The 273,773-nt window shown below is 34.3% G+C and overlaps 14 protein-coding genes, 2 long non-coding RNA genes and 4 pseudogenes across 24 annotated transcripts; 8 read left to right on the plus strand and 12 right to left on the minus strand.

Annotated features, from left to right (window-relative positions):
* The first annotated feature begins 7,720 nt into the window (after nt 1–7,720).
* LOC120211618 lies at nt 7,721–8,557 on the plus strand (annotated as a pseudogene).
* Nucleotides 8,558–11,307: 2,750 nt separating this feature from the next.
* LOC120211610 (suppressor protein SRP40-like) lies at nt 11,308–12,696 on the plus strand. Of its 3 annotated transcripts, none has more exons than XM_039210108.1 (4): nt 11,308–11,567; nt 11,647–11,767; nt 11,882–12,219; nt 12,294–12,696. In XM_039210108.1, exons 2-4 carry the CDS (start codon nt 11,657–11,659, stop codon nt 12,535–12,537), a joined length of 693 nt encoding a protein of 230 aa, XP_039066039.1. In that variant the 5' UTR covers nt 11,308–11,567; nt 11,647–11,656; the 3' UTR covers nt 12,538–12,696. The 3 variants fall into 3 exon arrangements, with proteins under 3 accessions (XP_039066039.1, XP_039066038.1, XP_039066040.1); XM_039210107.1 differs by having other exon boundaries at nt 11,309–11,534; XM_039210109.1 differs by lacking the exon at nt 11,308–11,567 and having other exon boundaries at nt 11,667–11,762.
* Nucleotides 12,697–16,653: 3,957 nt separating this feature from the next.
* LOC120211634 (probable protein phosphatase 2C 38) lies at nt 16,654–18,834 on the plus strand. Its single transcript, XM_039210129.1, has 5 exons — nt 16,654–17,064; nt 17,171–17,494; nt 17,563–17,930; nt 18,002–18,238; nt 18,319–18,834. Exons 2-5 carry the CDS (start codon nt 17,215–17,217, stop codon nt 18,559–18,561), a joined length of 1,128 nt encoding a protein of 375 aa, XP_039066060.1. The 5' UTR covers nt 16,654–17,064; nt 17,171–17,214; the 3' UTR covers nt 18,562–18,834.
* Nucleotides 18,835–20,376: 1,542 nt separating this feature from the next.
* On the minus strand, nt 20,377–22,898 carry LOC120211635 (protein MODIFIER OF SNC1 11-like). Of its 2 annotated transcripts, none has more exons than XM_039210130.1 (6): nt 22,509–22,898; nt 21,478–21,558; nt 21,263–21,391; nt 21,093–21,126; nt 20,920–20,980; nt 20,377–20,810 (listed from the first exon to the last, which is right to left on the minus strand). In XM_039210130.1, exons 1-5 carry the CDS (start codon nt 22,814–22,816, stop codon nt 20,939–20,941), a joined length of 594 nt encoding a protein of 197 aa, XP_039066061.1. In that variant the 5' UTR covers nt 22,817–22,898; the 3' UTR covers nt 20,377–20,810; nt 20,920–20,938. The 2 variants fall into 2 exon arrangements, with proteins under 2 accessions (XP_039066061.1, XP_039066062.1); XM_039210131.1 differs by having other exon boundaries at nt 20,379–20,715.
* A 24,752-nt stretch (nt 22,899–47,650) lies between these two features.
* LOC120211637 (EVI5-like protein) lies at nt 47,651–52,577 on the plus strand. Its single transcript, XM_039210132.1, has 16 exons — nt 47,651–48,202; nt 48,284–48,424; nt 48,537–48,650; nt 48,790–48,848; nt 49,185–49,251; nt 49,345–49,396; nt 49,494–49,586; nt 49,719–49,802; nt 49,895–50,307; nt 50,467–50,528; nt 50,728–50,797; nt 50,939–51,019; nt 51,129–51,230; nt 51,670–51,794; nt 52,037–52,112; nt 52,296–52,577. Exons 1-16 carry the CDS (start codon nt 47,942–47,944, stop codon nt 52,368–52,370), a joined length of 1,875 nt encoding a protein of 624 aa, XP_039066063.1. The 5' UTR covers nt 47,651–47,941; the 3' UTR covers nt 52,371–52,577.
* Nucleotides 52,578–55,165: 2,588 nt separating this feature from the next.
* LOC120211638 (two-component response regulator-like APRR7) lies at nt 55,166–61,076 on the minus strand. The gene is made up of 10 exons (XM_039210133.1): nt 60,841–61,076; nt 60,331–60,392; nt 59,775–60,135; nt 59,030–59,191; nt 58,776–58,909; nt 58,424–58,582; nt 57,399–57,582; nt 56,807–57,257; nt 55,872–56,679; nt 55,166–55,569 (listed from the first exon to the last, which is right to left on the minus strand). The coding sequence occupies exons 3-10, from the start codon at nt 60,121–60,123 to the stop codon at nt 55,456–55,458; spliced, it is 2,361 nt and encodes a 786-aa protein (XP_039066064.1). The 5' UTR covers nt 60,124–60,135; nt 60,331–60,392; nt 60,841–61,076; the 3' UTR covers nt 55,166–55,455.
* Nucleotides 61,077–90,369: 29,293 nt separating this feature from the next.
* On the minus strand, nt 90,370–92,967 carry LOC120211607. The gene is made up of 2 exons (XM_039210105.1): nt 92,741–92,967; nt 90,370–90,731 (listed from the first exon to the last, which is right to left on the minus strand). Exons 1-2 carry the CDS (start codon nt 92,895–92,897, stop codon nt 90,463–90,465), a joined length of 426 nt encoding a protein of 141 aa, XP_039066036.1. The 5' UTR covers nt 92,898–92,967; the 3' UTR covers nt 90,370–90,462.
* Nucleotides 92,968–97,218: 4,251 nt separating this feature from the next.
* Nucleotides 97,219–127,391, plus strand: LOC120211640 (60S ribosomal protein L4-like). 2 transcript variants are annotated; one of them, XM_039210140.1, is made up of 5 exons: nt 97,219–98,389; nt 99,011–99,135; nt 115,143–115,148; nt 126,252–126,261; nt 127,379–127,391. In XM_039210140.1, exons 1-2 carry the CDS (start codon nt 97,286–97,288, stop codon nt 99,122–99,124), a joined length of 1,218 nt encoding a protein of 405 aa, XP_039066071.1. In that variant the 5' UTR covers nt 97,219–97,285; the 3' UTR covers nt 99,125–99,135; nt 115,143–115,148; nt 126,252–126,261; nt 127,379–127,391. The 2 variants fall into 2 exon arrangements, with proteins under 2 accessions (XP_039066071.1, XP_039066070.1); XM_039210139.1 differs by lacking the exons at nt 115,143–115,148; nt 126,252–126,261; nt 127,379–127,391 and having other exon boundaries at nt 97,220–98,389; nt 99,011–99,353.
* On the plus strand, nt 114,083–121,841 carry LOC120211639 (E3 ubiquitin-protein ligase UPL4-like). 4 transcript variants are annotated; one of them, XM_039210134.1, is made up of 18 exons: nt 114,083–114,280; nt 114,748–115,455; nt 115,582–115,692; nt 115,773–115,889; nt 115,992–116,150; nt 116,253–116,414; nt 116,609–116,761; nt 116,846–116,967; nt 117,056–118,196; nt 118,329–118,424; nt 118,593–119,837; nt 119,934–120,164; nt 120,252–120,356; nt 120,754–120,834; nt 120,924–120,992; nt 121,081–121,209; nt 121,321–121,404; nt 121,507–121,841. In XM_039210134.1, exons 2-18 carry the CDS (start codon nt 114,814–114,816, stop codon nt 121,570–121,572), a joined length of 4,713 nt encoding a protein of 1,570 aa, XP_039066065.1. In that variant the 5' UTR covers nt 114,083–114,280; nt 114,748–114,813; the 3' UTR covers nt 121,573–121,841. The 4 variants fall into 4 exon arrangements, with proteins under 4 accessions (XP_039066065.1, XP_039066068.1, XP_039066069.1 ...); XM_039210137.1 differs by having other exon boundaries at nt 114,784–115,455; XM_039210136.1 differs by having other exon boundaries at nt 114,086–114,227.
* An 18,821-nt stretch (nt 127,392–146,212) lies between the features above and the next one.
* Nucleotides 146,213–149,825, minus strand: LOC120211641 (annotated as a pseudogene).
* Nucleotides 149,826–169,206: 19,381 nt separating this feature from the next.
* On the minus strand, nt 169,207–171,562 carry LOC120211644 (elongation factor 1-alpha-like). The gene is made up of 3 exons (XM_039210143.1): nt 171,417–171,562; nt 170,345–170,826; nt 169,207–170,242 (listed from the first exon to the last, which is right to left on the minus strand). The coding sequence occupies exons 2-3, from the start codon at nt 170,804–170,806 to the stop codon at nt 169,361–169,363; spliced, it is 1,344 nt and encodes a 447-aa protein (XP_039066074.1). The 5' UTR covers nt 170,807–170,826; nt 171,417–171,562; the 3' UTR covers nt 169,207–169,360.
* Nucleotides 171,563–171,795: 233 nt separating this feature from the next.
* LOC120211619 lies at nt 171,796–174,673 on the minus strand. Its single transcript, XM_039210116.1, has 4 exons — nt 174,440–174,673; nt 173,693–174,327; nt 172,789–173,499; nt 171,796–172,702 (listed from the first exon to the last, which is right to left on the minus strand). Exons 1-4 carry the CDS (start codon nt 174,671–174,673, stop codon nt 171,796–171,798), a joined length of 2,487 nt encoding a protein of 828 aa, XP_039066047.1.
* A 5,175-nt stretch (nt 174,674–179,848) lies between these two features.
* Nucleotides 179,849–180,247, minus strand: LOC120211646. Its single transcript, XR_005524621.1, has 3 exons — nt 180,205–180,247; nt 179,993–180,045; nt 179,849–179,924 (listed from the first exon to the last, which is right to left on the minus strand). It is a non-coding gene; the product is annotated as an uncharacterized LOC120211646 (long non-coding RNA).
* A 1,292-nt stretch (nt 180,248–181,539) lies between these two features.
* On the minus strand, nt 181,540–182,092 carry LOC120211645. The gene is made up of 3 exons (XR_005524620.1): nt 182,001–182,092; nt 181,821–181,898; nt 181,540–181,717 (listed from the first exon to the last, which is right to left on the minus strand). It is a non-coding gene; the product is annotated as an uncharacterized LOC120211645 (long non-coding RNA).
* A 13,240-nt stretch (nt 182,093–195,332) lies between these two features.
* On the minus strand, nt 195,333–200,027 carry LOC120211643 (elongation factor 1-alpha-like). The gene is made up of 3 exons (XM_039210141.1): nt 200,016–200,027; nt 196,492–196,974; nt 195,333–196,372 (listed from the first exon to the last, which is right to left on the minus strand). The coding sequence occupies exons 2-3, from the start codon at nt 196,951–196,953 to the stop codon at nt 195,491–195,493; spliced, it is 1,344 nt and encodes a 447-aa protein (XP_039066072.1). The 5' UTR covers nt 196,954–196,974; nt 200,016–200,027; the 3' UTR covers nt 195,333–195,490.
* Nucleotides 200,028–202,418: 2,391 nt separating this feature from the next.
* LOC120211620 lies at nt 202,419–202,956 on the minus strand (annotated as a pseudogene).
* A 404-nt stretch (nt 202,957–203,360) lies between these two features.
* Nucleotides 203,361–205,893, minus strand: LOC120211642 (annotated as a pseudogene).
* Nucleotides 205,894–238,870: 32,977 nt separating this feature from the next.
* Nucleotides 238,871–244,011, plus strand: LOC120211647 (probable phosphoribosylformylglycinamidine synthase, chloroplastic/mitochondrial). The gene is given in 5 exon segments (XM_039210144.1): nt 238,871–238,927; nt 239,083–239,135; nt 239,386–241,444; nt 241,447–243,583; nt 243,748–244,011. Coding segments are annotated over 3 exon segments (4,233 nt in total). The 5' UTR covers nt 238,871–238,927; nt 239,083–239,093; the 3' UTR covers nt 243,579–243,583; nt 243,748–244,011.
* Nucleotides 244,012–253,870: 9,859 nt separating this feature from the next.
* On the plus strand, nt 253,871–256,292 carry LOC120211648 (cell number regulator 8-like). Of its 2 annotated transcripts, none has more exons than XM_039210145.1 (2): nt 253,871–254,268; nt 256,012–256,292. In XM_039210145.1, the coding sequence occupies exons 1-2, from the start codon at nt 253,959–253,961 to the stop codon at nt 256,275–256,277; spliced, it is 576 nt and encodes a 191-aa protein (XP_039066076.1). In that variant the 5' UTR covers nt 253,871–253,958; the 3' UTR covers nt 256,278–256,292. The 2 variants fall into 2 exon arrangements, 1 of the variants encoding a protein (XP_039066076.1); XR_005524622.1 differs by lacking the exon at nt 253,871–254,268 and adding an exon at nt 254,516–254,589 and having other exon boundaries at nt 256,012–256,145.
* A 946-nt stretch (nt 256,293–257,238) lies between these two features.
* LOC120211649 (DNA-binding protein S1FA-like) lies at nt 257,239–258,714 on the minus strand. The gene is made up of 2 exons (XM_039210146.1): nt 258,585–258,714; nt 257,239–257,683 (listed from the first exon to the last, which is right to left on the minus strand). The coding sequence occupies exons 1-2, from the start codon at nt 258,612–258,614 to the stop codon at nt 257,465–257,467; spliced, it is 249 nt and encodes an 82-aa protein (XP_039066077.1). The 5' UTR covers nt 258,615–258,714; the 3' UTR covers nt 257,239–257,464.
* Between the last annotated feature and the right edge of the window lie 15,059 nt (nt 258,715–273,773).

A 273,773-nucleotide genomic window follows, 5' to 3' on the forward strand; every position in this document is an offset into this window, starting at 1 on the left:
CCTATCTCCCTGTTCTCCACCTCCACCTCAACGGGATGAGTCAAGGGAGTTACGTGATGAGGTCAATGCCTTGCGTGAGGAGATCGGTACTCTACGCGATAACGATGGTGCATGGCGTGTGGAGGTGTCAACTTTACGTGGTGAGGTTGCCGCTCTACGTGAGATGATAGTATCGTTGCAGAATGAGGTTCATACTCTACGCAACGAGGTAAGTTTAAGATTTTCCATATTTAACTTAATGATAAATTTACTCGTAATTTCACTTAGATTAGCCATTTCACTTAGATTGCTTAGTAAATTTATTCGGTTGCTGCCAATTCTGCTAAACTGTGTATTCTTTAACACTGTGAAATAGTATTTGTCTTTGTTTTGTCTTTTGGTTGAAAGTAAATTTGTTCGGTTGCTGCCAATTCTGCTAAACTGTGTATTCTTTAACACTGTGAAATAGTATTGTCTTTGTTTTGTCTTTTGGTTGAAAGTAAATTTGTTCGGTTGCTGCCAATTCTGCTAAACTGTGTATTCTATAACACTGTGAAATAGTATTTGTCTTTGTTTTGTCTTTTGGTTGAAAGTAAATTTGTTCGGTTGCTGCCAATTCTGCTAAACTGTGTATTCTTTAACACTGTGAAATAGTATTTGTCTTTGTTTTGTCTTTTGGTTGAAAGTAAATTTATCCATTCAAGTTTCAATTTGCAGAAGAAGAAATAGTTTACTTTCGCAACACGAAACTTAAAATCGCAACGCGAAACCAAAATCGCAACGCGAAATGAAAATCGCAACGACAGAATCGCAACGCGAAACCAAAATCGCAACGACAAGATCGCAACGCGAAACCAAAATCGCATTGCGATTTTCATTTCGCGTTGCGATTCTTTCGTTGCGATTTTCATTTCGCATTGCGATTCTGTCGTTGCGATTTTCATTTCGCGTTGCGATTTTGGTTTCGCGTTGCGATTTTAAGTTTCGTGTTGCGAAAGTAAACTATTTCTTCTTCTGCAAATTGAAACTTGAATGGATAAATTTACTTTCAACCAAAAGACAAAACAAAGACAAATACTAACTTCAGGGTATTAGTTTGAAACATATTTTTCTTTGTTATCTGATGCATTTTGTGAACTATGATAGAATAATGACTTGGGTGAATACAATGCAAGTTTGAAACATATTTGTCTTTGTTTTCACTGTTTAAATATCATGTCTGTTTATTTACTGATTTTTGTATTTAATTATTTAGCGGCCCGATAGAGTGGATGCTTTACGTCGGGTTATGCTTGCACGACGGAGTTCACGCATCAGACAGCGTGCACGTGCTATTAAGTCTCCGTACACCCCAATAGTGCGAAGACACCGCAAGAAGAAGCCCGACTCGCCTGTCATCCCTCAAGAGTCCACTCCTATCGTTGAAGAGGCCCCCCCTATCATTCCTCGAGAGTCCCCTCCCACCGTTCAAGAGGCCACTGTCATCATTGAAGAGGTCCCTCCCACCATTCAAGAGCCCGATTCACATGGCGTCATATGTAGGCTTCTTGAGAAACCCTCTGACGTGCCGGACATGATGGATTCAAGTTGGCTCTTGTATGAGTTACCGGCCAGTACCATACCGGTATCTGAAGAGGAGAGGGAACAACTACCGGACACAATTCTGGATAACACCCTTTGGGCTAAGACCGCTGTTGATTTTTATCTACATGAGCGGAGCCAGGGGTGTTTCACTGACATATGCAAGCTCACCGATGATATCTATTTGTTGCTTGATCGGTCTTGGTGGGGCGTATTATTAGGGGTCGAAGACAATGGCTATTTCGATGGGGGGGTAAGTCTTATATTTTTCTTATATTTCAATTTGATTAATTTTTTTTAAATTTATGTAAGTCACTAATATATGTCTTTTTTTGTAAAACAGCATATCGATGCGTGGGTGACACGTCTTCTAATAATAAGAAAACTTAAGAAAAATAAAAATATACGATATACAATTATGCCGACGTCTTTTCACGCCGTTCACTTGAAGAATGCACGAAATGAATCATTTGATTTGGGCAATGGACAAGCTAAACTTTATCCTGCATGGTGGGAGGTCGATAAGGTTAGTATTTATTTTAGATTGAGTTTAAAGGTTTTATGAAATAAGTGCGCAAATGAATGAATTATTACTTATGATTGCAGGTGTTTATCCCTGTTTTGGAACGTAAACATTGGATTCTCGTCGAGCTTCAGCTCCCATCCCTTAAGACAATAGTGTATGACAGCATGATAAATTACATATCATTGGCTGATTTAAGAGATGTTATTAAGGGATAGAGCTCTCATTTGGCTAAATTATTGGATGCGATCAATTATTGGACTCGTTCTGGAAACAAGAAGCCAAAGAAGCTCAATATTACAGTTATTAGAGACGAGACCGCGCCACAACAAACGAGCGGAGCCAGAGGAGATTGTGGTCCTCTCGTATGCTTGGCGTTGGAGCGTTTGACGACGGGAAGCATCAAGTATCTACCTCCCACCGATAGAGATAGAGCTGCAGTAGGCTTGTGGTTTCGGCATTATATGGCTAAATCGATATATACGAGACGCTGCCTACCTGCATCCGCGTTATAAAAATGTCCATAAACAATTGGTAAGTTTATATACTTTTGGTTTGAAAATGTTTGGTTAAGTACCTAGAATTCAATAATTTGCTGTTTGTAGGTTTTAGATGTGTAGAAAGTGTTGTTTGAGCAAATGTTTGGTTTCTGCAGGTTAATCTCAGAAGTGAACTGCGTGAAAATGATGTATGGCTGCAAAAGTTGATTCAATAGTTTAATTGATTGTTTTTTGATTGTTTAATTGATTTGTAAAAGTTGATTCAATAGTAGATGATCGGAAATAAGAATTATTGCTTATTTTTTGATTGTTTAATTGATTTGTAAAAGATGATTTGTAAAAGTTGATTTGTGTAATTGATGCGAATATAATTCTTATTTGTGCTTGTTAATTGATTGAAATGTAATGGTTGATTTTGTTGATTTCAATCTGCATTATGTTGAAGGCAAAATTGACTATCGCAATGCGAAATAAAAATCGCAATGCGAAATGAAAATCGCAACGAGAGAATCGCAATGCGAAATGAAAATCGCAATGCGGAAATGAAAATCGCAATGGGAGAATCGCAATGCGATTTTAATTTCGCATTGCGATTCTCTCGTTGCGATTTTCATTTCGCATTGCGATTTTCATTTCGCATTGCGATTCTCTCGTTGCGATTTTCATTTCGCATTGCGATTTTCATTTCGCATTGCGATTCTCTCGTTGCGATTTTCATTTCCGCATTGCGAAATGTAATGGTTGATTTTGTTGATTTCAATCTGCATTATGTTGAAGGCAAAATTGACTATCGCAATGCGAAATGAAAATCGCAATGCGAAATGAAAATCGCAACGAGAGAATCGCAATGCGAAATGAAAATCGCAATGCGGAAATGAAAATCGCAACGAAAGAATCGCAATGCGATTTTCATTTCGCATTGCGATTCTCTCGTTGCGATTGTAATTTCCGTGTTGCGATAGTCAAATGCATGCCTAATAGTGATAACAACTGAATAACAAGAGTTGGTTAAGTCAAAATGGTTGGCCTGAGTCATTAATTCAACTGAAAATGTTAAAAGTTCACACATAAAATCCACATAATACAACGTTTGCATTTAAAAATCACCTAAGTTAACAGTCCCAAAAGGTGAAGCCAATTGTGATTGGGATTTTGAAGATGGTTGCCTTTTGCTTGACACCATATGAGCTTTGGATTTTGATGAGGATCCATATTTTGGTAGAGGAAAAGATGATTTTGATGGCACTGGTGATCCACATGTCAACCTTGTATGACCACTTTCCTTGCACCGACTACATGTCGATCTCTTCTTCTCTTCACCCTTAGACGGTATACGATCGTGACTTTTTGGTCGGCCAGGTAGCCTTCTGTCCATGGCTGGTGGCAAAACTGTTTGTAAGTCATCTGGTATGTCCCACTCAGAAGGATGTGGAATAGGGTAGACAATCTCGGCATAAGTCTGTCGATAAACTTCTGTAGTGTAGCAATCCATAGCGTATGCGCTTGAATCATCTTGGTTTAAATGAAGAGCAACTTTTATAACATGGCCACACGGATAACCAGATGTTTGCCATTTCATACAACTACACGTCTTTGCATTTAGATCGACTAGCCCATTTAAGTTATTATCCAGTACTTGAAACAAAGTGTTTGAACATGGTTCAACTCTCCATGACGTTGACTTCACAACACGTTTCGTTATCTTTTTTTCAGTCCATGGTGTAACACGATGTTCCAATGTTCCTGTAAATTTAAATAAACAATACTTAGTAAAATATAAATATGATAAGTTACGAATTCAAAGAAATAATACCTGCATGGTTTCTTTTCTTGTAGTACCACTGTTGAATAGAGGCTCGAAAAAACTCCATTAACATAGTAATGGGTAATTTCCGGGAATGACGACTTAGAGCGTTGATTGATTCTGCACTATTAGACGTCATGAAACCATATCTTGCTCCAAGTTGATGTACTCTTGACCATCTTTCAAACCTGACATCTTCTAGTGTTTGAGCACACTGAGGCAAAACACGTCTTAAACAATTTATATGCTTATTCAAATCCACTTCCCGATAAGCTTTTACAGCCTTCCAGTATGTCCATTTGTGCTTTTTTATACCAGCAGACCTTGATTTTAGATTTCTATACAAATGAACACCACAAAGTCCATGAAAAGCATCTGGGAAACACCTTCTAACAGCGTTGTCAATTGAGTTTGCCCTATCGGATATGATTGTCAGATTGCTAATAGGACCTATGCAATCCCTAAGATGCCCCATAAACCATGTCCATGAATCAGAGGTTTCAGATTTGCCAACCCCGTAAGCTATTGGCAATATCCCATTGTTAGCATCCATGGCTACTGCTAATAAGTTTACTCCAAGGTATCGACCTTTCAAATGTGCTCCGTCAACTATAATAACTGGGCGCATGCAAGTAATAAACGAACGAATCTACAAAATAATATACACAAGAAATATAATCATTTAAATGTGAAATGCATGTAACTAACAAAAATGAGTCAACAAAATTATATTGATTTACTAACCGTAGCACCAATGGCGATAAACAGCAACTCAAAGCGTCCATCTCTATCTGTTTTGATATGAGTTACCGACCCAGGATTTTTCAGCTTTAAATTGTGACAATAAGCCGGCAGTTGGGCAAACGATGCTTCTGGCGACCCCCTCAACAATTCCAAGGCATAACATTTGGCTCTCCAAGCTTGAGAATATGATATACTAATCTTGAACCGAGCATTCATGTCAGTCATAATTTCATGTCCCCGATATACCCTGCCATTCAAAAACATTAACTCAGCCAGAAAACCACCCAACACCTTTTTGTTTGCCTGTCTATGGTGAGGAAAAACTTGGGTTCTTGAACATGTATGTTTATCAATAAAGTCCTAACTTGAAACATTTTGCAATCTTTTATTCTCTTTACATCATACGCCACGTACAGTTTTTGTCAATCATACACCTTGTTTCGAAACGATCTTTGCTTGATTTGTTAACTTTTAGTTGATAGCCATCTTCCACACATTTCGTATACAAAGCTATCTTCAAGTCTTCCTTTGTATCAAAACAATCATCTTTCTTGACACGAATAACTTTTGTGTAACAATCAACTGCTTTCTTTGCCAACTCTTCTTCCGGTAACTGAAGTAATTCTGGCATATTCCAGTTATACTCCCGTGGCATTTTCTTTTCTTCGGGGACTTTTTCTTCTTCTTTTTCTTCTTCAGGATTATATGAATTACATAATGGATGTTCAACATGTTCATTCACAGTCGTAACTTCCTCCTCATTATCATCAACAACATCTTCCTCGGCAACGGGTGTTTCATCATCAAAATTCGGGTATTGACCAATATTAAAATCATTACACACATGGTCTGTTTCTTCTTCTGAAACATCATCAAAATCCGTGTATTGACCAATATCAAAGTCCGGATATTGACCAAGACCAAATTTCGAATACTGACTAGTACTCACAATTTTTTCTGTTGGCTCATCATCGTCTAACTGGTCAATACGAAAACCGGAATTTGGTGCTGAAAGTTGATTGGGATTTGGATTAGAGAAAGGTTGTGGGTTTTGAGAAAAACTTAGTTGATTACTACCCGCTACTGACCCAACAATACTACTTCTAGGTTCAACAACATACAATGTAACATCATCTTGTGAAACACTAATGTAAGCAATGAATCGTTCAACATCTTCATTGTCGGTTAACAAATAAACTTTACCATTTCTCTGATAAGATAGCCTAAATCCACTTAGGGGCTCTAAATTCAATTTATTTGAAACACGTAGCATTAGAGTTTCATAAGTTAACTTTTGTAAAGACAATTTTAGTTGAAGATTCATGGGTAAAGGCATATATTGTAAAACACCATGAACATTATCCCATGACCCTCCAAAACACAAATCTATCCAAACATGATCAACATTAGATGATTTCATGGTTGTAAATTAATTTACTAAACAGACGAGCTGCGAAACTAAAACCTGTTGCCGGATTGGGAAGGATGTCGTTGGATATAGGAACGGATGTCGCCGGAGAGAGTGATAGATGGAGATGGAATGAGTTGCGATTTAGGGATTTAGTTTATGATTTCAGTGTTATATACCCAAAATTTCAGTGTTGTGATTTACAGATTCTCGTTGCGATTTACGGATTATCGTTGCGATTTACAGATTCTCGTTGCGATTTACGGATTATCGTTGCGATTTACAGATTCTCGTTGCGATTTACGGATACGCGTTGCGATATACGGATACGCATTGCGATTTACCCATACGCGTTGCGATTTACGGATACACGTTGCGATTTACGGATACGCGTTGCGATTTATGTGTTCGCGTTGCGATTTTCATATTCGCGTTGCGATTTTGGAAAATCGCAATGCGAATTTGTACTATCGCATTGCGATTTTCAAGAATCGCGTTGCGATTTTGGAAACTGATTTGCGATTCTGGGGATCGCGTTGCGATTTTTATTTCGCGTTGCGATTTTGTTGGTCATTTTGGCAAATCCAAAAAAGTTGGTTAAAATCGTATATTATAACTTTTTTTGGTCACTGAGGCGATTTTCTCTTTAAAATATTTTAAGGTATTCTTAATTGTTAGTATTTGATTTATTGATCGATTAATTCAACCTAAATATTATAAAAGTTTAATTATAGGATAATCTTTCTAACTCAATTTGTTTCATTTACAATATCAAAATTTGAACTTCTAATCTTACATAAAAAAACATAGTATCACATCATACTAAACTAACTATTTGTTGATTAAATTTTAATTTTTATATTATTTTGATTCTGAATCATTTTGTGTTCTAAACAATTTTAAATTTAAATTATATAACTGCATATTATAACTTTTTATAATTAAATTCGATAAATCAAATTTGAATATAAATTGATTAAAATTAAATTTTTAATTTTATGTCAAAATTAACAAGTTGACCGTCACCATTAAATTTTAGTTAACTTAATTAAATTGAAAGATTATCCTAAACTTTTAATATATCGAATTACTCTTTAAAATATTATCTATTTTATAGAAGATATTTATTATTAGTTACAAAAGGGAAATGCAATGGCCAAATTTTCACCCGTAGTAATCAAAACTCCCACGAATTTCCTCCCAAAGCACACGATCCCATGTATGATGATGGAAGAAGAGACGACAATTATGGCGGCAATCTCCACTCTCCGCCCTTCTCAGCTTTCAGATCTTAGCTACTCCATCTTCTCCCTTTCTTTCCACCTCCGCCGCCGTCTTTGTCACCTCCTCTCCTCCCCCTTGTATCTTCTTTCTTACCCTCCACCGCTTCCACACACTCACACTCCCCCAAAAGGCACTCCTCATTGCCCGCCACCACCTCTTTTCCCTCCACCAACTCACCCGTTTCTTCCAGCCTCCACCGCGGTTTCCAAACCCTTCCACAGCCATAAACCACCGCGACCTCGACGCCGTGCTCCTGCTTCTCTTCCTTTGCGAAGCATACCATGATAACCCAGAAGCACTCGAGAGACCTCACAATGAATGGCGCCAAGTCTTAACCACCATATGCTCTAACACCACGTTAAAGATCACGGGCATCACGGGCATCTTCGACGGTGCCACTTTGATCCCGTATATCGAAATGGTGACGAGGTGTAAAAGGCTCTTTGGAAAAATGGGCTTTGGTGGGAAAGAAGGGAAGGAGGTGGCGGCATCACCTGCGGGGGTGTAGAGTGCGTGATATGCAAAGAGGAGATGAGAGAAGGGAGAGACGTGTGTAAGTTGCCGTGCCACCATTTGTTCCATTGGATGTTTATATTGCAAATTTGCAATGGCTGAAGAAGAGGAACACTTGCCCTTGTTGCAGGTTTCAGCTTCCCTGTGATGATATATTCGACGAGGTCAGACGGCTGTGGAGTGTCCTCGTCAGCGCCGGTGGCAAAAGTCTTGATGATTGAATGTGCATTTAGATTGAGATCTATTTTGAAGAATTTTCTGGAGTTAAGTCCATGCAAATTATAACCCTCATTTTAAATTGGTCCTTAAATTTTTAAATATTTTAATTTCATCTCTAAATTATAACTTTAATTTTAAATTAATCCTTAAACTTTTGAAAATTCTAATTGCATCCCTAAATCATGACCTTCTTTCTAAATTGGTCCCCAAACTTCTGAATACTCTAATTTAATCCCTAAATTCATCCAAGTATGTAATTAGTTTCAACCATAGTTTAACCTAAATTTTATTTTTTAAAACATATAATAATATAACTTAGCCTAACGATTTTATTAACAATGAATGTGATTAGTATATATGTATAGTTTGGGATGAAAATAAAATGTTCAAAAAGTTTAAGTATTAATTTAGAATGAAGGTCATAGTTTGGGGATGGAATTATAATGTTCAAAAGTTTGATGGCTAATTTGGAATGACAATCACAGTATAAGGATTAAATTAGAATGTTTAAAAAATTAGGGACTAATTAAAAATGAATATCATAATTTGAAAGCATATGATGCAATTAACTCAACTTTTTTTATTGATTGTTTAGACACTAATGCCGTACGGGTCCAGTCTTAAAATTCACCAATTTTCACCAGCCTGACCAAGCCCAAAATCACACGAAACTTGAGCCCAACCCAAATTCTGGGTCACTCTCATTCAGTTGATGCAAATGGTTAGGGGTTGTTTGTTTGCCTCTTAATGGAATCATTCGTCATTCAGTGCGTTTGTTTCGCACCTCTGAATGATTCAGTGCTGACTGATTCAACAAAACAGTGCTGAATGATTCAGCACAAAAATACATTCTGAATGATTCAGAGCCATTATCAAACAGCATGTCATATTCATAGCTAATTCATACAGAGTCTCTGAATTATTCAGCATTTGAATCATTCAGCGTTTAATCATTCTGAAGTAAACAAACAGCCCCTTAGTGTGATATGAGATTGTTATACTCACTCTTTTTCCTCAATGATAGGCCTAATTGTTGCATGTGGCGATAGAATCCTAAGGATTGCTTTAATGTCGGGGCTGTTAGCAATAGTGCATTATATTGTATAGATATGATATTTTGATATTTGGATTTATTGTTATAATAATTTATATATCTTTTGTTTATATCAATATCCTTAAATATCATTGTTAATTTTTTAAATATCCCTAATAGATTATTATTGTGAGAATGATAACAAAATAAGATTATTATGAAGTTTGATAGATATTCATAAGATGAATATGTGAATGTTATTTAAATTAAGTTCATATGTATTTGTTGAGAACAAATATTGATTTGGGTCGTTTTGAGATTAATACATGGATCAATATCATATATTAATCTTCAGTTGTTATGTCATTAATTTATTGGACCTGAAATTAATACGGTTCTCAACATGGTGATTATTATGTTTTGACATAATCAAACGTTGTCTTTAATCGGGCAATTATAAATGTTGTGCTTGAACATGACAAGAATCATGTAGTGAGATGTGAGTGATTAAGATGAAACTTATCTCTCTTATCATAAGAGAGGTATCTCAAGGTCCCTCGATGATTGAGACTGAGAAATACATGGTCATGCTCGAATGAGTTGATGGAGATCAATGTCATTTGTTTATTCAATTCAATTGGACATCAAGAAACTAAAGATAGAGCGATATAAGGTTGATATTTTTCATGTATTATATTATAAAAGGACTGTGACACGAGTTGCGTTAAGGTTATTTCAGATCATGAGTTTTTTTATTTAACTTGGATAGTCATAATGTCTTGTTAGAGGTAACTTATAACTTGTAAGATCAAATCTAATTTTATCTATCGCTAACGTTAATCAAAACCATAAAAGCCACGAACTAAGAATGAATATGAATGATTGTGGTTATTACTTTCAATAATAATTTAAGATAACGAGGTTATTTTAAATATATTCTAAAAGATTATATATTATTCTAATTTTAGAAGTTAAATTTATATTGTTTGATAAAACATCTTATTCAGAAGTTAACAAAAATTTTGACTTGAATTTTGTAAGAGTGTAGGAGTCGCTAATGTTTTACAAGCTGAGTTGTGAGGTTTCTACGAAGGTTTGCAAATTGCATGAGTCTATAGTTTTGAAGATTTGTAGATTTAAAATGATAATGTCCAAGTTGCATAACAAATAAAATACTATAGAGAAGAGAAAGAAATCAGTGTGAAATAAGTAAAAGATGAATGCTAAAACTGGGTTTCTTTGAGTGAAGTGCAATCCAATTTTCCATACTCTTAATTATTATCATGCCATATGATTTCATGATACCATGGGCTTTGCTTATCTTTCCAGTTATATAATATTGTGTTAAACTGAATATATTTTATTACAAACACCTTTCATTCATCATCTTCATATCTCGAAGGTGTAAACAGAATTGATAAATCTCAAGATTAAATCCACAAAATAGGAACAAAATAATAATAATAATAATATTTCAGGGACATCACGTGAGAGATGCAGGTACAATGGCTGGGTATCCCGTGATGTAATTTCAAAATTTGAAACCGTATTAAAAATTTAAATTCCCCCGGGCTTTGTATGTGAACAAAAATTCATTAAATACTACATATGTCGTTTATCTGTTCTTGCGGTGCTAAACAAAGCTTAAACTTGTCTTCTTCTTTTGCTTTTTCCGTAGGGTTTAATCAAAATAATTTGAATAATGATAATTGAAAGTTATGGAAGTGAAGAAAAGTAAATAAATGGCCAAATATTATGGTTTGGTGGATGAACATATAAAGCCAACTGAGGATATGATGAAAGAGTCCAAGCCTTGCCCTTGGATTTCAAACAGCAAAGATTCGTCTTCCCAAGGGGAAAAATAGTGCAAAGAAGAAGAATCCCATTGCTTGCTGCAGGCTAAACTTACTTTTTTAGGCATTTCGTACAAAGTTACTGAAATAAAGGTAAGATCATTGTACAATGCAAGTGAAATAAAGGTGGGTTTTTTTTTTTTTTAATTTGTGCTTGTTATTGGCAAGCTTGATTCATGATTTTAAGTGGGTTTCTTCTGTTTAGTGAAAAGAAGATGGGGGGAGAAGAAGGTATGAGGACTGTGGAGTGCTTGAGAGGAAGGCTTCTTGCTGAGAGACAAGCTTCCAAGTCTGCTAAAGAAGATGCTCAGCTTATGGAAAGTAAGGTCAGTTTCTGAATCCATCAATTTAGGTTTCAACCATTTTTTCCTTGTATTTCAATTTTCTAAAGGAAAAGATCTGAATTTTCTGTTTGATTCTTGTTGTTCTTAAATCTCAAGATGCTTGAACTTGAGAACAAACTCAAACAAGAGACCAAATTAATGAACAAAGCTGAGAAGAGGCTTAATTTGTTGAAGAAAAAGCTTGAATCCCTCAAAATATTGCCTGATTTAGAAGAATCAGAGCGGTCAAGCTCATCTCAGAGCTCTGCAATTTCCAGTGTTTCATCTGCAAGTAGTTCAGGTACTAAACACCCTCAAGAATCTGCTTCAGAAATCCCAGAAATTGTGAAGGAAAATGCATCAGACACCAAATCTGATACAAAGGAGTCTTCATATGAAAAATCCAGCAACAAATCAAGTTCAAGCCATGAAGTTCCTCAGATTGAACATACAAGGTAACCCACATTTATCCTACATGCAATATGTCGATAACTTCAAATTGATCACTTTGTACCATCGTTTTGGTCAGTTCTTCAAGCTTGGAACCTTCATCAGTGGAGATAAACACGATGAATTACAAAGACGACAACGATGAATATGTCGATAACTCATTGGCATTGGTTCCTTTGGAGCTCCCGGAAATGAAGCCGGCACCCGAGATACACATAGTCAGCAAAAGTGTAGGTGAAGTTCTTGATAGTCTAAGGCATGCAAGGGAAAGGATTCAGAGCTCAATGGGAAGAAGACAAATGATTAGAGTGGGGCCGTCTTGAATTCATCATACACAAGTAAAACATCAATGATTGTCCCATTTTTAGATAATAAAACAGAAAGAGAACAGATGTTGTGTTTTCTTGCGTTGGAGCAAAATGGTAAAGACAGATTGTATGTATAATGAACAAGTGCCTGATACTATAAGCTTTGTAGTTGTATATTTATGTTGCCTTTAATCAGATTATTTTGTTGTTGTTACAAAAGTTTCTCTCAACTAGCATGTGATGTGGGGATGTGACTCTCCATTTAGTACATTGATTTGGACCCCAACGTTTTGGCATGATCCACTTTTCCATTTTCTCTATTATAGCACATGCTGAGCTTGAAATGCAATTTTTTCTTTTTACAAATCTGGTGTCATTACGCGGTAGTATTTGTTAAAAAGTTTTCAACTTTTTAATAATGAACGTTTATATTTTTGATTTATGCGATGCTCGAATTAAGGACCTCAAAGGATGATAACAAAGGCGACACAATCTCAACATGAAAACTAAAAATGCGTGAAAAATAAAATCAAAATCTTTTCTTGAATACATGTTTTTTCTTTAAAAAAACCTAATTATCATCGATAACTTTTATGTCTCTAATTGAACCTATACGCAATATTAGTGAAGACCTAGATGTTGAGAGAATCGGTTTGACATATCACTTCACAGTTCTTAATGCATCGAAAAACTGTCGCAAAAGGGATATAATTATACAAGATCGTCGACCTTTCCTAATCATAAGGTGCATTGTGATGAATGCAACACGAAAGGTCAAATTATCATAACGATAGAGAAAATCGTGCCATAAAAACATATCAACAACTGTGTCATAAAACCAAACATAAACAAACACTTTAAGCATGTGACATCAAAAAAATCAAATCGAAAATAATACTTAAATAAATAAAATAAACAAAAAGAAAAGAAATGATAGCATTAGACCGTTACTTAAAATGACATTATCAAAGAAAAACTAGAAAATTACAGAAAACTAAAACAAAAAAAAATTCGAAACTTCAAAAAGAACGTAGTTTTAACACATAAATGGAATTTACTTGTTTAGTATTACTTATAATTTTAAAATCAAGAACACTTTATAAATCCTGTTAAATAGAGTTTAAGACTCTACAGGTAGTTATGTCGTACGACGGCCTAATTTAAGTTTATAAACGTAACTAGAAATGTTATTTTTTTAATATTTTTAGTTGAGCGTAACTTCAAATGTTATTTATGTAACCTAAAATGTTATTTTTTTAACATTCAGCTTCTACCGGAAATATTATGAATGAGGTAACATTTTAGAATGCGTAAATGTTAAAGAATTAACATTTTTAGTTAAGTTCAACCAAAAATATTATTTTTTTAAATATTTTTAGTTGCACTTTTTTTAACCTTAATTTAATTTCGTTCCTTAAACATTTTCGAGACTTTAGGCAAAAGAACATGGATAGAAATCTGAAAAACCATGAGCACATATTCCCTCGGCTGATTTACTAGTGCAGTTTGGTCGGTGCCAGAATTCACGTGTTTTCAGTTAATATTTATGTCTTGATTTTGTCCTCAAAAAGTTTTTTTTTTCTTTTTATAAATTCTAAATTTAATCTTAATCTTATTCAAAAAAAAATTATAAATAAAAGAAGGGAAATACCCGTAGTAAATTTAGAATCCATAATTTAAAAAAAATATAAAAGGAAAAAGATAAACATATTAATCAACCGGTCAAATATGATTGCTCAACCCAAAATGTTAGTTGGTGGGATTAAAGAATAAAATCATAATTCATAATCAACTAAGGTAATCAAAATGTTTTATTTCTTCTCACGGTATACGTTAGTGTGTAAAAGAATAATTAACGAATTAATTTTAAAAATATAATAAAATTATTATACTTAGGAAAGTGAATCCTCCGTAAGTCTTTTGCTCATGGTCAATGACAGATATAGAATTTTATGTTTGGGGAATAATTTTTTTTTAAAAAAAAAGATAAATTTATAAAATTTTAATAATAAAAAGATAAAATTTTAAAACCCCCACTCTTTTGATTGTTTAATCCCTCAAATGGACATTTTATTCAATCTAGTCTTTCAATAAATTAATGTTGAGACATTTGGGAGTCCTAGTGCTGGCATTCCATGGGGCTTGGCCTGAGGGGTACGGTGACTTGATCTTAAGCTCATTAGAAACCCACCATGGACTTGCCTCTAAACCCACTGGTTCATGAGCCTACAATAACATACGACAAAATATAATAGATATGAATAATTGAATTTATATGCAAAGATTATAAACAATGTAATTGTCAGAATATCAAAATGTTAGATATATATTAATTGAAACATAATTATTATATTAAAAAAATAATATCAATTTAGACTTATTAAGTGGTCTTAAATTTAAAAGTAGATGTTGTTCTCCCTAAAAATCTTAGATTCGAGTAGTTACATTTATAGTGAGTTGTCAATAGGTTAAGAAAATTTTACACATACAAAATTTAAAATTTCATTCCGATTCCATCCCTATCTTCTATCTAAAACTTATAGATTGTTAAGGGTTAATGAGATTATAAATAACTTAGAAAATACATAACATCAAATTGTCATAATCGTCCTTTGATTGGGCCCGAAATCGGATTTCAACTTAATTTTGATGTGATGGAGCAGCCACCGATCATTTAAGATTAGGTTGATTAGACACCTTAATTTACCATTTTACTTGATATACAATTTACCAAAATATTTTCAAAACCATATATAAAAATATTTTTAAAATTATATATTATACGGTTTCAAAAATATGTTAAAATACTATATTATATGGTTATATATACTAAATAGGCTCAAAAAAGAAAGAAAAGGAAAGTTGAGCCTCCAACCTTATTTCCCTTAAAAAAGTAATAAAATAATGTGGACATTATTGGATGTCAAGTGTAGATTGACAAGTACAAAGAACTGATTACGTTTCGGTAGCCATTAATGGTTGTAGTGTGAGATTATGGTATTCATGGTTGAAGATGGTCCTGTAGGTCACCCTAGTTGCTCTGTTTATGTCTGTCCAAGAGCTGGAAAAATAATGCATCTACCAAACATTTCTCCATCAATCCAATGGACCCCAAACTTTGCAAATCCTTTCTTTTCACTTCCAAGCTCTTCCATTATGTGATTCAGAAAAAAGAAGAAAGAGGAATCAAAACTTTAATGTGTGATTTTGATCTCAAATCTTGAAGAGAATGAAACCCTTTTCTTGTTTTACAGATATGTTGGAAACCAGTGAGGAAATGAACTGCTGGTGGAGAAACTTGCAGAATAATATGACCAGGATTTCACTGCAAACCATTTGGTTTTTCTTTTTGGGAATCCCCAAGCTTTATATGGTAAAGAATTTGCTAAATATAGGGTATAATGTTAAAATTGATTCTAACGTTTATCTAAATTATCACTTTAGTATGTATTCTTTTTTTCTTAAGAGTATTTTGACATTTAATATCTTATTTTTGGTTAAAATAGTCCATATTAGATGAAAACCGTTAATTAATTAACGATTAACGCATGTTGTTAATGTGACATTTTTACATGTATTTAGTTGCTTACATGTTCATGTCATGTTATTGCATTGGATGATGTGATACATTTCATATTATCGTTTTAGGTAACATGACATGTTTTATGTTATCACCGTAGATGACATGATATAAGTAACATGACACATACTATATCATCATTTTGGATAATGTGAGACATATCACGTCATCATCTTGGGTGACGTGACACATGTTAACTCTTATATTAGATGAAATGTCATTAATGTAATATATATAGAAATATCACATTAATAATATGTATTGACTATTAATTAAGTAATGATTTTTATTCAATATCGACTACTTTGATAAAAAAAATTAAAATATCGGGATTACAATACTATAAAAAATATATATTAAAGTAGAAAAACGTTTGGATTAATCTTGATATTATGTATAGATTTAATGAATGCCCTTCAAATGCTTGTTTAACATGTTTAAGAAAGGGTCAAGTGTGAAAATAGCAATGAAATGATGGTAGGTTAAAGTAAATCATGAATAAAACTTGCCTAAAACCTTGGGCTTTGTACAAAAATGAAAACTTGAAATCTCAGCCATGCAATAATCTCATGGCTTTAGGGCAAAAGAAACAAGAGATGGAACAAAGAACTATGTTCCAATAACAAAAGAACAACAATGTCAGAAACCCTGATTTTAAATCTCTTTTTATTCTGATCTTGGATCTCCTCTGACTGTGTATAAAAATAAAACTCAAGATCTGCCAAAAAAACCCCAAGCTCTCCTCTTATCCATTGCTTTTCCAGCTAAGTCTGTTGCTGAAACATGGCACACAGTGTAAGGGACCAAAGACATTTAACCCAGATTCAAGGTACTCAGCCACCAGCACACCTCCATATTCTCTGAACTCACTTTAAAACTATTGCTTTCTTGTCTCAAAGTAAACACACTTTGCAGTTGAGTTTGCCCATACCAAGCTTGGTCCTTGTCTGAGACTTGGTCAGGTAATAATGGTGTCTAAGTTCTTGGTTATATAGTTCTAAGCATTGGGTTATCCAGTACTGTGGAAAAAATAGAAACTTGAGCCTCGGGATCTTCTTTTTTTATCAGGGTTTTTATGAACATATATTTTCTGGAACATTGATTGCCTGAAAATGGTTAAATCCTGTTGGAAGCCATCTGTTGAGTGTGATTCTAGAGGGTGCCTTGATGGTTTGTTGTGGTGTAAAGATTTGGGGCAACATGTTTATGGAGATTTCTCCATGGCAGTGATTCAAGCCAATAGTTTGTTGGAGGATCAAAGCCAACTCCAATCGGGGTCGTTGAGTTCGAGCTGTTCCGGTCCGTATGGGACTTTCGTCGGTGTGTATGATGGACATGGTGGACCTGAGGCGTCCAGCTTCATCAATGACAACCTTTTCTGCAATTTTAAGTGTAAGTTCATCAATGAAGTTCCATTTTAAGTTGGCCTAATGCTTATTATGTTTCTCTTGATGTTGCAGCATTTGTGTCTGAGAATCAAGGCATATCGATAAATGATCTCCGAAAGGCTTTCTTGGCAACGGAAGACGAATTTCTTTCTCTAGTGAAGAAACAATGGCTCAGTAAGCCGCGAATGGCTTCGGTTGGATCTTGCTGTTTGACAGGGTTGATTTGCAATGGACTACTCTACATTGCAAATGCCGGTGATTCCAGAGTAGTCCTAGGCAGATCAGTAAGAGGAACTAAGGAAGTTATGGCGATGCAGCTATCGACCGAACACAATGCGAATTCTAATGCCATACGGGATGAGCTCCGGTTATCGCATCCCGATGATCCACAGATTGTTGTGATGAAACACAAAGTTTGGCGTGTCAAGGGCCTGATACAGGTAAGCTACATGGCTCAACCGAAAATAAATTCATTTTAAGTCTCTTATTGATCCATCTTTAATGACTGCAGATTTCAAGATCCATTGGTGATGCATATCTAAAGAAGGCAGAGTTCAACAAAGAGCCTCTCCTGCCTAAATTTAGACTGTCCGAATCGTTTCAAAAGCCGATCCTTAGTGCCGAGCCATCATTGTTGGTACATGAACTCCATCCCGACGACCGGTTTCTCGTATTTGTTTCGGATGGTCTCTGGGAACACTTGAGCAACCAGGAGGTTGTCAAAATTGTCCAGATTAGCCCACGAAATGTAAGTTTCCAAATACCTATGGCATAATGGCTGGCACAAAAAAAAAGGGATTTTCGGGTTTACTCTTGTTTCTAATGCAGGGCATTGCAAGGAGACTTGTTAAAGCTGCACTCAAGGAAGCAGCAAGGAAAAGAGAAATGAGATACTCAGACCTGAACAAGATTGACAGAGGGGTGAGGAGACATTTTCATGATGATATAACAGTCATAGTTGTGTTTCTAGATTCTCATTTGATCAACGTAAGCTCGAACTACTACTCTCCCGTTTCAATAAAAGGCGGAGGCCGACTTGCCGCCACCGCAGCTGCCGTTGCCGGTGTCTAATTGCCGGCAAAGATTGAGAGCTAAATTTCTCGGAACTTGATCCTCAAATTGCCATACAAACAGGGTACTAACTTTATTGGCAAAGAAACTTGGGATGAGACTGCAACATAATGTGCAGATATGGTTTCATGTAATTTAGCTGCCATAGTTGATCATGTCTCATTCATAATCCAAATTTGTGTTTTCTTAGGCCTTACATGGTCATGGTATCTTTATACTAAACATTAATGGCTAGTTTTGTTATATACTGCAATATCACAATGAAATACTCGTTAATCAATGGTAACGTTTGGAAAATCACCAAATGATCAGATTTTGGTGTATTATTTGTACTTGAGATACGTTCGAGTAACCGTCCTAATCGGAGGATTTCACTGTATTGATTGTGAATGAAACACCTCTAAATACATTATTAAATTCTTAAAATGCGAGACAATTAGAGTAATTAAGGTCTAATTAGTCATAATAGCTTTAAAAGCTTTTTGTTTATTTTTCATCCCACAAAATTGTATTAATATTTTTTTTAATATAAATTATGTGCTTCTATATCCGTTTTACAATCCCTAGCAATCAACTTCTTTTCAAAATTCGTAATTATTTCTCTTAATAATATATCTCTAAAACGGCAACGTACCTTTATCACTTCATTCATATATATTTCATATTAACTAAATAATATAATACCTATTGCCTTTGATTGAAAAATATTTAATAATCCTCGATAAACACTCAATTTCATGCCCACCAAATACCCATTCGTTTCATACTCTATTTCATATTAGCATCAAACCAAACGTACAATTATAAGTTTTTTACTCCCGTGAACCCGTCAAATGAATTCATGGTAAAAAGAAATTTTTACATTTTACTTCCGTTAGACATAAACTCTTCAAGTTACGTCTACAGAGTATATGCATATTATCAATTGATTAAGAAAATTATGAAGAGATTAAATAAAAAAAAAGTTTTTCTCCCGCAATCATCTTCCATATAAGCATATCTAACCAAAACATGAATTCCGAAAGAAGCTAAATATTGTTTATGAAAAACAAAACAAAGTAATATTCCATTACCAAACAAACGCACAAACGAACTGAGGAAACATTGATTAAACAGCCTTCACTTCCAGCACAAATTACCCAATTCACTTGGTGAGGCCAATGGAAGCTACCAATCACCTAAAAGAGAAGTGTTCACTCATCTCAAATGCAAGATCAGAAATATCCTGAGATTCTGAAGTAACAGGCTCTGCAAAATGTTTTAGCTTTTGAATCACATAAAGCTCATCACCTATAAAAATATTGCCCATAAGCAATCATCATATTATAAAAGCATTGCCCATTTTCAACATTTCTCTTCTGATCGGATGCTGAACAGCAGTTGTAACATATCCATAAGACCATAACATTTCAAGGACAATTTGTAATAGAAATATACCATCTAATCAAGTTGAACCAATGCCAGTCATCACCCATAGCAAGCATATGCATGCAAGCCAGCAAACTATTCACGTCAATTAACATGCATGCTCTTACACATATCTAACAAATGATTTTATTTGTTTCATTTTTTTAATAAAAGGAAAAGGTTCAAATCTATAAGATGACAGAGAGATTAGAATGAACAAAAACAATCTTATCTAAAGACTAAAGATGAACCTCCTTACCAACTCCCAGACTACAGACTTCCTCAAAAAAAAATCTAAATACAGAAACAAAGAGTACCATATTAAAAACCCTACAAGCCTTAACATATTAAAAACAGTAAGAGTACCATTAGAAAATGAGAAGTGGAGCATCAGAATTCCTAACAAGCATATATCATTTTCTATTTTAACCCATGGAAATAAATATCAGACTCAATATGACTACCACTGCTGTCTCACACTTGATCATACTTTATAACTTAAAACAGTGTAAGAAACAAAACTCATTAATTTTTAAGTTGACTCTAGTAACCACCTCCATAATTAATTAAATTATCTAACAGGAAAAGTAGAAAATTTCTAGCCATTACTCAACAATTTCCAATACTCTTTGTAAGATTTGAGGTAGGTGAACACTCCAGGTGGTGGTTGATTCCAAGAGGCCTCACCAAATGAATAGAAACCTTTCAAACTGCCAAAAACACTTTGCCACTGATTTGGAAATTCATCTGGAGATGGAGTACTGCTCTTAGAATTTTGATGTTAGGAAAAAGAACACTGTAAAGAAGCTTCAAGAGAATCACAAGCTGTTAGGTCTATGGACCTGAAAAGGAAAAGAAAACAATCAAAATATGACTAACTGAATAATATAGATGGACCTGTTTAAAAAAGTAAATCTGTGTACATACAGAAATGCATATCTTCAAAGATACCTTCTAACTACGGTAATTTCTATTTAGAGACCTCCACCAGCTTTTCAGCAATAGCAGCCTCCTGAAAAAGAGTATATACCTTTAAAAAACTGGATTTTTCTCAGATCCATGAAATTTGACTGAGAAACAACAAATTAAGCCCTTACTGGTTCCATATTCCCCTTGTCAATTACCTGGGCTAAAGAACTTGATGGAGGATTAGAAAATCTGGAAAGACCAAGAGAAAAAAAGTTCAAATTTCAATATCAACATCAACATACATAATAATCCTTTTTCAAAGATTTCTGTGGGCATTATAGATATCTAACAATGTAGTAAACAGTGTTTTCGCATTGGAACAGACCTTATTGCCCTAGCTTTTCTTTTTTCTCCTTCCACTGTATCAGGTTTGGCATATGGTGCAAATCGGGCAAGACGAGCTTTCTTTTTCTCTGCCTCATCAACAGCGGTAGAGGGTACGGCAAGCCCAAACCTGGAAACCCAGGAAAAGAATCAATAAACCAATTAAATGCAACTCCGAGCAATACCATCACAGGTAAAGTTGGTATGGATAAGAACCTCTCTGCTCTAGCCTTCCTCTTCACCTCCTCTGATTGCTTGGACGCTTCTGATCCCTTTGAGCAGGGTGCAGTGCCAAACCTACAAAATTGGTCCACAAATCAACAAACACAGGAAACTCAAGAAATGGAGTTCAACTTCCACAACTACACTTACTAGATCTTTACAGTAAAAAGAAATTCCTTCCAACACAACACAAAACCGAGCCAACTAGGTAAGGTTATAAGGCAGGCATGTTTACCAAGGCAACAAGGTAAGATTATAAAGGGGTTATACTTGGGGATGGACATGGAACCCAAACCCGACGGGTTCTGACCTGACCCGATCGGGTCCGATTTTTTTAACGGGTTGGGTCTGGTTTTTTAAATGTGATGTTCAAGTCGGATTCGGGTTTAGGGTGAAAAATACCCGACCCGACCAGAAAAAAAATATAATTTTATCTTAGATAGTTAGGAATAATTATAATAATACCCATCTATATATTTTTTTCAATTAAGTCACTGTTTTTATTGAATAAAATTTTTTTTTTTTTCGTATCGGGTGAAATCTTGTTTTGGTCGGGTTGGGTTGGATATCGGGTGGAGGATTCCTTGTTCTCGGGTCGGGTGAAATCTTGTTTTGGTCGGGTTGGGTTGGATATCGGGTGGAGGATTCCTTGTTCTCGGGTCGGGTGAAATCTTGTTTTGGTCGGGTTGGTTGGATCTCGGGTGGACCAAAAATCCAACCCATCTAAATTCTTAATAACCAACGGATAAATTTATTAAAAAGAATAAAATTGGAAATAAAGAGCTTCTAAGGGATTCTACACGATCTAAACAATGAACAAATTTCAAATGTACTAATCTAGGATTCTGAGGGCACCAACAATCAACAATCGCATTTAAAGAAAATTATCAGAATATACATTTTAGAACCAAAACAAAATACTAATAATTTCTTATCTTCTCTTCAGAAATGCTCACCAACTAGGTTAAACCAAAGGAAGCCCTAAATACTACCTAAAACGAAAAGGTAAAATAGAAGAATATTACCTTTCGGCCCTAGAATTACGCTTCTCTTGCTCGGACAACTGGACAGGCACGCCAAACCGCTCAGCTCGGCGAATCTTCTTCTGGACATCGTTAACGGGACCGCTGGTATCCCCTGCGACAGATCCCGCAGTAGTCCCCGTGGCCTTCGAATCTTCGATTCCCTTCCCAGTTCCTTCAGCATTGGAAAGGGTAACAGTTGTAGGAGGATCTGACATATACGTGGATGATGGCATGGACTTCTTAGGGTTCGGTTCTGTGATTAAATTGGCGGCAACGGTGACGGATGCAGTAGTGGCGGTGGTGGCCATCGGGACAGTTGGTAATAGGGTTGCGTGAAGAATATAAAGAGGGAAGAGTCTGGTGGATCTTCTCTTTTGCGATAAATGGGAAAGCGTTGTGATATTTTCCCTTATGAGCCGTCGGTTCCGCTAAATTCGGTTTTTTTTTTTTGTAATATTTTTCCTTCTTAATTTGGGCTAATTAGTTGGACGATTTTCCCCCAAAATTACCGTTTAAAATTTTATTTCTCTGTCAGACACCCTTTTATATTTATTTCTCGATCTAACACTCTTTTCAAGAAGGCGCGGCCCATGCACCACACTTTACGTTGATATGGCGCCACGTGTGGTAAGGTGCGGCTCATGCACCGTGCCTTATGCTGACATGGCGACACGCTGGGTAAGGCGCGGTGTATAGGTTGCGCCTTCTGCCACCTAGGGTATAGCGCGGTGCATGTGTCGCACCTTCCTGCAATTATGACATGCCTTAGAATGACACGGTGTATGGGCCCCGCGTTGCATAATTGCATCAACACTTCTCGGGTTTAAAGCGTCTCTTTTCGGCTATAAAACCTCTCTTCTCCGTAAACTCTCTCACAACTCCCTCTCAACCGAAAAACTAATACAATAATTCTCTCAACTAGTAAATAAAACCCAACAATCCTCTTATATTTGATTAAGAAGTTCGTTCGATCATTCGTTATAAAGTAATTTTTTATAATATTTTTTATAATTATATATGATTATTTGAAAAACAAATATTGTAGTAATTGTTTTCAATTAATTTTTGTGGTTGTAAAATTGGAAAGCGGGAGCATACGTCGAAATATTTTTGCCGATACGGTAATAATATAAAATTATATTATTTAAATTATTTACATTTTTGTGTAAACATTTTATTTCCTTATATTTTAATTCATATATTATTTATTTATTTATGCTTGTTTCATGTTTATTTTTTGCAGATATAATATTGTTTCACTTTCAAACTCTAAGAATGGCGCGAATTTCAGCTATTGTTTATTATAATAGATAAATTCGAGAAGATGAAACCGATGTTCTTTTCGTATCAAATTATTATGTTAAAATATCCTTCAAGAGAAACATAACTCTTGAAGAGCTGATAACGAAAATTTCAAGGAAGGTTCATGTTGGAAGTGCTAGAAGTACTATAAGAATGTCAACGCTTCAGTACAAATTTCCAACATCATTGTTGCCATTAACTTATATAACGTTCAAACTATCGAACAATGATGATGTTGAAATGATGGTTGATTCTCAAAATAATTATTCAGACGCCGCTACGATGATGTATGCAAAGTTTGTTGAAGTACGTGTTGTTCGAGGTTTGTCATTAAGCTCCCACTATGGGCTAGCAGATCAAGTTGACAGCTCGACTACAGTAATGTGTAATGATTTTAATCTCATAATGAGAAATCTGCATCATGGTGTCGTCCCATCAACTTCAATGGGGAGATATTCATCAGCAACTCCTTACGATCTGTACCGATGTGAGTCCACGAACAATACGTATGGAAACATTGTGTCCAGTTCAAGGGAAAGACATTCATCTGCCAATTTCTTTGACCTTAATATGGACATGCCCTCGACGTAACAATCTGTACAGTTTCCATTTGACACGATGGCTTCAAGCTCCAAGGGGAGGCATTCAACTGCGAGCTTTTTCGATCTCAATATCGATATGCCTTCTAGTTCAAGGGGAAGACATGCAAGTAGTAGGTTCTTCGACCTAAATGTGGAGAGCATGGAAGAATCATCATCTCCACCAGAAGAACCACTTCGTGAGCCAGGTGCGGATGGTGCTGAGACTGGACTATTCATTCACCCAGAATCACTGCAGTTCAACTCCGATGATGATGATGATGATGATGATGATGTAGATGAAATTCCCTCAAATATGGCACAAACTGAACTTCCAGCACACATGTATGAAGTTGACTATGGTGCAATGTACGGGTCAGAATTTCCAGATATACCTCATCTCGATAGCTATGGATTTTACTCATCAATAAATAATTGTGAGTTATATTTAGGCATGGAGTTTTCAAGAAAAGAAGAAGCGATGATGGTTATAAAAAATTACAATATTCGTAATTCTGTTCAATCTAGAGTTGCCCGCTCTACGATAGAAAAATATGTATGTCACTGTGCCCAACGTGAAAACGGATGCAATTAGATGGTTTGCGTATCGAAGAGGAAGAGGAAAACCAATATATGGGAACTAACGATATGTAACGGTCCTCACACATGTTGTGATGTAGGGATCAACCAAGATCATCCCAACTAGACTCTGAAGTGATATGCCAAACCATCATTCCCAAGGTAAAAGCAAGCTCACATACATCTATTGTTGTGTTGATTTCAGCTATACAATCATAGTATGGGTATTCTGTCTCATACAAAAAAACATGGAAGACAAAGCAGAATGCCATTAAAAAACTTCAGGCGAATGGGATGCATCTTACAACGAACTTCCAAGTTGGTTTATGGTGCAGAGCTTGAATCCTGGGATAATTGTGGACTTCGAAACCTCTCATGCATACCATAATGATCGAGTTCTTCGTGATCGATGCCAATTCTACCGGGTTTTTTGGACTTACCCAATGTGCATTCATGCGTCAAATACTACAAGCCTGTGGTCCAGATCGACGAGGCTTTCTTGTATGGAAAATACAAGCAAGTTTTACTATTGACAGTTGTCCAAGATGGTAATCGCAATATTCTTCCAGTTGCTTTTGCTCTTATTGAAGGAGAAGATATATATGCTTGGGCTTTTTTCCTCCGAAACTTACGTTCACATGTTATCACGAGGGAAAAAATATGTGTCATTTCAGATCGCGGAGCTGGGATCAAAGCAACAATGGAGTCTTTGGGTCCAATGTGACAACTACCCTTTGTCCAACATAGGTATTGTATCTGACACATTGCTGCGAACTACCATGGAAGGTTCAAGAAGAATGATGAGTGTCAATTACTTGTGCGGATGGGTAAGTGAAACTGCTGTAGTTTTTTTTTCTTTCGATCATTTTCATTTTTTAAATAAACAAAGTTAGTAAGTTATACATTTTATGCTCAGGTTACGAACTACTACCTCAAACATTTGAATCATGCTTCAAGATTTGCGGGCGAATAACGAGGAAAGATACGATTACATCAGGCTCATCGATAAAGAAATGTGGACAAACGCATATGATGGTGGATATCGATATGGACACATGACGACCAACTTGGCTGAGGCAATCAATTCGACCTTAAAGGGTGCACGTCAGTTATCTGTAGCAGCTTTGGTAAAAACTATATATTTTTGTTTGGGGGTACTTTTTGCGAAGCTCAAACATGGATGCAAGGCGGACATGTCTATCACCCTAGATTAGTTACAGATCTACAAAAAAATGATGCATTAAATGAAATGTCTGTTACAAGCTTCTCTAGAACGCATGAATTGTTTCGTGTCACAGAGTTGCCGCGACCTCTTCAAGGGATTGAAGTTGTGTCGTTAAGAGTAAATCTACAGAACAGATGGTGCGACTACGGGTTTTTCCAAGCTCTGAAGTATCCATGCTCTCATGTGATAGCAGCTTGCTCGCGTACCTGTCAAGACTATAACTGTTTTGTGGATATCGTATACCTACTATCAGAAGTGTTTAAGGTATACGAATTTGAGTTCCCCCCATAGGTAATGGCAAAGACCCTAATGAGGTTCAGAATTGGGTTCCGATTATACCAGATCCTACTTTATTGAGGGAGCGTGGTCGTCCAAAATCCACTCGAATTCATTGTGATATAGATATTCGAGAAACATCTAGACACGAAAAAAATGTGGGCATTGTAAAAACTCAAGACACACTAAAAGAACATGTCCACTTCTTTTGTCATCAAGTAACTATTGATGAGGAACTGTTGTAGTTGTTATTTATCAAAAATAATTCGTGTAGTTTAATTTACATTTACTTAAAGTTAATGTCATTTGATAACCACTGATGACGATTAAAAAAATACAAGAAAACAGGATTCGACGTTGGTGTTATATGTGAATATAATAAAAGAGATAATAAGTGACAAACTTAAGAAAGTTATCGAACACAATTATTAAATTTTATCCAACTAATAGCAATTTGGTGTTTGAATATAATTTTAAATACAACAAACTTACAATAAGTATTAAATGGTAAATAATAAAAAATACAATAACTGGTATTAAATGGTAATAAACAAAATTAACAAAATTAATTAAGAAAAAGTCCAACAAAATTAACAAAATAAATTAAGTATTAAATGATAAATAATAAAAAATTAGAATAAAGAAAGTCCAATAAACAAGTAAATACAAATATAATAAAATATCAAAAACTATCGATGTCTGCGGTGCGAATGTGTTCCGCAGGGCGGTGACTGTCGGTCCGAGGAGGATTTCTTCATATAACTGGTTGTGACTCCTCACTGTCATCACCATCATCATCATCGTCGTCGTCAGGAGAAGATACATTTTGTTGATGAGGAACTGATGACGATGTAGCACCTCCATAGAATAAGGACCCTAGAGGTGTATGCTAACTAACCACTGCTCATAGAAAACTGGGAAAACTCAGAAAACACAGACATCGACGAATGAGAAAACTGTACAGGATGTGTCTATGTGGCGGCCATTGGTGATGAGGCTGCACCCGCCAAATAACTAGCATATGAACCCCAAGTCAGATCTGCAAATATAGACCCATAATATCCTCTATGAGGGGTCATATAACTCTGTGACGGTGGCGGAGGTGACATCTGGTAAGGGAAAGGCGGTGGCGGCATCAGATATGATTGTGGGGTGTACATCACTGTAGACGGTGGTTGCTATGAAGGTTTCGGTGGTGCAGCTGACGACGAACCGGAAGCACATGCTCTCCGTCCATGAGTCGGGGGATGATGGGGTTGTGATGGTGCACGTCTCTGTCGACATCGATGAATGCTTCATCCTCGTGCATCATCGGAAAGCAGAAATAGTTTCCCATTGCTGTTGAACCACTCATAATAATCATTTGCAACCGTCAAGTCATCAACATAAATGGATTCCCTGTAACACCCATAACCCGTATAATTATACCTATACAGATTATAGATGTCACCCGATTTTCTAAAACCATTTCCATTTCAAAAGTGATTTAAAGTTTATTTATAGGAATGGTAACTGATATTATAAAAATATCATATCATATCCATAAGCTCGTAAGCTAATTTTACCAATATACTTACCATTTATTCCATAAGCTCGTAAGCTTATTTTACCAAAATACTTACCATTTATTCCATAAGCTCGTAAGCTTATTTTACCAATATACTTACCATTTATTCCATAAGCTCGTAAGCTTATTTTACTAAAATAATTACCATTTATTCCATAAGCTCATAAGCTTATTTTACCAATATACTTGCCATTATTCCATAAGCTCATAAGCTTATTTTCATTGTTACCATTTATTAACTAATAAACCATAAACCATAGTCAAAAGCCCAGTATAAAACCCTGAGGACCCTGGGTATTCAAGTAATATTTGCACCATAGTGCTACACATAAGGTCGTGCCCACCATATACACTGAAGTGTATTACACATAAGGTCGTGCCCACCATAAACACCAAAGTGTATTACACATAAGGTCGTGCCCACCATATACACTAAAGTGTATTATAAACCTCCAGCTGCTATACTCTATGGCATGCCAACTATACCCTGTCCCTCAATGACTTACTTGGGCATATAGTCCATTTTATTTGATCCATCCATGGCAAAGTATATTATCAATATTTAACATTGGACAGTTCATACCCGAAATAACATTCATGATCAATGCATTATAATTTCATATTGTGACATATCAATGTCATGTCAATTTATAAAAAATAACATAATATCATGCTGATACAAACAAGGTCGACTTGTCGCAAGTCTTCCTGATGATGTATAAAACATCCATGTATAATGTCATGCTTTTATTGTACTCACCTTGACACTTTATATATCCAATATATGTGCCTCACTATATTCCACAATAAACTCTTTTTATATTTGACTTGCTTCAATCGCAAATCAATCACAATCTGTATAAATCGCAAATTCATAAAAATACATATGTTAGTATTTTACTAACATAAACATATCCCAAAATAACTCCATAATATACTTGAAACTCATTTTCTATCAAAATACTTAACACTTAATAATTCATTTTAACATTGGAACCAACATTTCCAATTTACTCAAAATGGTCCTTCACCATTTTATCACTTAGGTTCTTAATATAAAAAATTCCAGCATTGAAATTATTATCATTCAAATGCTTTTAAAAAAAGCATAATTACATTTAAGTACCCCAACTATGCAAACGTTGTACTTAAATCACTAATCTTTTCAAACTTCTAAAATAATCATATTGCGCATCTAAACACTCATTTCAATCTCAAAACAGAAATTTCTAGCATAGTACATCAACTATTAGACAATTATACAACCATTCCCAACTTTTTCCAAAATTTTGAATTGGTCCCTCAACTTTTCAAAAATTACAAAATGATCCCCAAATTTTCTAAAGTCTTTAGAATACTTACTATATCATTTCCAGGCCTTATATAATTTTTCCATAATTTTTCTCATCCTTTAAGACCAAAGCCTAATGGTTTAAAGATCAAAAACTAGGTTTTCCATGATTTTGCTTGACTTTGATTCAATTCAAGCATGAAATCAACTTTTAATCAACCTTATAACATATATATAATCAAATCCCTTATCAATTCTCATCAGAACAAAAAGTTCTTCAAAGTTATTCTTTTGGCCGAATTTTTAAAAATTATTCTAAGAAGATTGAACATGTTATAACTATCAATCAAACTTGAAAATGAATATACAACCTCAAAAACATCAAGATTCATCATCAATTTCATGATCCCTTATATGAACACAAACCCTTAGATTTGGGATCTTTGAAATCCAGCAAGATTAGAAAGCATTATTAGAAAGCAATATTGGTACCAAATGATAGCGTTTTTCGCATAGATCACTTTCATATTTCACGACATAACTCTAATTCCAAAGGAATTAGCTCAAAAATTGAAAATAAAATGTTTTTCTTACCTTAATAGCTTTCTCACGTGAAGATGCTGGAGAAGATGAACATTGGCATGATATTTTTGATTGATATCATGCTTATCATCCTTTAAAAATATTATTTAAATCATTAACTTGAGAAAATACCAATATACCCTTAATATAACTTCATAATTACCATAAAACCAATATACTTATCCTTATCATCATTCAAATCATATCACCTGAACCTTATCTTCATCCATAAGTCAAATATGAACAAATAATATCTTAGTTTACCGATTTGCCCTTGCAATTTTCCAAAAATTGCAATTCAGTCACTTTAATCAAACAATTCAAATTAAACATGGAATTAAACCATTAAATATTATTTTCCAACATTTTAAAAATGTAAAAATAATATTTTTATTTACTTATTTTCGTGACCCATATGTAACTTTTTAAATTTACATTTTGGTCCCTAAACTTTTCAAAGTTTATAATTTGCTCACTAAATAAATCCGTTTATGATATAACTTTATTTTTGGGAAAATTACCATTAAATTCCTTAAAATTTTCCCAATTTTCTAGTTTGACCATCAAACTTTCAAAATTTGTATTTTGGTCATTATCTAAATTTTTTTGTATTACATTCCCTATGGGGAAGGCGCCGATGTCGATCCTCTCATATAATGACCCACTCATAAGGCTTCACTAGCCAATCTGTATTCGTCTTGCCGTGTCGATCTGTGTTATGCAACTGGTCCATATTGCGAGGTGTTTCCAGAATTGGTTGTACAAAACCAAATTGTCGGAGCACGCGATCAGTGGAGTGCCACTCGACAATCGCATAACAGATCAGAGGAACTACTGTCATCCAAACATATAATGGGCCCCTCAACTCAGGTGGGATGCACATCCTCATATCATCATTAGAATATGAAGTACATTCAAACTAAAACAAATATATGTAATTCTTATCAAAATAATAATCTAATTATTATACTATGATACAAAATCGATTTTCAAACATTAAAATACATACCTCTGTGTCATCCTTCTGATCGATTAGTAGCCTGATTATTTCTAATTCATCAAGTAGATCCTGATGATTTTTCCTGTCAATAGACCACCTATTAAAGGAATTTTTTTATTGTACACTGGATAAAATGATTAATATACGAAATCAGTTTTGTAATTACCTCAATAGCAGCGGGAATATGAACGAGTTCTTCACAACAGGACATAAAAAGGGCAAGCGACTGCAGCAGAAAGAGACATCCGCCGATAGCATTTTTCCTGTAGTCAGTCGCTCGACACATCTCCCTATAAAGGAAAGCCAAAATTGCCGAGCCCCAACTCAGTGATCCAGATAGATAAAAATCGTCAAGATGCCGCAACCACATACAATGAACTTGGTTGCATGATTTGTCCGGCATCAGTAACCCTCCTATCAACTGCAGTATGCATGCCCGTGCATACAATTTAACTTCATCCTCTGAGGCGTCCTCACTCAATTTCTGAAAATTTGCATTTAACCAATATAACGGTATCCGACCACCGTTAAAATTTCGTGGGACGCCTCCTAGATACTCCTGGCACAAAGTATTCCAGTTATCGTCCATCACTGAAATCAAATCTCCATCCACTGGAAGCCCCAAGTGCATGGAAACATCCTCAAGAGTAATCGTGCACTCTCCGCACGGAAAATGGAATGTCTGAGTCTCCGGCCTCCACCGCTCCACTAATGTAGAAATTAGGTTTGGTTCTATCCTACAATGGGCTTCATATCTAGCTATGTGACCGAATCCAACCTCGACTAAATATGGCCAGACACGGGTAGGTATCGCTAACTTAAGGTTCCAGATAAAAAAATCTAATATACGATCGCTTTCCTAAAAATATTAATAATTACCGTAAATTAATTTATAAACTAATAATTATGCATTAAATAAATATATTATTACTAATAATTTAAATTAAATTAAAATGTAAAAATGTTATCGTATCAGCATAATGACTCGATATATGATTTCCATCCAAACGAAGCATACAACCTTCTATTTTATAACTGTATAAAAAATTAATTAAATAAAATAATTAAATAATTAAATAAAATACTAATAAAATATTAAATATAATAAAATATACCTTAAGTTGAGAGGATTTGAGAGTATTTGGTGTGATGAAAATGATTGAGAATTGAGGTATTTATAGGGGTAGGATGGGGGTGTGAAGGGTCGGGTGGTTGCCGAAATTAATGAAAGGCGCAACCCATGCACCGCGCTATCTTGACACGTGTCAGACTGTCAAGAAGGTGCGACCCATGCACCACGCTATAGCCCTACGTGGTAGAAGGCGCGGCATATGCACCGCACATTACCCAGCGTGTCGCCATGTCAGCATAAGGCGTGGTGCATGGGTCGCGCCTTACCACACGTGGCGCCACATCAGCGTAAGGCGCGGTGCATGGGCCACGCATTCCTGCAAAGGGTGTTAGATCGGGAAATAAAGATGAAAGGGTGTCTGACAGGGAAATAAAGTTTTTAAGGGTGATATTTTGGGGAAATTCGCCATTAGTTGAATTAAATTTCATCAATAAAAAAGAAAATTATCTTTTAATTATTTATGTTATCAATTTATTGTACTTTTACAATCGAATCATTAACCTCTATTAATTTATAGGATGATGTTGTCACGTTTGACGAGCATGAATGAGTACGATTAATGATGAACACCATTAAATTAATTTATAAAATATTAAATTATAAAGTACTAAATGTATAATTATAAATTAGTTAAAATATAAATGTAATTTAATTAAAATATAATATTTATAAAACATTAGTTTTTAGCGTAAATTATACCATTGACCACCTAATTATTTACTCCTTTTACTTTAATCATCGATTTTTCAATTTCATCAATTGGGTCACGTAACTATTTAAAATTTTCCAAGCAAGTCAAATATTAACAGAAAAAATGACATGACAGTTAATAAAATTTATATTATTACACATTTAGTCTTCGTTACTTACACATTCTATTAATTTGGTCTTAACTTTTATTTAATTTAATAAATTTAATTCTCAATCCTATTGTGACATGTGTCACACTGTGATTGGATTTTTTTAAAATATTTTTATTTAATAAATTTTCCATCCAATCAAATAGTGTCATGTGTCACCAATTGAATGAATGAAAAATAAATTAAAACAATAACTGCTGCTGGTGAGGTTTGAACTTGGGACGTAAGCTGGAAAAACTAAGCACCCGAACATGAAATAATTGAATATTATGAAAATATAAAATGTATACAAACAAATATTATAATTGATTAATAATGAATATGTTTTATTTATATTTAAAATCACATTTAATGCCAAAATTAAAATAAAAGTAAATTTAATATATTATAATTGAAATGTATCATTTTACATATTTTAAATTAATAAATTGTCTTCATTATTCTAATTTTATTGAATTCAAATGTATCATATCTTATATTTTAAAATATTATAACGTTGATTGGATTCTAACCTTATTTAACAGGTCTATATTAAAATAGACTAATTCAATAAAATCAATTTTCCCCTAAAATTTTATTCAAACATATAATCAATAAATAATAAAATATAAAATTCTTACTTTAACCATGATATAAACAAGTCAATGCATAAGTTAAAATGCTTGCTCAATAAGCCCTCAACTATCATGAAAATTCTAGGTAAACGAAGCTCTTCATTATATTTTAATTATAATATATTAAAATTATTTTATTTTTCATTAAAATGATTTAAAATGTAAATAAAATACATTCATATATTAACCAATTACGATATTTGTATATATATATATATCATATTATTGTATTATTCAATTATTCCATGTTAGAGTTTTTATTAGGTCATTTTCCCTTTTTTATTGCCATTAACTATATATATTATGTCGTGATAAGTTTATTATTTGAATGGTGTAGTCTAATGGTTGGAGCATTTGCTTCCTCACCTCACACTTTGGGTTTAAACCCCACTAGTAATGATTATTAATTCAATTTATTTTTTATTCATTCAATTGGTGACACTTATCACCATTTGATTGGATGAAAAAATTATTAAATTAAATAAAAATATTAAGGAAAAATTCAAACACTTAGTAACACATGTCACCATTTGATTGAGGATTAAATTTATTGAATTAATTAAAAGTTAGGACCAAATTAATAGAATGTGTAAGCAATGAGGACTAAATGTGTAATTATAAAAATTTTATTAACTGCCACATCATCTTCTCCGTTAATATTTAAAGACAGGTGCCTTGATTAATAAGATTTAAATAGTTAGGTGACCTAATTGACAAAATTGTAAAATCGAGGTTAAAGTAAAAGGGATAAATAGTTAGGTGGTCAATGATATAGTTTATCCTAAAACTAATGTTTTATAAATATTGTTTTAATTAAATTTCATTTAGATTTTTAATTAATTTATAATTATATGTTTAGTACTTTATCATTTAATGATATATAAATTAATTTAATAGTGCTCATCGTTAACATTATTCATCCACACTCGACGAATGTTTCGAATTTTTCTAATTTATATGAGTACTAAATTTCATCCGAGCCACCGTATTTTGCAGGAACTCACCAAACTTTAAAAAATTACTCTCTATCACATTAAATCTGTCATTTAGTATTTTTTTCTTTAAATTTATAACTTTAATTTATTATTATTTAAAATTGATTGTAAACTTTTAATCAAGTAATTTTTAAATATATATTTTATAAAATTTAATATAATTATTTAAAATAATCATAATCAATTTTAAAAATTTAACTTTTAAAATGTTAATAAAAGACGGATTTAGTAGGATGAAGTATCATTTTAGAAGTCTAACTCCTAATATTGCAAGAACCAAGTCATTTCAATAGTAAAAGAATTATTAATATTTCTTGAGGTCCTAGATTCGAGTATTAAAAATATTAAGGATATGAACATCCAACGTCAAATGATTAAAAATATCTTTAAACATATATTACTTTATATTTACTCCAAATTATAAAAAAAAACCCTCATATCGACCTCATAACTAGCGCCCGATCCAGATCAACAAGAGGATCCATGTCTTTGTTACAGTTTTGGATAAATTTGTTACCAATCCTTTACTTATGAAAATAATTTAATTTGATCCTTATTGCACGATTAATTGCACTTCTAGCCATTTAAAATCTATTCTTTTTGCAATTAGGTCCTTTTTGTTTATTTAATTTTGCTAGCATATTCATTTATTTTCTTATTCAATTCTTTAGTATTATTTATTTATTACGTATTAGTTATTTATTATAATTATTATCAATAACACCATATTTTGTGTTTGATTTATTTTTAAAATTTGTATTACACAAAAGTTTTTTTGGGCATAATGACAAAATTAATTCTTAACGTTTGATAAAATATTCATTTTGATCTATATTCTTTTCTTTTTGAAATACTTTGCCCTTAGCGTTTCATTTTGGGACAACATACTCTCTGGTCGGATGAAAATCATTTGTTAATTAATGGTCAACACTTCCTGCTGACTCGAGGGTTGAATAAATTTAATTTAGTTAATCCTCTTAATCCTTAGTATACAATTTTCCTTAGTTTTGCAGAAAAGTTCCTCACGTTAGTACTTTCGTTGAAAGATTAAATCATGATGAATGTCATCTAAATAATGAGGTCGACTCTGGACACTATGAAACAAAATGATGAGACACTCTAAAAGATGCTTAAATAACTAATACTTCTGGCTATCTATTTGACTCAAGTCAATAAGGAGGAGGATGGTGAAATAAGTGAATCAGGAAAGTTGTGACCGAACAATATTATGACTTAAGGACAAAGACTCACCATGTGTTCGACGAATTGTCACCACTAAAGGAAAATAACATTTAAAACTAAACAAATCATAATAGAGGGGGACTTGAGTTTCAATGTGATGAAACAATGATCACAACTTCTTCCAATGCCTTTGGGACAATGAAAATATGTTTAAGATGACACATATTCTATATTTAGCGATGGAATGCTTGTGCGACTGGATGAAGTGAAAGATGATGAAAGCATTAGTGATAGTGTTGAAGTTAATGTAATTGAATCACAAGAATAATGGTTGGATGAGATATGACATATTATATGTGTTGACATTGTATGCATTGTACGTTGATAATTGGTATAAATTCCATGAAAGAATATTTCATATAAGGAATTTTTTATTGCATCTTTCATGTTGTTAATTATTGTTCCGATATATCGAAAAAAAAAACTCAAGAATGTTTACACATATACATGAGTTTGTTAAGTTTGACTACTCTTACCAATTTATGCTTTTATTAATGGAGAAGTCTATGAATCACCTCGTTAGATGTTTTTTCTTCTTCTTAAAAATGGAATTCATTTAATTATCTAAACCGATGGCATCAAGCACAATAATGTTAGAAATACATTTTGGGTAATCATCCACAAACTACACTAGTGAATTACAAGACATTGCCCATTTAACCAAAGCATGTGCTGCTCTATTGGCAGACCTTGGAGTGTAACGAACATTGAAGTTGGCTTCCTCATTTAAAACATTGCGTGCATGGAGGAGGTGAAAACCAGGAACAGACAAGTCCATATTTGGAGATGGGATTTTGTTGACCGCCCCGTAGGATTTGGGATGGCAACGGGCCGGGTTCGGGCCGGGTATTGGTCCCCCGTCCCCGTTTAAAAAACCGGTATCCGTCCCCGTTTAAAAAACCACGGGGATTTAAACGGGGATCCCCGTCGGGTAATCGGGGAAAACCGCGGGGAAACGGGTATCCCCGTTTAGCACAAACGGATATTTAAACGGGTATTGGGCCGGGAATCGAGCCAGGTATATATATATATTTAAATTAAATATATATTTTTTATTTAAATTAAATTTATTAATATTATATATATATATATAATTATTTTTAATATTTATCGGGTCGGGTATCGGGGTGGGTAATCGGGGAGGGTAATCGGGGCGGGGATTACCAAACCCATCCCCGTCCCCGTCCCCGTTTAAAATAAATGGGTTTTCCCCATCCCCGTTTATCATCCCCGAACCCTACCCGTTTAATTCGATTTTCGATTTTCCCCGTCGGGTTCGGGTTTTTTTGCCATCCCTACGTAGGATTCACTCTCAAACCTCGTTAGATGTTTAGATGAAATTGTGTCACCCTCAGGATTTAATTAGATATTTGTCACACCACAATTTAAGGGCTAAAATTAAGAAATTATAAAATATTGATTTTAATTAGTATTTTGGGAGAAATTGAGGATTAAATTGTAAAATTTCAAAGTTGGCAGACCATTTTAGCAAGTGTAGGAAATTTAATGGCTAAACTCCTAATTTACCCAATTATTTTATATGATGAATTATAAACCCCTATTCCGAAGATTTTCCCATTTTTCCTCTTTCCCTCAAACCTCATTTGAACTCCGATCTATGCACCGTCCAGCCACCGTTCGATGAACTGATACTATCATCGTGTTCGTTGTCGACCGATGAACAAAATCCATCAAACCTCTCATCGTGAATCGACATCGTTCGTCGTTAATTTCAATCAAAAGTATCGTCGGTTTTAACTCAATTTTGTTGGTTTTTTGTCGATACACGTCGATCCGACCACCCGTTTTCGACACCTCCCATACCATCATGTTCCTTGCATCATTCCGAGTCCACCGACGTCCTCCGTGTCTCTGTCGTCATCGGCGCGTGGAGGGGTGAGGAAGTCAAAGTTTACGATATTTCGGAATCGAGCTCTCCGCCGTTCAAAATTTTGAACCGAGCTTATTAAGCGTCTCAAAATGCATGAAAATATTTTTAGAAAATTTTTCGGGATTTTAGGGGCTCCAAGGACGTTGCACGTGCCCCCACGTGCAGGCTACACATGGGGGAGGTTCACAAAACTGTTGGGGCAGATTTGAATCGGTCCGACCCGACCTGTTGACTGACTGTTGACTGTCGTTGACCACCGTTGACCGGACCTTTGACCGGGCGTTGACCGACCGTTGATTTTTTCGAGTATAAATATCTTGCCATTTTTGACGTCTTAAGTCCATTTTTGGGGTCCGTTTCGCCAAATTCGAACCCGGTAAGTTGTTTTTCACTAATTTATCATCCGATTAGATATGTTTTTTTAGAATTAAGATCCATTTTTGATGAAATTTCTATTTTTATGTATTTGAGGAATTATTGGAAGTTGAATTAAAGATCTAGGACATTCGAATGGAATTTATATGGTCGATCAGTATGTCATAGAAATCGAGGCAATACATTACTACATTTTCCTGCTTTATGAAACATGTTGGTATTGGTGAATGCATGAATGAACATGTTTGGTCTTATTTGGGTATTTAATTAATTCATACACTCGATATGAACGCGGTAAAACTTTGGTAACTGAATACGACTCGGATGACTAATATAAGAAATTGAGGGATTGTTAGAATAAAATTACAAGTTCTGTGATTTTGATAAAGGAATCAGCCCTGGATATGTAACTTATAATTTATGTCATCAAAGGTTAAATGTTGAAGGTACTCAGATGAGAAATTATGAGAATACTCCGGTTTGATAAAACTACGAAAATACCCGTATGTTGTAAAATGACAAGAGTTGTCCCTAGAAGTTGATTAATAACTCTGAAAAGACATATTTATCAGATAAAACTACAGACATACATAAGAAATGCTAGTTTTGCTTAGAAGATTTGGATAATTGGTTTTAACCCCAAGAGGGTTTGTACAAGATACTAGAAGTCTGTTAAGGAATCATTTCAAGATCAGAGAATGTTCGGGAAAACAATTAACAATAGGATCTCTAAATTATAATTATTTTTGTTCAGAGTTAATACCGAAATTATCTGGTTAAGAAATTATGAAAATGCCCTTGAGAGGTAAAAATAGTCTGAGTTGACCCTAAATGAGAAAGTACTTTGAGAATTTGTACTTAACTCGATAAATTGCGGATTTAATTGTTAAGATCCGTCTTTGTACAGAAAATTCTTGATAACCTATTTGTAACTTCTAAAAAGGCAATTGACTTGAAAATCTCCGAGTTAAGAATAAATTATCGAGGGTGCTCTTTAGTCAGAAGTGTTTGAAAGGACTGGAAAAGATGATACGTTTCAATTTAATAATATTAAGGCTGGACTGAAAGGAATGATTGAAATAACCTAGATCTGTAAAATGACCAAAATACCCCTGTAATGGAAATGACCCAAGAATATTGCCAAGCCCAGGAAGGAATGTATATCCTCAATCTTTGAAATGAATGGAAAAATATTGAGCACCAAAATGCCCTTATGACCTAGACTAAGTAAATGTCTTGGATTAATTAAGGAATCCAAATAAACATGGGTATTGTACTACCCTTAAAAGATATGGAACTTAACTTAAGTGAGTTGACTAACGCTAATGCTATATCAGTACCTGAATAGCATATATACCACTCGAATCCTTGTTCGTCTCCTCAAGTTTGGATCGATGATAATTCTGGAAGTACTCAGCTCAGCTCAACTCTAGATCGCATTCGATATTAAAAAGTGGATATTCATTAGACAAATCAACTACGAATACCAAATTGAATTGAACGAAAATATAATATGTATCAAATTCAGAAACATCTGAATTACTCTGGAAAACCCTGAAGTAACTGGAATAGACTTGACTGCTAAATGAACTAAGTAACCTCAATGACTAAGGATTAAGTAAGTGATTTGGATAAGTCTGGAAACTCTGAAGAGTTTACATAGTGTACCAATACTATGTGTTATGAACAAAAAATCAAGTACATCAGAATTTCCTGATATCATTGAAGCGTGGAAATGAAATAAAGACCATTGGAAGATCCATTTAGCGATGACTCAAAAGATGATTTATGGACAATAATTATTGGTATTAAAGAGTGAATACCTGTAAGGACAACGAATGGACCGATCAACATGCATTAGTTTTGGGAGTTGTTTCGCTTGAGTAATTTCGATAATCCGATAGATAGACACAGACTGTAATTGTCTTGAACCTTCATTTCTTCCTTATCAGCTCAAGTCTCATTCTAAATAACTGATGATTCTGTCAATTATTGAACTCTCCCAATAGTGATTCTAAATTTCGACATTCTATCGGTATATTGAAGATCCGTGTTTCTCTACCTGATAAGATTATCCAGCACCTCTGAATAATATCTATAAACTCTAGTGTGTTCTCTAATCACATGAATATTTTATTTGATTTTCGACATGAAATCTGTTATGATACCTGACCTAGATTATGTTTTGATTTTTGATATATTCGTTTACGGATGGAACATGTTTTATTTGGGGGGTAATGTTGGAGGAAGTATACATGGAGGCTCCTCGGCTTTGTGCTCAGGGCCTTACTTACTAGCTCCTCGACTTTGTACTCAGGGCCTTACTGGACTTGACGGTGGGTGTATGGTTCTAGGGAACCTACACATTTTGGACTTGATGGATGGGGGAAGTGTTCATGTTTTTAAACATGTTACATAAACTGATTTTACTGAAATATTTTATCTGTATCTTTTTACTGGTTTTACGAGAACACACTAGATAACCTATTCCAATCTCCTGAAACTAGATATCTGAAATATTTCCATCTGAACTGAATATTATCTGTTATTACCTGATATATTAATTGGACCTTAGCTCAGCTTAAAAATCTGTAGATATCTGAACCAATAAGGAAATATATGTTTATCTGTATCTGCACGTTCTTCATCATCATCTGGTAGTTTTGTATTACTGAGCTTTACAAAGCTCACTCTGTTACTCACATTTTCAGGTTAAAAGAATCATACCAGTGCATTTATTGACATCAATAAGGGAGTTCTTCTGGCGTTGTTTGCAGAGTATGGTACATATAATTAGGGGGAATGTAATTGTATTTTGTTTTATATACGAGTCTGAAAATCTGTTTTATTTCAAATACTGATAACTTTTATTTTGTACTCATAAATGATTTTATGAGTTTACATGTTTTAAGAAAAGTTTTAAATTTTCAGCTATTTTTATGGTGGGTCACTCTGGTGGCCCTAATGTGACACTCCAGATCAGATCGGGTTATCCACATCGGTCTGAGGGGGTTACATTTAGTGATATCAGAGCTATGGTTGAGTCAAATTTCTCAAGATAGACCGGTCGGTCGAATTTCAAAAAGATGTTTGATCAGTACATGCCCCTAGACTACAATAGTACTTCTCTGAGCCGGAACTCTAAGGTTAAGTCCCTATCTTAACTAGCAAACCTAAGTTTTTTTATCCATTAAGGCTCTACCTTTGCATAAAGGAATACCAATAACATTTATTTGAATTCTGTAAAGTACCTCATGGGCCATGTGAGAGTTACTCATCTGAGAAATTCTGCCCCACTCCGGAAATGAAATTGGGATATATTACTGCTCTATGAGCCTATTCTCGAAACCAATACTGAATTGATTCCTCAAGGAAATTTTCGTTTGGATTCTTTTATTGAAATGAGGAAAAGTTCTGATAAGAATATATGCTCAACTGGTTAAGGATTAATGGAGGATCCGTATTTCTATAAAAGTTACTAGAAGATATGGAAGAATTGATGTAATTTTCATTTCTACAATTCTGTGACATGAATAAATTTGGAGGACGAAATTCTTTTAAGGAGGAGAGATTTGTCACACCTCAATTTAGGGGCTAAAATCAAGAAATTATAAAGTATTGATTTTAATTGGTATTTTGGGAGAAATTAAGGATTAAATTGTAAAATTTCAAAGTTGGCATACCATTTTAGAAAGTATAAGAAATTCAGTGGCTAAACCCCTAATTTACCCAATTATTTTATATGATGAATTATAAACCCCCATTCCCTGTAAGTTTCTACAGATTTTTCCCATTTTCCCTCTTCCCCTCAAACCGCCTTTGAACTCCGATCTATACACCGTGCGGCCACCGTTCGACGAACCGAAACCATCATCGTGTTTGTTATCGACCGATGAACAAAACCCCTCAAACCTCTCGTCGTGAATCGGCGATGTTCGTCGTTAATTTCAATCGGAAGTATCATTGGTTTTAACTCAATTTTCGTTGGTTTTCCGTCGATTCACGTCGATATGGCCACCCGTTTTCGACACCTCTCACACCATCGTGTTTCTCGCATCGTTCTGAGTCCACCGGTGTCCTCCGTGTCTCCGTCGTCGCCGACGCGTCGAGGGATGAGGAAGTCAAAGTTAACGATGTTTCCGAATCGAGCTCTACACCGTTCAAAATTTTGAACCGAGCTTAGTAAGTGTCTCAAAATGCATGAAAATATTTTTAGAAATTCTTCCGGGATTTTTAGTGGCTCCAGGGACGTCGCACGCCCCTCACGCGCCGCCCTGCACGTGGGGGAGGTTCACAAAATAGTTGGGGTATATTTAAACCGGTCCGACCCAATTTGACTGATCCGACCCTACCCATTGACTGACCGTTGACCGACCGTTGACCGTTGATCGCCGTTAACCACCGTTGATCAAACCTTTGACCGGGCGTTGACTGACCGTTGACTTTTTCCAGGTATACTTATCCTGATGTTTTTTGATGTCTTGAGTCCGTTTTTGGGGTCCGTTTCGCCAAATTTGAACTCGATAAGGTGTTTTTCACTGATTTATCATCCGATTCGATCCGTTTTTCAGAATTAAGCTCCGTTTTGATGAAATTTCTATTGTTATATATTTGAGGAATTATTGGAAGTTGAATTAAAGATCGAGGACATTCGAATGGAATTTATATGGTCGATCAGTATGGCATGAAAATCGAGATAATACATTACTACCTTTTCCTGCTTTATGAAACATGTTGGTATTGGTAAATTCATGAATGAACATGATTGGTCTCATTTAGGAATTTAATTAATTCATACACTCGATATGAATGTGGTAAAAATTTGGTAACTGAATATGACTCGGATGACTAATATAAGAAATTAAAGGATTGTTAGAATAAAATTACAATTTCTGTGATTTTGATAAAGGAATCAACCCTGGATATGTAACTTATACTTTATGTCATCAAAGGTTAAATGTTGAAGGTACTCGGATGAGAAATTATGAGAATACTCCAGTTTGGAAAAATTACGAAAATACTCGTATGTTGTAAAATGACAAGAATTGTCCCTGGAAGTTGATTAATAACTCTGAAAAGACATATTGATCAGATAAAACTACAGACATGCATAAGAAATGCTAGTTTTGCTTAGAAGATTTGGATAACTGGTTTTTAACCCTAATAGGGTTTGTGCAAGATACTAAAAGTCCATTAAAAATCATTTCAAGATCAGAGAATGTTCGGGAAATCAATTAACCATAGGATCTCTAAATTATAATTATTTTCGTTAAGAGTTAATACCGAAATTATCTGGTTAAAAAATTATGAAAATGCCCTTGAGAGGTAAAAATAGTTTGAGTTGACCCTAAATGAGAAAGTACTTTGAGGATTCGTACTTAACTCGATAAATTACGGATTTAATTATTAAGATCCCTCTTTGTATAGAAAATTCCTGATAACCTGTTAGTAACTTAAGAGAAGACAATTTACTTGAAAATCTCCGAGTTAAGAATAAATTATCGAGGGTGTTTAAAAGGACTGGAAAATATGATACGTTTGAATTTAATAATATTAAGGTTGGACTGAAAGGAATGATTGAAATACCCTAGATTTGTAAAATGACTAAAATACCCCTGTAATATAAATGAACCAAGAATATTGCCAAGCCCATAAAGGAATGGATATCCTCAAGCTTTGAAATGAATGGAAAATAATTAGCACCAAAATGACCAAAATGCCCTTATAACCTAGACTAAGTAAATGTCTTGGATTAATTAAGGAATCCAAATAAACATGGGCGTTGTACTACCCTTAAAAGATATGGAACTCAACTTAAGTGAATTGACCAACGCTAATGCTATGTCAGTACCTGAATAGCATAGATACCACTCGAATCCTTGTTCGTCTCCTCAAGTTTGGATCGATGATAATTCTGGAAGTACTCAGCTCAGCTCAACTCTAGATCGCATTCGATATTAAGAAGTGGATATTCATTAGACAAATCAACTACGAATACCAAATTGAATTGAATGGAAGTATAATATGTATCCAAAATTCAGAAGAGTCTGAATTACTCTGGAAAACCCTGAAGTAACTGGAATAGACTTGACTGCTAAATGAACTAAGTAACCTCAATGACTAAGGATTAAGTAAGTGATTTGGATAAGTCTGGAAACTCTGATGAGTTTACATAGTGTACCAATACTATGGGTTATGAACCAAAAATCAAGTACATCAGCATTTCTTGATATCGTTGAAGCATGGAAATGAAATAAAGACTATTGGAAGATCCATTTAGCGATGACTCAAAAGATGATTTATGGACAATAATTATTGGTATTAAAGAGTGAATAGGTGGAAGGACAATGAATGGATCGGTCAACATGTATTAGTTCTTGAAGTTGTTTTGCTTGAGTAATTTTGATAATCCGATATATAGACATAGACTGTAATTGTCTTGAACCTTCATTTATTCCTTATTAACTCAAGTCTCATTCTAAATAACTGATGATTCTGTCAGTTATTGAACTCTCCCAATAGTGATTCTAAATTTCGACATTCTATCGGTATATTGAAGATCCGTGTTTCTCTACATGATAAGATTATTCAGCACCTTTGAATAATATCTGTAAACTCTGGTGTGTTCTCTAATCACATGAATATTTTATTTGATTTTCGATATGAAATCTGTTATGATACCTAACATGGGTTCTAATATGATACTTGACCTGGATTATGTTTTGATTTTTGATATATTCGTTTACGGACGGAACATATTTTATTTGGGGGTAATGTTGGAGGAAGTATACCTGGAGGCTCCTCGGCTTTGTGCTGAGGGCCTTACTTACTGGCTCCTCGGCTTTGTGCTCAGGGCCTTACTGGACTTGACGGTGGGTGTATGGTTCTGGGGAACCTACATATTTTGGACTTGACGGATGGGGGTAGTGTTCATGTTTTTAAAACATGTTACATAAACCGATTTTACTAAAATATTTTATCTGTATCTTTTTACTGATTTTACGGGAACACACTAGATAACCTATTTCAATCTCCTGAACCTAGATATCCGAAATATTTCCATCTGAACTGAATATTATTTGTTACTACCTGAGATATTAATGGGACCTCAGCTCAGCCTAAAAATCTGTAGATATCTGAACCAATAAGGAAATATATGTTTATATGTATCTGCACGTTCTTCAGCATCATCTGGTAGTTCTGTATTACTGAGCTTTCCAAAGCTCACTCTGTTACTCACATTTTCAGGTTAAAAGAATCGTATCATTGCATCTATTGACATCAGTAAGGGAGCTCTTCTGGCGTTGTTTGAAGAGTATGATACATGTAATTAGAGGGTATGTAATTGTATTTTGTTTTATATACGAGTTTGAAAATATGTTTTATTTCGAATACTGATAACTTTTATTTTGTACTCATAAATGATTTTATGAGTTTACATGTTTTAAGAAATGTTTTAAATTTTCCGCTATTTTTACAGTGGGTCGCTCCGGTGGCCATAATGTGACACTCCAGATCGGATCGGGTTATCCACATCGGTCTGAGGGGGTTACAATATTTGTAGAGATTTTAACTCTTTTCCTAATGTAATAATCAATGTTGTTAAAGTTGATATGTGATTGTGAAACATGTAAAAATTGTTGAAACACCTATTGCATATCATCGTGATAAATTTTTTGTTAACCATTTACTAACAATGATCAAATTCAAGCCTTGAACAAATGGGTTTACAGCTCCGAAAGTGTGTGTAGGCAAACTGGAGCTATAACCTTCTTTGCAATTATAAATTAAGCCAAAAGCATTTTGGGACAATTTGTGTTTTTAAATGGATTGGAAGTGTGGCAGGTAAACTGAATTTACTTACAATTTCAAGAATTCATGTTTTTTGTTTGTCTATTCTTAAGAAAAATGTGGGATCTCTGGAGGTGCAAACCGTACCATTACTGTTGGTAGAGTCAATTGATAAGAGACACGGACCTTCTCAAATTTTAGTACCACGAGAATAGGGCAGATTTCAACTGATAGTTTTTATCCACCTGCTATAATGATTGTTGACAATTAGAAAATAAGTTTTTTAAAAGCATTAAAATCAAGAACCTATTGTTCTAAAATATAACTATTAAGGTTCGAAGAATGGAGGTAAAGATAGAGAAATTGGGAGTAAAAGCAATGAAAAGGGTGGCACATGGTTTTGATATGGCTTTCAAATTTTCTTTAAAAATTTTAAAATTAAATAGATAAAATATTTTAAAATTAAAATAAATTATAACGATGTTTAAAATTTAAACATTAAATTTATTATATGTCAAAGTCATTAACTATCACGTTATTCTTAATTATTTTTTTTACAAATGATGATCCATTTATTATTTTTTAAAATTTGAGTTTCTTTTAATAATTTCTCATAATTAAAAGACCAAAAAGAACTAAGGCATGGTGTGGCGCCATTTTAAAAGACAAAATCTGTAACGACAGGATCTGATGAAGTGGAATTAAAAGGTTTAACTGTCCATATAGGTCTAGAAGAACCAAACTCAACCACACCCGTCTGTAACTCACAGCTAAAGCGCCAAACTAATTTCCCTTTGTCGTACACGTCATCCGACGAATTACACACGTGTCTATCCTTTTTTTTTTGTAACTGTAACAACTAGAACCGGGAAACCTTTAAAATCCCCTGTTTTATTAACCAGCACCTTCAAAACTCTGAAAATTCAGTTATAACTAATTTACAAACATCCTTACAACTTACATCTTGCTAATTATACCCGTTAACCCTCAAAACAATTTCCAAAAACAATCCAATTTTCTAGCTGTTAATCCACATTCAACACGACAATGCCCGAGTCGACCTTAACTTTTCTTCAATCTCTCGAACCCAAGAGGTACTTTAGTTTTTCTTGCTTCTGCATCTATTCTTAACAATTTCTGGGTTTTAAATTTTAATGAAAAATGATAAAAAAATGTAACTTTTTTGGAGCTGAAAAGAAAGCATAGCTTTTGGTTTATTTTTTTCTGGAGGAGTGTAAGGATTTTCCTTTGTGAAATGTTGAATGCGTTTTATTTAAAGCTATGGGCATTTGTAGAATTGCAAGTGTTTGTCAAGTATGTTGTTGTCCTTGTTGAACAGGCGCTCATTGGAATCTGATTCCAGGCAAGTTTCTGGGGGGTTTTTCCCCCTTCTTTTTTCATGCCCTTTGCAAGTTTGCATGAAGTTTTGTAAATTTAATGTTTTTGGTGTAAATTCCTAGTCAGTCTGAATCTGTTGAGTTATGGGGTTTCTTTTCTTTTTCTTATTTTTCTTTTTTTTTTTGTGGTTTTTTTTTTGTTAACAGGGACGCCTATGGATTTGTTGTGAGACCTCAACATATACATACATATAGACAGTACGTTAACATCTACAAGGTAATGAGGTATTAGATTATTGTATTCTCATGATCTGTTTTCAATATGATTTGTATGGTCGGTTTTTGTTATCGATATTGTAATTCACTTCCACAGAACGAGGAAAAGGAAAGATTGACGAGATGGAAGATCTTCCTTGACCACCTAACGAAACATACAGAACCATGCCTTTCCGAGGAGGAAACCGAAGATACGTTGCACTCGAAGGTGGGTGAGGTAAATGATGAGGCTACTATTAAGGTAAAAGAAGGAGATGATGAGAAGGAACACGATGTGACATTGAGCACTGAGGCAACCAATTTGAATGAAGAGGTTGCTTCAGAGGGGAGCTATGAAAGAGATGCTCCGACTGCAAAGCCTGGTTCTGCTGGTTCGCCAGAAAGTGATACCGAAGGGCCCTTCTCGGGTTATTCGACAGAAAGTGAAAGAGAAAGGGAAGTGCAGCTCGCAGAAGAAACGAAGACATGTCATGTTAAAAGATGGGGTAACAATAGACCAGCTATTTGTGCCATTGAAAATATGATGGAATCAAGGGTCAAGAAGGGAAAGGAAATGAAGTATATGAGTGAAAGCGGAGATCATCTTCCATCAATCAAAGACGAAAGATTTCCGGATCGAGAATCTGATGACGAGTTTGAGGAAAAGGTCTGTGTTAAGGAGATTCTAACTACAGAAGAAAGCAGTTCAGGCAATGATCCCTCTCAAGAACCACCTTTTCCTTGGAAAGAAGAGCTGGAGAGCCTTGTTCTTGGAGGAGTTCCAAAGGATCTCAGAGGGCAGGTGAGGTCGAAACTTCTCTATTCATTATTCTCTTTTTATTTGTTGAAAAGTGTATTATTTGCTATAATATGGTGATTGCAGATGTGGCAAGCCTTTGTAGGTGTTAAGGCCAGACGAGTAGATAGATATTATGAGTATTTGCTGGATCAAGAAAAATATGATGATGATCACCTTAGTAACTCATCTGGTGTGTTCGGAATATGGAAAAAGCAAATTGAGAAGGTCATTAGATGCATTACTTTATTGTTCATTCTTTCAACTTGTTCGTGCTACATTGTTTGCCTCATCGATTTTTACATTGCTCCCTAGGCTAACATATATGCTTATTTTTCAGGATTCACCTCAGACTTTTCCAGGTCATCCAGCTTTGAATGATAATGGTAGGGACTCCCTGAGGCGTTTACTTTTAGCTTATGTTCGGCATAACCCCTCCGTTGGGTACTGTCAGGTACTTGATGAATTAAGAATTCTTTTTCACTGACTTTGATTTCTCTTTGTAATCTTGCACCAAATTATAGCAACTTTCTTATCCTTTATCAGTAGAAACATAGTTGTACGTTTTGTAATTTGACACCTAAAGCATGCAGGCAATGAATTTCTTTGCTGGATTATTGCTACTTATGATGCCAGAGGAAAATGCCTTTTGGTAGGTTCAGGTAGCTTCTATAAAGTGGTTGCTTTCTGAAAGTTTTGATTTGTAATTAGAGTATATTTTGTAAAATTCGATGTTGTCTCGGGCACATGGATGACGCATGCAAAATTTAGGGGGGAAACCCTGAACAAACTTATGTTTGACCTGTAACCTTATCCGACATTCACACTAAAATATGAGTAACATTGGTAAACTTTACCAAGAATGGTCGATGGGTGAGCAAAACTTATTTTGGCCACCTTTTCTGAACATGATTGTCTTATTCTCTTGTGCTAATTGTTAGACGATGCTTGTGCTCGTTATTGATGATTACTTTCAATGATTTCTCAGGACCTTGTTGGGCATTATTGATGATTACTTTGATGGGTACTATACAGGGGACATGATAGAATCTCAGGTTTTTAATTTCGTTTACCATGATATTGCAGAATTTCTGAAGTGATTTTTGCCAATTTACGAACTTGTGCTTCTAAATATTCTATTTTTATAGGTTGATCAACTCGTGTTTGAAGAGCTGATGCGTGAAAGATTTCCCAGATTGGGTTGTTCACATTTCAACTTTTTCTTTATTAATTATCTTGTCGTGCATTACGTGAAACACTTTGGGTGACTTTCGATTTTTCTATGCTCCCATTGCAGCCACTCATCTGGATTACTTGGGAGTTCAAGTGACATGGATTTCTGCACCATGGTTCCTTTCCATTTTTGTTAATATGCTTCCATGGGAAAGCGGTACGATTTAAAGTTATCAATGCAAGTTCAATTGTTTATAGTTATTTCACTGAAAAATGTCAAGTTTTGAACACTCTGCACTCTATCTGTTCGAAATCATGTTTACCATGTAATGGATATCTTGGTCTCCAGTTCTTCGCATTTGGGATGTGATTCTATTCGAAGGAAATCGTGTTATGCTATTTCGAACGGCCCTTGCTTTAATGGAGTTATATGGTATTGAGATTTTATATTCATAAAATATGTGAATCATTATACATGGATGATGAAATCAGAAAGCAGTCTGGTAACGTTAAGTTTTACTCTAGGTCCTGCATTACTTACAACTAAAGATGCCGGGGATGCCATCACTTTGTTGCAATCCCTTGCTGGCTCAACGTTCGACAGCAGCCAACTTGTACTGACTGCCTGCATGGGTTTCTTAGACGTGACCGACTCTAAATTACATGACTTGAGAGAAAAGTATAGATCAGACGTGCTACTGGTTGTCGAGGAAAGAATAAATAGAGGCTGGGTTTGGAAAGATTCAAAAGGACTTTCATCTAAGCTCTACACTTTTAAGCACGGTCATGATTCGCAGCTAGAAGAAAATAAACCTGCTGAAGATTCAGCTGATGGAGATGCATCTAAGTTGGACCCTCGAGACTCGAATCTGGATGAATTTCTTTCCAGCCTAAATGTAGATTCGAACATCGGTTCCCTACCAGATCTTCAGGAGAGGGTACTTTTAATTAATGCATTTCCCAAGTACTTTTAATTAAATGTACTTAAAATTATTTCAGGGTTCTAAAAGTGTTTCACTTTTAAGTAATGGTTAAACATGAATAATCACTTGTGCAACTCCTTTGGAGTTTCACTCATTAGCAGAGTTTATTTGCAGGTTAATTGGATGAAGGTTGCGTTGTTCAGGTTGCTCGAGGAAAAAAGAGCTGCTGTACTCCGGTTAGTATATTCTACCATCCGCGGTTGTATTATCTTTTTAAGGAGTTACTTCATTCGTGATAGCAATGGATGAAACTGCATCTTGTGGAAATACAGCTAGCAGTCCACTTCAAGAATTTGGATAACTGGTTTCTGATATATTTGAAATGCTTCTATAACCTATCTTTTTACCTGCAAATGTGGTTCTGTTGTTTTCCAGAGCTGAGGAATTGGAGACAGCACTTGTGGAGTTGGTCAAACAAGATAACCGACGGGAACTGAGTGCAAAGGTTTTTGTAAACTTATTTGTAACAATTTGGTATACATGCCCGTGTATGATTTGGTCAACAACAATGCTTCTCTTACTGCACTGTAAGTTTTGGGTTACTCAAGGTGCTTGCAGAATTTGAAGTTTGTTAATAATGTTGCAGATTGAAGAGTTAGAGCAAGAGATAGCCGATCTACACCAAGCTCTTGCCGATAAAAAAGAACAAGAAGCTGCTGTGAATAAGGTATAATTTTGACTCTTCTCTAATGCTTTTTTTTCTTATTTTTGGAACTATGGCTTAGCTCTTATTCTATTACAAGTCCTCAGTGTTTTTTAGGTTCCACATGGTACAGGTTTTGGTGCAGCTTGAGCAAGAGCAAATAATAACCGAAGAAGGACGCAAACATGCAGAACAAGATGCAGTTGCCGAGAGAATGGCAGTTTCTGTGCTTCAGGTTCTTATCTGCTCTAGATGTGGAATCTCTCACAGACAATGTTAACCTATAGATTTCATCCTTTTTCGTGTAGGATTGAAAGATAAATTGAAAGATATTCGAGTATGCACAAATCAGGAATTTACTCATTCTGTTTTTAAGTTGAGTTTCATGCTAGGAGACATTCTTGTGATGCGATTCGTATCGAGAAATATAATCTACCGATAGGAAACTTTTTCCTATAACAACTTCATGGCTGGTTAATCTGTCAAATAGTTGATATGGTGTGCTTTGCTTGATCGTTTTGAGTCTTTCACTAAAGGAGCTGATGTTTGTTCAAATTCACTTTAAGATTCCTGTGCTCAGATTAAATTCAAGATCCCATGAATAGTGTGTATTTTTCTTTTCGGTCTTCTTTCATTTGTGACTATATCGATTCTCAGTCAAAGGTACTTTGCAGGAGAAATACGAGAAGGCTATGGCTTCTATTGCGGAAATGGAGAAGAGGGCGGCTTTAGCAGAATCAATGCTGGAGGCTACCATGCTAAGTGAATCTGGCAAAACTAATACACCATCTTCTCAGGAGTAAGAAATGTTTAAGCTTCATTCTCTTTCAGCTTTCACTTATTTTACGTACAAAAACAAGAGAATGCCGATGAAAACGACTATGGCGGCATAAAATCTCTACTCAGTAGCAGGACAATGCTATGGTGCATCTAGAGATACCGTTTATGCATGTCATGAATATTATTTGCTTAATGGAAAGTTTACTACGAGTTTCCAGATACATGATGTAGTTCGTATCTTATAACATGTTGCTTTTGTAGGACTCAGCTCGACAGTGCTAGAAGAAAGGTGGGTGACCTATTGTCATTCGGACTTAGATGGCGCGAGAAGAGCAAGGTAAATATTTGACCTCGCCGGTTCTCCATGTTTCGGGAGGTTTTACTCTGACATGAAATAGAGTTAATGGTGCCTGCAATTGTTCCAAAATTTTCCATTAGGCTTAGAGTAAAGAAAGTGTAGCATATCTATTTCCTTTGCCTTTATTCAAAGCTCGTAAACTTGGAACATTCGACATGGCAGGGAAAAGAGAAGGAGTCTACCGAGCTCGAATCCAAATCGAGCACCCACCGCAAAGGGAACTTTAGTCTCGGGTAGCTCCGGCGCCATGTTATCCTTTCGGTTTGTGGTTCCACAGCCAAGCAAGCCACTTCTAAGCCATCTCTTTTGGTTTTTAATTCCTCTCTTTGACCTTATTTGTAGTTTATGAACATGCTTGTAGGGTAACAAAGGGATCTATTAGTAGAAAGTATCAGTCCGAAACCAAGTATACTTGTACAAGTTGATTGATAATCAAACGTTCAGTAAATAAAGCTTTTATTTTGGTATTGAAAATATTGTGCTCGTGATAGAAAATAACGTCAAGTATAATGATCGAAATTAATTTACATTTAGTACATCTTAATTGAAATTTCAATAAAAAAATTATTATTCGATACCCAAAAAGGTAAAAGGAAAGTTGGAACTTGATAATAAGAACCTTTTAATAACAAAGATGAAAAGAATTTTAAAAAATAATTAAAAAATTATAAGGATATTTTGAAAGAATTTGGGAAGATAATTAAATATTGGGTCAACTACGCATGTAGCACCTAAACTTTCAATTTTTTCAAAATCATACCTAAAGTTTACTTTTTGTTTCTTTTTAATACCCGTCGTTAAAAACTTAACGCTTTTAATACCTAAACTATCAGTTTTGATCCGTGTTAGTACCTAAATTTTCAAAAAAAATTCAAGATTTAAGGATGATTTAGGTACTAAACGTGCTTTGGTACGTAGACTTCCATTTTTGCTTTTCAAAACTTAACGGCGGTATACTGAAATAAAACAAAAACTAAATTTTAGGTATGGTTATGAAAAAAATTGAAAGTTTAGGTATTAAAATAAATCAAAACTGATAGTTTAAGTACTAAATGTGTAGTTTACCCTTAAATATTTTAGAAGGGTATAAGAATATATTAAATCCAATAAAATAATGTACACGCTTACTGGAGATTCAAATTGTGATCGTGGTCACATTTTTTGTTGCGTCGCGTTTACTGCTATTGCGGTGATTCGAGCGTTGCGGTCATATAATAACGGTCGCGGAGGGCACCACTACCGCTATATCGCCGGCGCTATCGCGGTCGCAGACCGCTATTTAAATCCCTGCACATTACACTAAAAATATATATATTTTAATTTTAATTTTAATAATCGAAAGTGAAAGCATGACCCTCGGTGCCCTCAACCGGAGCCTTTCACGAGACTGGATATGAAGCCGGAAACAACTCTCTAGCTTCTTCATTATGCTATCATCATCGCTTGTCTTCGATTGTGGACGAGTCGGAGTTGGGATCGGCGGCAGCTGCATGATCAGTGTTCCAAAGTGGCATCTCATGGTTATGTTTATCTTCATATGTTGTAATTAAGGCTCTTGGATCATCCGACGCTCTTTCCACATGCTTCCGCACGTTGCATGTTAGATTAGTGCATCTGTAGTAACTTCTGCAAGCAAAATTACCATAATCCATAAGAAAACAAGGGTAAAAACTAAATGGTTAGCATATGTTAACAGCTCCAGTTTTAATGGACATCAATCGATGTCCGAAATCAAACAATCCATTATAGTTTTTCGGAAATCTCGAGGTCATTTTCGATACGGCCTATGGGGAGGTTGTGATCATTTCTTTGTTCCAACAGACAACCTTGAACCAACTGCATGGTAAAGATCTAGAGACTGCCAAATTATGCTCTAGAGGTCCTCTGTATAATGTGTAAATATATAAGCATGTATCCGAAGTGTACAATTTCAACCTGGGGTATGTATGTATGTGCGTATGCATGCATGTATGATGAAAACATGAGAGGTTGAAAGATCTTGAAATGCGTAAGATATCCAGAAGAAGAGGGAACCTGGGAGGAAACAGTAGCTGATGGAGCATAATTGACAAACTTTACACAATTTATGCTTAATCCAAAACAAAAATAGTAACCATAAAAGCAAACCAAACTCATTAGAATTTGCAAAATAAGAGCTAGAGATAATTTGACAGGATAAACAAAATCAATGTAAATAGAGTAGCATCAACCCAATTTAGAGCAAGAATATGATTGTCATTCTTGATATCATTTTTATGTGGGTTTATCATGTACCAATTAATTAGTTGAAGATTGAATCTCTTTTGAGTTAGGGGAATCTTTTGAGCAGCAATATCGTAGGGTATATGTTGTCAATAGATTACAAGAGTTATAAATAAATTCTATATTGTTTAAACAATGATTATAAATCAGTCCAAATTCCACGTTTAAGTTTAAATAAAAAAAACATGAATGAAATGAAATGAAAGAGAATTTTTAAGAAAGTTAATAAAATGAAATAAGGAAAAGGTAGAATGTTTTTAGTGTTTTTTATAAATCACTTCAAAATACCAAACATCTATTTAAATTGTGATTGCGGCTGTATTTTTTTTTTGTCATGCTATTATGTTCATTGTAATTATCGCGGTCATGAATATTTTTATTATTACGGGTATCACGGTAGTGAATTTTTTCTTAAATTCATTTTAATGTTTTTAGAAAACTTTCTAATACTATTATATTTCTATTGATTTTTTAGGAGTTGATTCTTTTTATTAGAACTGATCAATAACAGAAATAGAGGCCCGTTATTGCCACAATTGATCGTCATCCATTAAATTACGGCATTGACCCATCACTATTAGTGTGATTCCACTTCACACCTATTTTCGGGAGTAGTTCCGGACGAAGCTGCTACCATTATATAACGACCACTATTCCATTATCCGATTGCTATTTAAATCCCTAAAACAGACTATAGTAAAAGTAACACAATTCCAATGATAATTTCAGAAAGAAATATCAGTTAAGAAGCAATAAAAATGAATATGAATAAAAGTTTTTGAAAGCACCCAATTGTTCAATGATGTTCGTGAATCCAGCACACAAAATGAAATGGGGTCTTATTTAAGAAGTCTTCTGCAGTTCCCCTAATGACTAATGCACAAGTTAAGTACATTGAAGGAGAGAAAAACAAAGGTTTACAGCGATGGAATGCAATTCATCAAGTCAACATCATCCAATAGTCTACACTAAGGTCTTCCCATAATGAGTGGACCAAATATTCAGCAAGGGGGTTAAATTTGTTCTCTTGCTCTGCTTGTGTTCCTGATCACTATTCGTCTCATGAATTACCTTCGGATGCTGGATCATTTTTGTTCACTGTTTGCCGTACGAATTGGCCTCGGATGCTGCGAGGTCGTTGTTCTGCTAGTTGCTTCCTGCTTTGGTACCGAACCTGGAAAAATCCAAAATACTAAGAAAAATTTACTTATAGTCTGAAATTAATGAGCTCCAATTGAATAATAAAAATGCTGCATCCTAACACTGGTCTCCCAAACAATGGGAGTGGCCAGTCCCTCATATGAGTAGGAAGATTGAGGCAGAATAGTTTTCCTAGTCAAAACGGAAACTAAAATACTCCTGTATGTAATATGTTCATGTCAGAGATAAATGGCATAACATGTACTAGTGCCTTGAAGATTTTAAAGGCAAACTTCGAATATCTCGTATATTATTAAACAGCTCAATCTAAATTACCTTTTTCCGGAAGCATCTTTCTTTCCTCTTCTGACGAAATTTGGTCAAGGCAGCTTCCCTATGAGCAGACTTGCTCTGGTCTGCCTTACTCCCATTCCCACTCCCACTAGCATCACCACTTCCGCTTTTCCCATCTATTCCATTGGCACTTTCCATGTTTGTGCCTAGAGTATGGACTGCTATGCTACTTCCATTTGGCCCATTGCTTCCATGGTTACTACCTGAGCAACTTCCATTGACACCGTAGTTGGCAGCATTTCCTTCAACAGGTCCACCCAACACATTGGACGACCCACAATGAGGAGCATATGCAGCCATTTTTTTCAAAGATAAATCATCATGTTCGGATGGCTGTTCCTGCTGTTGCCTACTGTGGGTAAGATGGTCATGGTGATCATAATGGTCTGGGGGATGATCCATTTGGAGCTCTTGGTCGCTAGATTGAGCTACTCCTGATTTAGTAGTTGCACTGACAACCCTGCCTAACGCAACTTTCTGAGTAGCACTCGTAACATCATTTTTCATATGCTGGAAAGTAGAGGATGGATGTGAAGATCCAACTCTGGATGATGCAGCTGACTTGTTCTTCAAAACAGCTGGCTTGGCAAAAGCATTATTAGTTGTGGAGCCCATATCAATGTTATCACTACCAACATTTGAGCATTGATTTGGACATTCACTAGCCAAATGAGATCGAACATTGCAAACTGATTCTTTTCCTATCAGTTCTAAATTATTATCAAGTGCAGATGAGATTCTTCCAATGTTGACAACAGGAACCTTATTTGCATTTGGTGATGTGTTATACCTGCAGGCAATAGCATAACAGTCAAAACTATTCAGAACTCAACAAATCTTTAAAGATAACTTCTCTGTGATTCAGTTAATTGATGTTCATATTTGTTAGCCCCTCAGTCCCCTCCCCTCATTTATACCTTGAGAAGGCAGAAGAGTCTGAACGTCTCAAAACATTTCGCTCATCTCTAACCACATTCCCATCATCTTTAACTCCTCTAAGTCTCTTCAAGCCGAGATCAATAGATGATAGTTCCTTGGAATCATTGACGGTTTTATCATTGCTATCTGAGATCTTGGAAAGTTTGTTTGAAGCCTCATACTCTGCAGTTTCCTTCTCCAGATTAGTAGTCTTGGAGGTGATGCCGTTTTGAGCAGCATCTTCAGACATCAGTATGCAAGATGGACTTTCACAATTAAGGTCCAGCCTCCTTTTATCAACCTGTTCATTAAATTTACTGGAACCCACCTCAATTACGTTAAATTGATTGGTTCCAATTGTTTTGATTGGGACCTCAGCTGCGCTATTTAGTTGTAAATCTACATTCCTCAGCATGCCCATCTCCAGGTCTTTACCTATTGCAACATTATCTGAAATAGAAAGGATCGGGAAAAAGAAAAGAACGAAATGAGATTCCATTTTCCTATTGAAGGAAAGAGAAGTTGTTCTTTTTAACGAAAGATATAGCCAGCAAGATTTATGCTAAGCTACACCTAAAAATTCATATTTACCAAGCTGTTCATCTCGTTCTTGGCACTCCCTTGCTGCAGTCATTGGCACCCTTATGGTCCCAGATACTTCTGCATTGGAATGGATAACTTGGACACATGTACTATCAGGACACTCAGCAACTCGATCCCAGTGTGAGACTGGACGGGGGCTATCAACTTCTGCCGCTTGCTTTGTCCAAGAACTCTGCAAAAAGAGAATACACTAATAATTTTCTGGAACATATATGTCAAGGTTTCTAATAATTTATGCAATCTTTTGATTCAATGTTCGAGAGCTATTCAGCTCAAGCATAAAGGATAAGGAAGATAGAGGCAAGAGCCCATACACCACAAGGTTTGAAGTGATTAGGAATGTGACTTCTGTAGATAATGCAGCCCTAAGTTCTGAATGCATAAAATAGATCGTGAAGACTGCCATACATTTTCAGATTGAGGTTCAATTAAAGGTGAGAAAAAATAATGTAGTTCTGAAAGTTTTAAAATGGATTAGTAGGTTGCATTTTGTCACTAAATCTTGATATACAACCCATGTACTTCTTGTGCTGTTGAAGATAAAAAACTACTAGCCATCTCTTAATATAGTAAAAATCTTTCAAGCTTGGGTATGAGGTACTAAATAACTTTATAAGAATACACAGTTCTCTTAGTACATCCATATTTCCTAAGCAAAGGTTAAGATAGGCAGAGATTAATTGTTAGTTCAATGACTTATAGTTACAAATCAGAACTCATTTTATGCTATAGTGGTTTCAGTGGAACATTGAGTCATTATATTAAACTTGAATGTAAGTTTAAGCCCATTACAATCAAAGATTCAAAAACATGATATCTTTAAATATTACAAATCAATGCATACTGGGAAAAAAAATATTACCCTCACTGCGCTATGACATAAATCAATGAATGAATATCAGTTTCAAAAACCAAGTTGCAAATTATGGTTCAATGGAAGATTTCTACAATGCAATGCCTAAACATCTCTACTAGATATTAATCTCATAAAAATATTCTGCAACTTATAATACCTGAGTACCACTCCCATCATCACTGCCATCCCCAACATTTAGATAAATACTCCTGTTATCGTCCTCATCATTGCTGCCAGAGTTATCAGATTTCTCAACATTTTTTGATTTCACAGATTTTTGAGTTTGTGTTCCACTCTCACTTCCACTACCACTAAACTGTGGGAGCAAAAAGTTGATCATTCAGCAAAGAAAACAATGAAAGTATAACATATAATCCAATTCACTCTCTCTTCATTTTTTTTTTATAAATAATCAGTTTTCTCTTCCTCTCCTTATTTATTTATTTATTTATTTTGCATTTTTCCCCTTTACAGATGTATGGATGGAGTACAATAAAATAACAACTCACGCAATGGTATCTCCTCCAAACATGCTGCCAAAGGTTCTTAAGCTCATTCTTTCGAATGGGCTTCACTAAAAAGTCAACAGCACCTTTTGACAAACACTTAAAGACTACCTTCACTGAATCATGAGATGACATCACTGCATGCAGATCTCATCAAAATTAGTAGTTGAAAGTCTCTATTTGAGAGATCTCAATGTGAAAGCAAGAATAAGAAGCCAGAACAATTAACAAAAAGAAGCAGAGACTGGAGAACATACTGATAACGGGAATGTTTTTACGTGTTTTGTGGTTCACAATCTTGTTCAAAAGAACAATGCCAGGTAAACCAGGGATAACCACCTCAGTCAACACAAGATCAATATGATTGGTCAAATCTTCTAGTATCTTCCAGGCTTGTAATCCATTTGAAGCTTCAATAACTGGGAATAAAAAGTTAGTGTTTCAGTTGGCATAGGCACATAAGCTCCTATACTTGATCAGATAATTAATAAGTCGAGAATTCTGGAATAGCATGCCTCTCATGTAAAAGGAAAAGAAGAGAGAACTTAATATGAAATAACTGATCAGATATAAATAGGCATCATAAAATTTCATCGACAAAATCTAACCAAATATTCAAGTATATGAATCTATGAACAGATAAAATGCAAAATACAAATAAGAAAAATTCTGGCCACAAGTGCTATCGCAAGCTGGATTAGGCTTAGCTTAGTTTGATTCTCAACAGGCAAAATACAAAACTAGTAATATTTTCAAGTCTTTCAGTAAGAGAGGCTAATTATCAAATCAATCCAGTTGAGAAATCAGCTTCCGTTCTGTGCGGTATGAAATATCTTAAGATTGCAAGCATGAGAAATTTTATTATTTATAGAATAACCTCCAAACCTTGACAAAGGTGTGCCTGGATAATTCTGAGGCTCAAATTTTACAATTTTGCCAAAGAAAAGCAGTAGAGAAAAATTGTTTTGTTTTTACAATCCTAGAAAGACTTGAATCACTAACCTTCATAACTACAATTGCGCAGAAGAGCGGTGACAACATGACGAGTACAATCATCATTTTCTACTAGCAGAACAGTAACCGTTCTTACATGCAAAAACCTCTCCCAGCAACACATTGCATTTTGAGGCTGTTGCTGTGGTATTGGCACCACAGCAGGGGACTGAAGGCCCCAAATAGCCTCCAAATGACCATCTTTTACATTTTCTGTGGTCTTGTTAACTTTCAGGTCATCTCGTTCCAGTGTCACATGTTCCTCAGCCACAACAACATTTGAAGTTATCTTGTTACCATCATATAGCTGATGATTCAGTTCTCTTAACTCTTCGTCACCGTTGCTATCAACATTCATCTAGACACTTCCCTGTAAACCAGAACAGAAAAAAACTGATGACAGTACGGATGGTTTTGCATTGAAACAATAAATTCCTCCAATTCACAAAACAAATAGTACATAGCTTTGTCTCCGAGAAGCCAAACCTCTAAAAATGTACACAGATCAACCTAAAACACGAGTAAATCACAAAGGGGTTCCATAATTAAAAGTAAAATAAATCACCACTAGAAAATATAACTCCTGTTAATCTTCAGTTACCAACTCCATGCTCCCCAGCTTTCACCCTGTAGAAAAAACAGAGCACCTATCAAAGTAATCCACCATTATCCAACCTTTAAATCCAATCAAGCAAAAGTCCGAGTCCAATATATATTTCCTCATTTTAAGGAACAATCTCAACGTTCCAGAACACAAGCTTAATTTTACACATGAACAGTTAACCACAAAGTAATTTCAAATTATCTATATCAAATAAAATTTAAAGACTTCTAGGCCAAAACCCTAAAATCAAGCAACTACAAATCTGCTCTTAATATTAAAGTAAAGCTTTTCTACTACCAATGAAAACCTAATCAAAAGATCTGAAGAAGCATAGAAATACTAAGCTTAAACAAACGTTATTTCTCAACTATTCAAAGTAAAAGTAAATCTGAAATCTACGGTGGAAAAAGTAATGTAATTCAATAAAAGAAATTATTCAAAATTAATATAAAAAAAAACTAAAGAACTTACAGGTGCTAGAAACGAAGAAATCCTCGCCAAAGCTTCAACTATCATCCATTGTTGAGCTCGATCGGAAACATATTTGAATTTAAAACATAGCGCAAAAAAAAATTAAGCCAGAAATTAATTTCAAAGCATAATAATATTTCACATTAAAACGAGAATTTTCAGCTAATATGAACGCATTGCGGTTTAATTTGACTGCCCGAGAAACAGAGTCGGAAGAGAAATCGCCGACCTTTTGTTTAGGAGACGGGAAGGGTGTAAGAGAGATGTTAAATCAAGTTGTAAGAAGATTCCAAGGATGATGACGTGGACAAAGTGGACGTGTAAGAAATTCCACGTCGGATGAAGATGCTTCAACGTGGCTAACATTTTGGGGGGCAAAGGATGGCTGAGCTGGACAGAATCAAAAGCTTAGAGTTTGGGTGTCTCAGTAGCATATTTAGAGATTTTGGAGATCTCACAAGCGACACGTGGCGCGTGAAAATGGAGAGGGGAAGATCGAGACGGACGTCAAAGTTCAAACGATCCATTGGTTTATATTAAAAGGTCGGTCGTGACGGCGTTAAATGATTAAAATATGTGGACATGATGTGACTATATTAGCCTTGTTATACAAAAACGACAAAAAAACCATAGGAAAAATATATAGGTGTTTACACGGTATTAAGAATGGATTAAGGTTTATGTTTAGATGGTGTTGTCACGTTGTACGAGTAGAGTATAGATTAATACAATTAATAATAAATATTATTAAATTAAATTTTAAAATATTAAACATATAATTATAAATTAGTTAAAAATATAAATATAATTTAATTAAAATATAATATTTATAAAACATTAATTTTAAGGTAAACTATACCATTAAGGGTGAGCTGAAGCAAGGGTGAACTGGGAAAAAATATGCAAGTCTAAATCAGAAGGAGGTCTAGGATTAAAGGACATCAAGTCCTGGACTAGAGCGTTCCTGATTCTTCTTACCAGAAAATTACTTGCGGGGAAGGCTCATTATGGGTAGTCTGGATTCATAGTTACATAATCAAGCATCAAGATTTTTGGATCATGGAAGAATCTTCGAGTTCTAGCTGGAGCTTCAGGAGATTTTTGAAACTTAGAAGTGTTGTTCGGCCAGTTCTAGCAACAGCAGCTAATACCACAAAAGAAATTTGGAAAGAGATTCGACTCAAAGACATTAAAGTTCCATAGCAAAAACTGATTTGGTATCTTCTTCATATCCCGAAGCATAGCATGATATCCTGGATGGTTATTTTGGAGCGGCTTCCTACTAGCGACAGATTGCAACGTTTTGGTCTTGTAACCAATGATAACTGTATTTTTCTACTCTGAAGCACAGGAAACTAGAGACCACCTCTTTGCTAAATGCATGAAGACTGCTTCCATTTGGAGATCAATTCTCCAACTGTCTGGCTTGAATAGATCTTCCTCGACCTGGACTAGCTTGCTGGAATGGGCGTCCTCTTCATGGAAAGGTAAATCACTGCTTACTAGTATTCTGAAGCTCTCTTGGTACGCTTTCAACTATACCATATGGGAGGAAAGGAATCGAAGGATTTTCAAAGGGAATTGCAGAACTGAGGAAGAAATAATTAACACTATTAAGTAGGGGTGTTCATTTTTCGGTTTTAACTGAATTAACCGATCGAACCAAATTAGTTCGATTAATTCGGTCGGGAACGGTTAATAAATTTTTTAGAATTCTGTTAACGGTTAATTCGATTTGAAATCGGTTAATTAATCGAAATTAAATTTTAAATATATTATATATAACATATGGGCTTAACCCAAACCATTTAAAACCCAATTAATAATATAAGATCCAATAACTTTTAAACCTAAATCAATATTAATTAATTAAATAAATAAATCCATATAAAATTTTTATTTTATAATTATATATTATTTAAATTAATTGTAAACTATTTTTTAATTAAAAAATTTTCCATTTTTGTATAAATTATAAAATTAAAAAAAATTGATTAATTAGAAAATTAACCGAAATTTATTCGGTTCGGTTAATATTTTTAAAAAAAAAAGTTTGGTTCAGTTAACGGCTAAAGGAAAAAAAGTTTGGTTAATTTGGTTCGATCGGCCACCTTTTTAACCGAATGAACACCCCCCTACTATTAAGGAGATAGTAGCAACTCATCTAAGTGATAGGATTGTTAATAGATTAGATATTAAAAATTTAGCTCTTTGTAATCATTGGAGTATAGTCTAATTTTTGTTGTATATAGGTTCCCTTTTTGTTCCATTGATTGGATTGTTTTGTAGCAGCTATTTTGGGTAATAAAATCTGAATTATCCAAAAAAAACTATACTATTAATCATCTAATTATTTATTCTTTTTACTTTAACCACCGATTTTTTTGTTTGTCAATTGAATTACCTAATTATTTAAATCTTGTCAATTAAGTCACCTTTCGTTAAATATTATCCAAGGAGATGACATGCCATTTGATAAAATTTGTATAATTACAAATTTAGTCTTCATTACTTACATATTCTATCAATTTGGTCCTAAATTTTATTTAATTCAATAAATTTATTCATCAATTCGATTGTGACATGTGTCACTTTGTGAATGGATGTTTTTTAATATTTTTTATTTAATATATTTTATATCTAGTCAAATGGTGTCATGTGTCACCAATTTAATAAATGAAAAATAAATTAAAACGATAACATCAGTTGGTGGGGTTTGAACTTAGGATACAAGCCAAAAACTTAAACACCCTAACCACTAAGTTTGACCATTAAATTTGTCTATGACACAGAACATAATCTATATAATTTATGATATAGTTAATGGTAATAAATGACTTTATAAGTAGTCAAACATGATATAATTAAATAGTATGAAAATATAATATTATAATTGATTAATAAATGAATATGTTCTACTTATATTTTAAATGAAAAATTAAAATAAAAGTGAATTTAATATGTTATAATTGAAATGTATCATTTTACATATTTTAAATTAATAAATTGTCTTCATTACTCTAATTTTATTGAACTGAAATGTATCATATCTTATATTTTAAAATATTATAACATCGATCGGATTGTAATATTATTTAACAACTATATATTAAAATAGACTAATTCAATAAAACCAAGTTTCCTCTAATTTTTTTTCAAATATATAATGAATAAATAATAAAATATAAAATTCTTACTCTAACCAGGATATAAACAAGTCAATGCATAAGTTAAAATGCTTACTACAATAAGTCCTCAACTATCAGGAAAATTCTAAGTCAACGAAGTTCGTTATATTTCAATTATAATATATTAAAATTATTTTTATTTTTTTCATTAAAATATTTAAAATATAAATAAAATACATTCACATATTAATCAGATATGATATATATATATATATATATATATATAATATATATATATATATATATATATATATATAATATATATATATATATATATATATCTATATATATCATAATATCTTATTATTCAATTATTCTATGTTGGAGTTCTTATTAGGTTATTTTTCCTTTTTTATTGCCATTAACTGCATATATTATGTCGTGATAGGTTTGTCACTTGAATGGTGTAGCCCAATGGTTGGGGCGTTTGCTTCCTCTCCTCATGTCTTTTGGTTCAGACCCCACCAATAGCGGTTATTGATTCAATTTATTTTCTATTCATTCAATGGGTGACACATGGCACCATTTGATTGGATGATTTTTTTAAAAATAAATGAAAATATTCTAGGTGGTTAATGATATAGTTTAATCTAAAAACTAATGTTTTATAAATATTGTATTTTAATTAAATTACATTTAAATTTTTAACTAATTTATAATTATATATTTAGTACTTTATACTTTAACATTTTATAAATTAATTTAATGATGTTCATCGTTAACCGTGCCCATCTGCGCTCAACAAGCGTTGTAGAATTTTTCTTTGGTTTAATTACTCAATTAATTACCGTGTACTGTTTTGCAAATAAAGGATCAACTATTAATTGAGTAATTAAACTATTGGTCAATTTTTCTATTACTTAATTATAAACAATTATAATATGATCATTCATATTATAGAAAGTTACAATTATAATATCGAATTAACCGAATTTTTTCTAAACTTTTAGTTAGATTACTTTGAGTTTAATATAAGTATTTTTTTAATTGGTTTAAACTTTAATTAGGTCTTGATAAAATAATGGATCTTATATGGTTAAAAAAATTATTAGGTCTTAATTTTTAATGGGTTTAAACTTAAAATATATATTTAATATTTTGATTAATTCAATTTATTCAGGTAATTAATTAATTTCAAACCGAATTAATCGTTAATCGAATATTGAAAAAAAATTAATCATTCCTTGACCGACCAAATTTTAATGGCCGATCATTTAACTGAACTAATTTAATTCAGTTGGTTAATTCGATTAATTTCGAGAAGTGGACACCTTATTAATAAACATCCCTCTTGCTCATATTAAACCTAACGATGCCTTCATCATCTCTAGAATTCTTGCAATTATGGTGTAATGTGAAGTAAGAAAACTATCGTCGAAGTTGCCTTTCAGCCAGCTATGACCCTACAAGAAGAGTTCAAACTTCATAACAATGGGAGGATCTCGATGCTATAATTGGATCATCGAGGCACCTCTTAATCACCTCTTATTACAACAATAAGATCATATCACAAATAATAAATTATATTTAGCAATATATTACTACTATCCAAATTACAACAATATCGAACCCGACAATCTTTCCATACTAATGTTAGCATATTATCTATTTTTCGTCATATCTAAATTGAATACTAGTCGTGAAATAATTTAATTTGTGTAGTCTAATAATTTATATTTTTGAATTTCAAGTAGATTAAGACGTACAAATGTATTCAACATCTCATATTAACACAATACATTTTTAGTCTCAATTAGGATATCACTCTTATTATATGAGGACAAATTTTATAAAAATCACGTACATCCCACAACACAATTTATGGTATAGTCAACGACAATCTTCATAGTACGTCTAGTTACTAAACACGACTACATCAAATATACAACCTCCTATATTGAAACCTTGATCACTTTAAGTTTAAGGATCACATACACAATTATTACTATAAGAATTATTGACTTTTACAATATAATTCAAAAGGCATTCTCATGGATAATCAATATGGTACATTGTTCTCTAAGATGTACCATACATACACTAATATCTCATACTCATATAATACTTTTTCATCAATTAACTAATATTACAATCGATTAACCTCTCAATCATTTATTCTAGTTCGTTTGAGGATCCAAAAATCTATTTTCAACCAATTGATTGGTTCGATGGAAATTGATGGTGGCTTTCACCAATTTACATCCAACTAAGGGCTCAATTAGGTTAAAATACGTGTTTAAGGGCTTAAATTATGCAATGAAACAATAGATGATTGGATGATTATTTAGTTTTAATTTAGAGACTCTGTTATGATTAAGTCCTTAATCTACACCTTCACAGTCAATAAAAAGGTGATAAAAGTTTTACAGGAAATTTTTTTGCAAATTTCCCATTTCATATGTGAACAAGAAAATCATTCTAAGTTCTAGGTACATTTTGAGATATTTTTCATATTCAGCTAACATTTATATGAAGCAAGACTAAAGAACAAACTTGATACCTTTTCATTGTATATTATGAGTCTCTCTTTCACCACTTCTTCCGTATCATCCAATCTACACTACAGCAAAACAGAGTTTTAGCGGCGTTTTTTAGTCTTATAGCGGCGTTTTTAAGCGCCGCTAAAAGTATTTGCGGCGATAGGAAAAATGCCGCAAGAAATGCCGGCAATACCAGCGCCGCTAAAGTTAGCGGCGTTTGAGAACAAAAAACGCCGCAATAGGTCAATATCTATTACGACATTTTTTGAACAAACGCCGCAAAAGGTCGATATCTATAGCGGCGTTTTTGGAATAAACGCCGCAAAAAGTTATGATATATAGCGGCGTTTCAAGAAAAAACGCCGCAAAAGGTCAGATCTATAGTAGCATTTTTGGATACAAAGGCCGCAAAAGATAAGACCTATACTGGCATTTTTAGAACAAATGCCGTAAAAGGTCAGACCTATAGTGGCGTTTTTGGACACAAACGCCGCAAAATGTCAGACCTATAACGGCGTTTTTGAACACAAACGCCGTAAAAAGTCAGACCTATAGCGGCGTTTTTGGATACAAACGCCACTAATTACCTTTATTTAGCTAATATTAATTGATTTTGCATATTTCATTTCTGCTATACATCACCTAAATTTATATCTAGCTTTATCTAATTAACAACAACCATACATTTTAATTAAGACAAAAAACATACAGAAAAATACTTAACAACAAAATAAATTAAAGTTTTTTATGGAGAGAGAACCTTAAAAGACATTAAGTACAAATGAGTTACAACTGAACCTCAAAGTGTAGATATACATGGATTGTTGTTCGATACATCCTCAATTTCACTAGCGTCATCATCATAACCTCCAGATATGCCTTCTAAAGCTACTTTGTTTCCCACTTCATTGGAATTTGTCATATTCATCGTCTTGACATCTTATTTGAAAGTATCATTTGACAGTGATGATCTCTCCTCAATAGATTAAAAACAAATGGGAAACGCTGTGCCAGTCTATTGAAGAAGCCGCTTTTTGTTGAAGTTTGTTCTTCAAGATTACTGCAATTACAATAATTTAGATGAGACTAAGAAGAGAAGGAACCAGCAGAACTTGCATTCATAACATGTGAGTGATTGAGAACTGAAAAAAGATGTTGCAACAAACAAGAAAAACAGGAAGTCAGGAACCATGAAAACTAAATATATTCTACATAAGAATGTAAAAATGTCATCATAAAGAAAAAATTAATAATGTATTGGTTGCCATCTTACTTTTAGAAGTTAGAATTCTTACCCCAAGAATCTGAGCAAGTTTGTATTCTTAGAAAAGTTAAGGAAATACAAAAGAGGAATAAGCAATGAAATCTTATAATTTGGATCAAGAAAGCATGCATGTCTAAGTCCCTCAAAGTTCATAGGGAAAACCCTAGTAGGTTCAATCATTTCAAGATTGCTTCATGTGCCTTTTGATCCTATTCATGATCAGTAAAAAAACAAATGAATCAAGGAACATATTTCCAGTTATAACTTTGTACTATAAGAATTTTAGACGATAAAAAGAACTCAAAAAGTGAACTACTTACTCTTAGTAGTAAAGGAAGTGCCAAATATTTGGAACGTCATAGAGAGTGACAGTATTTTCGGCCTAGAAAGAAGTCATATTTCTTAATAACAATAGTTACTGATTTAGGAGATGGAAGAGAAGCAGACAAATAGAATTCATGTTTCATTACCGGAACATGGCAAAACGGAGAGAGCTTTAACTTGACATTATCATCAAGTGCCTATTGCAAAAAAGGGGCAAGTGAATGAATAAGAAATGTCAAATTAGCACTGCTAAATACAGTTGAAAAATATAAATAAGGGTAGAACCATTGTACTACAACAAGCAAGAATATTTGGTCTCAAGACAAGTCCTCTAAGTCCCCGAACACTATGCTAACAAGCATGTTCCCTCATTGCTTGATTTTTCTGAATTCCTTAAAATGAAGAATTATACCATTACTTCAAACCCATAAGGACTGTACATATACAGAAAACAAAGAGATAACAAAGAAAATATTATATCTGAGTTTGAGCTTCGCAACTCCTAGAAAAGTATCAATTATTAGAGTGAAGCTTTCAAAGAAAAACATGACCATAAAACTTTCGAGAGTTTGGTTATATTTTCTTCTTTCATTGCCAATGAAAGCTTGACCTCAGTACGGTATAATATAAACAAAAAGAAAAAAATAAAAAGAATAATATATTCAAGGACTTACCTGTATTTGTTACTAGCATGTTTATTGGCCACGAGTTTAAAGCTTGAATAGATCATCTTACTATAACACTTCACTATGAATTTGAAATAAAAAATTTATAAATAGAATGGGATATTTATATTCTAGTCCAAATGAAGGTACAAATACCCTAGTAAGGACTATCAAAACCAACCAGAAAAACATTATATAAGCATGCCAGAGCTTGTCCCTGCAGAAGAAAAGCAGCTTCATGGTTTTAAAACTTTATAAAACTCCAAACTCAGAGAATTATGATGTACCACTCCAGTCACAATTGAATGATGAGTAAGCAAGAGAGAGTTCAACATGAATACACTTTATAAGTAGCACAGAGCCTCAGAAAGTAATTAAACCTCAAAGATACCAGCACACTGGTGGAATGCTTCTTACAGAGTGTCAAAATTTGCAAAGTTGATAAAAGGGATTAAGTTAAGACACAAAGGGCCCTAGTGGAACTACATAGTTTCTCTTTTTCATATTAGGATAAAATTAAACATGATATGAGAATGTGCAGATATCCTCACAAAAACTAAAGAAACTTATAGCAAATGATATGCTGACAATGATAACCATGACATTAAAACTGACATTCTACAAATATTAATGAATGCATATGCAATACATCTATTAATTACTTGAATCGAAAAAACTAGCAGTAATGACTTTAAAAATTTTGGGCATGGCTGGTGTAGCACACTAACCGAAAGAATCCATGCACATCCTCTGCTAGTTCCTCCATACGATAATAAAACTCACTTATATGTGTCCACGGATCAGTTACAACCATGCAAGGACATCCCATAGATGATGCAGATGGCTACCTCAAAGCTACTGAACATAAATTCAGTTCATTTGCAATGATACTTCAATGAAAACGATCATACACCAAGTCACTCGACAGTAAAAGGAAGGCAACTAAAACAAATTCCATTAAATTGAAATTCAACTGAAATATCATAAATGAATTCCAAAGCGACTGAACTCACTAAAGATAGCTATTAACATAAATAAAAACAAGAAGTGTACCAGAAAGCGAGAGCTCGTGCGACACCAGCAGAACGACCTTCGACTTCATGAAACTGAGCGGACTCGGCTTCGCAGAACCGATCTGCGGAGTTCGTTTCTCGGCGCCTTGAATGACATGCCGAGCAGAGTCTATACCATCAACAGCAGCAGAAACATTCCGATCACACGAATCGAAGCCGACTCTCATGAAGAAGGCAATAACCGTTGAAACAGAAAGCATTAGGAGAAGAGCCAAAAGCCATCGGTTCTGTAAGTGGTGGTGGCCCCATCCAACGGCGGCGTGCTTCGCCATCGTCTTCTTCTCTTCGGTCTAGGGTTGAGATTAGACAGTGAGAGATTGGGTACTACGTTTGGCATCTGAGGGTTTATTTTTTGGCAAACATAGGGTTTGGGGTTTGGTAGTGAAGAAGATGGGTTTGGGTAAACGGCGGGATTGAAAAATGCTTGAAAGGGAAAAAAATGAAAAAAGGTTAGAGGGCGTGACACTTAAAATTTGTAAACTTACGACATTTGTAAACACAAACGCCACTATAGTACAAGTGTATAGCGGCGTTTGAATAAAAATGCCACTAAAGTACGAGTCTTTAGCGGCGTTTGTATAAAAATGTCAATAAAGTACGAGTCTTTAGCAGCGTTTGTATAAAAATGCCACTAAATTACGAGTCTTTAGCGACGTTTGTAAACACAAACGCCACTATAGTACAAGTGTATAACGACGTTTGAATAAAAATGCCACTAAAGTACGCGTCTTTAGCGAAATTTGTATAAAAACGCCACTAAATTATGAGTCTTTAGCGGCGTTTGTAAACACAAACGCCACTATAATACATGTGTATAACGACGTTTGTATAAAAACGCCACTAAAGTACAATTCTATAGCGGCGTTTGTATAAAAATACCACTAAAATACAAGTCTTTAGCGGCGTTTGTATAAAAACGCCACTAAAGTACTACTCTTTTGCGGCGTTTGTTGAAAAAACGACACTATCGATGAACCTATTGCGGCGTTTTTTTAAAAACACTGCTAAAGTTACCATTTTGTGGCGTTTGCTATGTAAACGCCGCTATATGTTTAAAATTAATAGCGTTTACTCCTAAAACGCTGCTAAAAACGCCGCTGTAGAACAATTTTGTTGTAGTTCTAGTTACAAGCTTTGACATACAACTTGAGGGAGGAAGAAGAGGAACCATGCTAATCCCGGGGCTGCCATTCCGACCATTCACATTAATTGAAGCCACATTGAAATTTTTCCAGCACCGACCACAGATTCTTCTACCAAGACATTTCTCAATCAATACACTCTCCGGAAGCCTCAAATTCACCACTTAATCAATGTCCGTTACTCCTTCCAATATTTCCTAAAAGGCAAATTATTAAGCCAGCTGATATTGTGCTCAGAAATAGAAATCTGGACAAACTAGTAGAATTTAAATCCGTACTGCTTGATTTGGTTCGAGGAAAGCCATCAAGAATAATCTAGATTCACCTTTAGCTTCCCCAGCTTTAAGTATTTCCCAGCTTTAAGTATTTTTTATAATAAACTTATTATAATTTCATCCGAAACCAATTTCCAAAGGAAGGGCGCGCGGGGATTAGATTCCGCCGCGGCTGTAGCAGAATATAAACATCTCCTTACGTGAGAGATGGCCGAGGGTTTCGAGAAGCGAGTGATAGCCGCCATCGAATAGAATAGAAAGAGCTTCACTGGGCACGCAAGCTGGATTTTAGAGTACTCTTTTTTTCCCTCCAGAAGTTACGTGTAAAGCGGGTAAAATATGGTTAATAATGACGTGACGGGTTAAAATAGTGTCAATTAAGTATTACTAGAAATGTTATTTGTTTTTATATAATAATGATAATAATCGAAAACGTTCTCGTTGAATGTAAAATGGACAAAAAATATAGATTTTAGTAATTTGCTTAATAACTTGGAAATGTTATCAATCGAAGTAGAAATAACAGATTATATAAAAATATTATAACAATAAAAATTAAGTTATTATTTATTTTGTTATTAATATTATCAACATATGAGGTTGTGTCTAATATATTATTAAAATTTAAGCTAGAAATCACACAATAACAAAATATTAATTTATATTTTGTTATAAATATTTATTACATATTAGGTTGAGTCTAAAATATTATCAAAGTTAAGTTAATGAGACTTTAGAAATAACACGATAACAAAATAAATTAAATACTTATTTTGTAACCCCTCAAACCGATGCGGATAGTCCGATCCGATGGAGTGTCACATTTGGGCCCCCGGACCCACCGTAAAAATAACGGAAATTTTAAAACTTTTCTTAAAACATGTCAAATCATAAAATGATTTATTATTATTCAGAAATAAAACAGGTTTTTCAAACTCATATAAAACAAAAATACAATTACATGCCCCCTAATCACATGTACCGTACTCTGCAAACAGCACCGGAAGAACTCCCTTACTGATGTTGATAGTGGTACGGGTATAATTCTTTTAACCTGTAATGGTGAGTAATAGAGTGAGCTTCGAAAAGCTCAGTAATACAGAACTACCAGATGATGTTGCAAGACATGTCAATAAATGGAAAGCCATATCATTTCTTATTTAATCAAACGTATTTCGGTTTTCGGAATAATCTGTAGTTCCACTGGTAGTTCAACGAATAAAAGCCATTAATATCTCAGTTCATGGGAAGCATTCATAGTATCACATTTTCAGGAGATCAAATAGGATGTCTAGTGTGTTCTAAGAGTACAATAAAATCATAATAGGTACATTTATCAAATGACAGTTCAGTAAATCTCATAAAATCATAATGAAGTTTAACCTTTGAAACTCATAGTTTAAACCATTCTCTTGTACACCATCCGCAGTTCCCAGAACTGCGTCCATAGGGCTTACCTTAAGCACACGGCAAAAAGAAAGCCAACCTAAGGATAGGCTTTGGGGCATGTATCCTTAAGTTCATAAGTCCATAGGGCTTACCCTAAGCACACAGTAAAGGGAGCCAATCTAATGGAGCATCTTGGGGCCCGTGAGCCTACCCAAGAGTCACATTAGGTCCGTAAGGTTTACCAACTTGATCAGATCTATAATCTGTAATTCAATCCATCCAAAATCAGTATTTCAAAATACAATTTATGCAGTACGCATAATTTCCATAAATCTGTAATCATCGTTATCATATATCAATGAAAACCAATAATCATATATTAATCATAGTCCATAAACCATCACCGGTAAGTCGGTGTATCAATAAACAGTAAATCATAGATTTCAATGTACCATATTTCAAAATAGATAAAACAATTAAATAGTACTTAGGGAACACACTAGAGGATCCATGTATTTTCAGAGGCATTTGTAGTCATCAGTATGGATAACATGAACTTGTGCAATTTGTTCGGATTCCAGGAATAAGATCTCATTGAAGAGAATTGATTTCTAACCGATCTAATCAGACATTTCAGATTGATACTTTAGAGTTCCACTAAGTTTCCATGTGCATCAGGAAAACGTTCAGGAACCTTTATACATAATAATTATAAATTCAGATTTATTGCGAGTGATTCCATTACCCAAACAATCAGGGGTATTCAAGAATATACTTTGAATTCATAGGATTTCAGCCCAATTGAATCAAATGAGGTATTCAGAATCTTTTCCTTCTGCGTTACTTGCGTTTTCAAACATGGCTGAAGTGATTTTAGATGCAAATATAGAATCGAAGATTCAAGTCATTTACAATCTATGACTATCGATCGTATTATCAAACAACTCGAGTTACACAACTCCCAAACTGATACATGTCAACAAGTCAATTCATTATCATTCTAGTGTATTCACTCTTTAATACCATAATGCAGATCCATAGATCATCCCCATAATCATCGCTGAATAGATCTTCCAACGGTCTTTATTCCATTTCCACGTTTCAACGATATCAGGAAATACGTACGCACTTGATTCATGGTTCATAACCCATAAGGACAATTCATCATGTAATTTCAACAGTGTTTCCAAAGTAATCCAATCACCTAATTAATCCTCAGTCATTGAGGTTACTTAGTTCGTTTAGTAAGCAAGTCTATCCCGGTTACTTTAGAGTTTTCCAGAATAATTCAGACGTTTCTGAATTTCAAATACATGTTGTATTTCCTTTCAGTTCAATTTATTCATATAATAAAGTAATTCTGGTATCCGTGATTGATTTGTCACAAAACCCACTTATTAGTACTGTATGCGCTCTAGAGTTTAGCTGAGCCAAGTACTTCAAGAATTATCATCGATCCAAATTTGAGAAGACGAACAAACATTCAAGTGGTACTTATATCATTCAAGTAATGATATAGCACTAGCTTTGGTTGATCACTTAAGTTGCGTTCCATAACTTTTACTGGTAGCACAGCATCCATGTTTATTTGAATTCTTAATTAATCCAAGACATTTACTTATTCTAGGTCATAAGGGTATTTTGGTTATTTTGATACTCAGTTTTATTCCATTCATTTTAAAGCTCGAGGATATCTACTCATTCCTGAGCTTGGTGATATTCTTGGTCATTTGCATTCTAAGGGTATTCTGGTCATTTTACAAATCCATTGTAGCCCAATAATTCATTCCGTCTGATCTTATTATAAATTCAAACTTATCATTTATGTCAGTCCCATCGAACTATTCTGACAGATCCGATGTATTTCAATCTTTTTCATCCATCTGATCTTATTATTTAATTCAAACGTATCATCTTTTCCAGTCTTTTTGAATAGTTCTGACAAAAGAAACACCCTTGATAATTTATTCTCAAATTGAAGATTTCCAGGTTAAAAGTCTTTTCAGATGTTACTAACGAATTATCAGGAATTTTCCATACAAAGGTAGGTATAAACAATCAAATCAGTAATTTATCGGTTTAAGTACAAATTCCCTGGTTACTTTCCCATTCAGAGTCAACTCGGACTATTTTTACCTTTTAAGGGCATTTTTGTAATTTCCTAACCAAATAATTTCGGTATTAATTCTTAACGAACATACTTATAATTTAGAGATCCTATGGTTAATTGCTTCCTCGAACATTCTCTGATCTTGAAATGATTCCTTAACAGACTTCTAGTATCTTGTATAAACCCTTTTGGGGTTAAAACCGGTTATCCAGAATTTCCAAGTAAAACTAATATTTCTTATGCACATCAATAGTTTTATCAGATCAATATGTCTTTTCAGATTTATTAATCCACTTCCAGGGACAATTCTTGTCATTTTCCAACATAAGGGTAATTTCATAATTTTACCTAATCAAAATATTCTCATAATTTATCATCTAAGTACCTTTGATGATATAAAATATAAGCTAAAAATCCAGGGCTGATTTCTTTATCACTAATCGCAAACCTGTAATTTAATTCTAACAATTCCTCAATCTCTTATATTAGTCATTCGATCTGTATTCAGTTACAGAATTTCTACCACATTCATATCGAGTATATAAATTATTCAACTCCACAAAAGTGACCAACATTATCTTATTCATGCATTTACCAATATCAACATGTTCCATAAAGCATAAAGAGATAGTAAAATATTACCTCGATTTCCTGGAATACTGATCGACCATTAAATTTCATTCGAACGTCCTCAATCCTTAATTCAACTTCCAATAATTCCTCAAATACAAACAATAAAAAAATTCATAAAAACGGGGTTTAATTCTGAAAAACGGATCGAATCAGTGATAATTCAGTGAAAAATAGCTTACCGGGTTCGAATTTGGCAAAACGGACTTCAGCTTTGGATTCAAGACGTCGAAAAACATAAAATTACTCTTGAATTCCAGCTCACCAACTTGATTTTTAGCTTCCAATCTTTTTCTAACAAACACGGACAATCTATCATACAAAAAACGACTTCAAATAATTTTCCTCGCCATAAGAATAACTTATTAGAATCTAATAATAATTTAATGACCCAATTGCTAAAACTAAAATCTTGTGAAGCCACTATACTATTTAATTACTAAAATCTGGACTAAATCGATTTGATTTAAACTATCATGGCTTGGGTGATATTTAGTAAAACTAGAGAACAAAGTTGAAACCATACCAAAATGGAGGACTGAAGCTCCAATTTATCCTCCATTATTATCCACCTTATCAAAACCCACGTGCTATCTCTGTACCCTTCATTTCTTTCCTTGGTAGTTAAAGTTTGATGCACACTTTCTTATTGCAGGCTAGATTTCCTTGTAGCTATATAAAATGTCATGTTCCCCTTTCCAAAATTTCCCACCCTTTAACGCTGGATGGCGTATGATAATATCATTGGTAAAAAGAGGGGTGCCCGGCTGTTCTGAGGCATCTTAACCTTCATAATTTGTAGAATAAGAACAAATATCCCCACTAATACATCTAGAATTCTGAGACATTCTTTGGGAGCACCATCTCTGTACATCGCTAAACCAGGTTTTTCGAGACCCATCAGAGTTGAGTTTAAACCATCAGACCAGTGGAGGTTCCCAGCGGCGAGACCTATCCACGCATAGAAGATAAACGGCGATGGCTTCCCTCCTTGCTCCCTAGCACGAACAACCCCTGTTGTCAGTTTGCTACTACACAGTCCCGGAGAATGTGTGAAATAGACTCAATCGCAACACCACATATTGAGCAGCCCGGATCTAAAGCCATGCATCGTCCCACCCTTTCCTCGTTTGTTGGCAATATTTTCTTGCAAAATAAGCCACAACAGAGATTTAACTCTAGGTAAACTCTTATAATTTGATAAGAGGTTCCAGATGGGCTAGTCGATCTCCTCCAACAACAGTTTAAGACCAAACCTTACACTGTACACTAAAAAAAATCTTTCAACATATGGTTCTCTATTTCCATATTATTAAAATTAATAATAAAAAAAATTCACATCATCATAGCTTTGCTTGGATTCATCTATTCCATTATTAATGGTTTAGTTTCTTTATCCTTTTTCCTCTTCTACGTGCCCTTTTACCCTTAGATAATTAGCACAACAAAGTACGTATATGATACAAAATCTTCAACTTCATTTGGTTGCTTTCTTTGTCAGACTTCACATACTTTTGTCTTCATGTTTGATTTTGTATAAAAATTTCCTTCAATTATGGAATGCGAACCCAACAATTTGTCCACTTCTACCTAATATATTCTCAATTTGTTTAATAATATAATGATATGGTAAATAATTATTTGCCAACCAACTTCATATCATTTTCCATATCATAATTGAAAGAAATCTAACCCCATTGGGGTGTGACATATTTTGTTATAAATATTATTAACATATCGGTTGCGCCTAAAATGTAAGTAAAATTTAAATTGATAGGGGTCATAGAAATTCTACGATAACAAAATAAGTCAATTACTTATTTTGTTATAAATATTATTAACATTACCTGTTGCGCCTAAAATGTTACCAAAGTTTAAGCTGATGAGACCTTAGAAATCTCACGATAACGAAATAAGTTAATTATTTATTTTGTTATAAATATTATTAACATAAGTTGCGACTAAAATGTTACTAAAGTTTAAGCTGATGGAGCCTTAAACAATCTCATTATAACAAATAAGTTAATTACTTGTAATGTTATGTAGATTCTCCACATATATCTGGTTGGCCCAATATAATTGTATCATTTGAAATGAATTTTTTTAAAAATAAATATCGATACCATGATCTGATAGTCGATACTTTAACATTTGATGAATGGTAAAATATTGATATTTTCTATGATGTTCGATACTTTACCATTTGAGAAAATTGATGGAAATTAATATCGATATTTGTGATTTGAAACACTGTTCAAGTTAAGATCGAAAGTTACTTATGCTTTGATGTTTGATATTTGTTCATTTGAAAAAATTGTTCAAGTTACATATAAATACTTGAGTTTTATATTTTTTATATAAAATGTATGTGAATAAGTTCGAAAATTAAAATATCGATACTTACGCAAAATATTGATACTTCGGTTTCTCCTACTTCCTTATAAGGTAACCGTTAACATTTTACTCCCTCTTATAAGGTAACCAATAAAAAACAAAACAAGGAGTAACCGGTAATGTCCTACTTATAAGGTAACCGGTTGAAAATAACAAGGTGCAACTTATAAGGTAACCAGTAAAACAAACAAGGTGTTATCGTAAACGTTACTCCTACTTATAAGGTAACCGGTAGAAAATAACAAGGTGCAATCGTTAAACGTTACTATTTCTTATAAGGTAACTGATTAAAAATAACAAGGCATAACCGTTGACGTTACTCCTACATATAAGGTAATAGGTTAAAAATAACAAGGCGCAACCGTTAACGTTACTCCTACTTATAAGGTTACTTGTTAAAAAAAAACAAGGTGCAACCGTAAACGTTACTCCTACTTATAAGGTAATCGATTGAAAATAACAAGGCACGACTGTAAACGTTACTCCTACTTATAAGGTAATCGTTTAAAAATAACAAGGCACAACCGTTAACGTTACTACTCCTTATAAGGTAACCGATTAAAAATAACAAGCCGCAACCGTTAACGTTACTCCTACTTATAAGGTAAATGGTTAAAAATAACAAGGTGCAACCGTTAAGGTTACTCCTACTTATAAGGTTACCGGTTAAAAAAACAAGGCACAACCGTAAACGTTACTACTACTTATAAAGTAATCAGTTGAAAATAACAATGCGCAACCGTTAATGTTACTCCTACTTATAAGATAACTGGCAAAAAACAAAACAAGACGCAACCGTAAATACTCCTACTTATAAGGTAACCGATTAAAAATAACAAGACACAACCAATAACATTATTCAAGAATTTTAACTTAACATGATAAAATAAGAAGAAAAAAAGATCAAAAGTGTAAATATCGATACTATAATACAAAGTATTGAAAACTTTGTTACGAGGATCGAAACTTGTTAAAAATAACAAAGTATCGAAACTTTGATGAAGATAAGATTGAAAGTTAACATATTGATACTTATGTTATGAGGATTGAAACTTGTTATAAAATTCGAAAGTATCGATACTTGAGAAAAAGATTGATACTTTACAGCCTTCTCATTTTTTATGTATTTTTTTAATTCGAAAGTACTGATGTTTGTGAAAAAAGTATTAAAACTTTGCAGTCTTCTCATTTTTCATGTTTTTTTTTAAATTCGAAAATATCGATACTTGTGAAAAGGTATTGATACTTGGAATAAATCGCAATGCGAACTTCGACTATCGCAACGAATTTGGAAAATCGCACCGCGAACTTCGACTATCGCAACGCGAACTTGGACTATCGCAATGCGAATATGTAAATCGCATTGCGATAGTCGAAGTTCGCGTTGCGAATCTGAAAACTGATTGCGATACCGGAGATCGCGTTGCGAATTATCGATCGCATTGCGATTTGGTTGGTCATTTTGGCAAATCCAAAAAAAGTTAGTTAAAATCGTATATTATAAGGCATTTTTGGTCACTGAGGTTATTTTCTCTAAATATAATTATTTATAATCTGTTATTTGAATGGAAATTATTTTATAATCTGTTATCTTTGAATGGAGTTAGAATGTTACTTGAATTTTAAACTTTCTTCATCTTATACCAAGTAATTTGTTCACATAATGTTATTGATAGATTCGATAGGCTCACATTTGAATCGTCTGAATGACCCAAAAAGTTTTCATATTTAGTTTTCTTAAAATAAAAAAATTAAGATAATGAAATTGATTAATTAATTAATTAATACAAATGAACTTAAACAATTTTAAAAAATGGAGCTTCACAACAAATAATTATATAAATTTTTTGAAAATAAACAAATGAGTTACATACACAAATTGCTTAGGGTCTTACAAATAATACATGTTCAATCAAACTGAATAAGTACAATACTCAAAAACAATAGATGTTGGAACTTTCACAAGAATATTAATGCACAAACTCGAGCAAATAAAAAATTTAATTACTTACAATAAGACGTAATTTCAAACATTAGAGTTTTGCAAGCTCAATAATACACAATTATTCTATTAATGCAAACATGAATTAGGTCATGCACGCAGGTTGACATAAATATGACATAAGCATTTTAAGTCATTAAATAATTCAAAGTAGACAAGACAAACACCAAGCCTCATACTTATCATATAAATGCATCTATATATCGTTCGAGAACAGATACGATATCAAACTATCAATAAACACTAGCACATTTGCATCATCGCTCGAGCGAAAACAAATGATCACATATATGTATGTTCACGATAGGATAAACTAACGAAAATCTCGTATGTGTGTATATTAACAACAGACAAAACTGACGAAGAATTATAAATACATAATAGACAAAAAAAATCAAGTCACACGTACACATACGCTTACCATATATAAAATAACATACACCGAATATAAGTATATACATAGTAAGTCGAAGAAGGGCAAAACGGCTGAGATAATCCTTTTGGGAGTATGAAAGTTAATTTGCTCTTGGGTATAATGGTCATTTAGTACTAGTGACATCATAAAGGTCTTCATCAAACATCAACGAGCAGCCAAACAATTCGTCGGATCACACTATACATTGATCAGTTATCACCAATTCAAGAATGATTCGGAGTATGAAAGTTAGTTTGCTATCCTGGGTATTAGGGTCATTTAGTACTAGGTGTTTTTAAAAGAAAGTGAATGGAAGGCATTTAAAAATCTAATATCACTAAGGTATTTTGGTAATTTGTCCCCCATAACACGTTGGGAAAAAAACTTCACCAATTAACGCACCTCCCATATTATTTTTCTCAAAAGGGAGTATTTGTACAATATCATCGGAAAGATATCCGGGTCAATTAACATCGTCATAATATGATTAGATGACACAATGTTTTGCATGGACTATTTGTTGAAAAAATTTTGATATTTCGATATAACAAATTAAGTTAAATGAATTTTAAGATTTTACAACAGATTTTCTAAGTATATTCGATGTAATTATTCGAAATCAAAATATTACTCCAAGTCTTTCAAAGTTCATTTTAATCCTTACTAAAGTGTAAAATTGTGTTTTATACTTAAACTATTTTAAAATAATTTTACAAAGTATTTCGAGCCTTAAATCGAGCCAAAAATATTTTTTCAAATGGTTTCAAGAAAAATCAGATTGCCCAGGGGTACAGATTGCCCCTGTCTAACGGTCAAAAACATATTGCACTTAGGGAACCGATTCCCCATGAGGGGGTACCGATTCCCCCCACGCTCCAAGCTGTTTTACTAATTGTTTCTCATCCCAAACGGCTCCAAAACATCCCAAACGACTATATACCACTTCAAACACATTCCAAGCTATAAATACAAACTAAGGACACTTGAAGAAGCAAGAGAACAACTATCCAAGCAATCAAACACAAAGAGAGTTTTTCATTTTATTTCATCTTGTAAAGGGGAAAGGTTCTAGTAATCCCGTGTAAAAGATAGGGAAAGGTTCTAGTTTAGCCCGGAAAAACTAGGGTTTGTAAGGTTACTCTTTATCCTCAAAAGAAAGAACAAATTAGTGATTTTTTTGGAAAATCCTTGGTGAGGAGCTAAGGTAGTGGACGTAGACTTTGGTTGAGAAAGTGGAACCACTATAAATCGCTGTGCAATTATCTATCTTCAATTTCCTTACTCTCTAAACACAAAACCGTTCCGACCCCTCTTTGCAAACCGTTTCGATGTCGATTCGAGCTTCCGAAAATCCTAACAATTGGCATAAGAGCCTAACTCGTTAGAAGGTTTAACCACCTTGAGACGATCCTAGAAGAAGCTCTACCAATTCCCTACAACCGAGAAGATGACTTCCACCCCTCGCTCCACATGGAAGACTCCCTATCAACCGACAAACCTCTACTTCAATGGAGTCAACTATCATCATTGGAAGAAAAATGAATGTATTCATCCAATCCAATGATCTTGATGTATGGGAGATAATCAAGAATGGCTACTCTCTCCAAAGAAGAATGAGAAGAAGCGAGTGACAAAGAACGGAAGAAAGCTCAACTTAATGCCAAGCCATGCACATGTTGTTTTGGCATTTGGTCCTGAATCTATGAAGGGGTTTCTTCATGTTCAAGTGCCAGGAGCTTGGAATAAGCTCGAGGAAATCCTGGAAACAAGAAAGAAGAACCAAAAATGTGGTGTCTCTAATGGCTTATGAAGAGCCGAGGTATCTTCTAACTCAAATGAATTTAATTCATATACGTTGATGAGTTATAAGATGCTTTTTAATAGGTTATATTTGGAGTTTGAGACATGAACTCCGAATATAAGAAAATCATTTCAAAATTTAAAATCGAAAACGATTTTCTTTTGAAAACAAAATAGATTTGAAAGCCAAAATGAAATTTTGAAAAATGATTTAGAGCTTTCAAAAATAAAAATTGAAAGTTTTAAAAAAGAAAATATGATTTAAAAGTTAAGCTTGAAGCTTAACAAAAGAAAAGAAATCATTTTAAAATAATTCATTTAGTTCAATAATGACAAGATGCTCACATTGTCATTATCATGGTCATAAGGAACATACTTGTCCTTGAAGAAAGGAAAACGTTTTAAAATTAGACAAGTATGGGTTCCGAAAGGAACAAGGGGCATTGAAACTAACGTCCAAGGATCCAAGCAATTTGGATACCAAAATCTACTTAAATGGCTCTTGTAGGTGTGTGGGAGCATGGTGATGAAGTTATGATATTCAAGATGCTCTAGCCACACATGAAAAAGGAATGGGTAACCTCTAAGCTTAATGCTTTTAATTTTGGTTATTTGGTTGCTCATTTGATTTTAAGCATGCATGAGTTTTGGTTTTAAATGATTATGCATCATTGTTTTAATCTCATGTATATGAAAAGATGATTATGATGAACATTTTAAAGTTATATTAATTTTAAGAATTTTTAGTTCATCATAATAAAATTTGGTCAAAATTGGTTTAATGCAATTGATATCTCTCTAACAATTGATATCAATTTTTCAAATACTTTGATTTTACAAATTTTAATTTTTTGACCTAAATTTGAATGTTTATGCATGTGGTTTAAATGAAAATGATATCTCTCTAACAATTGATATCAAAATTTTCAAATGCATAACATTTTGGAAAACTTTATGCATATGCACTTAATTTTAAACAATTGGTATTGATATCAAATTTCAATAATTGGTATTGCATAAAGTATTTTAGTCTTGGATATATTGAATTCATGTGCTACTAACATGTTGTTATTCTTTGCTGAAATTCATTTTGTTTAAGTGTCTTGTTCTTAAAGCTAAATTTATTTGGAATGCATTTATTGAGGGGGAGCTTTGATTTTTCAAATGATTTTTTTTTTAAAATGTCAAATTACTACTACTCTCCAAAGTTATTTTGAACTTCAAAGATTAGAGTCTTTTTGATTTAAACAAAAAGGGGAGAGTGTTAAAGTGTTTTAAAGGGAAGAAGTTAAAGTAAGGGGGAGTAATTTTTCAAACTTTGAAAAATCTTAAAATTACTCAAATGTTTTGTTATATCAAAAAGGGGGAGATTGTTGAAAACATTTTTATGTTTCAATATAACAAATTAAGTTAAATGAATTTTAAGATTTTACAAAAGATTTTCTAAGTATATTCGATGTAATTATTCGAATATCAAAATATTACTCCAAGTCTTTCAAAGTTCATTTTAATTCTTACTAAAGTGTAAATTGTGTTTTATACTTAAACTTTTAAAACAATTTACAAAGTATTTCGAGCCTTAAATCGAGCCAAAAATATTTTCTTTACAAAGGGTTTCAAGAAAAATCAGATTGCCCAGGGGGTACAGATTCCCCCCAAGGGGAACAGATTCCACCTGTCTAACGGTCAAAAACAGATTGCACTTAGGGAACTGATTCCCCCCACGCTCCAAGCTATTTTACTAATTGTTTCTCATCCCCAAACGACTCCAAAACATCCCCACGACTATATATGACTTCAAACACATTTCAAGCTATAAATACAAGCTAAGGACACTTGAAGAAGCAAAAGAACAACTATCCAAGCAATAAACGCAAGAGAAGAGTTTTCATTTTTTCATCTTTCTCTTGTATATTTTGTTCTTGTGAGCTCAATCTTGTAAACAGCTACCTTAGAGAGGTTTTCTTGTTTACATTTCTTATCCTTTTGTAAAGGGGAAAGGTTCTAGCTAATCCGTGTAAAAGCTAGGGAAAGGTTCTAGTTTACCCCGGAAAAACTAGGGAGTTTGTAAGGTTACTCTTTATCCTCAAAAGAAGAACAAATTAGTGAATTTGTTGGAAAATCCTTGGTGAGGAGCTAAGGTAGTGGATTGTAGACTTTGGTTGAGAAAGTCGAACCACTATAAATCGCTGTGCAATTATATATCTTTCAACTCCTTACTCCCTAAACACAAAACCGTTCTGACCCCTCTTTGCAAACCGTTCGGTTGTCGATTCGAGCTTCCAAAAATCCTAACACTATTGGTGATATCGTTGATGAAGTTTGGGAAGATGAAGAACAGCATGAGATCTAATAGGGAAGACGTGTGTCTTCTGGAAGTCTTTAAGTGATTCTAACGACTTCTGATAACACTATAACATTCATCCTATTTGAAAAATAATTTCTCCAGCATCCTATATTATTTTTTTACTGCATTATCCCAATAATTATTAGTTATTTTAGTTGTTTGACTCAAAAAAGAATTTGGTCCTTTAACAACTTAGGAACATTTGAGAAATCCAACCTCACCATAAAATTTAATGATTTAAGACCCATTTAAAAGCATTAAGGTATAACTATCATTTGCACTCATAAGGCTATTTTGATAATTTAAATACGAAGGTATTTGATAATTTTATACTCACAATAGGCATTTTGACACTCAGGACATCAGTTAGGTTTAAAGATCATTTTAGGAGTGTGATAAATTATTTTAGGGTTTTAAATCACTACAAGAGTGATAAATCATAATCATTTTTATTTGTTCTTGATGGGTGACCTATAAGCTCAACTGACGTTAGTAATAGACTTAGATCACATTTGATCCTACAAGTCATACATGGTCTCCAGAAAAATATTATGACAACTTAAGATAAATGAAACACTGATACGAGATAATCTTAATGCACTCATGATATATTCTTTATGTCTTATGACATCTTGAGAGAATATACGAGACGATAAAAGTGAACCTTATATCATTCTATCTATAATTTTTCAAAAACCAATTAGACTAACTAAACAAATGATATTGATCTCCATTAACTTATTTAAGTATAACCATGCATTTCTTAATCTTAATCTTTGAGTGGTCTAGAGACTTCTCTCTTAAATATAAAGGACAAATTACATTTTAATCTTTCATTTATATGATTCTTACTACATTCAAACATAAACTTTATAATCATATGATTAAAGATACTTTTTGAGTATATCAAGTACATATTCTTCATGTTGAGAACTACAATGATTGTAGGTCTAAAAATTTAATGATACAATTGTTAGAGGTTAAGTCATGAATTTAATCTAGTATTAATCTCAAAATTGGTTGGTCTAATATTTATTCTCAACAAATATATATGTATTTTATTTGTATCTCATCACATATTTTCACATGGATATCAATTAAACTTCTACTAATCTTAATTGATTTTCTCACAATAATAATCAATTAAAAATGTGATTGAAAAAAATATTTTTAAGATAATGTATTGTGAAAATTATTTGCTTGAATAAGGTGTTTGATACTATAACGAAAGGAGATTCATGGTACTTCAGGCAACCTACCCTAATTCACACTGCACTTGGACGACCTACCCTAACTCATATGGTCCAATTTTTTTATGCAATTGGTGTGTATTTGATAAATTTGATAATTGATATACATTGAATAATTGCACCAATTGCATTTAATAATCAAAGCATTAAATACCCAAAATTGGATAAAATTGAATTAAACTCGGAGTGAGTAAAAGCATCAATACATTTTTCATCAAAGCTGAATTTATAATATTTACAGACAACTTCTCTTGTATATGCATTCTATACATACATTAAAGACGCACTGTTTTCATGACGTCAAAGGTAAGTTGCTATTACCATGCGTTCCCTCGTTATTGTAGCAACAACCTTATTTCATGAAATAATCATGGTATGTAGTTACGATTTTTTTTTGACAAAACTCTTTATTGCTTCCAACATGTTCTTCTAAATGTTGCTCATCTTATCTAATCAAATAATGGTTAATTTTTTTTTCAAAAAATCGAAGCATTTAAGATCAAAATCACAATAGATCAGAAGATCATGCATCGCTAGATTTATACAAGAAATTTTTGTAATCAAAAGACGAAGTAATCAAAGAGAAAATGAGTATTTTTCGAAGAGAAAAGACACAATCTAGAGAGAGAAATAACAAAATTAACAGTGAACGCAAAATTAATCCTTTTTTAATAAGATAAATATAAGGGTGGTTAACGTTTATTTATTGATCGGTGATGTTAACAACCCCAATGGCGAACTAAAAGTATCTTTTGAACATCATATATATTGGGTTTTCAGATTGAAAAACAACTTCGACCTCATTTTTCATAATCTATCTATTATAATGGACAATCGTGAAAACATTATTGCTAATTTTCTGTACAAATAAAAAAATATTAATTTAGAATAAAATATTTTGATATAATTTAATGTAATTCAACAAACAAATTTAATATAACTTAAACTAAAAAATTATCAAACTAACAAAACTAATTTTTTTAAAATATAACTTCAACTAATAAACTACTTTTTTATAATATAACTTAAACTAACAAACTAATTAATTAAATTTTTGTTATATAATATAACTTAAACTAACAAACTAATAATTTAAACTAATAAACTAATTTAAATATTAAAAAAATACCTTATCGATTGCCTATCTCTTCTTCTCCCTTTCTTTCTTCTTACCCCATACCCAACGCCAATATATAATCCTAAACCTTGCTACAATAATACAACATTTTTTATTCCCATGCATCAATTATTTTTTCTCTCGTGAAAAATCATGTTGAAAACTGTAATAAAGAACAATCATTTGGCTTTTACTTTAATCATGAAGAAAGAAATAAAGTTAAAAGTGATAGGGATTAGTGTTTAAAGAAATATATAAAATTAAAGTTTATTTAAAAATTTATTTATCAAATCAGGAGGAGTAGTGGGGGAGCAGGATTGGTCGCGTGGATTGTATGGTAACTTAAATGTCGCATGGATTACATGACGACCTGTATAAGTTGTTTGAACTACCTGACGACCTTATCGATTACTATAAAAATAACCTTATTTCAACAAATAATTCCTCAAACGTAATATCAGAAGTTTTTTTCCAATGCATTATCTGAAGGATTTTGCCTTAAATATATACTATGCGAAAATAAGACAAGTGGCTCGCCTATCTCAAATGGTTCAGTGCTTTTGACCCTCCCAAGAGAGCCATGTTCCATTCCCGCATGGTCTATTTGCTTCGTTTTGTTTCTTTTGATACGTGTCTCTACTTTATTAGTTTAATAAAATTAATTAAACAAAATAATAAATAGTAATTAAAAAATTTTAAAAATATCACGTCAGTTTTGTTGTTAAGTTTTTAACGGTGAAATATTAAATTATAATAAAAATTTAATGTTAAATATGATTTTAAAATAATTGGAAGTTCATGCACTAAATCAGATCAAACTTAAAAATTTAGGTGCTAACCGCATAATTTACTCATATTATTGTATAATACTTAATTGCACAAAATATTATCAAATGACATAAATTTATATAGCTTTTATAGTGTTTTGTATAATTACATAGTATATGTACGAATTTATATAAAATACAACCTAAATTATAATATTTTACTCTAATTAAATTTATTTTATACACTGTCTAAAAGAAGAAACTCCGGAGAATGTATGTTATACGAATAGGGAGCATGGGTTGAGTTTCGGCCAACCTGACCTGATCTAAAAATTTGACATCATTCATCCGACCCGACCCGAAAAATATATATCTTTAACCTGATCTGAATCCAACCCAACTGTTTGAGATAAAATCCGAACCTACCCGAAATAATAAAAAATATTATTTTTTTCAATAAAAACAATTTAATTGAAAAAAATATATAGATGAGTATTATTGTAATTATTTCTAAATATATAAGGTAAAATTATATTTTTTGGGTCTGGTCGAGTCAGATATTTTTCACCCTAAATCCAAATCCGATCTGACCCGAACATCACCTTTAAAAAAACCCGACCCGATCTGAACCCAATTTTTTAATAAAAAACCCGACCCGACCCATCGGATTTGGGTCCCATGCCCATCCCTATTCGTAATCATGTTCGTTTAACGTTTGTGAACATATTCATTTAACATTCACAGATATGTTCATTTAATATTTGTTTAGATTTAGACAACCAACACTCTTTTTACCTTGTATCTGCAATCTAAATTATGATAAAATTACATTACTAGTACTTAAATTCCTAAGCTTCATAGTTTGAACTCCAAAGTTCATCTTATATTCAATTTAATCTCTATTCAAACATTTATACAAATGTAAATGAACGTTATACAAACATAAATGAATGGTTCACAAATAGTTTGTCGAACACTCTGTTCATTTGTACGCCTAGATAGTAGTCGATACAGCATGCCTTCATTAAAATATTAAAAAGTTGTAGTAGGTTTGAATGGAAAACTTTTTCACAACACTTGGATAATGTGAATTAGTTATGTGGTCCAATGCAGCTGAAACTGAAGATCCGTTGTTTACTTGCTTTGTGCCTAACATACTATCTGTATTATCCTCCCGACCGGGAGCGGAAAAGGCGAAAAGCTCGGTCATACTCGCTAGCCTCAACACAAGCATGTTGAAAAGTGTTGCAACATTGTGAATTGGGTCACATCCAGAGAGAATCATCTCTTCAAATAATTGAAATGTCTGCACAACTAGACCTGCATTGGAACATGCGTCGATCAACGAGGACCTTGTAGCTGTGTTAGGGGTAATCCCAACTGATACTTTATCTTCTTTAATTTTCAGTGCCATTTGCCATAACCTTGCATCTGCAAAGACCTAATGCATACATTATTAAGAGAAGAATATATCATAAAAGATTCGTTGAACATGTTATATAAACAGAGGTTGTTTCATAAAATGAATACCAGAAAGATTAACCATATAAAAAAGAGAAGGATATGGGCATACATACTTGCATGTCCTTGTAAGCATCTAATGTGTATCCCAGATCATGAGCATCGGCATTCATGAGACTGTTGGATACATAAACTTTTGGGGTGACCCTTTGATTAATTAACCAAGTGCTCCTGCAAAAATCATGTAAAAAGTAAGCCAAATATCATCAGAAGATCAAAATCTAGAAATGTGACAAAACAAGGGATGATTTTACATGAAAAGCTTTGAAATGATGATCAAACTGACCATACTGCATGCACATTGAATCAAGCCAGTTAATCACATTAGCAGCAATAAGCCAATAAGAGTTTGGGGAGTGGAGGATGGTTAGAATTTTTCTGTTGACTATAGAGCAGAATTCCAACCAAGTGAAACACTTGGAAGATATTTCAATGATCTCCTCTAAGGGTTATGGCTAAAAGAGAATGGATCTTCTTGGTACTGATTTTGGATGCATGTTACAGTCGGCTCAGGAAGGGGAGCACCATGAGTTTCAGTTCACGGCTCTATCTTCTACCCTTATAAAATAATAAAAATAATGTATTTGATAATATTGTAAGATAATGATCGTCCGTTGTTGTTTAATTATCTTCATGATCTTTTATCTACGTACTCCTCGGGTCCACCGTATTGTAGACTGATTGTTAGTTTTCGGTTTATTCCCCCTTCCAATTCCAATAAATAAATAAATAGATGTGCTGCTATCAGCCTGTCATCCCTTATTTCTGCATAGTTCGTTGCTTTATTCTCATTAAGTATTTAGGTTAAGTTCGTTGCTTTATTCTCATTAAGTATTTAGGTTACCAGACTAATACACGTATTTTCTGTAGTATGCCAAATAAAAAAAACTCCTATGACTCCTGTATTGATTGTGGAATGGAAGAAACACCGAATGAGGTATGCCTTTCACTTGTTACTATAGATACAGTGTTTGTGCATGGTCTTATTTTCTTGAGTCATCCCTAAAATTCTTTGTGCTAGGCTGCAGTGGAAATGAACCTCCGCGACAAATTGAACGTGGATGATTAGATGAACTCGAAGCAAGATTAGCCAAGACGTCAATTCAAACTAATGAGCCTAATGCTAAAGTTTGAGGCGTAGTCTTCAGTCCACATGCATTTTTAAGTGTCGACTCTGTTATCCTGCTGCAAACTAGCTGAAGACTGCTGAGCTTGCTGTGTTATCCATCATTATCTTATACCATGGGTTTCGGAACTCATAATTTCGCTATTTCGAAAGACAATCAAAGCTGATCTTGTTTAATCATGCAAAACTTGAACTAATTCATGTATAGAGAGAGTTATTGGCAATAAAACTGTCTTTCTGCAAATTCTCATTTCATTGTAACACCATGACATTTTTAGAGCAAATGACAGCATTCTCTTTACCGGTGATGCCTTGATTTACTTGTGTTAGAAGTACTGTTATATCACTTAACCGGTGCAAGAATGGTATACAACAAAAGGAATGACACTATTATTATTGCTCCCACTAAAGTAAACCCCGGACTTGTCCACAACATGAGATTCGACTTCTCTGCTCTTTTTATCGGATCGACCTCCTCGGACAAGGGATAGTTTGATTGTCTAGGATTCCAGGTGACATACTTGTTCGGAGAAAACCCCGAAAGGAGGGACTTTTTGCTTTGCTTCCTGAAATTTGACCATGCCTTATCCCAGTCAGTTGAGAATTTATCACCTGAGTGTGTTCAAGAGTAATTGAGTAGAAGCAACAATGTTAGGGCAATATAAATTAAGGAGTAACTAAAAGAAAATGTGGTCTTGGAGCAACAGTTAGTCTAATCCAAAAATTTATTTACATATCAGCAGAAATACAGATCTAGCTTATATGTGATGAAGACTGCAATATCACTTAATATTGTATAATACTTGTATTGTGTTAGTATTTTACTTTCAAGACATGCAAACGATGCAGTTATTGAATAGACATGGACTTACAAAGATAAATCTTGTGTTTGATGCAAACATGATTGCAGGAAGCAAGGACAAAGAATGTATTTGTGTATGATTATATATAGGTATAATTTACCAATGCATGCACGTTGTAGCAATGAGGAGAAACGATAAGGTTACAGAACTTACACCGTGACAACTCTAAAAAGAAGCAAAACAAAAAGAGTTTTGAACAAGGGCAGGTACCAAGATGCTATAGCAAAAGCCGTTATCTTGCATGAAATTTTACAGATAGGGGAAGGGGTTTCTCCGTTGAAATGTTTAAATTCAACCCCCATATTAGTTGGATACCATTTCTTAAGAGGTTGCATGAACCAAAATAAGCTCCAGGTTCAAGTATAACTGTATTGCCTCCATCCTTGATTCTAAAATATTCATTGTGCATACGCAAGTCTTAATCTAAAGGAAAGTAGAAGGGTTCGCAATGCTAAGATATGACTGCAGATATATATACATGCAGCCACTTAAGAATGCTTGCAAAGCTCTAGATTCTAGTATAATATCACTGCTTCAATCCTCTTTTCTCAATTCTAAGGTATTCACTGTGCATACACAAGTCTTAATCTAAAGGTATCTTTTAAATGTGCTCTCCAATTATACCAAATTCACCAAGTTCAGCTACTATTGCGTAAAAATCAGATGAAAATATCTGGTGCGGGTATCTTTAGCTGAGATTTACAATGATCACAGGCAAATTGGATAACTATGGTAAAGGTGAACTTGACAAGAATCTTAATTCTAGATAGATATCACAACTACTAGAGAGGTTTATTCAAGATCATAAAAAGCTTATCCCATTTCCAATTCATCCACACAATCTTGGACTTTAAAGGTACATCAAATTTTTGAGTAATTGTGAATCCTGTTCTTTAACACAAACTAATAAACCTTCATTTGCTTAATCTAGAACAACAGTAAAACTTCAACATCAGCTGCTACAATTGTAAGGACCAAAATTTAACGAAATTTCCTGTGTTGCTTCACGTTCTTTATGTACAGGGTTTCAACTAGGGGTGGATCGAGGGGGTGCTGCAGCGGTCGCACCCCTGAAAATTTCAAAGTCCTATATAATTTAGGTATTCTCTTTGTATTTTATTTTAAAAGGTTCACACCCCTGGCATAAAATCACGCACCCGTGCTTGGTTTTAACGTCACTTTGCATACACTTATTATATCCAAGGTATTGTCCTCTTTGAGGATCCACCATCCTTAAAGATTTGCCACTATTTCTTTCCTTAGAACGAATCAAGAATCTTTTACTTAAGAGAACCTATTGACTTAGAGTTCCCTGGCTTCAACCAAAGAAATGCACCTAAGCGACAAATTCTTGAGACTGGTGAGTATTTAAAGAAGATAAGATAAACTATACCCATGACCACTCAATTACGGGATTCTAATATGACACCGAACTTTTAATTTTATCCATCAAACTATTTAATGATGTCAATCAAGTAACATGCGGAAGAATTGATGTATAATTATACATTTATCCATTAAGATTACTATACATATGTGTGATTCGTACTTCTAAGACATCATGAAATCCGATCCATACGGCAATAATATAAAATATCCAATTTTTCCTTCTATCAGTTAACCAGATTGGCAATGTACAACACAAAACAAAGTAATCGAAAGTTTTCAAGAAACACGTGAAAATAAACAAAATACCCATTTGATATGTAAGCGAAATCCATAGATATTGAGGCTTTAAATATGATGGACATTTCATACCATTGTTATCGTCGTTCTGTTGAGGTTGCTGCTGAGAATCCTTTCTGGAGCAGAAGGTCTTGAAATAAGGAGGAGAAGAAATAGAAGATTTCTGGGAAGTTGTCCAAAAGCTTTGAGATTTTAATCTCCCAAACCCAGCTCGAACATCCATTAGCATCTCACAACTGTAGATTCCAATTACACTTACCAGCCTTAATATTGATTTTTCTTTCAAGGAACTACCCAAAAAAAAAATCATAATTTTTGGGTCCTTTGTTTTCTTATCCATCGGGAAACCTCAAGCTCTTCCACGTCATCGATCCATTGACACTTGGCAGCATCAGGAGTTTTTAATTATTTTATTTATATTTTTAAGTTGGAAATATATTAGTGGACCACACAATCTAAGGGATGTTATTCGACCGTTAGTTCATCGAGTCAGAATAAATTACGGACCATAAATCGGCACTGCTGTTTTTATAAGGGTAAAGTATTCTTGATTATAGGAGATTATTTTATTCAATCTCTTGATTATTAAAGGTTATGAACATTGATTATATGACATTGTTTTGTTGAGTCTTTAACTATTAAAAATTACAAAATGGTCACTTGACTATTCATATATTCTAAACTCGTATTTTTTTGTTAAAAATTAACAGTAATTTAAGTTGAATGTTAACATGTTGATTGTGATATTATAAAATATGATCTCAAAATCTCAAACGATTATCATATCTCAATTAATAGGTCAACTTTCAACTCAGACTGTCATTAATTTTTTAACGAAAAATGCGAGTTTGAAATATATGAATAGTTAGGGGACCGTTTTTTAATTTTTAATAGTTAAGGGACTCAACAAAATAATATCTTATAAGCAAGAGACTATTTTATAATTTTTAATAGTCGGTTGACTCAACAAATAACACCTTGCAATCAGAGAATCATTTGTGTAATTTACCCTTTTTAAAATAATTTAGTGGATGAGAAATCAAACATCGGCAACCAACAGATGAGCACTCTTGTGCGCCTTCTCCCATGGTGTGAGCACTAGGAGGAAGTTAGTCAAAACTTTTACTAATAATAATCTTTTATATAAAAATAGGGTTAATATAAGTGGTAATTTATTTTTTTCTACAAACAAGGATTAAATTAGGATAAACTACCACAATATTATTAGATTATAGAAAATTTTAATGTTACAATAATTTCCGAAATAATTATTTAAACATAAAATTTGACAAAAGAAATAAATATGACGCAGTGTTTCTCCAAGTGAAAATGTTAAAACTATTAATAAAGTTTTTTATTCTTGATCTCACGTTCATAATATACATACAACTCAAGTATTGGATATTGAAATAAGTCTTGAGCATTAAATGCTTACAATGACTTGGTAGTTACAGTTTACCGAAAAATATCCTACAATTTTTAAAGGATATCATGATCGGATAACTGATAATGCATTGACACCATTTTTTAGTGGATATATGTTCATATGGAGTATAGTAACTTTTGTGAAAGTTAATAAAAATAAATTTATTCTAGTAACTCTACTATAAAGTTTGGGATAAAAGCTCTTGACTTAGCCCATCAAAAGATCAAGTGTCTTAGAAATATATCTTGTTGAAAATCCTTGAAAGAGAGATATTTTTTTATCTTTTGTGATTTTACGAGTCTTGTAACATATCAGATGAATGATTTAAAACCAAGACTATAATGATAAGAAAATACATTAGCTAGTAAAATAAATAGATAACCCCTATATTGGAGTACAAGAGGATTGAAGATAATTATATTGATCTTATAACTTATGAGTTGAAGGGAAAAGTGATTCATGGTTTGTCGAGAGGAGTCTTAAACCTATTTGGTTGAGAAATTCATGGTGGATACATAACTTAGTTTTCTAAGTTTCATGTGGTCAAATGAAACCATGAAAAGACTCATAGTGCACATCCTTACCTATTCTTATGGCAAACAATACACACACATATAGTTTAGATTTTGCTTTTAATGGATTTATAGTCCAAGTTTTTGGTGGTCCTATTGAAAAGGACTTGATGAACCCATTGACGTGTAAGGATTTTCTTTACACTCTTAATGAATTCATAGCTCATGATTTATTATTGTGAGACAAACATGATGAACTTACCCAATTGACATGATGAATTATTATATGTTCTTAATGAATTCATATCCTAAACTTTGACTGGTTCTTATGAGACAAACTTGATGAATTTACCAAATTTTGAAATTGAGAGGTTGGACTTTCTAAATGCTCTTAATAATTCATATTCATGATTTGGATGATCTATATTGAGATAAACCTGATGAAATCACCCACGTAAGTGTGAAGGATTAACCACTTTCTACGAAAGTCTTTGGACGATCTTTCTAAAGCACGTACCAGCATCCCGAGGTACATTGACTAAAATTATTGATCTATCGCGAAACTCACTTGGTGAAGAAGTTAGTGGTGCATTGTAAGTTTACTCATATTTTAACAAGTTCTAAATTTGTTCACTTATTAAAAGAAGAATTACTAATTCCATTATGTATTAGTTCCAGATACATTCACTAGTACTTAAGCGATTAATTTTGTTGTTGCTCTTTTCTCATATTCAAATTATCTACTTAATTGTATTAGTGGGAGATCGTGAGTAATGCAAATAGTAGGGGCTAAATTCGGGAGTGAGTTACCCATATTTAGGGAGTAGTCGGAGTAGGTAGTTGTCAATTGATAATTTTACCCCTTTAACTACTCTTATAAAATGAATAGTCTCTTTTCCTAATTGGAGCACACAATTTGATGGTTTCTTTATTTTCTTCTTGAAATTTTCTTTTCGAAGAAAAAGCAGCACAAAGGGTTCCACTTTCTCACTTCAGGCGTACGGAGTTGAGAAGACTGTGTTAACCTTGAGGACAACATCCACTTTCAAAGTTACACTAATTCGGATAAAATTGTTTCTAAGACACCGACTTCTACCACGACACAATAAATCATCATATTTCTTTTATTATTTCTTTATTATTTATTATTCAATGCTAATAGTATTATTTTGAAATAGTTATATTTTTCTAACAGCAACGATTAAAATGTTGAAAAAAGAAAGAAAGATGAATCACTTTTATAAAAGGATCAATCCCTTACATCATAAATACTTCTTTTTTTTTTATAGGTAACTACTCTTTTGCATCCTCAACGGCTTTTAACAACTAATAACCATATATAGGTATAAAAACAAGTCCAAATCATCTAAACCATCAAGAAAAACATTATTGAAAAGACGTACCAACATTAAAGAATTCTTTAATGCTTAATTATTTTATTATTGTTATAAGAATACTTGTGGTTATCATTATTTAATTTGATCAACTGTTGATTGTGTGAATTTATCTTTACAAACATTTAATCATGGTGAGGGTTGTTTTTAATTTGCTTTATTTGTATTTTCTTTTTTAGAATGTTCTCAAAGTTTTAGGGTATAAATGTTAAAGGATTGTTTTAAGGCTACACATTATCATTAAAGAGAAGTAAACCTAATGGATTTTGAGAAAATCTTTAGTGTTAATATTTAATGTAGTAGATGTAGAATTGATTTAAGAATCGAACCACTCTAAATTGTTTAAGCAAATTATTTCTATTTTTCCACAAAAAAATTTATAAATCTAATTCACACTCCCTTAGAATTAATCGATTAATCGATCGAGCTAACAAAGAACACCACCATCGAAGAGCTTCAAAGATAATCTACTCATTTGAGATATTTTCCAACTTTGTAGAAGCTCCATTAAGGAGATAATGCTAATTATTTTCCAGGGACTTACAAGCTAAGCATCAGGAGTTAGAGAAGGAAGAATAGACCACTAATAAAAGTAGTCAGCCCGAAGGCTAACAAGTAATGGTTATTGTATTTATTCCTATGAATTAAAAGCTACATATATCTAAGACTTACAAAACATTAATGGAAATAATCTTTATATTTCTTACTGAGGATACTTAAAACTTCAAAGGTCATTTCTTTCTTCTATGGTATGACAATTTCTTTTTGAATTCTTTCTTTTGTTTCTAATGAGTATTGAACCCACAACTTAAGAAAGAGAAAATGTGTCAATTGAGAACTTTTAATCACACGCTCTCCTTAAAAAATGAAATCATTGGTCATAGATTGATATATCATACGATTCTTCACCACGTATTTGGATTGATATTCAACTATGAAAAACATTGAATTTAATGCTTTTGGAATAGCTTTTTAAGTCCATGCAAAGTATGAATTTATATAACAAATCGTTCATTTTAAATAAGTGTCTGTCTTAATTACAATAAAATATAAGGACTTATTTAAAAAGTTTTCCGAGTTATTACAATAAATTTGGTCGAGGTGTTCGTAGTTGCAAATGATGGCCCATAAAGTAAGCGAAGTTCCGAGTCTAGCCCTGGTTTGTTTTCTGTTCATCGGCCCATTTCCTAATAAAACATAATATAAATAATTCATACATCACAAAACCCTAGCGCTCTTTTATTTCCATCTTCTTCGCTCTCCCTCGCAACCCAAACCCTAAGCAATGGCCGCCGCCGCACGCCCCCTTGTCTCTGTCCAGACCATAGAGTCCGACATGGCTACTGATGCCACCCCAACCGTTCCTCTTGCTGATGTCATGAAAGCCTCGATCCGACCCGACATCGTCACCTTCGTCCACGACAACATCTCCAAAAACAGCCGTCAACCATATGCCGTCTCCAAACGCGCCGGTCACCAGACCTCAGCTGAATCCTGGGGTACCGGTCGTGCCGTCTCGCGTATTCCCCGTGTTCCTGGCGGTGGTACTCACCGTGCAGGCCAAGGTGCTTTCGGAAACATGTGTCGCGGTGGACGCATGTTTGCTCCCACCAAGATCTGGCGACGCTGGCACCGGAAAATCAATGTTAACCAGAAGCGTTATGCCGTTGCCTCCGCTATCGCCGCCACCGCTATTCCCTCCCTCGTCATGGCTCGTGGCCACCGCATTGAGGCTGTCCCGGAGATGCCCCTGGTCATTTCTGATGCTGTGGAGAGCGTAGAGAAAACCTCGGGTGCAATTAAGGTTTTGAAACAGGTTGGAGCATATCCCGATGTGGAAAAAGCTAAGGACAGCCAGGGAATCCGACCCGGAAAAGGAAAAATGAGGAACCGGAGGTACATTTCCCGTAAAGGTCCATTGATTGTTTACGGAACTGAGGGAGCTAAGCTTGTTAAAGCATTCCGTAACATTCCGGGAGTCGAGGTTGCTAACGTTGAGAGGCTTAATCTGTTAAAACTGGCACCTGGTGGACACCTTGGTAGGTTCGTTATTTGGACCAAATCGGCTTATGAGAAGCTGGACTCGATTTACGGGTCATTTGACAAGCCTTCTGAAAAGAAGAAAGGGTACGTGCTACCTCGATCTAAGATGGTCAATGCTGATCTGGGTAGGATCATTAACTCTGATGAAGTTCAGTCAGTTGTGAAGCCAATTAAGAAGGAGATCAAGAGGGCACCTATGAAGAAGAACCCACTTAAGAACTTGAATGCTATGCTGAAGTTGAACCCGTATGCCAAGACTGCAAAGAGGATGTCTCTTTTAGCTGAGGCACAACGTGTTAAGGGTAAAAAGGAGAAGCTTGACAAGAAGAGGAAACCCATCACCAAGGTAAATAAGTTCAATTTGATTGTTGGTGTTTTCTCACTGATGATAATTGCTTCTCTGTGGCTTAGAACTGTGTGTTATTGCATATTGGAATGGAATTATACGGGTTTTTTTACTTAATGCTTAATGCATTTGTATGTTATGCTTCTTAAATTATATATTTTTGCTTATTACTGCTTATAGTTGTTCGATTAAGTACAGGCTTTGCAGCATATGTTGTTTTGCTTATAGTTGCTTAATGCATTTATTTACTCATTTTGTTTGTCAAGTACTATTATCTTTGTTGACAAGAAGGAGTGTTTGTCTTGCATTTGGAAGCTGATACTTTTGTCAGTTAACACTAACATTATTCCTGTTCTTGAGTTATGTTTTCTTCATGTTTATCATTTGGTGTGAGTTTCCACTATTTGTTTTGAGCCGTTTATAAGTTCTATTATGGATGAGTTTTTTGCATTAATGATTCGACCTTTTGTTGAGCATTAATTCGGGTGCACAAATGATTCTTCGGGGTTTACTTTTACTCTATTCTAATCAGTTGTATTCGTACTAAGGATTTGAGCCTGTATGTTTTCCGAATGCTACATTAGTCCGTTGATTCCTTATTTGTTTTTCTTAACTATTCAGGAGGAGGCAACGGCAATTAAGGCAGCAGGCAAAGCATGGTATCAGACTATGATCTCAGACAGTGATTACACCGACTTTGAGAACTTCTCTAAGTGGTTGGGTGTGTCTCAGTAATTTTAGTTTTTGCTTTTGGTAATGTGAGAGAGAAGTTCAAATGTTTGTGTTAGACTCTTGTTTTGACGTTGTCATTTTGCTGTTTTGAGTTTGTGTGGGTGGAAGGAAAATTGGTGAATTATCATGCTCCTATACTCTTTGTATTCTCCTCCCTCCCTGTTTACGCATTCTATGGCCAGTGGAATAGTTTCTATAATATGAGAACGGTAATTTAATTAGTTTATAAGTTTGGTTGCTCTTTATGATATTGAAATGCTTGTTTTTGCAGTGTCCAGCTAAGTATAATAACCATGTTTTGGTCTTTTTTATTGTTTTGAGATTTTTTTTAATTTTTTTTTTAAAAACAACATTAAAAAATATATTATATAATTTTATATGGTCTTGATTTATTAAATAATACTATAAATTTAAACAAAAAATATGAATATATATATATATTGTGTAATAGTTTAAATTCGAATTAATTAATATTGAAATATTATAAATAATTATATATAAATTTATTTAGTGCTCTATTTCATATGGTTGTTCGACATTAATTTAGATAGTGTAATACTGTAATATAATCACCAAAATTTTAAGAATTCGTAATTTGATCATTCAAATTGAAAACTTTCATTGAAATTACTGAATTTAAGTAACAATTTCAATAGAAACACTTTTCTTATTCATCAATCTTTTAGTTTTGTAATAAATTATTAATAAAGTTTATGAAATTGATATATTTAAATTAATATTAAAAATAGTTTTTATATTATTTTATAATTTATGTTATAATTAATATATTTTATAAAATAAATAAAATTATTTCAATCACCGTTTCATTTAAATATAATTTTTATCTATGTTATAATACTTTTTAACAACGGAATGGTAAGGTGTTGAACCTTTCTGGGCTGATTATCATCACATGTATTTTATTCTCTTTATTTTCTTATTAATAAGATGATAACATGTGTTATCATTTTATTATAGAATAGACTCGGCTGTCGTTAGTACCACATCAATTATCGTTAATAAATTGAAATGAAACCATTATTAATTTTAGTAACATAAAAAAAATCGATGCTAATGACTGAAATGCAAGCGGCTTAAAAGTTCAATTACCATTAATATAGTTTACCCCTTAACTATTTACTATAGCTCAAATTGAATATAAATTGACACGAATATGTAATTATTGTTTCTTGTTTTCAATCCATATCATTTTGACCTTTAAAGCTAATATTTTCATTTAAAAACAAAATTGAATTAGTTATGGTATACTTTATAGTAATACTTAATCCATAAAGATATGATCTTTGTACTGATGAGCAACCTTGCAGGGTTCTTGTAGCTCTCCATTTCACTAATTGGGACAGGTTCAACTGTTCTTCTTAGAAAAAGCAAATCAAAACTTAAGAGTTTAGCACATGGATAAACTTGGGATGTGTATGATCGTACCTCTAAAAAATTTAAATTCTCGTATAGTTTAGGTCTTTTTTAATATTTTTTATTGATTATCAAATTCTACACTCATGGAATTTTATAATTTCTCACTCTTAAATTTTTAATATAACTTATTAAATCCGCACTATCAACATAAAATTTTATCTCCGTAATTGATTTAGCATGCAAAAACCTATCAACCGAAGGTCAATAATGTGGACCTAAACCATAGACATTGTTTATTATTTTTATTGATAAGCCACAAACATTGTTAATTAACGTCAAACCCTAACAAATCCTTCAACTCCAACGACCCCAATAAGTTTAGCCATATATATATATATATATATATATATGGGTGTATGTATTTATGTATATGTAAAAAGTTGTTCAACAGTTTCCCCGAAATTAATCTCACTTCCAGTCTCTGAGGTCTCCCATGGCTCGTCAACTTCACTCGGCACTGGCAATTTCGGCACCGGTTAACGCGTCTCAAGCCGGCCTGGCTGTCCTCACGCTTCTTCTCTGCGGTTTTGCATTGATCAAGTGTGCTTCCCATGCACGTAAACTGCGGCATCAGTGGAGAGCTTGCTATGAACTCTCCGACGAGGATGATTTCGATCCCGTCATCGAAATATAACATCAAGTTACAATCGCGGAAGCTACGGATATGCTGGCGGACAGGAGCACGTTCAGCCGTGAACAACCGGTTTGGCAGAAAAACATACTGATGGTAGAGAAGTGTGAGTTACCTGATTTTTCCGGGGTCATAATATATGATTCTGAGGGTGCGTTTGGTTCACGGAATGTAAGATTACCAGTAGGAATAAAAGATTATCAGGGAATAAGATTACTGGGAATGTTGTATTTTGTGTTTGGTTGGTTTAGCATGAATGTAAGATTATCGTGTTTGGTTAAATGAATAAAAGATTATTGGAATGTATATTTGTATAATATTACAAATTTTAAAATATTTATATATTTTTCTTTAAAAAATTAAATTCATAATATTTATATAAATTTTTTACAAAATTAAAAATATAAAAAAGGTTTAATGAAAGGGTAAAAATTTTTTTAACCCCTGAACTTCATATAAAATTTTAATTATAGACTTTTTTTTGTAAATCTAAAATAATTTAAGGATAAATTTGTAATTTAACATTCGTAGAATTTTTATTATTCAATGACAGAAAAATGATATTTTTGAAAAAAAAATAAAAATTTAAGGGCATTTTAGTCCAAAACGCCGGTAATGTTTACAATACCTAAGGGAATGGAGGTAATGACATTCCCAGTAATATACCCCAAAAAATCTACTATTGGTAATAAAACATTATCGGGAATGAGATTCTCGGCCAACCAAACATCAATCCTTGAACCAAACACCCCCTGAAGGTAATATTGTTACCCTGCCAAAACTCCTCCTCTGCTCACCTGGAAGTAGATTTGGGGACGAGTTCGTTGCTCTTAATATAAAATTCTACGTCTATCTTGATCGATTAAAATTTAAATCGAAGTGATGTTCCTGTTTCCGGGTGGAATTGGACAATTTTACGTATTCTATTAATTAGTTAATTTATATCCCTATGTTATATTAATTAGTGAGAAAAGTAAGGAGGGTGGAGAAAAGATGATGAACGATAAAAAAAATTATTTTGACAGAAGAACAAGAAATTTGGAAGAACAATGACTAAATTGATAGAATTATTCAATATGAATGATTAACTTTATTTATTTATTTCAAATTATGACTATATTGATAGAATGTATAAGTTTAAGGGATTAAAATTGTTATTATATCATACCTCGTCAAGCTTCCGTTTCATTTTTAATGAGAGAGTGACTTAATTATAGTAAAATTTTAATTGAATAACTTAATTATAATTTTTAAAATTATATGACATATTTATAACTTAACAAAATGGTATAATTTAGGACCAAAACATGCATTAAGTTTAATTTATAAACTAAATCAGGGTAAACAACTCCAAGGTCACTGAACTTTTAGTTCAGTTCTATTTAACCATTTAATTAAATATTTTATCAATTAGGTCACTAAACTTTCAATTTAATTTCAAATAAGTCATCGAGTGTTAATAGTTAACATAATTAACTATGCTAAATTTGTATAATAAGACATTTGGTCCTCATTACTTATACACTCTATCAATTTGGTCATAAACAAGATGATATCACATTTGGTCCTTCATTACTTATACATTCTATCAATTTAATCTTAAATTTAAATAGAAATAATTAAGTAAATTTAATTCTCTACCATATTATTGGAGGAAAATGAAAAATAGGGGATTCAAACCTAGGTGTCTTAGGAAGTAAGTTTAACCACTGAGCCAAATCCAATATTTGGTTTGTAGTTGACAATTTTTTATATTTTATCTTATTGGTGAAAAATTAAGAAATAAGAATAATAGGGGACTCAAATACAATTAAACCAACTTTAATATATGTTAATAATTAATGCAAAGATGTTTTTTATTTTTTTTAAAGGATTCAAATCTATAAACTTGATGTAGGCACAACACTTAATCATTGAACCAAACTAAATATATATATTTAATGATTAAAAAGAAAATATATTTAGGTTAAAATATGTTTAATGCAATATTTTTATATTACGTCGTATATATACACTATTTTAATTTCTAATGTTTTAAAAATTATACTTCAATTACATATTAGAAATATGTTTATATACAAATATAAAATTTTAAAATTATTAATTAAGTTAAAAGACTTAATTAAATGGTTATACATAAGCAATTGTGAAAATAAAAAATTTAATTTAAAAATATAAAAATATTGCATCAAACACAATTTAATATATATATATATATATATATAATCATGAAATAAAATTAAAATTAAATCGATAGAATATGCAAATAATGAAAACCAATTATGTTATTATACAAATTTACTTAACTATTATATCGATACTTTCGTTAATAATTAATGATTGGTGGCTTGATTAAAACCAAATTAAAAGTTTATTGGCCTTGGCTGTTGTTTACCCATATTAGAAAAATAATAGGAAATATAAAAATCAAATGGAAAAAAAGCTTTGAAGTGATCCCAATGATAAAAGAGAATATTGTTCTATCTAGTTAACTCATTCGAGCAATGTTGTCTACATCGTGCGTGCGTTTGGATATAGATTTCTTAAAAAGAAAACCTTAAAAAAAAGGTAAATTGCATAAATGATTATTAATGTTTGATTTAATTATTAGTCATTTAGTCATTAACAGCCGTTGGTAAAATACTAAAATGCTAATGTGATACGTTTTTTCTATATCATTTGATCATGCTCAAAATTTATCTTTTCTTCAAAATCATTACTGAAATAACGAAATACTGATACGATACGATAGTCTAATTTTTTTTCAAATCATTTGGCCATACTAAAACCCCACCCTTTCCCTAGTCTTCACTCTCTGGTCTTCATGCACTCTCTCAGTCGCCAAGCCTTCTCTTCTCTCTCCAAAATATGTTTAATTGTTCTGCAATCTTCTCTCTACAATACCAGACCTATTTTCACTATAACTGTTTCACCTCTTCAAGAACTAAGCCGAGCATGAAAAAAATCTGGCAATTTGATTTTGAATTTGTTAACCACCTCAAGTACTGCATCACATTCAATAATTAATGACTTTCTTGAACCTTTTTGAACTAGCAAACCATTCTACGTGTTCCTAAATAGAAAGTTATGAGGTTTGGCAGAGCCCAATGAAGGATAACTGATTGAATTCAAACCATATTTCATGTTCTTCTCCTTCAACCTTCTTTTGAAACAATCGCTTCCACCCTTCAGCTGTAGACCCGTAGGCTTTCAAGTAGCTGAAGATCTTTGGCTATTGAAAATGGGAAACAAAGTTTTCTTTTGTTAAGACGGGTCTAGTTCTCAAGATTTCTTCTGTTAACTTCTCCATTTATGACGAATCTTGTCTAAAAGAATCAAATAAGGTTGTATACCAAAGGTGTGAAGATTTGAAGTTTTATAGTGGCTCATTTTTCATGTCGGGTCAAAAAAAACAACTTTAATGTTAGTCGGCAATGATTTATGATGTTTAGTCATCCGCATTAACTTAATGAACGCCATTTTTTCGTCTTTCTTGTGAAAAGAAGCATGAAGTCTAGAGAATAAAAATTTAAAAGAAAGGTCGGTCAAATCAATTACAATGAATAAATAAGGTCTCTTACGGGATCATATGATCTATCGGAATAAAATTTAAGATCTGACAATCAAATTTATTTAACCTGCTGATGCACGGATAATTATAGTTATTCTATGTCTGATCTGTTTTTCAAAGATTATTATAATCATCTCAACGCATTCTATACGGTATAAATCTGATCCTTCGGTGAGGTAGGCGCAAAATTCCTTTTAAAAGTTGTAGGTTTATCTTTATCATTACAATTATTATAATGAAGGTAGTTCAAATATTATTATCAATGTTTTTAGGGTAAAGAGCACAAATGGTCCCCGATTATAGTGTATTACTTTGTTGAGTTACCTAACTATTGAAAGTTATAAAATGGTCCTCCGATGATAGGGTGTTGTTTTGTTGGGTCTCCGACTATTAAAATTTATAGAATGCTTACTCAATTATTCATATTCCCAAACAGGGTCGTGGCTGGGGGGCGCAAACTGTGCGACCGCGCAGGGCCCCCCAAAAAATGGGGCCCAAAAAAAATATATATATAGTGGCGTTTTACCAATAAACGCCACTATAGATGGACCTATTGCGACGTTTTTTCAAAAAAACGCCACTATTATTGCAGCTTTATTGATAAAACGCCATTATAGATGAATTTATTGCGGCGTTTGTCAAGAAAATGCCACTATTATTGCCCCGAAATCGAATATATCTAGAAAATAGGGGCCCTTTATACGAATTTGTACAGGGCCCCCGAAAACCCTGCCACGACCCTGTTCCCGAACTTAACATTTTCCTAAACTATTAACGACAGTCTGAGCTGGACATTAATATGCTTACTGGATATGATAACATATGATCCAAAAATCTCAAACGAGTATACAGTTGAAATGGTTCTGGGATCAGATTTTATCATATCACAGTTAACATGTTAATGTCTAGCTCAAACGAGCGTCAGTTTTAAACATAAAATGATGAGTCTATAACATATATACAATTGAGTGACTATTTTGTAATTTTTAATAGTTAGAGACTCAACAAAGCATCATCTTATAGTTGAAGGACCATTTTGCAACTTTTAATAGTTAGGGGATTAAACAAAATAATATCCTATAATTGAGGGATCATTTAGGTACTTTACCCATATTTTATTGTTATTATTTTTTCTAAAATAATTGAAATTTGAGATTTTAGTTTGACAAACACCCTGGAACCTGAATTTTGAAAAAAATTTCATTTTGTCAATTTAAATTATTTATACTACTAAACATTTTATTGATCGCTCGAAAGTTTAAAGTATAAATGATATGCTTTGGAATTAAAATAATACATATGGGAAAAAAGATAAATATTAAAATTATACACAATTTTTTTATTAAATGTATAAAATTACTTGTGAACTATAGAGTATATATATATGGATTAGAGTCCACTTACACAACGTAAAACTCTTTCGTTTTACACAAATTGAAGACTATATGATGAGTGAAAATAAATGGATGAGATTGACTCATTGTTTTTTTCTTCAGTAAATACCTTTTCATTTCTTACTATTTATCCAATCATTTATTTTCATTCATCCAACGATCCTAGATATGTGTAAAACTAAAAGAGTTTTATATTATGTAACAAGATCCTATCCCTATATATATATATATATATATATGAAGTTTTGATTTAATTTAATTTTCATAAATTACTAAAATTGTTATCTACACAACATTATTTTACATTTACAAATTATACATAAATTATTATATCTACTAAATATAAAAATAAATGAATGCAATTAATTTTTGAATGAATATAGTTAAATAAAAAATAAAAATTTAAGTGTATAATTAAATAAGAATTAAAATTTTATATGTATAATGGCATACAATACTATCTAGATGTACTAAATTCAAGTAGCAACGTAAGTGAATATATGTATTGTAACGACTAAAGAAAATTCTAAAAAATATTATATTATAATCATTTCATGTTATTAAAAAAGTATGTATAATATTATATTTTTAAATATATAATTTATATTTATCTTGTTAAAAATTTAATAATAATTTGGATCACTCACGTAATTGGGATGAGAAGTTTCTACCTTATATTTTAAAAGTTAATCAAATCAATTTATGATAAATTATTTATATTAATACAAAAATTTACTTTTTACCTCAATCATTTGACAATAAAAACTAAATCACCAATAACATTATAAAAATTTTATAATTAATTACAAATAACAATTTTGTAATTAATTCTTAAATTTTGTGAAAAAGAGTTTAACACATTATAAAATAATTGTTATAGCCTAAAATAAAATGGCGTTTTTCCTGAAAAATCACCGGTGACTGGTATATTTACCGATCTAACACCGGTCAAACTATATTTCCCGATCTAACACCCTTAGCAGTAAAACGTGCCCCCCTGCACCGCGCTATATGCTGATTTGGCGCCACGTGGGGTAAGGCGCCCCCCCTGAAGCGCGCCTAATGCTGACATGGATACACGTGGATAAAGCGCGGGGTAGGTGTGTAATTACACCTAAGGCGCGGAGCAGGGGTCGCGTCTTCCCTGTGAATCTGACATGCGTCAGGAAGGCGTGCCACACAACTACCCCGACTTCAATACCCCCAAACCTCCCTATAAATACCTCCATCCTCAATCACTTTCATCACACCAAATTCTCTCAACTTCTCTCAAATACTCTTATAATCTCTTCTAAGGTATATTTTATTATATTTTTAATATTTTGTATTTAATTTATTTAAGTATTTAATTTATTTAATATTTTACTTATTTAATTTTTTTTGCAGATATAAAATGGCAGACGATCTACTTCGCTTGGATGCAAATCATATATCTCGACACTTTGCTGATACAGTAACATTTTAACGTTTTAATTTAATTTAAATTATTAGTAATAATTTGTTGATTTATTTAATGGATGATTATTATATTAAGAATTAATTTTTGTAATTATTTAATTTTAGGAGAATGACCGTGTATTAGATCCTTTTTATTAGGAATCTTAAGTTAGTGATACCTAGCCGTGTCTTACCGTATTTAGTAGAGATTGGATTCGGTTACATAGGTAGATATCAGGGTCAATGTAAGATAGAGCTAGACTTGATTTCTGCCTTAGTAGAGCGGTGGAGGACGGAGACCCACACATTTCATCTTCCGTGCGGAGAGTGCACGATTACACTTGAGGATGTTTCTATGCACCTGGGGCTTCCGATAGATGGATATGTGATATCGGGGATCGCGCATGGTTCCTGGACTGCTTTGTGTCGGGATAATCTAGGACGTGTCCCGGAAAGTTTTAACGGTGGTCGGATACCGTTAAATTGGTTAGATGCCAATTTTCGTGATTTGAGCAAGGACGCGTCTAAGGATGAAGTTAAAATATATGCACGGGCATGCATACTACAGCTGATAGGAGGGTTGTTGGTGTCGGAAAAATCGCGCAACCAAGTTCACTGCATGTGGTTGCGACACCTTGGCAACTTTCATCTGGCCGGATCACTCAGTTGGGGCTCAGCAGTTTTGGCTTTCCTGTACAGAGAGATGTGTTGAGCCACTGACTACAGGCGTAATGCTATCGGCGGATGTCTCCTGCTACTGCAGCCTTGGGCATGGTCTCGATTGCCCTTTTTATGTCCCATTGTCAAGAACCATTCGTATTTCCACTACTATTGAGGTAATTGTAAAACTGATTTCGTATATTAATCATTTTATACAACGTATAATATTTTTTTTCCTCGAATAGGTGGTCTACTGATAGGAAATATCATCAGGAGCTATCTGATGATTTAGAAAAAAAATAGGGTGCTTATCGATCAGCAGGTTGGCACACAAGTATGAATTTTAATGTTTAAAAATCGATTTTAGATTATAGTTATATAATTAGATTATTATTTTGATAAAAATTATATATATTTATTTTAGTTTGAATGGGTGCCATATTCTACTGATGATGTGAGGGCGGTGATCCCACCTGAGTTGAGGGGCCCATCAGATGTTTGGATGGCGATGGTCTCCTTGATCTGTTATGCGACCGTTGAGTGGCACTCCATTGATCGCGTGCTCTGGCAATTTGGTTGTTTTCAACCAATTCCGGAAGCGCCTCGCAATATGGACGAGTTGCATAGCACAAATAGACGCAGCAAGACGGATACAAATTCGTTGGTGAGGCGTGTCGTGGGAGGATCGACATCGGCGCCTTCCTAGTAGAGAGCCCATTTTTTATGACATCTTGATGGTTGCTGAGGGTTATTACGAGTGGTTCAACAGTAACGGGAAACCGTTTTTGCTTCCCGAGGATGCGCGAGGGTAGACCTTTCTGCGACGTCAACAGAGACGTTCACCGACACAGCACCATCGTCCCTCGACTCGTGGACGGAGAGCAGGGGCTTCTGGTTCATCCTCAGCTGTACCAGAAAGACCTTCACAGCAGCCACCGCAGCCATATATGATGCCGCCACCACCTTTCCATTACCAGATGCCGCCGCCGCCATTCCCTTACCCGATGCCGTCGCCGTCACCATCACCTGGTTTTATGACCCCGCCACCGCCACCGTCACAGATGACCCCTCCTGGAGGCTATTATGGGTCTATGTTTGCAAATTCAACTTGGGGTTTATATACTGGATATTTGGCGGGTTCAGCCTCATCACCCATGGCCGCAACACAGACACCTCCTGTATAGTTTTCACACTCAGCGATGCCTGGGTTTTATAAGTTTTCCCAGTTTTCGCAGGCCGGTGGGATAGTCAGTCATACACCTCTAGGGTCCTTATTCTATGGAGGTGCTTCATCGTCATCAGCTCATCATGTACCTACTCAGGACGACGATGACGACGATGATAATGGTGATGATGATGACAGCGAGGAGTCACAACCAGTGATACGAAGAAATCCTCCTCGAGACCGACATCCACCACCCTGCGGAACACATTCGCGTCACAAGCATCGATAGATTTTGTTTTTATTATATTTGTATTTAGTTTATTGGAATTTTTAATTGTAATTTTTTATTATTTCTCATTTAATACTTACTTTATTTTGTTAAATTTGTTGGACTTTTTTTTAATGTATTTCAGTTAATTTTGTTTATTATCATTTAATATCAGTTATTGTAATTTGGTTATCATTTACCATTTAAAACTTATTGTAAGTTTGTTGTATTTAAAATTATTTTGAAATACCAAATTGTTATCAGTTTGATAAAATTTAATGATTGTGTTCGATAACTTTATTAAGTTTGTCACTTATTATCTCTTTTATTATAATCACAAATAACGCAAACTTTCAATCTCGTATTATTGTATCGTTTTTTTAATCTTCATCAGCGATTATCGAATGACATTAACTTGAAGTAAATGCAAATTGAAGTACAAGAATTATTATTTGATAAACAAATACATCATTTCCTCATCAATTATTACTTGATGGCAACAGAAGTGGACATATTTTTCTAGTGTGTCCTGGGTTTCTACAATGCCCTCATCTTCTGTCTTGTCTATATCTTTCTCGAATATCCATATCGCAATGAATTCGATTGGATTTTGGATGACCACGCTCCCTCAATAAACTCGGATTTGGTACAATCAGAAGCCAATCTTGAACCTCATCAGGGTCTTTGTCATTACCTATGGGGGGAAACTCAAATTTATATACCTTAAAAACTTCAGATAGTAGGTATACGGGCTCCACAAAATGGTTATAGTATTGACGTGTATGCGAGAAAGCTACTACCACATGAGAGCATGGATACTTCAGAGCTTGAAAAAACCCGCAGTCGTACGTTCTGTCCCTTAGATTTACTCTTAACGACACAACTTCAATCCCTTGAAGAGGTCGCGGAAACTCTGTGACACGAAACATTTCATGCCTTCTAGAGAAGCTTGTTACAGACATTCCATTTGATGCAGAAATTTTTTTTTTCTGTAGATCTGCAACTAATCTAGGGTGATAGACATGACCGCCTTGCATCCAGGTTTGAGCTTGTCCCCCGAGCTTTGCAAAAAGTGCCCCCAAACAAAAATATGTAGTCTTTACCAAAGCAGCTACTGGTAAGTAACGTGCACCCTTTAAGGTCGAATTGATTGCCTCTACCAAGTTGGTCGTCATGTGTCCATATCGATATACACCATCATATGCGTTCGTCCACATTTCTTTATCGATGAGACTGATGTAATCGTATCCTTCCTCGTTCTTCACCCGCAAATGTTGAAGCATTGATTCAAACATTCGAGGAAGTAGTTCGTAACCTGGTCAAAAAATGTATAACTTACTAACTTGCTTTCTTTGCAAAATTAAAACGATCGAAAAGAAAACACACTACATCAGTTTTACTTACCCATGCGCACAATTAATTGACGCTCATCATTCTTCTTGTACCTTCCATGGTAGTTCGCAGTAATGTGTCAAAGATAATACCTATGTTGGACAAATGGTGGTTTCCACATTGAACCCAAAGACTCCATTGCTGCTTTGATCCCAGCTCCGCAATCTGAAATGACACAGATGTTTTCCCTTGTGATAACATGTGTACGTAAATTTCAGAGGAAAAAAGCCCAAGAATTTGTATATTCTCCTTCGACAAGAGCAAAAGAAACTGGAAGAATGTTGCGATTGCCATCTTGGACAACTGCCAATAATAAAACTTGCTTGTATTTTCCATACAAGAAAGTCCCGTCGATCTGGACCACAGACTTGCAGTATTTGACAGCATTAACGCACTGTGGGTAAGTCCAAAAAACCCGATAGAATTGGCATCGATCATGGAGAACTCGATCATTATGGTATGCATAGGAGGTTTCGAAGTCCACAATTGTCCCAGCCTAAACCAGCCTGGAAGTTCGTTGTAAGATGCATCTCATTCGCCATGAAGTTTGACAATGTCATTTTGTTTTTCCAAACAAGCTTTTTTATAGGAGACAGTGTACCCGTGCTGCGATTGTATAAATGAAATCAACACAGCAACAACTATATGAGAGCTTACTTTTACCATGGACATGATGGCTTAGCATATCACTTCAGAGTCCAAGTTAGGATGATCTTGGTTGACCCCTCCAGCACAACATGTGTGAGGACCGTTGTATATTGTTAGTTCCCATATGTTGTTTTTCCTCTTCCTTTTCGATACGCGAACCATCCAATTGTATCCATTTTCGCGTCGGGCACAGTAGCATACATATTTTTCGGTCGTGGATCGGTTGACTCTAGACTGAATAGAATTACATATATTGTAATTTTTATAGCCATCACCGCTTCTTCTTTGCTTGAAAACTCCATGCCTAAAGATAACTCACCATTATTTATTGATGAGTAATATCCATAGTCACCGAGATGAGGCATATCCGCAAATTCTGGCCCGTACATTGCACCATAATCAGCTTCATACATGTGTGTAAGAGGGTCAGTTTGTGCCACATTTCCTGGAACTTCATCATCATCGGAGTTGAATTACGGTGATTCAGAGTGAATGAATAGTCCAGTCTCAGCACCATCCGCACTAGGCTCACGAAGCGGTTCTTCTGGTGAAGATGATGGTTCCTCTATGCGCTCCACATTTAGGTCGAAGAACCTACTACTTGCACGCCTTCCCCTTGAACTAGAATGCATATTGACATTGAGATCGAAAAAGCTCGCAGTCGAATGCCTTCCCCTAGAGCTTGAAGCCATCGTGTCAAATGGAAACTGCACAGATGGTTGCGTCGATGGCATCTCCATATTAAGGTCAAACGGATTTGCAGATGAATGCCTTCCCCTTGAACTGGACGCGATATTATCATACGGATTGTTCGTCGACCCACCTCGGTACATATCGTAAGGAGTTGCGGATGAATGTCTCCCCATTATGACATTAAAATCATTACACATTACTATCGTCGGGTTGTCAACTTGTTCAGCCAACCCATAGTGGGAGCTTAATGATTGACCCCGAACGACACGCACTTGAATAAAATTTGCATACATCTCAATATCGGCGTCTGAATAATTACTTTGAGCTTCAACCATCATTTCAACATCATCATTGTTCAAAAGTTCGAACGCTGTATAAGTTAATGGCAACAATGATGTTGGAAATCTGTACTGCAACGACGACATTCTTCTACTACTTCCAACATGAATCTTCCTCGAAATTTTCGTTATCAGCTCCTCAAGAGTTATGTTTCTCTTCAATGATATTTTAACAAGCTCATTTGATACGAAAACAACGCCGGTTTCATCTTCTCGAATTTCACCATCATAATAAATAATAGCTGAAAGTCGCGTCATTCTTTGAGTTTAAAAGTACGGTAATATTATATATGCAAAAAAAACTAAAAACAATGCTGATTAATAAATAATATATGAACGAAAATATAACAAAATAAAATTTTTACACATAAACGTAAATAATTTAAATAATATAATTTTATATTATTACCTGTACCGCAAAACTATTTCGACGTATATTCCCACTTTCTAATTTTACAAACACATAAATTAATTGACAACAATTAGTATAATATTTTTTCAAATAATCATAATAAACAATAAATATAATAAAAACATTTATCACAAAATTACCTTATAACGAAAAATCGAACTTCTGAATAAAATATGAGAAAATTGTCATAATTATTGACTCGTTGACGGAATTGTTGTATTAATTTATAAGTTGAGAGGAGAGATGTGAGGAACTTAATCGGGGAGAAGGTTATTTATAGCCGGGAAAAGTTACAAGACGCAGTACCTGCACCGCGCCTTATATAATTATATCAGTTAAAAATATGACGCAACCCTTGCCCTGCGCCATATATAAATCAGAATTAAAGGTAAGACACAACCCATGTCCCGCGTTATAACCCTACGTGGCCTAAGATGCGCCCTAGGGACTGCGCTTTACACACGTGTATCCATGTCAGCCCCTTACACACATGTATCCATGTCAGCATAAGACGCGCTTCAAGGGCACGTCTTATCCCACGTGTCGCCAAATCAGCATATAGCGCGATGTAGGGGGCGCACTTTACCGCTAAAGGTGTTAAATCGAGAAATATAATTTGACCGGTATTAAATCGATAAATATACCGATCATCGATGATTTTTCAAAAAAAAAAAGCCAAATAAAAAATTACAAATCCAATTACTGATAAAAGTCAAGACCACAGAAAAAAAAACTAAAAACTCAAATGATCCTATGGTAGAAAATTCCGCATCTCATCAAAAAGCCAAACGATGATAATCTGACAGCTACTACTTTTGAAGGTGTATGACTTTTAATACAGTTGAGTAGCACACGATACTGTAAAAAGCCAGTGTTATATAAATTTGGGAGAAAACTTCAATTAAAATCCCCTTATTTACTTTCTCTCTAAAACGATGCCCTGGCTTTTCATCATCATCACAATCGTATAAACATCAGCAGCAGGAGGAGAAAAAAAGAAGAAAGAAAGACGAAAAGATTGTCAATCTTCTATAAGTTAATCCCCGTTGATTAAAATTCTGTAGGTCTTCGATTCTCTCGAAAGACCGATTAATCAATAATTGTTCTATTTAGGTACTTAACGAGGAAGAAAATGAAGATTGAATTTTCTTTGACGTGTTTTGCTTTTTATTTTTCTTATATGTTTTTTAAGCTAATCTATTAGTTGTTTGCTTTGTTTTCTTTTACCTTCTCGTTAATTTCTTTGTTTTCTGTCTTTTTTAATTACCGTTTTGAACTGTTTTGAGTTGTTCTAAGGATTGATCGTTTGTTTTTATGGTTTTGATGCATCGTTTTCCTCCCAAACTAACCCTAATTTATTTTCTTTGTTTTGATTCCCTTTCGTCTTTTAAGGACTTCTTTTTTTTTTCTGGAAAAAAAATTAAATTGCGAAGTTTTATAAACTGAATCTTTTTATGATTTTTTTGTTACTGTGGTACTGTAATTTTTCATGTTCTACGATGTCTGTTCTTATTTTCTTCCGTAGGAAACTATGAATTTTTGCTTTGCTTAATGCGATTTTCTTTTTCATAATATTACAGGTCTCAGTGAATTGCTTTTGTTTGGAAATTAGTCAGTCCAAAAGAAAGATAAGTAACCCAATTCTCATGGGAAGTCGAGGGCAGAAACGAACGGAAACAACTGACGAATTACCAGCAGATAAGCGAGCTTGTAATTCATTAGAGTTTCGACCAAGTTCCTCCAACTGTTCCTCAATCCGAACTCACCTCAATTCACCAATTTCTACTCCCGATGCTGAAATGGAAACTTCCTCTTCTGCCTCGGGTTCCATCCGATCCGATGGTGAACACGAGAAGGAAGAAGATTCAGGTTACGGATCATGCGATTCTGACGATGCCGAGCAACAACCACGGCATCACATTTTAAGAGATTATCAGAGAAGAAGATCGTCGAGTGATCATGGGAAGTTGAGCAGTATTTTGTCAAATTTGAACGGAGGAGGAAATGGAGGTTCTGGTCAACTGGCTGCGTTGACTGAACTTTGTGAAGTGTTGTCATTTTGTAATGAGGATTCGCTTTCGAGTTTGATGGTGGATTCTTTATCACCTATACTTGTAAAGCTTGTGAAGATTGAGAGCAACGCTAATATAATGTTGTTGGCTATTAGGGGAATGACTTATTTATGTGATGTCTATCCTAGATCATCTGGTTTCCTTGTAAGGCACGATGCAGTTCCTGCTCTTTGTGAACAATTATTGGCTATTGAATATGTGGATGTGGCTGAGCAGGTATGTTTTTAAGTTTGTTTGTTAGATTATAGTGTGATTGAAGTTACAAAGTTTGTTATTGTAAGAAACTGTAGTGAGATTGAAGTAACAGAACTTGGTTTTGCTGAGAAATATTTTGTAATGCAGTGTTTGCAAGCATTGGAGAAAATATCTCGTGATCAACCGCATGCTTGTTTACAAGCTGGTGCAATAATGGCTGTTCTAAATTTTATAGATTTTTTCTCAATTAGTGTGCAGGTAATTCATTTACAATTTGTTCTTAATTTTAGGATTAGGGTATATGCTGTTTCATTGAATTTTGATTCTAAATTTGCAAGAGAGTTGCACTTTCAACTGTGGTGAACATTTGTAAGAGACTTCCTCCAGAGGGTCCTGCACGTTTCGCTGAAGCGGTTCCCAAATTATGTGTTTTACTTAAGCATGAGGACCAACAGGTTTTTAATTCTTTGTGGTTTTCCTCTTTTTGATGTTTCCTTGAATGTATTTATTTCTCATATAGTTTTATTGACCTAAGAATTTGATGTTCAAATTTCTAGCTTGTTGAGAGTGTTGCAACTTGCTTGATCAAAATATCTGAGAGAATGTGTCAGTCTTCTGAACTGCTGGAGGAACTTTGTAAGCATGAGCTGATTAATCAAGTCACACACCTTATGAAATTGAACAGCCGGACCACTGTATCCCAGCCAATATACAATGTAAGTTGGTTTCCTTGATTATTGGTCAGCGATTAACTATATTCATATTTCACTGCCTGTTAAATGATGATTTGATTGTTCCATGTTGGTTGCACTTGGCAGGGCTTGATAGGATTACTTGTCAAACTTTCTTCTGGGTCTTTTGTAGCTTTTAGGAATCTCTATGAGCTAAATATAAGCAGCACACTGAAAGATGTCTTGTCTACTTATGACCTCTCTCATGGAATATCTTCTCCACAGTTGGTTGATGGCAATTGCAATCAGGTTTGCATCTTACAGTGGACTTATCTGAATGGCATTCCAATTTGTTTTGTAATGGCTTGAGTGTTTATTTTGAGTCTACCCTTGTGGCGAACAACAGTTATTACTGTTGTGACGGGCACTGGGTTCATGTCCTACCTTAATACCATTTTAATTGGTTTTCTATCCATGTTCACTATTGCTATTGTCTTTGGCAGGTACATGAAGTTTTGAAATTGCTCAATGAGCTGCTTCCCACCTCCACTGGAGATCAAGCTAATCAGGTAGTGTTGGATAAGGAATCATTTTTAGCTGATCACCATGATCATCTGCAAAGATTTGGAATGGATTTATTTCCCATGCTGGTCCAGGTTAGTTCCTCAATATGTACAATTGAAATGTCTGTATTTTGTCCTTGCAATAGTTTTGTAATACATTTCTCACCAATTGAACAGGTAGTAAATTCTGGTGCAAACATATATGTTTGCTATGGGTGCTTATCTGTTATCAGGAAGTTAGTTTTTCTGAGCAAACCTGACATTCTTGCTGAATTGCTTAAGACTGCCAACATTCCAAGGTGAATAGGAATTTTTATTTTATTTTAAAATAATATATTGATAAGTCAACAGATCTTGAATGTATTTTCATGAATCTACATCTGGCAGTTTCCTGGCTGGAGTGTTTACTCGAAAGGATCACCATCTGCTGATATTAGCCCTACAAATCACTGAGATCATCCTCCAAAAGCTTTCTAATGCTTTTTTGAACTCATTTGTAAAGGAGGGTGTTCTTTTTGCGATCGATGCACTACTAATGCCTGAAAAATGCTCGCAACTGATGCTTCCAGTGTTCAGTGGTATCCAACCATCATTTGATTCAAGCCAAAAGTCTTCTGCAAGGGATTTCCAGAGATGCTTGTGCTATGCATTTGATACAGTGCCATCTTCCTCTGTGCCACCTTGTAAGATTGACAAGGATGCTGTTTGCAATCTTGCTAAACATATAAAAACCAATTACTTTGCTCCAGAATTAGTCGAGTCTGAAAAAGGAATGACTGATGTTCTTCAAAACCTCAGAAACTTATCTGCTGCCTTGATTAATTTGATAGACATGCCTGTTGATGGTGATACTCTAGCTCAACATGAAGCGAAGTTTTACAGCACATTGCATCAAATTATACTGAAGCTTAATGGTAGAGAACCTGTTTCCACTTTTGAATTTATTGAAAGTGGAATCATGAAATCGCTTATACATTACCTATCCAATGGGCTGTACACGAGAGAGAATGTGGAATTTATTGGTAGTTGTGATCTTTTGGGTGTTTTGGGGAAGAGGTTTCAGGTCTTCGCAAAATTGTTTTTCTCTTATTCAGATATCCTTGTTGAGGACTTGCCAGTGTCAATACTAATACAGAAACTACAAAGTGCATTGTCATCTTTGGAAAATCTCCCTGTTATTTCAAGCCATGGATTCAAGCAGAGAAATTCTTTTGCTACAGTCCCAAATGGACGTTGCGTTATGTATCCATGTTTTAGGGTTCGTTTTGTGAGGGAGGAAGGGGAGACCTGCCTCTCTGATTGTGCAGATGATGTTTTGTCTGTTGACCCGTTTTCTTCATTAGATGCCATTGAAGGATATCTGTGGTCTAAAATTTTTACTAAACGAACAGAAAAAGGGCATTTAAATGCAGAAGCATTGGAACAGAGGGACATTCTACCTAATCTTTTACCATCAAATGCAAATTCTAGTCAAGGGGAGAGTTCAGGTTTTATAGACAGCACGTCCGCTGATTTGCCAGAGACACAGGTAACTTCTGTAGTTTGTTTACCTTAAATATTAGCATTTTTTTCTCCTTTTTTTCATTTCTAGATCTGTTATGGTAATTTTTTTTAGTAAGTTTTGAGCTTTACTCATTCTTTCAGTTGTGCTTTTCTGTAGGAAGATGAGACTAACTTGTCACAGATGGCCTCTGAACAAGTGCATTTCAGAGAATTGAATTCTGGTGAAACAATGTCTTTGGATGAAACCAATATGGTATGTATTGTTAGCTTACTATTGTCTCTCTTCTTGTATGTATCATAAGAACGTGCTTAAATTACTCTTTTAAATGTCTATATCAGTGGTCTCTTCTCACAATAAGTGCTGCTTTTATTTAGAAAGAGGTACTTGGGTCTCACTAACCGCAAATTGGGTTATTTACAGGGCTCCGCTGGGAAGGAACAAGAGTTTCCTACAGAGTCAACTAAAGCAATGGGAACTCCCTGTTCTGCCTCTGGTAGTAATGACATCAAAGATTTGTCACCAAGACTATTGCTTTATCTAGAAGGACATCAACTAGGCCGTACTTTGACGCTATATCAAGTGATTCTTCAGCAGCTACTAAATTCAGAGAGTGAATTTATAACATGGTCAAAGTTGTGGAGCAGAGTATACACAATAACATACAAAACAGCTGTGGAATCTAAGCAAGATGATCCTCATGGACATACATATGTAGAAGACAATTCCTCAGTATCAGATAAAAAGATTGCTTCTATGCAGAATATGGCATTTTTTTCCAGCATGTTTGCATGCAATATTGCTTCTGATTTGGATAAATTGAGTCCTATTTATGATATACTGTTTCTGCTCAAAATTTTGGAAGGCATCAACAGATATTCATTTCATCTAATGTCTTGTGAGAGAATATGTGCATTTGCTGAAGTTAGGATTGATAACTTGGATAATTTGAAGGAAATGGTTCATTCAGTTCCTCATAATGAGTTTGTGAGCAGTAGATTGACAGGAAAATTAGAGCAGCAGATGCGGGATGCTTTTAATTTGTCTACTGGTGGTATGCCTTCATGGTGTAATGATTTAATGTCTTCTTGTCCCTTCTTGTTTGGCTTTGAGGCAAAATGTAAGTACTTCAGATTGGCAGCCTTTGGTCCACGAAGAGTTCAACTTAATGCCATTTCACGTAGTAATTCAGGTGCTTCAAATGACAGGCAAACTACTTCAGGCGGTTTGCCTCGTAAGAAATTTTTAGTCTTGCGTGATCAAATTCTAGATTCTGCTACCAAAATGATGGACCTACATGCTCGTCACAAGGGACTTCTTGAAGTGGAATATGATGAAGAAGTTGGCACTGGCTTGGGTCCAACTTTGGAATTCTATACTCTTGTTAGTCATGAATTTCAGAAACCTGGTCTTGGCATGTGGAGGGAGGACCATAGTTCAATTATCACTACAAAGACCTTGCTTACTGATTACGTAATCCCGAGAAGCAGTTTTGGGCTATTCCCTTGTCCATATTCACCTAAATCAGATTCATGTAGTGGGATACAGTTCTTTGAAGTATTAAAAAAGTTTGTACTTTTGGGCCAAATTGTTGCAAAGGCTTTTCAAGATGGAAGAGTCCTGGATGTTCCCTTCTCCAAAGCCTTCTACAAATTAATTTTGGGTCAGGTACACATTTTCAGTCATGATTTAACTGTCCCTTAAACATTAAGAATTTAACATTGCACTCCTGCAATTAAGATACGCAACCTTTTGGTTTTGTAGGACCTTAGTTTGTTTGACATCCAATCATTTGACCCTGAGCTTGGTAGGACGCTACTGGAGTTTCAGGCTATTGTTAATCGGAAAATGCATCTGGAATCCATTTGTGTTGAAAACTCTTCATTGGAACAGGATTTGTATTTTAGAAATACCAAGATTGAAGACCTTTATCTGGACTTTACCCTTCCTGGTTATCCTGATTATGTTCTTTCATCCGAGTGTAATCACAAAGTGGTGAGTATTTCTAAACCATGTTTTCATTCACTAGATCCATTAATCTAATGAAAAACTTGATTCACATTAAGTTATTCATCATTCCAGGTAAATTTGGATAACTTGGAGGATTATATTGAGCTTGTGGTGGATGCTACCATACATAGTGGAATTGCCAGACAAATTGAAGCTTTCAAGTCTGGATTTAACCAGGTATGTTCTTTGTGTTCTACTTAACTGAAAACAACAATGGAGATGTTCAATTTGTTCTACATGTGTTGTAAACTTGAACAAAATAATGTTCAACTAACTGTGGAGCAATTCCTTGCACCTTTAAATCGTGAGTCATATTGCCTTTTTAGTGTGAACGTTCTTTGCTACGAGACGTACTTCCACAAGTTGGTTCAGCCATTGGTAATTCAGTTGCCCAGGGGCAAATTTGGTTTTGAGATCTATTGTTTGTTCATCTATGTGCTCCCATGTCTGAAGTTCTCTTGCTTAGTAAATATATTGCACACGAATTTTCCTTTGGGACTCAGATTTGGATTTTATATTTTAAAACAAGAAGTGAAAATACTCAAGTCCATCTGCATCTGGTGGTACATTCCAGGTTTTTTCAATTAGTCATCTCCATATTTTCACAGAGAAGGAACTAGAGCGTTTACTTTGTGGAGAATGTGATAATTGGGCCGTATGTATATCTATCTCTTGATTTTTCAGTGTATTTATAGAGAAAAGAGGGATTTACTTTACTAAATTTTTATGTTGTTTTTCAAGCAGTTCAATGAACTTCTGGAACATATCAAGTTTGATCACGGATATACTGCCAGCAGTCCACCCATCATTAATGTAAGCATTACTTTCAGTTTCTTCATTTTTCCACTTCCTTTTTTCATCTGTTGAAACCAAAGTCACTGACTCACATGTTGAATTTCAGCTACTGGAAATTATTCAAGAGTTTGAATTTGCACAACGGCGATCATTTCTGCAATTTGTGACCGGTGCACCCCGTCTACCTCCGGGAGGTTTGGCATCCTTAAACCCCAAATTGACAATCGTGCGCAAGGTCAGTTTAATAAAAATAAATAAACCTTAGTTTCCCAGTTTGTATGCATATATTTTTCATTTGCTTACATTATGTATTCATCATTTCTTTCAATGTGAATGTTTCCTTCAGCATAGCAGCAACTGTGCTGATACAGAGCTGCCCAGTGTCATGACTTGTGCCAATTACCTGAAGTTGCCGCCGTATTCTTCGAAAGTAATCCTTTAAACTTCCTTAAATGAATCTTAAGATTAAATTCCTTATAAGGATCAAGCTAAACTGAGAAATTGTGTTATTTATTTATATATATATTTGCAGGAGAAGATGAAAGAGAAACTCTTATACGCCATAACGGAAGGGCAAGGGTCATTCCACCTTTCATAGCCTTTTTTGCAGGTACATATCTGTGAATTTGTAATTATTATTTAGGTAGGTGCTGGGTGTACATGAAAAGGGGTGGAGAAGAGCAGTATGGTTGGGGGATCTTGATGCTGTAATGGAAATAGGTGACACAATATTTGGGGTTTGGGATTTGTAAGTAGAGAATGGGTGTTGGTTTGGTTATCAAGTTTGGGGGCTTAGCTTTGTATATATTGGAGTGATGGCTGTTTCTCTAACTTTTTATTAATGCTCAAAGATGTTTAGCACTGTCAGCATCCGTTCCTTTTTCGCAGTGTGTGTCGTTCTTATTTATTAACATCAAAATACTATCAACATTAATTTGTTATATAAAATTAATTGTTTTAGATAAATCTATTACAAAGATCTGGTGTATTATATAAATGAACGGGATATGATCCTGTTACATAATGTAAAACTCTTTTAGTTTTACACAGATTTAAGATTGTTGGATGAGTGAAAATAGATAACTGAAAAGAGAAGATATTCATTAGAAAAAATGAGTCAATCTTAATTATCTATTTTCATTCATTCATCGGTCTTAAATATGTCTAAAACTAAAGAGTTTTATATTGTGTAAGTGGATCCTAACCTAAATGAATTATATTGACATTTAAAATTATTGGTTAGATAATCTTGATTTTTTAAAATAGTTTATCATTTATATTATTATTTATTATAAAAAGTTGCAACTCACTATAAAATAAAAGTTTTAATGAACGTTGAAGTGTTAATATTATGAAATGATGCATTTTGAGTTGCTATTATTTGGAAATTAGATTCTAAATTTTTCATTCAAACGTACTTTTGAGAATACTTGATTGTTTCCTAAACTAGAGTTACTATGTAGGAATCGTCTTTCAGGTGGGTCCGAAATTGAGTTTCGATTTGAAATAATTTATTAGAGTCGCCATCGATCACTTTAAAAAACATGTAGGTGGATCGGATACCATTTTATCTGATCTGCGTTTTACCAGAAATGTGTCGGGTTTTAGAGTCGGTTACGGTCAAGGAATGATTAGTACCTTTGAACTGCCTTTTCGGTACCAATTAATTTATCGGTTGTCTTTGATTGCGAAAATTAAAAATTTTAAATTGAAATTTAAAAAAATTCAATTTAAACTAATTACCTTTAATCGGTTGGAAATATCCCTAAAAAGTCAAAAATGTTATATTTTAAAGGTAATAAAATAAAAATAAGAAAAATAAATAAATAAATAAATAATACACTAAAATTAAAAAAAGAATAACTAAAATAAAAAATTGCTAAAATTAAAAAGGAAAAAATGAACAACTAAATTGAAATAAATTAAAATTGATGGACTAAATTGGTACTAAAAACGAACTGCAAAAGAAAAAAAAAGTTAGGGGACCAAATTACAATGAGAAATGACTTCAAGCAAACAAATAAAATTTCTCCAAACCTGGAAGGATTAAAACAACAATTTAGCCCTAACCTTCCAAGACCAACGGGGTTACCCTCTGGAAAATGCAACCGGTGCACGTGTTTTGTGAAAACCAAATTTCAATTTGGCTTAATTCTCCTCCTTTAATTCCAAAAGCTTTGAATAGTTTTACCATACACTTCACACGTGGAGAAATGAATAAGACGCTTGTTGTTCTCTGAGCAGTACTTCACCACAGGAAGCGCATCAATAAAATTGATGTAGATTGTGTCAAGCGGGCGAGTATTATAGTCTGCCGGAGTACAGATCGCTGCAACATTTTCGTGAGATCTGCCATCTTGATTAGGCCTTCGAACTGCTGCAAAGCATTGACGAACCGGCGATGCAACTCAGGCGACCAACACCTCTTTTGCTTCCTACCGGAATGCTGCAGCTGATTGGAAAGCACTGCCAATGGTACAGACCGAAAATTCGATTGATCATTGGTTGCGGAACACGAAACTGCTCCAGGAACCGGTATCTCCTTTGTCTCTTCTTTCCTCACTGCAAAACTCAAACTTGCCTTGAATGGCATAAACGCTCTCGCTCCTCCCATGTTTTTACATGGATCTCCATGGTTTCTCTTATTATCTAGAGTGTGATTAGTGTAGCAATCATCATCAGCATCAGCAATCCAGAGCTGAACGGAATGCATCCAAATTTTCTTGTCCTTACAATTATTGCAGTTGTTGTTTTCCGATTGAAACGTCGGGATCTTCTTGGCGAGAATCGGGAGCGAAACGCCGAGAGCACCAGCCATCAAGATCGATGCGATGACTACGAGTTTGTATTTCAAAACCTTGGTTCTGTTGCTGGCATCGAGACGAGGAAGCAGCTCGTCGTCACAGGTACAGTGCAGAAGCCATGGAAGAAAGAGAAATAAGACAAAGAGAGAGAGAGAACCGAGCCCCACCTTTCGTGTTTTTTCTCCTCCCCAAGAAGAAGACGTGCGAGGTGGTGGGTGGGGGTTGGTCATGTATGTGAGTAGTGGTTTAATGGGTAATTTGCAGGAAATGGGGGTTAAACAAAAAATCTGTAAAAATAATAATAAAAATATTAATAAGAATAATAATAAAAATAAATAAATAAATAATAATATTTTTTTAAACCTGGAAAAAACGAGTGTCTACAGCTGCCTTTCTTTGCACATTTTTTTGAGTGAACAAGAATAGGGCAAAGACGAAAAGACAATTAATTTTTGTCCGGTCCGCTCAAATGTGATTGGGCTTCCTGGAATTAGGCCTTTGTCTTCTTCTCGGTTTAAAGATTTCGGCTTGAAAATTCTTCTAGAAAGTAGTTCATCGCCGTCATCGAGCTGAATGAAATCGAAATCGTCAGTTTTTGTCGACAGATAGCCCTTCTCGCCTTGAGCTATACTGCAAATGATGTGCCTTTGAGCTGAGCGTAGTCGAACTCGAAGGTATTTTGTTGGCAGATAACCCTTCTAGCCTTGAGTTATGCTACAAATGATGTGCCTTTGAGCTTAGTGTAGTCGAACTCGATGGTCTTTGTGTTTCAAGAGAAATATTTTCAAAGGTTTTTTTCGTGTTTCAAGAGAAACGATTTCAAAGGTTGGTGTTTCAAGAGAAACTGTCTCAAGAGAGTAAAAATTTTTGTTTCAAGGGAAACTGTCTCAAGAGAGAAAATTTGTTTCAAGAGAGACAAAACTTTGTTTTGAGTAAATTAGTGTCAAGCGAGATGACCCCTTGTTTCGAGAGAAACAATCTCAAAGGCGATAGATAATATGCTTGTTCCTGAAGATGAATGTTGCTGGTAGGTACGATTCTCTTCGTCGTGAAGTTGAAACCGTGGATGACCCCTTCGTTGTGAAGTTGAGCCTTGAATTGGATATTCTTCGTCGTGAAGTTGAAATCCAATGTAAGTTGCGTTGTTCCGTGGCCAATATCATTCGCTGTGAAGTTGAAATTGACTCTGAAACTGGAAAGTTTATTGACAGACACTCCTTCTTTGAGTTGGATATCCTTAGTCGTGAAGTTAAAATCCAATCTAGAGATGGATGTTGCTTGTATGCATGATTCCATTCGTCGTGAAGTTGAAACCGCGGGTGGCCCCTTCGTCGTGAAGTTGAGCATGGAATTGGATATCCTTCGTTGTGAAGTTGAAATCCAAGTAAGTTGTATTGTTTCAAGTCCAATATCCTCCGCCGTGAAGTTGAAATTGGTTCTGAAACTGGGAAGCCCCTTCGCCGTGAAGTTGAGCTTTGAATTGGATATCCTTCGCCGTGAAGTTGAAATCCAATCTAGAGTTGGCATGATATCCTTCGCCGTGAAGTTGAAATCGTGGATTTGTGGGCACGATATCCTCCGTCGTGGAGTTGAAATCGTGGATGGCCCCTTCGTCGTGAAGTTGAGCATTGACTTGAATATCCTTCGCCGTGAAGTTGAAATCCAAATATTTGTGCTGTTTCGAGGCCAATATCCTTCGTTGTGAAGTTGAAATTGACTCTGAAACTAGAAAATTGTTTGTTGACAGCCAGCCGCCCCTTCGCTGTGAATTTGAGCTTGTGTTGTCTCGAGTCCAATATCCTTCGCTGTGAAGTTGAAATTAACTCTGAATGAAACTAAATAGTTGTTTGTTGACAGTCGCCCCTTCGCTGTGAAGTTGAGCAACCACCATTAATTTTTGAATACACTTTTGAATCGATTATCTTTCATCTTGAAGTTGAAATTTTGACTTTAAAAGCTCCAAAAAAATTATGTATGCTAAAATGATAAATGCGATGCTCTTAAGTATGTCTAAGATACATGCAACATGAATTTAATTTGTTTTATTCCTTGGCTGGAGCCTCATTTTTGTCTGCCAGTCTTGTACTCGGGATTGACCATGCCTTCTTTTCTTCTCGGGTTATTGATATTGTCACAAGTGTCATCTGGTCTCTTGGACTGATTGTCTTGTGAAATGCTCGAAATTTGACATTGTTCGTTCTTTCTTCAATAGAGGCAAAAATGAGCCTTAGTACCTTCTAGGACCTTTCACATTTGAGGTTGTCCTGTTTGAAAATGTTTTTTTCTTTTTGTTATTCAGGTGGGAAAAAAGATATGAAAATAGAACAATTCTGTAAAACATTGTCTCTTAATTCAGGCTCATAATTAAATCGGATCAAATTGTAAACATGAGTTCAAAGAATATCAAAGGAATCAATAACCCTTTTAATGCTTTCAGAGTTATAACTTTTTGACAAATATTCAAGTGGATGAGTTGGTTTTAGGTTGACCTAAGGTTTCATCCATAAAAAATGTCATTTTTCGGTCATTGCAACATGCTTTTTATTTGGCTTGACATTTCAATTGGATGAGGACAAAATGATGCAACTAGCATTATCAATTACTAGACCCTCTATTTCGGTTCTCTGAAATCTTCCATTTGTTCAAGTTTTGTAAGCTCCTTTAACAAAGATAGTGCAAAAATATCGGTCTAAAAATGAAATTCCTGAGTGCTCGTGTGAAATTGACTATAACAGGTGTTCCTTAACTCTCTTAGTCCATCATTACCGAAAACTTCTTGCTTAGATAAATTTGATTTGATTTACCATTGTTTGGCTAGTCGAATCCATAAAGTCGGGGTATTCAACCAATTGCTTTATAGGGATAGCTTAATATTATAATCACTTTTATCAGGTTTAACTGAAGGGTTCATCTCATCACAAAGCCTTCGACCTGACAAAAACAGTGGAGCAAACACCGAATTGCCAAGTGTCCGAGCAATGTCATGGTTTGAACACAATCTATTCATAAAATCAAGGCTTTCGAGTTTCCTTTATAACCAATTGCCTTAGTGGAATAACTCAGCTTTACGGATTTAATTTCTTAAGATTGTCAAGAAGAACCTGTTATAGTCTAGGTGTTTTTGAAAGTAAAGGAATCTCATTTTTAGAGTTCAATTTCCAAATAACTCACCTAAACTAGATTTGATTACTCAACTATTCCATCTGTGAAGATCATTATCGACACCGAACGTCTTAAGAAAAAAATATAATAATGTCATATGCAAAAGATGCCCCATGTTGTCTGCACCTATGCACACCTAAAGGCCAAGCCTCTTGTTTATACCCTAATGAGAGGAGAAGGTTATATCGGTTCTTGTAAGAGAAATGTATGGTGTTCGAGCGTATCTTTCGGGGTAAGGTCAAAGTCCTTTGTTTTATCGCCTTTTAATCATGTTACTTTGTCAAAGGCCTGTAACTCCGATTCATTTACGGAGTTTTTTTATTTCAACTGATATTCAAAGAATTTCAAGTTGTAAATTTGATTCAACGCTCATCATAAATTCATTTAAATATCCTCATAAAATAAATATGTCAAAGTTCAAAAGCAAGTTACAAAAAGAAATATGAGAAAGTTAAAAAAAAAAAATAAGTTTAAACAGAATGCTGCAAAATGGAATAAATCCTTATTAGGATGCCTCACTATTTCCAGAGTGTTGAGGATTAGGGTCTTCATATGTACTTGCTCCCTATTTTTCAACCGTTTCACTTGTCGGGACTCCTTTTGATGTACTCTCAACTGCACAAATCGGGAATGTCCTGGCTTTCATCGTAAAATTCCTGTGCTTTTCTATTTGAACGAGTGTTATATGGATGAGGTGCGTCTAACTCTTGTTAGTTAATGTGAATGAAAAGAAATGAAAATAACAAAAATGCAAAATATGTTTCAATGCATAATGCATGCAATGTTCGAGGAATTGATCCAAAAAATGTGTTTGTTATTATAAATAATCCTTATTGGGGACAAAAATGTTACGTCTTAAGAGACAAAAAACATTTTAATGGTATAGATCCCGAACACCCTCTGACAGGTTGATTATTCTTCCATTTTTTTTGGGTCACCGGTTGAATACCCTATCGAGCCGTTCCAGCTTCTTTAGCTAAACTGTGCAAGTGACGAGCTGCTTGCCCCCAAAAAAAGGTCTCGAAAGACTGCATCTCCGACTTTCACTCTCTGCCGAGGTTGTTTCTAACGAAAGTGTCATTTAAGCCCTCCATCCGAAACTTATCGGCTTGTTTCTTAGATTCGTCAATAATGGTCTCCAGCTCAGCTAGGGTTTTTCCATCTTGTTCTCGTAGTTTTTGAAAGAGCACTCCGGGTCCGTAACCTTTTTCTTGTCTTACCCCTGCAACTAGAAAAGTTAACTTTGACGTGCTTGGTGGAAATCCCGGTCCATCCTGAGTATTATTTGACCATAGCTGGACTTCTGAACTTTTCATCTCTTGTATTGTAACCCCTTTGTCCATTAATGCAGATTATTCATGTTTAACAAACACATTTTTTGTTGATCAATACCTCTTTTGAATGAATGATGCAAAAGATGAAAATAAAATGAAAGAGAACAAAAATGAAAAGAGTTGGTGAGGTAAGGATAATAATTAAAATAATAATGAAAATAACAGTCCTACCCCACATGATATCTACCCCACATGCGTATTATTCCTACCCGAACACGATCTCTATCCCGCATGCTAATTTCAAACGAATCCTAATCGCATATTTGTCTAGTTCGCATGCTTTGAACAGAAAATAAAGAAGGAAATAATTCAGGCATCTTAGGGTTTGAAATGAGGTTTTGGGGTGGGCTCTAACCCCTGTAGTCTCCCGGTTTAGGTTCTAAAAAGGTATTCGAGTTCTCATTACTGGTGCCCCATTGGGCTTGCCAGACCCTTAGTCCTAAGCTCATTACAAGCTTATGTGAACTAAGCTAAACTCGAGATGATACATCCCCTTATTCTTATGCGGAGAATAAATTTACACGAAGACACAAGGTATATGAATCCCGAAGGTTACTTGTTAGGCCCATACGGAGAATAAATTCCCACGAAGGCGTTACTTTCACCCCCACTTAAAAGGGTTTGGAGCTCGGGTATAGAGTCAGAGTTGAATTTTTCAAAAATATGAAATCATAGAAAGAAAACATCAGTACAACTATTTATTTAAAAAAAATCAAAGATAAATAATTAGAATCGAATAAATAAATTAAAATTAAAATTTGTAATTTTCGCTCAAAAAGACAACTTGAAATTAATTTCGGCCTGACTAATTTACTTATCCCAGTGGAGTCGCCAAGCTGCCAGAACCGTCTTTCAGGTGGGCCCGGAATTGAGCTTCGACTTGAAATAATTTATTAGAGTCGCCACCGATCACTTTAAAAAACATGTAGGTGGATCGGATACCATTTTACCTTATCTACGTTTTACCAGAAATGTGTCGGGTTCGGGAGTCAGTTACGATCAAGGAAGGATTAGCACCCTTGAACCGCCCTTTCGGTACCAATTAATTTGTCGGTTATCTTTGATTGCGAAAATTGAAAAATTTAAATTTAAATTTAAAAATTCAATTCAAACTAATTACCTTTGATCAGTTGGAAATATCCCTAAAAAGTAAAAAATATTAGATTTTAAAGGTAATAAAATAAAAATAAGAAAAAACAAACAAATAAATAAAAAATACACTAAAATTAAAAAATAAATAACTAAAATAAAAAATGCTAAAATTAAAAAGGAAAAAATGAACAACTAAATTGAAATAAATTAAAATTGATGGACTAAATTGGTACTAAAAATGAACTGTAAAAGAAAAAAAATTAGGGGACCAAATTACAATGAGAAATGACTTCAAGCAAACAAATAAAATATCTCCAAACCTGGAAGGATTAAAACAACAATTTGTCCCTAACCTTCCAAGACCAACGGGTTACCCTCTGGAAAATGCAACCAGTGCACGTGTTTTGTGAAAACCAAATTTCAATTTGGCTTAATTCTCCTCCTTTAATTCCAAAAGCTTTGAATAGTTTTACCATACACTTCACACGTGGAGAAATGAATAAGACGCTTGTTGTTCTCTGAGCAGTACTTCACCACAGGAAGCGCATCAATAAAATTGCTGTAGATTGTGTCAAGCGGGCGAGTATTTTAGTCTGCCGGAGTACAGATCGCTGCAAGATTTATCGTGAGATCTCCCATCTTGATGAGGCCTTCGAACTGCTACAAAGCATTGACGAACCGGCGATGCAACTCAGGCGACCAGCACCTCTTTTGCTTCCTACCGGTCTGCTGTTGCTGATTGGAAAGCACTGCCAATGGTACAGACTGAAAATTCGATTGATCATTGGTTGCGGAACACTAAACTGCTCCAGGAACCGGTATCTCCTTTGTCTCTTCTTTCCTCACTGAAAAACTCAAACTTGCCTTGAATGGCATAAACGCTCTCGCTCCTCCCCTGTTTTTACATGGATCTCCATGGTTTCTCTTATTATTTTTGTCAACACACCTTTTCGTCCTACTAAAATTCAAAATTTTAAAAATATGATAGAATTTTACTAGAATTCAAATTCTTAAAAATATGATAGAGTTTTACTATTATTTAAACTCATAAAGATAGGATCCACAAACATTATAAATAGTCATTGTAACTCACTATTATAACACATTCGGACAAGAGATATACGAAATACCAAACAAAAAATTACAAGCAACTTGTAGCCATTTTTCGAAGCATTTATATTTTGAAAGGTAAAGTTTATACTTTCGCATGTTATTTTTCCTTACTCTTGCTGTGTTTTGATTCGAAAGAAAACCGAGAGAAGTGTTTTTGGCCAATGAACGGGGGCGTTTTCGAGATCTATTTTTGTAGATTTAGCCCCCGAGACTTGTGTTTTTTTGAAAAACTATTCGGATTTTTATAAACGGGTCGTGTGGATCCGTGTGTTTTGCCTCTACAATGGGTTAATGCCCATTTCGGTCCCCATAATTTTAAATACATGCAGATTCATTTTTTCTTCAATTGACTTTTAATTTCGACCCCTAATTCATTTTTGTTTTAATTTAACCCTTATTATATATATATATATATATATACATTTAATTATATTTTATTTATTTATTATAGTTCTCTTTTTTTCATTTTTTTTGCGTTATATTATATTATTTTTCTATTATATATATATATATTATATTATTATTTTTTACCTATGTTTACTTATTTACTATTTTTTTACTATATTTTCCTAACGTTATATATATATATATATATATATCTTACTTTATTTTATTTTATATTTCTATGATTACTATTTTTAGTTAATATTATATGTATATTATTTTTCATTTATTTATTATTATTATTACTATTTAGTATTTTATTATATTATACATACATTTTTATATATATATATATATATATATATTATTTATTTATACTATCTATTTATTTTCATTATATTTTTAGTTTCTTTGTTCTTATTATTATTTTTCCTTTTTTTTAAAAATACTTTACCTTTTTTATTCTTTTTGTATATATATTTTATCTTAATTTATTTTATTTTATTCAATTTCATTTTTTTTGTTTCATCCAATTATTTTATGTTTATTATTATTGGCTTCATTTATTTCCTTGATTTACTCTTTAGTTTTGTTACTTTCTTTTATTATTATTATTTTCTTTTAACATCTTATTTTTAAAGGTATTTCCGTAAACTCATTAAGGGTAAGTAATTTGGATCAAATTTTACATTTTAATTTAACTTGCGATTTTCTTAATCAAAGATAACTGTAAATTACGTAGTACCGAAAGGGCAGTTCAAGGGTGTTAATCATTCTTTGATCGTAACCGACTCCCGAACCCGACACATCTTTGGAAAGACGCATATCAGGTAAGAAATAGGGTATCCGATCAACCCATTTGTTTTAAATAAATGATCGGTGGCGACTCCAATCCACAATTTTCAAGTCGAAGCCCAATTCTGGGGCCCAACCGAAAGACAGTTCCGACAGCTTGGCGACTCCGTTGGGGAGACAGGTAAGTGAGTCAGGCTAAGGTAATTTCCAGTTGTCTTTTTAATGAAAAGGGTAAGTTTAAATTTTAAGGTAACATTTCGATCCTTATTACTTACTTTTGATTATATTTTCGAGTAAATAGTTGTACTGACAGTTTTTTAATGATTTCAGCCCTTAAAGATTTTTCATCTAAGGCTCTAAACCCGAGCTCCAAACCATGCTTTAAGTGGGGGTAAAAACGATGCCTTCATGTGAATTTATTCACCGTGCGGGCCTAGCAAGTAGCCTTCGGGATTCATATACCTTATGTCTTCGTGTGAATTTATTCATCGTGCGGGCATAAGGGAATGCGTCCCCTCGAGTTTAACTTAGTCCACACAAGCCTGTGATGGGTTTAGGACTAAGTGTAACACCCCCAACCCGTATCCAATCCGGATACGAGTCCGAAGTGTCACATTGACTTTTCAAACATTTATTCGTATAAAATAGTGAGTAATTTAAAAACTTTGATAACATTTAACTTATTCAAAACGTTTACAAAATATATATCATAGTTCATACAATTTATATCTTTAGACTACATGCCAACTACACTCTATATACAGTACATATATTTTCTGATCTGACATTTGGTAAGGAGAACTGACCTGTCTTGCTCCGCATTACTCTTTACTCTTCTCGAAACCTACGTGTGAAACAATCACACGCTAAGTCGAAGACTTAGTGAGGCATAACAACTTATAATGCACTTTATAACATATATCAATACATGCATGTTCTGTTCTATCATGTTATACCAATTTCATGCATTCTTCGTATCATATAAAATCATATCAGATTAATTACAGTAAATACATACATACACATAATTCATCATTAACAGTTTATCATGTAATCACATACTTTTATGGTTAACCTTTTCAATCAAACACTATACACACACAACATCATATCATTTCTATAACATTTATCATACCACTAACATATATTTGTTCATATCTCTGGATTAGCCCATGTACATATATGAGAACTATTGATATGTGAGTCTATAGAGGTTGTGCACTATGCTGTCACCACAGCTCGTATAATTGCACCGAAGTGCCACGTAGAATTGCATCGAAGTGCCGCGTAGAATTGCACCGTAGTGCCATATAATAATGTCCATAAGGACTACATATCATTCCTTAAGAATCATATATATATACTAGGGATCAAGTATGTGTCTCACCAGACTTCACACATGTTCCAAAGAATATATATATGTCCCGAAGGACCACATATCATTCCTTAAGAATCATATACATATGCCAAGGATCAAGTATGTGTCTCACCAGACTTCACACATGTTCCAAAGAATACATATATGTTCCGAAGGACCGCGTAGACCCTCAACTCTTGGCATGCCAACTATACCCCTAGCTCTCAAGACACATAACATGGGCATTTTCTTTTATACTATCATTTCACATAACACATAGTTCAATTACTCATAGAACATTTTCATATGAGTCACATTTACATGTCACATAGCTTATATACTTTCTCACGTAGTTACATAGATCCATATCATATAACATATATCACAAAGTGCACATAATCACACATATCATATCATGTAGCTTAGATCATTTCTCAGATATTCATATAAACATACATATCATATCTTGTTCACATATGATCATATATGCTTCATATAACACATAGAAACACCTAGAACACTTTCTCATAGCTTATATCAATTTTCAGAGTCCTTTCATATTACCTGATGACATATATCATATATATATATATAATAACGGATATCATATTATCTACCTTATGCTCTATTTCTTTGTATTCCCTTAGATTATAAATTATGCCGTATTTCTAAACATATATCATTTAATAGTATTTTTATTTAGGTACTAATTTAATCTCTTTACTTAATTCAATTTCATATATTCATTATAATCTTTTCATATAGCTCCATTATACTAATTCTCATAATAAATCATACCACTAGGTACTTGTCCAACTCATGTTTCCATTATGCATATACTGTTACCTATGTTTACCTAGTTCATATCACTTCTTATAAACTCACTTTCATCATATTTTCCTATTATTACATATTTTATCTCATAACCAGGTATCCACATAGTCTTATATTTCATTACCATATTACATATATTTGTTCTCCTATGACCCTTAATAAACATCTATTTCTATTTCCCTACATCTCTCGACTTATCTTCTATATTCCTATAATTTCATAACTTATTTTATATCATTTTCCCTTTTTATTCACATAAACCATCTATTTATTTAGTTCAATTTCTCATGACTTCCACAATACTCTTTAATAAAACTTTGTAGCTCTTCACTTTAATACATAAACCATAGTTTCCTTTAATTTATCAATCTTCTCTATATAACTTATGTATCCTTATTTGTGCCCTCGAATTCATACTATTCTCTTAGAGTCTCCTAACATTTCTCGTATAATAACTTATACCATATAATATGACTTATACTTGATTATCTTATTCTCTCATGTTCATTTCATTTCTTATGACTCTATCATATAACTTATTCCATGTTATTCCATTATTACATAATAAAGTCTTACATAAATCATATAGCATATACAAATCATATCATTATCTTTAGTCATGCATATATACAATCAATGTAATACATATAATCACATATAGTTATAACCAACACATAATCATGTCTATGACTTCATGCATATTACTCTAGAAATAGACTCATCGCAAGTCTTATTTCCATTAAACACTACATGTCACTAGTATGCACTCACCTTGGCCTCACTAGTCAATTTCAATCTCTTATCTTTCCCTTGATCGATCTTACTTGCCAAATATTCCGTAATTGCTTTACGCGCAGAATCTACATAAATGTACATTTTGAGGCAATCATTAGATACCTACACCTTGTAATTGGATACTAGCAACTTAAACGAACTTATTAAACCAATATTCACATTTTTCCTTTAGGGGGAATCGGTTCCCTACTAAGGGGGTATCGATTCCCTCATGACATTCTGGAAATTTTTGTTCGTTTGAAGGGGTATCGGTTTCCCTTGAATGGGTACCGATTCCCCTTGCCCAGAAATCATATTTTTAACTCGAAAATTACTTCATTTCCTCTCAAACACTTCATATATCATCCCCTTTTCATTCTTAACTCTAGTACACATACTTAAACCAATCTATATTCATTTATTTCATCTTAAACCTCAAAATCCTATCTTCCATATGAGATTCAAGAATCATACTAAATTTTCAATGTGTTCTAATTCCAATTCTAACACTTCATACTTCTTAATTAGATTGATGACAAGTCAAATTCATCCATAAAACTTCAACAACCATACCATATCAAAATTTCATCTTAAAACTCATATTGCAAATTCCTTCATAATTCCTTTATCTTATTGTTTAAATCCCATATAAGCTTTCCTTAAGCTTATTTAATACCCAAAGAATCAAAACTAAGCTTAAAACTCAAGAATTAACCAACTGAAATTAAACTTACCTTTGCCATGTAGCATACGGGAAGAGAGGAGGAAGGAAATGACCCAGCTCCAGAAATTTCTTTTCTTCTCACCCTTCCCACGTTTATATCACCTTTAAAAGAAAGATAAAAATCTTTCTGGTCAAATGACCATTTAACCCTTAATTTCCTTTAATAATTACTAATTAACCTTCATCATATATATCTAATAATCATTAAACTATTTCATTCTTATACTTTAGTCACCAAATTCTGAAACTTTACAATTTGGTCACTAACCCGGTATTGCGGATGTTACACTAAGGGTCTGGCAAGCCCAAGGGGGCACCGGCAAGGAGAACTCGGGTACCGTTTTTAGAACCTAAACTGGAGACCATGGAGAATTAGAGCCTGCCCCGAAACCACATTTCCGAAACCTAGGATATTTTTACCTTAACCAAGTCTTTTTTTTCCTTTCGTCATTTATTTATTTATTTTACTAACATTTCTGCCTTTGTGTTTGTTTTTTTAGCATTTGCATCATAACAAGAGGCCATTGATCCTTAAAAAGCGTTTTTACATACAAAATAATATGAATTAATAGACAAAGGTGTTGTAATACAAGAGATTAAGAACGCCGAGGCAAGACTATGGTCCGAGATGACTTAGGAAGAGAAGGGAGACAGTCTTCAGGGGAACTACGTGTCAGAGCTGGTTAGCTATGCCTCTGTCAGCCTGAAACAGAATGATGTCCAAGAGTTGCGAAACATTTGGGACAGTTGGAAGAATGACAGAAAGCAGAAGTTCAGCGAACGATATGGTGATATTGCCCTCTTACTTCATGTCAAGACTGATGAGCCCCTGCTCTGAGTACTGATTCAATTCTGGAACCCAGGATATAGTTGCTTCACCTTTAACCGGGAGGACATGGTGCCCACTATCGAAGAGTATACCACATTATTGCGCTGCGAAAGCATCAGACTAGAGAATGCATATATCAAACATATCAAGGGTCAGCCTTTTAAGAATGGACTGGCCAAGATTACAGGGGTTGATGAAAAGTGGGTGACTGATCGACTCCGACACAAAGGTAGCGGGGAAGGAATCGAGTGGATCCATATAAAGCAACTAATGAAGAACCACCCTGATGAATGGAAGACTATAGATCTTTTTGCACTGGGTCTGTACAGTTTGATTATCTTTCCAAAGACCTTGGGGTGCATCGACGCAGCCATAGTAGAACTATTTGAACAACTTCCAAGGCGAGTCAACCCAACACCGACCATCTTAGCCGAGACCTTTCGGTCCCTTAATCATTGCAGAAGAACTGGTGGAGGAAGGTTCATTGGATGTGTTCAGCTCCTTCAAGTCTGGATTCACAGCCACTTCTGGAAGACTAACGGGGTTGCCTACCGCCGATTCAACACTACCTATTCACCATTGGGAGAGTTCATCACTATGAAATGGCATGAAGGCGCTTCGAAGGAAGAATGGATGAAGGTCTTCACTCATCTTCAGGACCGGGATATTACTTGGAGAGCCCCCTAGTTGTTCCTCAGTGACGTTCTTTTTTGATTTGGGGATTCTGACACTATGACCTTACTTGGACTTTTGGGTGCAGTTGGGTATGCTCCGTTGTTGGCACTTAGACAGTATGGGGCACGTCAGTTTATCCCAGCAATATACGAATTATCTACATCAGAGTTTGTGTATAACAGTGACAATTATAAGAGGAGGATCAAAGAGGCAGCCGAGTCATGGAAGAAAGTATCCCAGATGGATGTCGTGGCTGCCAGAGATATGCTTACTCTGGATTATATGGAGTGACAAAGATTGAGAAAGAATGATAGCATCCCATTGCCAGACTGTGAAGACACCCGGACCATGGATGAACATCTCAGGCATGTCCCTTCTGAACTTGAGATAGTCAAGGTAGAGTTTGAAGCTGTGAATAATGAGCTGAAACAGAGAGTTAAGGAACTTGAAGTTGAACGTTATCAATGGAAACTAGATGCCGATTCTCAGAAAGATAGAGCAGACAAACTGGAAAGGGAGCAGAAAAGAGTCTATTTTGAGCTTGAAGACTTGAGAAAGGGGTACCAAGATAAAGTCAAGGATAACTCCTGAGGATCCAACGCCTGAGAATTCAAATGGCTGATCTGGAGAAACAACATGAGAAAGATGGTAAAACAATAGCTTCAAAAACCTTCGACGGGGGTTTGCAGTGGTGTTTCCGTTAGGAGCAAGCACAACAAAGGGTGAAGGCCAGAGACACAGTCATCCGAGATTTCCTGGATCAAGTACAGAAGGTAGCTAGCCATCTACACGGCCTGGCAAGGGAAGCTGGAGTGGTCCAACAAGGCATACAACCAGTGACATATGAAAACAGAAGACTTGTCAACCTGCTGGAAGTTGTTTGGGTCTAGAGGATTTAGTCTGAATGTACCTTTGATTGTTTTTATGTCTCTTACAAGATAAAACATTTTTGTCGAAATAAGGATTATTTATAATAATGGGCACTTTTATGGATCAATGCCTCGAACATTTCATGCATTTTTTTCATTTTGCGTTATGCATCTACATTTCATTTTTAAGCATTTTCATAAACATGAAATTTCTTCATGGAGGATTCGATAAAGTGGTTTTAACCACATGACATCACATGGAAGCAAGATTGTAACATCAAAAGAAAAAAATTGAAAACAATACAGTGGGAGCCTGATCAGCTGATTGTAGGACAAAGCCTGCCAGGATGATCTAAGAAAGGAATCCCCATATCCTAAGGGCTACGATGTTGAAGATGTTAGTTGTTACCACATAAGAAGCCCCAAACATTCCTCTGAAAACTGTAAGGCGCTTGCCGAAGAAGGGGGCATGACATATACCATTTGCACTTAGAGGATTATTTTGTTTGAACACGTCTTTGATCTTTCATGTTTGCTTAATCTTTTATATGATTGAATTTATGCTGCTTTCTAAGGTGGAGCAATTGAACAAATTTTAATCTTTAGTTCTTCGAATATTAAATGAATTAATGATTCTTTTAATTCTTCAAGAATTATAGATTTTTGACATATGGAAAGATTAGACCTTTCTTACCCTGTCTCAAACCCCAGAATAAAATACCTTGATTCTTTGCCCAAAACAACTCGTGGTCATTACCAAAAGACGAAATTTTGACATTTCCTCCTTTTGAAATTCTTGAACATTGCCTTTATCTTTTTTATACACTCATACCTTTCTTTGAGTCAATAAGATCACACTACTGTCTTTTTTAGACTCAAAAATAGCCTTTCTTACCATTAAAACCCAAGGCATTGAGTTGTTCATTTTAACATGAGCATTCTTATAAAGAACCAACTTGGGCCATCTCGCGGGGAGCCTGAACATTGATACATCTGGGAAAAAAGAAGAAGAATTCATTCGAAATAATTCTATCATACATTAATTACACTGTTTTCATGTGAATAGAATTAATCTTGAAAATCTATCCCCCTGGGGATACCTCTTCTGTGAAGATTTACATGTATGAAATGATGAATGGCTTTCTTTCTTTATCCCTTCACAACAGGAGAAAAAATATATCCCTTGTGTCCCCTTTTGAGCCTGTAGTAATTTTCTTCTGATTCAACCCTAACCAATGATCACCCTCCACACTGGGGGGCAAGGTGGAAGAAATATGCTCACATGAGCGAAGACATTGATTTAGATGAGATACCAAAAGGTGAACCAAATGCCAAGTGCGAAGATTCAATCAGAACAAAAAGGGCAAAAACAAAAAAGAAGAAAAAAAGGAACAAAAATCAAAACGAAAAAGGGACAAAAAAGCACACGCAAAGATTCCCTAAAGGCAAATGGTACATCAAGCTTCAAACTATGAGATTGATCAAGCACAATCATTCCTGAATCACTGAATCACTTCAGTCGTAGATCATAGACCATCAAGAGAGAGAAACATTTTGAGCAAGATTGAAGGCATCAAAATGAATTGATCCTTGGTTCAACACCCTAAAACACTTGTTTGGGCCTATTTATCCTTTTCTTTCATAACCATGAACCCTGGTCTACATTACGTGCCTTAAAAGTCCCTTCTAATCATACATGGATTTCTAAACAAAAGAGAATATCTTCAGATTTCATCTCGCCCATCAGGATTAATATTTGTTTGCAAAAAACAATGTAATTAATGCATGGTAGAGAAAAATAAAAAAAGGGGTTCAAGACGTAAATCCTTAATAACGTCTTGAAACCAAAGAAGGATTCGAGTTGAAAACCTAAAAAGGCGGCTCGAATATAAAAATTGTGCAACTGAGGCGATCACACAAATTCCTTGATAAGGCATCGCACAATCCAAATGTGACTATGAAAGCTGGGAGTCAGAGAACACTTCCTGTAGAGGAGTATGTAAGCTACCCTATCAAACCTTTGAGCATCAAATGCCAAACCTTTGAGCATCAAATGCCAAACCTTTGACCAAACATAATAACCTGAGACCTTTTTATCCTTTCCTTACTTAACCATTTCCCAAAGATAGCTTTGATCTTGGAACGTGTCAAATAGCTATAATTTATTGAAAGATTAACATTGTAATTAAACATTTGATATCCAATGAACTCTAGTTTTATGATTCGTCTCAATTGTAAAACCGTGAAAGAGATAATATTTTCAAAACTTTTGATTAAACATTTTTCGAAACTCTTTATTGATATTTTCATAACTTTGAAAATAAAAGAGAAAGAAAAACATTTTTTTTTCAAACAAGACAGTCTCTCTAGAGTGGATCTTGGTAAATGACATGTGACTCTTAGACACAAAACTCATGCTCAGAATCAATGATGAAGAAAGAAATGAGGAACATTTGGGGCATCTTTGGAGATTCAACATCAAATATTGGGGTATTTTTGGATATTGGGGCATCATTTGGGGATTCAACATCCTAATGCAAATTATCAGACCTTTTTCAGGAGATAAAATATAACCAATTCATGTTACATGCATCTTGTGCATACATTTTAGAGCATCATATTTATCTTTTTCCACATACATATTTTTTTGCAGCTTTTAGAGTCAAGTTTCAACTTCAAGACGAAGGATACTCGATTCAAAACAACTTTTAAAGATTCATGTTGGTTGCTTAACTCAGCAACAAGAAGCTACACTTCGACCAACTCGACAGATTGAAAGTTTCTCTCGAAACAACAAAATTTGCTCGAGAGGGATTTCAATTTCACGACGAAGGATATCTAGCTCGAAGCCAAACTTCACAATAAAGGGGTCTATACGGTTTCAACTTCACGACGAAGGGAATTGTATCCACCCGCAACATACAATACTTGGATTTCAACTTCACGACAAAGGATATTCAAGTCAAGGCTCAACTTCACAACGAAGTGGCTATCCGCGATTTTAACTCCATGACGGAGGATATCGTGCCACTCGAGACAACACAAGTTCAACTTCACAACGAAGGGACGGCTGGTTGTCAACAAACAACTTCCCAAATTCAGAGCCAATTTCAACTTCACAGCGAAAGATATTGGACTCCAGACAACACAAGTTTAACTTCACGACGAAAGAACCGCTGGTTGTCAACAAACAACTTCTCAATTTCAGAGCCAATTTCAACTTCACAACGAAGGATATTGGACTCCAGACAACGCAAGTTCAACTTCACGATGAAGGGACCGCTGGTTGTCAATAAACAATTTCAAATTTCAGAGCCAATTTCAAATTCACAACGAAGGATATTGGACTCAAGACAACGCAAGTTCAACTTCATGACGAAGGGACCGCTGGTTGTCAATAAATAACTTCCCAATTTCAGAGCCAATTTCAACGTCACAGCGAAGGATATTGGACTCCAGACAACACAAGTTCAACTTCACGACGAAGGGACCGCTGGTTGTCAACAAATAATTTCCCAATTTCAGAGCCAATTTCAACTTCACAGCGAAGGATATTGGACTCCAAACAACGCAAGTTCAACTTCACAACGAAGGGGCCGCTGGTTGTCAACAAATAACTTCTCAATTTCAGAGACAATTTCAACTTCACAACGAAGGATATTGGACTCCAGAAAACGCAAGTTCAACTTCACGACGAAGGGACCGCTGGTTGTCAACAAACAACTTCCCAATTTTAGAGCCAATTTCAACTTCACAGCGAATGATATTGGACTCGAGACAACGCAAGTTCAACTTCACGACGAAGGGACCGCTAGTTGTCAACAAACAATTTCCCAATTTTGGAGCCAATTTCAACTTCACAACAAAGGATATTGGACTCGAGGCAACACAAGTTCAACTTCACAACGAAGGGGCCGCTGGTTGTCAACAAATAACTTCTCAATTTCAGAGACAATTTCAACTTCACAACGAAGGATATTGGACTCCAGAAAACGCAAGTTCAACTTCACGACGAAGGGACCGCTGGTTGTCAACAAACAACTTCCCAATTTTAGAGCCAATTTCAACTTCACAGCGAATGATATTGGACTCGAGACAACGCAAGTTCAACTTCACGACGAAGGGACCGCTAGTTGTCAACAAACAATTTCCCAATTTTGGAGCCAATTTCAACTTCACAACAAAGGATATTGGACTCGAGGCAACACAAGTTCAACTTCACAACGAAGGGACGGCTGGTTGTCAACAAACAATTTCCCGATATCAGAGCCAATTTCAACTTCACGACGGAGGATATTGGACTCGAAACAATGCTTCTTACTTGGATTTCAACTTCACGACGAAGGATATCCAATTCCAGGCTCAACTTCACGACGAAGGGGTCACCCGCGGTTTCAACTTCACGACGAAGGGAATCGTGCACACAAACATCATCCATCTTTAGATTGGATTTCAACTTCACGACGAGGGATATCCAACTCAAAGAAGGATTATCTCTCAACAAAGACCTTCGAGTTCGACTACGCTCAGCTCCAAGGCACATCATTTATAGCATAAATCAAGGCTAGAAGGGTTATCTACCATCAAAATTGTCGAGTTTGATTCCATTCAGCTCGATGACACATCAATCGCACTACTTTCCGGTTGCAGTCGAGGTTTTTAAGTCGACAAGAGGACCTAGGTTAGCCGTGCCTGAGTGACAAGCAACCATTTTCAAGCAGCATAGCTTAAGTCAAGAAAAAGCTATCTGTCAATGAAGATTTTTTAGTTCGATTCCGATCCAATGCCTTTAAACCGATAAGAAGACCGAAGGGCAACGGGAAGCCACGTGCTGATTCAAATTCCAAACTACGGCTTCAATTTCATATCATTTCAAGATGAACTCGACTTCACGATGGAGGAGTCATCTGTAACTCAATTCGACAGGGAGTTATTGAAACATCAGAGTCAATTTTCAACTCCACTGAATGAAAAGTGTGTCTTTTAATCTTTGCCCTATCCCCTTTACACGACTATAGGCAAAGAGGGGCAACTGTCAACACACCTTTTCGTCCTACTAGGATTCAAACTCCTAAAAATATGATAGAATTTTGCTAGGATTCAAACTCCTAAAAATAGGATAGAGTTCTACTATTATTTAAACTCCTAAAGATAGGATCCACAAGCATTATAAATAGTCATTGTAACTCACTATTGTAACACATTCGCACAAGAGATATACAAAATACCAAGCAAAAAATTACAAGCAACTCCTAGCCATTTTTCGAAGCATTTATATTTTGAAAGGTAAAGTTCATACTTTCGCATGTTATTTTTCCTTGCCCTTGTTGTGTTTTGATTCAAAAGAAAACCAAGAGAAGTGTTTTTGGCCAATGAACGGGGGCGTTTTCGAGATCTATTTTTGTAGATCTAGCCCCCGAGGCTTGTGTTTTTTTGAAAAACTATTCGGATTTTTATAAACGGGTCGTGTGGATCCGTGTGTTTTGCCTCTACAATGGGTTAATGCCCATTTCGGTCCCCATGATTTTAAATACATGCAGATTCATTTTTTTCTTTAATTGGCTTTTAATTTCGACCCCTAATTCATTTTTTGTTTTAATTTAACCCTTATTATTTATATGTATATATATATATATATATTTAATTATATTTTATTTATTTATTATAGTTCTCTTTTTTTCATTTTGTTTTTGCGTTATATTATATTATTTTCCTATTATATATATATATATTATTTTTTATCTATGTTTACTTATTTACTATTTTTTTTACTATATTTTCCTAACGTTATATATATATATATATATATATATATATATATTCTTATTTTATTTTATTTTATATTTCTTTGATTACTATTTTTTTAGTTAATATTATATGTATATTTATTTTTCATTTATTTATTATTATTATTACTATTTAATATTTTATTATATTATACATACATTTATATATATATATATATATATATATATATATTATTTTATTTATACTATTTATTTATTTTCATTATATTTTTAGTTTCTTTGCTCTTATTATTATTTTTCTTTTTAAAAAAATACTTTACATTTTTTATTCTTTTTGTATATATATTTTATCTTCATTTATTTTATTTTATTCAATTTTATTTTTTTTTGTTTCATCCAATTATTTTATGTTTATTATTATTGGCTTCATTTATTTCCTTGGTTTACTCTTTAGTTTTGTTATTTTCTTTTATTATTATTATTTTCTTTTAACATCTTATTTTTTAAGGGTATTTCCGTAAACTCATTAAGGGTAAGTAATTTGGATCAAATTTTACCTTTTAATTTAACTTGCAATTTTCTTAATCAAAGACAATTGGAAATTACGTAGTACCGAAAGGGCAGTTTAAGGGTGTTAATCATTCCTTGACCGTAACCGACTCCCGAACCCGACACATCTTTGGAAAGACGCAGATCAGGTAAGAAATAGGGTATCTGATCAACCCATTTGTTTTAAATAAATGATCGGTGGCGACTCCAATCCATATTTTTCAAGTCGAAGCCCAATTCCGAGATCCAACCGAAAGACAGTTGCGACATATCTAGAGTGTGATTAGTGTAGCAATCATCATCAACATCAGCAATCCAGAGCTGAACGGAACGCATCCAATTTTTCTTGTCCTTATAATTATTGCAGTTGTTGTTTTCCGATTGAAACATCGGGATCTTCTTGGCAAGAATCGGGAGCGAAACGCCGAGAGCACCGACCATCAAGATCGATGCGATGACTACGAGTTTGTATTTCAAAACCTTGGTTCTGTTGCTGGCATCGAGACGAGGAAGCAGCTCGTCGTCACAGGTACAGTGCAGAAGCCATGGAAGGAAGAGAAATAAGGCAAAGAGAGAGAGAACCGAGCCCCGCCTTTCGTGTTTTTCCTCCTCCCCAAGCAGAAGACCCCCAACATTATTTAAAGTTGATAAATAACTAGCCCCAGATTCCCACTTTCCTTCAAACATGCGTGAGTTTAGACGTGCGAGGTGGTGGGTGGGGATTGGTTATGTAGGTGAGTAATGGTTTACTGGGTAGTTTGCAGGAAATAGGGGTTGAATAAAAAATCTGTAAAAATAATAATAATAATAAAAATAATAATAATAATAATAATAAAAATAAATAATAATATTTTTTTTTAAAATCGAACAAAAACATGTGTCTACAATGTAAATTGAATTTTTATTTAATTTATTTATTAAATAACTATTAAGGTAAATTAAATAAAGAGTTATTGAAATACTAATAAATTTTCTTTCCAGTAAAATTTTAAAAGAAACAAAATGATCACTGAAAGTAATAATTTGTCATGAGAAAAGTAATAAAATTTGTTTTAACAGTTAATCACTGATCTGTTAAATTTGATCACGAGACTTACATTGATGTGGCAAATGATGTAATATTTTTAACAAATTAATTTTACACTAATAAGATGAAAACACGTGATATTATTTTATCATTATAAAAAAAACTTGAAAATTTTAACCTTATATGCAAGGAGCGAGAATCAAACTTGAGGTCAAGAGGTCCCAAAGCCCAATCACTGAGTAAGGGGTAAAGTCTTGATATGTTTTTTTTTATAAAAATAATATTAAAGTTAAATTGTTGTAAGCAAAAATTTGATAATAATACTTAATTTAGGATATTGGGTTTTGAAAATGGAATTTGAAAATTGATTTAGATTTTTTGAAAACTCTAATATATATTAAACTTAAAGTGTGTGTTTTTTCATATAATATCAAATCCATAGGTTAGCTTGGTGGTCAAAAGTTAATTTTACATTGACTAGGCATGCGTTTAATTAATTTCACCATCAATAATTCTTTTAAAAATAAAATTTTACTGACGTGACATGATATATCATTATTTTTTTTACATGTAGATGTGTCACGATAATATTGTAGTTCAACTTCATCCATCTAATTATAAAAAATATTAATTGTTAGTCGAATAATAAGTTCCATCTAAACAAGAGATAATTTATCTAAAAATGAAACGTTATGAGTTAAAATGTTCTAAAAAGGATAGATGTCAAATGACTATCAAAACAAATATTAGAGGTTAATTTTGATATCATGTGATTTGTTAAATAGAAACCATAATATTTGCTTATGCAAAAATAAATGAATTTATAAATATTTAGTTTATCTTTCAATTCAAGATGACAACTATACTTCTTATTAATATATTTTTAAAAGACAAGTTAACTAACAATAATTGTAAGAATTGGATAAAGAACTTGTATGTTATTTTAAGTTATGTAAATACAATATTATACTTGATGAGTTTTAGTAAAAGATTATATTCTTGTGCTTATTGATTTTTAATGGAACTTAGGTAATGAGTCTAAACAGATTGAGATGGGTTTTAATCTTAATCATTATCGCGCACATACCTTGTAAATGCAGTAAAATTTTTAAAAAAAATAATACTTTATTTAATCGTTAAAGCCGCTTGATAAATTCATTTACGTTGGAAATTTAAGATAGTTTTTGTATAAACTGAAAACACATCATAAACCATGAAACATACACAGCACAGATATATGCAGTCTGTAACACATTTTCATCTACTTTTGGCCTTTCTTCCATAAAACACCAATCTTTTTCAACATGTTGCCATTTTTTTTTCTTTGGTGAATCATCACCCATGTCTTCTGAGTTTGGTGAACCGGATATCGGGTTGTGGTTGCTGTCAAATGATATGATCTGGTCCATATGTTTCCCATTGTTCCCTGTAGAAAGCGTGGCGGTGGCTGCCTCTGCTGCTTTTCTCCATTGATCTGACTGAACCTTTATTCTCCTTAACTCGGCCCCCATTTCATTGTTTGCTGCTTGGGCTCTTTCGAGCTGTTCGGTCACGAGTTCTGCTCTTTTGCTACTCTTTTCGGCTGCTTCGGTTAAATTGCCGAGTTTCATCAGAGCCTGTTGCTCTGCAGCCCTTGCTGCTTCTAATAACATAGCAGATTCATCACTAAGTTTATTGCCATCCATTTCTTTCTTAATCTCCATTTGAGCTTTTCGTTTTGCTCGGTTACGCTCTGCAACTCGATTTCTTTGGCCGTCAAATGTGCTTGCAGTTCCACCAAATCGGCCTCTAACTTCTTCAACTCCATTGCAAGTTCCAGTTCTTTTTCATTGGATAGTTGCTTCTCCATCTTTGAATTTAGCTCCTCATTTTCAGCCGAAATGCACTGCAATTCAGTCTCCTTATCCATTAAGTTCGCTCTAAGTTCTTCGACATCGGCTTTCATTTTCTTTAATTCGGCTTCCAGTTCTGACTCCTTCTGACTAGATTGTGTTCGTATGCATTCCACTTTTTCATAAACGCTTCTAATTTGCAATGTGCTCCGAATATATTCTTCTTGATACCTTATTTCATATGCATCCAATGCCGATCTCAATTGACCGACTTCGAGTTTTGCGAAATTAAGCTCCGTTTTGAGCTTCTCTGTCTCCTCCTTTTCTCCGACTGTGCTGCTATTACTGACGAGTTCCTCCTGGAGCTTGCTCACAAGTCCCTCCAGTGACTTAACTTTAGCTTTTGACTCCCCTAACTCCAATGACAATTTTTTGTTAGCTTCGGTCCCTTTCGTGGCATTGGACCTGAGTGTTTCTCCGGTTTTATTTACTGCTTCTATTTGCATTTTGGTTTTGTTAACAACTTCAATGGCCTGGGCTTCAGATTCTCTGCAATTAGTGATCTCCGACTTGAGTTTGTCTACCAAGGCGAGAGTGTCAGTCAGTTCAATTCTCAAGTTCTGAATCTCAGAATGTGCAGCTTCAGCATGTTTAATTCGAATGGCTTCGGATTCATACGACTTTTCAAGCTGTACTTTAAGCTTTTGAATTTCATTTAAAGCAGAAGCCAAGGCAGCAGAGTCCATCTCTTGCTGCTTCTGGACAGCCTCGATTTCAGATTGCCACGCTCTATCTCGATCTTGACAGATTTTGCGGAGTTCTTGGACACGATCATCCTCGGAAGCGGAAGTTTCCAGTAACTGCCGTTCGTATTCTTCGAGCTTGGCTGACATTTCTGATAGCTGTTTTTTGGCCTCCTCAGCCTCTTGCATGGCTCGCCTCTTCCATGACTCGGATGCAGTCAATTGGTCCTTCGTCCTTTTAAGATCATCTTGAAGCTGATTGAGTTGTGCTTCCAGTTCATTCACTCGGTCTGCACACTTCTTCTAGAGCTCGCACGACACGACAAGATCCAACGTTTCGTCAGCGAGTGTATCCATTCCAGTTAATAATCAAAAACAATATGCAGATCACATTGCAGGAAGCATCATTAGACTAAAACCATTCAAAAGTGACCGAGCAATACCTCAGACACCGGGCTTCTCAATGCTTTACGTTCATTAACCTTCGGACTCCTCTCTTTCCGCGTCTTACTCGCAGGATTCAAAGATGAAACCATGTCGGCATCAGATCCCGACATCTTCATTCGATGAGAAGTTCGAGGTGCAGCCGAAGATTTCTTCTGAGACACTACTAGGGAGCCTGTTTTACTGTCAAAAACAATGGAATTCAATATGAGCCTCTTCCAAGAGGATGCAACTACTTGTACACTGTTCTATATAAACATTCATGATGCACAGAGGATCGAACATCGATAGCTTACTAAAAACTTCATGATCAAGCAATCACATAACTCAAAGAAGTTGATGTTGCACCATTTTTCCAAGAACAAGTGCATGTATGTAAAGTAATGAGGATCTTACCTTGATTTAGGGGTCTGCATGATTTGAAGTGGTGAAAGGGGAAGATATATGTACCCACACAAACTGCAAACAATCGGAGAAATCGTGGGGTAAGAAGCTACATTGGGGAGAATCTGATAATATAAATGTAGAACAAGTGCAGAGCCAAAAATGGTGGTGTTGTTATTATACAAAGGCTCAGCTAACATTCAATCAACACAATTCCTTCAAAGAAACTCCACACAAAACTACTTCCTCTACTACCAACCAGAACCAAATGACATGATTTAGAATGGAAGAAACAGAACAAAGGTCGCCATCAAATAAATTTACTAAATTTAATTATTTAAATTAAATAAATAATATATATAATTGGACAAGCTAGAAATGAATGAACGTTTGGTTCACGGAATGTAAAATTACCAATGAGAATAAAAGATTATCAAGGAATAGGATTACTGGAAATGTTGTATTTTGTGTTTGGTTGGTTTAGCAGGAATGTAAGATTACCGTGTTTGGTTAAAGAAATAAAAGATTATTGGAATGTATATTTGACCAAATTGTCCTTATTATATATTTGTTTTTTTAACAAGTTGAAAAATATTTATATATTTTCTTTAAAAAATTTAAATTCATAAAATTTATATAAATTTTTACAAAATTAAAAATATAAAAAAATTTAATGAAATGATAACATTTTATTTTAACCTCTGAATTTCATATAAAATTTTAATTATAATTTTTTTTGTAAATCTAAAATAATTTAAGGATAAATTTATAATTTAACCTTCGTAGAATTTTTATTATTCAATGACTGATTAAAAATATTTTTGAAAGAAAAAAAGATTTAAGGGTGTTTTAGTCCAAAACGCCGATAATCCAACAATACCTAAGGAAAATGAGGTAATGACATTCCCGGTAATATATCCAAAAAATCCACTATTAATAATATAAGATTATCGAGAATGACATTCACGACTAACTAAACGAGAAATGTGAATTCCATTCCCAAGAATCTCTCATTCCCATGAGAATCTCTCATTTACATTAGAATTTCACATATTCCCTAATCAAACACACCCTTAAAGTTACTAAAATATATAAAAGGAAAGCAGGAAACAAAAACAGGGTATTGTTCATTAACCAGTGACCTAAGCTGAGAAAGAAGAAAGCTGTTCAAATGAAGAAAACTAGAACCGAAAAGTAAGGTTAAAACAGGGTTCTGAAGTCCAAAGATTGCAGCCTAAAACTGAAGAACGGGGGATTTTCTTGAGAAAAGGTACACGGGTATAGAAATTGCTAGCATAAAGCAAAACCCAGAAAGAAATTGGACACCCCTACTCACGTTTAAAACCCAGAACGAAATTTACCTGAAGAATGCTACTGCTAGAGATGGCTAGCTTTGGTTAATATTTTTAGAAAGGAAAAACAAAACCAAGCTTGGGAAACGAAACAGGGGTGGTTAAGTATAAGCTTTCGTTTGGCTGAAGTTGTTTTTGATGTATAAATTCAGTTGCCGAAGGACAGGTGCTTACAGGTAGTTCTACCCCTTTCTTTTATATATATGTTTCAGAGAAAGAGTAAGCAAAAGACGCTTGGCTTATAGGGACGTTTACCTATACAGGAGATTGTGATTGATTAAAAGCACCACGCGCTGTTCCACGCTCCTTCATGATTTTGGTTCTATATTTTCAAATGTATGATTTAATCATTATTTTGTAATTTTTTTAATTCTATAATATTAATAGTTAATGAAAATAATTATTTTTTATTAAGTTAAAGGGATATTACAGTAGTTAGTGTTTAAATCTATGAACTCTAGAAATAATAATAACTCCTTTAATTACTAAGATAAATTAATTCGTGCTAATAGAAATAATTAACACATCTAAATATATCTATTAATACAGGGTAAACTACTCAAATAGTCCCCCGATTTTAGAATAAAATTATATTAAATTATTAATTATACAAAATTGGTATAGTTTTTTTTAAAAAAATCTTGCATTAAATATGATTTAATATATATTGTTATATTTTATGATTGATCTAGGTTCGAATTATCATTTGAATTCTTTTTATTTTTCTATCATTACAATATTATAAGATAAATATATATATATAGGGAACCTAAGTCCAACCATCTACAAACATAAATCATCTCCAAATTATTTTTTTATCTAATCAGGTGGTGACACATGTCACTAGAGACACATGCCACAGTCATATTTCACATGCTATCTTCTTATTAAAGGATTAATTTATTAAATTAAAACCAAAACTCATAGAAAGACCAAATTTGTAATTATACCAATTTTATTAATTATCACATTAGCAACACTTATATTAATGTTAACCGCAAATGATTTGGTGATATCATTTAAATAATTAAGTGATTTGATTGATAAAATTAAAAGATCAATAGTTAAAATAAAAAAGGGATAATAATTAAGTGGATATACGTATAGTTTACTCTAATTTGTAATTCTAATAAAATTTTAATTTTTATTATTTTAAATGAATAAGAATTGTGAATGCGGACAACTAAAAGAACTATTATACCTTCAAACTAGATATTACCCTATGATTTATTAAACCAAACTTGCCTGGAAGGGTTTAGCTTGGGTGGCAGGGGATTAGCCCCTTGGTTAAATGGTCTCACAGCAGTTTTAGTCCTTTGAAAATTTTTATTTAGTTTCACTTTAGCTTTAAATAAATAAATAAAACATGGAATTCACATGTGCATTGCCTTGTTATTTAGGGCATTTTGTTTAATGGGTCCCCAAAAACAACACAAATTTGGGGACCACGTTGCTTATTTCAATTAAATATAATTCCCATCAGAAGTGAAATAAAACTGCCTACCAACATTTCGTTAGTTCTCATGTGAGCAATAAATCAAATTTTTAGTCAAAGAATTTCAAAGCCATATCTCCATACTTTTTTTATTATAGTTAATTTGGGGTTGAATATAAGATAATATATGTTCAAATATTTTCAATAATTTGATATTGAATTCTCAGACACCTCTACATACGTGATGTTCGGATTTAAAAACTCAAAAAATAACAATAATTTTTTAACCACTAAAGTCGTGTTTAAATCTAAAGCTTTGACGAAAATTTAATGATAATCGGTTTACTCTATCGATGACTTGGATGTTTGTCTAATTCCGTGTTGATGTTTGCCTAATTGTAATGAAATTAGGGATGTACTCAGAGAGTCTTCGAGACGGTAATAAATCTTCAATATTTTAAAAATTCATATTTTTTTATTAATAATTTAATTTTATATTCATGATTTTTTTTAATTTCGTATCTTTTATATTTATATTATGCGTGATGAAAAAAATACCCTTAATATTTTGATTAAATAGTCGACCAATATTTTCTTAAAAATATGAGAAAAAGATGTGATTTCATGTGGTTTTAGACCTTTGCTTTGATTGCAATGAAAGCAACAAAAGTAATAATCTTTTGCTTGTGATCTTCATCGCCTCCCGTTGGACACGAGGGGGACTAACAAAAAAACAACTTGCCAACAGGAAGCAATCCATTTTTCGCTTTTAAATTATTAATAATATTATAAGCCAAAAATTTAAATTAACTATCCACACATTAGATAATTATAAGACAAAACTTTATGTTAATAAAAATTTGAATAAATTATTAGTATATATAATAAACAATATTGGACTATTAATAACATTTTAGTAAATAATAGATAATAAAATAACTACCAATTTTAGTAATAGACGACGATAGAAAATACCATAATTATAAATTTCATATTTAAAATGTCAAAATGTATGTAAACTATTAATAAGTATTTATACATTTATAATTGTCATCATTGTTATAGCATCAATTTGGATTTAAAATTATATCAATGTTACAAATTAACTAACAAATATTTATTATTAAATTACGTATTTGTAACATTACAACCAATTTAATCAACAATTTTTAAAGTAAATGATTAAAAATTCTCAGTTGATACCTCTCATCTCATCTAGGTTGTAGGTTCCATACCATCATAAACAAAATTTCTCTTTCCCACCTCCTAAGTAAGAGTTGTTCAAAAATATTATGACCATTTTAAAATAAAATTACTAAATCATTTTTAATAATTAAAAACTAATAAAAATATAATAATAAATATTGATAGACAATTTTGCATTTTTATTGAATAATTTGGGGCGATTAAAAAGGTTTTATTTGTTCATAACTATCTTAACCAATTGACAACGTACACACACCTTGCAAATGAATCTGCTTGAATTCAAGAACTTTAAAAAGAATATCATTCTCTTTAACCCTCGAAACCACTTGATGAGTTCAGAATTTCATAATTATAAACATTAGGCTTAAGGGTCACTTTTGCCCTTATAATTGACATAATTTATCATTTTCGTCTCTATCGTATTTTCACATCAATTTAGCCCTCCAAGCTGTTTAATTGCATCATTCTATATCATACCCCTAACTTAAAACTTTAAATCAATAACCTTAAACCTTAAACCCTAAACCCTAAACTCTAACTTTAACCCCTTAATTTAGGATTTAGGTGAGGGATAGGGTCTATAATGATGCAACTGGGGAACTTCGAGTGCTAAATTAATGCGAAAATATGATAGGGACGAAACTGATAAATTGAGTCTACTATATAGACAACAATTATCCTTTTACCTAAACATTAGCAATAATAAAATGATAATGTACTATGAATAATGTTAATAATAAATCATTGATAAATTAATAGCATATGTCATGAATCATCACCATTCGACAAGCCTCATCACGTAGGTGTCATAATACCATAATCCAACTCATATGTGATGGGGGTCTCATTCCTAGTATAATTCATTATTTCCTCCTTGGACCACATAATTCTTTTAAAGATTTGTCACACAAAGATGCACTTCTCCATATTTGAGTCGGAATCACCTATAGCCCTGTAGAGTCATCTTTGCAACCCTAGCACCATTTATTAATTCGTTTTAATAATATTGTAGTATGTAGATAGCTAATTTCGGCCTACCTCTTAATTTGATTTTAAAAGAAAAGGTATTTTATACATAATCAGAATGATAGTTAGATACTAAATATGTAGTTTATCTTAAATTTAAAATTATTTCAAATTAAATAGTTAATTTAAAAATAATATTATTTTAAATAAATAAATAAATTAAATAAATATTTTAAAGTATTTTTTAATATTATAAATATACACATTTTAGAATGATTTAATATAAATTTTATAAAAATATATAGATTATTTAATTATTTTTATTTCAGTGAAAAAATAATCTATTAATTTAATAATGATATAAGTAAGTTTTAAATTCAGTATAATAAAAGAAGGTTTACACTATAATTGAGTGGTTAAGCTTTCTGTCATTAATTTAAAGTATTTAATATTTTAATTTTATAATCATAGAAAAATATTGGTTTTGTTGTGATACCTAGGGATGAACCTAGATGGGGAAGGGGGCAGTGGGGCCGGTCGGCCCCCTAAAAATTTTAAATTCCTATATATTTTAGATATTTTCTTTGTATTTTTATTGAAAATATGTTTTTTCTCTCTAAAATTTTATAAGTTCTCTCATACTTAAAATTTTATAAGTTCGCCTCTCCTAATATAAAATATTGCGTCTGTCTCTGGTGATACCATTATATAAGTTAAAAACAAAATATGGTGAAATTAACCTAAATGACTAACTTAACTCAATAGTTAGGTGCTTTGCATATCATATAAGAGGCTTAGGTTTAATTCATGCTCGGAACAATAATGATTTCTTTTATTTTATCCTCATAAGTGGTGACATGTCTCACCACCTAATTAGTTGAATAAAATTAATTAAAAATATATTGACAAAGAGAAAGAAAAATGTGATAAAAAAATAATAATAATAAATGACATTAATATGTCATGACACATCAATATTATCGTTGAATTTTTAATGACATGATACGAAACAAAAGTGATGATTTAATTACAAAACGTGTAATATACTCTTTTAATATTTATGTAATAAGAATAATTTGATTAGTAGGATATTCCAATGTATTAAATTAGTGATATATTTTTATGTGTGATGTTCACAGTAGAATTTTCCTCTAAAATAAAGTATAAAATTTGAGTTTTTTTTTTTAAAAAAAAAATTATTGTAAAAAACTACAACCTAAATTTACTAAAATTGCATTATTCTAATCTCTTTAAATCACTTCTCATTTCTATCCTTATGCATCATTCGTAAATTTTTCAAAACCCATCGGACTCGAGTCAAATATCTACCATTAATAGTAAAAATTGATTTTATTAGTTTCTTATTGATAGTGATTTTCTCAATCCAATTTGCAGTGGGAAACAACATGCAATTCAAAAGTTCCACCGAAAGTAGCTCCGATTCGAAAGAAGATGCTACCAAAGAGGCAGAAGAGGATGCAATACGATTTCCTAATGACACTACGAAATTTATTTCCGAAGGTCTCGAAGAAGCCTCCTAAAAGGGGCTTGTGAAAGACATGGGCGACCATTATGTTTTACAATTTCCCCCACAAGGGGAAGATCATTTTTTCACTAATATAATCACAAAAACCCTAAAGAAGATGGAAGAAAATAAAACGGCAGATTACAAGGTTTTGAAAGAGGCACTTTATCCAGGGGGATCAAAAACTATGAACCCCGAGACTAAATATGATTTCATTCAAGCCATTAGAGATGCAATGAGTACTGCTTATATTGTACAACATGAAACACAATCCGCATAACATGCAAGGCTATCAAATTTTCTCAAAGGTAAATTAAAATTGTTTAAGTTTTAAAATAAATTCAAAGTTTTGTTTTTTTGTAGTTTGGTTAATTTTTCTTAAATAGTAGCATTTTAATTGTTGGAACATTATAAAATGTTCCAAGGAGCTACAAGTGAAATGTTGTAATTAATCTTGTAACATATATGAATTTTTCAAGAACTTGTTTTTGATTCTCTTAATTACATTACAATTATATCGCATCATACATGCTATTTGGCATGACTACGGGAAGCTTGTCTTATCTGCCACTTGAGTAATATTTTACTTGTTTGAGATCTTAGCTTTTACTAATCTTCACTAATTTTTACCTTTAATGTTTGAGTCAGATGTATGTACCATAGAAACATAGAAGCTCTATCTTATACTTTCTTTCAAAGGCCAAAACTACCCTGTCAACAAGGAATTGGAATGTGAAACACGAGTTCACTCATTTCAAGGGATCCTTGGACATCTTATAGGTGAAGTTTTTTCACCTGTTGATCCTTTGAACATCACAAAGTGAAACTCTATCCTCATCTTCATTCTTGTGGTCTCCCAAGTAATAGGATGAAAACTCCTGAGACAATTGGATAAAAAATGAGAATGTATGACTTAGAGCCAGAAACCTTGATGATGCATGGTATGTAAAATAATCATGATAATATGTGTAAGTTGAAGAAAGAATATAGTTATGCCTTCATATGTTCATCTTCGAATCAGTGTCAGGTGCCGGCCAGAGTTCCCCCAAACACTTCAGTAGGTCACGAGGGACCGGACCGCATTACCTCAGTGAAGTGATCAAGGGAACTCCAGAGGACAGCTGACTCTCTGTGTCTTAATTTTGGTTAGATGCTAAGGAATATAAGGGAAACCTACCTATTTATAAGTGAAGGCTCTATATGTGTTGGTAGCCTAGTACTTGTGGCCCTTGAGGAAATCTGACTGGCATTAGATATTAACTAAAATTCACATTTGGCAAGTCACTGAAACTGAATCTAGTCAGAATTATGGCTTTTGGGGGATTAGAGATGATGAGATAGAGAATGTGTTTAAGTTATAAATTCATGGAATAATTGAAATGCTCTTTTTGGGCCAATTAGCTGAGGATGAATCACTTACTAGTTTTAGTATTGGTGTCAGTTGTATCTCCATTCATACTATTCAACAAATGAGATTAGCAAACATTGATAATTATCCATGTATTTCAACATTCATTAATAAACTGCTTTACCTGTATAGAAACATGGTATGAGAAATCTTTGGAAAGTGAACATAGACGCAACTATGGGACAATTGAGAGGTAAAGAATCAAGTGTTGTCAGTACAATCTTCCTTTCCAAATGTCTTTTTTGCCTGATCGAATCTGAACAAGAATCTGAAGTATTGCAGATGCTAAAGAGATTTCACTTCAAAAAAGGTTGCCAAGCATGAGAAACTGTGTTTTACTTGAAAAAAAGGTTCCCTTTGTACTTCTGAAAGCTGAAAAGAAAAAGGTTAGAAAGGACAGACTCTCAAATATCGGCCAGGTTCATTTACAACAACATGAAAGCTATGAATTTCAGAACATGTACCTGAACTTGGTGAACCTTTCCTATTTATACAGCGAACTCTCTGTGAATAAATATACCGAGAAACCATAGCATAAGAAAGAGAATGTCAGCCGTTCCTTGGAGTTTCCCTGACCACTTCATTGGGGCTATTTTAAGACCATTAACTGCGTACATTTTGTGCCACTGAAGTGTTTTGGGGGAACTCTAGGAAGTAGTTGACGCTGGTTAACATCACATACTGTCGGAGACTTACTTCATGTCTAGGAAATCTTTCCCATGTATACCATGTAAAGTTCTTTAACCATCTTTTATGCATTCTGATGTTGTTAATGAAACCGTGTCTTCCACACTTGTTCAACAGTCATAGATTTGCAGATATTCTAATGAACAAAAAAGAGGATAAGAAATTTCTTATCTCACTCTAATTTGGCATCTCATTACTCACTAGCCGCGGAGGAGAAGCAAAGGCAGTAGATGACCCTGATCGAAGTCGTGTGAGGCCTTCATTCATTACCAGCTCCAGGCCTCCAGTGTCCCTCTTCAATGCAGCCAAGTAAAGCCTTAAGTTTGTGCTTTATGGAATTGTTGTGTAAGATTCAAATATTCAAAGCTATCCTTTGTTCCAAAGTTGTATTTAAAAGCTACCCATTATTTCAAAGTTTACTCTTTTTTCCCCTTTAATGTCATGTTTCTGCTTAGTTGTAGCTCTTGAGTTGCTAATGTCGATAAAAGTATATAAAATTAAAAGTTTGGGACTATTTTGTTGCAAGTCTTATGATGTTGATAAACCTTTACCGAAAGCCCTTATCATCTCAAGCTTTGAATCGAATACTCAAAATCATAGCGTTCTCAAAGGGTTAAATATCAGTAATAGATCTATTCAGAAGAGAAATTTAAAGTTAATTGTGCGGTGAGGGTTTATACTTTCCCTAAAAATGTTACAGAATCTCATTACTCGTAGTTGGGGTTATACTTTTGAACCTTGGATGTCCAAAGACTCTTAACGATGTTCAATATGACTCGATATGTGCACGGTAAAGGACATGATTCATCCAACTCAGCCAATGAAATGACACAGACACATACTGAGTCTTGATGTCACAATCAATGATCTAATGAACAATTAGAGGGTAAGTATCGTGGTAGACCTTGTTCGCAATTTCATTTGTGTGATAGGTTAAGGCATCTGGTTGACAGGTGCTGGTATCGCTTTGACCAAAACTTCAAAGGAGTTGTATCTTAACGTTCTAGATCTACCAAATGATACTCAAGCTGATGTTTGCAAATATGCTTTTGATCCTATTGATCACTGCTATAATCCCTTTGTAAGTGCTTCTAGAGGACCTGAAATGACTACAGTTGAAGACATTGCATATACAACAAAAGTTAATTCTTTAACTACTCAGGGAAAATTGTCATCACCATTGCTTCTCAAGCATTAGCTCTCTACTACTGTATTATTTGTATCTGCAAAATATGTTGTATGCTCTCTGTCACCATTCTGTATCTGAAAAGTATGTCGCATGTCATATTATTTGTGTCTGCATTAGAACAGAGTTTTGTTCAAAAAGAAGAATTGTTGGTTCAACCGCGGTCTGGTTGATAATCTCCATTCAACTGGTTCTACCAGAATCTTATTGGTAACATCCACTCTTGTGGTTCACCGTAACTACTAACACGATGAGCTTTGTTAGGTTGGATCACAAGTTAGCCAAATTAAGATGCTTACTTAGGCCAAATTCATCATTCCAGAAATATTTGGGCTTTGGAAGCTTGAACCGATACATTGTATAGGTTGGACTGGATAGTTAGACTACTAACTACACTAGTGCATTTGTATATACTATGATTATCAGTGTTTCTGAAAATGCCATGTGCTTTGTTGTTTACTTTTTTTGTTATTGTGTTAGTATGTCTATAAATATATATATATATATATATATATATTGCTCGGCAAAGAGAGATTATTAATATTCGAACAAATCCAGTTCAGAATGTATGCTTCATTAAAAATTCCCTAGTACTAAACGGGGGAAAAGATTACATTGATCCCAACAAAGCATTACAATCAGAAAACCACGAAATTCAACACCAAGAAAAAGCGACAAAACGATACTGACTATAGCTATCTACAACCGCTGCATCCACAACAAAACAGCCCCTCCACAGAAACAAATAAAAAACGCAAATCTACAGGCTTCTAAATCAGCATTTACACAACCAACATTACTCTCACATGCCAACAAAAGAAAATAGTAATTTGTTATGTTAGTTAGTTACTAATTTTGATTAATTATTCTATGTTTGCTCATTGCTTGTTTGTTTTTCATACTTTCATACCATATTGAGCTTTCTATCTTACCCCATTTATCTGCCTTTCCCTTTCATATGGTTTTAGTAAATTTGATATATTTCAAACATTAAATTTTTTAATAATAATATAAGTCATTTCGGTCATCAATGTGATCTTCGAGATTCGATCGTAACATTTGGGTCAGGTCAATGAGGTTACATGTATACTGATTTTAGGCATTAGAGGCCCTATGACATGTTAGAGAAATAAGATAATATTACTCCATTCATGGGACAAGTTGGTGTGTTGAAGAGTGTTAGCATTATGCTACACTTTGATAAGGACATGCTTTAACTCTTTGAATCTATAGTGAAAGGATATATGAAGATCTTTGTATCGGATGTTATATGTTTACACTTATGTTTCATATGTAGCAAAGAGTCAAAATATCTAAATTGAAAGCATGATTTGTTCTAAAGCATGAAATATGTAATTGACATATGTAAAGGTAAGATTTATGACTTTTTTTCTTTTTCCTAACAGAGTAACATGATGCATTTAGTGCCTTCGAACATTCACTGAGTTTGTTTAATTTCACTCTTGTATATGATGAATTTTACAAAGAAATATTGCATCTTGAGGAGTGTGGAGTCACAAGAAAAGATCTAAAGCACGGCTAAGCTTTTGAGTATGTAATAATGGATTTTCGAACTTGATTTGTAAGAAATGTGAGCCTTAATAAGGGATAGATTTTATTTAATGTGTTCAAAGGTAAATTGAACTTTGATTTTATGTTTGAATGATGTTGATGATTGCATGTTGTTAGTATGTTGGTATGAAGTATGGATGTGCATGAAAATGACTTGACTTGACTTGACTATATAAGGCTAAAAGGAGTTAAAAAGGTAATCAGATGCTATATGTTTACACTTATGTTCATAAATAACAAATAGCCAAAATGTCTAACTTGAAAGCATGATCCATTCTAAAGCGTGAAATATGTAAATTTAAGATTATGATTTTTTGATGAAGAGAGTAACATGATTAAGAAAAAGATAATTTGACATAAAAAAGTGAATTTTTAGTGTTATAGCATGCTTTCTTTTAACCTTTTTCTATTATGTGCATTTAGCACCTTAGAGCATTAACTGAGCATTATTTAATTTCACTCTTGTATTTTATGAATTTTACAAAGAAATAGTGCATCTTGAGGAGTATGGAGTGGCAAGCAAAGTGATCTAAAGCAAGGCTAAGCTTTTGAGTAATAATGGATTTTCAAACTTGATTTGAAGGCAATGTGAGCCTTAATAAGGGATAGATTTTATTGATTGTGTTTAAAGGGAAATTGGAATTTGATTTTATATTTGAATGATGTCGATGATTGCATATTATTAGTATGTTGGCATGAGATATGGATATGCATTAAAATTGCATATTATTAGTGACATATGATTGTATCAAAATTAGTTTACCAAGAATTTTTCAGGAACTTGTTTCTCATTTTCTTAATTACATTACAATTATATTGCACCTTTTGATCCTTGGACATCTAAGAGGTGAAGTTTTTCCACCTGTTGATCCTTTGAACAACAGAAAATGAAACTCTATCGTCAGCCTCATTCTTGTGGTCTCTCAAGAAATAGGATGAAAACTCCCGAGACAATTTGATAAAAGTGGGAATGCATGACATAAGAGCAAGAAACCTTGATCCATGGTATGTAAAATAATCATGATAATAGGTGTAAGTTGAAGAAAGAAGATTATAGTTATGGCTTCATATGTTCATCTTTCGAATCAGTGTCAGGTGCCAACCAGAGTTCCCCCAAACACTTCAGTAGGTGACTCCAGTGAACAACATTACCCAGTGAAGTGATCAAGGGAACTCCAGAGGACAGCTGACTCTCTGTGTCTTCCTTGTGGTTAGATGCTTAGGAATAGAAGGTATTTATAAGTGAAGTCTGTATAATTGCAGTGCAGGTGGCCTTGAGGAAATCTGAGTGGCACTATATATGAAATAAAATCCGCATATGACAAGTTACTGAAACTGAATGTAGTCAGAATCATGGCGTTTGGGGGATTAGAGTGTTATGACCCTAAGAGATTAGAGAAGAAATTAGACGAAGAATGGAGAGAATTAAGATTAAGGAGAGAAAAGAAAAGATTCAAGAAGCGTAGAATTCATTCAATCCAAAGCATGCCTTCTCCTCCTCTAATACATGGTTTACATAATTACAGTATACCCCTAGTTACCCTACAACTGGCAGTCCTTGTTGTACTGAATATAACAACCTGCACAACTAAGCAAGTTGTTTCCTAACCTTAGTGGTTGTAGAACGTGTCAGTCCATTCTCAATTCCAAATCCCTAACCCTTTCTCTGATTTCCCAAATTCTCTTGTTCCGATTCTTATCTCTTCTCCTCTGTGCATGAAAATACCCCCTCCATAAAAGGATCCTTGTTCCCAAGGATCAAAACCTGGGATTATTGCTTTAAACACAATATAGTTTTCCCCAGTGATGTTTTCTAGCCTTAAGTTCGTCCACTGCAGCAGCAATTGAGTGATAGCTTGATTTTGCTTCTTGAGGTTAAATACACCTTCATACAGAAAACTCAAGTTGACAAACACCTTCCACCAAAAACTATAGATAACAGTACCATAAACCCTTGTTGCCAGCCTTAATCCTTTTCGAAGAGCAAGTGAGGTTTGATGGTAAGACCAAAATTTCAGGTAAATTCTGTCCTCTGTCTTTATGCCTCTGTCTGTCAATTTTATTTGAGCAAAAAATGTCAGCCTTGCTTGAGTCTTCTGAAAAAATTTCAGATTCAAAAGTTGTTTTAGTAACTGATTTCTGCTGCTTTCTTTGTTGACTTCCCATATAGTTATGACATTCCCCTTCCCTTGAAATGATCCTTGTGTATTAGGAGGTATCTCCCTTCCAGGTATTTTTACTTTTAGAAGATTGGAGTACTCTGCCACGGTGAACAAGTGCCTGTGCTCGGTGATGAATGCAAGCAGGGCCTCAAATGGCATATTTAACAGTTCAAAATAGGTTCGGATATGATCGAGACTCTGTTGTATAGCTTCACTGTCAATTGAAGGGATAGCAGCGAGGGCCTGTTCTAATGCAATTGAATTCTGACATATCTGCTGAACTCCGAAAAGGTTGATCGATTTCATATCGGCCAAAGCCTTAAGTGATGTATTTACTACAATACTACATATTCCACCAAATATGTAATTCCACTTCATTCCAGCAACAAAAGGTGATATTTCCTCATCCTTGCGTGTTATTTGCGCAGTAAGTGAAATAAAAATATCATCAGGCTCTTCTGCATCTTGGTTTTCCAAGTATTCCCTATATATCAATTCCTGCAAGTGAAAAATGGTCTCCAGCTGCATCTCAACGTGCATAACTTTCAAGCAATCAATTGCTAGTTTTCTGTACTCATCTGCAAATGATGCCAGATCCCTAGGTGGTGAACTGCTTGTTTGTTTATTCCTAGGCTTGCCACTCTCTGCATGGTTTAATGTTGCTAGTGGGGTTGCTTTTACAAGTCTTTCAATAGAGTCTGCAACATACTCCAATGAATCACTCAATGATGCCAACAAAACAAGTTTATTGTCATCAGGAAATGTAGACTCTAGGTCTTCCTAGAGATGTGTAAGTAATTTGTCCACAACTAGCATTAGAAGAAAGCAGTTGAACTTCAATTCTGTAGAGGCCAAGAAATATTCCCTTATTCCATGAAAAATTTGTTGTACCAATGCATAAACAATCTTTTCTGATGAAGGACCAAGCCTCCGGTTCCAAAGTGTGCTATCTAGAAGGTCAGTTTCTGCTGTTTGAGCAGAAGAGCTTGAATCGATGCCTGAAGATATATGACTGAGTTTTGTATATGCTCTTGGCTTGGTGTCATGCTTCTCTGCAGCAACAGACCCAATCAATGAATCTTGGGAATTTCCTGGAGATGTGGAATTGACTGCAATACTGGATGGCTCAATTCCACCAAATGAGTCTAAAAAATGACGTAGCCCAGCCCGGTTCTTATTGTGGAGGGACCAGGATACATAACGGGTTATGCTCACTAAATCCTCCAAACATTTCTCACGGCAAGCTCTTTCAGTAGATTCAGCGAAGTTGTTGAAAGCAGAAGCAACTCGCCTGAGAAATACGTTGTGACCACTTAAAAATTCTCCATCTTTCTGTATAAGATATATGGAGATAAGAAGTAATCTCTTCAGAATGTACAAGAGCCGACAACCCAACTGATAGAGGAAAGGTTCAAAAGTGTCACGAGCCTTTGAAACTGCTATAACACAAGCTGTCCTTGAGTAGTTTGTTTCATCATGAAAATCTTCGACTCCACAGGCATTGCCAAATTCTTCCCTTGTAATTGGTGGGCATTTTATTCCTCCCACAATAAATCGGAATTCTTCCCTTTTAGAAGCATTCCAGAATTAGGTATTATCTTGTGTGACAATTGAAGACCATCATCACCCACAAATGCTCCTCCATTACTTATCTCATCTACTAGTGTTTCACCAGTTGTATAATCTTCAGCAGCCCGAAGGAGTTCCACAAACTGCACGGTAGCATCAAGTGCATCTGTAGCCCACCATGGTGGTGCTTCTAAAAGTCCAAGAAGAAATCTTTGGGTGGCACTTGGAGTTGCAATAGCATAATACCGATGAAACAAACATGCATATGGTTCAAGAGCTGGTAACCCAGCAACTAGATGCTCATCCAAAGCTGTTGTTGGGGTAGGAAGTTGAAGAGCAGGGACTGCAGCAGCCGTTAAACTAGCAATCTCATAGCGTGCAACCTCTTTATCATATACACTTAAAATGACACCAGCACCATTTGCAACAGCCCATCTTGGAGTTGATTGTATGAGCTGAGAATATTTTCCAGATCCACGAGAAGAAGCAGTAGTTTGAATCTTTGATGTTGGCAATTTATCGAACACCTGAGAATCATCATGTTTTTGCTCACACTCTTTACCAGTCAACAACTGTAAAATGTGCTCCAAACGACCCTTATTCATTGCAATCCTTGTCTCCAGGTACTGATCTTGCTTCATTAACTTTGATAAGTCTTCAATCTGCTGTTGAATCGCAGAAAAAATAGAGTATGCAGCCATTACTTTGCCAGGAGTTGTGGCTCTGTATACCAATTGTTATGACCCTAAGAGATTAGAGAAGAAATTAGACGAAGAATGGAGAGAATTAAGATTAAGGAGAGAAAAGAAAAGATTCAAGATACGTAGAATTCATTCAATCCAAAGCATGCCTTCTCCTCCTCTAATACATGGTTTATATAATTACAGTATACCCCTAGTTACCCTACAGCTGGCAGTCCTTGTTGTACTGAATATAACAACCTGCACAACTAAGCAAGTTGTTTCCTAACCTTAGTGGCTGTAGAACGTGTCAGTCCATTCCCAATTCCCAATTCCCAATTCCAAATCCCTAACCCTTTCTCTGATTTCCCAAATTCTCTTGTTCCGATTCTTATCTCTTCTCCTCTGTGCATGACATAGAGATGATGAGATAGAGAATATTCTTGACCGCTCCCCACACCTTTTCCTCACTCGTATCTTTGTCATAGTTCAGAAGGTTCTACATGCACTGGCCTTAGTAACTTAGCTATATCTGCCATTAATAGTCCAAGCTATCATTAGTTGGGAGTGTTTGTATCAGTGTGTATGTTTTTGACAATACTTAAATAAAAAGGTTCATTGGAATACTAGATTTCAAACAGCTTATATGATTCTATGAAAAATGCTGGATAGAGAAATGAAGTATATGTGGCCAGAATTTCATGCAACTTTTGACTACAAAATCATTCCCAAGAATCTGTCTTTCCCAAAAATGTTCCCTTTATACTTCTGAAAGGTGTAAAGAAAAAGGTTAGAAAGGACAGACCCTTTAATTCATACCCTTTCTTTTCCCTCAAATATTGGTCAGGTTCATTTCGAACAACATGAAAGCTATGAATTTCAAAACATGTCAATACTAAACTTAGTGAACCTTGCCTATTTATACAAAGAACGCTATGTGCATAAATATCCCAAGAAACCATAGCATCAGAAAGAGAAAGTCAGTCGTTCCTCGGAGTTCCCCTGACCACTTCATTGGGGCCATTTAAGAGCCTTAACTGAGGAAATTTTGTGCCACTAAAGTGTTTGGGGTAACTCTAAGAAGTAGTTGACGCTGGTTAACAGCACAATGAGCACATGTAGTCGGAGGCTTCCTTCATGTCTAGGCAAGCTTTCTCGGCACCATGTAAAGTTCTTTAACCATTCTTTTATGCATTCTTCCACACATGTTCAACAATCATAGAGATATTCTAATGAACGAAAAAGAGAATACAAAATTTCATGTCTCACTCTAATTTGGCATCTCATTACTCACACTGCGGAGGAGAAGCAAGGACCGTAGATGTGACCTTCACGGTCGTTTGAAGCCTTTCATTCATCAGGACCTCCAAGTCTCATGTGTCTCTCTTTAATGCAGCCTAGTACAGCCTTAGGTTTATGCTCTTTGGAATTATTGAGGATTCGAACATTTAAATCAAGTTATGTCTATATATATTTATATAAAAGAACTTCAAGTGAAAGAGTTATATTTAAAATCGATGTTATAAGAAAAAAAAGTGTACATGCATAAAATTACTCTACATTCCCCAGAGCTGTAAAGAGAGATCATGGTCGTTATTAAGGTTATCTATGAACATGCGACATTCCTCTTCCTCTATCTTGATATACTCTACATTATATTTGCAGATCGGTTCAATTTTGGAGTGCAGCAAGCATCTTCTCGCTACTATGCAAGGAGCGTTAAACACCCCTGCTACGACTCTCAACATGGAAGTTAGGACTGCTGCTGGTTCTAACCATTGGAACCCGCCTGAGGTAGATTGGTTTAATTAAATACGGATGGAGCGGTGAATCCAGCTAATTGCAATGCTTCTTGTGGTGGAGTGTTTCGCGATTATACCGGCCAATGGTGTATGGGGTTTGCCAAATTTATAGGGGTGTGTTCGGTTTTAGAAGCGGAAATATAGGACATGTACGTCGGCATGTGTTTAGCATGGGACTTGGGTTATCGTCGTGTTTCAGTTGAAACGGATAGCTTGAGGGGCATTCAAGTGGTGACTAACTTGAAGGATTGGCCGGGTGCTCCAAAAATTCTTTATTTTGTCAAAGAACTATGGAAAAAGCAGTGGGAACTAAAGTTTGTTCATGTCCGATGTGCCGGAAATAGTATTGCGGATCACCTTGCTAAGCTTGCATGTTTTGATAATTTGGTACTGTCGCTTACCTCCAGCCTCCTCAGGTGGTACAAGAGATGTTATATGTTGATGCTATGAATGGTGATCCAACGAATAGAAACTATGAGCTGATTGAAGTTGATTAGTTCCTTCTAGTCTTTGTTTTTCTATGGTTTGTTCTGAGTTTTATTTTTGATGTACTAACGTTATCGAGGTTATCTCGCTCTTGTTTTGTTATACTATCAAGGTACTCTTTTTCTCCGACTAGGATTAGGGAGATTTTAACGAGACTAAAAATTATCTAACATTGCTTGTCAATATTCTTGCCTCTCTGTTTCAGGCGGAAGAACTAATAATTGATGCATTAATGACGAAATTAAATTATCCATCATAATATTTTAATTTAATTGTTTGTATTTTATTAAAATTTGAAGTTTAAGATTTAAAATTTTAGTTTTTTAACTTTAGAATTTAGGATTTTAATATTTTAAAATTTATAAAAAAATTGAAATTATGTTAATATAATGTATAAATTGTAGGTGAAATAATTAATATAATTTCTGAAACTAAAATAAAAGATATTAAACTAAATGTCCATCATTCCATTTGTTGATTACACTGTTAGCTTAGTGAAGTCCTGAGGATACGTATAAGACTCTAAATCTAACTTTTACTCAACGTCGCATTTATGAATGTCACATTCAATTATTAAAGTGATCCAAAATTTTATGACTCTGAAAATCATGATTTACTCAAAATCTTTAAAACATTTCATAAAAAAAAATGTGAAAATACACAACTTGTAAATTTGGAGCTCTTTTACTTTTAAATACCAAACGTATAAATAAAATGATTACAACATGACTCGAATAATAAAAACAAATCATTACCTCTCTATATGTCCACGAAAGTCATCATTATTGTACTATAGTATTCTCAATTAAACTCTTCTAATGATATCGTTATCTCATCACGATCCACGAAACCTGTAAACAAAAATAATATGGACGTTGACCTAACAAAACTTAGTGATACATCTACTCTACTATATTTCAAGAATTTCATAAAATAAGCATAGGAGTCAGATATGAACTTGAAGGCATTAGTCGTAAACATGTGTAACCCTCAATTTATAAAAAGGCTTAACCTACCTACTTATGTTTATAGAGTAGCATATTACAACTCATTTAAGAGAATCATATTCATAAGTTATAACAATGGTAGAGACATCCAAAATCATTGAAAATCAAGTGCTACAACCCACTCAACTATGATATAGCAATCATACATTATTCGCATAACTAAAATATAACACTATCAATATATGATATTATACAACGTTGGATACTACAAATGTTACTACGTACACATGCAAATATTTAAATAAACAATTGTCTACCATGATCATATATCGAATAAATGTTACAAGGGTCGTATATCAGGAATCGCCACACAGATCATAATATTGAATAATATATTATCGAATTTCGCGAGACTAGGGATGGTAAAAAAACTCAAACCCGACAGGGAAAATCGAAAACCGAATTAAACGGGTCGGGTTCGGGGATGATAAACGGGGACGGGGACGGGTTTGGTAATCCCCACTCCGATTACCCGGCCCGATAAATATTAAAAATAATAATTATATATATATAATATTAATAAATTTAATTTAATTTAAAATATATATTTAATATTTATATATTTAATTTAAATAAATATACCCGGCCCGATACCCGTTTAAATAACTGTGTATGCTAAACGGGGATACCCGTTTCCCAGCGGTTTTCCACGATTACCCGATGGAGATCCCCGTTTAAATCCTCTCAGTTTTTTAAGCGGGGACGGGTACGTATTTTTTAAATGGGGATAGGGACGGGGACCAATACCCGGCCCGAACCAGGCCCGTTGCCATCCCTACGCGAGACTCAACAGTCATTACTCAGGAACACAAGTCAACAATAACATTCATTGAGCTCAATTCGCAACTATATGTACAATTTACGGATCTAAGCATCAGTCAACGATACAAATCTTTTACAAACTTATTGCATGTTGATCAAAGCGACAGGGACGACGGCACTCGGTGACCAAAAATCGCCCACTTAAAGAATTCCAGTGAGCGGTGACTATGGATTTGAAAAAAATGGCAAACTAAGAGGCTTCAGGGTTTTAAGATTTGTATTTATACCACTTAATTTAACGTTAATTGTGTGGCGTGACCCTGAATTCTCTTAGAATTCACAAAGTTAGCCTTAAGCCTTTGTACGTATCCAGTCTATTCCATAATTCTCTTGAATTGGTTTTCTATTTTTTTTTTCAATTTGATTCTTACTTACTAAACCTTTCAAAGCAAGCATTTTATTTTATCGCATATTCATTTCAGTACCCAATTTTCATCAATTCTTTCCAATTGAGCCAACATATTAATTTCCTTCAATTTAATAATCTTTAATGCTCTGAACTACAAATTTATAATTAATTGAACAAATTTAACTCCACAATTTGTAGAATTGAGTCTAAAACTTTAGAAATTATAACTCTCCGTTAAATTTCAAGGTGTTACAATTATTGATTAAAATAAAGATATTAAGAAACTCAAATTCAACCGATCAGAATCAAACAACAAAATTTCAAAATGTTACGGTATAACCTGTTGATTTACTGAAGGTAAAGCATTTCGGATGACTTGGAGAGGTAATTGGGTTCTTTGTCGTACATATTACTACGGCCGGCAAAAACAGTTGGCAAGAAAAGATTGAATGACAACCAATTAGAGAGCATAGAGTGAAAAACCTCATGACAACATGAATAGAAATGGTCTTAAATGGCAATTGACCAACACAAACTAAAGATGGATTCAACAACAATGACCAAAGTCTCAAACAAAACATGACAGCGGATAAAGCATATCAAAATTGGTCCAACAAAGCGCCTTTTAAAAACTAAACAAATATAAAACCAAATTTTAGAAAACTATCCTTGAACTCACAATTATTGCTCAAATGCAATCTCACTTCTTCTTGGCGGCAGATTTGGTGACCTTGGCACCGGTTGGGTCCTTCTTCTCAACGCTCTTGATGACACCGACGGCAACAGTTTGACGCATGTCCCTGACAGCAAAACGGCCAAGAGGTGGGTACTCCGAGAAAGTCTCGACAACCATAGGCTTGGTGGGAACCATCTTCACCATCCCTGCATCACCGTTCTTCAAGAACTTGGGCTCCTTCTCAAGTTCCTTTCCAGATCGCCTGTCAATCTTGGTCAACAACTCAGCAAACTTCACGGCAATGTGGGAGGTGTGACAGTCGAGAACTGGGGCATATCCGTTTCCAATCTGACCCGGGTGGTTCATGATAATGACTTGTGAGGTGAAGTTGGCTGCCTCCTTGGCAGGGTCATCCTTTGAGTTTGAAGCAACATAACCACGCTTGAGATCCTTAACAGCAACATTCTTAACATTGAACCCAACATTGTCACCAGGGAGAGCCTCCGGGAGGGATTCATGGTGCATCTCAACAGATTTAACTTCAGTGGTCAGACCAGTGGGACCAAAGGTCACAACCATACCGGGTTTAAGAACACCAGTCTCAACACGACCAACAGGGACAGTTCCAATACCACCAATCTTGTAGACGTCCTGAAGTGGGAGCCTGAGTGGCTTGTCAGAAGGCCTCTTGGGCTCATTGATCTGGTCAAGAGCATCGAGCAAAGTGGGACCCTTGTACCAGTCAAGGTTAGTAGACCTCTCAATCATGTTATCACCCTCAAAACCAGAGATTGGGACAAATGGGATCTTCTCAGGGTTGTACCCAACTTTCTTAAGATATGAAGAGACTTCCTTCACAATTTCATCATACCTTGCCTTGGAATACTTTGGAGTTGTAGCGTCCATCTATACCAAAAATAATTGAAAATCAATTAAAATCACCAAAATTATCATAAAAGACCATCAATACATTAATAATAATATACATAAATAAGTTCTAAAGCTCACCTTGTTGCAGCAGCAAATCATCTGCTTGACACCAAGGGTAAACGCAAGCAAAGCATGCTCACGGGTCTGACCATCCTTAGAGATACCAGCTTCAAAACCACCAGTTGTTGAGTCGATAATAAGAACAGCACAATCAGCCTGAGAGGTACCAGTAATCATGTTCTTAATAAAGTCACGATGTCCAGGGGCATCAATGACAGTGCAGTAGTATTTGGTGGTCTCAAACTTCCACAGGGCAATATCAATGGTAATACCACGTTCACGCTCAGCCTTAAGCTTGTCAAGCACCCAGGCATACTTGAACGACCTCTTGTTCATCTCAGCAGCCTCCTTTTCGAACCTCTCAATCACACGCTTGTCAATACCACCAAGCTTGTAGATCAAATGACCGGTGGTTGTTGACTTCCCAGAGTCAACATGGCCGATGACAACAATGTTGATGTGAATCTTCTCCTTACCCATTATAGAACTCGCGGGAGAAACTGAAAATACGAGAACGAACACATCCATAAAACAATTCACATAAACATACAAAATCAAAAATAAAAAATCCAAAAAGGCTATCTACAATACGAACTACAGCATAAAATCATATCTTACGAATATCCAACAATAATTCATCTGTTTAAATTAAAAAGAAGTTATATACACAATAATTCAACTCATTTTAGAGAAAGGAAATAAATCCAAAGTATCAACACAACACGGCCGCTGGGATCTGGGACCAGCTCTTCCATCGATATGGAGTTATTTCCAATCAACTACAGCCACTATATTTTTAAATACAACTCTTCCAATGAAAACAGTTGAAAGTTTCAATTAGAGAAGAAAGATTCATTTCCATTTTGATAATTTTGTTATCAAAATTTCTACCGGTTTTAATCTGATTCAATAGATCTGTTAAAATCATAAAATTTTAAACCAACATAAATGCATAAAATTTAAAAACTCAGCCAAATCAAAACAATTGGAATCAGATCCGAGACAACACAAAACAGATAAGAATCATACAAGAAGCTACAAATCAGAACCAAAAAAAATTAGAAAATTAACATTTCAAAGAGATTTTTACCTGTTTGCTAAAATGAACTATAGCTGGATTTGCACAACCTGAAGCTATATAGTATGGAGAAATGAGATACAGAGGCCGAGAGCTGCGGCCTGCTTCAGCTTAAGTAGCCACGCTCTCAGCTTAGGTTTAGCTAGGGTTTCGTTCTGAGACGTTGGATTATCTTTAATCCAACGGGTAAAATTCGACATCTCAAAGGTTTTTTCTATATTTTCTCTATTTCCTTGCATGTCAACTAGATGCCCTAATAAGACATAATTTTCCATCGGAAAACCGATTATACTTTTTTTTTTAATAAACAATTTGAATTTCATCCAATGAAAGCAGCAAGCTGCTACAAAGTACAAAAGAACATCTAGGATAGGCTCCAATCAATACACAACTACCTATTTACGCTATCAAGCCTATTTATATAATGTCTATACAACTTGATTCTAACAGCCTCCTTAATGATATTTACAATAGTATCTACTGAACGCATCATACCTCTAAAACATCTGCGATTACGTTCATCCCAAATGAAGTATACAAAACCAGTCCATGCAAGTTTAAGAATGTGCACCAGCAAGGACTTACCCTTCAGGTTACTGACCAACCAGCAAAGTGAATGATCCCAACTTAGCCACTGCATTCGCAACCCACAAAGTTGCAGTAAAACATTCCAAACCTCCCTCGAGAAAGAACAGTCTATGAACAGATGGCTTCTTGATTCCAGGACAGTACCACATAGACCACAGCTTGCATCAGTCAACACAGCAAATCTACACAGCCTCTCCCTGGTAGGTAAACGATCCAGGACGGCCATCCACGTGATCAATGAAAACTTAGGGATGTGAGTAGGGAACCAAATGACTCTATGCCAAGTAACTTTGCTTTTCCTGTCCCGAATGCTATTCCAGATCCAGTCCCCTTTAATCTGCAACCAACTACCTGAAGCAGGGAATAAACCTCTGACTTCCTCACGCAGTTTGATCAACTTCCTGAGTATCCAGCTAAAATGAGGCTTATTGACAACATTCCAGTAATCATCAAGCTTAAAGCAGTACGCTTTTATCCATGCAACCCATAGGGAACCCTCGCCAGCTAAGATATTTCTAACAAGCATAAAACAACAGATTTTATTCCAGCAAGTCAAACTCTTTAGCCCCAAGCCTCCTTCAGATTTAATGGAGCAAATCTGGTTCCAGCTGACCCTTTCTCCATGAGCAGGGAAGTCATTACCCTTCCAAAAAAATCTCATGCACAACCTCTCTATATCATGAATCACACCCTTAGACAAAACAAGTTGCCTACTCCAGTAATTGAAGATACTGAATAATACTTCTTTTATGAGCTGTAATCTCCCCCAAAACTCAATTTCTTGCTTGACAATTGCCTCAATTTATCCTTAATTCTCTCCAATAGAGCAGCATAATCCTTCCTTGAGAGCTTCCGAGTTACTAAAGGAACACCCAAATATCTAATAGGAAGAAGACCAGTCCTAAACCCTGTAGCTGCTTGAATCTGTTCTAATTCACCACCATTTATCCCACAGACATAAAGCTCAATTTTCAAGGCATTTAAATTGAGCCCAGATAGGTGGTAGAACTTTTCTAAAATACTAGTCACTCCCAAAACTGAATCCATAGAACCATGACAGAATAACAGTAGATCATCACCAAAACATATATGTGTAAGGGAGATCCTCTTACATCTTGGATGGAATCTAAAAATTCCATTCCTAGCAGCAACATCAAGCAGTCTAGAGAGAACATTCATAACAATTACAAATAGGTAAGGGGATAGAGGGTCCCCTTGCCTAACACCCCTAGGACCTTTAAAATACCCAACTAGGCTGTCATTCAGAGCAATTGAGTATCTAAGAGTGGTCACACAAGTCTCAATCCACCCACAGAATCTAGCAGGAAGCCCCATAGCTCTCAGAACATTCAGCAGAAAATTCCAACTAATTGAATCAAATGCTTTCTGCAGATCAATTTTTATAGCACATCTAGGGGAAAGATTCATCCTAGAATAGCCTTTAACAATTTCTTGGGCTAAAAGTGTATTATCAGTGATGCTTCTACCTTTGACAAAAGCAGACTGGCTAGCAAAAAATCATTTCAGGGAAAAACTGAGCTAGTCGAGTAACCAAAATCCTAGTAATAGTTTTGTACACCATAGAACAGCAAGAAATAGGCCTGAATTCCTTAGCCATACATGCATTCAAAGATTTTGGCACTAGGACTATTGCAGTAGCATTAAAGGCTGGTAAAAGGTAAGAGGTCTGAAAGAAATACCTCACAACATTTAGGAAGTCTGAGTGAACAATCCCCCAAGCCACCTTGAAGAACCAGGAAGTGAATCCATCAGGTCCTGGGCTCTTATCTTTGCCTTGTCTAAACAAGGCCTCCTTGACTTCATTATCAGAGACCTCTCCAACCAGAACCCTCTCAGCACCAGCAGGCAGAGCATAGCTTAAGAGTTCCTTTAAGCACTCAGGAGAGCAATCTTGGACCATAGGATCAACAACACCAATTAATTTGCTGTAGAAATCCACCAATTCAGCAGCCATACCATCAAAAGATTCAAAACATTGCCCATTTTCACTCCTAATAACCCTGATTGTGTTTCTCTTTTTTTTGGATTCAACCCTTTGATGAAAAAACTTAGTACTCATATCACCCTCCTGCAGCCAATGGATCTTTGCTCTATGCTTATAAAAATCAAGCTCAGCCACTTCAAGATCCACAAGGTCAACACGGATCTTCTTCTCATCTTCCACCCCAAATTGAAGAGAACCAGAAAGGATTGAAAGTTGAACAGACTCCAGCTCAGCCCTCTTGGCAGCCACCCTAACAGAAATATCAGAAAAAAGGTTCCTATTTAACTCCTTTAAAATTGGCTTCAGTCTTTTCATTTTGTTGAACAGAATCTGCATTGCATTGACATCACTGTGAGCAAGTTCAAGACTCCTCGACAATGTTTAAGAAATTATCAGTTGCAGTCCAGCAATTGAAAATTTTAAACGGCTTTGGCCTGTGAACTTGTGCCTCATTTTGAGTCCAGATTAACCCAGGACAATGGTCTGAAACACCAGGGGCCTTGAACTCAACATACGAATCTGGAAAATCCAGAAGCCACTGAGAGTTGGTGAGAATCCTGTCCAACTTCCTGGCAAGATAGGAATCATCTTGCTTGTTAGACCATGTAAAGAGAGGCCCAACAAAAGGATGATCCTGTACCTCAAGGTCCTCTAAGCAGTCTTTGAATTCTTCCATATCAGCTTAAGAGTGAGGAACCATTAAAGAATAGTCTGAGCTTTCTTGGGCATCAGCTATAACATTGAAGTCACCACCCAACACCCAAGATGAATGGCCAATCATCATTTCCAAATCCCTTAGATGATCCCAAAGACCCCTTCTGGACTGGCTGTAATTACTTCCATAGACTGCAGTAATAACAACACTATGGCCAGAAATATCTCCCTTAATAGAAAGTGCTTGATCGCATCCGCCAATCACAGAGAAAGACAGCCTCTTACTCCACAAAATCCAGAGTCTGCCCCCATCAACAAACTGATAGTTTGTCACAAAATTCCACTCATCAGAAAAAAATTCAGCCACCTTGGAAACATTACAGCTCCTGACTCTAGTTTCCATGAAACACACAATATCCACCCCCAAGCTCTCCAGTCTCTTAAGAATCTTACCTTGCTTAGGCACACTGTTAATGCCTCTCACATTCCAAAAACATATGATCATCTAAGCAGGAATGGGGTGATCACCAGTACCAACACCTTTCACAGTACCTCTAGCATTCTCAAACATATCTTTCTTTTTAAATCTGATCTCATTAAGCAGCACAACAACGCCCATAGCAGCTGCCCGAGGCTTCCTAGTGTCACAACCTCCACCACCTACCAATGAATCCAATTTACTAGAAGAGCCCACAAGCTCCTTTTTCCTCCCTCTGACTTTCTTCTTCTGTAGAATGGATTCCTGCAAAGAAGGGAAATCACCAACATGAGGATCAACATGGTCCTCTCTAGATATTCCCTTATTCCCTCCCAACAGGCCAGCTTCTCCATCTATAGTGTTCAAAATAACTTGATCCAAAGCAGCAGTCTCAGGGATATCACCAACAGATATTTCCTTATTCCCTTTCAGCAGATCACCAGCTCCATCAGTAGCATTGGGAATAACCTCCCTGACCAATTGCTCTTCCATGTTTTCAGTAGTTGTCAATTTGACCACTCCATCAGCCTTCACCAACCCCTGAATAAAATCAGTCAAGGGAGTAGTATCATTTCTCTCTTGAAGGGCCACCACAGACAACTCTACAGCAGCAGCACCCTGCAGGATATTAGCTCCTAAGGACTTAAAACATGGATTGGAGCCCTTAGGATGAGAGTAAGAGCTAGCAGGGACTGTTTTTTCCTTAACAATAATCCCAGGAAAAATAGGTTTCTTCCTCCATACTTGAATTTCTTTGTTCTTGACTGATGCCTCTGCACAGAAATTAGACTGATGACCAAAAGTTTTACAATAAGAGCAAAACTTAGGTTGCCAAGGCGTATGAACCCTAATTCCCACAATAGATCCATTACTCAATATAATCTGAACTGTCTCAGGAACCACAACACCAGCTTCAATTTCAACACAGACCTTAGCATACTAAAGCCTTTCTTTAGATGCTGTGATGGAATCCATGTATAATGGATGCCCTACAGCACTCGCGATGTAGCTGAGACCCAATCTAGTATAAAGCTCTAGGGGCACATTGTACAGTTGTATCCAGATCGGTATACTCTTAAGATCAAAATCAAGCCTCTACAGATTAGGCTCCCACTTCCTTAGAATGAGCGGCTTATTTTGCACATGCCACGACTCGTTTTCAAGGATCCAATCTCTCATGTCTTTGTTAGAAAAGGAAAAGATATAAAGATTCGAGTTTGCTAAACTAACCTTCACAGTCGAGAATTTTCCCCACAAGATCTCAGCAACCCTTTGCATGGAGCCAAAATTCGGAGCAGCTCCTATGAATTGCCCCACAATCGAGTGGCCCCATTCAACAATTCCCTCATCAAACACAGCAGATGGAGGTTTAACGGTGGAAATCCCCTCCAATTTCTCAGGCAGAAAGAAATCCAGGGTTTGCTCCTTAGATCCCCCAAATAGCTTTCTCCAATCCAAACTCGATTCCATTAGAAACACAAACACCACCAGAATCACCCACACAACTCTAGAATCACCAAAATAAGAGAAATCAGCAACGAAGAACCAGCCCCGAGGTCTCATTAGTCCGGCTAACGTGCACCCAGAGAGAGCTCATCTCGCATATTTTTCTCTCAATCCTCCCAACTTCCTCAAAATCCAAAGATTTCTAAATCAACTTTTCTATACCGAAATCCAACTTTATTTTCTAAATCAACTTTATTTGAATCCAAATTTAATTACCCAGATTTTGTAAACAGTAACAAATATCAGATTTACCTGAGTAACTGAGACGCGCCCAAACTTGCCCTTTTGATTATACCTTTCCCTTTTACAAAATAACATGATATCCTTAAGCTATTTTAATCACCAATTTACCCTCATAAAAGGAGCAAAATGTAAAATTATATTATTACAATTAATTTGTAAAATTTTTCCTTCGGTTGATATTATCATTTTCTTTCTTAAATTATGAGAATGAGATAATTTATTATTACTTAAATGTCATTTTTTTCCTTAAAAGGTGAGAATATCATTCCTAATTATTTATTGGCAATGAACAATTTTTATCATTTTATATTAAAATTCTCCAATAATAATATCATTTATTAATGTAGATTTCACTCGTTGTCTGATCAATATTTATTTAAAAAACATTCATAAATCATGTTATCTTATTTTATTTTATATAGCAAATAAGCTTTTCTAGCTTATTATTTTTACAAACAAGACGTTCACTATTGAAACCTAGTATTTTGCATAAAATATTTTTTTTATCTTCTAATTTTTTTCCTTTAATATATTTAACATCATTAAATCGGACTTTTATACACCATTGAGTTCACGGGTGCCACATTCGATCATCACCGTGATCTCGCACTTTACACCTTAAGAAATACGACTTACTCAAAATTTTAAAAATAATTAATACAAAATATGGAAAACAGAAAAATCACAAAAGCGGAGCTTCTTTATTTAAAAATCAAAATACGTAAATAAATTATTTACAATAAGACTTTAATACAAATCACAATCATTTAGATGCTCACTTAAGTCATCCATAGTATACTAAGGTTCTTCCACTGACACTTATCTGATCATATTGTTATCCTACTGTGATTGACAAAACATGTAATGAGCGAACGAAGAAATTTGAACGTTGGGCTAATAAATATCAATGATACACATCTATTCTACTATATTTCATGAATTTCACAAAATTAATCATCTATGTATGCTAGAGATTTATAACCATTATTCATTTGCTTTTATAGTCTTTAATCTCTTATATGAGTTTATCACACTTAATTCAAGTCTAAAGTATAATCTAACTCGGATCATCACACTATCTTATTCACTTTATCACGATTAATAATTGTAATTTTCTTAGATTCAATACGCATAAAATCATAGTTATCTCGATCCAAAAGGTAACATTTTTCATAACCGTGAACATTATCCTTAAGGGTTATAAATATATAATACTTTTATTACCATATACGAGTAAACATACTTGAGAACATCATATCACACATATAAATGTCATGCATAGGATACATAACATAAAAAAGCAAAAAAAGGTTTTTCTTCTAATTTCTCTCATTAGTAAGTTGTTCATCTATTCTTTTTTTTGTCTTTGTTGATCGGTGGCGGCATCAACTTTAATGTTGGTTGTCGACCGTCGATATTTTTTATTGTCCTTTTATTTTATTTTTTTTTTCAATAAGTTTGCATGTATGCCATGTTTTTCTCTACCTTTATAGCACGTTTTCTTCTGCCTTTCGGCACTTTTTTGATCGTTTGGTTTTTATTTTTATTTATCTTTTTCTAATGGTTGATTAGACATCGCTATGACTGATCAAGATGGCGTTTATCTGTTATATTGATGATCTTCCTTGCTTTGGACTCTCGAATTAGATTTGGATACCCGTTATGCATTTGTGAATAGCTTTTCACATCGCTCGAGTCTGATTTACGGTTTGTCGATGGTCTTTTAATAGCTTGATCCCCTTTTGTGTTTTACTTGCTGATGCAATTAGATCTGTTTGTATATATCTTTGTTTGAGTTTTTTTGTTAGATTTTAGGGTCTGTTTCATTGAAAATAGTTTCCGAAAAATGAAATATGGAAAATGTTTTACAGAAAATATAAATAATTTTCCAGAAAATATTTTTCAGTGTTTGAATGATATATTGTAAAATGTTTTACACTGTTTGGTTAATTTTTCTGAAAATAATTTTCAGAATCTGTTTTTAATAAAGAAGCATACATATTCGAAATGTTTTTATTCTTTATTAGTTTTAAAGGTTCATTTTTTTTTTATATAATTATATTTTATAAAAAAATTGTATTTTATAAGTACGACAAACTAAATTTATAGATAATATAATAATCTATGTTGATTGTGCTATAAATACACTATTTTAAGTTTAACAATAGTACACCACATTAAAACAACAATAGTACCACGTTTTGATTACTATTTATTTATGTTAATTAGTTTTTATAATTGTGGAGTTTGTATTTGAGTTACTAATGAGATACAAACAGTACTCATGGAACAATATTTTTCAAATCAAATGTTTTTCAGCAATATGCAGAGTAAAACCAACCAAATAATAATAACAATAATAAATAAAACATTCTCAAAACTTGAATAAAACTTCCGCAAGACAAAAAAGGGGTTTTTTACGGTTCGACAATTTTAATATACGGTTAAAAATGTGCTATCGGTTTTGTTATTATTTTTTTAAAAAAATCAGTAAAAAAATTACTTAAAATATTATTATTTCTATCGGTTTTGTTATTATTATTAATTACCTATATTGGTAAATGCAACGGAAAAACCCGATAAAAAAATAATGTTTTAGGTAACGTTTTACCGGATATGTTATCAAAACCTGTAAAACATCCAATAATAATAAAACCGGTAGAAATAATAATGTTTCCGGTCATTTTTTACCGATTTGTTATTATTATTTTTTTAATCGTATATTAAGACTGTTGCACATGAACATTTCCAGACAAAAACAGATACTACAACCTTTAACATTCATCTACCTTTAGCCGGATAAGTCTTCGGGGCCATTGATTTCCTAGCCACAAAATAAATAACACACAATTAGAACAAAACAAAAAACAAAGAACTTTGACTCCATCGACCTCCTGCAGCCAATTTTATTATTTGGTAAGCAGAATTCTATCAGATGCAACATGGTAATGAAAAAGCAAAGAAACAAACCTTTGGGTTTGGGATGATCTCCATCTTGAGTGCATCAGCTTCCACGAGCCTCTTTATTACTTTCAGGTTCACCCACCTGTAAATAAATAAATCATCAGTGGTAAACCAATAAGCAGTTACGATAGTTAAGGGAGGGTAACTTACAAATTGTTTGTATTGAAAATTTTAAATTTCTCAATGGACTTGAATTCATTGACCTGTTACAAATAGAATCACATCAGCCATTAACCTGACAGATGATTAGCAAAACTACATGTTCTCCATTAAACAAATCAAGTCAAAAGCAAATTGGGGTGGAAAAGAATGAATAGCAAAACAACAAATAGACAAAGAAAGATGGAAAACGGACAACTTACATGTGCATCAGGAACTTGTGCAATTTCAAGGAGCTTAATTACACATATAAAAAACAGTGTCAGTTAATTAGTTAAAGTAAGAAACATTTGTTTTTTTTTTCTCGGTTGGTGATTCACCATTATGTACTAAAAAGGTTAATCGCATGTTCGCAAAATTAAAAAATAAACCAAGATAATCAGCTATGGACAAAAGCTTAAGCAGTAAATTCTTCTGGTTTAACTGCAATAAGTTATTTTCTGCAGAAATAACTCCAGCTTTCCCATTATTCTAAAGATATGGAGATTCAAGTATAACTCGATACTTTTTATTTTTATTTTGCAGTAGTGAAAACCAATAATAATGTTAATTTATTATGCAGTAGAAAAATCTAAAAAAATTATTATTATTATTATTTATTCTGCAATAGGAAAATCACATTGCATTGCAGCCATAACCTCTGATAAGAAAGTATCAAGCTTGACACTGTTCATTAGAGATTGGAACTCGTCACCATGACCAGGAGGATACCTTTATCCAGAAAAGAAAAGCTCTAGTAAAGAGATTACCATTGAACAAGAAACTCAAAATGAAACCTATTCAATGCAATAAGTGAAAAAAAAAATCAAAAGTGAGAGTGTTATGAACATTATGCTTCATTATGAACATTATAGAAAATATAGAAGAGGCTGAGAAGCAGCCCAATAATTTCATCCACCACTACAGCATAAAGAATACATGGAAAACCTTATACTTCATTTTCTAAAACTATGACACTCTTCAATTATCCTGTGAATGCGTTTAACTAAGAAACATACATCATTTAACAAAAAATATACGTAAATTCGTAGCTAAGTTTTGGAAACAACGAAGACAATAACACTTCTCTTATGAATGGGTTATGGCTCAGATATAACATCTATAAGACTATTCTGAAACTCTAAATATTAATGGCACATGAACTCATCATACTTTTTTGAATGAAAACTAACACTTTACATCTATGATACATCCATCCCTTTTTAAACCACTTCAAAGCTTCAAAACCTTACAATGTTCTTACAAGTTGGGAAGCAAATAGTAATTCAGATGAAGCTAAGCAGCTCAAAAATAGTAATCACAACCGATAATGAAGGCATATAAAATGAGAGAATTGGATGAAAGAAAAAGAATTCAGGCCCTTTAAATTACTGTTCGTCTCTAGCTGTAGTTTAGCATTTAAGATTGCCATGCATCCTTACTGCAATGGAGGGACTAGATTAAAAGAAGGAGATAGAGCAACAAAGTTCACCATCCAACCTTTCCAGGCAGCACTTGGCAAGGAAATGGAGTAAAATCTTCAGCCACCAGATGACGATATTGGCTCTATGAATATCCAAGAAATGAGGGGAGAAATCAGAGAAAATAGAATACAAGAAATGGATCTCTGTTTTATGTCGTTGAGTCTAAATTGAATCTTGAGAAGGTGAAATTCAATTTCTAAACCTGATTAAAAATATGAACTTTAACGTTTGAATTGGAGTAATTTTCGACAATCTGCATTGAACAATAATTATATGAAAAATAGATCGAATGCTGATGACAAGAAAAATAAATCAGATGAGGTGAAGGAAAAAGTTATATAAATGTAGAAATAAACCTTCATTGTGTCATCATGGGTATTGAATGAGTTCATCAGCACCAATGGAACGCTACATCCATATTTCGTATTAAGATTCTGATCAAAACAAAGAAAACGACGGTTTTCAAATGAGCTGCATCTTATAACATAAGACAAAAACGAAAACCAACAACTTATAAGGGAAGGAAAATTTATAACCTGAATCTGAGCAACAATTAGATCAAGAAATGTGGAGCCATTGCGGACTTCAATGACAGATCTGATTTCTGCCTCGTCGGTGAAAATGGAAGTCAAGGAAGATGAAACAAGAAAAGGAGGTCAAGGAAGATGAAAAGGGGAAGATGAAAAGAGAGATACCTGAAAAGATGACCGCCCGCCTCGCCGGTGAGAAGGAGGCCACTGGATCGATCGATTTATCCTTTTCCAAACGGTAAGTTATTTTACCGTGTTTTCTTTTAGGTTTTCGTTTACTGTAAAATGTTTTACGTTGACCCTCTTGTTTTACAGGAACCAAACACAGGAAAATGGGAAAAACATTTTTCGTAAAATATTTTTCCCAACCAAATGGACCCTTAATCTTTCGTTGTGTGATCTTAAATTGTTAGTTTTATTTCAATGATTATAAGAAATTGTTCTAATTATATACTTAATTTACGATTATAATTTTAAATCTTTAATTTATGATTATGATTAATAAATCTTTATTGTAATTTAAAATATTTTTTATTTTAAATAAAATTAGTGATTTCTTCCACAAAAAATATCATGCATAGGATATCAATAATATTATGTCATGTTTACATACTATGAATAAGTTCATTATCACAAAAGACACGAAATAATATGGAAGAGCTAGTTTATGATGATAGCAATAATGTCCACGAATGCACCGAAGTGCAAGACTATTTACGGAAGGGTTACAATTGTACACAAATGTACTACAATGAGACTGCTAGACTATATAGCATGTCAATCATATCTTAATGCTCTTACAAGGTTATTTAGGCAAATTAGACTATACCATGTTGATGCACATGATACACAAATATCACACAGTCTTGCTTTTCCGAATATGAACCCTAAGTTCCATGAATATTATACAATTATGCACAAGAATTGTGTTACAATACATTCTTACCATATCACAATGAAGATCACTCATATGGAATGACTTACCACAGGCCTCCCTAATCACCATACAACATGTAATGTATTGTAGCACTTATTAGCACATCCTAATACATATTTTAATCATCCTTAGTTATTATAAATTCATTTACTATCCCTATGGGTTTTTTGTAATTTTCTTTACTCATGGATATTTTAGTCTTTTACTGCATATAGAGATTTTATTTTTATTTTTATTCATACATGGGTGTTTTTAATCACTTCATATTATTTTGACCATCTTAGTACTTGGGGGTAATTTGGTTATTTAGTTCAAAAGGATATCTTAGACATTTACTCGCTTATATCATGCCATTCTTTTTATCTCATCATATTATTTTGATACATGGGTATTTTTAATCACTTCATATTATTTTGACCATCTTAGCACTTAGGGGTAATTTGGTTATTTAATTCAAAAGGATATCTTAGACATTTACTAGTTTATACATATCATATTTTTGACCATCTTTGTAACACCCCAACTCGTATCCGACCCGGATACTAGTCCGAGGTGTCACATTACCTTTTTAAAACACCTTTCTTACAAAATCACAACATTTGAACTTATATTAAGAAAATACGATAATATACATATATTAATACACTTTCACCAAAATACTCAGAGCATACACAACTTAACCCTTTAGTTACATGCCAACATCCATTTACATAACAAAATGACCTATTGATTAAGTTGCTTCTAATCTGATAGTTGTAGGAGTAATGTTGTCCAGCTGCTTAACCTCGATCGTCTACTTTATCAAATCCTACATGTGAAACACTCACACGCTAAGTCATCGACTTAGTGAGGCAATATAATAATAACAATAAAAAATAAAGGAATTGCCAAAATGAGATGGGTTGCAATGATAATATGTATGTAAACAATGCAATAACCATAACCATGTTTCTTACACATAGATTTATCAAACTCACATTCATAAGTTCACATTATTAAGTTCATTAGCCCATGATATCATATTGAGAACCTAAGGTATGAGAGTATTGTGAAGTTGTGCACTATGCTGTCACCACAGCTCGTATAATTGAACCGAAGTGCCACGTAGAATTACATCGAAGTGTCGCGTAGAATTGCATCGGAGTGCCGCGTAGAATTGCACCGGAGTGCCATATAATAATGTCCATAAGGACCACATATCATTCCTTAAGAATCATATACATATACTAGGGATCAAGTATGTGTCTCACAAGACTTCACACATGTTCCAAAGAATATATATATATATACATATCTCGAAGGACAGCGTAGACCCTCTACCTTGGCATGCCAGCTATACCTATAGTTCTCATCTACATAACATGGGCTTTCACAATTCACATAATTTGTATCACGTAGACATATTATTTTCCTACCTTTATCACATAGACATATCATTTCCATACCTTTATCACATAACTCATATAACTTTTTCCTGCATATTCATGTCACATAATGCATATGGTATAAACTCATATCATGTTTCATAATATGGAATGTAATCATGTATCAAAATATTGAATCTAGACTTATCATAAGTCTAGAACTGATTATAATACTATATTCATGCTATGCATATGCACTCACCTAGATTTCTTTGTCTTTCCCTCGATCAATCCTACTTGTCAATGTTTCCAGAACTCGTTTAGGCTTGATATCTATATAGTAATTCATTGATACTTATCAGTATACTAATTAGTATATTCTCAACTATCATTTCTTAGGCTAAAAGAAAAGCCATTTTCATCTTTTTAATGGAGATATGCATCGATGCACTACACCATGCATCATGCATCGATGCATAAATCCTATTCGATATTTGTATTTAGTGGGGTGCATCGATGCACTCCTTATGCATCGATGCATCAATGGCATTAATGTTTGTATTTTAAAAGATTGCATCGATGCACTTCATGTGCATCGGTACACCTTATGTGCATCGGTACACCTTGAATAATTTCTGGGATTTATCCTTGATGCATCGATGCACATAGCCCAGAAATGTCATTTTAAGCACGAAAATCTCTTTATAATCTTCTCTACAATTTATATTTCACCTCCTTTTATATCCCTAACTTGCATACTCTTACTTAAACTAATTATTATCCATTGCATACCTCTAAAACTTAGAAATCCAATTCTCCATGTAGAATTTAAGAATCTAACCCAAATTCCAACATGTTCTAATTTGAATTCTAACACCACATACTTCTTAATTAGCTTTATGACAAGTCAAATCCCACTTCTAATTCTTATTATGAACTCTAATCCAATATTTCACTTTTCTACTTCTTTTATTTAATTCTTTATATACTTATCATCTTATGGTTTTAAGATAATCTAAACTTTCCTTAAGCTTAGTTATCATCTAAGGATCAATAAGAAATCTTAATTTCATCAAGAATTTGATCAACAAGAAAAGTCACCTTTAGTTTGGTCTCACGATGAAGAAAAAGAAGAGAAATCTGGAAACTTTTGTTCTCTCCATTTGCCTTCCACGTGGATTTAAATATCATCATCTAATATTTAATTATTTCCCCTATTAAAAGACTCATTTACCCCTTTAGTTCCTCATTCTTTGTTAATTGATCCTACACAAAACATTCCCATTAAATCTTTCAACCATTCAATTTATCTACTTTGGTCACTAAATTTTGAAATTTCACAATTTGATCACTAACCCGGTATGGAGGATGTTATAAATCTCCCTCCCTTAAGAAAATTTGTCCTTGAATTTTCATTGCACGAACAGATGAGGATATGAAATCACATATCTTCTTCATATTCCCACGTGGCTTCTTCTACTTTGTGATTCCTCCAGAGAACTTTGACCAATGGAACAACTTTATTCCTCAACTGTTTTACTTCATAATCCAATATTCTCACTGGCTCTTCTTCATATGTTAGATCCGATTGGACTTCTACTTGTTCTGTTGCAACGATGTGAGAGGGATCGGACCTATATCTTCGTAACATTGGATACATGGAAGACGTTATGGATCTTCTCCATTTCGGTGGCAAGGATAACTGATATGCCACGGGTCATATTCTCTTAACAACTTCATATGGCCCAATAAATCTAGGACTTAACTTTCCTTTCCGATCAAAACGTAATATTTTCTTCTAGGGGGATACTTTAAGGAAAACTTTATCTCCAACCTCGAATTCAATCTATTTTCTTTTAAGATCAGAATAGGACTTTTGCCTATCAGAGGCTACTTTGAGGTTATGCTGAATTTCTCGAACTTTCTTTTCTACATCTTGAATTAAATCCGGACCAAGAACACTTCGATCTTTGAGTTCATACCAATTTAATGGAGTACAACATTTCCTCCCATATAATGCCTCGTATGGGGCCATCTTTATACTGGACTGATAACTATTGTTGTAAGCGAACTCTGCCAGTGGTAAATACTTTTCCCATGATCCTTTGAATTCCATTACGCATGCTCTCAACATATCTTCCAAGATCTGAATAGTTATCTCTGATTGCCCGTTAGTCTGAGGATGAAAAGCCGTACTAAAGTTTAAACGAGTTCCCAACGCTCCATGCAAAGATTTCCAGAATCTAGAAGTGAATCGAGAGTCTCGATCAGAGACTATGAAAACAGACACTCCATGCAATCTAATAATTTCTCTAATATACAGCTCAACGTACTTTTCCATAGAGAAATTTGTTCTAACCGGAAGGAAATGCGTTGACTTAGTCAATCGATCAATAATTACCCAGATTGATTCTCTTTTGTTCGGAGTCAAGGGTAACCCCGAAACAAAATCCATCGTAACATTTTCCCATTTTCATTGAGGAATGTAAAGCGATTGCAATAATCCTGACGGAACTTGATGCTCAGCTTTGACTTGTTGACATATCAACACTTAGACACAAATTTGGTGATGCTTCGTTTCATCCCTGGCCACCAAAATCGATCCTTCAAATCTATATACATCTTGGTTCCACCCGGGTGCATCGTTAATGGACTGCAATGAGCCTCTGTCAATATTTCTTTTTTCCAATCTTCGTTGTCGGGTATCACAATTCTTCCTTTATAATATAAATTTCCATCTGACTTAACCTCAAAGTCTTTAATCTCTTTGCTCTTTACTTGCTCAATTCTTTTCAAACACGTTTCATCTTTACTTTGCAATTCTCCTATTCGTTCCAACCATGCTGGTTTAAGTTTTAACTCTGCACAAAGACCACCATCTCCAGTTAAAGATAATCTGGCATCCATAGCTCGTAAGGCTGCAAACATTTTCCTGCTTAAGGCATCTGCTACCACATTAGCCTTTCCAGGATGATAATCAATTATCACATCATAATCTCTCAAAAACTCCACCCATCTCCTTTGTCTCAAATTAAGCTCGTTTTGAGTCATTAGGTATTTCAAGCTCTTATGATCCGTATACAAATAGCATTGTTCTCCATACAGATAATGACACCAAATCTTGAGGGCGAACACCACTGCAGCCATTTCTAAATCATGGGTGGGGTAATTCTTTTCATGTGGTTTCAACTGTCTCGATGCATACGCTACCACCTTCCCTTCTTGCATTAATACACACCCCAACCCGTTATGGGACGCGTCACTGTATACGACAAAATTCTTGCCAGCTTCTGGTTGAACCAATACAGGAGTTTTTATCAGAATTCTCATTAAAGCTTCAAAACTTTCTTGACATTCAAAAGTCCAAAAAAACGGTATATTCTTTCTCATCAGTTTCGTTAAAGGCAGCACTATCATCGAAAAATTCTTAACAAATCTTCGATAATAACTGGCAAGTCCCAGAAAACTCCGAACTTCAGATACATTATTGGGAACTTCCCAGTCCATTATAGATTTAACCTTCTGAGGGTCCACTCTAATCCCATCTGTCAATATCACATGCCCCAAGAAAATTACTCCGTTTAGCCAAAATTCACATTTGGACAATTTCGCATAAAGCTTCTTATCCGTGAGAATTTGTAAAACCAACCTCAGATGTGCGTTGTGCTCTTCAATGGATTTTGAATACACCAGTATGTCATCAATAAAGACAACAACAAACTGGCCCAAATAGGGCTGAAAAATCCTGTTCATAAGATCCATGAAAGCAGTAGGTGCATTCGTTACTCCAAAGGGCATTACAATGAATTCATAATGACCATATCTCATTCTGAAAGCCGTCTTCAGAATATCTTTCTCCTGAATCTTCAATTGATGATAACCCGAACGTAGATCGATCTTCGAAAATACCGAAGCTCCTTTTAGCTGATCAAACAAGTCATCAATGCGCGGAAGGGGATACTTATTCTTGATGGTCACCTTATTAAGCTGTCGATAATCAATACAGAGACGCATTGATCCCTCCTTCTTCTTAACAAATAACATCAGAGATCCCCAAGGTGACACACTTGGTCAAATAAATCCCTTTTCTAACAACTCTTACAATTAATTCTTTAACTCTTGCAATTCTTTCAGAGCCATCCGATAAGGTGCCATTGCAATTGGAGCGGTTCCTGGCATTACTTCAATTTGAAATTCTACCTCTCTATCTGGATGTAATCCTGGAAACTCAGCCAGGAAAACATCAGGGAATTCCTGAACTATTAAAATCTCATTCAATCCTTTTTCTTTAGCTCTTGAATCTATCACATTTGCAAGAAATCTTTGACATCCTTGTAGCAACATCTTCTTAACTAACATTACTGATATTACATTTGCTAAAGGATTAAACCTTTTACTACTCACACTTATCTCTGTTCCTCCTAGACTCTTCAGGGTTACCTTTTTCGATCTGCAATTAACATCTCCATAGTAACGGAACAACCAATCCATTCCCAGAATCACTTTAAACTCGTCAAAGGGTAATTCCATCATATTAGCATGGAATTCAATTCCCTGAATCTGTATGGGACACCCCTTACAGACTTTGTTCACCCGAGCACTATGGCCTAAAGGATTAGTTACTATAATCTCATTACTCGTAGCTTCTAAGGAAATCCTCAATTCCTTTACTAACTCACTCGTAATGTGAGAATAATTAGAGCTGGATCAATCAGTACCAATACTAATTTATCATACAACTGAAAAGTACCTGTTATAATATCAGGGTCATCACGGTCTTCACTTATCTTTAGATTGTACACCCGTGTGGTTGACCAAACTTCAGGTTGAGCAGAGGATTCAGACAGGTTCCTTCCTCTGCCTCTTCCTCGTCCTCTCTGTGAGGCAGAACCAACTCTTTCAGATGGTGCAGGCTCACCAACCATCAATGGACAATCCTGAATAAAATGTCCGGCATCTCCACATCGAAACAAGTCCCAGCAGCCATCCGACAAGCCCCATAATAGTTTTTCCCACAGTACTGACACTGTCTCGCTTGACTTGGAGTAGATCTCCCAACACCAGATCCCATTGACTGCGTCTGTCTAGGTCTTGCCTGACTTGCTCCCCTAGCAGATGATGCAACTGATTCTGATCTAGCTTGTAATCGAAATCCTAAGTCTCTTCCTCTTTTTGGTGGTGCTGAGCTAGAAGAAACACCCGTCCTCTTTGATGTATGAACTCTAAAATCCTCAAATCTCTCATTCTGAGCTCTTTCAAGAGCCTTGGCACGATTGATCACCTCTTGGAATGAAGACAAATTCAATACTATCAGCATCTTTTTCAATCTAGTGCGTAAGCCCTCCACAAACCATTCACAAGCCTCTTTTTCAGTAGGCACAAGCTCAGATGCAAACCTACTCAGCTTGTTGAACTCACATTCATACTCATATACATAGCGGTTCATTTGTTTCAAATTCAAAAACTCCTGCTTCATCTGCCGAATAAATTGATCTCCAATGTACTTGTTTTTAAATTCATCTAAGAACAAAGACCAAGTCAACTGGTCACTGGACATCCTCATGGTGATGTTCATCCACCATATCCTCGCCTGACCCTTCAGCAACGAGACAACTCCATCTAACTTCTCCACTTCAGAATAGTGAAGACCATCCAACATGATTTTCAAATCATTTACCAAAGATTCACCGCAACCGGACCTTCCTCGACTTCTCCCTTAAATTTGGGAGCTCCTAAACCTCTCAACTCTTTTGCTACATTCATTCTTTGAGTTGGTGGAGCAGGAGGTTAAAACGCGTCAGAATAACATCCAACTTCCTGAAGAAAGTGTCTTGATCTTGTACAGGCACTCCCTGAGATACCTGTCCTTCACTTTGCCTGGACAGGGCAGGTGAATTACTGCTTTCAGCAGGCCTATCTTCTCCGTTTCACTTCAGGAGCTACTATGTCCGGACATCTAATAAAATAAACACATTGTTCTATTAGCAAAACAACATACTCATACTATACCAGATCAGAAGTTCTCACTATTTGTTGGCATGTATTCCATTTAAAGACTCTATAACACTGGTTTATGCCTAGAATCGGCTAAACCATAGCTCTGATACTATTAAATGTAACACCCCCAACCCGTATCTGACCCGATACTAGTCCGAGGTGTCACATTACCTTTTTAAAACATTTCTTACAAAATCACAACATTTGAACTTATATTAAGAAAATACGATAATATACATATATTAATACACTTTCACCAAAATACTCAGAGCATACACAACTTAACCCTTTAGTTACATGCCAACATCCATTCACATAACAAAATGACCTACTGATTAAGTTGCTTCTGATCTGATAGTTGCAGGAGTAGTGTTATCCAGCTACTTAACCTCGATCGTCTACTTTATCGGATCTTACGTGTGAAACACTCACACGCTAAGTCATCGAATTAGTGAGGCAATATAATAATAACAATAAAATATAAAGGAATTGCCAAAATGAGATGGGTTGCAATGATAATATGTATGTAAATAATGCAATAACCATAACCATATTTCTTACACATAGATTTATCAAGCTCACATTCATAAGTTCACATTATTAAGTTCATTAGCCCATGATACATATTGAGAACCTAAGGTATGTGAGTATTGTGAGGTTGTGCACTATGCTATCACCACAGCTCGTATAATTGCACCGAAGTGCCACGTAGAATTACACCGGAGTACCGCGTAGAATTGCACGTAGTGCCATATAATAATGTCCATAAGGACCACATATCATTCCTTAAGAATCATATACATATACTAGGGATCAAGTATGTGTCTCACAAGACTTCACACATGTTCCAAAGAATATATATATATCCCGAAGGACCGCGTAGACCCTCTACCATTGGCATGCCAGCTATACCTATAGTTCTTATCTACATAACATGGGCTTTCACAATTCACATAATTTGTATCACATAGACATATTATTTTCCTACCTTTATCACATAGACATATCATTTCCATACCTTTATCACATAACTCATATAACTTTTTCCTGCATATTCATGTCACATAATGCATATGGTATAAACTCATATCATGTTTCATAATATGGAATGTAATCATGTATCAAAATATTGAATCTAGACTTATCATAAGTCTAGAACTGATTATAATATTACATTCATGCTATGCATATGCACTCACTTAGATTTTTTTGTCTTTCCCTCGATCAATCCTACTTATCGATGTTTCCAGAACTCGTTTAGGCTCGATATCTACATAGTAATTCATTGATACTTATCAGTATACTAATTAGTATATTCTCAACTATCATTTCTTAGGCTAAAAGAAAAGCAATTTCCATCTTTTAATGGAGATATGCATCGATGCACTACACCATGCATCGATGCATATATCGTATTCGATGTTTGTATTTAATGGGGTGCATCGATGCACTCCTTATACATCGATGGCATTCGATGTTTGTATTTTAAAAGAGTGCATCGATGCACTTCATGTGCATCGATACACCTTGAACAATTTCTGGGATTTATCCTTGATGCATCGGTGCACATTGAATGTGCATTGATGCATATAGCCCAGAAATGTCATTTTAAGCACGAAAATCTCTTTATAATCTTCTCTACACTTTATATTTCACCTCCTTTTATATCCCTAACTTGCATACTCTTACTTAAACTAATTATTATCCATTTCATACCTCTAAAACTTAGAAATCCAATTCTCTATGTAGAATTTAAGAATCTAACCCAAATTCCAACATGTTCTAATTTGAATTCTAACACCACATACTTCTTAGTTAGCTTTATGACAAGTCAAATCCCACTTCTAATTCTTATTATGAACTCTAATCTAAGATTTCACTTTTCTACTTCCTTTCTTTAATTCTTCATATACTTCTCATCTTATGGTTTTAAGATAATCTAAGTTTTCCTTAAGCTTAGTTATTATCTAAGGATCAATAAGAAATCTTAATTTCATCAAGAATTTGATCAACAATAAAACTCACCTTTAGCTTGGTCTCACGATGGAGAAGAATAAGTGAAGAAGAAGAGAAATCTGGAAACTTTTGTTCTCTCCATTTGCCTTCCACGTTGATTTAAATATCATCATCTAATATTTAATTATTTCCCCTATTAAAAGACTCATTTACCCCTTTAGTTCCTCCTTCTTTGTTAATTGATCCTACACAAAACATTCCCATTAAATCTTTCAACTATTCAATTTATCTACGTTGGTCACTAAATTTTGAAATTTCACAATTTGATCACTAACCCGATATGGAGGATGTTACAATCTTAGCACTTAGGGGTAATTTTATTATTTAATTCAAAAGGGCATTAAACATTTTCTTACTCACCGAGATACTATAGTCATTTTCTTAATCACAAGAGTGCTTTTGTCTTTTCTCACTTATGACAACTTAATTTTTTATAAGCACATTATTTTATTCACTTAAGCCCATAGAGTAATTTAATAACTTTAGTCTTCTAAGAATATTTTAGTAATTTATCAAACTTTCAAGTATATTAGACATCTTAAAGCTTATGAAGTGAACACTTAATTAATTATTAGTATCTTAACACATTTTTCACCGCACTCTTAGGTGGCGTTTGGTTCGTTGGAATCCCTTAGAATTAGGGGGAATTGAAATCCAATTCCACCACTTTCCCATGTTTGGTTCAAGTTTTCAAAGAGGGAATTGGAATCCAATTCCATCAAATGAGGGAAAGTAAATTCCATCCATAACATGATGGAATTGAAATCCTTTGGAGGAGAGAATGTGAAATTTGACCATACTACCCTCATCAATCTTTAGTATTCGGGTCGGATTTTTTAAAAAAATTTGGGATCGGGTAGGATTTTTTTTAAAAAAATTCGGGTTCGGGTCGGGTTTTTTTAAGTGTGATTTCGGGCCAGGTCGGGTTTTTAAAAAAAAATCATGATCGGTCGGATTTTTTATAAAAAAAACGGGTTCGAGTCGGGTTTTTTTAAGTTTGATATTCGGGTCGGGTCGGGTTTTTTTAATTGTGATATTTGGGTCGGGTTCGGGTTGGGTTTAGGGTTTAGAATAATTACAATAATATCCTTCTATATATAATTTTTTTCAATTAAATCATTGTTTTTATTGAATAAAAATAATTTTTTTATTATTTCGTGTTGGGTCGGGTCGTGTTTCTAATTCATATATTCGGGTCGGGTCGGGTCGGGTATCGGGTGGAGGTTCCCTTGTTCTCAGGTCGGGTGGACCAAAATCCCAACCCAACCCGACCCATGACCATCCCTAATTACGATAATTTTAACTTATGATGTTTATTAGCATGATTTTTTTAATTTATTGAAATGAATAATCAATCAATAAAATGAAAATTTAATATTGTTTAAATTTTTATAATATATTGCTACATGTAAGTTATAAAACAAACTAAAATAAAGTAAAAAATCAAGAAGGGCAATTCTGTCATTTTACATTACTGAAATTAAATTCATCTGACATGTCTGCGAACCAACAGAATATAGAATTGAATTCCAATTCAATTTCGTGCCAACCAAACATGTTTCAGATTCCAATTCCTTCACAGATTCCAATTCTCTCAAAAATATTCCAGCGAATCAAACGTCACCTTAGGCTCTCCTTATCACTTATTATGATCAAGGGTATTTTGGTCATTTTTACTCACTTGAGAATATTTTGGTCTTCCACTAAGGCTTAATAGTTAATCACCAATGTCTTATGACATTTTTCTTTTTTCGTATTCATTATCAATCATTATAGAATCATTATTCACAACTAGAGATAATTTAGTAATTTACCATATTACTATTCGAATAATCAATCGAGCATTCAAATATGATATGTAAGGCATCAAAATTATGAAATGCATAAAATGTTTTAGAATTCGAGGTGTACTCACCTTAATTTCCTGAGTTCGAGCTTATCGACTCAAATATGAGCTTTGCTTTTTTTCTCACGAACATCGACGATCCAACATACGATCACAACCCCCTAAATAATTTTTCTCAACATGAAAACAACTCATTAATATCTAATTAATAATTTGAGGGACCCAAAAAACAAAATTGAAGACTTATGAGCTAATCTAATATCTAATTAATGAAATTAAGGACTAAATTGGAATAATTGAAATTATTGGCCATAGCCTCGTTTTAACCTCATGATCCCATATACAGAGTCAATTTGCTCCGATTCTCAGTCGTTAATCAAAGAATTACAAGAAACCGTTTAGTTTCTTTCAACTTCAACTCGATCTCCAATGTCGACCGTTAGATGGAATTATCTTTAAGATATATTGTTCCATCGATCTCCCATAGACATATGTTGTACCTCCACCGAGAATCTTCGTACACCAAAATCACAACCCTCGCAATTAAATTCTAAACAAATTTAAACAATACTCAATAATCTCTACGCTTATTATTTTATCTCCTTAACAAGGGATAAAAAAATATTATTTAATCAAAATTATTAATATATCATATTTATTTATCGAGATTTTATTGTATATGTTATTTCTAATTATGATAATATAAAATCATACATCATGATAAATTATAATTTTTAATAAAAAGCAATATTAACCTTTTTAAACAGACATACAGAATCAATTCATATTATCCTTTGAGACTAATTATACGAAAATACAATCATATATCGTTAAAGAAAAATATATTTTTTAAAATATTGTTGATTATCATATTTAATAAAATATGTAAAAAATAATAATTGAGCTTAGTTTAATTAGTATTGCCATTAATATAATATACAAGAAAAAGTTGAAATTAAATGTTTAATCGTATAATATTTTTCTGATTTCTGGGTATAATTAAACTTCTTTGTATCTAAATCTTTGTGAAACTCTAATACTGAAGTAGTTTTGGGATGAGTGGATAGATTCAAAATAGTTTTGAAAAACAATTTTATAGATTTCACTATTTTGCCTACTGCTGCTATAGGGAACTCATGGTATCCAATACACTCAAAGATGTAAATCTTAGGAGGTAATTGAACAAGAAAAATGTATTCAGTCTCAACCGAAACAAGACAGCACAGAAAAGCGTATCAAAATTGGTCCGACCAAATGTCATACAAAAACTACAACAAAAATAAAAGAAAAATTTAGAAATCTATTCTTGCAGAGTCGATTATTGCTCAAAGCAATCTCACTTCTTCTTGGCGGCAGATTTGGTGACCTTGGCACCGGTTGGGTCCTTCTTCTCAACGCTCTTGATGACACCGACGGCAACAGTTTGACGCATGTCCCTGACAGCAAAACGACCAAGAGGTGGGTACTCCGAGAAAGTCTCGACAACCATAGGCTTGGTGGGAACCATCTTCACCATCCCTGCATCACCGTTCTTCAAGAACTTGGGCTCCTTCTCAAGCTCCTTTCCAGATCGCCTGTCAATCTTGGTCAACAACTCAGCAAACTTCACGGCAATGTGGGAGGTGTGACAGTCGAGAACTGGGGCATATCCGTTTCCAATCTGACCCGGGTGGTTCATGATAATGACTTGTGAGGTGAAGTTGGCTGCCTCCTTGGCAGGGTCATCCTTTGAGTTTGAAGCAACATAACCACGCTTGAGATCCTTAACAGCAACATTCTTAACATTGAACCCAACATTGTCACCAGGGAGAGCCTCCGGGAGGGATTCATGGTGCATCTCAACAGATTTAACTTCAGTGGTCAGACCAGTGGGACCAAAGGTCACAACCATACCGGGTTTAAGGACACCAGTCTCAACACGACCAACAGGGACAGTTCCAATACCACCAATCTTGTAGACGTCCTGAAGTGGGAGCCTGAGTGGCTTGTCAGAAGGCCTCTTGGGCTCATTGATCTGGTCAAGAGCATCGAGCAAAGTGGGACCCTTGTACCAGTCAAGGTTAGTAGACCTCTCAATCATGTTATCACCCTCAAAACCAGAGATTGGGACAAATGGGATCTTCTCAGGGTTGTACCCAACTTTCTTAAGATATGAAGAGACTTCCTTCACAATTTCATCATACCTTGCCTTGGAATACTTGGGGGTTGTGGCATCCATCTATATCAAATGACATATTGAAAATCAGATTAGGCACAAAATCAAGTTTTAATAACACAATTATCATAAAGGGTCATCAATACAATATAATAATACACATGAATGATTGTAAACCTAACCTTGTTGCAGCAGCAAATCATCTGCTTGACACCAAGGGTAAACGCAAGCAAAGCATGCTCACGGGTCTGGCCATCCTTAGAGATACCAGCTTCAAAACCACCAGTGGTTGAGTCGATAATGAGAACAGCACAGTCAGCCTGTGAGGTACCAGTAATCATGTTCTTGATAAAGTCACGGTGTCCAGGGGCATCAATGACAGTGCAGTAGTACTTGGTGGTCTCAAACTTCCACAAGGCAATATCAATGGTAATACCACGTTCACGCTCAGCCTTGAGCTTGTCAAGCACCCAGGCATACTTGAATGACCTTTTGTTCATCTCAGCAGCCTCCTTTTCGAACCTCTCAATCACACGCTTGTCAATACCACCAAGCTTGTAGATCAAATGACCAGTGGTTGTTGACTTCCCAGAGTCGACATGGCCAATGACCACAATGTTGATGTGAATCTTCTCCTTACCCATTATAAAAAATCAGGAGATAATCTGAAAATCAAGAAAGAGTCAGATACATAAAACAAAGCACAAACTCATAAGAGAAATCCCCTTCATCTAACAACAATAAGGATTCCGCATGAAGCACACAAGAAAACCAGCATATTATGGATAAAAAAATATTAAACCTGAAATCCACTTCAAAGAAGATAATTTTTTTAAGAATCATTCAATCAATCGTAGAAAAGTAAAATCAGTCCAGAATTAAATTTAACAGACTCAACATGTATATTACGTGGCCGCTGGGATTCGAGCCCAGTTCCTCCATAGATATGGAATTCATTCCAATGAACTACAGCCACTAGATCTTAACTCATCCTTTCCCATAAAACAAGCGAATCATTTTCATTGAAAACAAACTAGCCCTAGAATATGATCCTTGACCATTTTGATTTATTTTTCATCCCAAGTTTCCCTTAGGTTGCATTTGCTTCAATAAATCAGTAAATTAACTGGAATTCTTTAAAAGAAAACAGGTTTCAGATATTGAAACGAACATATATTGCATGAAATCTAATAACATGACAATCAAATAGAGAAAAATCATGTTCCAAATTACAAGCAAAACATACTAGTCATAAGAAAATGAACTTAAATAAACTAGAATCATCTAACAAGACACAAACAAAGCGAAGGGAAATGAACGCATATGTAAACTACAAGCAAATCACACAAAAATAGAACTGATATTTCAGCTAAGAACCAATCAGATCGGATCTTTCTTCGAATCAAAGCAATGAAACTTGAAGAAGCATAACAATGTATAAATAGATTTATACCTGTGAGCTAAAATGAGAGTCCGCGAGATCCAGCAGAAGAGAATAGAGAAGGGAGAACTGCGGGCTGCCTTAGCTTTAAGTAACCACTCTCTCAGCATAGGACTAACTAGGGTTTCTTTCTCATCCGTCGGATCATATCTGATCCAACGGTTTCCGTTCTACATCTCAGATTATTCGTTAATGGTTTTTCGATATTTTCTATTTCCTTATTTGTCAGACAAGAGATGCCCTAATTTGACTTTATCTGCATATCAAAAACCAATATTACCCCTGATATTTTAAAAAATCACAAAATGCTACCTAGCAACGCGTGTGGTCCTTTATTCCCACGTGTAGCCAACACCGCGGTTGTTCATTCGATGGACCGTCTTCCTAACTAGCACCCTTCTTTTTATTTTCTTTTGTTTGTATCAGCAGTTTCTCGAGAAACAAACACTGAAAACGCCAGTTTAAAACAAAAGCTACACTTTAATTTCTCTCATACAAGATCCAACCTGAAACTTACCTTCAGTTTAAAAACATAGGCTTTGGGGACTTTTCTCTGTGGGATTTAATTTTGGGTGGTGAACTGAGAACTCTTTGCTTTTCTGTTATTTCCCTTCGATTGAAGAGAGTGCCTTTGGGAGTTTTTTTATGTCAAGGATACCTCTCATATACCAGAGGCGTTGACGTTTGAGTTTTTTAATGCAAGAACTGATAGGATATGTATGGCTACCAGAAAATCCATGGTTTTCGGGATGATTTAATTATTCTTTGGGTAAACTATTGATAATTTTCGTTTAAGAAAACATAATATTTTATCACTTTTATTTTTTATTTAATTAAAATTTGAATATTTTTGTTTAAGATATAATCAATTAAAATTAATTGTCATTAGACATTTAATAGAATGTTGATGTAGCATATTAAATTTATAAAATTAAAAAGGATTAATTGCACAAATGGTCATTAATTTCAGTGAATTTTATTTTCCCTATTAAAATTTCAAAAAAAAAAAAACAAATTGATTACTAAAACATCAAATATGTCATTGAACAATGATTTTGTAATACCAAAATTTGGTTAGTGATCAAAATGTAAGTTTTAAAGTTTAGTGGCTAAGTATAAAAGTGGGAAAAGTTTAGGGACATAAGTGGTAACTTTCCCAAAAATAATTTTTATTCCATAAATAGATGTTTACTCTTAAGAGTGTGGTTTTATTGAAAATCAGATTCTTATCCGGAATTTATGTTTAAAACTATAAAGGGTTAAAGTCTGGTAAGAAATCGGTAAATCGAATCGAATAGAATTTTCGGGAAAAATTGGAGGATGATAAATTAGACTTAAAAATATAATTTCTAGAGGTTAAAATGATGTAAAATAATATGGATCATTGGATTTGAAGATTTATTTCCATGTTAAATTTGAATCGTTTGATTAAAGTGACAATATTGCAATTTTTGGAGGATTGCTTGGTAAAATTGCAAAAAGAGTAAAATAATTTGTTCATCTTTGACTTGGAAGATGATAAGGTTTATGTGGCTTCGTATTAAGGTAATTATCAAGTTTCGTTAATGGCAAAATGGACATTTGTCATTAAATGAATATTTTTATTTATTTAAGCTTAAATAAGGCTAAATTAGCATAAAATTAAGTTAGAAATTTCATGAAACTTAGCCTAATTTCCATAAACCAGTCGTGAACTCCATCATAAAGTAAGAGAAATTTTCTTTTTGATTTTTGAGAAATTTCCTTTGGATTTTGGATTATGCCGTGAAATAGAAAATTGTTCTACGCGAAAAATGTTATCATTTGGTACCATTATTGCATGTTAATCTTGTTTTTGTTCAAAGATCCCAAATTTTAGGGTTTGTATTCACACTAGGGTTTATGAAATTGATGAACGATTTTGATGTTTTTGAGGTTGTAGAATCATATACAAGCATGATTTGTTTTATTAAAATCACTTTTACATGGCTATATAAGCCTATGTTTATTTCGGCCAAACCCTAACTTTTAGAGAGAGATATATTTTTGATGAAATTAAGTTAGGGGTTTGATTCTAGAGGTCTTGAAGTGTTGAATAGAGGTTGGTTTCATGCTTGAATCAAGTGAAAATCATGAGGAAATTAACCCTAAAGCATTTGACCAAGAGGTAAAAAGGTGGGAAATATTGTAGAAAAATTTCCATGGCTTAGAAATGATATTTGGAAGGTTCTACAAGCCTTAGAAAAAATTTTGGGGCAAAATGTAATTTTTCAAAAGTTGAGGGACCTATTTGGTAATTTTGAAAAGTCATAGTATGATTGTGTAATTACTCAATAATGGATGTACACTACTGGAAATTATTGTTTGAGGGCTGAAATTAAAGTCAGAATGTGAAATTAAGTCATTTTGGAAAGTTGACAAAATTTAAGTACAAAATGGTGAATATTGAGAAAGTTGGTGATTTAAATGGTAATTATGGTATTAATAAGGTATTGAGCTAGAAATTAAATGCTGGAGTTTTTATTGGGCTTATTTGGACTTGAATTGAAGAATTTATGACAATGGCTCATTATGAATAAAAAGGAAAAGTTAAGATGAATTTTTAAAGAATTCAAAAATAATGGTACTTTTGAGTATTATTATTTTGTATAAATGTTAGTAAGGATACTAACATTGCATTTTATAATTGAATGTGTGATTATGGATGCTTGTGCAAATCGTGATCAAATTCGTGATACGAGCAAAGCGAAATGCAAAGAAAAAGTTCAAGAATAATTGGATTTCGATAGTAAGACATAATATTGAGACATACCAGGTGAGTGCATTTATTGTGTACTTATATGATACGAGGATGACTTACAATGAGTTAACCTTGATTGTTTTTATAAAAACATGTTTTACCGTGTTTTAAAATATTTTCATAAAGTTTATGAAAATGATTTTTACGAATGATTTTAGGGTATGAACAGTCCTAAAACAAAATAGATGTGTTTCATACAAATTATTATTTATTGATGGTTTAGAATAAATGTTTAACATACGATTTGGATTTTAAAGCCTATTGTATGTACATGGAAAGTTATAGGTGCAATAATAATATCATAAATAATATGTGGTGAGTTAATCGATTGATGAAATCGACCAAGAGGGGGTGAATTGGCAATTAAAAAGTTGGTGGGAACTTTTGCAGAAAATTGAAAGTAATTGCACGGCGATTTAGAGTGGTTCGACTTTCTCAACCAAAGTTTACGTCTACTACCTTAGCTATCCACACTAAGGATTTTCCAACAAATTCACTAATTTGTTCTTTCTTTTGAGGACAAAGAGTAACCTTACAACTCCCTCAAGAATTATACCCCAATTCTTGAGCACTCTCTTTTTCAAAGAGAAATACACAAATTTGCAAACTTACAAGGAAAACCTCACAAGACAATATGTTTGCACAATTCTAGAACAAGATAAGAACACTCAAATATGATTATAAATGAGCACAAATTGTGTTCTTGAAAGCAAAATGAATATTGAAGGAAGATTGGCTTGATTTGCACAAACTTTGTGTTTGATGATTTCTCTCTCGTTTCTCAATGATTTCTTGTTGATCAAAGGCTTCAGAACTTGCTTAAATACTCCTTCAATTGATTCTGAACGTTGGGGATGATTAGTGGAGTCAATGGAGCCGTTTAAGTGTGAAAACAATTAACAAAACAGCTTGGAGCGTGGGGGTATCGGTACCCCTTCATAGGGTATCGGTACCTGAAGTGTAAAATTCAAATATTTCTACCGTTATATGAATTAGGGTATCGATACCATCTTAGGGGTATCGATACCATTGCATGGGGGTATCGATACCATTCGAGCATTCTGTTATTTTTCGGAACCAAAGTGTTCACAGGGGTATCGGTACCCTATAGCGGGTATCGATACTATATACATAATTTTTATTTTTGGCTCGAATCAACAGGTTAACATCAATAGCATACAATCACCAATTTTTAATGAAAAATGACGAGTTTGAATCATATGAATAGTCGAGGTAAATACATGATAGGATTATGATATATATAATTATAAACAATTAAAGCGTTTTAGAATGGAAGTAGAATTTGGGATAGTTATAAAGTAATATATGTTTAAAATTTTCTTAATCAATTAACAATGCTTACCCATCTTACAGATACATTTATTTAAACTCAAAATCTTTATGGAGAACAACATTTTCTTTTGTTACAAAATTATTAATATTTTAAAATATTTTTTCGTATCTTAATTTAGCTAGCAACACCCCAAATTGAAAAATCTAAAATTTGGGGAAATATACTTAAATTTCTAATTTTTGTTCAGTGACCAATTCTTAAATAAGGTTAAAGTTGAAGTCAATTTCAGATATCTTAGGGACTTTAGGTACTAAGGCTAACCCCTTTTTCTTTATTGCACAAACCAACCCTAGCTTTTATTTTAAAACCCGTGCGGCACTGCTTCCCCCTCTTTTCCCTTCTTCGGAAGAAAAAAAACCCAAAGGTTTCTTCTTGCTAAGAAGGTTGGGCAATGGCAATGGCATTTAGTTTGGCGTTTGTCTTATTGGTTTATCTCTTCTGTTTGAATTTGGGTTTGGGGTATTATGAAGATGGAACAACACTGTTGGTTTAATGCAAGAAATCAAGCTAGTTAACAGACAAACGAATTCTCAATCTAATCTTCTTTCAACACTTTAGGTGGCTGAGCTTCGAATCCCCCTTCTGCTCTCTTCTCAAGAGAATAAGGCATATAGGTCCCCATAATTCGATCCCACGTGACGAAGAAGGGCTGCGAGAAGTTGTATTTGCTACCGTAAAGCTGATGGTGGACATCATGATATGCAGAATTGTTTCTAAAGAATATATGGAAGGGGTTTCCGGGAAGCATTAGCCCGCAATGGTCGTCCACTGTTTTGATGGTGGCGAAAGAGAAGAAAAAGATAGAGGTCCGAAGAGACATGCCAGAGTCCCAGAGAGCATAAATGATAAGGCCTCGCCTACTGTGTCAAGGAGAAGCCCCTCTAATGGATGGTTGTACAAAGCTCCAAATGCATAGGGAACGATAAGACGGTGATGCCGAGAGTGCAGATGCTAATAGAGGAACTTGTTCTCGACTTCTCGTGGAAGTATCGGTGCAAAAAGTATTGCCAAGTATCCATAACCAGCATTGCTATGGTAAGATGGGAATAAGGGGTTGAACTTGAGTTGGTCATGTTGTGAGTTGATATCCCACATTAGTGGTTCTGGGAGAATAAGGGGTAAAGAGAGTGTATAAAAGGGGATGGGTTTCAACAAATAAAATTTAACTTGTCTTAGAGCTTAAATCGAGCTCAAAATCGAACTTGAATCGAGCTTGAAACGAGCTCAAAATCGAGCTTGAATTGAGTTTCAATCGAGTTTGAGTTTCGAGCTTTAATAGAGCTCTTGAATTTTTTTTGAATTCAAATTTTTTCGAGTTCGAGTCGAGTTTAAATATTATCTTTCGAGTTCGAGTTAAGCTTAAAAATTTTAGGCTCGCGAGTTTTCGAGTCAAGTCGAGTTTGCATTTAAAGTTTTTGAGTTCGAGTCGAGCTCGACAATACTCCTCGACTCGGCTCGTTTACACCCCTAACTCAAAGATGTAAATCTTAGGAGGTAATTGAACAAGAAAAATGTATTCAGTCTCAACCGAAACAAGACAGCACAGAAAAGCGTATCAAAATTGGTCCGACCAAATGTCATACAAAAACTACAACAAAAATAAAAGAAAAATTTAGAAATCTATTCTTGCAGAGTCGATTATTGCTCAAAGCAATCTCACTTCTTCTTGGCGGCAGATTTGGTGACCTTGGCACCGGTTGGGTCCTTCTTCTCAACGCTCTTGATGACACCGACGGCAACAGTTTGACGCATGTCCCTGACAGCAAAACGACCAAGAGGTGGGTACTCCGAGAAAGTCTCGACAACCATAGGCTTGGTGGGAACCATCTTCACCATCCCTGCATCACCGTTCTTCAAGAACTTGGGCTCCTTCTCAAGCTCCTTTCCAGATCGCCTGTCAATCTTGGTCAACAACTCAGCAAACTTCACGGCAATGTGGGAGGTGTGACAGTCGAGAACTGGGGCATATCCGTTTCCAATCTGACCCGGGTGGTTCATGATAATGACTTGTGAGGTGAAGTTGGCTGCCTCCTTGGCAGGGTCATCCTTTGAGTTGAAGCAACATAACCACGCTTGAGATCCTTAACAGCAACATTCTTAACATTGAACCCAACATTGTCCCAGGGAGAGCCTCCGGAGGGATTCATGGTGCATCTCAACAGATTTAACTTCAGTGGTCAGACCAGTGGGACCAAAGGTCACAACCATACCGGGTTTAAGGACACCAGTCTCAACACGACCAACAGGGACAGTTCCAATACCACCAATCTTGTAGACGTCCTGAAGTGGGAGCCTGAGTGGCTTGTCAGAAGGCCTCTTGGGCTCATTGATCTGGTCAAGAGCATCGAGCAAAGTGGGACCCTTGTACCAGTCAAGGTTGTAGACCTCTCAATCATGTTATCACCCTCAAAACCAGAGATTGGGACAAATGGGATCTTCTCAGGGTTGTACCCAACTTTCTTAAGATATGAAGAGACTTCCTTCACAATTTCATCATACCTTGCCTTGGAATACTTGGGGGTTGTGGCATCCATCTATATCAAATGACATATTGAAAATCAGATTAGGCACAAAATCAAGTTTAATCAACACAATTATCATAAAGGGTCATCAATCAATAATAATACATGAATGATTGTAAACCTAACCTTGTTGCAGCAGCAAATCATCTGCTTGACACCAAGGGTAAACGCAAGCAAAGCATGCTCACGGGTCTGGCCATCCTTAGAGATACCAGCTTCAAAACCACCAGTGGTTGAGTCGATAATGAGAACAGCACAGTCAGCCTGTGAGGTACCAGTAATCATGTTCTTGATAAAGTCACGGTGTCCAGGGGCATCAATGACAGTGCAGTAGTACTTGGTGGTCTCAAACTTCCACAAGGCAATATCAATGGTAATACCACGTTCGCGCTCAGCCTTGAGCTTGTCAAGCACCCAGGCATACTTGAATGACCTTTTGTTCATCTCAGCAGCCTCCTTTTCGAACCTCTCAATCACACGCTTGTCAATACCACCAAGCTTGTAGATCAAATGACCAGTGGTTGTTGACTTCCCAGAGTCGACATGGCCAATGACCACAATGTTGATGTGAATCTTCTCCTTACCCATTATAAAAATCAGGAGATAATCTGAAAATCAAGAAAGAGTCAGATACATAAAACAAAGCACAAACTCATAAGAGAAATCCCCTTCATCTAACAACAATAAGGATTCCGCATGAAGCACACAAGAAAACCAGCATATTATGGATAAAAAATATTAAACCTGAAATCCACTTCAAAGAAATAATTTTTTGAAGAATCATTCAATCAATCGTAGAAAAGTAAAATCAGTCCAGAATAAATTAACAGACTCAACATGTATATTACGTGGCCGCTGGGATTCGAGCCCAGTTCCTCCATAGATATGGAATTCATTCCAATGAACTACAGCCACTAGATCTTAACTCATCCTTTCCATAAAACAAGCGAATCATTTTCATTGAAAACAAACTAGCCCTAGATATGATCCTTGACCATTTTGATTATTTTCATCCCAAGTTTCCCTTAGGTTGCATTTGCTTCAATAAATCAGTAAATTAACTGGAATTCTTTAAAGAAAACAGGTTTCAGATATTGAAACGAACATATATTGCATGAATCTAATAACATGACAATCAAATAGAGAAAAATCATGTTCTAAATTACAAGCAAAACATACTAGTCATAAGAAAATGAACTTAAATAAACTAGAATCATCTAACAAGACGCAAACAAAGCGAAGTGAAATGAACGCATATGTAAACTACAAGCAAATCACACAAAATAGAACTGATATTCAGCTAAGAACCAATCAGATCGGATCTTTCTTCGAATCAAAGCAATGAAACTTGAAGAAGCATAACAATGTATAAATAGATTTATACCTGTGAGCTAAAATGAGAGTCCGCGAGATCCAGCAGAAGAGAATAGAGAAGGCGAGAACTGCGGGCTGCCTTAGCTTTAAGTAACCACTCTCTCAGCATAGGACTAACTAGGGTTTCTTTCTCATCCGTCGGATCATATCTGATCCAACGGTTTCCGTTCTACATCTCAGATTATTCGTTAATGGTTTTTCGATATTTTCTATTTCCTTATTTGTCAGACAAGAGATGCCCTAATTTGACTTTATCTGCATATCAAAAACCAATATTACCCCTGATATTTTAAAAAATCACAAAATGCTACCTAGCAACGCGTGTGGTCCTTTATTCCCACGTGTAGCCAACACCGCGGTTGTTCATTCGATGGACCGTCTTCCTAACTAGCACCCTTCTTTTTATTTTCTTTTGTTTGTATCAGCAGTTTCTCGAGAAACAAACACTGAAAACGCCAGTTTAAAACCAAAAGCTACACTTTAATTTCTCTCATACAAGATCCAACCTGAAACTTACCTTCAGTTTAAAAACATAGGCTTTGGGGACTTTTCTCTGTGGGATTTAATTTTGGGTGGTGAACTGAGAACTCTTTGCTTTTCTGTTATTTCCCTTCGATTGAAGAGAGTGCCTTTGGGAGTTTTTTTATGTCAAGGATACCTCTCATATACCAGAGGCGTTGACGTTTGAGTTTTTTAATGCAAGAACTGATAGGATATATGGCTACCAGAAAATCCATGGTTTTCGGGATTTATTATTCTTTGGGTAAACTATTGATAATTTTCGTTTAAGAAAACATAATATTTTATCACTTTTATTTTTATTTAATTAAAATTTGAATATTTTTGTTAAGTATAATCAATTAAATTAATTGTCATTAGACATTTAATAGAAGGTTGATGTAGCATATTAAATTTATAAAATTAAAAAGGATTAATTGCACAAATGGTCATTAATGTTTCAGTGAATTTTCATTTTCCCTATTAAAATTTCAAAAAAAAAAAAACAAATTGATTACTAAAACATCAAATATGTCATTGAACAATGATTTTTGTAATACCAAAATTTTGGTTAGTGATCAAAATGTAAGTTTTAAAAGTTTAGTGGCTAAAGTATAAAAGTGGGAAAAGTTTAGGGACATAAGTGGTAACTTTCCCAAAAATAATTTTTATTCCATAAATAGATAGTTTACTCTTAAGAGTGTGGTTTTATTGAAATCAGATTCTTATCCGGAATTTATGTTTAAAACTATAAAGGGTTAAAGTCTGATAAGAAATCGGTAAATCGAATCGAATATAATTTTTGGGAAAAATTGGAGGATGATAAATTAGACTTAAAAATATAATTTCTAGAGGTTAAAATGATGTAAAATAATATGGATCATTGGATTTGAAGATTTATTTCCATGTTAAATTTGAATCGTTTGATTAAAGTGACAATATTACAATTTTTGGAGGATTGCTTGGTAAAATTGCAAAAAGAGTAAAATAATTTGTTCATCTTTGACTTGGAAGATGATAAGGTTTATGTGGCTTCGTATTAAGGTAATTATCAAGTTTCGTTAATGGCAAAATGGACATTTGTCATTAAATGAATATTTTTATTTATTTAAGCTTAAATAAGGCTAAATTAGCATGAAATTAAGTTAGAAATTTCATGAAACTTAGCCTAATTTCCATAAACCAGTCGTGAACTCCATCATAAAGTAAGAGAAATTTTCTTTTTGATTTTTGAGAAATTTCCTTTGGATTTTGGATTATGCCGTGAAATAGAAAATTGTTCTACGCGAAAAATGTTATCATTTGGTACCATTATTGCATGTTCTTGTTTGTGTTCAAATCCCAATTTTAGGGTTTGTATTCACACTAGGGTTTATGAAATTGATGAACGATTTTGATGTTTTTGAGGTTGTAGAATCATATACAAGCATGATTTGTTTTATTAAAATCATTTTTACATGGCTATATAAGCCTATGTTTATTTCGGCCAAACCCTAACTTTTAGAGAGAGATATATTTTGATGAAATTAAGTTAGGGGTTTGATTCTAGAGGTCTTGAAGTGTTGAATAGAGGTTTGTTTCATGCTTGAATCAAGTGAAAATCATGAGAAAATTAACCCTAAAGCATTTAACCAAGAGGTAAAAAGGTGGGAAATATTGTAGAAAAATTTCCATGGCTTAGAAATGATATTTGGAAGGTTCTACAAGCCTTAGAAAAAATTTTGGGTCAAAATGTAATTTTTCAAAAGTTGAGGGACCTATTTGGCAATTTTGAAAAGTCATATGATGATTGTGTAATTACTCAATAATGGATGTACACTACTGGAAATTATTGTTTGAGGGCTGAAATTAAAGTCAGAATGTGAAATTAAGTCATTTTGGAAAGTTGACAAAATTTAAGTACAAAATGGTGAATATTGAGAAAGTTGGTGATTTAAATGGTAATTATGGTATTAATAAGGTATTGAGCTAGAAATTAAATGCTGGAGTTTTTATTGGGCTTATTTGGACTTGAATTGAAGAATTTATGACAATGGCTCATTATGAATAAAAAGGAAAAGTTAAGATGAATTTTTAAAGAATTCAAAAATAATGGTACTTTTGAGTATTATTATTTTGTATAAATGTTAGTAAGGATACTAACATTGCATTTTATAATTGAATGTGTGATTATGGATACTTGTGCAAATCGTGATCAAATTCATGATACGAGCAAAGCGAAATGCAAAGAAAAAGTTCAAGAATAATTGGATTTCGATAGTAAGACATAATAGTGAGACATACCAGGTGAGTGCATTTATTGTGTACCTTATATGATACGAGGATGACTTACAATGAGTCAACCTCGAATGTTTTTATAAAAACATGTTTTACCGTGTTTTAAAATATTTTCATAAAGTTTATGAAAATGATTTTTACGAATGATTTTAGGGTATGAACAGTCCTAAAACAAATAGATGTGTTTCATACAAATTATTATTTATTGATGGTTTAGAATAAATGTTTAACCTACGATTTGGATTTTAAAGCCTATTGTATGTACATGGAAAGTTATAGGTGCAATAATAATATCATAAATAATATGTGGTGAGTTAATCGATTGATGAAATCGACCAAGAGGGGGTGAATTGGCAATTAAAAAGTTGGTGGGAGCTTTTGCAGAAATTGAAAGTAATTGCACGGCGTTTTAGAGTGGTTCAACTTTCTCAACCAAAGTTAGTCTACTACCTTAGCTATCACACCAAGGATTTTCCAACAAATTCACTAATTTGTTCTTTTTTGAGGACAAAGAGTAACCTTACACTCCTCAAGAATTATACCCAATTCTGGCACAACAGTCCTAAAACAAATAGATGTGTTTCATACAAATTATTATTTATTGATGGTTTAGAATAATGTTTAACCTACGATTTGGATTTTAAAGCCTATTGTATGTACATGGAAAGTTATAGGTGCAATAATAATATCATAAATAATATGTGGTGAGTTAATCGATTGATGAAATCGACCAAGAGGGGGTGAATTGGCAATTAAAAAGTTGGTGGGAGCTTTTGCAGAAAATTGAAAGTAATTGCACGGCGTTTTAGAGTGGTTCAACTTTCTCAACCAAAGTTTACGTCTACTACCTTAGCTATCCACACCAAGGATTTTCCAACAAATTCACTAATTTGTTCTTTTTTTTGAGGACAAAGAGTAACCTTACAACTCCCTCAAGAATTATACCCCAATTCTTGAGCACACTCTTTTTCAAAGAGAAATACACAAATTTGCAAACTTACAAGGAAAACCTCACAAGGCAATATGTTTGCACAATTCTAGAACAAGATAAGAACACTCAAAGATGATTATAAATGAGCACAAATTGTGTTCTTGAAAACAAAATGAATATTGAAGGAAGATTGGTTTGATTTGCACAAACTTGGTGTTTGATGATTTCTCTCTCGTTTCTCAATGATTTCTTGTTGATCAAAGGCTTCATAACTTGCTTAAATACTCCTTCAATTGATTCTGAATGTTGGGGATGATTAGTGGAGTCAATGGAGTCGTTTAAGTGTGAAAACAATTAACAAAACAGCTTGGAGCGTGGGGGTATCGGTACCCCTTCATAGGGTATCGGTACCCCTTCATAGGGTATCGGTACCTAAAGTGTAAAATTCAAATATTTCGACCGTTATATGCATTAGGGTATCGATACCATCTTAGGGGTATCGATACCATTGCATGGGGGTATCGATACCATTCGAGCATTCTGTTATTTTTCGGAACCAAAGTGTTCACAGGGGTATCGGTACCCTATAGCGGGTATCGATACCATACTACATAATTTTTATTTTTGGCTCGAATATGGATCGAAATACTTTGTAAAAATTGTTTCAAAAATATTTTAAGATTTGAAACTTAATTTTACACTTGAGTAAGGATTGAAATAGACTTTTGAAAACTTGGAGTAATAATTTTCATATTCGAATAATTAAAAATCTTAAAATTAATTAACCACTTAATTTGTTATATCGAAACATCAAAATATTTTCAACAATTTCCCCCTTTTTGATATAACAAAACATTTTAGTAATTTTAAGATTTTCTAATTGAAAATCATTTTTTAAATCCAGTTTGAAAATTTTGAAAAATTACTCCCCCTTACTCTAACACTTTCTCCCCCTTTTTGTTAAATCAAAAAGAAGAATCTAAAAGGTTTATAAAAACAAGTTTTTGTCATTTGATGAGAATTATATAAAGTTTGAATTGCTAAGATCAAAATCAAGAGAAAGATTAGCCATTAGTTCCAAGCTAAAAAAATGTCAAAACCAAACCAAATATATATAATAAGTTCAAATATCCAAAGAAACCAAAATATAAATCCAAACAAACTCAAAGTAAAACAATCCAAAAGCATTCAAAATGTTTTAACAATTTAAGTTCTAAGTTGATCCAAAACAAAAATAAATTAGGTCTACTCGTCCCTAGAAGGATCGGAAGGAGGAGGAAACGGAGGATTTGGATTTGGAGGAGGGTTTTGAGGTCGGTTTGATTGACTAGAAGATGACATAGGTCGTTTGTGAGACATGGCTTAAGAAATCGAAATAGAATGGATAACATGCAATTTTGAAAACACATGTATGCAAAATATATTAATGTATTCCAAAACTCAAATGAGTCCTCAATATTTTAAGGTTTTATAAAACAATCCTAATGGGCAAAGTTTTGAAAACTATTTTGAAATTAATGTTTGAGAATCATAATACGTATGATTTTCATGAAAACATCATAATTGAATCAAAAACATCAATTAAACCCATGAAAAATTAAAAAAAATTATATTTCGAAATTTTTGATTTTTTTTTAAAAATATTGTGTTTTTTATGAAATTAGTTGTAGAATCTAGTTTAGAAATAACATGTGATCAATGCCCGATAATTATTTCAACCTAGAATTAATCTAAACTAGTCCTAAGTTCAAAATTTGATAAAATAAAGGTTTTTGGAGAAATACCTTAAAATTCTCGGATTGAGTGGAATTTGATGTTGTTTGCACAAATTAATTATTGAAGCAGGATTGGGAGATGATATGCAAATGGATTCCGACTAAAAATCAATGTTTTGAAGTAATGTAGGAATTTAGGGAGATAGAGAGAGAGCACGGCGGCAAAGCTAGAGAGGAGAGAGTTTGAGAGAATGAGGTTTTGGGGTGTTTAATAACAGACCCCGTGGAGGGTATCGATACCATCAGGGGGTATCGATACCCATTCAAGGATGGTATCGATACCTATTGCAGGGGTATCGATACCTATTCAAAGGGGGTATCGATACTCTATGCACAAAAATGTCAAAAATCTGTTTTAAACACTCAAAATGCTAAATTAATTAGCTCTAGTGGTATTGGCAACTCATATATTGAAAATTAGTCATGTTCAATCAATCAATTTAATCCTTAAACTACATTTGAACATAAAATTAATTTTCACCAAAGAACATAAACTCCCCCTAACTAATAGCAAAGAATGCAATCAAAAATTTATTATTATAAGCATTTTTCATTTATTCTTAAGAGTGCTAAAATTAATTTAAACACTAAGTGAGGAAAGGTCGGTTAAACCTAATTCTCTCATAAGTGTCCAAAATCTTTCTTTGTCTAAAGGTTTTGTAAAGATATCCGCTAATTGGTGCAAAGTATCAACAAATTCTAGAACTACATATTCCTTAGCGATATGGTCTCTAATGAAGTGATGTCTTATTTCAATGTGCTTAGTTCTAGAGTGTTGGATGGGATTTTTAGTGAGACAAATAGCACTAGTATTGTCACACTTGATAGGAATGGTACCTACTTCAATTCCATAATAAAAAAGTTGTTGCTTCATCCATAAAACTTGTGCACAACAACTACTAGCTGAAAAGTATTCCGCTTCAGTGGTAGATAATGCAACACAATTTTGTTTCTTTGAAAACCAAGAAATTAACATATTTCCAAGGAATTGGCAAATACCGGAGGTGCTTTTCCTATCTAATTTGCATCCTCCATAATCCGCATCAGCGAAGGCATGCAAGCTAAAGCTAGAGTCTCTAGGATACCAAAGTCCTAAACTAGGAGTGTCCTTAAGGTATCTAAAGATTCTCTTAACAGCTAGTAAATGTGATTCCTTAGGGCATGATTGAAATCTAGCACATAAGCAAGCACTAAACATAATGTCCGGTCTACTTGCAGTTAAATAAAGCAAAGAGCCAATCATTAACCTATATAATTTAACATCCACACATTTACGTCCTTCATCCAAGTCAAGCTTTGTTGATGAGCTCATTGGAGTGTCATGAGGTTTCCCATTTTCCAGTCCAAACTTCTTGAGTATACCCTTGAGCAACAAGTCTAGCCTTGTTTCTCACTATATTACGACTTTCATCAAGCTTATTCCTAAATACCCATCTAGTACCTACAATAGATTTATTACAAGGCCTTTCAACTTATGTCCAAGCTTTACTTCTCTCAAATTGATTTAACTCTTCTTGCATAGCCATAATCTAATGTTCATCATTTAATGCTTCTTTAATATTCTTAGGCTCTATGCATGAGATAAATGCAACATAATTACAAATATTTCTAAGAGAAGAATGAGTTGTTACCCCTTTGGATGGATCACCTATTATTTCACCATCCTTGACATAGTTGTACTCTCTTGGGTAAGATACTTCCCTTTCTTCAATGGTTGGATTCTCGAGAGGATCATGAGTTTCCTCATCTTTCATTTCTTCCTATGATGATGGTTCCCCAATGTCATGTCTAACGTCATTTGTGTTTATAATACCTACATCAACATTCAAACAAGAATCCTTCCTCGGAAGGGGATTATCATCGAAAATAACATGTATAGACTTTTCTACAACTAAAGTTCTTTTATTAAATACTCGATAAGCTTTAGAATTTAAAGAATACCTAGAAAAAATTCTTTCATCACTTTTAGCATCAAATTTGCCAAGATTGTCTTTACCGTTGTTTAAAACAAAACATTTACATCCAAAAGGATGAAAATAGCTAATGTTAGGCTTTTATTTTTAAATAGTTCATATGGAGTTTTCTTCAACATAGGCCTAATCATTACACGATTAATAACATAACAAGCGGTATTTGTGGCTTCCGCTCAAAAATATTTTGGCAAATTATTTTCACAAAGCATGGTTCTATCCATTTCTTCTAAAGTTCGATTTTTCCTCTCAACAACTCCATTTTGTTGAGGGGTTCTAGGTGCTGAAAAATTATGGCTAATACCATTAGAATTACAAAATTTAGTAAATCCAAGATTTTCAAATTCAGTTCCATGATCACTCCTAACACTAGTTATAGAGTAACCTTTTTCGTTTTGGATCACTTTTGAAAACGTGATTAATTTTTCTAATGCTTCATCTTTAGTACTTAAAAATAGAACCCAAGTATATCTAAAATAGTCATCTACCAATACAAATGCATGTTGTTTTCCACCCAAGCTAGTAGTTCTAGATGGCCCAAAAAGATCTAAATGGATCAATTGTAATACTATACTAGTGGAAACGCCATTAATGGATTTAAAAGAAATTCGCTTTTGTTTTCCTTTAGCACAGCCATCATAGATTTTATCATTATCAAATTTTAGTTTAGGCAACCCTCGAACTAAATCTCCTTGAATTAACCGTTGCAAAACACTCATAATAGCATGTCCTAGTCTCCTATGCCATAACCAACTATCATGCTCATCCTTAGCAACTAGGCATAAATTAGTCATATCTATAGAATATAAATACACCATGTAAATGTTTCCTATTCTATGACCAACACGCATAATTCTATTAGATGCAATGTCAATGACTTTACAACCATTAATTTCAAACATGACATTGAATCCCTTATCACATAATAGACTAATACTCAAGAGATTATTCTTTAATCCATTCACATATAAATCATTCTTAATTTGTATGGAAGAGATATTACTTATTATACCTATACCTTCAATGTGACCTTTTGAATTATCACCAAAAGTCACTTCTCCTCCATTTTTGGCGTTAAGCTCTAAAAACTAACTTTTGTCTCCGGTCATGTGTCTTGAGCATCCACTATCAAGGTACCATGAGTTTGAACTTGTTTCCTGTGCCTTGTAGCAATGCTCCTTTTCCTACAAACATAGATTAATTTTTGATTTTTGGTACCAAAATTCTTTTGGGTCCATATTCATTAGTTTCCAAAATCCTAGTCTCCTTAGGTATCCATTTGTGTAGGATATCTTTATCTTTAGTAGTAATGAGTTCTTTAGGAACCCATATACTTCTAACGATTTTTCCATTAGAGGTTCTTCGGGGACCTCTATGATTGTAGTTTTTAAAACTTTTTCTAACAAATATGGATTTTGAATTTTCTCCATTTTCAAAACGTTTTGTTCCAACTTTATCAAAAGAAGCTTTAAGATCATCAATTTTCTTTTGATGATCATCATTGACCTTTGAAAGTAAATTTTGCAAATCCAAAATTTTCTTTTCAAACTCTTCTAGTTTGATTTGCAAATCACTGATTTTACTTTCAAGATCATTGTTGGTCTTGGATATGAGCTTATTTTCATTTTTCAATTTTGAAACATCATTTTTATATTTTAAAAACAATTTTTCATAATCCGAAGCCAACCCATTATATTCCTCTAATAACTCATCATAAGATAAATCATCTATTTCAAATGAGTTAGAGGTTACCTTAGAATCTTCCCTGAATGCCATCAAGCACAAGTTTTCTACTTCTTGTTCCTCTTCATCGGAACCTTCTTCATCGCTCCATGTAGCCATGTGAGCCTTGTGCTTAATCTTTGATTGACCCTTCTTCTTCAATTGTGGGCAATCATATTTGACATGCCTCGGTTTTTGGCATTCATAGCAAATGATCGAGTCCTTCTCTTTTGGTTCATTCTTGAAGCCTTCATTTCGTTTGAATTTTCTTCCTATGTTAGGCCTCATCATTTTTCTGAATCGTTTTGCAAACAATGTCATTTCCTCATCATCGTCATCTTCATCCGAATCACTCTCATCTTTTGTTGATTTGAGAACAACTCCCAAGTTCTTATTCTTCTCCATCTCCTTCTTTGGCTCGTCTCTCTTCTCAAGGTCTTCCTCTTCTTTAAGCATCATTTCATGCGTGAGGAGAGAGCCAATAAGTTCATCGAGGGTCAAGGATTTTAAGTTCTTAGCCTCGATGACCACCGTCTTCTTTGATTGCCAAGCTTTTGGAAGAGAGTAAACTAACTTCCTCACAAGCTTGTCATTTGGAATGATTTCTTCATATGCTTTGAGACTATTGACAATCGTGGAGAATCTATCCGTCATAGCTTTGACATCTTCGTCTGGTTTCATCCTGAAATTTTCATAGCTATGAGTTAGAAGACTAATTTTAGATTTTTTTACCTCGTTTGTACCTTCATGAGTGACTTGTAGTTTGTCCCATATTTCCTTGGCGGTTGTACAAGATGAAACTCTCTCATATTCATCCGGTCCAAGAGCACAAAAAATGATATGTATGGCTTTGGAGTTGAGTTGGAACATTTTTGTCTCTCCTTCACTCCACAACATTGGGTAAGTTGAGGGTTTGATGTATCTATCTTCTATGATATTCCATGCTCCCATGTACTTGTTTGAATGAAATAAATCATCATATTCTTCCAATAAGCATAATTAGCTCCATTGAATAAAAGAGGCTTGTTGGCGGGCAATGAATCGAGATCGAAGTCAGAGTTTGAAGCGCCGGCCATTGATGACTTGAATATCGATGTAACTCTTCCCGAATCGACTCAAGAGGCGATTAAACCTTCAATTGAGTGAGGCTCTGGTACCAATTATTGAGTTAATCGATTGATGGAATCGGCCAAGAGGGAGGTTAATTGGCAATTAAAAAGTTGGTGGAAGCTTTTACAGAAAATTGAAAGTAACTGCACAGCGATTTAGAGTGGTTTGACTTTCTCAACCAAAGTCTATGTCCACTACCTTAGCTATCCACACTAAGGATTTTCCAACAAATTCACTAATTTGTTCTTTCTTTTGAGGACAAAGAGTAACCTTACAACTCACTCAAGAATTATACCCCAATTCTTGAGCACACTCTTTTTCAAAGAGAAATACACAAATTTGCAAACTTACAAGGAAAACCTCACAAGGAAATATGTTTGCACAATTCTAGAACAAGATAAGAACACTCAAAGATGATTACAAATGAGCACAAATTGTGTTCTTGAAAGAAAAATGAATATTGAAGGAAGATTGGCTTGATTTGCACAAACTTGGTGTTTGATGCTTTCTCTCTTGTTTTTCAATGATTTCTTGTTGATCAAAGGCTTCAGAACTTGCTTAAATACTCCTTCAATTGATTCTGAACGTTGGGGATGATTAGTGGAGTCAATGGAGTCGTTTAAGTGTGAAAACAATTAATAAAATAGCTTGGAGCGTAGGGGGTATCGATACCCCTTCATAGGGTATCGATACCTGAAGTGTAAAATTTAAATATTTCGATCGTCATATGCATTAGGGTATCGATACCATCTGAGGGGTATCGGTACCATTGCATGTGGGTATCGATACCTATGGGGGTATCGATACCATTCGAACATTATGTTATTTTTTGGAACCAAAGTGTTCAGGGGTATCGGTACCCTTTAGGGGGTATCGATACCATACTACATACTTTTTATTTTTGGCTCGAATATGGATCGAAATACTTTGTAAAAATTGTTTCAAAAATATTTTAAGATTTGAAACTTAATTTTACACTTGAGTAAGGATTGAAATAGACTTTTGAAAACTTGGAGTAATAATTTTTATATTTGAATAATTAAAAATCTTAAAATTAATTAACCACTTAATTTGTTATATCGAAACATCAAAATGTTTTCAACAATATGGTATTGTAATAGTACTTTGTATACTATAGCATTATGTATGTAATTGGCATACTTGGTGTGAGATGGATATATCATTTAGAAAATGTTTATTACATTTTCGTAAGAGTACTTTATGTACTTGGAATAGTACTTTGTGTATTACGACACTTTATGTGCAAGGATGGTAGTCGTACGAGATTACTATTCTGAAAATGGTTAGTTTCATGTTATTGTGTACCTTGCATTCTCATTTGTAACACCCCAACCCGTACCCGACCCGTATACGAGTCTGAGATGTCACATTAACTTTTTAAAACGATGTTCTTACAAGATAACAAAATATTTGAACTCATTTTTAAGAAAATACATTAAAATACTATTAAATTATGCTTAATTATAAAAATTCAAGTCAAAAATGTATTTATGAACAGTACTATACGGTATGAACAGTACCATGAACAGTGAAAAATTTCGAATATCAATTGTGTATCGATGCACTGCTACAATAACTTTCGTAAAACGTTCATAAAAGTCGTAAAAATTTAACCGTTCATTATTATACATTTGTCATTTACATAAACACATTTAAAACATTACAAAACTCTATCATATGATTTTAACAAAACCGATTAAAACATATTGTATTCAAACATTTATTTACATGCCAACCACTATCATTATTACAAAATGCATACTATTCAATTCTCTTCTGACTGATCTTTGGAAAGGAGAAACTGACATGTCTTGCATAACTTTTATCAATCTTCCTTTTCTCGAAACCTACATGTGAAACAATCACACGCTAAGTCGTTGACATATAATAAAAATAATGCATTTCATATCCATATGAACATATCATCTACTCATTCAATCATGTCACATATGATTCCATGTAAATAATAAAAGCATGATAACGTGTCATAATGCAAACACTTTTATACCTTTTTGTAAGCCCATGTACATTACTGAGAACTCAAGGTATTTGAGTACATTGAGATTGTGCACTATTGCTGTCACCACAGCTCGTGTGGGGTCCCACTAGGGGCATATGAATTTTTGTCCCGAAGGACCTATGTACTGTATTTGTCCCGAATGACCACTCCTTAAGAACCATATACATATTCCAATAGATCAAATATGTCTCAAAAGACCCTGTAAATGTTCCAAATGATACTTATACGTCCTGAATGACCACGTAGAACCCTCGACTCTTGGCATGCCAACTACACCTATAGCTCTCCTATCATATACCATGGACATTATTCTTGTTTTTTATATGTTCATGTACTCATGTCATTTCTCTTGTGATCACATATACCTTTTCTTCTGTCACACACCACATGTATGTGTAAACATCTATGTCATTTCATATAACATGTAATACATATTGCATATTCATGTAAACATGTAGATCATATAACTTTTTTATATAGTCACATAGCTTATCTCATTTCACATTGGTCATGTCTCATAGCATATATCACATATGCATATAATCATTTATATCATATGATATATCTTATGTTTTATGCTCTTATGTTTATGCAGATCATGTAACCTATATAATAACCTATACCCATTTCATGTATTAATGCACATATAAGAATCACAAATCAAATAACATTTTAGGAGTCACTTTTTACCATAGTAACTCCATCACTGGCTCATCGCAAGCCAATGTTCGTTCAATATCATAAATACAATTAAAATTTGCACTCATCTATATCCCCTTGTCTTTACCTCGATCAATCCTACTTGTCAATTGTTCCGGAATTCGTTTAGGCTCTGTATCTACATAAATATAATTTTCAAGAAAATTATCAGAAGCCTAAACCTTATACATCGATGCTATTAACTTAAACGAATTTAATAAACTCATATTCCTAATTTCCTTTAGGAATGTATTGATGCACTATGGGTGCATCGGCACCCAAAATAACTTCGAAATTTCCATGCATCGATGCACCTTCAAAATTTAGCTTAGTGCATCGGTACACACTCATAGTGCATCGATGCACCTGCCTAGAATAGACTATTTCATCCGAAAATCATCAACACTTCACCCAAATTTTCATGTATAAAATTCTTATTATGCCACTAAATTCATCTATAACGACTTTAACCAATTCCTATCATTCCAACACCTTATAATCTTCTATATTTCATCCAAATTCTTAAGGTTAAGAATCATACCAAATTTTCCATGTTATCCAAACTTTGATTTAACACTTATAACTTTTTATTCACACCTATGACAAGTCAAATTAAGTTTCAAATTTAACTTATCAACTCTATTCCAAAAACTCACTTAAAAACCCATTTTATTTAATCTTTCATAACTTCTTCATCTTTTGATTATAAGCTTAATTATCATCTAAGGATCAAAACCCATACTAAAATTTTAAGGATTAACCAAAATAAATCGAACTTACATTGGGCTTGGGACTTCACGTTGACGAAAAGAAGAAGATGAATAAGATAAGTCTAGAAACTTATCTCTTCACACATGCATCACATGGGTATTATAATACCCACTAATTATTATTTAATTATTTTTCTTGTTCAATGACCTATTTGCCCTTTGACCCTTTCAATAATTACTAACAACCCTTCAGGAAATACTTTCAAATAAATCATTGAATTTTTTAACTTTTCCACTTTAATCACCAAATTCTAAAATTTTATAATTTGGTCACTAACCCGTAGTTTGGGATATTACATCATTTGTCATACATTGGGTTGTGAATGGATATTTTGGAATATACTGACTTATAAGTATGCCTATTATAAGTATGCTAGGCATACGAAATACTGTTTAGCAGGTTATTTGACGAAAATTTGGCTTATCAAGTCAACTCTTATGCATTTATGTATTTTATACGATAAATAGTATTTTGATCTTATGATGGTTTACTCATGTTTTTAAAATGTCTTACTTTATTATGCCTCACTAAGTGAATACTTAGCGTGTAATGATTTTCACGCGTAGGTAATAGTTTACGATCGAAGTGAGGGGTGCAACTGTCATCATCTGTCAAGGGTTGCATCATCAGTAACAATATGATATCTCTAGATGTTTATTTTGATATTACTAGTTGGCATGTACTTAGATATGATGATGCTCTGATATGTATTTGACATATGGGTTGTAGTATTATATTATATTTGAACTTTAACATTATTTTGCATACTAGTAGATAATGAACGTTTTTAATATTATTATATTAAATTATTTTATTTAAAGAAACAAAATTTTATTGGTTTTTAAGTACGGAAATGTTTTGAAAGTCATGTGACATCTGTGACTCGTATACGGGGACGTATAACGGAAATGGGTGTTATAATTTTATATCTAATTTATTCCAAAATCTTTCTAATTTTTTGTTTATCATTTGAAATATTTGATTGCTTCATGTCCAAAAAAAAAGTTAATTTCCATGTTTTTTTAAATTTAAAAAGTATACATATAAAAAATGGAAAAATCAGAAAGCTTTTGGAGTAAATTAGATATAAAATCATTGTTCAATGACCTATTTGATGTTTTAATGACCAATTTGTTACTTTTAGAACTTTAGTAGGGAAACAAAAACTTACTCAAATATTAGTGACCATTTGTGTAGTTTACTCTTTTTGATTTTATAAATTTATTGTGCCAGATCAATAATTTGTTAAAGGTCTAACGACATTTAACCTTCAGTGACCACGTCTTAATTAAATAAAAATAAAAGTGATTAAATGTTATTTTAAAAATTCGATGAATAAAAGTGTACAAAACTTAAATGAAAGTGATCAATCTTTAGGGAACGATTAACCCCCACCACCCCCTTTCGATCAATATTTTATTATTATATTTTAGACATAATAACAAAAATATCATCAACATTTACATAAATCATCACTTTGTCTCCCTTTTTTTGTAGCGTTTTACCCTTTATCGTTTCATTTTTTTGGTCAAAACATACATTGTTGGATGGAAACCGTTAATTTACTAACAATCGATTAATGTTGTTGATGTGACATTATCATGTTTGTTCAATTGATGACATTACCTAATAATTTAATTAATTTATTTAATATTAAGTTTTTATACGAGTTTAAAAAGTTAAAATACACATATAAACTAATTATTTTTTAATAATATAAAGTGATTAAAAGATAACATATACTCATATTTTTATTTAAAGAATGCTCCTATTTTTTTAATTTATAATAGCTCACATATTTGCATATGAAACTACTAACATTACTCTTTCTGACTCATTGTTATGTTCAAACATCATAACCAACGTGAGAGTATTTGTTTTTCTTTAAAATAATTTTGGAAATTATTCTCTGGATAATTACACGGTGGATCTCCATTTTTGGTAATTACACCAAAATATAATCAAAAATGTATTTCTCTCTGGATAATTACACAAGTAACCAAATAAAAAACGATTATTCCTCATTATCAATAAAAATAATGTTAGTGGAAAAAAGTAGTATATAGTTAAATTTTTATTTTAATATATGTTAGATACGGTTTTAAAATAATTTAATATAGTATTTATATTATTCAAAATTCTCTATATTTATAAATTAAACATTTTAAATAATTAAATATATTTAAATTAATATTTTTATATATTATTTTTTATTAAAATATTAATCCAACTATATTGAATATAAAAACCCATATAATATAATTATTTCTTATAAATATTTAAAGGATAAACTATGCGAATAGTCTCTTTTGTTTAGGGTTTGCCGACTTTGGTCACTAATTTAAAAATTAAGTGTAAATGATCTCTGACATTATCAGTCCGTCCGATTTAAGTCACATGCTATTAATTTTTGTTAACCCTCTATTGTTTAAGTTCCTAACATGGCTGAGGGATTAAAATCGAACTGGAATTAATGATTGAGGGACTAAAATCGAACATATCGATAACATTAAGGATCATTTCCCCTTAATTTTTAAATTGGTAACCAAATTAGGCCAGATTAAAAATGTAAGGGAATATTCGCATAGTTTACCCATATTTAAAATCAAATTTTATGATTTGTGCCTCTGCCTCACTAAAACGGGTGACTCTGCTGTTCGACGCCTAAAAAACGGCTAAAAACGGTGTGACCGGTTAAAGAAGTGACCGGTTAAAATTTAGATCGGTTATGTTATATCATTTAACCGGAAATATTATCAAGCACAATAACATATTAGATAGCGCTTATATAATGTAATAGGTAGCGCTTATATAATAAAATAGGCATTTAACCGGTATATTTATACCGCTAGCATTGCAAATTTACCTATTACATTATAATTATTGGTTTCGTTGTTTTTTGGATCGATACAATTTTAAATGTATCGACACTTTATGCTTGCACCTCGTTGGGCATTCCTAATTCATTTTGGAAAAAAGTATCGACACAAACTATAAAGGTGTCTATTATTTAGACCTATTTTCTCATAAAACTTGTATATTTATACCGGGTACATTGCAAATTTACCTATACCATTGTAATTTTTATTTCGATGTATTTGGGATCGATACAATTTTAAATGTATCGACACGTTATTCTTGCACCTTGTTGGGCATTCATTATGGACAAAATGTATCGACACAAATTACACAAGTGTCGATACTTTATTCTGACCTATTTTCTCATAAAACCGGTAAATTTAAACCGGTTACATTGCAAATTTACCTATTGCATTGCAAATTTAAATGTATCGACACAAACTATAAAGGTGTCGATACATTATTTAGACCTATTTTCTCATAAAACCGGTATATTTATACCGGGTACATTGTAAATTTACCTATAACATTGTAATTTTCGTTTCAATGTTTTTGGGATCGATATAATTTTAAATGTATCGACACGTTATTATTGCACCTCGTTAGGCATTCATTATGGACAAAATGTATCGACACAAATTACACAAGTGTCGATACTTTATTCTGACATATTTTCTCATAAAACCGGTAAATTTAAACCGATTACATTGTAAATTGACCTATTACATTATAATTATCGGTTTCGATGTTTTTGTGATCGATACAATTTAAATGTATCAACACTTTATGCGTGAACCTGTTTGTGCTTTCTTTTGGAAAAAAGTATCGACACAAACTTAAAAAGTGTCGATACTTTATGTAGACCTGTTTTATAATTAACCGGTATATGTATATTGGTTACATTGTTAATTTAAATATTACATTATAATTATTTGTTTCAATGTTTTTGGGGTCGATACTTTTTGAAAATGTATCAACACATATTCTTACATATGTATCGAAACAAATCTTTGTGTTTACTAATTTTGTCATTAAAAAGGTATATTTTTACCACCTACATTGTAAATTTACCTATTACTTTAAAGTTATTGAATGTTGTAGTTATTGTACATACCTGAATATGTCCTGCAAATTTAATGTTGTACCCACCCTCCAACTACCACTACCAATACCACATCCTATTGAAAGCACCACTGAAAACATGTTGTTCAATGAACCTTTACTTACATCTCCATCAACTCCTGTTGGGACCACTGAAATTGCACAACAAAAATTTTCCATGGATCATACTGATGCAGACAATGTTAAGCCAACTGATTAATGCCTTGAAGTATATAATGTTGATGAATCTGACATATTGGTTGGTAAGCTCTTCTCTTTATGTGATCGAGCTTGGTATTTTTACAAGGGATTCGCACAAGAACATGGGTTTAGTGTACGTCGGGGAACAACACGGCTTGACATGGAAGGGAATGTGAAGACACAAGAATTTTGTTGTTCGAAATAAGGGTTTCGAGAATCAAAAGTCAATACCGTTGATCGTCAACGTGCTCATACGCCAATCACAAGAGCATGATGCAAGGCTAGAGTCATAGTTACAACAACAAATACAAACGATCAGTGGGTTATAAGTAAGTCTTATCAGAAACATAATCATGCATTGTGCACACCTACTATGACACCATTTATACGTTCTAATAGAGCTGTAAGTAAGGCTAATATCGATGAGGTAATAGCATTGAAAGATGTCGGTGTTGACACGTCACAAGTAATGAACTATTTAACGCAGCAGGCAGGGGGCTATCATAATGTTGGATTTACACATAAAGACCTCTACAATGCACTTCAAAGAGGTAAAGCAAAAGAAATCATCGATGGGGATGTGAATGCGCTTATTGCTTACTTTGATTATAAGAAACATGATGATCCCGGGTTTTTTGTGATATAATCGGTAGACGAATCAGGGGCATTGCATAATCTTATTTGGTCGGATTCTACATCGAGATCAGATTATATATGCTTCGGTGATGTAATTGAGTTCGACACAACGCACAAAGATAATTTGTATGGTCGACCAATTATGCCTATTTTCGGTGTCAATCATCACCATAACACAATTGTGTTTGCTACTGCCATAATCGCTGACGAGACGTCCCAATCTTTCGAGTGGGTGCTATATAATTTTTAGAAGCCGTGATGAACAAATCGCCTATTTCAGTTGTCACCGATGGGGATAGGGCAATGCAGAGGGCTATCAAATTTGTTATCCCTAATGCTAAGAACAAATTATGTTCTTGGCATCTTTCTCTCAATGCACAAGCTAACATTGGTGACCTAAAATTAAAAGCAGCATTCTCAAAATGCATGGCTTCCTGGTGGACAACCGACGAATTTGATATTTAATGGCGTTCAGTTGTTTCAGAATTCAACGTCGAAAAGCATCCATGGGTGATTGAAAAGGGAAATACTCGGCACTTATGGGCACAAGCATATCTAACCGGTCATTTCTTTGCTAATATTCGCTCAACACAAAGGTGCGAGTCTATGAATGCTTCACTCGCAATTGTACTGAAACACAAGAAGACTTATTTAGATGTTGTTCGTGCAATTGAAGATGGAATTAGTAGAATGCGTCTGAATGAGTTGAAAGCGGATTACTTAAGTTCCCAGACGAAGCCCTTCTAGATCACAAAACTGATTGAATTTGAAAGTCATGCTTCTGAGATTTTTACGCACAAATCTTTTCATGCGTTCCAAGAAGAACTTCAACGGGAGACATTGTACTGGATTCAGGAAAAGATTCAGTCCTTATCAGATGAATGTCAATATTTTTATTTGAAAAATACAAAGAAAAAAATAGTACATTTGAAATTAGTTTTGATTCTCGTACGAAAACTCTAAATTACTCATGCAGAAAATTCGAGACCGTTGGACTTCCATGTCGCCATCAACTTCACGTTTTGAAGCACTTGGATTACACATATTTGCCCTGGTCTTTGATTCAAAGTAGGTGGACTAAGTATGCGAAGGCTTCTGCACCCAGTTTTGTTGATTTGAATGTGCCTCAAGAAATAATGCAAATGGCAAGGTTTGCTTCTCTACGTGCAACAGCAAGTATGTTATGCTACGCTGCATCAAAGACAGACGCGTCTTTCAAAACCGCAAGATATGAGATGAAAAGACTAACAGAAGAATTTGAGAACTCGTTTGGTTTGAATGATTCAGTCAATCGAAGCAGTGTATTAAACAATGTTCGTGACCCTCAACGGGAACTACGCAAGTGAAAAGAAGTAACAAAGAACAAGGTCGAGAAGAAGATTAGGTGATGTGGGTTCTGCAACGATGAGGGACATAACAAACTAACATGTCCTCAAGTCAAGCTGGGTTTGAATACAAGCACGCAATATACTTCAACTGATTTTTTTGAAGACGGAATGTTATGAACCTCCAGCACATGATGTTAGAGACATTTGGTTATAATTATGTTTTTTGATGTTTTTGGGATCGACAATTGTTATAAATGTATCGAAACTTTGTTGTGCACTTGGTTTTTAAAATATAGCCTGGACAAAAATGTATCGAAACTTGATGTATTTGTGTCGATACTTCATGTATACTTGTTTTCTCATAAACCGGTACATTTAGACTGGTTACATTGTTAATTTACTTATTACATTATAATTATAGTTTTCGATGTTTTTGGGATCGACACTTTTTAGTGCACTTGGTTTTGAAATACATTTTGAATAAAAAGTATCGACACTTGTTATATTTGTGTCGATACTTTTTGTACACCTGTTTTCTCAAAAACTGGTATATTTAGACCATTTACATGAATAATTTACCTATTACATTATAATTATGTTTTTCGATGTTTTCGGGATCGACACTTGTTTTAAATGTATCGACACTTTTATGTGCACTTGGTTCTGAAATATATTCTGGACCAAAAGTATCGACACTTGTTCTATTTGTGTTGATACTGTTTGTACACCTGATTTCTCAAAAACCGGTATATTTAGACCGGTTATATTGCTAATTTACCTATTACATTATAATTATGGTTTTCGATGTTTTTGGGATCGACACTTGTTATATATGTATCGACACTTTTTAGTGCACTTGGTTTTGAAATACAGTCTGGAGAAAAAGTATCGACACTTGTTAGATTTGTGTCGATACTTTTTGTACACCTGTTTTTTCAAAAACTGGTATATTTAGACCTTTTACATGAATAATTTACCTATTACATTATAATTATGTTTTTCGATGTTTTCGAGATCGACACTTGTTTTAAATGTATCGACACTTTTATGTGCACTTGGTTCTGAAATATATTCTGGACCAAAAGTATCGACACTTGTTCTATTTGTGTCGATACTGTTTGTACACCTGTTTTCTCAAAAATCGGTATATTTAGACCGGTTATATTGCTAATTTATCTATTATATTATAATTATGGTTTTCGATGTTTTTGGGATCGACACTTGTTATATATGTATCGATACTTTTTAGTGCACTTGGTTTTGAAATACAGTTTGGAGAAAAAGTATCGACACTTGATAGATTTGTGTCGATACTTTTTGTACACCTGTTTTCTCAAAAACCGGTATATTTAGACCTTTTACATGAATAATTTACCTATTACATTATAATTATGTTTTTCGATGTTTTCGGGATCGACACTTGTTTTAAATGTATCGACACTTGTTTTATTTGTGTCGATACATTTTGTACACATGTTTTCTCAAAAACCCGTATATTTGAAAACGGCGGTAAGTAAGTGTTACCTTAGAAATACATTATGGACAAATTCATTATGCACATTATCACTAATGTTGATATTTGAAAAAGGTAAGTTGTTACCTTAGAAATGGAATTTGGAATTTGATGTTATCTCCCGATGCATCCATTGAGTAAATTGTTGTTAGGATGGATGGAATTTCGGTTTAGGAGTAAAATTTACATTTAAATTCAAACTCTAATTATAAATGAAATGAAAATGAAATATCATGTTAAATTGAACATGAAAATTGCATAATTGATTCATACTGTGTAATCAAACCAAAACATACATACACAATAAATTTATAGATAACAATGTTCAAATAATGTACCTACAACGAAATTAATCCGATGGAAAAGGGTTATCACTAACGAAGTCCGGAACATTAGGCGCCTTCAACAAAATTTCCAAATACTCGCGTATTTTACCACCTTTTGCTGAGGACATAAATAAATAATTTCAATTATCAAACTAATCAGGTGCAATTTTACTAACAAGAAACTAAATTTTTTTTTATAAGGAACAAGAAACTAAATGAGCATAATCAAGAATAAATTTGTGTAATACTTAGAGCACGTCGTACGAATGGGAAGCAATGTCGAAAGAATGTGGACATATGTAACTGTTTATCTAATAAAAACATAAATTGTTAATCAATCAATCTATGAACAACTGTTTAACTATGAAAATATGGCATGAATGTAACTTACCAGATTATGAATCATTTTTCGCGGTGAATCATCAACCAACAGTGTATTTAGGGCGTTAAAATCAGTAAACTTGTTCCAAACATTATTGAGATCTTTATAGTAGGTAAACATATCTTCTGTTTTGTACTTACTTTGATCATGCTTACAAACAATCGAACATAAATATGTAGGGATCTTATAGAAATTAAAGTTAGCAAAGCGTAATGACAATCATCTTACCCAAACGAATAGAAAGTGGTCAGAGAACAAATGTAGTTTATCAAGTACATGGTCCATGTTATGCCTGAGATTGTAATCAAGTTTGAATGTTAACATTTAATTGTATATTAACGATTTTGGCTATAGTAATTTGAATTGCTCAATAGTTATAACCTCATCTTGGATGACCAAATGACAACAACAAAATTCTGTAAACAAAATTGCATAAATTAATATAATCCATTTCTGAGGATAACATCTGCAACATGAAGAAAATGAGATTAAAGTTGTACGCTTATATGTTAAAATAATGGATACAAATTAACAGAATTGAAACCTTCTAGATGTCTTGGGATGTAGGCAAGGACACCATTAACGTAAAAAATTACTAGTTTTCTTGCAAGCGGCGTTGCAGACACGATATACTTGTTTAGATCATCATCATCATCATTATGATCATCTTCATCGTCATCTTCATTGACCGCTTGGTTTTCCACATCTGTTAAAAGAAAATAAAATACATTTCAGAATGTGTAAATGTTTAGAAACATAAATAATTAATTACCTAACTCGTTTGATGTCGTTGCCGTAATTTGTCACGCAACATGGAGACTTCATTGCGCAATGATGAAATATCGGCTCACATTCCGCTCACACGGGAATCAATATGCTCCCGAAAATTGACCATGTATTCCATCACTGTCGTAATTGTGACATCCTGCCCATCTTGAGCTTCTGCAGCTTCTTCCATCATTGCGTCTCCCATTGGTTGGTCATCTTCATTGTCCTAACTCTCTATATCTAAGCCGACATCCTTGACACACTTCCAACCGACTTTTTCAACAAAATCATATCCCGCTTTTTTAACAAATAACATATCAATCTTGCGGGTTAATCGAACAGGGGAGTCAAACGAAAAATCAACTTCTTTCTTATTCAACAGATGGGTGATGACACATCCATATAGTAGTGAAGTTGAAATTGATGTTCCCTTTGTGACTATATATACAATTGTATTAAAAATCATTTTAGCAATGTTTGGAGCCGTTTTGGTTTTGGATTTATACTTTGCTATCCACCAATAATCGTTGTATCGAAGCATTGAATGTTTTCCCCCACTAGGCCGAATAAACCAAGTTAGCATTTTGTGAAACACTCTGTACTCTAGATCTAGGTGAATTGGGCTATTTCTAGCAACCCGTTTAATTGTAGACCAATCTACATCATTTTCATCTGAATCCCCTTTATTCGCTACACCTAAACCCTTCGCAATAGTTTCCGGAGATATATATATCCTTCCCCATGACATGGGTATTAATTCCTATTATATTACCCTTATTAGGCTCATACTCGAAGGAAGCATTGTTGTAGAAGACTCTAACTAGGTTGGGGTAATATTTTGGTTCTACACCAAGGAATTCAAGCCAACCCCAAGATGTAAACGTGGATTTAAAACTAAAAGCATATTTATCATCGAACAAGAAACCCAAGTCAATGAGATGTTCGAGACGAATCTTCCTTACTTTAAAACTCATTTGCCATCTTTCTTTCTCCGCATCGGATCTAAAGTTGTCAGTTTCGAACGACCTGATTTCCTATTGTTTGATAAGGAGGTTGTGGTTGAGAAGAGCTGGGTTGGGAAGAGGTGGGTTGAGAAGAGATTTGAGAAAGACCCCACTTCTAACGTTGATATTTTGGAGCCATTTTGGGTGTGGATGTTGTTACATTGAAAAAAAATACATTAAGGAAAAAAAGACCAATATGCAAATCAAACAAACCCTAATTTATGGCAAAATATCAAAAAATCTACCTGATTATCTGATCGTAACAGTTATGAACGCTGGTATTCGTCGGAGTCGATGAGTTTTTTTTCTGCCTTTAGGTTTATGGTTTTTCGATTTGGAGTTTGTATCATATTTATAATAAATAAATAAAAAACGAGTAATTTAAAAAGGTATCGACACAAGTTAATAATGTGTCGATACATTATGGTAACATGTTTTCAATTTAAACCGGTATATTTAGACTAGTTTTATTATTAATTTACCTATTATATTATAATTATGGTTTTCGATTTTTTTGGGATCGACACTTGTTATAAATGTATCGACACTTTTCAGTGCACTTGGTTTTGAAATACATTCTGGACCAAAAGTATCGACACTTGTTCGATTTGTGTCGATACTTTTTGTACACCGGTTTTCTCAAAACACGGTATATTTAGACCGATTATATTACTAATTTACCTATTACATTATAATTATAGTTTTCGATGTTTTTGGGATCGACACTTGTTACAAATGTATTGACACTTTTTAGTGCACTTGGTTTTGAAATACATTCTGGACAAAAAGTATCGACACTTGTTCGATTTGTGTCGATACTTTTTGTACACCTGTTTTCTCAAAAACTGGTATATTTAGACCGGTTATATTTCTAATTTATCTATTACATTATAATTATGGTTTTCGATGTTTTTGGGATCGACACTTGTTATAAATGTATCGACACTTTTTAGTGCACTTGGTTTTGAAATACATTCTGGACCAAAAGTATCGACACTTGTTCGATTTGTGTCGATACTTTTTGTACACCGATTTTCTCAAAAATCGGTATATTTAGACCGGTTATATTGCTAATTTACATATTACATTATAATTATAGTTTTCGATGTTTTTTGGATCGACACTTTTTAGTGCACTTGGTTTTGAAATATATTCTGGACAAAAAGTATCGACACTTGTTCGATTTGTGTCGATACTTTTTGTACACTTGTTTTCTCAAAAACCGGTATATTTAGGCCGGTTATATTTCTAATTTACCTATTACATTATAATTATGGTTTTCGATGTTTTTGGGATCGATACTAGTTATAAATGTATCAACACTTTTTAGTGCACTTGGTTTTGAAATACATTCTGGACCAAAAGTATCGACACTTGTTTGATTTGTGTCGATACTTTTTTTACACCTGTTTTCTCAAAAACCAGTATATTTAGATCGGTTATATTGCTAATTTACCTATTACATTATAATTATGGTTTTCGATGTTTTTGGGATCGACACTTATTTTAAATGTATCGACACATAAGTTTACCTATTCTCTCATTAAACCGGTATATTTTACCTATTAAGTTCCCAAACTTGGACAAAATGTTGGAATCAAATCTTTGTGTTTATTAATTTTGTCATTATTATATTCTATTTTTGCCACCTATACAATTTACCTATTACTTTAAAGTTATTGCATTTTGTAGTTATTGAACATACCTAACTATGGAATGGCCATTAAGTCTCGCACATGATGACAATTATGTTAGTGACATTTGGAATAATGCAGACAAAAAACATGACTCCTACTGTGTATAAGATTATAAATCGTATACAAAATTAAAAATCTTATACAAATTAACCATGCATTTACATCATCCCTTCCTTTTGTTATTCTTGTGTAGTATGGCAGCTTTTGTCATCTTCTCTCTTAGTTGATTTTGATTGTGGCTTACGAGATCGTTTAATATTCGCATACGATCCCATTCTCTAACAACTTATATTCAAATTGTCAGTACGTTAAGTATTTTAGACCACAACATTCAATCTACGACTTTGAACAATTTAACCGCAAACAAATTTTTAATTCTACTTACAAAATCACAAGTAGTCCCGCTAGAACCAATCGATTCCATCCACATCATCACATAAATGCCGCAATCATGTCCATTCGATTGCTCGTTCATCTTATGCTCCGTGAATTTGAATCTTTGCAAGGGGAAATTTGCTAGAGATCCACATGCTTATACCCAAATGCGTTTCTTATTATAACTATCTAATATTTTCATCTGCATTAAAAAAATATGAAGTTATGATCCAAACAAATTATGCATTATAATTGACATAATTTCATTTCATACATACCAATCTCTTAGCATCATTCACTCTCTGTTTAGCTGCTTCAGATGTAAACAGACTATCATATACAGTTGCAACACGGTCTACCATATCCAACACCAACAGATACCAATGTGACTTATTGTGGTTTATTGTGATCATGATTTGTAACAAATTTCACGCCCAATTTGACAAAATTCAACATTATATATCCAAAAACATCATTTATGCCTATTCGTATGGTGTCTTACCTTCTCACAGTTGGTGAATTTCACATAGTTATGCAACATGGGATCCCAAAAACTCACAATACCCTCAATACAGACGTTGTCCAACGACTGTTGCTGCAATTACATGACAATCATTATTAATTTACAGTCTATAACATTACTTTTCAACATTTATTAATTTAATTCACCGCTAAGTGGTATGAAATGTAGCCAATCGTCCAACCTGACTTTTTAGAATCGTAGCTTACTGTCCAGGCGAACAAATCAATAACCTAACAAAATTAATTACACAATCAGAATATATTCAATAGGTTTTAACTTTTAATATATGTCTACTTAACACACCGCCAACCCATTCACTAGGCTTCAACATTGCAATGTCGGATACACTAGCGTATTGATTTCCCATTGAGATTACAGAACATCTGTATGAATCATTAGGATTAATATATTGTCATGAAATATTTAAATATCACTCACAAAGCAATATATTTAACTTACCCCGATTCTAACCCACTATTCCATAAATAATCACAAATTACAGCTTCTACCGGTTCAATTCCGCTTGGAATAACCGCTTTTTCAACCTACAGTTTTTCATACAAATTTTAGTCACAACAATATGATAAAAATCAAATTAAGTTTACTTTTATTCAACTTACCTTCTGCTTCTTCTTCTGGGGTGCAGGACATTCCGAATTCAAATCTGCATCTATAACACTCTCCGGTGTATAGATGTTAGTGACATCCTTTCTCCTCATTTCCTCCATCTTTTCTTCTTCCTCCATCTTCTCTTCTTCAATTTTTTCAGTTAATCATATTTTTGCTCTACATAGCTCTTCATCTCTTTTATTTCACCCTTCATTTTCCCCCCTTCATCCAAGTTTTTCTCAACCACCTCCTTCAGTCCCGTAAGTTTACTCTTCAATTCCACAACCTCATTGACAACTACATCAATTTTTCCACCCGTCAACAGATTAAGTTCCCTCAACACCTCAACTTCATTCACCGCTACATCTACCTTTCCTTCCACTTCCCCCTTATGCCTCTCAAGTGTCTCTTCATCTCTTGATTATCTTTGATGAATATCAAAAAGGATTTTTTTAATATCAACCAATTCAGACATCAAAATATCGAATTTAATCTATTTTCCCTCACCGTAATCCCCCCGACCGTCATCCACCCCTCCAACCATCTCTTCTTCCTTCTACACTACCTCCTTTGCTTCCTCTGCCTCTTTTACCTCCTCTGTATCCTCTAACTCCTTGACAATAACCTTCAAAATTAAATTTGTATTAAGACATTGATTATATTCTTAATATTATTTAATTACATTTATTACCATTTCTAGCTTCCTCGGTCTATCCAACTTCAACTTCGCCATCACTCTAACCACCTCTTCCTTCCCCCATGCACGGATACGTGCCACTCCGTTTCTTTCATAAGCCGATAAACTATCACAGCCCGACCAAAAATCGAACAGTGCAACATGCATTTATAATAAAAGTTATCATTTTATATAATAACTATACTATCATTTTATATAAAAAAACAAAAACATTCTTCAACTCAGTTACCTCTAAGATTGTTATGCACCCTTTGAGGTATCTCTGGATGCCCTTTTGAAAGGTGATTATTGATTCAATCAATCTTGAATGGACATATTCAGCCCAATTGAATTCACCCTTCAAGCCTTCATCGCAAATGAGCTTCATATCGTCCTTGTTCGTTGACGTATCACCCGTTGGACAAAGAAATATCCTGACAAGGTATAATAGAACTCGGGCCTTCAGGTCATCCCCCCCGTAAGATCCACTTTTGATATCCTCTTCAACTTCAGCATATGCCACCTTCTGATTCAAACCAGTTTTGGAGGCAATTGCTTTCCAGTTCTTACTCCTACAGACTTCTACAACACTTTTGCCATTGTTTTGTACCCCAAGATGGCTGCAACAGTCGATACCCCCAGAGGGAATGAAAAATCACCATATTTAGCAATACATTGTTTGACATCAAATTGCTCCATCAAGGATCGACACAATTCCCTCCGAATTGGTCGATCCTCTACTCCTATCAATGATCCAAACCTCATTTCCCTCAGCACATTCAATTGATCATTCTCTTTAAGGTGTTCAATTAATGAATTCACCCTTTTTATGTTGCACCTTATCGACACTTCCTACATTTTTTAACAATATATAATGTTATTGTTCTTATATATCTTGTATCAATGTATTTACAAGTTTAATGAATACCTTCTTTTCATGTGCTTTCATCCGTTCTTTGTATTCTTTACTATCATTCCTTGACTGTGTGATTTAAGGTTCCTTTTCAGCATCACTCATCGAATTCTATTTCGACCTCACATCTTTTGTCACCTAATATTAAGCGTAAATGTTTCTTAATCAATACATTAACGCTAAATAATACTCAATGTCAATTTCATTTTACATACCGAACCGCTGTGTGTGCCATCTTCCTTCATCCTTTTGCATTCGATCATACTGTCAACATTTAAAATTTGTAATCAATTTAAAGTTTTAATCCAATTACCATTTCAACAATAATAACAAAAAGACTGATACTTACTAGAAGTACATATATCCACCCTTTGGTTGCTTTCCTCCCATTGACTTCATTTTTCCTTCATATATCAGTTTGCGCAAATCAAATCAAATACTGCTTACATACACTTTATTCAATATACAAAAATAATAACCACTCTTTGTGGTAAAACGATTGGTCTTCAAAAGAATTTGAATGGCCAGTACAACAAGTGTCGGCACATTTATACAACCTAAAACATCATTTTATACCTATAATATCATTTTTACCTATAAATATTAACTAAAAGTAACGATTCGGTCACAAATGCTTCTTTACTTCAAACCCCCCCAAACAACAACACATAAAAACCCTATTTCCTATTACTGTAATAATAAAAAACTAGGGTTTCAACAACGTACCTTTCGATTCGACTGCAGCAACAAATAAACAAAACTTCACGTAGAAACGCCTTCTGAAATGCAACAACAATTATGCTTTGATTTCAAAAACTCTATCTATTTTCAGAGGATAGCTATGCCTTTATATTTACACCGGATATGTTATTTATATTTAATCGATACAACTACATAAGTGTCGATACTTTTATGTCAAGTGTCGATACTTTCGATAGGATATTTATCTATTTCTTTGAAAGTATCGATAATTTTTTACGCGTACTTATTAAAGTATCGGCACTTTCAACATATCCGATATCTATTTACCGGTTTTGTCATTTTGAGACCGGTTTTATCATATTTTTACATGTTATATTGTTCTAGATCAATACATTTTCATAAAGTGTCGACACTTTTTAAGCGCTATAACTTCTTCTCTTTTAAATTCAGAAAGTGTCGATACTTATATTAAATTATCGACACTTTCAACATATCCGGTAACTTTTTCGGTTTTATCATTTTTGAGACATGTTTTATTATATTTTTACATGTTATATTGGTAAGGATCGATACATTTTAATAAAGTGTCGACACTTTTTAAGCGCTATAACTTCTTCTCTTTTAAATTCAGAAAGTATCGATACTAATATTAAATTATCGACACTTTCAATATATCCGGTAACATTTTCCGGTTTTGTCATTTTTGAGACCAGTTTTATCATATTTTTACCTGTTATATTATTATGGATCGATACATTTTCATAAAGTGTCGACACTTTTTAGTTTAATTTCATAAAGTGTCGATACTTATATTAAATTATCGACACTTTCAACATATCCGATATTGTTTTACTGGTTTTGTCAATTTTGGGACATGTTTTATCATATTTTTACCTGTTATATTGTTGTGGATCGATATTTTTTTAAAGTATTGACACTTTATAGGTGCTATAACTTCTTCTATTTTAAATTCAGAAAGTTTCGATACTTATATTAAATTATTGATACTTTCAATATATCCGGTAGCGTTTTACTGGTTTTGTCAATTTTGAGACCTGTTTTATCATATTTTCACCTGTTATATTATTATGGATCGATACATTTTCATAAAGTGTCGACACTTTTTAAGCGCAATAACTTTTTCTCTTTTAAATTCAGAAAGTGTCGATATTTATATTAAATTATCGACACTTTTAACATATCCGATAACTTTTTCCGGTTTTGTCATTTTTTAGACCTGTTTTATCATATTTTTACCTGTTATATTGGTAAGGATCGATACATTTTCATAAAGTGTCGACACTTTTTAGGCGCTATAACTTCTTCTCTTTTAAATTCAGAAAGTGTCGATACTAATATTAAATTATCGACACTTTCAATATATCCGGTAACTTTTTCCGGTTTTGTCATTTTTTAGACCAGTTTTATCATATTTTTACATGTTATATTGTTGTGGATCGATATATTTTTTTAACGTATCGACACTTTATAGGTGCTATAACTTCTTCTCTTTTAAATTCAGAAAGTTTCGATACTTATATTAAATTATCGACACTCGACACATATCCGGTAGCGTTTTACCGGTTTTTTCATTTTGGGACCGGTTTTGTCATATTTGTACCTGTAATATTGCTATGGAGCGATCCCTTTTTCATTTGTATCGACACAAACCGACAAGCTAAGTTTACCGGTTGCCAAATTTTTTAATATTTCTTCATGATTTAGACCTACTACATTATTATTACTCAACATTTCCGGTAGCGCTAAACCGAATATTATAAATATATTATAATGTATCCTGTAACGCCGTATATTAGTCGTATATTAGCCCACCTTTCCGTAGACAATCCCCACTAAAACTCTAAGGTGGCGTTTGGTTGGATGGAATCCCTTGGAATTGGTGGGAATTGGAATCCAATTCCACCACTTTCCCATGTTTGGTTCAAGATTTTCAAGGGAATTAGAATCCCTTATGGAATTCAATTCCATCAAATGAGGGAAAGTAAATTCTATCAAAAAATGGTTGGAATTCAATTCCCTTGTTGGAGGGAATTGAAATTTGACCATACTACCCTCATCAATCATTTGGTAACTTATTCATATATTGAATAAAAATATTTTTTTTTATTATTTCGGGTCTGGTCGGGTTTCTAATTCATATATTCGGGTCGGGTCGGGACGGGTGAAACTTTATTTTGGTCGGGTCGGATCGGGTTTTTTTAAGTGTGATATTCGGGTTCGGGTTTAGGGTGAAAAACACCGGACCGACTCGAAAATATATATAATTCAGGTCGGGTCGCATTAAGTCACTATTTTTATTAAATAAAAATAATTTTTTATTATTTCGGGTTCGGGTTGGGTTGGATTTCTAATTCATATATTCGGGTCGGGTCGGGTCGGATGAAACTTTATTTTGTTCGGGTCGGGTAGGGTTTTTTAAGTGTGATATTCGGGTCGAGTCGGGTTGGGTTTTTTTAAGTGTGATATTCGGGTCGGGTTCGGGTTTAGGGTGAAAAAAACCGGACCGACCCAAAAATATATATAATTCGGGTTGGATTAAGTCACTGTTTTTATTAAATAAAAATATTTTTTTATTATTTCGGGTCGGGTCGGGTCGGATTTCTAATTCATATATTCGGGTCGGGTCAGATGAAACTTTATTTTGTTCGGGTCGGGTCGGGTTTTTTAAGTGTGATATTCGGGTCGAGTCGGGTCAGGTTTTTTTAAGTGTGATATTCGGGTCGAATCGGGTCGGGTTCGGGTTTAGGGTGAAAAAAACCTAACCGACCCGAATATATATATAATTCGGGTCGGGTCGGATTAAGTCACTTTTTTTATTAAATAAAAATATTTTTTACCTATTTTGGGTCTGGTCGGGTCGGATTTCTAATTCATATACTCGGGTCGGATGAAACTTTATTTTGTTCGGGTCGGGTTTTTTAAGTGTGATATTCGGGTCGGGTTTTTTTAAGTGTGATATTGGGGTTAGGTCGGGTTCGGGTTTAGGGTGAAAAACATCAGACAAACCCGAAAAAAATATATAATTTTACCTTATATATTTAAGAATAATTACAATAATATCCATCTATATATAATTTTTTTCAATTAAGTCAATGTTTTTATTGAATAAAAATAATTTTTTTATTATTTTGAACCGTGTCGGGTTGAGTTTCTAATTCATATATTGAATAAAAATAGTTTTCGATATATTTTTTTGTAACTAATTAACATACTCCGATTGGAATGTATCGAAATATTACTCTATCTTTTGGTAACTTATTAACATATTTTGATTGCAATGATTTTAACTTATAATGTTTATTAACATGATTTTTATAATTTATTGAAATGAATAATCAATCGATAAAATGAAAATTTAATATTTTTTAATTTTTTATAATATATTACTATATGTAAGTTGTAAAATAAACTAAAATAAAGAAAAAAATAAAAAGGACAATTCTATCATTTTACCTTACTGAAATCAAATTCATCTAACATGTCTATAAATCAAACAGAATATGAAATTGGATTCTAATTCTATTTCCTGCCAATCAAACATAATATGAAATTGGATTATAATTCTTATAGATTCCAATTCATTCATAAATTTCAATTTCAAACAAACATTCTAGCGAACCAATTCGGCGCACGAAGCAGAATATAATACAGAAGAAAGTAGGGTTTTAATCATCACTGCAAACTATCACTGCAAACTAAAGAGCTAAACATAAAAATCTGGTTGGTTCCTGTTCTCTCCTTTATTTCATTCACTTTAGACAAACGGTTCTTCCTTCCATCTCTATCTACTGCGTCTCTTTGTTTCTTTGATTGTTTTTCTTAATCATCCCAATACAACATTTTTTTCGTTCTTGTTGTTTGGCTTCTTTTTGCAGCTAATTGAAAAATGGCCGGGTTAGCAGAGATGACTGCGGCAGAGTTCTTGCGAGTAAGTTTTTGTTTTTTGTTCTAGTCTCTGTTTGGTTTCCGAGAAAGTGTGCGGAAACGATAATCCACCAATGGGTTTTCCTTGTTTCTTGATTTCGAATTTTAAGGGTTGTTGTGATTTTTTCCCCTTTGATTTTTTATTGTTTAAACAAATAAAAACTATTGAGTTTATCTCCTTTATTCCTTTATGCAAACCCATTTAGTTTCTTAACTTTCTTCTTCGTTTTTTGGTGCATCGTGATTTATTTCAGGGTACGACAAGGCAGGCTATATTTTTGCAGAGAAATACTTTGATCAAGCGAAGTAATTTGCTATGGGGCAAGCTATGTAATCCGAGCCGGATGGGGTATATGTCTAATACAAAGGATGTTTCTTTGAGGTGCTCTTCTCGATCAAAGGTTAAAGCAATGGCATCTGACAATGTCCGTACTAGTTTGGCTGATGAGCAGCTTGGGTTGATTGAAAAGCCTGCTCAAGAGGTCATACATTTCTACCGTGTCCCTTTGATTCAAGAAAGTGCGAACGATGAGCTTCTCAAGTCTGTTCAGACCAAAGTTTCCACTCAGATTGTCGGGTTGAAAACTGAGCAGTGTTTCAACATAGGACTTGCTTCGAAGATTTCGACTGAGAAGGTTTCAACACTTAAATGGATTCTTGGGGAAACATACGAGCCTGAGAATTTAGCAGACGAGAGTTTTCTTGCGAACAAGAGACAAGAAGGGTTGAATGCAGTGATAGTTGAAGTTGGGCCTAGGCTGTCTTTTACAACAGCATGGTCCTCAAATGCTGTTTCGATTTGTCAATCCTGTGGTTTGACTGAGGTGACTCGAATGGAGAGGTCAAGAAGATACTTGCTGTATAGTAAGGGAGCGTTGCAGGAAAATCAGATTAACGAGTTTGCTGCGATGGTTCATGATCGGATGACTGAGTGTGTTTATAGCCAGAGGCTCACATCATTTGAAACCAGTGTGGTTCCAGAGGAAGTTCGTTTTGTGCCTGTCATGGAGAGGGGAAGGAAAGCATTGGAGGAAATAAATGAGGAAATGGGTTTAGCATTTGATGAACAAGACTTGCAGTACTATACCAGGTTGTTCATGGAGGACATAAAACGGGATCCAACAAATGTAGAGTTATTTGATATAGCGCAATCTAACAGTGAGCACAGCAGGCATTGGTTTTTCACTGGGAAGATTGTTATTGATGGACAGCCCATGGATAGGACCCTCATGCAAATTGTCAAGAGCACTTTGAAAGCAAATCCAAACAATTCTGTCATTGGTTTTAAGGATAATTCAAGTGCAATAAAGGGGTTCCTTGCTTACCGGTTACGACCAGTTCAGCCTGGAACAGCCTGCCCGCTGAATGAAACTACTCGTGAAATTGATGTCTTGTTTACAGCTGAAACACATAATTTCCCATGTGCAGTGGCACCCTACCCTGGTGCAGAGACAGGTGCAGGTGGTCGCATTAGAGATACACATGCCACTGGAAGAGGGTCCTTTGTTGTTGCATCCACAGCAGGTTACACAACTGGGAATCTTAATATAGAGGGATCATATGCCCCCTGGGAGGACACATCTTTCACATACCCTTCAAATTTGGCTTCTCCTTTGGAAATTCTCATTGAAGCTAGCAATGGTGCATCAGACTATGGTAACAAATTTGGTGAACCGTTGATTCAGGGTTTTACCAGAACATTTGGGATGAGACTCCCTAGTGGTGAACGACGAGAATGGTTGAAGCCTATCATGTTCAGTGCAGGGATTGGGCATATCGATCATTCTCATATTTCGAAAGGAGATCCTGAGATTGGAATGTTAGTTGTAAAGATTGGTGGGCCTGCATATCGAATCGGAATGGGTGGTGGAGCTGCCTCCAGTATGGTTAGTGGCCAGAATGATGCAGAACTTGATTTTAATGCTGTACAGCGTGGAGATGCTGAAATGGCACAAAAATTGTACCGTGTAGTTCGTGCCTGTGTCGAGATGGAGGAGGATAACCCTATTATTAGCATTCATGATCAGGGAGCTGGAGGGAATTGCAATGTCGTAAAGGAAATAATATACCCAAAGGGGGCTGAGATTGATATTAGGGCTATAGTGGTTGGAGATCATACTATGTCAGTCTTGGAGATATGGGGTGCTGAGTATCAAGAACAGGATGCAATATTGGTAAAGCCCGAAAGTCGCAATCTTCTGGAATCAATATGTGCAAGGGAAAGACTCTCAATGGCTGTTATTGGATGTATTAATGGTGAGGGACGTGTTGTTCTAGTTGATAGCTTGGCAATTGAGAAAAGCCGTGCTAGTGGACTCCTCCTTCTCCAGCTGTTGATCTTGAGCTTGAGAAAGTGCTTGGTGACATGCCTCAAAAATCATTTGAATTCAAACGAGTGGTTTATGCACAAGAGCCACTTGATGTTGCTCCTGGAATCACAGTTATGGATTCATTGAAGAGGGTATTAAGACTTCCTTCTGTATGTTCCAAACGGTTCTTGACAACAAAGGTTGATAGATGTGTAACAGGTCTTGTAGCACAGCAACAAACAGTTGGTCCCTTACAGTTACCTCTTGCTGACGTTGCAGTCATTGCTCAAAGTTATGTTAACTTAAATGGGGGTGCCTGTGCCATTGGTGAGCAACCTATCAAGGGGTTGATTGATCCAAAAGCGATGGCTAGGCTGGCCGTTGGAGAAGCCCTCACAAATCTTGTTTGGGCTAAGGTTACTTCTTTGTCTGATGTTAAAGCAAGTGGAAATTGGATGTATGCTGCCAAGCTCGAGGGGGAAGGGGCAGCCATGTATGATGCTGCTATTGCTCTTTCAGAAGCAATGATTGAACTCGGTATTGCTATTGATGGTGGGAAGGATAGTCTTTCAATGGCTGCCCATGCAGGTGGTGAGGTCGTTAAGGCTCCAGGAAATCTTGTAATAAGTGCCTATGTCACTTGTCCTGACATAACAAAAACGGTTACCCCAGATTTGAAGCTAGGAGATGATGGTATTTTGCTTCATATTGATTTGGCAAAGGGAAAGCGGCGTTTAGGTGGATCCGCTTTGGCTCAGGTTTTTGATCAAATTGGGAATGACTGCCCTGATATTGATGATGTTTCTTATCTTAAAAGAGTTTTTGAGGGGGTGCAGGACCTTCTTGGAAATGGTCTGATATCTGCCGGTCATGATATCAGTGACGGTGGGTTACTAGTTTGCGCTTTGGAGATGGCATTTGCTGGAAATTGTGGCATTGTGTTGGACTTGGCTTCTCGAGGGAATAGTGTTTTCCAATCACTTTTCGCCGAAGAGCTTGGTCTTGTTCTTGAGGTAAGCAAGAATAACTTGGATAGCGTAATGGAGAAGTTTGACGGTGTAGATGTTACCGCTGAGATACTAGGACAAGTAACTGCCTCACCCATTATAGAGCTAAAGGTTGATGGAGTTACTCATTTAAATGAGAAAACTTCTCTTCTCAGAGATATGTGGGAGGATACGGGTTTCCAGCTTGAAAAGTTGCAGAGACTTGCATCTTGTGTGGAATCAGAGAAAGAAGGTTTGAAGCTTCGGCATGAGCCTTTTTGGCCACTGTCTTTCACTCCATCCATTACAGATGAGAAATACATGACTGCAACTTCAAAACCGAAAGTAGCCATCATTCGTGAGGAAGGGAGCAATGGAGACAGAGAAATGTCAGCAGCTTTTTATGCCGCTGGTTTTGAGCCTTGGGATGTTGCAATGTCAGACCTACTTAATGGAGTTATTTCTTTGAATGAATTCCGAGGAATTGCATTTGTTGGAGGTTTTAGTTATGCGGATGTGCTTGATTCTGCCAAGGGTTGGGCTGCATCCATTCGATTCAATCAGCCTCTTCTCAATCAGTTTCAGGAGTTCTACAAGCGCCCTGATACATTCAGTCTTGGTGTTTGCAATGGATGTCAGTTAATGGCTCTGTTAGGGTGGGTCCCGGGGCCTCAAGTTGGGGGTGTTTTTGGTGCAGGTGGGGACCCATCGCAGCCGAGGTTTGTACACAATGAGTCTGGCCGATTCGAATGCCGCTTCACAAGCGTGACTATAAAGGACTCACCAGCTATGATGTTTAAAGGAATGGAAGGCAGTACATTAGGTGTATGGGCTGCCCATGGTGAGGGAAGAGCATATTTTCCTGATGATGGTGTTCTGGATCGTGTACTGCATTCGGATCTAGCTCCAGTACGGTATTGCGATGATGATGGGAATCCAACAGAGGCTTACCCGTTCAATTTGAATGGTTCTCCATTAGGAGTGGCTGCAATTTGTTCTCCGGATGGTCGACATCTTGCCATGATGCCTCATCCGGAGCGGTGTTTCCTGATGTGGCAGTTCCCTTGGTATCCAAAGGACTGGAACGTGGACAAGAAAGGCCCTAGCCCATGGTTAAGAATGTTCCAAAATGCCAGAGAGTGGTGCTCATGATATCGGTTAGTTTTTCTACCCACAATATTTGATCTTACTAATTTATACTTGAATATTATTGAAAGCACTGTCTATAATATACTTGACTTTGTTGAATTTCTGCAAATCTTTATCTAATAGTAAAATTTCAGAATATGTATTGAGCCACTTTTATTGTTTTTAATCACAGGTTATGTTTCGCAAAGGACGAACGAGATGAACTACTGTGATTGGACGATGGACGCTTCATCTGAGTTCGATTTGGAGGTTTTTTACTGTTTATTTGGAAATGACATGAGACTACATTATTTTAGGCATAAGAGTTTGCTTCATGCAAACCTCAGAAACACAAACTTAGAAGAATTTTGCTTATTTGCCTTGTTTTACAAACCTGTTTGGTGAATGCCAGTTTTCCCTTTTAATTTCTTATATATGAATTGAAAATCAAAGTATCGTATCTTATATTATCTGAATATATTTTGGGTTTATTTTATGTTTTCACATCATATCTGAAAACTAGTACTTATTGGAGAGTTCTTTGAAGCTGAAGCAGATACAATATGTGATCTGTGTATGATCATCCTGTTGAAGATGAGGTGTTTTTACACAAGCAATGATGGCATCTATGCTACTGTAAAAAAATAGTGGCTACAGAGTGCTATTTGAGATGAATCAATGTCATGGGTGCTGGTGCGGTTCCCATAAGCACAGATGCACTGATCCAACAATGGCTGAAGCTTTACCTTTAGTGAAAGATTTATAAACTGTCCTAAACATGAGGTCTTTTACATTATTTATATCAATGAGTTTTATGAAGTCATTATTTATAGGGCAAAAGTTATAGGATAAAGAGAATCTGCAAGAAGATGAAAGACTAAGGTGACGTTTGGTTGGATGGAATTTCTTGGAATTTGGGGGAATTGAATCTAATTCTACAACTTTCCCATGTTTGGTTCAAGTTTTCTAAGGGAATTGGAATCCTTCATAACTTAAACTTTCTATTAAATGAGGGAAAGTGAATTTCATCCAAGAATGGATGGAATTCAATTCCCTTGTTGGAGAGAATTGAAATTTGACCATACTACCCTCATCAATATTTTGGTAACTTATTCATATATTGAATAAAAATATTTTTATTATTTCGGGTCGGGTGAAATTTTATTTTGGTCGGGTCGGGTCGGTTTTTTAAGTGTGATATTCAGGTCGAGTTTGGGTTTAGGGTGAAAATACCCGACCTGAAAATATATATAATTTTACTTTATATATTTAAGAATAATTACAATAATACTCTTATATATATATATTTTTTAATTAAGTCATTGTTTTTATTGAATAAAAATAATTTTTTATTATTCCGATGTGGGTCGGATTTCTAATTCATATATTCGGGTCAGGTCAGGTGAAACTTTATTTTGTTCGGGTAGGGTCGGGTTTTTTAAGTGATATTCGGGTCGAGTCGGGTCGGGTTTTTTTAAGTGTGATATTTGGGTCGGGTTGAGTTTTTTAAGTTTGATATTCAGGTCGGGTTCGGGTTTAAGGTTAAAAAAATCGGACCGACCCAAAAAAATATATAATTTTAATTTATATATTTAGGAATAATTACAATAATATCCTATATATAAATTTTTTTTCAATTAAGTCAATGTTTTTATTGAATAAAAATAATTTTTTTATTATTTTGTGTCGTGTCGGGTAGGGTTTCTAATTCATATATTGAATAAAAATAATTTTTGGTATATTTTTTTGGTAACTAATTAATATACTCCAATTGGAATGTATCGAAATATTGTTTTATCTTTTGGCAACTTATTAACATATTTTGATTGTGATGATTTTAACTTATGATGTTTATTAGCATGATTTTTATAATTTATTGAAATGAATAATCAATCAATAAAATGAAAATTTAATATTTTTTAATTTTTTATAATATATTACTATATGTAAGTGTAAAACAAACTAAAATAAAGCAAAAAAACAAGAAGAACAATTATGTCATTTTACATTACTGAAATCAAATTTAACTAACATGTCTGCGAATCAAACAAAATATGGAATTGGATTTCAATTCCATTTCCTGCCAACCAAACAGAATAGAATTGAATTCAAATTTCTGACAGGTTCAAATTCTTTCACATATTCTAATTCCTCATAAACATTCCAGCGAACCAAACGCCACCTAAGGTGATGTTTGGTTGGCATGAATCCCTTGGAATTAGAGAGAATTGAAATCCAATTCCATCACTTTCTCATCTTTGGTTCAACTTTTTCAAGGGAATTGGAATCCCTCATGACTTCAACTTTTTATCAAATGAGGGAAAGTGAATTCCATCAAAAAAAATGGATGGAATTCAATTCTCTTGTTGGAGGGAATTGAAATTTGACCATACTACCCTCATCAATCTTTTGGGTGATATTCGGGTCGGGTCGGTCAAGGTCAGGTTTAGGGTGAAAAATATCCGACCCGAAAAAATATATAATTTTACCTTATATATTTAGAAATAATTACAATAATACCCCTCTATATATAATTTTTTTCAATTAAGTCATTGTTTTTATTGAATAAAAATAATTTTTTTATTATTTCGGGTCAGGTCGGGTCGGATTTCTAATTCATATATTCGGGTCGGGTCAGTTTTTTTAAGTGTGATATTCGGGTCGGGTTCAGGTTTAGGGTGAAAAATACCCGACCCGACCCAAAAATATATAATTTTACCTTATATATTTAGGAATATTACAATAATACCTATATATATATATATATATTTTTCCAATTAAGTCACTGTTTTTATTGAATAAAAATAATTTTTTTATTATTTCGGGTCAGGTCGGGTGAAACTTTATTTTGGTCGGATCGGGTCTCGGATGGAGGTTCCCTTGGTCTCGGATAGAGGTTCCCTTGTTCTCGGGTCGGGTCGGGTGGACCAAAAATCTGACCCAACCCGACCCATGGCCATCCCAAATTGGGATGATTTAAACTTGTGATGTTTATTAGCATGATTTTTATAATTTATTGAAATGAATAATCAATCAATAAAATTTAATTTTTTTTTAAATTTTTATAATATATTTCTACATGTAATTTATAAAACAAACTAAAATTAAGCAAAAAAAAAGAAGGACAATCCTATCATTTTATATTACTGAAATCAAATTCATTTGACATGTCTGCGAACCAAACAGAATATGAATTGAATTCCAATTCAATTTCCTGCCAACCAAACATAATATGGAATTAGATTCCAATTCCTGACAGATTTCAATTCCTTCAAAGATTCCAATTACTTCAAAAACATTCCAGCGAACCAAACGCCACCTAAGAGTCTCCATAGGAAGATGAAATGGGAGATGTCCACAATTAATAGTAATCAGATGAGATAATTGATTCAAGCATTTGGTGCACAAATTTCAGGCGTGCAGTGTTTTCCCTTGCCAGCTTTGTTTCTACACACTGCAAACTTCAACTTATAATTACCATTTTCATCAATCATCATCCTCTCATGAATGCTTTGTGACTGACAACACCACCACTCTTACCTTGTACTGTTTACCATTTTTCCTTCCAAACAACACCATAACACTATCACCACCCACCTCTCTCTCTCTTTCTCCCTTTCTCTCAAAGACTTTAATTAATCTCTCCTTCACTATCTCACTGCACAACAAAGTTATGCCCTTGTTGGCTCCTTGATATCAAATGTGGCAACTGTTGGAGAAAACGGGTTATTTCCCACACGAACGTAGTTTTAAAATTGACCTAAAATGTCAAGATTAAAACCATCAAAGGTTGCACAGCGGATAAACCTGTCAAACTATTGAATATTGAAACACAATGGAAAAGAATCGAATAAAACAATAAAGGAGAGAACACACCAAATTTACGAGGTTCAACGAGAATATCGTCTACTCCTCGGGCACCACACCGGATGATAACTTCACTATATCGCCAATATTACAACAAATTGAATTCTTTAGAATTCCCAAAGTGGGAGAATGAAGAATACAAGAGGAAGAGAGAACTTGTTTTTGGGATTATTTCTAATGAAAATACTTAGGCCTATTTATAGTTGAGTTTTAAGAACAATATGTTCAAAGTTTGACCACCTACCAAAGAATTTTCCAATGTGTACAAGTTAGCCACCAAATATAAAATTCACATGTTCAAAGTTTGGCCACCAACCAAGATGAAATTTCCAATAAGTTGACCACCAACAAAGATGAAATTTCCAACTTGTCAACTTAATTTCTAGACAAATCTAACAAATCTCCACCTTGGCTTGAAATTACCAAGCCTACTCAACTTCTTCAACTCCCCAAATTTTTAGTGCCTCTAATTGCGCTCACAAGCGCCACACACCCGAAGGTGTTCATACTTTCAGGATGTTCATCAATTTCAAACAATGATTGAACTTGATTACTGTTACCACCTTGGTCATCATATCTGCAGGATTTTCTGATGTCGCAATTTTCTGAAGTAGAATCTTTCCTTTTTCAAAGATCTCCCGCACAAAGTGATACCTCACGTCGATATGCTTAGTCCTTGAATGGTATACTTGATTTTTTGCTAAGTGAATAGCGCTCTGACTGTCACAATAGAGACTAATGTGACTTTGAACAACTCCCAAGTCTTCCATCAACCCGTTAAGCAAAATTGCTTCCTTTACAGCCTCTGAAACTGCCATGTATTCTATCTCTGTAGTAGACAAGGTCATCATAGATTGCAATGTAGACTTCCAACTTACTGGGGCTTTAGCAAGAGTAAACAAATACCCAGTAGTTGATCGACGCTTATCCAAATCACCAGCATAATCGGAATCAACATATCCAACCACACACTGACCAAGTGCTTCATCCTGTTCAAAAACTAAACCAACATCCACGATTTATTGGAGATACCGTAGAATCCATTTCACAGCTTGCCAATGTCCTTCTCCAAGATCATGCATGTACCTGCTTACAACTCTAACTGCTTGTGAAATGTCAGGACGCGTACACACCATTGCATACATCAAGCTCCCAACTGCATTAGCATATAGAACTTTTGCCATATACACTCATTCTTAGTTAGTTTTAGGAGATAATTGAGAACTAAGTTTCAAATGAGAAGCCAATGAGATACTTACATGTTTGGTATTTTCATTCACACCAAAACATTGTAATACCTTTCTCAGATATTGCTTCTGTGTTAAGCAAAACTTCCCTCTCTGTCTATCTCTGCTTATCTCCATACCAAGAATCTTCTTGGCCTCACCTAGATCTTTCATCTCAAACTCTTGATTCAACTGAGCCTTTAATTTGTCTATCTCATTTTGACTCTTCAAAGCGATCAACATATCGTCAACGTACAAGAGAAGATAAATAAAAGATCCATCTTTGAGCTTTTGCAAATACACACAATGATCATATTTGCTTCTAGTATACTTTTGCCTCCTCATAAAGCTATCAAATCGCTTGTACCATTGCCTCGGAGATTGCTTCAATTCATATAACGATTTGTTCAGCTTACAAACCCATTTCTCATAACCACCATCTTTGTATCCTTCTGGCTGAGTCATATAGATCTCCTCTTCTAAATCACCGTGCAAGAAAGCCGTCTTTACATCAAGTTGAGCTAGCTCCAAATTCAACTGTGCTACTAAGGCCAACAATATTCTAATGGAGGAATGCTTCACAATAGGGGAAAATACTTCATTGTAGTCGATTCCCTCCTTTTGAGCGTAGCCTTTAGCTACCAACCGTGCCTTGTAGCGAACATCTTTCTTGTTATGAGATCCATCTTTCTTTACAAATACCCACTTGCATTCAATGGCTCTTTTACCTTTCGGTAATTATACCAGTTTCCAAGTGTTGTTCTTTTGGAGATATTGCATTTCTTCATCCATGGCACTTTTCCACTTATTATTTTCCAAGCTTTGTATTGCTTCTTGGTAAGTGATAGGGATATCATCATCAACAACTGGAAGAGCATAGGCCACCATATCAACAAATCGAGTAGGTCTACGAATTTCTCTCCTTGGCCTTGTAACTACAAGTGGTTCTGGTGTCTCCAATGGTTCTTGGGTTTGAACCTCTTCATCTTCTGATTCTTCTATTGGAGTTGAAGAATCAGCTGCATCAACTTCTGGGATCATCGTCTGCTGAAACTCCACTTGTTTTGGAGTATGCTCCACCTGCTGTGGAGTACTGCTTGTCTGGACAGCTTCACTTGTTACATTCTTTACTAGGGCAGATTCATCAAAAGTAACATCTCTGCTACAAATTATCTTCTTGGTGTCTAAACACCAAAGGCGGAATCCCTTCACTCCATGGGTGATTCCCATAAAGAGAGCCTTCTTTGCTCTCGGATCAAGCTTGGATTCCTTCACATGATAATAAGTAGTGGATCCAAATACATGTAAGGAATCATAATCAGTAGCAGGTTTCCCAGACCATACCTCCAATGGTTTTTTTCCTCCTATCACTGATGACGACAGACGATTGATGAGATGGCCAGTATATGTCACAGCCCAAAATGCCTTGCCTAACCCATCATTAGACAACATACATCGAACTTTATCCAATAGTGTTCGATTCATACGCTCTGCCACCCTATTCTGTTGTGGTGTATGTCTAACAGTGAAGTGTCGAACAATACCATACTCATGGCAAACGTCAAAGAATGGGTCACTTTTATATTCCACTCCATTGTCTGTCCTAAGACGTTTGGTCTTTCTACCAGTCTGGTTCTCGATCATATTTTTCCATTTCATGAAAATTTGAAGCACTTCATCTTTAAACTTCATCGGATACACCCAAACTCTTCTGGAAAAGTCATCTACAAAAGTTACAAAATAATGGTTTCCTCCCAAAGACGATGTCTTTGAAGGACCCCATACATTTGAGTGAATATAATCTACAATACCTTTTGTATTATGTATAGTGGTGCCAAACTTCACTCTCTTATGCTTTCCTAGAACACAATGCTCGCAAAAGTTCAATTTGCAAGCCTTTGCACCTTTCAACAATCCTTTCTTTGTCAGAATTTGCAAGGATTTCTCTCCAGCATGTCCCAACCGTATATGCCACAACTGGGTTGCGTCCAAATCATCACCTCCGGAAGCTGCTGCAACTGTTCCAATAATTGTACTACCTTGGTAGTAATACAAATTATTTTTCCTGATGCCCTTCATCATCACAAGTGCGCCATATGTGACTTTTAAAACTCCATCTCTCATAGTGACTACTGAGCCTTTGGATTCCAAGGCTCCCAACGAGATGAGATTTTTCTTCAAACTGGGTACGTATCAGACATCTGTCAGAACTCTGGTTGATCCATCTTGATTCTTCAATCGAATTGAACCTATCCCAACAGTTTTACAGGCATTGTCATTTCCCATATAAACAACTCTTGCATTTAGTTCCACTAAATCGGAGAACCACTCCCGATTAAGGGACATATGATAGGTGCAACCCGAATCTAATACCCACTCATCAGAATGGAATGTTGTTGATGAAGCAACCAATGATATGTCAGAGTCATGTACATCATGCTCTGTAATACATGCATCTGGAGCAGCTTTTCCTTTCTTCTTCAGTTTCGGACAATCTTTCTTTTAATGGCCTTTCTCATGACAAAAGGCACATTCATCTTTTCCTAGTCTGGACTTCGACTTTGATCTCCCTCTCCACTTTGGCTTTTGACTTTTCGAGCGACCTCTTACCACCATGGCCTCCACTGCTTCGTACTTGCTCTCCTTCTTGGTTTTCTTCCTGAGTTCATAACTATACAAAACAGCAGTTACATCTTTAAGAGTAACATTATCCTTACCATGAAGTAACGTTGTCTCAAGGTGCTCAAATTCATCTGGAAGAGATGACAACAACATCAAAGCCAAATCTTCATCTTTGAAGGTTTCATCCATGCCCAATAAGTCTTCCACTAGCTCATTGAATGCAGTGATGTGTTCACTCATACTGGTGCCTGGTTGATAATCAAATCTGAACAATCTTTTCTTCATGTGGAGACGATTCTGAGAGATTTTCTTTAGGAATTTTTCCTCCAAAGCTTTCCACATCTTACTTGCAGAAGTCTCGTTCTTGTAGCCATACTTATGCTCCCTGGAAAGACAAGATCGAATTGTGTTGCACGCCAAACGATTGATTTTCCCCATTCTTTCTCCTCCATATATTCAGGCTTTTCTTCCTCAATGGCGATGTCTAGACCTTGTTTGGAATAAAGCGTCTACACCTCGCCTTGCCACATGCCAAATGACCGGATCCATCGAACAACTCCACCGAGAAATTTACATTTGACATCACCCTCCTCACCGGTCCAGATGAAGAGCTTGATGTCTCAACTGATCCGTATTTTGGCATTTTAATTCTAACGAACAATATTTAATATCACAAACTGTATCTTTTCAGCAACGGAACCACCAGGATAACCTCAACCGAAGCTCTGATACCAATTATTGGGGAAAACGGGTTATTTCTCACACAAACGTAGTTTTAAAATTGACCTAAAATGTCAAGATTAAAACCACCAAAGGTTGCACAGCGGATAAACCTGTCAAACTAGTGAATATTGAAACACAATGGAAAATAATCGAATAAAACAATAAAGGAGAGAACACACCAAATTTACGAGGTTCGACGAGAATATCGTCTATTCCTCGGGCACCACACCGGATGATAACTTCACTATATCGCCAATATTACAACAAATGGAATTCTTTAGAATTCTCAAAGTGGGAGAATGAAGAATACAAGAGGAAGAGAGAACTTGTTTTTGGGATTATTTCTAATGGAAATACTTAGGCCTATTTATAGTTGAGTTTTAAGAACAATATGTTCAAAGTTTGGCCACCTACCAAAGAATTTTCCAATGTGTACATGTTAGCCACCAAATATGAAATTCACATGTTCAAAGTTTGGCCACCAACCAAGATGAAATTTCCAATAAGTTGACCACAAACCAAGATGAAATTTCCAACTTGTTAACTTAATTTCTAGACAAATCTAACAGCAACTTCTCTTTGGCGCAGCTGTTGTAGACTCCTTGCGAACATCCCTTCAAACCCTATCCCAACAACCCCATTTCTCAAAGATCGATTTTGATAAAAAAAAACAAGTTTTTCTTCCCCAAAATGGGATTTTGGAATCTGGGTGAGAGAGCAATTGGGAGGAAAAACAGAAGCAAGCTGGGATCTTGAAGAAAAAAACAAGATTTTTCCAGTCTTGGCTCTGCTGGAAAAGATAGGGGTTAAAGCCAAGGGTGAGAAGTTGAAGAAAAGGATTGTCTTGAACAATGTATAATTGAGATCAAGTGGTGGTGTAGAGTTGAATAGAAAGAAGGTTTCTGTATGCTTGAAGAAGAGAACTGCAAAAAATAGGGCTTATAAGTGTGGGTTATTATTCCCTTACCAAGGTATGATTCTATTCACATTATGATCGTTTTTCATTACGATTATCTAAGAAAACTCTGAACTTGGTGCACTCTTTGAAAATCTCTTCAACGAGTTATAAAAAGCTGTAGATATGGTTATGTTTTGGATTATGATGAAATTACATTTGCTGGAATCATCGTCATTTGTAACATAAAATTCATGAAGTATATATATCTTTAAGTTTTGATTTTTTTCATATAATATGTTAGTGACAGAAAATTGATTCCAGTTTTCGTTGTGATCTTATTGAGAATATCTGACATGGGAAAGTGAAAGACAACAAAATGTTTTTTGTGTTTAGTATACGTAACGGCGATTATACATTGTAATTACCCGAATATCGATTATCTAATAGTTGTTATAGATCTTTAAGTTCAACAAGTTGTAGAATATTTTCTTGTGTTGAGAATATCGATTATCAAATCTATTTTCTTTGCAAACGAGGCAACATCGAGGTTCGTCTTTTACGTTTTTAAACCGAATCCTCGAGATATTAGAAAAGGATTAGACGGTTTAACGAAAAATAACGTACTAATAATCAAAATATAATAAATCAATAACGTTAGTGACTAAAATATAACTCTTTCCTTAAAATTAACGATTAAATCCAACTCTCTTATTCAGGTTATCCGTGTCGTTGAATGAAAATATCTGGTACATGTTATTTATTTGTCAAGTCAGTAACTTGTTAATGGTTTAATGGCAATATCGTAACAATGATTAAAATATAACAAATCGATAATATAAGTGATCAAACATGATTTTCTAAAGATCAATCACTAAAAGTGAATAAAATTGAAACCAAAATGGCCATTCTTTGTAATTACCCTAATCTTAATAGAGCAAAGCAAAAGTTCACTCGCTTTCTAAAGACCGAAAACATTGACCTCTTATTACTTCGTTTTAGATCCAAAATCCAAATATAATTTTTGAGTTTAGATCTCTCGCTTCCATTATCGAATACCAAAAGGAAAAAATGGCAGATAACAACGGTGGCAACAACAAGAACAACAATAAAGAGGAAACGAGCCCTCTTTTGAGCAAACAAGTTGTTGGAGAAGATGAGAATAAGAAACAAAATGTTAACAAATCAAAGGAGGCGACCGTCGAGGTGGCAGCTCCGCCGGAGGTTGGTACCGGGGCTGGGTTTGGGTGGACCGCCGATGGGCTGCCGATGGTCCACGGGAGTGTTGTCGGAGAACCAATGGGCCGGTACCAGTGGGATTCTCCCCTCCTTGCTTGTCTTGGCCGTAACGATGAGTTTTGCAGCAGTGACATTGAAGTTTGTACGTTTTTATATAGTTTCATTTGGGAATTGTCAATTCGATCTGATACTCTGCGAATTTGGTATGTCTAATCGTTTGTGAAATTTGGCATTTTTCCTGCATTTAGAAGCCAAACTATATAGCTAGGCTTGAACTTAAGCTGAAATTTGATTTATCTGTGTTTTTCAACCTCGGAGATAGAGAAATTGGAATTTAGAGGGTGAAAAGAAGGATAGAGAGGAAATCAAAAGGCTATTTATGATTTTGCGTACCAGTGGGATTCTCCCCTCCTTGCTTGTCTTGGCCGTAACGATGAGTTTTGCAGCAGTGACATTGAAGTTTGTACGTTTTTATATAGTTTCATTTGGGAATTGTCAATTCGATCTGATACTCTGCGAATTTGGTATGTCTAATCGTTTGTGAAATTTGGCATTTTTCCTGCATTTAGAAGCCAAACTATAATAGCTAGGCTTGAACTTAAAGCTGAAATTCTGATTTATCTGTGTTTTTCAACCTTCGGAGATAGAGAAATTGGAATTTAGAGGGTGAAAAGAAGGATAGAAGAGGAAATCAAAAGGCTATTTATGATTTTGCTTGGATTGCGATAAAAGGATGGATAGGAATTTTAATATTATTCATTGTTTTTTATTCCATGATCAATTAATTTCTGGCTTATGTTATCTTTTATGCAATCCTATATGATGTCGTTAAGTAGCTTTCCTCTCCTTTTCCTAGTGCGCTGCATACACCCTACCTCTTTTTCTGTCTTCTTCGCCTGCGGCCGGGCTGCCTGCCGTCAGCTAACTCTCTGGCCCTTCGCCATCCCTCCCTTTTCTCCTCCATGTTTTCCCCCTTTCCCTCCGTTTTCATTTTCTTTCCGTCGCCCTTTCCTTGTTTTCTTTCTCTGCTTGTCCTAACCTCTACCGATCTGTCACTCCTTTGTCTCTCGAAGCCGTAGCCATTTGTGTTTTAGGATTAACCTTTCCTCCGGATTTTGGCCGTTTGGAGCCGCCTATTGGGTTGCTCGTTTGGGATTTCACTTCTCCGGTGTCAATAGGATCGCACTCAAAGCTTATGTCGGGCAAAGGGTTTTGTTTTCTCTAGACTTGACATAGGTTGGAAGGTTTCAAGGAGAGTTTGCATTAAATTTATGTTGTCCATCCGTTGAAGTTCTCGCAGTCAAGACCCTCGTGGAACAAAAGATGAAAGTTGTGGATTTGAAACGCTGATGCCCCCAATAGATTGCTCTTTTTTTGTTTGTTCTGTTGTTTTCCTTTTGCTTGGCTGCTGGAGTCTATCGACCAAAGCTGTTTTGGGGCCCTTGTTGTGTATTGTTGTTCTCTAGGCTGCTATGACCTGAGTATCCTATGGTTTCTTTCATGAATTCCTTCTTCTTTGATTAAAAAAAAAATCCTGTATGATGTTTTTTTTTTAATTCTGAAACTTCAATTTTATTTTATAAAAATTTGTATACGATCCATATTCTTATGTGTATAGGAATTATATGGATATAGGGATATGGCCATATGAATCTCCAAAGATTTTTCAGATACAATAAAAACTTGAACATACGTATGAAGCTTGAATTTGCTTCTTTAGCTTAAATTTTCATATTTTCAATGACCCATTTGTTTTTCAAAAAATATACAATAAAATGTTCTACTAGGCTTTTCTTTTTCTTTTTTCTTTTGCGGATCTAATTAATTTTTCAGTTGTATATTGCCCATTTTTTCTTTTGATTTTGAATTATGATATTTTGGTCAGGTCTACTCGGAAGCGTGGCCCCTTGTGTGCTGTATGGAAGCAATGTTGAAAGACTCGGATCTGCACCAGGGACCTTTGCAAATCACTGCTTGCCTTACTCTGGTCTTTACCTGATTGGAAATTCCCTTTTTGGCTGGAATTGTCTTGCTCCATGGTTTTCATACCCTAACCGAACCGCAGTTCGTCGCAAGTTTAATCTCGAGGCAAGTAAATCTTATGTTTTATTTTCCTTTGCCTTTTCAGGTTATGGACATCGTTTTAACTAGCTCATTAAGCATATAGTAAGGGTTTAATTATGGTTTTGTTTTTTTGTTCAATTGACGTTCGAGTTCAGTGTCCCTCTGTAGATCCTTGTTTCATCTGGTATTTCAAAGTATCTAAATCCAGTTATGTTGTTGGTGGAAAAGTTAAATGTTCTGTGTTGTGAGGCACTTAACAGGTCATGTTTGGAAGATGTGGGTGCAACGCGAACAACGCGAACACTGCGAGTTGTCCTGTGACTTTGCAACACATGTTTTCTGCCATGCATGTGCTCTTTGCCAGGAAGGCCGTGAACTTCGTCGAAGGTTGCCTCACCCGGGGTTCAATGTTAACCCAATGCTGGTCATGATCCCTCCCGGGGAGCAGACCATGGGCCGCAGTGGCTGAGTGCATACAGCCCATCCTGCCTTATATAGTGAAAGAACTCGAATAGTTTATCGTTGCATCTTCCATGTTTTTATCAGTGATGTCATACAGTAAAAGTGTTAAAACGTCATCTACATTGTCTAAACTCTCAAGTTTACCATTAAAGGATGATTGCTAGTTGTGGTCAAACCCAGTAACATACTGATGGAAGTGTCGTGTGTATGGATTTCACCTATATTGTGTGTATAATACAGTAAATGTTCGCTTTTTCTTGAAAGAAGTTGGTGCGTTGACTTTTTAGTTTTTATATTTTTGGATATTCTCTAATGAATTGGCTCATGTTGGATTTATAGGATTGAAGATGAATGAACTCTACATACCCAAACTGGAAATGATTAATAAGGTTATAATTAATTTGTTCTTGAAAAATTTTGTATAGGAAAAAACAGGTTTCCTTTTGCATGCTCGAAAAGGCGAAAGAACACAAGAAAAAGATCACCTAACTAGACATTGTTAGGGTTTCTTTGTTCCCATGAATAGTTCCATTGGACTGTGGAAGTAGCTAAAAGAGTACGAAAACCTAAACAAATGAAGAGTAAATTGAAAACGAAAAGGAAATTAGAGTAAATGCAATTAGAAATGAGACAAATAAACTGTACCTGATGAACACAAACAGCATTTTACTTCTAGTCTACTGAATATGGGATTAAGTTCTAATTAAGATTTTAAAAGTTCAACAAAAGCACCTCTGGGAACAAAAAAGGAAGAAAATCATGAACAAACCGTTTATAACACAGAGAACAGAGGAAATCGGGCCTGGAAATCATTACTCTCCTGGTGCAGAAACTCCTTGCTTCAGCCTCTCTCTCTTCATCTTCTTCTTCGATACTGGCTTCTTTTTCCTAGGAGGAAGAGTCTTTTGCGCATACAAGTAAAGGACATAGTTCCCAACAAGGAATGTCAGCAGCAGACCGCCAACAACCAGCAACACTATCAATCCGGGATTGAAGCCTTTCGGTTCAGTTTCATAAATAATCCTGTTTCCCTATTGGATTAACAGAAACCAAGTTATTACACATGTAACATAATCTAATGGCATAAACACAACTAGCTACTCAATATGTATCCTCAACCTGATAAACTTTTGCAAGGCCAAAGGGATAGAAACAGAAAACTTTCCTACCACTTCAAGGTTGCTTAATTTTCGAAGTGATTATTGGGTTCAATTTATGATAAAAGATACTCACTTAACAAAAGATTCATAATATAAACCAACACAACATTTCAGCAAAAGATACAAATCTATCATTGTTTAGCATACGATTTAAGTGATTGCAGAAGGTTTCTATTGAAACCCAGAAATCTATGCATGCTACTGCATCATAATAACAAAGTGTTCATAGTGCCTTCTTAGAACTGACAATCAGTGTATTTATGTCGTGTATTAAGCATACCACATAGAATTGCATAACAAAACCATCGCATGCATGACAAATCAACTAAAACTTTCATTATTCCATTTTCCCTTCTAAGTTCTTTCTAAGAATTCAAGAGAGGTAAGGATTAAGAAAAAACCCAACCCAAATTAATTGATCAAATCCCATATAAATATAGTGTTAATAATTCCCATGAGGTAGAAAGTAGCAACCATTAAATGACTTCTCAGAAAAATAATCAAAAACAGAAGAGGTAGAGATGTAATTAATTAAGCTAGAGAATCAGCATGCAAAAGTCTAAAAAGATTGAAATTAAACTCGGAAAAACACTAGATCGGGACGAAAACAAGCAAAAAAGGTAAGAAACAAAACCAGATCTCTACATCAGAATGATAAATTCGAACTGATTTGCATGGATCTCGTTCAAAAGCTATTGAAATTGAGAATTAACGAGAGACATAAAATAAAGAGGGGAAAAAGAGATATCAAGCGATCGAAGGCGGGACGGACCTTGTCGGCGAACTCGAAGTCGTCTGCCATGGCTGCGAAGTGCGAACTAAACCGTGGAGCTCCTCACCAGCACAAATTTAGATTTTGGAACGAAAGAAAACAGTTTCCGGTAATTAAAGTGATTGTATTTTGGTTTAATTTTATTTTTGACTAAACTACAAAATTAGTCACTAATTTTTTATTAAATTTTCTTTTTCTCACTCAAGTTTTAAAAATAATAAATTAATTACAAATATTATCTTTTTATAACAAATCGATCACCGTTAAAGTTGTTAATGGAGATAATGAAATGCTGATATGTCACCGTTTTACCACACGTTTGGTTTTCTAAAGTTTTTGACTGGTATTTAAGAAAAAAATTGATGAAAGAAAGTCTCTTCTTCAGTATTTTTTAAACTTAACAAATCAAAATGTGCCGTTAATGTTATCATAACTCAGTAATCTCTAGTAAATTTTTTCTTGAATTTTATTGAAGTTCCTTAATAACTTGCTTAATTTATTTTATTTTATATTTTCATTGCTTTGCTTATGCATTACAACACTTCAAAATATCAACTCGAATTTGTCATGAAAAAGAGATTGTTTAAAATTTTGAACTAGAAACTTAAATATCAATTTAAAAACAATAAGTTAAGATGAATTGGGTAAACTATATGGATGACCCCTTATATTCTCATTCCGTTAGATTTTAATCATCAATTAAAAAATTATTTTGATCTCTTATGTTATTGATTCGTTTAATTTTCGTCATTCGATCATTAAATCCTGTCATTAACGGAAGTTTAAATTTGCAATTAAAAAAATCATATGTACTCCTTCGGATACTGAAGCAATAAAATCTCATCATCTAGATACTGATGCAGCACTTGATAAAATCTCCTCATTGTCCCCGAAATGGTAGTGCTCATAGACTTCATATAACAATTCCTTGCATGATACAACGGCTCATAGCATTAAATTGCGGCCACTGCAATCTAACAACGATATTGTAATGATTTTGAAGGTCAAATAAGGTAATGATTTCAATTTAAATATTTAAGTGATGTGTATATATCCAATGCAGCAAGTTTAGATACTGAATAACGGAACCGGTTATCATCATATATATCATCATCCAAGCAGCAGCCATTTCCTTTATGAGGAGGCCCTAAAGATGCATCAACTACATCAAGAAGAAGAAGAAGAAACAAGAAACAAGAAGTAGTAGAAGAAGAAAAAGACACTGCAGGTTTATGATGGTGAAAGAAGAAGAATGACACGTAATTTTTTTTTAATTGCTGTTTTAGCTCCCGTCTATATAAAGCGCCTTTGAACTATTTTTACTTCCAAGCCTACAAAGTGTATCATTGATTTGAAGAGGATGTTGGAGATCAACTACTCGACGGAAAGTTGGCTATCAGTTCTTGTATCGATGATAATGGCAAGTGTTCTTTCCCTAACGATTTTTTCTACTATAGAGAATGGTGTAAACTCAAATATGTAACGGAAGAGATTGTGACCAATATAGCTGGAAAAAATCGTTAGGGAAAAAACACTTGCCGTTGTCATCAATCCATGAACTGACCGCCAACCTTCCGTCAAGAAATTTTCTCCAACATCCTCTTCAAATCAATGATACATTTGGCACCGTTGATCACTTCGATTATTGGTTTCCGCCTCAAGAAACCTGCACACATTGTTTCTAAGACAGCGTGACACAACATAGTTTCCCTCAAAATTTGCATTGTTCGTTTTCTTGGAGATTTCGGCGAGGAGAACGGCAGCGGCAGAGAGGGAACATCAGCAGATTCCACCCTGGTTCACTGCAATGGCATGACGAACTAGGCCAGATGTTCAACCGGACTTCGCATAAGATCTTCTTCCAGAGATAGGTTTCGGCTTCGAATGCGTTTGAAGATAACAGATTTCTCATATCAACCCAGCAAAACAAGCCTGCATTGCTTTTAGAGTTAATTAGAATGTCTGCAAATATATGATCAATGAACATGTGTGGAAGACATGGTTTCATCAAACAACATCGGAATGCATAAAAGAATGGTTAAACAACTTTACATGGTACAATCGGGGATGCTTGCCTACACATGAAGTAAGCCTACGACAGTAAGTGATGTTCACTGCTTCCTAAAGTTCCCCCAAACGCTTCAGTGGCACAATATTTAATCAGTTAAGGGTCCGCTGTATATTTATGCACAGAGAGTTCTTTGTATAAATAGGCAACTTTCACTAAGTTTAGGTATTGACATGTTTTGAAATTCATTGCTTTCATGTTGTTGGAAATGCACCTGGTCGATATTTGAGGGTCTGTCCTTTCTATCCATTTTCTTTTCAGCTTTCAGAAGTATAAAGGGAATAACGCACAGTTTCTCATGTTTGGCAACCTTTTTTAAAGTGAAATCTCTTTTAGCATCTGCAATACTTAGATTCTTGTTAAGATTCGATTAGGCAAAAAAGACATTTGAAAAGAAGATTGTACTGACAACACTTGGATTCTTTTCCTCTCAATTTTCCCATAGTTGCGTCTATGTTCACTTGCAAGAGACCTCATACCATTGTTCTGCAGAGGTAAAGCACTTTATTAAATGAATCTTGAAATACATGGACAATTATCAACATTATCTGAGACCAATACTTAAATTAATATGTGATTCAGCCTCAGATAATTTGCCGAAAAAGAGCTTGTCAAAGTTATCTGATAATAAACATTGCTTTTGGCGTTTCAATTAGACCATTACTTAACTTTACCGATCATTATTCCAGTTGCAAGCCTTGTCAATATTTAAGTCTATAAAATCCCTGGGAAATAGAATCATAGTAGCTGTTGGGGTGAATTCACGAGATAATGTTCTCGAACTTTTTTATTCACGATATAATGCACATTTCAGATTAATTGCTGGGATGGGGTGAATTCTACAGTGATCTCGTAGGACGCCATGCAATCCAGGCGATCTTGTAGGACGCCATGCAATCCAGGCGACATACGGGAGACATACGAGTGACATACGAGCCATACAAGCCATATACGAGCCACGAGCCAATGGAGAGGTCGCCATGCAGTATTATACGAGGAGAGGTCGCCATGCAGACGAGCCAGCCAATGGAGAGGTCGCCATGCAGACGAGCCAGCCAATGGAGAGGTCGCCATGCAGTCTGGGCGACCTTGTAGGTCGCCATGTAGTCCCGGCGACCTTGTAGGTCGCCATGTAGTCCCGGCGACCTTGTAGGTCGCCCCGGCGTCACCTAGCTCCCGAGACCATGCATGCACATGCAGCCAAGATAACTTCACGTGCTCCTGCTCCCCGCTGCATGCCTACAGCTATTGATGGCATGTGATCCTAGCTCACGAGACCATGCATGCACAATAATTGAACCATTGCTGTTGGTGAAATAATTGAGGCAACCGGTTATATATGGGGTGTGCAAATCGCAAGAACATAAAAGAAAGATCACACATAAAAGAAAGAAAGAAAGGGAGAAGAGATTGCAGCCGAGAAAGAAAGAAAGGGAGAAAGAAAGGAAAGTAAGAAGAAGAAAGGGAGATAAGGTAAATTTGTTTATATTTAAATTAGTTTATTATTATAAATGTTAATTAGTTTTATTAGTTTAGGGTTATATGATTGTTAGTTTAAGTTATAGTATACATAAATTAAAATTATTTAATTAGTATATGTTTGATAGTTATATAGTTAAAAATAATTAATTAGTTTGTTTTGTTAATAGTTAGTTATATAAAAAAATTATTTAATTAGTTTTTGTTAGTTAAATAGTTAAGTTATATTTGTTTGTTGAATATATATTATATAAAAAATTAGTTAGTAAGTTTATTAGTAGTATATAATGAAAAAATAGTTTATTAGTTAGTTTTAGTTATATAAAAAATATTTATTAGTTGTTTAAGGGTTTGGTGTTTACGTTTAACTTATATTTTAAAAAGTTTAGTTTGTTAGTTTATTAGTTTATTATTTATAGTTATTATATTAAAGTTTAGTGTTGTAAATTAGTTAGTTAGTTTATATTAGATTATATTAAATGATTTTTTAAATATTTTGTTTAATTTTTTTACAGATTCATTCCAATGGCTGACCAAATTCCACTGTTGAGGCTTGACAATGAACATATTTCAAGTCATTTGGGAATAATGGTGAATAAAATATTTGTTTAATGAATTATAATTAATAAATATTTGAATATTATTTTATGATTGTGATAATTTTTTTGAAATATTTAATTGTAGGAGGACGAGCAGCGAGTCCTTCGTCTCCGACTACATAAAGTGCCCAAGCCACACCCACTAATAGAAGAAAATTTGCAAGAGGCTGGATTTTGGTATATCACATTTGTGCGAGATTACAAGTTGGTCCCAGGTTTGATCAGTGCGTTGATTGAACGCTGGAGACCAGAAACGCACACGTTTCATTTGCCGTGTGGCGAATGCACGATAACTTTGGAGGATGTGGCAATGCAACTCGGGGTCCAAACTAATGGGATGTCGGTGGTAATGTCATATGAGTTTAATAAGGTGGAACAACTTTGCAACTTGTTTCTTGGGAAAGCGCCCGTACCACCAGAGTGTAAAGGGTGGCGGGTGAGGTTGTCATGGTTGAAGAATGAATTTCAACTTCAATCAAATAGTATGGAGCACGAAATTATATATGCAACACGAGCATATATATTACAATTGATTGGGGGAATTTTGATGCCTGATAAATCCGGTAGTTATGTTCACACTCAGTATCTTCTTTTTTTAACAAATTTTGAGAATTGTAGGTAATATAGCTGGGGTTCGGCGATATTGGCGTTCTTGTATCGTGAGATGTGCAAGGCGTCATTAGTCGTGAATGATAATAATACAGTAGAAATCGGTGGATGTATGTTGCTGCTACAATCATGGGCTTGGCATAGACTTCCGTTTTTGACACCGATTAGTCGGACTGCGGTTGACTTTCCACTTGCCGGAAGGTAATATGAATCCTCTATTTTAATATAAATATTAATTAAAAAATATTTATTTTGATTAAAATTATTGAACAAAATGTCTCTATTTTTGTTTTGATTGATATACAGATGGAGGCATAAAATTGAAGGCACAGGGTTGGTGCACAACAACATTAAAGAGTTCAGGTTGAAGATCGACATTAAGGCCAAAAAGGAGGTATGCATAATTTGTATTTTTTAATTATTATTTAAATTAACTATATTATCTGATTTAAATAAATTTTATTGTTTTTGTAATTTTACAGTTTAATTGGAGACCATACATGAATGAAGAATTATTTGCGTTGATACCGCACGATATTTTAGATGGGTTTCAATATTGGTGTGCTGTTACACCATTGATCAATTTTGCTTTTGTTGAGGTCCAATTTGGGGATAGAGTGCTGAGGCAATTCCACTTCCACCAACCTATTCCGCGGAGTCCATGGGATCATGACCTCCTCCAAAACTTAGATGGTCGTCGTCCAGTGAATTGGGTTGAGACGCATGATGACCTGCACAGATTTGATGGTCGTCGTAAAGAAAGCGTTAATTGGGTTGAGAAGCATGCAACCTACATTAATGCTTGGAACAATAGGGCTTCATTCATGCCAACTCTTGACGCCATTCAAGACGACGACTTTAATTTTGAGACTTCGGCTTACCTTGCTTATTTTTGGATAATGGAAAGCCGTTCCTCACAACAATAGTAGAGAGGCGATAATTTTTGAGGTTTAAGAAAAGATTTGGTAAAGCTGAATACTCTCTACCGAGTGGGAGTGGGAGTTCATCTCTACAAACTGAAGCGGAAATGACCGATGTGGATAATAGCGCACCACAATCGTTGCATCACGCAGTTGATGATTCTACTGGCCCGGCATACATACCAGAGTTTGTGCAGCCTGAGGCACCCATCTATTCTCCTACGTTTTCGTCGACGTATGACTTTGAACACATGACAGTTCAAATACCCCCAATGAATGAGGGGATGGGTACAATACTCCTGAGCCACAACGGCCACAACGTATCAGACGTCCGCCCCGACATTATCATTCAACAACACCCCGACATCGACAACAATTGTAAACTCGTTTGCTATTTATTACAAATTATTTATTGAAATTAGACTACTTTTTTTAACCTTAACAATGATGTTTAGTATCAAATCATTACTAGTATCAAATAATTAAATATTTAGTAAATCAACTGTTTTAAATCATTAGTATCAAATAATTAAATATTAACAATAAATCCTCATTAATAATAATTAGTAAATCATTAGTATCAAATCATTAAATATTTAAAAATCATTAATAAATTCGACTATGTATAAATTTAAACTCAGTAATCCACACTTGTACACTCATTTGTTAGTATTCTATAATTATTAGTAATAATTATTAAATCATTAGTATTAAATCATTATTATAATAATTACTAAATAATAACATAATAATTATTATAAAATCATTATTATAATGATTATTATCAAATCATTACTAAATCATCAAATCATTAAATATTTAAATCATTATTAAATCATTTTTATAATTATTATTACTAAATCATTATTATAATGATTATTATCAAATCATTACTATAATGATTATTATCAAATCATTACTAAATCATCAAATCATTAAATATTTAAATCATTATTAAATCATTTTTATAATTATTATTATTAAATCATTATTATAATGATTATTATCAAATCATTACTATAATGATTATTATCAAATCATTACTAAATCATCAAATCATTAAATATTTAAATCATTATTAAATCTTTTTTATAATGATTAATAAATATATAGAAATACATATATGATTACTAATGATGAGGCCTATATCTTGGTAAATTAGGACAATTGTTTTTGAATGGCCTTCACCCCTACATAATCCGCATCTCTTTGCTTGACCTCTCTCTTTAGCATGAAATCCATACTGGTATGAATTCGAGTGGACTCAGGTCGACCCTTTGGACTTCTGCGAAGCATTGGATTTGGTAGCCATTCATCATGATCCTTTTTGGGCCAATATGATTCATTCGGGATCTGTCTGAACACATAGCTGTAGACATTTAATATCCTACGTAGGTGGAAGCATTCATCAACATAAGTGTATGCGCTTACACCAGCATACATACATGCAGCGACTGCATGAGCACATTGATATTTCCATGCCTGAAAACGACCACAATCACACCATTTGTGTCGTAAATCAACTCTAAATGTTTGGTTTTCTCCTCCGACGTTACGACGTATGCACGACACGACAAAAGTATGACCAACTCGGTCGAAATTATGAACAACCATTGATGTTGCCAATCGCTCATTTGCTTCCATTGATTCCACCACTGTAGGAGCCCAAGTTTTACCTCTATTTATGAGACTCTCAATTTCCTTGCCTTTGTCCGACCAAATTTACCCAGTCTAAAGTACGTCTCTTTCACCACACTCGCTATTGGGAGATGGCGTACCTTTTAGTACCGAATTAATGGCCTCAACAAGGTTTGTGGTCATATGTCCGTATCTCCGACCTTCATCGTATGCTTGCGACCATTTTTCCCGCGGTATTTTTGAAGCCCACTTCCAAACACGCTGATCATCGTAAAATACCTTCAAATTCTCCAATCTCTTGTCAAAATTTGGTCGACGTAGTTCGTATCTTGTTCCATAATATATTGTGTTAAACCGCAATTAAAAAACCACATAAAAAATACACAAATATTGAAATTAAAACTTACCCATGCTGACTATCTCGCTACGAATATGTGCGTTATGAAACTGGTCGATACTATTCCTGCCAATATGACGGATACAAAATGTCGGATATGCATACGGAGGTATCCAACGACTTCCTGGTCGTTCAATTGCCGCCAAAATACTCGTTCCTCTATCGGATATCAAGCAAACTCCATCTTCACGAACGACATATTGACGTAGATTGGTCAGAAAGAAATCCCAAGCCTCTGTTGTCTCTCCCTCAACAATGGCGAATGCAATTGGGAAGATATTTCGCTCACCATCTTGAGCAACTGCCATCAAAAGTACATGCCTATATTGACCATACAACCACGTACCATCTACTTGGATCATACGTTTGCAAAATGGAAATCCTTCAATACATGCCTTGAATGCCCAAAATAGTATATGAAATATTTTCTTCCCTGGCAGAAGTTGACCTTCTTCGTCATATGCGGGCATGGTTTGAGACTTCACTATAGTTCCTGGGATAAATCGCTTCATTGCTTGTAGCAAATGTGGTAGCTCATTGTACGATGTATCCCAATCTCCATACGTCAACTTCATTGCCTTCATTTTCGCATTCCACACCTTGCCATATTTTACTTGATATCCAAATTGGCTTCGAATAGATGCAGCTAACACTGAACAAGATATCCTTGGATCCTTTTCAACCATCGCCTTCACGTATTCACATATTACATCGGAGTCCAATAGTCGGTGGTCTTGTTCGATGGAGTTTCGCAAACATGTGTGCGAACCATTGTACCTCGTGATGACCCAAACATCGTGCCTTTGATTTTTGACACTCTGATCTTCCACTTGCACTCTGGGCCATATTTTACACACTTTGCGTATAGGGTTTTCTGGTTGGACTCTGCAACATGGACATCAACATGGCATTTGATGCAGTACTCTTTAATCGCCAGCGTAGCTTCATTTTTTCCTCTGAATTGCACCCCAACTGAAAATTCACCAGAATTATCGAATGATTCAGTCATTTGGTACGGAGGTAAATGTGGCATGTCTGGGAATTCAGGTGCCCTCATTGCATCATAGTCTATCTCGTACATGTGAGGAGTAGCTTCATACGGTGCCGGAACTTCATCAATTGCACCTCCACCAAAAATATTTTCGTCGTCGCCCAAAACGGGTTCTTCGGTTTCTTCATCTTCGCTTGAATCATCGTGAATTTCTCCCCATCGATTTTCAGCGTCAATATTAACAACCAATTTCGATATGTTTCTCGTCTCATACTCTGCTGTTGCAGATGTCCCCCCGACTTCATTTACACTTTCCAATAGTGCCATAAAACTGTTCGGGAACCTGTACGTCGGCTCCTCAAACTGACTATATAAAGCCATTTCAGATGGATTTTGAGCCACACCTCTTGATGACCCAGGAACATCACATATGTTACGCACATCAACAAATAACTCAATAACTGCTATATTGGTTGACTCATGTAATCCAACCATGGTTCCAATATCATCATCTTCTTCAAGTGGAACTGCAGCATATCTGACTGGGTTGGGGCATATCATAAACCTATACCTCAAACCATCAACTGCAGCTCGAATTTTTCTTTCTATCTTATGCTTCATTTCTATAAATGTGATGTCTTTTTTGAACATCATATTTATTGGTTTTTCAGACTGAAAAGCTACTCCGACCTCATTTTCCATAATCTGTCCATTATAATGGACAATCGTGAAAAAGTTGTTGTTCATTTTCTCTACAAATAAAAAAATAAATTAATTTAGATTAAAATATTAAATAAGATAATTTCATAAAATATTAAATCATTAAATATAATATAATATATATTATATATTAATGATCAAATAAAATTTGTTATTTAACTTGATTAATTGATTAATTACTAATATTATTAATAATGATTTAATAATTATTATTAATCTAATGATTTGATATTTAATGATTTAATAATAATATGATTTAGTCATGATTACTAATAATTATTTATTATAAATATTTAATGATTTAGATTTGATACTAATTATTTAGTTATTATTACTAATAATCATGATTAGTTTGATAATTTTTTTTATTTTTTAAAAATATCAAACAAATTTGTTAGGCAAAATATCGTAATAATTCGTTGGCCGGATTATTTCATTCAATTAATTTTTACTCCTTACTAATTTACACATACAATATAAATAAAACAAAATATTTTTTTTTAAACAACACTAAATATTTTTAAACACAATATTTTTTTAAACAAAAATTATCTCGCACAAATTAGTTTATATAATCTAATATAAACTTACTATCTAACTAATTTACACATACACAACAACAAAAAATAGACAACAAAAAATAATAATTACTCACGTATTTATGCCTTCCTCCTTTCCTTTCTTTTCCTTCTTTGTTTCTTTATTCGAATCAATTTCAACATGGGCAAATGTTGTGGATAATGCCCTGTATGTGTAAACCGTTTAATTTATTTAAACAGCAATAGCTCCCACAAATTAATTTTATATAATCTAATATATATAATATAACTTAAACTAATAAACTATTTCTTTATTATAATATAACTTAGTTAAAATAACACACTAATTAAGCACTAATTAATTTTTTTATAATATAACTTCAACTTCAATGAACAATCTAATATATGTTTAAAGACACTAACAAATTAATTAATATTTTTTTATATTTAATAACTTAAACTAATTAACTAATTAACTAATTTTTTTTATATAATATAATATATAACTTAAACTAACCAACTAATAATTTATACTAACAAACTAATTAACTAGATTTTAGTTTTACCCTAAACCCTAAACTAACAAACTAATAATTTCATATAATAAACTAAATTAAACAATAAAAAATTACCTCACAAACTATGTTTGATCCTTTATCTTATTTTCTTCTTCTTCTTCCTTTTCCTTCTCTCGGCAAAGTTTATACGTGCTTATGCTTATACTCTCGGTTGTTCTTCTCCTTCTATCCTAAACCCCATATCATTTATATAAAGCAAAAAATCGTTGTACAAAGTCTTTAAAATTTGACTATTGAATAAAATATTATTAGGATTGAATCGTATAACTATTGAGCATTGAAAGTCTTCAATTGAACATCAATATTTGCTGTATTTAACAGCTAAATTAACGCTGCAATCATACAGCTATGGATGCAACGCATGCAACTACGGATGCAGGAATCTCCCAGCTAGCTATGGATGCAACGCATGCATGAGTGATACAGTTAAAGCTTGGTCGTTGCATGCATGAGTGCTACAGTTAAAGCTTGGTCGCGATGCAGGAATCTCCCAGCTATGGAGACTCCATGGCGACCTACCACCTACCATGTCGTAGGGACTCCATGGCGACCTACCATGTCGTCGGGACTCCATGGCGACCTACCATGTCGCGACCTACCATGCCGCCGGCAACCTAGAACCGATCCTTGGTCGCTCCGAGTGCCCCATGCATGAACCGATCCTTGGTCATCCTTGGTGCATGGCCCATGCAGAGGTTTGCCGAGATCACACCACGTGAACAAAGCGCATGCGACCTATCCCATGCCTCGTGCATGGCCCATGCATAGCACCAAAGCAGCATCAGCGAGCAATAGCGGCCACCAAAAGCAAATAATGATGGACGCCGGGCGTGCATGGCGACCTTATAGGACGCCGGGCGTGCATGGCGACCTATAAGGACGCCGGGCGTGCATGGCGACCTATGTTGCCACTGTAGAATTTACCCCATTCGAGCAATTAATCTGCCCAGTGCATCATCTCGTAAAATATTTTTTTTGAATCCATTATGTCGTGAGTTTTGCCGTAGCTGTTGATTGAAATTTAATATCCCAATGAACCTTTTTATTCCAATGAATCATAGCTTGGACAATTAACGGCAGATAAACGAAGTTACTAAGGCAATGCATGTAGAACCTTCTGAACTGCGACAACGATACAAGGTGTGGGAAGAGGTCAAGAATATTCTCTATCTCATCATCTCTAATCCCCCAAACGCCATAATTCTGACTACATTCACTTTCAGTAACTTGACATGTGTGGATTTTATTTCATATCTAGTGCCACTCAGATTTCCTCAAGGGTCACCTGCACTGCACATATACAGACTTCATTTATAAATAGGGAGGTTGGCCTTCTATCCCTAAGCATCTAACCACAAGGAAGACACAGAGTCAGCTGTCCTCTGGAGTTCCCTCGATCACTTCACTGGGGTAATGCGGTCCAGTCCCTCGTCACCTACTGAAGTGTTTGGGGGAACTCTGGCTGGCACCTGACACTGGTTCGAAAGATGAACATATGAAGTCATAGCTATAATCTTCTTTCTTCAGCTTACGCATATTATCATGATTATTTTGCATACCATGCATCAAGGTTTCTTGCACGTAGTCATGAATTCCCTTTTTTTATCCAATTTTCTCGCGTGTTTTCATCCTATTTCTTGGGAGCCCACAAGAATGAAGCTGACGATAGAGTTTCTCTTTGTGCTGTTCAAAGGATAACAGTTCCACAGGTGGAAAAACTTCACCTCTAAGATGTCCAAGGACCCCTTACTTTCGCATAGTAGCCCAAGTAATGTTACAAAATTTTAACCCATTTTATATATTTTTCTCAATAAAGTTAAATTTATACATATTCAAAATATAGTTTTTATGGATAAAATTGAAAAATAATGATTAATTTTAATACGTAAATCAAGAAAGACATTTTTCGTCTTAATTTACAATTAACGTCATTTTATACCATGTGTAAATGTCTCAAAGTCATCCGGATTAAAATCAATAATTAATTGTATTATCAAAACTAATGATCAATTTATGAAACTTGTAAAATCCCTTTAAAACCTAAAACCAAACTTCAAATTCCATTATACACATTAGGTTTTGATACTCGACAATCTGTATTGATATCCAAAGAACTAATATCGATATTACATTCATGCAATATTGATATTTGTTCGTCTAATATCGATACTACAATATAAAAATATACAATTTTAAACTTTTAGTGATAGAAATCAACCTCGAACATCCACGAAAGGTCCTAATCTTGCTACTAACACTTTACCAACGTACAATCATCAACATCATTGAAACGCATATCAAATATAAAATCAAAGTCCAACGACCCTTTTAACACAATCAATAAAGTATCTCCCTTATTAAGACTCACATTGTATTCAAATCAAGTTTGAAAATTCATTATTACATAATCAAAAGCTTAGCTTTGCTTGTCACTTCACACTTCTCAAGATGCACTATTTCTTTTGAAAAATCATCAAATACAAGAGTGAAATTAAACAGGATCAGTCAATGTTCTAAAACACTAAATGCACATAGTAAAAAAAGGTTTAATGAAATCATGTTATCACAATAGAAAATCTTATATTCACATATGTCAATTACATATTTTATTCTTTAGAACGAATCATGTTTTCAATTTAGACATTTTGACTCTTTATTACATATGAAATATAAGTGTAGACATATAACATCTGAAACACGAATCTCTTTATATCCCATCACTATAGGCTCAAAGGAGTCAAACTTATATAGGTTCATTACGAGAGTGAACTTCCTAATCTCACAAATTAACTTGCTCAATTCATCGATCCCTAATTTTCAACAAGAAATTATTATTATCATTACTAAGAGACTACTTGAACCATGAGTCAGAGAGCGTCAGGGAGGAGAGGTGAAGCAGAGAGAGAGCAACTGTAACATCCTCAATGCCGGGTTAGTGACCAAAGTGTGAAATTTTAAAAATTTAGTGACCAAATTGGATAAATTGAAAAGATGAAGGAATTAATTGAAATATTTTATATGATAGTTTAATAAATGAAGAAAGAGTCAAAGGGCAAATGTGTCATTGAACAAGGAAAATAATTAAATAATAATTATTGGGTATTTTAATACCCATTCGAAGCATGTTTGGGAAACAAATGTTTCCAGACTTCTCTTATTCATCTACTTCTTCTCCAACCGTGAAGCATACAAGCAAAGGTGAGTTTCTTAATTTGTTGATTATTTGCTGAATTAAAGGTTGGGTTATGATCCTTAGGTGATACTTAAGCTTAAGGAAAGCTTAAGTTGTCTTATAATCAAAAGATGAAGAAGTTATAAGAGATTAAAGGGAGTTTTGGAAAAGAGTTGATAAGTTGAATTTGAAACTAAAATTGACTTGTCATAGGTGTGAATAAGAAGTTATAAGTGTTAAATCAAAGTTTGGATTACATGGAAAATTTAGTGAGATTCTTAGTTTTAAGAATCTGAATGATATATGGGAGATAATAAGATGTTGAAATGATAGAAGTTAATTAAAATGGTTGTAGATGAGTTTGGTGGTATGACAGGAGATTTTATGATGAAATTTAATGAAGAGATGATGAATTTTCGGATGAAATATCCTCTTCTGGGTAGGTGCACCGATACACTATGAATGGGTACCGATGCACTAAGACCAATTTTGAAGGTGCATCGATACACTAAGGGGTGTATCTATGCATGGGAATTTCAAACCTATTTTGTGTACCGATACACCCATAGTGCATCGGTACACTCATAAAGGAAATTAGGAATTTGGCTTATTAATTAATTTAAGTTAATAGCATCGAAGTATAAGGTTTAGGCATATGATAATTGCCTTAAATTTTATATTTATGTAGATACTGAGCCTAAATCAGTTCCGAAACATTTGGGAAGTAAGAACGATCGAGGGAAAAGCAAGGAGACATAGGTGAGTGCATATGCATAGCATGAATATAATAGTATGTTCAGTTCTAGACTTGTGATAAGTCTAGATTTATCTTGATTATTACATTATATATAATAATACATGACATGAATTCATATTATATGGATTATATGACAATGTTCTAAGTGAATATGTTTGAAAAGTTACATGAGCTATGCGATAAAGGTAAGAATTTACACATCTACAAGATATAAACTATGTGAATTGTGAAAGCCCATGTTATGTAGATGAGAACTATATGTATAGTTGGCATTCCAAGAGTAGAGGGTCTACGCAGTCCTTCGGGACAATTCTACGTGATCCTTCGGGACATATATGTATTATTTGGAACATGTATGAGGTCTTTTGAGACACCTACTTGATCCTTGGTATATGTATATGATTCTTAAGGAATGTCTATGTGGTCCTTATGGACAAATCTTATATGACACTACGGTGCATTTTTACGCAGTCCTTCGGGACAAATTCTACGTGGCACTTCGGTGTAATTTATACGAGCTGTGGTGACAACATAGTGCACAACCTCACAGTACTCACATACCTCAGGTTCTCATTATTGTGTCAAGGGCTAGTGAACTTATTAATACGAATTCATGATGGTTAATTTGATGAGATTATTGGTAAGATACATTGTTATGCAGCTTACATGGATTGTATATATGATTTTATTACACTTTATCTTATTATAGGATCATCATTATA

Source organism: Hibiscus syriacus, unplaced genomic scaffold (genome assembly GCF_006381635.1).
Source record: "Hibiscus syriacus cultivar Baekdansim isolate YM2019G1 unplaced genomic scaffold, ASM638163v2 tig00109978_pilon, whole genome shotgun sequence".
Taxonomy (NCBI): domain Eukaryota; kingdom Viridiplantae; phylum Streptophyta; class Magnoliopsida; order Malvales; family Malvaceae; genus Hibiscus; species Hibiscus syriacus.

What these genes read in the sequence shown, in the direction of transcription:
- LOC120211610 (XM_039210108.1), top strand. Translation starts at nt 11,657, where the DNA reads ATGGGGGGAGAAGAAGGTATGAGGACTGTGGAGTGCTTGAGAGGAAGG. An exon ending in CTCAGCTTATGGAAAGTAAG is followed by an intron (nt 11,768 to 11,881) that starts GTCAGTTTCTGA and finishes TTAAATCTCAAG; the next exon opens with ATGCTTGAACTTGAGAACAA. An exon ending in CCTCAGATTGAACATACAAG is followed by an intron (nt 12,220 to 12,293) that starts GTAACCCACATT and finishes CGTTTTGGTCAG; the next exon opens with TTCTTCAAGCTTGGAACCTT.
- LOC120211634 (XM_039210129.1), top strand. Translation starts at nt 17,215, where the DNA reads ATGGTTAAATCCTGTTGGAAGCCATCTGTTGAGTGTGATTCTAGAGGG. An exon ending in CCTTTTCTGCAATTTTAAGT is followed by an intron (nt 17,495 to 17,562) that starts GTAAGTTCATCA and finishes TTGATGTTGCAG; the next exon opens with CATTTGTGTCTGAGAATCAA. An exon ending in TCCAGATTAGCCCACGAAAT is followed by an intron (nt 18,239 to 18,318) that starts GTAAGTTTCCAA and finishes TTTCTAATGCAG; the next exon opens with GGCATTGCAAGGAGACTTGT.
- LOC120211635 (XM_039210130.1), bottom strand. Translation starts at nt 22,816, where the DNA reads ATGGCCACCACCGCCACTACTGCATCCGTCACCGTTGCCGCCAATTTA. An exon ending in CGTAATTCTAGGGCCGAAAG is followed by an intron (nt 21,559 to 22,508) that starts GTAATATTCTTC and finishes CCAATTTTGTAG; the next exon opens with GTTTGGCACTGCACCCTGCT. An exon ending in AGGAAGGCTAGAGCAGAGAG is followed by an intron (nt 21,392 to 21,477) that starts GTTCTTATCCAT and finishes CTGGGTTTCCAG; the next exon opens with GTTTGGGCTTGCCGTACCCT.
- LOC120211637 (XM_039210132.1), top strand. Translation starts at nt 47,942, where the DNA reads ATGATGGAATCAAGGGTCAAGAAGGGAAAGGAAATGAAGTATATGAGT. An exon ending in GGAAAAAGCAAATTGAGAAG is followed by an intron (nt 48,425 to 48,536) that starts GTCATTAGATGC and finishes CTTATTTTTCAG; the next exon opens with GATTCACCTCAGACTTTTCC. An exon ending in TGAAAGATTTCCCAGATTGG is followed by an intron (nt 49,397 to 49,493) that starts GTTGTTCACATT and finishes CTCCCATTGCAG; the next exon opens with CCACTCATCTGGATTACTTG.
- LOC120211638 (XM_039210133.1), bottom strand. Translation starts at nt 60,123, where the DNA reads ATGAATGTTGATAGCAACGGTGACGAAGAGTTAAGAGAACTGAATCAT. An exon ending in GCGCAATTGTAGTTATGAAG is followed by an intron (nt 59,192 to 59,774) that starts GTTAGTGATTCA and finishes TTTTATTCCCAG; the next exon opens with TTATTGAAGCTTCAAATGGA. An exon ending in TTTGGAGGAGATACCATTGC is followed by an intron (nt 58,583 to 58,775) that starts GTGAGTTGTTAT and finishes TTGCTCCCACAG; the next exon opens with TTTAGTGGTAGTGGAAGTGA.
- LOC120211607 (XM_039210105.1), bottom strand. Translation starts at nt 92,897, where the DNA reads ATGCTAATGGATGTTCGAGCTGGGTTTGGGAGATTAAAATCTCAAAGC. An exon ending in ACAGAACGACGATAACAATG is followed by an intron (nt 90,732 to 92,740) that starts GTATGAAATGTC and finishes GAACACACTCAG; the next exon opens with GTGATAAATTCTCAACTGAC.
- LOC120211640 (XM_039210140.1), top strand. Translation starts at nt 97,286, where the DNA reads ATGGCCGCCGCCGCACGCCCCCTTGTCTCTGTCCAGACCATAGAGTCC. An exon ending in AGAGGAAACCCATCACCAAG is followed by an intron (nt 98,390 to 99,010) that starts GTAAATAAGTTC and finishes TTAACTATTCAG; the next exon opens with GAGGAGGCAACGGCAATTAA.
- LOC120211639 (XM_039210134.1), top strand. Translation starts at nt 114,814, where the DNA reads ATGGGAAGTCGAGGGCAGAAACGAACGGAAACAACTGACGAATTACCA. An exon ending in CCGAGTGTAATCACAAAGTG is followed by an intron (nt 120,165 to 120,251) that starts GTGAGTATTTCT and finishes TCATCATTCCAG; the next exon opens with GTAAATTTGGATAACTTGGA. An exon ending in TGCCGCCGTATTCTTCGAAA is followed by an intron (nt 121,405 to 121,506) that starts GTAATCCTTTAA and finishes ATATATTTGCAG; the next exon opens with GAGAAGATGAAAGAGAAACT.
- LOC120211644 (XM_039210143.1), bottom strand. Translation starts at nt 170,806, where the DNA reads ATGGGTAAGGAGAAGATTCACATCAACATTGTTGTCATCGGCCATGTT. An exon ending in TGATTTGCTGCTGCAACAAG is followed by an intron (nt 170,243 to 170,344) that starts GTGAGCTTTAGA and finishes TTTTTGGTATAG; the next exon opens with ATGGACGCTACAACTCCAAA.
- LOC120211619 (XM_039210116.1), bottom strand. Translation starts at nt 174,673, where the DNA reads ATGGAAGAATTCAAAGACTGCTTAGAGGACCTTGAGGTACAGGATCAT. An exon ending in GGACTCAAAATGAGGCACAA is followed by an intron (nt 174,328 to 174,439) that starts GTTCACAGGCCA and finishes AATGCAATGCAG; the next exon opens with ATTCTGTTCAACAAAATGAA. An exon ending in GACTTCCTAAATGTTGTGAG is followed by an intron (nt 173,500 to 173,692) that starts GTATTTCTTTCA and finishes ATTTTTTGCTAG; the next exon opens with CCAGTCTGCTTTTGTCAAAG.
- LOC120211643 (XM_039210141.1), bottom strand. Translation starts at nt 196,953, where the DNA reads ATGGGTAAGGAGAAGATTCACATCAACATTGTGGTCATTGGCCATGTC. An exon ending in TGATTTGCTGCTGCAACAAG is followed by an intron (nt 196,373 to 196,491) that starts GTTAGGTTTACA and finishes CATTTGATATAG; the next exon opens with ATGGATGCCACAACCCCCAA.
- LOC120211648 (XM_039210145.1), top strand. Translation starts at nt 253,959, where the DNA reads ATGGCAGATAACAACGGTGGCAACAACAAGAACAACAATAAAGAGGAA. An exon ending in CAGCAGTGACATTGAAGTTT is followed by an intron (nt 254,269 to 256,011) that starts GTACGTTTTTAT and finishes TATTTTGGTCAG; the next exon opens with GTCTACTCGGAAGCGTGGCC.
- LOC120211649 (XM_039210146.1), bottom strand. Translation starts at nt 258,614, where the DNA reads ATGGCAGACGACTTCGAGTTCGCCGACAAG. An exon ending in ACTTCGAGTTCGCCGACAAG is followed by an intron (nt 257,684 to 258,584) that starts GTCCGTCCCGCC and finishes TTAATCCAATAG; the next exon opens with GGAAACAGGATTATTTATGA.